The 245,906-nt window shown below is 39.6% G+C and overlaps 2 protein-coding genes and 1 pseudogene across 17 annotated transcripts; all 3 read right to left on the bottom strand.

Annotated features, from left to right (window-relative positions):
* Nucleotides 1–20,492: 20,492 nt before the first annotated feature.
* LOC139705444 (uncharacterized) lies at nt 20,493–63,120 on the bottom strand. 16 transcript variants are annotated; one of them, XM_071611373.1, is made up of 21 exons: nt 63,033–63,119; nt 58,584–58,667; nt 58,323–58,394; nt 55,785–55,858; nt 54,079–54,160; nt 52,130–52,228; nt 51,543–51,560; nt 51,364–51,451; nt 49,146–49,219; nt 44,793–44,863; nt 41,367–41,472; nt 39,818–39,916; nt 39,204–39,232; nt 39,042–39,114; nt 34,907–34,976; nt 34,410–34,676; nt 32,228–32,397; nt 27,764–27,797; nt 27,331–27,458; nt 23,726–23,868; nt 20,493–22,162 (listed from the first exon to the last, which is right to left on the bottom strand). In XM_071611373.1, the coding sequence occupies exons 2-16, from the start codon at nt 58,624–58,626 to the stop codon at nt 34,655–34,657; spliced, it is 1,020 nt and encodes a 339-aa protein (XP_071467474.1). In that variant the 5' UTR covers nt 58,627–58,667; nt 63,033–63,119; the 3' UTR covers nt 20,493–22,162; nt 23,726–23,868; nt 27,331–27,458; nt 27,764–27,797; nt 32,228–32,397; nt 34,410–34,654. The 16 variants fall into 16 exon arrangements, with proteins under 16 accessions (XP_071467474.1, XP_071467473.1, XP_071467477.1 ...); XM_071611372.1 differs by having other exon boundaries at nt 23,726–23,828; XM_071611376.1 differs by having other exon boundaries at nt 23,726–23,828; nt 32,261–32,397.
* Nucleotides 63,121–64,313: 1,193 nt separating this feature from the next.
* On the bottom strand, nt 64,314–129,074 carry LOC139705503 (uncharacterized). The gene is made up of 6 exons (XM_071611731.1): nt 128,755–129,074; nt 94,401–94,509; nt 84,559–84,628; nt 78,006–78,121; nt 65,370–65,442; nt 64,314–64,398 (listed from the first exon to the last, which is right to left on the bottom strand). Exons 1-6 carry the CDS (start codon nt 129,072–129,074, stop codon nt 64,376–64,378), a joined length of 711 nt encoding a protein of 236 aa, XP_071467832.1. The 3' UTR covers nt 64,314–64,375.
* Nucleotides 105,420–108,538, bottom strand: LOC114097613 (thyroid receptor-interacting protein 11 pseudogene; annotated as a pseudogene).
* Nucleotides 129,075–245,906: the final 116,832 nt, after the last annotated feature.

Raw genomic sequence — 245,906 nt, 5'->3', positions numbered from 1 at the left:
CATAAAATCTGTAAAATTCGAAGATTTTAAAAAATTGCATTATATGTGGCACCAAAAAACTAAAGTATTAAGTAATAATTTCATAAAATATTAATTTAAAATAAAAGATTTCTTAAATATTTCTTCCTTATTTATTATATGATCACAGAAAGATGCCTTTGTTTAATATAAGGTAATTGTAATTTTGGAGAAGTAGTGGAAGAGAAAATCATTAGTGTGAGTTCAAGAATGTGGGTTAGTCTCTGTGTCCTCTATTCTGTACCCATTAGTCTACCAGTTTGTTTTTGTGCCAATACTATGCTGTTTTTGTTACTATTGCTCTGCAATAGTTTAAGCTCTGGTATAGTTATGCTGTGGGATTAGTACCTACCTTCCTTAATAACACTTCTTTGGTGCAAGAATTAAAATCAAGAATCCATAAATGAAATGGACTAAAAAGTTTCTTCTCAGCAAAAGAAACAATCTGTGAAGTGAACAGAGAGCCTACATCTTGGGAGCAAATCTTTAACCCTCACACATCAAATAGAGCACTAATCTCTAGGGTATATAAAGAACTCAAAAAGCTAAGCACCAAAATAAATAAATAAATAAATAATAACCCAATCAAATAAATGGGCCAAGGACCTGAACAGACACTTCTGAGAAGATGATATACAATTAATTGACAAATATATGAAAAATGTTCATCATCTCTAGCAATTAGAGAAATGCAAATCAAAACTAAGATTTCATCTCTCTCCAGTCAGAATGAGAGCTATTATAAAGAAAAACAACAATAAGTGTTTGCGAGGATGTTGGGAAAAAGGTACACTCATACACTGCTGGTGTGACTGTAAATTGGTGCAGCCAATATGGAAAGAATTATGGAGATTTCTTGGAAAATTGGCAATGGAACCACAATTTGACCCAGCTATTCCTCTCCTCAGTCTACACCCAAAAGACTTACCACAGGGACACAGCCACATCAATGTTTATAGGAGCACAATTCACAATAGCTAAACTGTGGAACCAACCTAGATGCCCTTCAATAGATGACTGGATAAAAAAAAAAAATGTGTCATATATACACAATGGAATATTACTCAGCAATAAAAGAGAATAAAATCATGACATTTGCAGGTAAATGGAAGGAGTTAAGAGAAGATAATGTAAGTGAAGTTAGCCAATTTCAAAAAATTAAGTGCCGAATGAATGTTTTTCCTGATATAAGGAGGCTGAGTCATAGTAGGGTATGGAGGAACAGCATGGGAGGAATAAATGAACTCTAGATAGGGCAGAGGGGTGGGAAGAGAAGGGAGGTGGCATGGGGTTAGAAATGATGGTGGAATGTGATGGACAGTATTATCCAAAGTATGTATAAAGACATGAATAGATGTGAATATACTATGTATATAACCAGAGATATGAAAAGTTGTGCTGTATATGTGTAATAAGAATTGTAATGTATTCTGCTGTCATATATAAATACAAAAGTTAATTAAAAATGTGATTTTAACAAAACATATGAAACCCTTTTTATATATGAAACCCAATTTTTATATTTAAATAATTACTTATTTCTTAAAAAAGAATAATAGTTTTAAGGACAGTATTTGATAAGTAGCAGTCCTGTAATTCTAGGACATTTTAGACTTTATACAAAGTAATTATTCATATTGAAATGTTGAATGTAATAACTACCAAATAGGGATAAATTCAGAAAGAGATCTTAATTTATAAACAAATATTGTGAATTTCATAGGAAATCCCTCTATAAAAATGGTGTAGTGTACAGTAAAATATATTGTCTATGAAAAGGTCAATGATGTGCAAACAGGGTACCACTGAAGATGAATTGTATCAGGGGCACCTTGGGTTTAACACAAGGATCAGTGAATTAGTACCCAGAGCAAAACTCCAACTAATAGCCTGTTTTTGTCAATAAGTGTGTCTGTTTTTGTTTTGCAGTGCTGGGGTTGAACCCCAGCCATCAGTAATGCTAAGTGAGCACTTTCCCACTGAGCACTCTACCACTATCCCCTGGCAGATACAGCTTAACAAGAGAATCAAAGTCAACATCAGCCAGGCTTGGAACCAAGTAACAATATACACTTCATATCTCTGTGCCTGAGGCCCACAGCTTTGCTCACTCTTGCCTGGAGGTTAACTCTAGGTCTTAGGGAAAGCCAGTCCTTCCTAGAGGCTGTTCACCCAGTTCTTGATCTGTGGACTTCCTCCACGTCAAGCCAGGAGGGTCTGTCATTTCAACTGGAATCTGCTGCATGGGGAAGAACTCAGTATCATATGCATGACATTCCTGCCTAATGGCATATCCTGCATCCAGTCATGAGGTAACATTATCTGATCCCAAACTGAAGACAAAACTGCAAAACTGACATATACCATTCAACAACTTAAATGTCAGCAACAACATAAAAGCACAGCAAGACTCAGGAACTGTTCCAGACTAGAGACTAAAGAAACAGGACCACTGGACACAATGAATTATGAATCAAAAAAAGCCCCAAACTAGGTTTTATTTTGGTTATAAAGAGCATGGTTGAAATAATTAGCAAATTATGAATAAGTTTTGTAGATTACATATTAACATTTAACAAAATTTGATGTTTTTGATTTTGGTCTTTATGCTATAGTTACATAATTTTGTTTTTAGGAAATACAAGCATTTTGTCATAAAGATGTATCACGTCTCCAACTCACAAATGGTTGAGAGAAAATTATCTTTGTTATATATTTATATTTATATTTATCTAGAAAGACAGGAGGACAAGGAATAAAGCAAAGGTAGTAAAATGTTAACATTTTGGGAATTTTTTCTAGGAATTCTTTGTACTAATATTACAAAACATCTAAGAAGTTTGAAATTATCAAAATAGAATATTTCAAAGAGAAACATAAAATTTTAAAATTATATCAATAAGTAACATTACACTCAATAAAATAAGCCATAGATCTATATAGATACTATTAATTGAATAAAGGGAAAGTTGGATGAGGCATAGGGATATATCTAATAGTCTCAAATTACAAAGGGTAAAGGCAACATTACAGAACAGAAACCTCAAAGACACCACCTTTAGTGATCAATGCTAACATTATCAGTAAGGGGATTCAAAGAGAAAGTCACAGAAACATTTCTACAATAATCTTGCCAAATAACATGTAATTTATGATTGGAACATGGTTCTAATCATAAAAAAAAAACAGAATAGCACATCTGAGGCACATTATATGAGCATTCTTCCTTATCAGATTCACGATCATGAAGGTCCAGGAAGAGACTGAGGAATGTTCGATCCTGAAGGAGTCAACAAAATGCAACAATTGGGTGCATTTCATGAATCTGAATGGGATACTATTATTATAAAGCACATTATTAGGAAAGTAGCAAAACTGGAAAGAATCTGGTGATGGTAGAATATATTAAAATAGAATGTATTAGTATTAATGTATCATTTATGAAGGTTGTATTGTATTTTTTGTAGCATGTTCTGAATTGTAGGAAATACTAAATAATCATGAATGGTAGTGTATGTCCGCAATTTACTTCAAATGGTTCAGGGTGGAAATGTTTCTTATACTAGAGCCTGGAACTTTTCTTTAATATTAAGAGTATTTACAAAATATCAAAATTATATAAATGAACAAAGAGAAAAGGTAAAAAGCCCTAAGTGCATTTTGTTTCTCACCAGGAAAGGGATGTAATTTAATGCATAAACCATTAAAATTATGTAAGTTTGATGAGAGTATAATAATTGTAATACTTTAAAGCAGTACTGTCCCACCAAAATGCTGTCTGATTAAATCTCTAGGTCTATATGTGATGATATAATTTGTATCATACAAATTATCCATCATTAATGTTATATTTAGATTCATGGAGATAATATTAATCCTTTGATGGTTTAGGTGCCTTTTAAATATCTGGCATTTAGACAGTTTGATGACATTAAGATCTGAAATACTGGTTCACACTTACACTTCAAATTTAGTGATATCTGCAAAGAAATTTCAAATATTGTATGAATTCCCTCACATATCTATGTGACGAACATATTTTCCTTCAATAAATTTTCCACATCACACATTTAGTGGGAAACAATTAAAATGCCAATAGTCTGACAGATACAATGTTATCATTAATATCAAATATTTTCCCCTTAAAACTTCTGTGTATTCCTGTGATGCTTCTGAAAGTAGATCTTTTCTTGGCTTACTAGATCTTAAGGCAGAAGTTCTAGTGAGTCAAGACACAAATTCTGTAGCAAGTGGAAAGAAAAATAATTATATTCTTCACCTCAAACACTTCATAGTTAACATAGTTATTAGCAAAACTTGAAAGAATCAGGTGATGGTAGAATATATTAAAACAGAATGTATTAGCAAAGAATCAGTAAACAAAAATTTAATAACTTGTCCATGTTAATATAGTGAAAACCATGTGTGCATGACTACAAGGTAACTCTGAAATATAATTTGTCCAGAGTTGCACACTGAATTATCAATGTGGCTGCGGATAGGAACTTCAGATTTTCCATCCTGCATTCAGGAATTCAACAGCCTTATATTAAAGGATTTGGCAAGCTCTGAGTGAGAAGATGAAGATGATGAAAGCCACCCCTCACCAATCAGATCCCCTAAGTTGAAAAGCACAAGGACAGGATATTTCCTTAGAGTGGTGGGTGCTATGAGAGGTATAAAACAAGGGCACTATTGGAACACAGAAGTGACTTCTGTCCCCATTTTAGGTCAATAGTATAGGTTTTGGGTTGAGGTGACACCTGAAGGATAAAAAGCAAGTATGACAGAAAGAGAGAAGAGGTGCCTGCAAAGAGTGAGAGGTGAGGAATACAAGTATCACAGCATGACTTGAAGCTAGAGCAGAGGGGCAGAGTAGGGTGTGTGCAAGAGATAAGCTGAATGACCTGATGAGAATTCAATTGATTTGGATATCTGAATTCCTTGCTAGGAAAGCTGGAACTTTTCTTGAGAGCAAAACCAATGAAAAAGTCAGTGTCAGGGATTTGAAATGCTTGACCAGGTGTTCTTATGAGTCTGGGCTTTTGGCCCTAGACCAGATAGAAGTGGGTGATGCCTTTAGTGACAGAAGTGAAAAAAAAGTCAATCCAGAAAAAGGTATGTACAGACCGTCTGAGACTTACAGGCCATGAATGTGAGTAATTATAAATGACTTTATTCTTCATTGGGATTTTTTTTTCCAAAATTTTCATTTGATGTTTGTATGCAAGAAACATAATTTAATTCATGTAGAAATCTATTCACCAATCCAAGGAAAGCCATGCCATCTACTATGTGTTATTTGTTTTCTGAAAGCAATTAATGAATCTAAATTCAACCATAGTTTGGCAACATACCTGCTTCAGCTTTTCTTGATAAAGCCTCTGGCCAACTTCTCATTCATCTGAAATAAGGCAATTATTATTTATATTGCTTAGTTTAAACAGAGATTATCATGAATATTATACATTACTTAGAAATGTAGCTTTTTCAATAGAACTTTAAGGGACTAGAACTAACTTGAAGATGGCTTAAAATAATCGCACAAACAAAATAAGTCCTATTTATTTTAATTTCAGATAGAGAATATGTATGCACAATGCTGTTATAGTTCCCAATTCACACTGGTTTATAAGTCATTTCAGATGGTGCTGCTTTAGCTAACTAATGGGCAACAATTCAACTCCTACTTTTAGATGGCAGTACAGTGTGATTCTTAGCAAAACTCTGCCCTTTAGAAACTTCTAATCAAGTTTTTCACTTTAATGTCATTTTCCTTAAAATAAACTTTCCATTCTCTACTTTCAGAAAATTAAACATTTAACATCTTCTCAATGCAATCAAATTTTCAGCCCATTAAATTAAATGCATATGTGAAGAAAGAGGTATTATCATAGCCTCATGTGAAAATCTACTGGTCAAAGTTTCAAAATATTGTTATGGGGAATATGACTAAAAATCTCTTCATTAACATGGTACACAAATATTCCAGAAAATTCTATTGAGAGACAGAATAATGCCATGTGCTATGGCACATGCCTGTAATTCCCAGTGACCCAGGAACCTAAAGCAGGAGGATGGCAAGTTTGAGGCCAGCCCAGAACTTAATAAGACCCTGCCACAAAATAAAAAAATTATAAAAGAGTAGGGATGTTGCTGGGGGTGGGGTAGAGCATCCCTGAGTTCAATCACTATAAACACACACACACACACACACACAGAATAAATATTACTTAGAGTCAGTTTAAACTTATGTTTCTTTAATTGTGACTTTCCAGATTTATAAACAATATGTAGCTATTTAACTGTAACTGATTCTTCTCTGGATTTGGGACCAAAATTTTTGAAACATTTTGCTAATTACACTTATGTGTTTACAAACATGTGGAAAAGCTTCAAAGTGTACCCCATCTAGACTGTTCTTCATAAAAACCCTATTCTCTTACTGATTCTTCAAACACGGTCAAAAAGAGAATACTGAACATACTAAGAACTTTGAGGTGATAAAAATCCTGTGATGTCCAAAGCCTTTATATAGTTTAAATGTGAAGGCAGACTTCTTGGACTGACAGAGTTCCCAGGCTTGTTTTTTCTTTTTCAAAATGAAATGACTTGAACACTATTCATAGATATTAGAGGAATGTATAATGACATAGTCAAACATGCAGATAAAATAATTTGATTAACATTCTTCCTCAGTATCTTTCTTTTCCCTCTCCTCCCTTCCCCATTGAAGGCATTCTGCAGGGATGACAGAGACCTGACTTTGCATCTTGATAGAATAGTGCTTTTTGTACTCCTGTTAAAGTTTGCATGCTTTGGCAAACTAATGCTCTGCAAGAATATCTAGAGGAAGTAGTAGAGTTATTTTCAAGTATTCTTCACTAAAAAATAAACATGTCTTTATCCCAGAAAAATTAATGGAAAATGCTCCCCTCCCCAAAAAATAATCCTTTGCATTGTGTCTCCATTTACACATTCATTCATCATTGCCTTATTAAATGATACACTGACTGATATTTTCTGGTATGAATGAATGAGAACATCTTGTATTCATATCATCTTTAAAATTTACAGAAATATTTCACAGTTTTTTTTTTTGTTTGTTTGTTTGTTTTTGGTTTTTTTTGGTGCATAATGTTCCAATATCATGGTTGATAGACTCTTCAATCCTGGGCCTTTCAGGTTTTTTTTTTTTTTTCCAGAAAAATATGCATGTAAGCTAATAAGCTGATGGACAAAAAATATCAGCTATCTAGGATCTTATAATTACATACTAAAAGTTATTTAATTTGTTCCCCTTTTCAGCACATTTGCCTACATTGATTTTTGTAAATTTTTATAAACTTAGATTTGCTCTTCCCTTGATTTCACTAGAATGCAAAGGCAAAAGAAAACATCAGATTGAGGCCTGATTTAACATAGGCCTGCACTATTTTTCTATGAGTTAAGAAGATCATGAAAACTCCTTCAAAGATCTAAACTAATGTTTATTCATTTCAAATGTTTAATTCAATCAAAAAATCTACTTTAAGTTAGAGGACAGTTAAAAATACCATTTCAGTTTAATAAAGTTAACAAGTATCTTTTAAAAATAAGACCTCCAGATACTTTATAAAAATTGAAAAATCTGTTTGTAATTCTTTATAGTTATAGATTATCATGACCTTCACTTAACAGTCATATGTCAACTAAACAACTCAGTATTTCAACAAAGTCAAAACAAGACAAATCAGAAATCTGAAACCCAAAAGATAAACAAAGCATAACTCACCTCAGCCAGATAGTCCTCAATGCTTTGACATGAAGGCTGTGGGTTGGAAGTAGCACCTGGCTAAAACTTCTGTTGTGTACCCAGTTGTCCCTTTTAAGTCTGACACAAAGACACCCTGGGATAGGCCTCCCACAGTGAGAGCAGGGTAAACAACCTCTCTGGTTTTCACCTGGAGTCTCCTACTAACCCCCTGAAGGCTCTTATTCTATGAGGACTGCAAAAGGCAAATACTTGGTATTTCTTTTTTTTTTTCTCCAAAACCACTTGCATGTAAAAAAAAAATGCCATGGGAAGAAATCGAATTTCTAAGTGAAAAGAATCTTAACATTGAAAATCCATCAAACTAGATTAGGGCTTACAATTATAGGTTTTAAAGAGTTCTGAAGATATATCCATATTTCGTGGGGCCTCCTAACAAACAAGAAATTCAAACAATACATGTGGAGAGTAATAGCAGGCAGAGATGTGTGACTTAAAGGGTAATACTGCTGGCTTCTTGTAAGGCTCTCCTTCAGGGTTTCTTGAGGACACCATTAGAAATACTGGTATTTAAACAGTAACCATGTGAGATGATGGATACCTTAGTTTATTTGACTACAAAGACATTTCACTATGCTAAACTATATTAAAGCATCATGTACTCCTTAAACATATATAACTAGAAAATAAGAGTGAAGCTAAACTAGAAATACTTGTATTATTAAATCAATTGAAGAATTTAAAACCATCCCTTAAAGACATTTTCAAGTATTTTCTCTCACCATCTACATATTCTAACCATCACCTGGAGAAATCAAGCATTGGACACTGAGAAATAATTCACAGCAACAACCACAGGGGCAGAACAAGATAGCTGAGTTGGTGATTAAGAATTGAAGACAATCAGCTCATAATTTTGTTACTGAGGTATCAGAGGTGGGACCTGTCAATTCTGATTTTAATTGCCCCCAACACTCACTATGGAATTATTTTTAACCACATTGCAAAGTATACTTCCTTTCAGCCCTATGATATTCTTTCCCTATATCAAAAGTAGACCTTATGCAGAGTGGAAACACTGCAAAGGTCATTTTGTCTCTAGATGCCATCTTGGGTAATATCAAGTATCACAATAAAAAATGGTTAATTTACCGAGTATCAGAATGTGCTAAGAGGGTAGTACTAGCAATACAGTACCCTTAGCGTTTAAGTTGAACACTTTCAACCAATAATTAAATTTTTACTATTCTATGTAAAGAAAGGCCTGTTAAGTAACTTGGTCACAATATAACTGTCTGAATTATAAAGCTTCAAAGTGCTGAGGTGAAAGTCTGGTAGAAATAGAAAATAGGAGAGAAAGCCATACAGACACAAAAAAGTGTGAGGGATATAAACTTCCTGGACCAATATTTCAAAAGTAAGTTCATTCAATAAAATTACTTCTGAAAATTGTATTGTCTGATTAGATTTTGCATCCTACTAATCACATATAGTTTTCTCGATTAAAGTTATGCATTGCAGATAAATTAAGATTAAGCTGCTTTCTGTTGGTATACATGTGGACATACTTCTGGATTTTGTGTTCTTCTATAGGAGTTCATTATATTCTTACCTTGGTATTTTATCAGAAATTTCATTTTTAATTCCAGACACTTAAGATTCTAGCTTTTCAATTCTGAAATTGAATTGCATCAACTTCATTAATGAAACCTCATTATTTTCATTCATCTCCTCTAAATTATTTGAAGCTCTATCAAATGTCTAAAGGAAATTGAAAGAACATTTTTTAAAAAATATTTTTATAGTAGATGAATAAAATATCTTTATTTTAATTTTATGTGGTGCTGAGGATTGAACCCTGTGCCTCACACGTGTTAGGCAATCCAGCCTGAAATGACATATTTTTAAAATAATTGTTACCCAAATAATTATTTGTATATTTTGTTACTTTAATTTATTTATTTATTTTTTCCTTTTTTTTATTGGTTGTTCAAAACATTACAAAGCTCCTGACATATCATCTTTCATACATTTGATTCAAGTGGGTTATGAACTCCCATTTTTACCCCAAATACAAGTTGCAGAATCACATCGGTTACACATCCAAATTTTTACATAATGCCATATTAATGACTGTTGTATTCTGCTACCTTTCCTATCCCCTACTATCCCCCCTCCCCTTCCCTCCCATCTTCCCTCTCTACCCCATCTGCTGTTATTCAATTCTCTCCCTTGTTTTTTTTTCCCCTTTCCCCTCACAAACTCTTATATGTAATTTTGTGTAAAAATGAGGGTCTCCTTCCATTTCCATACAGTTTCCCTTCTCTCTCCCCACTCGTCTCTGTTTAATGTTAATCTTTTCCTCATGCTCTTCCTCCCTGTTCTGAACTTAGTTGCTCTCTTTATATCAAAGAAGACATTTGGCATTTGTTTTTTAAGGATTGGGTAGCTTCACTTAGCATAATCTGCTCTAATGCCATCCATTTCCCTGCAAATTCCATGATTTTGTCATTTTTTAGTGCTGCGTAATACTCCATTGTGTATAAATGCCACATTTTTTTTATCCATTCATCTATTGAAGGGCATCTAGGTTGATTCCAGAGTCTAGCTATTGTGAATTGTGCTGCTATGATCATTGATGTGGCAGTATCTCTATAGTATGCTCTTTTAAGGTCCTCAGGGAATAGACCGAGAAGGGCGATAGCTGGGTCAAATGGTGGTTCCATTCCCAGCTTTCCCAGGAATCTCCATACTGCTTTCCATATTAGCTGCAACAATTTTCAGTCCCACCAGCAATGTACAAGTGTACCCTTTCCCCCACATCCTCACCAGCACTTATTGTTGTTTGACTTCATAATGGCTGCCAATCTTACTGGAGTGAGATGGTATCTTAGGGTGGTTTTGATTTGCATTTCTCTGACTGCTAGAGATGGTGAGCATTTTTTCATGTACTTATTGATTGATTGTATGTCCTCCTCTGAGAAGTGTCTGTTCAGGTCCTTGGCCCATTTGTTGATAGGGTTATTTGTTATCTTATTGTTTAATTTTTTGAGTTCTTTGTATATTCTGGATATTAGGGCTCTATCTGAAGTGTGAGGAGTAAAAATTTGTTCCCAGGATGTAGGTTCCCTATTTACCTCTCTTATTGTTTCTCTTGCTGAGAAAAAACTTTTTAGTTCAAGTAAGTCCCATTTCTTTATTCTTGTATTTAACTCTTGGGCTATGGGCGTCCTATTAAGGAATTTGGAGCCCAACCCCACAACATGTAGATCGGAGCCAACTTTTTCTTCTATCAGGCACAGAGTCTCTGATTTGATATCAAGCTCTTTGATCCATTTTGAATTAATTTTTGTGCATGGCGAGAGAAAGGGGTTCAGCTTCATTTTGTTGCATATGGATTTCCAGTTTTCCCAGCACCATTTGTTGAAGATGCTATCCTTTCTCCATTGCATGCTTTTAGCCCCTTTATCAAATATAAGAAAGTTGTAATTTTGTGGATTGGTCTCTGTGTCCTCTATTCTGTACCATTGGTCCACCTTCCTGTTTTGGTACCAGTACCATGCTGTTTTTGTTACTATTGCTCTGTAGTACAGTTTGAAATCTGGTGTCGCTATATCTCCAGATTCACACTTCCTGCTCAGAATTGCTTTTGCTATTCTGGGTCTTTTGTTTTTCCATATGAATTTCATGATAGCTTTATCTATTTCTACAAGAAATGCCGTTGGGATTTTGATTGGCATCGCATTAAACCTGTAGAGAACTTTGGGTAATATCGCCATTTTGATGATGTTGCTTCTGCCTATCCATGAACAGGGTACATTTTTCCATCTTCTAAGATCTTCTTCTCTCTCTCTCTTTAGGGTTCTGTAGTTTTCATTGTATAAATCTTTCACCTCTTTTGTTAGGTTGATTCCCAAGTATTTTATTTTTGGGGGGGATCTTGTGAATGGGGTGGTTTTCCTCATTTCCATTTCAGAAGTTTTGTTGCTGATATGCAGGAATGCCTTTGATTTATGCGTGTTGATTTTATATCCTGCCACTTTGCTGAATTCATTTATTAGTTCTAGTAGGTTTCTTTGTAGACCCTTTTGGGTCTTCTATGTATAGGATCATGTCTTCTGCAAATAGTGATATTTTTAGTTCTTCTTTTCCTATTTTTATGCCTTTAATTTCTTTTGTCTGTCTAATTGCTCTGGCTAGTATTTCAAGGACTAAATTAAATAGAAGTGGTGAGAGAGGGCATCCCTGTCTTGTTCCAGATTTTAGCGGGAATGCCTTCAGTTTTTCTCCATTTAGAATGATGCTAGCCTGAGGCTTAGCATATGTAGCTTTTACAATGTTGAGGTAAGTTCCTGTTATCCCTAGTTTTTCTAGTGTTTTGAACATAAAGGGATGCTGTACTTTGTCGAATGCTTTTTCTGCATCTATCAAGATGATCATATGGTTCTCATCTTTAAGTCTATTGATGTGGTGAATAACATTTATTGATTTCCGTATACTGAACCAATCTTGCATCCCAGGGATGAATCCTACTTGATCATGGTGCACAATTTTTTTGATATGCTTTTGTATTCGATTCGCCAGGATTTTATTGAGAATTTTTGCATCTATGTTCATTAGAGATATTGGTCTGTAGTTTTCTTTCCTTGAAGTGTCCTTGTCTGGTTTCAGGATCAGGGTGATGTTGGCCTCATAGAATGAATTTGGAAGAGCTCCTTCTTTTTCTATTTCTTGAAATAGCTTGAAAAGTATTGGTATTAATTCTTCTTTGAAGGTTTTGTAAAACTCCACTGTATACCCATCCGGTCCAGGGCTTTTCTTGGTTGGTAGTCTTTTGATGGCTTCTTCTATTTCTTCCTTTGTTATTGGTCTGTTTAAATTGTGTGTGTCTTCCTGACTCAATCTGGGCAGATCATATGACTTCAGAAATTCATCGATATCTTCACTGTCTTCTATTTTATTAGAATATAGGGTTTCAAAATACTTTCTAATTATCTTCTGTATTTCTGTAGTGTCTGTTGTGATACTGCCTTTTTCATCCCGTATGATAGTAATTTGAGTTTTCTCTCTTCTTCTCTTCGTTAGCATGGCTAAGGGTCTGTCGATCTTATTTATTTTTTCAAAGAACCAACTTTTAGTTTTATCAATTTTTTCAATGGTTTTTTTTTTGTTTGTTTCAATTTCGTTGATTTCCGTTCTGATTTTAATTATTTCTTGTCTTTTGCTATATTTGCTATTGTTTTGCTCTTCCTTTTCTAGGGTTTTGAGATGTAGTGTGAGTTCATTTATTTGTTGTTTTTTTCTTTTTTTGAGGAACGCACTCCAGGAAATGAATTTCCCTCTTAAAACTGCTTTCATTGTGTCCCATAGATTCTGGTATGTTGTGTCTGAATTGTCGTTTATCTCTAAGAATTTTTTTATTTCCTCCTTTATGTCTTCTGTAACCCATTGATCATTCAGTAACATATTGTTTATTTTCCATGTGATGCAAGATTTTTCCTTCCTTCTTTTATTGTTGATTTCCAGTTTCATTCCATTATGATCAGATATGGTGCATGGTATTATCTCCACACCTTTATATTTACTAAGAGTTGCCCTATCATATATTATGCCCTATGGCATAATATATGATCTATCTTTGAGTAAGATCCATGTGCTGCTGAGAAGAAAGTGTATCCACTTGATGATGGTTGATATATTCTATATATGTCGGTTAAGTCTAGGTTATTGATAGTGTTATTGAGTTCTATAGTTTCTTTATGCAGCTTTTGTCTGGAGGATCTGTCTAAAGGCGAGAGCGGTGTGTTGAAGTCACCCAAAATTATTGTGTTGTGGTCTATTTGACTCTTGAACTTGAGGAGAGTTTGTTTTATGAACGTTGCCGCACCATTGTTTGGTGCATACAAATTGATAATTGTTATGTCTTGTTGGTGGATGGTTCCTTTTAACAGGATATAGTGTCCTTCTTTATCCCTTTTCATTAACTTAGGTTTGAAGTTGATTTTATTCGATATGAGTATGGCCACTCCTGCTTGCTTCCGAGGGCCATGTGAGTGGTATGATTTTTCCCAACCTTTCACCTTCAGCCTGTGTATGTATGTCTTTTCCTATCATATGAGTCTCCTGAAGGCAGCATATTGTTGGATTTGCTTTTTTTTTTTTTTTTTGATCCAGGTTACTAGCTTATGTCTCTTGATTGGTGAGTTTAGGCCATTAACATTTAAGGTTACAATTGAAATATGATTTGTACTTCCAGTCATGTTTATTTATTTATTTATTTTAGTTTGGCTAGTTTTTACTTTTTGGTTATTTTCCTCCCCCTTTACTGAGATACCTCCCGCTGTTGGTTTTGGGCACTATTTTTCCATTCCTCTTCTTGTAGTATTTTGCCCAAAATGCTTTGCAGTGCTGGTTTTCTGGCTGCGAATTCTTTTAGATTTTGTTTATCATGAAAGATTTTAATTTCATTGTCAAATCTGAAGCTTAATTTTGCTGGATACAGTATTCTTGGTTGGAATCCATTATTTTTCAGCGTTTGAAATACATTGTTCCAGGATCTTCTCGCTTTCAAAGTCTGTGATGAAAAATCAGTTGTTAACCTAATTGGTTTACCCCTGAATGTTATCTGCCTCCTTTCTCTTGTAGCTTTTAATATTCTTTCCTTGTTCTGTATGTTAGCTATCTTCATAAGTATATGTCTTGGAATTGGTCTATTAAGGTTTTGGATGTTTGGGGTCCTGTAGGCTTCCAGGATTTGGCAATCCATTCCTTCTTTCATCTCTGGGATGTTTTCTAGGATTATTTCATTTAATAAGTTGTCCATTCCTTTGGTTTGAACCTCTGTGCCTTCTTCTATCCCAATGACTCTCAAATTTGGTTTTTTTATGAGATCCCATATCTCTTGGATAGATTGCTCGTGAGATTTAAGCATCTTTTCTGTGTTGACTATATTCTTTTCAAGTTGATAAACTTTGTCTTCATTATCTGATGTTCTGACTTCTACTTGATCTAGTCTATTTGTAATATTTTCGTTAGAGTTTTTAATCTGGTTTATGGTTTCTTGCATTTCTAGGATTACTGTTTGGTTTTTTTTTTTAAGATCTCTATCTCCTAGTAAAGCTCGTTCTTTGCAGTTTGAATTTGTTTGTTTAGTTCGTTTTCAAAATATACTTTCAATGCTTGGACTTGGTGTCTCATGTCTTCTCTAATATTCCGTTCCATCTGAGTTAGGTATGCCTTGATTTCTTTCCCTGTCCATGTTTCTGATGCTTCTAGGTCCTCCTGTAGATTTAAGTCATCCTGCATTGTCTGTATTCCTTTTTTCCCTTGTTTTTTCATGTCGTTCACGTTACTTTCCAGCTCTGTTTGACTGCTTTGTAACTGCTTTCTCCTATACATTTGTTTTGGCTTTGTATATCTCTGTTGTCTCTCCTTTGTGGTGGGAGATTATGCCTAGAGATGTTGGGCTTTATTGTACTGATTCATTCAATTTATAAAGGGCTTCCGGATTCTGTATGCATATAGTGATTTGTTGTTTGTTCTTCGGACTTTAGGTTAGGTGCTATGAAGGTATAAGGGTTAGAATGTCTTGGCTACTTTAGAAGGTTGCTCTACTGAAGGGGGATACTAACCGTCGATTGGATCAGGGTGTTGGTAGTAACTAGGTATTTAGGAGCCCTATAGACGGCCTCAAAACATTCACCTATTTGCATTTAGACAATTACACGTAATGGAGGACGTAATGCTTGGGATGAAAGTTGGGGGGAAGGGGAAGGAAGGTGCTCTTGAAAAGAAAGAAGGAGAGGGAGATAGATAGAATAGAGGAGAATGGAAAGAACAATAAAACTTGAAAGGGGAAAGAAAGAAGGAAAAGGGGAGAGATAAAATAAAATAAGAGATAAAATTAGGTCTTAGAGATCCATTTTCTTCTCTTCCCGTAGGCAGAGCTGTGCCCTCCAAGCTGAGTTTTGCCCTCTATGTGTCAACAGCAATCCCTATAAGGCGGCTCCTGGGAGTCTCTCAATTCTGTTAGTCCAGAGCTGTTCCACTTCTCTGGCCCCTCCTCCCCTTCCTCCTGCCAGCCAGCCAGGTCCTGCTCACTGGAGGCGGTTCCCCAAGGATCTGGTTACACTTTCAGCCCCACCGCGTGCCCTATTTCCCAAACGACTGAGCACTCTCTCTGTCATTCATCTAAGCCCCAGTGCTGTGGAGCTGTGGTCTGGGAGTCAATAGTTTAATTTTTCCAGACCCCTTTGGTGGGCACGCCCTCGGAAGCTGGCGGCTAAGACCTTGGGTGTCGCCACTAGTGGTAATGGGAGTTGGGGGTCGAGGATCCCCTCTGCTTCCCTCAGCCCCTACAATCACAACCACTCCACTGGTGGTAGGAGGAGTTGGGGGTCAGGAGTGTCCTCTGTTTCCCTCCGCCCCTACCGTCACGCCCTCTTAGTTGGCAGTTGGAGGAGTTGGGGGTGGGGAGTCTTCTCTGCTTCCCTCTGCCCCTACAGTCACGCCCACGTCACTGGCAGTAGGGGGAGTTGGGGGTCGGGAGTCCCTTGGCCCTTACGGTCACGCCCACGGAGAGATTTTTGAAGTTTCCCGGTTGTTTGTATCTGATGTGGGTGGGAGTCACACACCTGCTAAAGTAGATTCCGCTGGGAAGGAATCTCGTTGGCAGAACTCTGGTGACTTCCCCTCTCTGCTATGGCAGGCCCCTGGCTCCTTGCTGGAGTGTCCGAAGGGAGGGGTGGGAGTGGCTTGTCTCTGGTCTGACTCAATCTCTGGTTTTAGTTCCCAGTTTGATATTTCATAAAGGCTTAGTTAGAGTCCCTTCACGTCGCCTCCTGAGCCGGTCGGGCAGGGGTCGTTCCTTGTTACTTTAATTTAGAATCAATAACTCAGAGAGCAATTTTAAACATGTGGACAAAAGATGCTAGAGTTTTATCATCAAAGTCAATTGCTTTTTTTTTTTTTTCCCTATTCTTTGGGGTTGGAACCCAGGGCCTTGCAAAGGCTACAAAAACTACCACTGAACTAGGACCTCAGCCATGAATCATTCTCATGTTAGCATCAGTAATGTGAAAAATCAAAAAATTGTAAAATCATTTAATAATTTAAAAGAAATCAAGAGTATGGTGTATTCTGACTTCATATTTTTTGTTTCCTACTAATTGTCTTATTAATACAACTACCCTTAAATATTGAATGGTTCTCTGATTCTGATAAAGTGATTTATTTTCTGAAAGATGAAGTCAGATTTTTACAATGATGGAAAATGAAATATTTAAAAATGCCATCTTACTCTGAAAAATCTACAAAAGAAGTTTCCTCAAGGAATGTAGATGGCCCACATAAAATGTAAATTTCCAAAATAAAATTTTCAGTGAAATTAATTAAAGCACATTACAGATAAATAAAATAACCTCTGAAAATGGAGATGCTCATTTTTGGTTTTCCTCTAAAATCTGTCTTGTTCTTTGTTCAATCTCCCATCTATGAGGCTCTCCTTGACCATTTTTAATTTTATTGTCTTGCACATATATTTTGAGGTTTGTTACATCTTATTCCAACTTCTTTTGATTGTTCTGTATTTTTTCACATGTATATTGTAAGCTTTCCAAAGCAAGTTCAAATTGTTCCTCCAACTGTGAATATTTTGAAGATATAGCTTCTAGGTTTATATTGAGATTATTGGCCTGCAAGAATAAAACAAGAGTGTTTCATAATAAAAGAAGCATGTTGAGAATATTTGAGCACAAATTTGTACATCAAATCCCAGTAAATTTGCCTTTTCAAAGATCTATACTCTCTGTTTTGGATAGAGGTACCAGACATGATCAAAACATTTATTTGTATGCTTTTAAAATCTGTTTAAATTAAAAACAGACAAACAAACAAATACTGACTTGTCCCATCATTTTAAAATTAACCTGAAATTTGAGGAAAGCATAATAGCCTTTCTGTGCAAGTTTTCTAGAAATCCATTTAACAATTACACACAGATTCTGTATCCAATCATAGAAATGAAATAACTCAATTCCCTGGAACATTCCATGAAATGGTATTCTATGATTTAATCTGCCTTGCTACACCATGGCAATGAAGGTAGCACTAAAAAAAAATATTAGTTAACCAAAAAAAAAAAAAAAAATCTCTCAACACATGTGAGGATTCATGTACAATTCTCAGCATTCCTGAGGGTAGTTAAGTAGTTTTTTTTGTTTGTTTTTTTTTCAAACCCCTGATCAAACCCAGGAGTGCTTGATCATTAAGCTACATCCCCACTTCTTTTTGAGACAGGGACTTGCTAAGTTGCTTAGGGCCTTACTAAGTTCCTGAGACTGGCCTTAAACTTGTGATCATCCTGCCTTAGTCTTCCAAGTCACTGGATTGCAAGTGTGAAAACATGCATGATATTACAAAAAAATGTAAAAATGAAATTCAGAATTTATAAACAAATGCACTATAAAGTAATTAAAGTGTAATAAAATTAATTATAATAAAAATCCAAATAACTCTGCCAATGATTTTTTTATCCTAAAACATTTAACATTATTGAAACAAGTACAGATCAATGGTTGACAAATACAATTTAATACATACTTCACATGTGATTTGATCTAGTTTCTTCTTCAAAACCTGTGCCTCATCTTCTACTGCAAGGTGATTAGTGGATGAATGCTCTAGTGAATCCTCTGACATAGGCTGCTCTGTCAGGTTATCAGCCAGTTCTTGTGGAAGTTGTCTCACAACTACCTGAGAAGATATGTCTATTAAAGATTTTGTAAATAACTTCACTTTTTTTTTAATAATGTTTAAAACTGAAAGGGACTCTGAGAAATATTATCATTAATTCATCTTCTTTTCCTCATGTGTATAAAATTCTGTTTATTTCCGAATTCCAACAAGGACACGGAAGGTGCTTTCTTCCTGCCTAGTTACTATCATATCCCTTAGACAGTAGATTAACCCCTCTCTCCACCTCCTTCACTTGATGAAATGATTCACAACCTACCAAATTCTCAAACAGAAATGGTTATGCAGGTCTGCTAGGAGTAGTGAAAACTATACAGAAAATCATCCCTTTTTTAAACAGAGGCTCAACTATAAAACTGAGCTCTAAACATATTCAATCCTCTGTGCAATTCCTATAGATTCCCACCTCCTAAAAAAGTAGACCCCATGCAACCTGACCTTCACCTTCTTCCCTCTCTTCAACTCCTTCAACTCTCTCCCCTCCTCACCCTATTCTCACTGTACAAAAATCTACTTGATTAAATGGGAATTTAAAATACTTTTTTGAAAATGGGAATTCAATGCCAAATTAATGAATCAGGGAGTTGCAATTATCTTTGTAATAGAATAGTTCCTATTTGTTATATGATAGCAATTGAACCTTGAAATGAGAAGTATTAGCAAGTTATCTGTGAAGATAGGAAATAAATTCCAGAGATAGCAGGAAGATTAAATCAACATTGGTTTTGCTGCAATGCATTGCATTTGTCCCAAATTATGTTAATGACAATAGATTCTTTATAGTGTTGGAAGGAGATGAGAATAAAAAAATTGAGCCAGTTATTTTCAGAATTAAGTCAAACTTATGTGAATAAAAACAAATTACCAGTTAGAAATGTGTAAAATGCTAGTGAAGGAAGTCTATTAAAAACTATATCATCTACATTTCACTTCAGCTTGGAAACTTGCAATGGTAACCCACTTAATTTAATCCAGATATGAGCATTTCCATTTATCTGTTTCATCATGGTCTTAAAAAGCATGGCAACATGAAGACTTTCAAGTTAGTTTTGAGGGCTGGAGTATAGGCCTGGTGTTAGAACATGGGCATAATTGCACAAGATCACGGATTCCATCCCCAACAGCAAAAATAGATATTGTTTCAGCAATGTTAATTCTATATCATTAATATCAGCATATCTCTACTAAAAATCTATGACTTATCCTCTTGAAACTTCATTCCTTTGTAAGGAAACAATGCCTAGTAAAGACACAACATATTTATTCAAAATAAAGCATCTGCAGTTCCAAGGCTTTAAATGTCCCCCCCCCCTTTTTAAATGTTAAAATCAGTTTTACATAAAGCTAAACTTTTTGTTTTTAATTGGCCCACAATTTTACATATTCATCAGATATGGTGTGTTACTTCAAAAGATATATACAATGTGTAACCATCATTAGCAGATTTATTACTTCAAACATGAATCATTTCATTGCGTTGGAAATCAGGTTTGCCATCATCAAATTTCACTGAATTCTCCTTCAAAGACAATCCATATATCTTGCTTGATACTTACTTTTCTCTCAGAGTTCTTTTTATATTTATCTAATCTTTCTTTAAAGTGATGATTTCTATTCATTAACTCCATATATCTGTTTTGTAGCTTGTGACTGGAATTTTCAGCCTCATCCTGAATTATTTTTATGGTATTACATTGCTCTTGGGTATAAATGAGCAAGCCTTCTTTTTTTTTTAATTTTTATTGTTGGTTGTTCAAAACATTACATAGTTCTTGATATATCATATTTCACACTTTGATTCAAGTGGGTTATGAACTCCCATTTTTACCCCGTATACAGATTGCAGAATCACATCAGTTACACATCCATTGATTTACATATTGCCATACTAGTGTCTGTTGTATTCTGCTGCTTTTCCTATCCTCTACTATCACCCCTCCCCTCCCTTCCCCTCTTCTCTCTCTACCCCCTCTACTGTCATTCATTTCTCCCTCTTGTATTATTTTTCCCTTTCCCCTCACTTCCTCTTGTATGTACTTTTGTATAACCCTGAGGGTCTCCTTACATTTCCATGCAATTTCCCTTCTCTCTCCCTTTCCCTCCCACCTCTCATCCCTGTTTAATGTTAATCTTCTTCTCATGCTCCCTACTCTGTTCTTAGTTACTCTCCTTATATCAAAGAAGACATTTGGCATTTGTTTTTTAGGGATTGGCTAGCTTCACTTAGCATAATCTGCTCTAATGCCATCCATTTCCCTGCAAATTCTATGATTTTGTCATTTTTTAATGCAGAGTAACACTCCATTGTGTATAAATGCCACATTTTTTTTTATCCATTCATCTATTGAAGGGCATCTAGGTTGGTTCCACAGTCTTGCTATTGTGAATTGTGCTGCTATGAACATCGATGTAGCAGTGTCCCTGTAGCATGCTCTTTTTAGGTCTTTAGGGAATAGACCAAGAAGGGGAATAGCTGGGTCAAATGGTGGTTCCATTCCCAGTTTTCCCAGGAATCTCCATACTGCTTTCCAAATTGGCTGCACCAATTTGCAGTCCCACCAGCAATGTACAAGTGTACCCTTTTCCCCACATCCTCGCCAGCATTTGTTGTTGTTTGACTTCATAATGGCTGCCAATCTTACTGGAATGAGATGGTATCTTAGGGTGGTTTTGATTTGCATTTCTCTGACTGCTAGAGATGGTGAGCATTTTTTCATGTACTTGTTGATTTATTGTATGTCCCCCTCTGAGAAGTGTCTGTTCAGGTCCTTGGCCCATTTGTTGATTGGGTTATTTGTTATCTTATTGTCTAATTTTTTGAGTTCTTTGTATACTTTGGATATTAGGACTCTATCTGAAGAGCAAGCCTTCTTTATCATCAACTTTGTTGCGAAGGTCATGGAACTGCTGTCCTAGCAATATAATTTCACTTTCCATTTGAGATAATCTCTCATCTACAGGTTCCAGTTCTTTGTAGTTTTGACTCTGTTCATTTTGATACATGTACTTCATTTCATTCATTTGGCACTGGGTTTGTTTTAGGTCTCTTTGTACCCTGTTCAATACCACAGTCACTTTTCTAAGATCACGTCTTGTATGAATACAGAGGCCTTTTTCTTGGTCTCTGAATTTTATTCCAGGCTTAGCAAACTTTGGGGACTGAATCAGCCTCCTAACATTCCATTTTGATATTTTGAAATTCCCCTTGTCCTTTAAATCAGGGCACCCATCTCTTCCTCTCTGGGAAAGAAGTTCTTGTTCTCTTTTTGATGTCTGACTTTCATCTCAAGGGTGTGGAGCAACAGCCTGATTGGCAGGGTATGATTTGGCTTCTGTTTCCTGTCTTTCGATGTTTTGTTCTTTAATTTTCAGCTTAATGTTTAGCTTTGTAATCTCAGTTTTCAGAGAATTAATCTGTTTATTATATTGCAATGTTGTTTTTCTAAGTGTTTCCTCAATCAATTTGATTCTCCTATGAAGGTCATTACACACTTCTCTTGAAATGTCAAGATATTTCTTTTTATCTTCCTCATTTTGACATTTCATTTGGTTCATTTCCAGACTCAGCATATCACATTTATCCTTCAATATGTGGAATTCATGCAAGAGCACTTTCTCTGTTTCATTCCTGGTAGAAACCTAAGGAAAATCAAGGAGACCTTTAGCTAGCACTCAATGAAATAAGATGTCACTATTACCTCTGAAACTAAAGTTTGAACATGTACATTTATGCAATGAAAGGGTTGCAATACATGGATATCCAACTGGAGAAAAATTAGATGTGAATTTCAGAGCTTAGAGAAGCAAAACTTTCCAAGAGTTCACAAGGTGTATTAAAGAAAATCAATCTATGAGTGTAAAAAATGATAATTTTAAAGAATTTCATAACTGAAAAATCCTTTTTCTAAATTACAATGTATTGAAGACATCAGGTAAGTGATTAGGAACTTTGACTATGTTAAAGCATGAAGTCTGTGGGCTGGCTGGGTTTGTGGATCAATGGTAGAGCACTTGCCTTGCATGTGTGAGGCACTGGGCTCAATCCTAGGCCCCACACATAAATAAATGAATAAAATAAAGATCCTTCAACAACTAAAATAAATAAATAAAGTTTGCACTCTGATACTGATACCTCATGTATACAGCCAGCCAATCCATAATAAGGGCCTTAGCTCTACACACATTTGGACAGATGAAATTTCCCAAAGCTCTTTAAGTTCCCTATTTCTGAAAATATTCTACATGTATTCTATTTTTCCAACATTTTTGCAGTCAATTCTTATAACTGTAGCTATTGGTAAATGATAAATCTAGGCACTGTACTTAATTAAGCATTTTCCATATACCAATTAACTTTTTTTTAAAGAAAGAAAGAGAGAGAGAGAGAGAGAGAGAGAGAGAGAGAATTTTTTAATATTTATTTTTTTAGTTTTTGGCGGACACAACATCTTTGTTTGTATGTGGTACTAGGGATCGAACCCAGGTCGCATGCATGCCAGGCGAGCGTGCTACCGCTTGAGCCACATCCCCAGCACACAATTAACTTTTTATCACAATCTGAAACAAGGAATGATATACATGTAAGCAAGTATCCAAAGAGCATGGTGACCTGTTCATACACAGGTTTGAACTCTGTGGGTTGTCACATAGAAGAACTATCAACTACTGGAAGTCAAGACAAAATAAAATATAGCAAAGAAAAAGGCAGAAAGTAGCAAACCTATATCCATAACTCCGGATGTAAATGTTCCCAACTCCCCAATTAAAAGACACGTATTGGTAGAATGGATTCAAAACCAAGATCCAACTGATGTTGTTTGTGAGAAACTCATCTCATAAGCAAAGCCACTGTATTAGTCAGTTTTTTTTGCTGCTCTGACTAAATGACCTGAACAGCACAACTGTAGAAGAGGAAGAATTTATTGAAGGGCTTACAGTTTTGGAAATTTTAGACGATAGAAGGCCAGATCCATTTCTTGGGGGATGGAGGCAAGGCTGAATATCATGGTGGGAGAATGTGTTGAAGGGAAGCAGCTCAAGTTATGATTAGGAAGCAGAAAGAGTCCACTTGCTGCATGCCAATATATACCCAAAGCAACTCCCTAATTTCCATGTCCTCCACCCTACCAGTTTTCAGTTACCACACAGTTAATCCCAATCAGGGGATTAAATCATGGATTGTGTTAAGACTCAATCACTTACTTCTCTTGTCTTCTAAACCTTCTTGCACTGTATCACACATGAGCTTGTGGGAGACATCTCATATTCGAACCATGACAGACACTCATAGACTGAATGTAAACTACTGGAAAATTCCAAAAAGAAGAAGGAGTAGCTATTCTCATCTGTCAAAGCAGATTTGAAGCAAAAATCACAAAAGACAATGAATGCTTTACATACTAGTAAAATTTCAATTCAACAAGAAAATATAACAATAGAATGTATGTATGACCCAAATGATAGTGAACCTAATTATATTAAAACCATGCTTCTTTAAATCAGTATACTATAGTAAAGCAGCCACATCTATATTCATAGCAACTCAATTCACAATAGCTCAACTATGGTATGAACCTAGATAGATTAATGTACAAAGAAACTTGGAGAATAACATACTAAGCAAAGTAAGCCAATCCTAAAAAACCAAAGGCTGAATGTTCTCTCTAATAAGTGAATGCTGATCTTTAATGGGGGGTGGGGAGGTGCATGGGAAAAAATGGAAGAATTTTGGGCAAATGGAAGGAAGGGAAGGTGAGGGGGCATGGGGATATGATATGGACATCATCACCCTAGGTACATGTATGACTGCACCTATGGTGCGATGCTACATCACATACAACCAGAGAAATGAAAAGTCATGCTGCAATTGTGTGCAATGAATTAAAATATATTCTGTTGTCATATATACCTAAATAAATAAATAAATAAATAAACAATGCTTCTTAACATTAAATATCATAATAACACTAGGGAATTTCAAAACATCCTTGTCACCAATAAACAGGACATACAAGGGAAAAAATAGACATTTTGACCTAAATAATAGTATAATTGAAATGTACCTAATAACTAATATTTCAACACAAAATAGCTGAATTCACTATCTTCCAAGCAGTGCATGGAACCTTTTTGAAAATAAACCATATTCTACATCACAATGTAATTCATTGCAAATATATAAAAAAACTCATATAATTCTATGCCTTCTATCAGATCATAATGAAATGAAACTAGAAATCAATACCAAGAAAAATAAGAGAGATCACATAAACAGAACAAAATACTCTTTTAAAAGAGGAGTAGATTATAAAAGAAAAGAAAGAATAAACAAAGAAATATTTAGACACAAATCAGAACAGAAATACAACATATCAAAATCTCTGGGACATCGTGAAGTTGGCTTTGAAAAAATTCATAGTACTGAGTGCTTTCACTAACAAAATAGAAAGTTTCCAAATAAATAATCTAATGTTCCAACTTTCAAGGTCTTAGAAAAGGAAGAACAACTAATTACCAAATAAGTAGCATATAGGAAATAATCAAGATTAGACTAAAATTAATTGAGAATGAAAACCACATAGGATCAATGAGACAAAGTCAGCTTTTTTAAAAGATAAATAAGGTCAATAAACCATTAGCCAAACTGACAAAAAGGAGACAAATCAACAAATTTGCAGATAAAAAATGAGATACCATTAGCAATATTTCTGAAACCCAGAGGATCATTAGGAACTATTTTTTAAGTTTGTACTGTAATAAACTGGAAGATCTAGAAACCTTGACAAATTTCTAGACATATATGAGCTGCCAAAATTACACCAGGAAGACATCAGAACTCAAAACAGATCAATATAAAGTAATGAAATTGAAACAGCAATGAATAGCCTTCCAACAAAGAAATATCCAGGACCAGATAGAATCCTGGCTGAGTTCTAACAGAACTTTAGTGAAGAACTAACACCAATCTTTGTCAACCTCTTCTACAAAACTTAAAGGAAGGGAATGCTCTCAAATATCTATGGAGCCAGTATAATCCTAACATATTCAGGAAAGAAGCTACAGAACAATATCCCTGATGAGCATACATGTAAAAACCCTTAACGAAATATTAGCAAACGACATTCAAAAACACATCAAGAAGTTAACATACCATGAAAAAATTGCTTTTATGCCAGGTAAGGTTGGTTCAACATAGGCAAATCAATAAATGTAATCATCACATAAATAGAATGAAGGATGAGAATCATATGAATATCTCAACAAATGCAGAAAAGGCTTTGATAAAATTTAGCACCCACTCATATTAAAAATGTTAGAGAAATTAGGCATAGAGAAAACTTACTACAACATTATAAAGGTTATATATCACAAAACCAAAGCCAACATTATGCTGTAGAAAAAAATGGAAAGCATTTTCTCTAAAATCAGGATCAAAGAAAAGATGTCTAATTTTATCAATCCTATTCTATATACTTTTTGAAACTAAGGCAGAAAATCAGGCAAGATAAGGACATTACAGGACTATTAACAGGAAAAGAAGAATTCAAATTATCTTTTTGCTATTGACATCATCGTATATCTAGAACTCCCCCCACACACACACACAAAAAAAAAAACTCCACCAGAGGACTACTAGAGCTGATAAGGAATTCAGCAAAGCAGCTGGTAACAAGATCAACAATCATTAATCAATAGCTTTCCTGTACATGAAACATAATTCTGCTAAGAAAGAAATCATGAAAACTATCCCATTAAAATAAAAAAAAAATGCCTGGGAATTGTTTTATTTAGCTTTTCTCACTGTGACACAAAGTGACCTGAACAATGTAGAGAAGGGAAAAAGTATTTGGGGCTCATGGTTTCAGAAGTCACAGTCCATACACAGCTGACTACACAGCTCTGGGCCCAAGGTGAGGCAGAACATCATGGCAGAAAGACTTGGTAAAGGAATGCAGTTCAGAACGTGGCCACCCACTAGGAAGCAGTGAGAGTTCCACTCAACAGGATGTACCCAAGTGACCTACCTTCTCCAAGCACACCCTACTTGACTATGATTACCACCTAACTAATCCATGTTGATGAGCATGGAAAATGGTACAAATATGTTGAAAAATAATTTGGCAGTATCTTATTAAGGGCATATAAAGGAACATGTGAAGACTTTTACAGGATTTCTTAACTATCTTGATTATGGTGATTCAACATGTGTTTAATATATAGGTTCAAAACTTGTCAAGTTGCACATTTTTATATGTGCAGTTTACCTTTTATCAATAATGCCTCATTAAATCTTTTGAAAACAAAAAGCTCTATTGTAAGAAGAAACACCTTAGTGATTGGGATCCAGACACAGGAGAAAGCTAGAGGTTTGAGGTCTTTAATCTTATAGCAAAGAGAAGTAATACTGAGGTTTTAAGGAAGGGGTAAGCAATATCAGAACTGAATTTATAAAAAGTATATGACTTGGTTGCAGAGAAGAACACAGATTCAGGAAGTGTGTAACAGGGAAAGGAAGTCTAAGGTTATTACAGAATTCAAGGAGAGATAATGGTAAGCTGATCTGATCATCCTTCAGGCCCAAGGGAGCAACAGAGCCAACAAAAGGAGTGGGGTGGCATTCACAAAGAAAAGTGCAGTGGGGATGATCCAGGGGTGTATGTGACAGTGTATCACACTTCTCATTATATTTTAATGTGAAGCACCTTTCTGAAATGAACAATAGTGTAACACATCAGTGTTCAATGATTAAGTGCTAAGTAATGTGTGCATCTATTACTATAGTATACATCATTATGTAAAGGTCCTACCTGCTTGGTTTTTCAACATATGCCCAAATATCCTTATAATTAGGGCACGTCACTTGAAAAGCTGTTGAGGCTAATACAGTTGGCTGTGATTCATCAAGTTCTTTCATAATGTTTATTTCTTTTTTGACCTATAAAACAAAATCCAATATCAAAATGTACCCCAAATACATATAACATACACTCAATACATACAGGTGACAATAATTTACCACAGATAGTTTTTCAAAGAACTGATTTCTGTCAAAAGAAAACCTTTATCAATGGTTATTTTATCTTACTCATTTTCAAAGTCTGTACGTAACAAAAAAATTTTCTATTCTTTCACTTTGCCTTTTACAATATATTTTTAATTTATATTTTTGTATTGTATCACTTTGACTTTCATAATGCACTTTATCAATAAAATATTATCTTGTGTTATTTGTAATAATACCTTGCTCTTTTCATTAGATGTTTTTTCTGTGTGCCTAAAAGAGAAAAAGAAAGAATGAAACACATAATATTCTTTCAGACAAACACCAAATATGTAAAATGCAATAAGACTATTATTTTTTATACATAAATTCTCTATATTTTTAATTTACTTCTTGTACCCATAAATTTTATGATCAGTTTCCACAATGGGGATTCAAGTGTAAACAAAAAGAATAGCATTAATAAATCAAGAGCACTACTACTAATAGTCTCAAAACAAATAATTAAATTTAGATCACACCTTCTGACAGTAAAAGCAAAATGAATAATAGCACTTGCCTTATTTGATAGAAATGTGATAGTGTTTTGTTATTGTCATTTTCAAAAAATAAAACTCATACAACTTACTAAACCCCATTTGTAAAAGATGACTTAAATCCTTGTAGGAGGGGAACCCTGTTGCATTAATTATAGATTCTTGCTTCAGGACATACAGTGAAATGACTGTACATAATTTTAAGCAATGTACATATGCCAAACTTGGAATAATTCTCATTCTTCCGACAATCCTCTGAAGTAGATAACATTAGGTATTTTATAAAAAAAGAAACTAGTCAAAGAAAGGCCAAATAATTTCCCAAAATCCATGCATCTGGTTAGTGGCAAATTATGAAAGCAATATTCCTCATCAAGTTTTGAAAAAAATATAATAAAAGACCAATCTATATTGTCACTCTATATCTGGATATAATTGTAAATAATAATTTCTCTATTTTGCCATTATTTAAAATATAAAATGACTATATACCTTGGCAGTTTTGGAAATCTAGTTTCAATAAATTAAAGGTTTATTTTTTTTCATCAAATTCATCATTGTGCATCATTCATCTTATCAATGATTTACTCAAGCATGCAATTAAGAGAGCACATAATGCATATTCAATTGTGTTGTTGGAACAGGGAAACAAAGTTCTGATACTTTAAAACTTCATAATCCAAAAGGAATAATCTGAACTCTTTGGTCAATATTTTACTTTTGTATTGTACACAAACACAACACACAGATTCTAAGTACTTACTATTTTGATACCCATGATATTTTAGAGTACTATAAAAAAAATCATAGCGATGCCTGATGATACTGTCAAGCGAGAAGACATGATTACACTGTCTTGAATATGACCTGATATTTGGATGTTCTCTACTACATTAGTTTTTAAAAATCTATCTATGATAGTTGAAATTTTGGGTCATCATTTGCATGTTCAATTACATTAGGATATCCAATATCTGAACCAAAACTCAATGAATAACCACCCTTACTATAGAATATGTACAAGTAAATAGAAATTCTAAGGACCATTAGAATTTACAATTCTATAATTGAATTGTATAGATAATTCATAAACATTTATAAGACAATTTACTATAAATCTTCAATGGAACCCTATGAAGCTTTCTAATATTGGATATGCAAACTCAGTTAACTGAATAATCCTGTCCTCTAATGAGACATTTCTAAGGGCATATGAAATACACTGAAATCTTGTAATTTTTTTTTAATTCTCTAATTTGACTCTTCTTTTGTCATTGTTCACTTTTCCATTTTTCCTAGAAAAATTCTCTAAGGAATTTCCTACAATTATCATTTGAAGTCCGGGTTTCATGGTGACAATGTATTGAAACTATTCCATGTTAAAGTCATTTGTTTCCATCTTTGTCAAACTGTCAGCAGCATTGATATTGCTGAGCATTCCCTTCCTCTGTCCTAAACTACATTATTCTCTCTTCTTTACACAAAAAGTATTAACTTGATGAGAAGTGGAGCCCAGTAAGCTCACCCAAGCCCTCTGGGCTCCTCAGGCAACAAGCCAGAGGATGAGCTGGGGGACCAGTGGGACAGCCTTGGTCTCTGCCTGGCAGACACTTGGAGCTCCCACTAAGACTGCCCACTGACTCAACCAGGATGTGAGGGACCAAGCACTCGCCTCTCCTCATGCCTGGATGACCTGATGGTAGCAGCAACCATCCTGGCTCAATCCTCTCTGTCCTAGCCAAAGCCACTGCAGAGGATGTGGAGCCTTTGTGGCAGTGGGCTTGGTGTGGTGAGAAGAATGGCATATCTGGTACATATTAGGAAGAGTTTTTACATTGATTCCAAGTGAAATGGGGACCACTAGAATGTTCTAACTAGTCCACTGTGATAAGAATCAATGGAAAGAGAATTTACAAAGAGACAAGGAGACCCATTAGCTGACTATTTAGAGACACAAAAAAACAGGATAGGCTGCAGGGTTACAAAAGGTGGGAGGAAACCCAGGGGGATGAGTCACATCCTGAAAGTCAGGTGAAAAAAGTGTGCTAGAGGAGGTTTCCAAGGGGTCCAATACTGCTAATAGGGTAAGTAAGGTTGTATAGAAGAAATTGTTTCTAGATATACGCAAGGGAAAATTGGGAAAAACAATTTTGGAGGAAAGGCTGGGTGAAAATATTGGAGTTCAAACACGAATGGAGGTCTGGGGATGTAGCACAGTGGTAGAAGGCTTGCCTAGTATGCTCAAAGTCCTGGGCTCTATTCCTGGAATTACAGAGAACAAATAATATAGAAAAAAATAAACAAAGGGAAAAGGAATGTAGCTCAATGAGTACAGATACTTCTTTCTATAACCTCCTAGCTAAGTGGCATAGTTGGCTATTAACTATTTAATTTAACTGCATTTTTCAATCCTCACATAATGATTTCACAGTATATTTGTGACGCATTAATTTTTTTCAATTACATATGTGCCACCAAGACACATTAAATTATTAAATCATTAGTTCATAAAACTATAATCTAAACTAAAATAACCCTTAAAATATTTTATATATTATAATTTAAATATAAACTGATTACCATTTGCTCATATAGATAGATAATCACCACAGAAAAAGACAAAATATTTCAAGGGCACTAATTCTTGCTTAAAGCAAACCTTCTATTTCTAGGATATTTTGTAGTATGCAAATACAAAGTTATTATGTATATTAATATACATATTTAATATACAGTAATAAAATATAATAGCAATAAAAAGACAGCAAAATTTAATGTATAAACTCAAACATTTTAAGTTGTACATTAAGTCACTGTTGAAAAATATGATGGGATGCATGCTCCAATATATTATCTTTAAAAAAGATAATGGCAAAGATGCAATTGACCTTTACAAGAAAGATTCATTTCATTAGCTAATCTTGAATTTAGCACAAAAGTCAACAAATTAGTGCTTGTGGGCCAAATCCATCATTTTGCATATTTTTCTAAAGAAAGCTCTTTTGTTTTGTTTTTATTTTTGTGGTGCTGCAGATAGAACCCAGAGTCAAGGGCATGCTGAACAAATACTTCCCATAAGCATATTTCCATCCTCTTATCAAACAAAGTTTCAGTGAAATGCACTCCATACTCATCCAGTAGTGACTATAAGGTGTTTCAGACTACAATCACAAAGACACTCTTGTCCACAAAGACTAAAATATTTACTGTTTGCAGAAAAAATTTGCCAACTCCTATTTCAGTATATTGAAGATTTGATGGAAGTTTTAATAGATTTTACCCAATATAATAAAGTATTAATGAAACATTGACCCCCATGTGCAATGCATTCACAATATTCAGATTAATCTGACGATTCATTATTTGAGCACATGGGCATTGGGAACAGGTGCCCCAAATCTACTGGTGAGTAGCACTACTATAACAAGGCAGAGTGCCAGTGCAGCAGGCATCTTCCTTTTGTAACTCAAAGTGAGTATAGAAACAAAACTGTGATTACGAAGTGTCATTAAAATAAATGCCTTAAATATACTTTACTTGTGAAATAAACTGTACACTAGAGACCTAATTTCATTTTAAGTGCTTGTGTGGTTTATTATTTTATAGATATGACAATTTAACTCTTTCCTTATTGAAGACAATTTAAACTAACCCCTATTTGATATGACAATGCCACACTGAATTCCCTTAACATAACTTATTTCACTTAACATAATGGTCACTATTTCATTAATTTTTCTGTAATTATTTTCCTTTAATATATGCTGTTTCCATTAATGTTCTCAGCATATGCATTGCATGTCTTCAATGGACACATTGCATATATCAGATATATTCACCTTTGTACATTTTGTATGATATAGAATACATGTCTTTCACAAATGTGTTTATGTACATTTGTAAATCATGTTTTCCTGTTCCAGAAAGATAAGTAACAGAAGTGAAGCTTGTAGATTTATAGAATAATATTTGAAATTTTGGTGCATGTTAGTAAATCACCCTTCCAAAAGTACTGACAAATTTCATTTATCAATAGGACATGAGAATAAGTATTTACACTCATAATTGCCAAACTTGGTTATCATTTTAAAATAAATGTGTCTATATATATATGAAAAATGGCATCTAATGGTTAATTTACCACTGGGAGTATTGCCTTTGCCTTACCCATTATGTTCTTCATTTTTATTAAGAAAATACCATTGGTGATCAGCATTTCTGTTCTTCCTTTGTTCAATGAATTCATCACCATTGTTATCAGTGTCCTCCTCACTATGATGCAGGATTTGTAACACTTCCATCTGATTAATTTTATACTTCTTCCTTGTTATTTCCACCTTTAATGAAAGACCAAGGATAATAGTTACTTTTCAGTAAGAAGAATTAGTTTTGTTCTCATCACTGATTTCATTAATTGACTCAGTTTGGTTGTCAAGACATTAGTTAATAATAATCTTTTTGGTTTTTAATTTTATACAATGTCATTGTATTTTAGTCATTTCTGTTTGAGTTGAACAAACAACTTTTTCCAAAACTCCAAAAATAACAATTCTTCATTCTGTGCTTTTATTTTTGTCAATTCTTTGCTACCTAATATTTGCATACCCTGTATAACTGGAAGAAGTTAAAAGTTGATACAAGATGTGCTCTGTTCAATATTTACTCCTTGGATTTTACATTAAACAGCCAGGATTAGGGATGTGGCATTGTGGGCCTCAGTAACAGTAGGAAGATTTCCCCTTGTTGCATTGAGCATTTTCTCTCCCATTGTCATTGGATGTTCTTTTCTCATTTGGATTCTGGGATATCAAGAGTGAAGGAGCTCACTCAAATACAGATTTCACTTTCCATAACTATAGCAGCATATATTAGCAATTAGCCCCATTATCGATGTGAGAGTAAAACTAATGTATTCATGGGAAATTGGAAAGTCTCTTCCACTTTGATTTTTTCCCACACTTTTTATTGGTGTAATATAGTTGTATATAATGATGGGATTTGTTACATAATCATAACATGTGCCAAATATAACAATATAATCTGACCAGTATTGCTCCCCAGCACTTCTCCTCTCTCTCCTCACCTACCTTTTTCCTCTAATCTAAGGATCTCTCTTTAATTTCCATGAGATTTTCCCCTCACTTTTCTTTTCTTTTTTTCTTTCTAGCTTTCACATATGAGAGCAAAAATATACCCCTTGATTTTCTGAGTGTAACTTATTTCACTTAACATAATGGTCACTAGTTCATTAAATTTCCTGCAAATGACATGATTTTATTTGTCTTTATGGCTGAATAAAATGCCATTGTGTATGTACACCACATTCTCTTCACCCATTCATCCACTGATGGAAACCTAGGCTGGTTCCATGTTTGATTATTATGAATTATGTTGCTATAAACATGGCATGTATGCATCACTGTAGTATGGTGATTTTAATTCTTTAGAAAAAATACTGAGGAGTAGTATAGCTGTGTCATATGGTGGCTCCAGGCCTAGCCTCCATATTAATTTTTGTAGTATGTGTGTGTGGCAGATCGCTATGCTGTTTCCAAAGTGTGAACCATTGCAACTTGTGCTCATCAGTACAGTATGATCTTTTTGTTCCTTTAGGATATAAACCTAGGAGTGGTATGGCTTTGTTATGTGGTGATTCTGTTCTTATTCTTTGGAGAAGCTTCCATACTGATATTATAAAGGTTGTAGTAATTTACAATCTCCCCCCAAAATAAAGTGTTCCTTTTTCTCCACATCCTCTCCAGCATTTATTATTATTTATATTATTGACAGCTGCCATTATGACTGGTATGAAATAAAATCTCAGTGTAGTTTTGATTTGCATTTCCCTTATTACTATGTTGGGCATTTGTTCATATATTTGTCAGCCATTTTATTTCTTCTTTTGAGAAGTGTCTGTTTAATTCATTGGCCATTTATTAATTGGGCTCTTCTATTTTGTGGAGTAAATTCTTTTAGAGTTTTTTTTTTTTCTATATTCTAGGTATTAATCCTCTGTCAGAAGAGTAGCTAGCAAAGATTTTCTCCCATTCTGTAGGTTCTATTTCACATTCCTCATTGTTTTCTTTGCTGTGTAGAATCTTTTTGATTTGAGGGCATCCCCTTGATTAATTCTGGGCATTATTTTATGAGCTTTAGGGGTCCTAGTGAGAAAGCAGTTGCATGTGCCTAAACGTTGGAGTGTTGACCTGATATTCTCTTTCAGAAGTTACATAGGTTTTGTTCTGATTCCTAGGTCTTTGATCCACTATTGAGGTTATCTGGAGGAGAGGCTATGAGACAAGTTACTAGTCACATTGTTCTACACTTGGAAAAACAGTTTTCCCAGTACCTTTTGTTTAAAAGGCTGTCTTTTCTCTGTGTCAAGGATCAGATGTCTGCATGGGTGTGGGTTTGTCTCTGTCTTCTCCTCTGTACCATTCATCTATGTGTCTTTTTTATGCCAATACAATCATTTTTTGTTAACTATAGCTCTGTAGTGTAATTCGAAGTCAGGTATTGTGATGCCTCCAGCATTGCTTCTTTAACTTGGAATTGCTTTGGCCATTTTGAGTCCTTTTTTCTTCTAAATGAATTTTAGATCTGTTTTTTTCTAGTTCTGTGAAAAACATGAATGGTGTTTTCATGGGGTTTGCATTGAATTGTATTGAATTTTTGACAGTATGGCTACCTTAAGAATCAATTTCTTCCTTCAATATTTTATAATTTTTATTTATATTAGGATACTAAAAGACTATTCAGAAAGACAATTTGGTTTAGATTAATCTAAATTGTTAAAGCAAGGAAAATAGCATGAAAGATGGGTTTGAAATTTACATGACTGCATACCTGTGGCTGCTTATTTTCAGGGTCATCAAGCACATTTTTCTTTCTTCTGTTTTCACTTTTAAAGATGGTTCTGCCAACAAATGTTATTTGTCTATTTACACTACTTAAACAGTTAGAAGAACAATCACAGAGTAAAATGAAAGTGCCTAGTACTAATAATAACAATAACATTTATTTTATCAATTAGAAATTCAATTTAAACATTACTTGCATAATTATTATTAATAATGTGGTACTTTGTACTAAAACCAATGCCTTGTGCATACTTTTTTTTGATAGGCAGATTTATTTTAGTATTATTATATAATCATATGGGCTATATCTTATTCTAATCAGGATGCCATTTTTGTGGATGTACACAATGGTGAGATTCACCATGGTGTTTCACATATTTACACAGGAAAACTATGTCACATTTATTCCACTGCATTCTTAGCATACTCTCAACTGCTGAGACTCACCTGCTTTAGTACTTTTGATTTTCTTTTGAGATGGGGGTCTCACTGTTGTGCCCAGAATAGCCTGACACCAGCTGTCCACCAGGCTTCAGCCACCTGAACACTTGGGTCTATAGAGATGTGCTCTGCTGAACCAGTGAGACTTGACTTCTTCAGAAAATACTTCAACTAACCCCAAACTTCAACAAACCACTTGGGGAGAACTGGATGTTGTAAGCTTCAGTACAAACAAATACCCCCAAAATTCACCTACAAATTCACCCACTGAACATAAAATGACAAATCCTCAGCATAGAAACATAAAAATCCACACACTACATTATTCTCTACTTCCTAATAGTAAGTTTTAATCAGGCCCTGTGCATCTTTAATGGTTTCAAAAGTACTTGGTACTTTTTTACTCCTCTACTATGAACACTCTGCCCCTTTTGTTTGTCCACACTTCTGACAAATTTCTTTTCTAAAGATGTGGTGTTCTCTGAATTGTTCCTTGATTTGGGCTGTTGTTCTCTTATAAAAAAAAAAAAAAAGTTTCTTTGCATAGGGCATACTTCAGCATTTTTCTACACATTTATGGCTGAAATTGTAAATAATTTCTCTACATGTAAATTTCTTGTACTTGTGAACAGGAGAAAATCTTTTCAGTCACCTTTGTGTACCCAGCCTTTATTTCTCTGACCCCTAATTATACTTTGAGTCCCTGGTAAATGCGAATGTAGATAAATGGTGTATGGGATGATTTTGCTTGAATTAGTCTAAGCTGAGAGGTAAAGTATTAGCAAACTAGCCAGAGAGAAATAAAGGATGAGAATATGAAAACCATTACAAGAGAGGGTGGCACCTCTTAAGTAGGGTCTGTGTTTGTCTAAAATGTTGGGATGGTGAGGAGGAATGGCAGAGGATAGGGAAAAATGAAGAAAAGGATAAAAATAGTTGAACAGAACTCATTCTATCAACATTTTCTAGGTAAGTTTAAGGTGATTGACATGAGTATTCTCAAGAGTGGTTCGTTCACAGGTATATATGCATCAGAACAAAATCACTCTAATGTTGTGGGCAGGATGGAAATGAGGTGTATAAGCATACATGGAGGGAGATAAATAAGTATAAGATAATAGAGCAAAATAAAGATGACAGGGGTCTAAATGGAGGAAACATCCTCAGAATCACAAAAGGATCCTACATTTTCAGCCCCCAGGAAGATTATGTTTCACTAAATTAAAAGAAGTACAAATCAAAGTCTGTGGAAAATGAGACTCTGCTCATGAATATTAATAGAGCTTGGAATGAAATGCCCTTTGAACTGGCCCAGGATCCCCTAATTATGGTGACATTGTGTTGTGTGCATACCCCACAAGCCCAGGGAGCAGGCTACATTTGTGTTGTGATCCCCTGGCCCCAAGTGGCTTCTCAGAATGAACCCTGTCAGTGGCCAGGCCTAGAAGCCCTTTCATGATGGTGACTCATGGAGTCAGCTCATCCCCAAAGAAGGAGGGACACATGTTCCACTCCAGCAGTCTTGGGGTCCTGGTGGACCAGGAATCCAGCCCAGTGCTCCCCAGTTGTGTATATATATCACATTTCCTTCACATTCATCTCTTGAAGGTTACCTTGGTTTATTCCCCATAGCTTGGCTATTACAAACTGTGCTGCTGTAAACACTGTGAGCCTATTTCCCTATGGTGTGCTGAATTTAGATCTTTTGGATATATTCCAAAGAGTGGGAAGCTGGATCATATGCCATTCATAGTGTTTTTTGAGAAATCTTCATAGTTTCAGGAGAGGCTGCGCTAATTTCAATTCCAACAATAATGTTTGAGTATACCTCCCCCCCACATCCTTCCCCAAACGTATCATTATTTGTATGCTTGATGATGTCAATTTTATCAGAAGTGAGATGAAATCTCAGTGAAATTTTGACTTGCATCTGCCTGATTGCTAGAGATGTTGAGCATGTGTTCATATATTTGTTGGCCACTTAAATGTCTTCATTTGAGAAGTATATGTTTGATCCCATTTTTGCCCATTAGCTGATTGGGTTATTCCTAAAGAAAATGTATGTTTAGACATACATAACATAACAGAGTATTAGTAAGCCATAACAGAGTATTAGTAAGCCATAAAGAAGAATAAAATTATGGCATTTTCTGGTAAGTAGATGGAACTGGAGACTATCATGCTAGGTGAAATAAACTAGGTTTGAAAAGTCAAAGCTCAAAAATTTTCTCTGACATGTGAAAGCAAGTCCAAAATAATAGGAAAAAAAGGGAAAGTGAGAAAGAAAGGAAAAAGGTGTGTGTGTGGGAGGAGGATTCCATTAAAGTAGAAGAAAGATTCATGGATTAGATGAAGGAGGCTGGGGGTAGGGGAGAAAAGATGGGATAAGGGAAGAAAACCAGAATGAATCTGATATGTTTCTCATGCCCATATATGAATATACTACAGGGAATCTAACCATTATGTATATTTGCAAGACTCTATTAAAAAAAAAAAAAAAACATAATCAGGTATGTTAGTGCATGCCTGTCATCCCAGTGGCTCAGAAATAGGAAGTGGAAGGATGGCACTTTTGAAACCAGCCTGAGCAACTTATTGAAAGTATAAGCAACCTCATGAGATTCTGTCTCAAAATAAAAAAATGTTGGGAATGTGGCAATCCCTAGTACCACAAATAAATAAATAGAAAAGATAAACACATAAATACACAAAACAATAGAATAGAGGGGAAAAAGAAGACCTAGGAACAGGGAAGAAAGTCAAGAAGGAAAAGTAAAATACTGGGATCCAAACTAGAGCAATAAATATTCCATAATTTCATAATTGTGTCCAAATGAATCCTAATTTATGAAAAAATAAAAACAGCCAATTAAAAAAAAAGGATAGAAGACTGGTGGTGAATCTTAGTGGCAAAGAGATGTTTAGTTTGAAAAATAAATGGGATTCAATCCCCACCATAGGAAACAACAACAATGAAATAGTGACAAAAATGAGAGGAAAAACATCAGTGGTACACATAAGTAACTTTGAATTTATCACTTGTGGTCACTATTCAATGATGTGAATAATTGTTCTCTATAAAATACAATACAATTCTAAAGGTCTCAGAAAATTAAATAGATATATAAATATATTGTTTGATTTTCTAAGTACAGTCCTGATCACATGAGTATTATGGGCATCATATAAAGTGTGACACAATATACAACACCTTCAATGAAATTTCTCAATAGAATGGATGTCATACTGGAAATAAAATCAATTATTTGAAAAGATGAGTTTTCCTATTTCCCAGACTGGCATTGAACTCCTGCCTCAATCTCATAAGAAGCTGGGATTATACTAGGTCTCACTGCCTACCACACTCCAGTAAAAATATTTCAATATGGGGGAAAAATTATGGCCCGATAATCCACCTCTGTGAAGCCCTAAAAAGTATAGTGACTCCAATCACAGAGCTTAAAACATAGAAATATTTGAGATAAATGTTACAACTTAAAAATCTTTCTTATGCTTATTAATATCTACTTTTTATCATGGGTGCCAAGATTGACACTGGCCATGGTTGTTCAAAATCATCATTTCAAATGTGGGGAAAAAAGAATTAGGAATAGGAAGAGCATACTAATTCACAAGTTTTAATATAATTCATTTTAGAGAATTTGTACTGTGAAGTTTACCAGGTTTGAGTGTTCTTACGGCCTTGATCCCTACTGCTTCATTTGGAAAAGAATCTTTCATGGTAGTGGTAGGCTGGATGTGTTTGGAAAAGGAAAATAAATATTACATTCTTCATACCATGTGCAATTACTAATTCAAGATACAAATAAAAATAGAATTACCTTTACCTTAGGAAATTTCTCTTGAGACACTGAAAAGCAAAAGGGACATATATCACTAAACATTAAAATAGGACAAAAACCACTCATCCATTCCTGCTGAATTAGTATGGAGCTGAATCACTGTGCTTAGCTTTGATAATGATTATTATACTTTTGGGTGTGTCTCCTTTTGGGGGTTGGTAGAGTCACATGACCGAAATGTACTGAAGAACACCAGGAATATATAGTTAAGTTTCCAAAAGTGAGATTTTGTTTCCAATGACCAAAATAAATTAGGAATGTGTATTTACCATCCTAAACACGTAGCCTGATGGAGAGAAACATGACCTCTAATCAGAGGACAAAAGCAGGACCTTGACAGGCTAAATATGAAAGTTGATTTCAGAATGTAACAGTGTGTATCTTTAATATAATTTTAAAAATTATTTAATCCATCACATTATATTTGTGTGTCATATCCCTCCATTTATTCTACAAGTTTAGTCGTACAAAGTTGTCATAAGGGTCCAGGGAATTGTACAATTTGTTGCTCATTAAAAGAAGTTCTCTGCACTGGTCAGCTCAGACATACTTTTAGAATGACAGCTAATGAAAATATTCTTGTTTTTCCATACCTATGGGAGACACAGGTACACTGATAATTCTTATTTCCTCTGGTTTAGCCATGTTATCATTTGTTGATCCATTCATGAGAGAAGACATAGGAAGCACATCTAAGAAATAAATATAATAAGCTTAAAGTACTAAAATGTTGTAATTGAAAAGAAGAAATCATGTGTCACAGAGTTATCACATATCAAGAAAAATTATGATTGAAATTATGATTCATTATGTTTAAAATGAAAATTATTGTGTTCAAGGAATTAACTCTACAGAGTCTTCTGCTAAAAAACCTAATCTCTTTTGATATATCATGTTAGTCTTTAAAGGATCTTATCAGAAAATTAGCTATCTAACAATGAGAATGTCACTCACAAAAGAGTGTAACCATAGCGGGCCCAAGGCTATGGGGTCAATTCATAGTACCATCACTCCCCTAAATGAAAAAAATAAGGTCTCTTTAATAAGATAACCAATGTTTCTAAAATGATATATATCTCATGTGAACAAATACACGATGCAACACCCATTCCCAATGCCTGGTTGTTAAGAAGAGGAGAAATGAAGAGCTGTAGATTACACAATATTAGCAGCCCTACATCTTCCAATAAACTCAGGACCACTAAAATCTCATTTTTACTGATATAAATATACTGAAGCCAAATGAAATTCATTCTCTCAGTTTCTTAATTTCTGCTTCTTTCTTACCTGTCAAGAGACATACTCAGATTATAAACAAGATTGATGTTTCCCTATGATCTAGTTATAGCCTGAACTATGATCCAATGGTCTTCACTGACATTTCTCAAGAGAGGTTCATTCCCTTGCTAAAAAATTGACATATTCACTGACAATACAATAGATGATGTGCATATTCCCACAAGAACCAGTATGTGGTCTAGGGAGCAGGAACATGGGAATCACCTTTGATTTTATTAGAAAGGTAGAATCAAAGAACTGCTGAATTTGAATGTGCATTCTAGACATTGTCCCCAGAAGATGATTCATTAAATGTTGAGATTCTTGGACTATACAGATTCATTTTCAAGTTCTCTACCTCAATTTCCTATTGGGAGGTAGCCCCAAGCTCCTCCTGTTCACATCCCTGTTGTAAGCTGTATATAAATCACACTTTTCAGTAGACATTTGAACAAATGATGACTTTGCATTCACCCTAACCAAAAACAATCTGTTTTTTTTCTCTTTCTCATTCTGCTTCTCTCTGCTATTTTCTGTCCTAGGAAGTAGTAACATTTTAGATGATTATGTTAAATCATATACATACATAGCAGACTATATGAGTTTATATGTAGTTATGGTAAATAAAATATTGCTCTGTGTGATCAGAATCATTTCAATGGTTTTGCAACAGTAAGAAAGACAGCAAAAGTATCAAAAATCCCCCTATCTCTCAGGCAAATTGATGCTATTAAACTTAACTTCTCACTGTTTTTTCCTCAATACAATTGCAATAATACATTTCTTCAACTATTAGAATATACTGGTGGTCAGGTTGAAAACAAACATCTCATCTCATGAATTATTTTCAAATATAATTCTTACCTTCTATATGTTCTTTTACTTTGTGTCTTTCTCTTTGATTTGTATCACCAGATAAGTTTTCAGATGAATGAATATGAAACATCTTCAGAAGACTCCCAAAACAACCCTGGTAAAGTGAATATCAATAATGAGTGGCATAAAGATTTCTAATCACAATCTAATAAGACACTGAAATTTATAGTTTTGAGATTAATGAGTAAAAATTAGACAATTGCCTAATGAAAATTGAAATATTTCAAACCAGAACCTCATATACACTCTCCAGATTAAGCTGAACTTTTATCTCCATATGGAAACTGACACTGTAAATCCAGAAGGAAGCACAAAGAGACATATTCACTGACAATACAATAGATGATGTGCATATTCCCACAAGAAACAAACTTCAGTGTACCTGATCAAACATTTCATTTCCCACCAAAAGAGGATATTTAATAAAAACTGATTTAAAAAATTTTTTACAAATACACATGCTATTATTCAGCATTGAATATTGAAATCATTCCAGTGACTGATTTATTTTAGTGTGTGAATAAGAAACTGGTTTTGATAAAAGAGTCTGTATTATGTTATATTAAAAAGAAATAATAAAGTATGGCTGTTGCTTCTTTTAGATCAGCAAGAGTTTACAAAGTCTAGTTATCTTTTGTTAAAATTTTTCCTGATAAAAAAATTATTTGAAAAAATGGCAAAGTACTAAGGAATAGGTTTCTATCTATTCCCTTACCCAACAGTACATAACCATCAGGTTGAGCATGGAATGATTTCCAGTTAAGGAAGAAAAATAAAACGATTACCAAGGAGGGCTGGGGTTGTGGCTCAGTGATAGAGCACTTGCCTGGCACATGTGAGGTACTGGGCCTGATCCTCAGTCCCACATAAAAGTAAATAAATAAAATAAAGGTATCATGTCAATCTACAACTAAAAAATATTTTTTAAAAAAGTTCTCCAAAGAAGGAAAGAGGTACAAAGACAGACACAAAGCTTACAGACTGATACCTGAGCGGTGTGCAGCTATACCAAGATATACTGTGGCTATGGGATAACTGGAGTGCAATTAGAGTGAGCCAGTGAATAACAAAGGCATTCCTAAAACAAATGGACTGCAGCAGTGCCAGGCAAAACCTGGCTGAGTTGAAAAGGAAAGCTGCACTCTGGTGAGCTCAATGGGAGAATCTCAGCAATCCCAACAAAAGCCAAATCCAGTACAGTCAACCAATCATTTTCAGCAAAGGAGAGACTTGGATTCTGCCTGATGTGTCAAGGGAAGATAAGTGTACTGGGATTCTTTCCTGCAGCTTCTCAGAGTGCCTGCCTAGGAGACTTCATTCACTAGGGCTCCTATTCTCAGATTTCTTCATGAGACATCAGAAATCACAAACTTTCTATTTTGACTCCAAGACTCAACTCTGACATGAATTCACTGTGTCATGAGGTATCCACAAGAGTCATGCTGGGTTTTAGGAGAGAACCTAAGGTGCACATGTGCTGGGAGCTCTGAGCAGCTGAAAAAATGCACATATTGTCTACCTAAGGAAAAAAAGACAAGGTCTTTCATTTCAATGTGATGTTTGTAGCTATGGTCAGATAATCATCTGGTAAGAATCATTGTTCACACAGGTGAGCAGATATCTCAATTATGGACACATTTAAATTTTGAGGCACCTGGAGGTAATTCCTCAGTTCCACCAACTGACATTGGTTCAGAGATGTCCTTCGGGTCTCTAATGGATCCCAGAGAGGGAAACCTAGTTAGAAATGCTCTTTAGCTGAGCCTGTCTGTGTCAGAGTTCAAGAACACTTGCATCTCCAACACAAAGCAGCCATCTCTATGACCATAGAAGAGAGAATGACTGGGGTGTAAGGACAGTAAGAGTTTTGGTAAGCTAGTTGGCCAGTCTATGGAGTGCAGAGCAGTGGGGCCACTGCCCATTGCAAATTGGTGCTTTCAGTTTAGTGACAGGGAAAACAGCTTTCTATGCTTTCAAGAGAGAGAAGTTTCTAGGAGTGGGTCTGGTGGAAAGCTTCATTCCTGCAGTACTCTACCCAAGCACAGATGTGCAAGGAAGCCAACTTTGTCCTACTCAGAGAGAGAGAGAGAGGGGGAGGAAACCCTACAGGGACTTGAGACTTGCATACTCCTGAGCACACTTGCTAAAAGGATTCCAGAAGTGGGGACTGCAATACAGATCAGTCCCCAGGCTCCGTGTTGTGGCAGGCTTTGTCAGTCAGCCCCAGTTTTTCCCAGACTCACATCCTTGGGTACATAAATAAGTACAAGCATGACTATTCCTCTGTAAATGAAAACTTTCCATCAGCATCCTTTGAGGGTGGGAGAGGAGATCTGTCTTCATATTTCACCACCAGGATTGTTCTATCTGAACTTGAGCTCAGAAGGAACAAGCAGAACTACATTTCCTTACAAGAATCCCCTAAAGTTATTGGATTCTAAAATTATAATTCCTAGGCAGAGACACATTTATGTGAATTCTATCAGCACATTGAAATCTAAAATAGTTTTTATCTTCTGTGAGTTGAGGCATGGAGATCACTTTGTATAAGTATTTCATTAGTAGTTGATTTTTTTTTTTCTAAGTTGGAGTTGTTGCTGGCAATTATTCTCTACTTTTGAACAGTTGTTGATGGGTAAACCTAGCACTCTGGTCAATCTAAGTGGGGCTTTGACACTGAGATGTTATAACCCCTGCCAATGTCAGGTTCCACAGAGAAATTGCTTCAGTAAAATGACCCAACCTATATCTTGGAAGAGAAATCAATCCAAATTCATACACAAACCTCATCATAGCAATACAGCTTATGAGAGAAAACAGGGCAATACACACCTCCAAAATTTCAGAGTTGCCCCCAAACTACATGGTATACTCCCATTCACTAATAGGTCCTTAATAATTATTACTGATTTTCTACATGGAAAGGAAATGAGCTGGGATGTTATCATAAGTTCCCTAACAGCAAAGTACAATCTGGAATGTAATATCCATGATGGCAGTTATGTGTCTATAAAGAGTCTCTGCTCTACCTTGACACTGACACTGAAGTCAAGGTTCAATGAAATCTTTGAGTCACTGGGAATGAAAAGCCTTTCACATGGTAGTGTTCAGTGACCATGGCTGGTATATTTGTTCAAAATTTCAACTAGTTGTTAATAAGTTTTATATTTAATGTTATTTCATTGATAATATAAGGAGATTATCCAAAAGGAAGCACAAGCAATCATCAGAAGTAAAACTTTCTGTTATCGTGGTTTCTTATACTATTTGTAAATTCATAACCAGTTAAATGTTTAAGTTCAGACTTAAGTATCAGATTCTATTATGAAAACTAGTTTCATTTGGCTGACTCTTCATTATCAAAGCAAGGAAAAATATAGGAAACAAGGAAGTTAAAGTCACAGGTTTACATACCTTTGCCTTTTTCTTCTCTTTACCATCAAGAGCTTTTTGGCCTTCCTCTAGTGTCACATCTAAGTGTGGTTCTGCTGACAAATGTATAGTTTTTCATAAACTACTAGACTGCTTCTTTTAAAGAGGGAATTCTATCAAAATTAAATAAATACCTCTAATTAAATAACTTACTTATATTTTCCCAAATATGCATTTAAATTAAGCTTAAATTTTAGCTGCATGTTTAGATTGTAATTTATATTGCCATTATTTGGGTTGGGGTTGTTGTGGAATTGAACTCAAGGCTTACGCGTATCTGGCAAATATTCTGGCACTGAATTTCATCCCTAGACCTTCTATATTATTTTGAGATCCTGCCTCTCTGAAGTACCCAGGCTGGCCAGAAACTGCAATTATCCCCCAAGTAACTGTGATTACAGAAGTTCTCAATGTCTCCAGCAAATACTGACTTCTGAAAGAAGTATTTTTACTCATCCAAAACTTCAAAGAACCTCTTGTGGAGACACTAGATGTCTTCAGATCAGTGCACACAAGCGTGTCAAAGATTCACCACTCAAGACATGTGGAAAGTTCTCAGAAACAAAATTTTAAAATACCATAGAAACATGAAGATCCACACTGTTTACTATGTTCTACTTCAGAATAGTAATTCACAATAGCTAAACAATGGAACAAACCTAGGTGCCGTGCAATAGATGAATGGATAAAGAAAATGTGGTATGTATGTTCAATGGAATATCACTAAGCTTTAAAGAAGAATGAAATTATGGCATTTGCCAGACAATGGTGGAGTTGGAGAATATCATGCTAAGCAATATAAACTAAATCACAAAAAAAGGTCAAATGTTTTCTCTAATATGCAGATGTTAATTCACAATAAGGGGGATGTGGCACTAGAGAAGAATAGATTTACCTTAGATTAGATAGAGGAAAGTAAAGGGAAGGGAGGGGATGTGAGGATAGAAAGTATAGTAGAAGAAAACTGACATTATTAATTTATATATATATATAATATATATATATATATATATAAAATATATATATATATATATAAATATATATATTACTACATGACCAATGTGATTTTACAACTTCTACACTCAGAAAAATGAGAAATTATATCTCATCTTTGTATGAAATGTGAAACTGCATAAATGCATTCTAGTGTTATGTATAATTAAAACAAATAAAAGATTTTTACTATTTTTTTCTTTTTTTAATGCTTTTTTTTTGAATGTGTCATATATATATATGTGTGTGTGTCAAATATATATATTTGTCTTCCCATTTCTGGGCTTTTTTAATGAGTAGCCAATTTTTCTTGCTCAGCTTTTTGAGTGTTAAGGGTTTTGAATTAGTAAATTTTGATTTTGTTTAGTATTGTTTATTTCACTACTCTAGTTTACATCTTTTCTTTTTTCATTGCTAACAGACAAATTCTACTATACTCTTTCACTCTTCCTTGAAATTTTTACTTTTCTATATACTCTTTCATCCTCATAACCAACACATCCTACATCACCACCTCATTTTCCCTAATAACCACATGAAATTGCACACACTTTTCTATTCTCCTATCTCTACTGCCTTCCTCTTCATAAAAATATACTTCAGGGATATTCACACTAAAACATGCAAGGAGTCCAGTGGTGCATTTTGGATTTGACACACATCTGAGATAATGGTTGCCTTTAAAAATATTTTTCTTATGCTCATAAAGGCAATTTTGTACAAAGATGAATGCACACATTGACATTGGTCTTTTTGTACCCAATCTTCACTTCAAATTGGGGATACAAAAGAATTATGAACGGAAAACTTTCAGAGGTTTTCATATAGGGCCAAAATTTCAAGTGTTTTTATAAATACCTTTACAGAGAACTTGTTGAATGAATTCAAGGAAAAATCTGTGTCTCTGGAAAATGACATTATTTCACAACTGTACCTAGTTACCTTCTTTCTTGGCTTCCTCCTTTCCTCCACTCTTCTGGCTTTCAAAAATAACCTCTACCACGAGGGTCTTCATTTATCCATGACCAATCCTATGATCCCTAATCCCCAAAAGTGCTAAAATACAAGCATTTCATAGGATGTTCAATTTTGTATGTGGCTGTTGAAACATATAAGTTTACAAGTATTGAATCAAGGTAGCTCTGTATGACCTGAGACTTCATTCCTGAATGCCTTTCTCACTGGAAAGAAGACAAGAATGAGTGGAACAATTTGGCACTACAACTTATGCCACATTTAGTCCCTGAAGCTCAAAAGGCTTTATGGCATCTCTAATATTCTTCTCTCTCTCTTTCTGGCACTCTTTCTGCCACTTCATCTGAGTTTCTCCCATTCACACTGCACACCTGCTGCTTTGTCTCCATTGACTCTCTGCCCTCTGCCTTCCTCCTCCTTCAATCCACCTTCTACTCTCCCCTCCAGTGTTTCCTAACATTAATCTACTCAGGTTTTGAATCAGTTACTCCAATCAACTGATACACTTTGAAGTTTACCTGTTCCACAAATGGCACAAGCAGAAAACATCTTGTTACCTTCCACATGTGTAAGCACTACTAAGAAGACTCATGTATAAAACTACTCAAATATACTTCAAATTAGAATTTAAATAAATATTTTGGTCACTGAAAATTTTTTAAACTGTTTGGCACTTATCTTCCAGAGTATGCATTTCCTTTTCAAATGCATCCTCAGAGAAACCATCCAAGCTCTCTCCTGAGCAAATCTCAGAGACTCTCTGGTGAAATTAATATCAAAATTGATATCATTTAAAATGATTATCAATAACTGATTCAGAATCATGATTTTAAAGCAGATATCTCATTTGCACTTTGCACATAAGTAAGGATTAAAAAACTATCCAAGTCTTGTCTTCCAAAATTGAATGATTGAAAAGAGAACTTCATATATCCTCTCCCATAAAGACCAACTTTCATCTTCACATGGCTACTGACTCTAAAACAAGAATGCAATCACAGAAGAAATGCATTCTCTCAAAACATACTATCTGATGTGCATAACTGCGCAAACATACAACACCTGTAACATCTAACCCGATTCAACATTTTCTAGCATAAAGGAGAGAATGATATTTAAAATATACTCGAACACATTCTGACAAATTCACCGGATATCAGCCAGCATTACACACTGGAAACATTCCGATGACAGGACATTTGGTGATAGAATCATGTTGGTTTGTAAGACAATTTGAATTATGCTACGCTGAATGGAAATGGAACAGTGTTACCTCGGCCTCACTTAGCTGAACAAAAACTTTTGCAATCTAATAATGTTTGGGGAAATTTTTACTAAGAAGACTCATCCATCACACATGATGCCAAATTAGGGAGAGAAAGTTTTCTCCATTTTGCATTTATCTAACTTGTGCTTAATGAAGTGGTAGAGTAGGCAGCACTTTCTAGTTAGGAAACAGTTACAGAAAAGGATACCAAGGCAGAAAAGTGATTTTGAGTTCATATTTCCAAGATCCATTGGGACCTGAATTCAATAGGCCAGGAGACAGCCACAAAAAGGGTGCAGTAGAATCTAGCAGGGAAACTCAGAATATCATGGGAAAGAAATGGCTTTCCTGATTGCATGCTCTGAAGATTCACTGTGGGTCTATGGGAAAGCACAGGTTTTTGGTTTTTTTTCTTTTTAATGTTCATTTTCTATCCTGCTCCTTTTCTCAATTTGTTTATTACTTCTGGAAATATTTTGGTGGAGTTTCTTGGATCTTCAAGAGCCAAGATCCTATTGTTCTTCCAACAATGATATTTTGATTTCTTCCTTTCCTATTCTTGCCCTTTTATTTTGGCTGTCTTGCCTGACTGCTCAGGCAGCTGTGTTGCAGAATTGAGTCAGTTCTCTACTGGGGAATAGACATGAAAGACAAGGCCTAGGGAAATCCATGACCCTTGATTAGAGGCTGGTAGTATAAACCTAACATTTTGAGCCACAAGTAGGGACCCACCGTTGAACATGAGTCCATTAAGTGGCCACTGCTTTTTTTATTTGTTCATAATAATAACCAGCTGTTAATAAGTCTCATATTTGATCATAAGTCATTGATCGTTTAAGGAGGTTATTCAAATGGAAGCAGAAAATAGCAAGCAATTTTAGGCCTCAGACTCAAGGAGCAACTAGTTCAATAAGGTACCATGAATTCTGAAATGGGTTGCACATTCATAACCATTCCAAGTTTTTTTAGACCTAAGGATTCAGTGATGACCTACGCATGATGAGAACACTTGGAGAGGTAAATTCATGGGGTCTACTGTCCATTAGTAAAGCAAGGAAAATGTTGGGAAGCCAGGAACTGAAATGGACATATTTACATACCTTTGGCTTCCACTTCTTGGAACCACCAAGGGTTGTGCCTCCTTCCTCTGCTGTCACATTGAAATGTGGTTCTGCTGACAAATATGCAGATTTACATAAATGAATTAGAACATCTTGAAAAGTGATCCTGTGTCCTAATGGAAATACACAGGTCTAACAGTAATTCACTTCTCTTTTCCCACACATGCATTTACGTGCAGCTTCAGTTTCAGCTGAATGCTGATTTTATTACTTATATTGCTGCTGTGTGTGAGTGAGTGATCCTGGAATGGAACCCTTGGACTTTGGCATGCTTGGCAAATATTCTGCCACCGAGTTTCCTCCTGAGGGTTCTTATGCTAGATATTAGGAAAACCATTGGAATGAACCTGACATAAATTTCCTAGGTACACAGACTGGTGGTTCTTGCATTGCTCCTTGGCTAGCTCTTTAGTAGTTTTTCCACTGGATGTTTAAATCACACATTGTCAATGATTCCCTTAGGTCTGGATCCTCATGACTTCTGGATTGCAGGGAACAACATTATGGGTCCCATCATCAGTCAATGTTATCAGTCACCAGTGCCAAGAGTCTTGATTTACTTGACCTGATAGTTGACTGAGCTCCTGGTAAGTGCTAGTGTGGATAAAAGACTTCAGATGTTGTGGCGTTCCTGGATGTAGGACCAGAGCAGTGTCTGAATGAGAGAGGGGGGCAGCCAGGGGTTGGAAATGGTGACAGCAAGGAAGGGAGTTGCAAGAGAGAGAGAGACCATAATTCAATGGCATCTGCATTGCTCAAAAGAAATACAGGGAGTGATGAGGAGTCGTGTCAAGTGATTGAAAGGACAGGGGATAGGGATGTATACATAGAGAGAGGCACAATTTACACTCTGAAAGGTTTCTAGTTAACTTGAGAACACTTGGACCATCACGTGCATAAAACGTCAGTGCATAAAGGCAATGTGGGTACACAGAGGTTCATGCCTCATATGTGCAGTGTAGCGAGAACAACATGACAAATCCCCTGGGCACATCAAATGCAAGGGGCCTGTGCAAAATTGGTGGTGAATGTGTAGAAGGCAACAGCACAATATAAAATCTATACACACCTGGACTGGGGGAAGGTATGCAGACACATAGAGGATATGAAGACTTCACGTTGTTCCCTGCAATCCAGAAGTCATGAGGATCCAGACTTAAGTGAATTCATGTACAAATCTGTGTCCCTGGATCATGGATCATTTCACAAGTGCATAAAAGGGATCCAATCAGATGGGAAATGAACTACAGGAACTGATTCAGGTTTTTGTGTTCACCATGAGGTTTTTGTGCTGCTCAGCTGCCTACGTTGAGGAAAGTGTTTTCCATGTTTGCTGTGCAATGTCCTGAGCCTTGGATTTACCAAGCTCCGCAATGAATCAGAAGAGCTGGCATTCAGGCTCAGGTAGAGCAACTGCTTCGCATGTCAAAGTCCTGGGTTCAATTCCCTCCCTTGAATATGATTTTTACATTCACAAGTAGGAATATGATCGATGGCATCAGTGTCATGAAGGAGGAACTTTGGATGGGCAGCCTCAGAGACCATGCGAGGAAATTGTTGCCTTTGTGCTAAAAATACAATACTTTTTCTATAGGAGAAAGGAAAGGGGAAATGTATAGTGACATAATATATTAAGTGATTGCAGAATAAATCACATGAGAGGAGGAGGACACTGACTGAGTAAATCCATGCATAAAGCACAACACGGGTATGAGCCATCAAAGAATACACTGGGTGTCATGGTAGAATGCAATCGAATTGTTTTTACGTGGTTTCTTCATATGTCTCACAGGCTCACCATCTATTCCTGCGTCCAACTCTAATGTGGACCTCAGTCTCTCAGGAGCCTGGCACTACTGTCTAGCTGTCCACTGCACATATGAAAACTTTGGAGAACCTTAGACTAAACTTCCTCATTCATGGTTATAAATCCCTAAATCCAGTGGTGGATCTTGGGTTTTACACAAAACTGAGATAATGGTTGCCTTTAAAAGTATTTTTCTTACGCTTATAAAGGCAATTTTGTATCAACATGAATGCCCATGTTGACATTGGCCTTTTCTGTATCCAATCTCCCCTTCTAATTGGGCATACAAAAGAATGAGGAAGGGGAGCCTTTCAGAGGTTTTCACATAATGCCACCATTTCAGGTGTTTCCATAGATGCCTTTCCAAAGAACTCCTAGTGCAAAATGTACCTGATGTGACAGTCCTGATATTCTTCTTCCTGGCACCCTTCAACTCTATGGCTGTAGTTGCAGGAGAATGTCTCAATCCAGTGGGAGGCTGGATGGGTTTGGGAAAATGATATCAAATAAATGCTGTGTATTTTCTGCAATGTGTAGGTCATAGGAGGAGAAACATAAGGTGACATTACCTTCAAGGAAGGATCCGTCTGAGACAGTGAAAAGGAAAAGGGACATAGAGTCAATTAGGCACGCATGTGACAAAACCAGCCATACTTTCCTGTCATATTAAGAAGGAGCTGGACACTCATGCTTAGCTTTGGGAATAACTTCTGTAGCATTTGGCCCTTTTTGGGTTTGTGTGCATATTTCCTGGTTTTTGGTTCTCAAAACCACACGGCTGCATGGTACCACATCAAACAGGGGCAGAAATGTAGGTTGAGTCAACACAAGCAGAGAAGTTTCCAACTGAGAGACTCTTTCCAATAGCCACAAATCAAACAGGAAAGCAAATGGATGCCAATGTAAACAGGCACAGTGAGGAAGAATGTGATGGCAGATATCTTCATTGAAACATATGGGAGTTCTTAGTTCACTGCACTACCAACACCTGTGCTGTTCCTCCAGTTGTGCTAGAAGTTAGTGAGTACCAATTGTGTAGAGTCCAGTGAAAGGGGTTGGTCATTCATTTCTGATACAAGAACTTTCCCTCAACCGATTGGCTGAGATACACACTTTCAGAAAAGGGCTCATTAAAAACGTTCTTGATTTCTCATACCCATGGGGGACACTGGTGTGCCTTCCTTTCTTGCATCCTCTGCTTTAGGCAACTTGAGCTTGCTTGATACAATCACAGGAGAAGACAGAGGGCCCAGTTCTGAGAAACAATGCATGGTAAGGTTAAAGTCTCAAAGCATGGTAATACAAAGGGAAAGAGTTGATTGTGTTATTGCAGAATTATTTCCTACTGTACTTAAAATGCACTTAAACTTGTGGGAGTACCCATGAAAAGTAACTCTTTTGATATTCAAAGTATAAGTTATACAAAGACTTCTGTTCCCAACAAGTCTGCTTTCCTATATCTTGGTCGTCTTTCAAGGATTTCCATGAAATGACTCTCTCACAAAATGAGCTCTGAATAGGGTCAGGTGTCACTCAGGAGTAGAGCACATTTATAGCTTCCTAAAAGTTCTGGATTCCATTATACTATGTCTCCCTCCCCAGAATAGGGAACAGATGAGAGCTGTGTTTTTGCAAAAAGCCAATGCTTCTACAATCATAGAAATCTCATCTGAACCATTAACATCACTGCCAAATAGAGGCTCCAGACCTGCAAGTGCAGCAGAGGGAAGTGACTTGCTCAAGTTTGACCCCATTCTACCCTTCTCATCTTTTTTTTATCATCTATGAGCAAAATAGTAGTCATAGTTTTTTTGGAAGGAACACAGCTTAAATGCATTTTGTGCTTCCTCATCCTTATCTCCTTATGTACCTAGGTATCTTCCTTCTTTCCTCCCTCTTTACACCTATTCTTCAGCTTTTCTAAAAGAACCTCTTACACTGTGTTCTTGATCATCGTATTGGAGGGTCTCTTTAGGAATCTTTCCTAGTCAGTAGTTCTTCCCCAATTCAGAACAGTATCTAATAATATTTCTTTATTCCTGTTTTTTATTCTTCCCCCTTGTCAAGAAGCATGTTCTGAAATGAAAGCAAAATATTTGCCTTCCATTCATCTGGTTTTTGTCCTCAGTTCTCATCACATTGCTCTTCACTGAGCATTTTTGAAATAGAAGTCCATTACCTTTGGAATCACCTTAGAATGTATTGTAAATGCAGAATCAAACACCTTCTGAATTGCAATGTGTATTTTGAACCTCATCCCCAACAACTGACTCATGGAACTGGAGAAATCTGGCCTAAAGGAGTTCAAATCTGAATCCTCTACCTTAATTTCATATTTTGAATAGAGCCTCAATCTGCTCTGTACCCTATCCCCCAAATCAAAGCTGTATAAAGATTCAATATGTCCACTGGACATTTCATCAGGTTGTGTTTTTGGTGATCACTCCATAACCAAGTCTGCTCTAATCCCCATTCTCACGTCCTCTAGAGTATCTACTGTCATTGGAAATAGCAGCATTGCATATGTTGTGAAATTATGTATATGGCTGTGGAAACATATAGGTTTATGTATATTTGAGGTAAAATCAAGGTAGCTCTGGATGACCTAGTATTTCATTCCTTAATGCCATTCTCACCGATAGGAAGAAAAGAAAAGTGGGAAAAAAAATAGCACTGTATTTCAGACCAGGTTTGATACTGGAAGGTCATATATTCTTCTCACAATTTTCATATGCTGCTCTCCCTCTTTCTAACATATGAAAGTTAGTTTCCCCCTTCAGAGTGCACATCTGCTTCTTTTTTTCTCCATTAACTTACTGCACACTGCTTTGCTCATTCTTCATTCCACTTTCTACTCATCTCTTCAGTATTTCCCAACATTGTTCTTTTCAGGTTTTGAAACAGAATTAATAGTTTGGATCACATGATGACACTCTGAATTTTACCTGTCACTAAAACATGAGAAGATATTCTGCTTATTACCTTTCCCTTTTGGTACCAAGTATTTAGTAGGTTCATATCCTCAATTACTCAAATATATTTACTGCTTAGTATTTAAAAAAAATATTCTTTCGAACAAACATTTTTAAAATATGTGGCTCTTACCTTCCACAATATGCTTTTCCATTTGAAGTGCATCCCAAGAAAAATGATCAAAGCACTTTGGTGAACAAATATCACAGATGCGCTGGTAAAATTAATGTCAGTATTGAGTTGCATATTCTTAATCACTATTTAAATGCAGACACCTAAATTTCCACTTTTAAAATCAATAAGAATAAATACTAGACAAGTAAATGCTTAAAACTTAAACATTTGAATAGAATTTTGTACATCCTCTCCAATTAAGCCTAACTTTCAACGTTATGGCTACTGACTCTAAAACAAGAATGCAAGGACAGAAGAAAACATTCACTGACAACATACTAAATGATGTGCATAACTTCACAAAGATATAACATCTCTACACCTAACCGTACTCAATATTTTCTACCAAAAATAAGAGAATATTTTAAAAATATATTTTAAAATATTCTTACAAATACACCTGATGTTAGACAGCTTTAAACATCTGAAACATTTTAAAGACAGTATTTTGTGTTAACACTAGATACTTGTTTGATAAGACAATTTGAATTACGATATGCTGAGCAGAAATGGAGCATTCTCACATTTGCTTCATTTTAGCTAATCAAAGACTTCAGAAATGTTAATGTCTTTTGGGAAAATTTTTACTGAGAAGAAAAATTATTTAACAAAGTATCAAAGTAGTATGAAAAACGTTCCTTTATTTTACCTGTATATAACAGCGAACCATTATGAGGGAGAGTATGCAGCAATTTCCAGTTAGGAAACAGCTAAGGAAAAGTGTACCAAGGGAAAAAATGGGAGTGCATAAGCACACTGTGCTTGTCAGCTGCTCACTGGATGTGACATAGTTCAACTGGTGTGTGGCTGTATGTTGAGGTGATGGTAAAAAACACTGCAGTATATAACTACAGAGAGCCAGACACCAGATGAAACCCAGAAGTACTGGGTTCTATAAAAGAATTTACCAAAGAATCAGACTGCATGAGTGTCAGAACAAAACTGGTTAGGGTGAAGAGGGAAAGCTGCCCTCCAGGAGGCCCAGTGAGGGAATCCCAGCCATTTCAACAAAAGCTCATGCCACTCAAGTCAAATGAATGGTTTTCAGCAAGAAGGGACCTGGATTCTTCCTGACAAGTCAAGGGAGCACAGGTGCACTGAAGACTTTTCCCTGCAGTTTCAGAGTGCCTGGCCAGGACCCATCTTCATTAGGGCTCTTATTTTCTTGGATTTAGCCATGAGAGATCAGAAAAGCCAGGCATTTGATTTCATAGTTCCAAGACCCACTGTGACCTGACTTCACTAGGCTGGAAGACACCCACAAAAAGAGTGTGGCTGAGTCAACAGAAGTCAAGACACAATGAAATCTTTGAACCACGAGATGTGACCACCCTTAAACATGAATACATTCAATGGCCACTGCTGTTACATTTGTTCACAATTTCAACCAGTTATTAATCATAACTCATTGGTCATTTAAGGAAGTTAGCCACATGGAAGCATAAACAATAAAAAAATTTCTCATCAATACCAAGGATTAAATTGATCTATGATCTACCATGAATTCTGAAATTATTTGTAGATTCATAACCAGTTTGAATGTTTTTAGACTTATGAAATAATTGATGATCTTCTCATTCTAACATTGCTTTGAAAGGTAATTTCATTTGACCTATTCTTCATTATGAAAGCAATGATAAATATGAATTTAAATGTTTATGTACCTTTGGCTGCAGGTGTTCAGTACCATCAAGAGTATCTTGCCCTTCCTTTGGTGTCACATCTAAATGAGGCTCTGCTGACGAAAGTATAGATTTACTTAAATGACACAGAACAGTTATAAAGATGGATCCTCTAGCATAATAAAGATAAGTATATCTAACAATAATTTATTTATATTTTCCCACATCTGTATTTACTTTAAGCTTAACTGTTAGCTGAATATTTATTTCTAAATTTATATTGCCACTGTGTGTGAGTGGGGGTGCTCTTGGAAATGAACCCATGGACTGTGCAAGTATTGCAATATTCTGCCACTGAGTTTCATCCCAAGGTCTTTAATAATATTTTGAGACACTGTCACTCAGCATTCCCAGGCTGGCTTGAAAGCTGCAATTCTCCTGCCTCAGCCCCTCACATAGCTGGGATTACAGATGTGCTTCATTGAACCCAGCTACTATTGACTTCTCTAGGAAATACTGAGACTAATCCAAAACTCTGAAAACCTCTTGGGGAGCTACTACATGTCACCAGGTTCAATGCACACAAACATGTCCAAGATTTACCACTCAAACAAATGGAAAATCCTCAGAAACAAAATTTTAAAATCCCATAGAGACATGACAATTCACACTGTTTACTAGGCTCTGCCTCAGAAGAGAAATGTTGAAACAACCCCTCTTCAGTAATTGTAATTTCCAACATGACTGATAGCATTACACCTTTATCAATTATGCCCATTTCCTCATATCTGAAATGTTTTTGTCTTCTATTCTGATAGATTTCTTTTCTTCTTTTATGACTCAGACCTTTTATGAAGTCTTGCTTAATTATGTCTTTCTCTGCTGACATAGGGTGGTGTTTGTTTTATTTTTGTTTTTATATCCATTACAGTTTAATGAAGACTGAATAAACAATAAAATACTTAAGATTTACATATAAGATTAAAGAATCCAACAGTTTCATTTCTCCTTAATCAAAAGTATCACTATTATCCTTTATGCATATATGATTACATGACCTCTGTAACTCTCTCTATATCATGTACACAAAATGAATGAGAAGTTATACTCAATTTCTGCATGATGTGTCAAATGTATTCTCCTGTCATGTATAACTAAGGGGAACAAAATAAGTACTACAGATAATATAATAGGATAATGAGGTCCTATGAAGATTTTTTGCCCACTTCTAGAAACCTGAGTTTCTTTGTATTCTTTTTAATATTTTTTAAGTTGTCAATGGTCCTTTCTTTTATTTATTGATACGCGATGCTGAGAATCAAACCCAGTGCCTCAAGCATGCTAGGCAAATGCTCTGCCACTGAGCCACAACCCCAGCCCAGTTTTGTAAGTATTTTTAAAGTACATACAATTTTTATTTGTTCAATTGTGTTATACATGATATTAGATTGTATTTTGACATATTTACACAAATTCAGAGTATATCTTATACTAATTGGGATCCTAACTAATATTTGTATATGATTTAAGTGAAATAAGCCTATCCCCAAAAAACAAAACCCAAATGTTCCCTTTGATATGTGAATGCTATGGATGGGGGTAAACTAGGAGTTATATTAGCAAAGGGGAATTAAGAGAATGGAGCAGGAACAGTGGAATGATTCTGACATCACTTTCCTATGTACATAGTCTGGTGTTTCTTTGCTTGGTCCTTTCTTAGTACGTTAGTAATTTCTTCTACCGACTCTTCACAACTTCTTCTGTAAATTTTCATTTACAAACTTCACTCTTTACTCATGTGTTAGAGAAAATAAATTTATCAGTCAACGTTGTCACCAATCTTTATTTACATGACCTAACAATTGACTGAGCTCCTGGAATGTGCTTGTGTGGATAAAAGTTGTCAGAAATATGGCCTGAGCTGTTTCTTATGGTGTGTAGTTAGCAGCCATGGGCAAGAAACGGTGACAGCATGAAAGTTGCAAGAGAGAAAGACAACAATTCCATGTCAAAAAATATGGAGATTAATGAGGAGTAATGAGAGGGGACATTAAAGACAAAGGAAAGGGTTAAACATACAGAGGTAGGCATGATTTGTATAAAGAAAGACTTATAGTTAATTTTACAATACTTGGACTAGGGATGAGGTTATAGAGCAGTTGTAGAGCAAGGTAAAGCGCTTGCCTAGCATGTGTGAGGCACTGGGTTCAATTCTCAGCACCACATATAAATAAATAAATAAAAGTCGTCCATCAACAACTAAAAAATAAAAATAAAATACTTGGACTATCATATTGTACACATCAGTTCATACTCATATTTGCACTGTGGCTAGGATACTACAAATGCCATGGGCAGGAGCAATGTGAGGTACATAAGCATAAATGTACCATTAGAAGGCAATGGTACAAAATAAAAATATATCAACTTGAACTGAGAAAATGTTTCCACATACAAGATACAAAGTTTTCAGTGTCCAATATAAAATGAAGTTTTTAAATGCATTAAAAGTATACAGACTGCAAACATTTCAAATGTTGTCATACACATCTTCCCAGAGAACTTGTATTACAAATTTACCTGATTTAAGTATCTTTGCATCCTTCATCCATACTGATTGATTTGGAGGAGTATCATTTATTTCAAGAAGGCCTAAATGAGTTTGAAAAATATATTAAATAAATGTTGTGTATTTCAAACAAAAGACAGGTAATATGGCAAGCTGAATTTTACAGTACAGAATGCTCCATAGTCTCAATTTGTGCATGTTTTTGGGCAGCTCCTACTGTAGCCCAACGACTATTTGCAGGTACACAAAGCCAGTTGTTCAAGACAATTTACCTCTGCTTCTGAAAATGGTTCTGTAGCACTTCCTGGTAGGCATACAGGAGTGTATTTCACAGTCAAGACTCCAGTCTTTTTGGACTAGAATTCAGAACAAATAAGGAGATCTGTAGTTGCTAGCCAGAAACCCCAAAAGACTGATTAATTCTAAAAATAGATGTTGTAGAAATAAGCATCCACTTTTTAATTACATCAGCAAGGAAAAATTGTCTAGGTCTTGAATTTTTGTAGATTTTTTATATTTTTCATCATTATTTACGTTTTAATCTATTCATAGTCTTTTCCTTGTTTCAATGGGGTTTTTGTTGTACTTGTTTTCTCATCTCTCATTTCTATTTGCATCATTTCTCTTTTTCATGATCACCTTTATTTTCCTTCTGTAGATTTTACCTTCCACCACTTTTTCTTTCATTTTTTTTATTTTTTACTTTTTCTCTCTTGGAATATTAATTTTGGAATCACTTATATCAATTTTTTGTGCTTTCTGCATTATTAACACTCTCTTCACATTGGTTAGATAATTTAGAGTCATCATTTTAAATATATTTTCTTACATATTTACAAGTGCTTTGCTTCAAAGTTGTTCCTCTTCCTGGTGACATTCTCTTAGAAATTGTTTTGAATGAATGATACTATCACTTTCTCACACTGAGTCGGAGTTTTGAAAATATGACTTAACTATATCTCAGGACTATTCAAAAGAGAAATCTCAATATAATGACTCACATCAAATATCAGATGAAAAATCAATCCAAATACATGCACAAAAAACAAGTAACATGAGGAAACAATGCAAGAAGAAACCAACAAGAGTTCCTATTTCCAACAGCAGAAACACATTCTACTCAGCAGCACATCACTTCAGTAGATCATATATCTAGGACACAAAAGAAGTCATAGCAAATACAAAAAATTAATATAATGCCCTCCATCTTCTAATATCATAATGAAAGGACATTAGATATCAAAAGAATAGAAAACTTCAGAAACATGTGGAGAATGAAAAATATACTTTTGCATGATGGCCAGAGATTTTAAAACACAAAGAAACAATATGAAAACATGGCATCCCAGAATCTTTGGAATAAAGGAAAAAACAGCTCTTCTTATTTCATTTTTTTCCTTTTAATTTCTTCTTATTTTTTTAATCTCCATATCACTTTTTATTCTCATTTTAATGCCATTTTTCTTATTTTTATTTATTTTCCCCTCATTTCTTCCTCTCTGTTCTATCTCACTACTTTTTCACCTTTTTTTCTGAATTTAGTTAATTTAACTGTCACTGTTGCCTTTTTTTTTTTTTTTCATCCACACAGTTTGTGATTTCCCATTTCTTCTCTTCGGTTAGTGGAGTCTTAGAGATGCTTTTAAATAAGCATTCAATTATTAGTTGAAGTATATTTTCCTTCTAGTTTTTTGCTCTTGCTGGTTATTATTTTTTCCTCTTAAAGAGATGATGATAGGTAAACCTACCTCTTTGGTTGTGCCCACTTTGCACAGTGGGGTTTGACACTGAGATACAGCTTTTCCCCAGGGCCAGAGCACAGAGAAAGCAGTTCTCCAAAAATATCCACATATAACAATGAAGAAGAAATATATTCAAATGCATGCACAAACCTCAGGATAGTAATAATGAGTATAAGGGAAAACAGGACAATAACACCCCTCACAAATGTTATAATCCCCCAATAACTGCACTGTTAATATTCTAATATCCGCAAAATAGGTTGGATAAAGCATGGTTCATAATTTTTAGTGATTTCCAACATAGAACAGAAATAAACTGGGACGTTATCTTTAGTGCTCTAACAGCAAATGCCCCATCCTGAGAGGCAGTCCCCTTAAAAGGGAGTTGCAATTCTTCTTTCTTTCTTTCTTTTTTCCACAATTTTTACTGATATATACTGATGGAATATGTTCTTACATATTCATACAATGCACACAATGTACTAATATAATTTGTCCAATATCACTTCCCAGGAATTTCCCCCTTAATCCCCATGCTCCATTCCTTGGTCCCTTTCCTCTAATAATCTCCCTTTGATTTTCATGACATCAGCCTCCACCTTTCTTTTCCTTTTTCTCTCTAGCTACTGCATGTGAGTAAAAAAAAGTCCCTCAGCCTTCTGAGATTGACTTATTTTGTTAATATAATGGTCTCCATTGCATCCATTTTACTGTAAATGACATAATTTCAGATTTCTTGATGACTGAATAAAACTACATAGTGTGTATATCCATCATATTTACTCTAACAATTCATCCATTGGCAGACACCTAGGCTGCTTCTATGGTGTAACTATCGTGAACTGTGCTGATATAAACATGGGTATCCATGTATTATCATAATATGATAACTTTTTTTAATTTAGGAGAAATACCCTGGAGTGGTACAGCTATATATTTGTGGTTCTAAGCCTAATCTTTGGAAGAGCTTCCATACTGATTTCCATAATTGTTGTAGTGATTTATAATCCCATGAAAAGTATAAAGTGTTCCACTTCCTCCACATCCTCTCCAGCATTGATTATTATTTTTATTCCTGATAGATGCCATTCTGACTGGTGTAAAATAAAATTTCAGTGTTTTGATTTGCATTTCCCTAATTGCTAATGATGTACTTTTTTTTTCAAATATTTGTTGGCCATTTTTATTTCTTCTCTTGAGAAGTGTCTGTTCATTTGCCAATTTATGAATTGGGTTATTATATTTTTTGGTGTAAAACTTTTTGAGTTCTCTATTCTAGATATTAATCCTCTGTCATAAGTATAACTAGTCAAGATTTTCTCCCATTCTGTAGTTTCTCTCTTCACATTCCCTTGGTTTCCTTTTCTGTACAGAAGCTTTTGAATTGGATGCCATCCCATTGATGAACTCTTGGATCATTTGGGGAGCTTTAGTGGTCTTAGTGAGAAATCAGTTGCCTGTGCCTTTATTCTGGAGTGTTGGCCCAATGTTTTCTTCTAGGAGTTGCATAGGTTCTGCTGTAATTCCTAAGTCTTTGATCAACTTTGATATGATTTTTGTGCAGGGTAAGACAAAGATTTAATTTTACTCTTCTACATATGGATAACCAGTCATCCCAGAACCATTTGTGAAAAAGGCTTTCTTTTCTCCAGTGTATGTTTTTGGCATCTTTGTCAAAGAGCAGGTGACAATAGATGTCTTCTATTCTGTACCACAGATCTATGTCTATTTTATGCCTGTATCATGAGGCTTTGTTACTATAGCTCTGTAGTATAATTTGAAATCAGGTTTTATGATACCTCCAGCATCACTGTTTTGTCTTAAAATTACTTTGGCTCTTCTAGGTTTATTATTCTTCCAAATCAATTTTAGAACTATTGTTTCCTAGTTCTGTGAAAAATATCACTGGCATTTTGATGGAGATTGCATTGAATCTGTATATTTCTATTGGTAGTATGGGCCTTTTAATAATATTCATTCTACTTATCCATACATATGGAAGGTCTTTCCACCTTTTGAGGTCTTCTTCAATTACTTGATTCAATGTGTTCCACAATTTTTATGTGGAGGTCATTCACTTCCTTGGTTAGAAATATCCTAAGGGGCTGGGGCTGGGGCTGTGGGTCAGTGGTAGAGAGCTTGCCTAGCATGTGTGAGACACTGGGTTCAATTCTCAGTACCACATATAAATAAATAAATTAAAATAAAATCCATCACAACTAAAATAAAAATACTTTAAAAAAAAGAAACAACCCTAGGAATCTTTTAAAGATATTGGGAAAAAATGTTTTTCTAACTGATTTCTCAGAAGATTCATTGTTGGTATATGATTTTTTTCATGTGCATTTTGGAACCTGCTACTTTGCCAAATTTGTTCATTATCTCTAGAAGTTTTTCATGGAGTTTATTGGATCTTCTAGGTCAAGGACCATGTCTTCTATAAACAGTGATATTTTGATTTCTTCCTTTCCTATTTATTTGCTCTCTTACCTAACTGCTCAGGCAGCTGTTTTCCTCTAAAGAGTCAGTTTCATACTTTGAAAAAAAAAACACTGAAGACAAGGCACAATGAAATCCTTGACCATGACATTACAGGCCAATAATACTAAAATTTTCAGCCAGAAGAAATGACCACCTTTTAATATGAATGCATTCAGTGGTCCTTCTGTTAAATTTGTTCCTAATTTGAACCAGTTGTTAATTAGTTGATCATTTAAGGAGATTATCCAAATGGAAGCACAAACAATCAAAATATTTTTTTGCCTCAATCCCAAGCATAAAATTGATCTATAGGCACTATGAATTCTGAAATTATTTGTAGATTTGCAACCAGTTTGAATGCTTTTAGGCTTATGAAATAATAAATGATCTTTCCATTCTAACATTCATTTGAAAGGTAATTTCATTTAGCCTATTCTTCATTATTAAAGCAAGGAAAAATACAGGAAGTCCAGAACTTAAATTTAAATGTTTACATACCTTTGGCTGCTGGATTTGGGTATCATCAAGAATTTTTCTCCCATTTTTCTGGAGTCACATGTAAATATGGTTCTGCTGACAAACGTATAGATATACTTAAATGACTTAGAAGAGTTATAAAGAGGGATCCTCTAGCAAAATAAAAATAAATATATCTAATAATAATTTATTTATATTTTCCCAAATATGTGTTTAAATTAATCTTAACTTTTAGATGACTATTTATCTTAATATTTGTCTTCTGATTGTGAGGGGTTTGGTGAGGCCCTGGGATTAAACCCAAGGCTTGTGCATGCTTGGCAAACATTCTGCCACTGACTGTCATCCCTAGGTCTTTTATATTATTTTGAGATACCACCCCTCTAAAATGCTCAGGCTGGCTTGAAATCTGCCATCCTCCTGCCTCAGCCCTCCACGTAGCTGAGATTATACATATGCTTCACTGCACCCAGCTAATATTGGCTTCTCTATGAAATATCTAAACTAATTCAAAGTTACAGAAATCTTTTGGGCTAGATGTCACCAGGTTCAATGCACACAAATATCTCAAAGATTCACCATTCAAGATAAATGGAAAGTCCTCAGAAACAAAATTGATAGTTCCACAGAAACATGACAGTTCATACTATTCACTATGTTCTACCTCAGAATAGTAATTTTCAAACAACCCCTCTTTCATCACTAGTGATTTCCAAAATGACTGATATTGTTATTCCTTTGTCAATAAATCCCTTATATCTAACAAATTTATTTTCTGCATTTGAGACTCAGTCTCCTATATGAAGTCTTTCTTAATTATGGCTCTAACTAATGACATAGGCTGGTGTTTTGTTTCTCTTTATTTTATATCTATTATACTTAATGAAGCTGTTCTAAAAAATAAAACATTTAAGATTCAAATGTAAGATAAGATTCAATGGTTTCATTTCCCCTTACTCAAAAGTACCATTGCTAATATATAGGATAGTGCTCTAACTTGGTGCCCTATGGATATACTTTGCCCATGTCTGTAATCCTGAGTTGTTATGAGATTCTTTTCTTATAAATAGATATATATTTTTAATTGTTCTTTTGAGTTATTCTTGTATTTGACTTAAGCAGAATAAGCCAATCCCCCAAATCCAAAAGTCAAATGTTCTCTCTGATATGTGGATGTTAACACACAACAAGATATTAAAGTAAACTAGAAGTTCAGTAGATTAGAAAAGAGGGAGCAGGAACAGTAGAATTAATCTACATCACTTTCCTATGTATGTAGGTTGGTGTTTTCTTCCTTGGTCTTTTTTTAGTACTTGACCAATTTTTCCACTGATTCTTTGCGACTCATACTGTAAATTCTTCATTTACAGGTCTGACTCCATTGCTCCTAGATTGGAAGGAACAATTTTATCAGTCATCTATTTCTCCAATCTTTATTTACTTGAGCAGATATTTGATTGAGCTCCTGGTACATGCTAGTATGGACAAAAGGCTTCACATGTGGTAGCTTTTCTGCAGGTAGGGCCTGAGCTCTGTATTAAGTAGTGAGGTAAGTAGCCAGGACAGGAATTGGAGAGGGCAGAAAAGGCAGTTGCAAGAGAGAAAGTAAAATATTCAATGGCATCTTTATTTGTCAAAAAATATGGGGTTTGGGGACAGGGGTTGTGGCTTAGTTGTAAAGTGCTTGCCTGGCATGTGCAAAGCACTGGTTTTAATCCTCAGCACCACATAAAAATAAATAAATAAAATATACAATTTTATGTTTTTAAAAAAATTATGGAGATTGATGAGGAGTAATAACAGATGACTAAAAAGACAGAGGAAAGCGTTAAATGTATGCAGGCAGAATTTATATCATGAAAAATTGCTAGTTAACTTTAAAATACTTGGACCTGGGGCTGGGGATGTGGCTCAAGTGGTAGTGCACTTGCCTGCCATGTGCAGGGTGCTGGGTTTGATCCTCAGCACCACATAAAAATAAAATAAAGATGTTGTCTCCACCGAAAACTAAGAAACAAATATTAAAATTTTTTTAAAAATAAAATAAAATACTTGGACCCCATGTTGTATGAAGTGGTTCTTGTTCATATTTGCACTGTAGCTAGATAACTACAAATGTCATGGGCAGGATGTATTTGAGGTGCACACACATAAATGGTGATGAATAATTAGAAGGCAACAACACAAAATAAAGATGATGAAGACCTGAACTGAGGGAATGTTTCCAGACACATAGAAGATACAAAATATTCAGCCATTATAAAATGAAGTTTTTAAAGGAATTAAAATATACAGACTGCTAGCATGTCAAATATTTTCATATACACCTTTACAGAGAAATTGTATTGCAAGATTTACCTGATTTGAGTGGCTTTGCATCTTTCACTGATACTGATTGATTTAGAAGAGTATTAATTATTTCCATGATAGCCTAAATGAGATTGGAAAAACATATTAGGTAAATATTTATTGTATTTCATGTATTATTAGGCAATATTTGAAGTTGAGTTTTACAGTATAGAATACTCCACAGTCTCCATGTTTCGGGGGCAGTTCTTACACTATATCCAGGTACACAAAGCCAATATTGAATGTGATTTACCTCTGCTTCTCAAAATGGTCCTGTATCACATCCTGGTAGGCATACAGGAGGGTACTTCACAGAGACTCTAGTCTTTTCAGACTAGAATTGAGAAGAAATAAGTAGAACTGTAGTTGCTAGCCAGAAAACCCAAAAGACTGATCAATTCTAAAAACAGAAGTTGTGGAAACAAATTTCTACATTTTAATCACATCAGAATTCCACATTTAATTACATCAATATCTCCTGTCTTAGAAATGTTGTTGGTCTTGGATTTTCGTAGTTTTTTAAAATGTTTTTCCTCATTATTTATGCTTTAATATGTATAATTTATATAATCTTTCTATTGTTTTAATGGGTTTTTCTATGTACTTGTTTTCGTATCTCTCATTTTTATTTGCATCATTTCTCATTTTCATTTTTCACCCTCATTTTCCTTCTGTAGATTTTCCCTTCCACCACTTTTTAATTTATTTTTATATTTTTTACCTTTTGTTTGTCTATTTCTGTATTATTTTTAAAATCACTGATACCTTTTTTTGTGCATTTTACATTATTAATCCCCACTTCACATTGCTTAGATAATTTGGAGACATCATTTCAAACATATTTTTGTTATAAATTCACATGTTCTTTGCTTCCAAGTTGTGGCTCTTACTGGTGTCATTCTTTCCTATGAAATTGTTTTGAATGAATGATCCTAGCACTTTTCTCTTACTGAATTGGAGCTTTGAGAATGAGACATATCCTCTGCTCAGAACATATCAACAAAGGAAATCTCAATTAAATGACCCACATTGAATAGCAGAAGGGAAATCTAGCCAAATACATTCATGATACTTAACATATTAATATAAGTAATATGAGACAGTCACGTAATAAGTAACCATCAAAAGTTCCAAATTTACCAATAACTCAATTCATATACCAAGATTGACAAACATGCTGAAGAAACAATTGATTGTAAAAATATTTAAGTAAGAAAACTTAGAAATAAATTAATGAAGATGATAGAGATTTTGAAAGAACATTTCAGTAATGAGATAAAAGTTTCTTGGAAAAAACCAAAAATTTTGAAATGATAAGTTTATTAAATCAAAAATCTGTGTAGACAGTACTACCAATGTACTACATCAGGAAGAAAAAAAAGAATGTTAAGGCTTGAAGGCATGTTACATGAGTAAACTTTTAGATACTAATAAAAATGAGAAACTTGGCAATGTCAAAAGAGCAACTTGAAATTACAAGATATCAGAGTAGGGAAGTCTGCTTTCTAGGCTGCTCTGTGGCATAAAACCAAAGCAGCTGATATACAGCTTGTCAGTGAGGTGGTGAAAAAGAGATTTCACTGGGATTTAATATTAGGGAATAGAGCAGTTTGGAGAATCGGAAGTTTGGATACAGGAAAATAAAGAAGAAAGCTCACCACTGATGATAGTAGCTTCTGGTCACATGAGCAGACCCACCACTTGTTTTGTTGTAGAGAAATCAGAGATCAAAAACATTGCCTGAACTTATTTAAACTGGGAGATTGCAAACCCTGCAGGTTTTTTACAATTACAATTGCGTGTGAAATAAGTGAGTGCTCTATCCTGACTGGCCATGCAGGGCTCAGGCAGGAATCCTTTAGGGGCCAGCATGCATGCCATGACATCTGCAGAACTCCAGAGATCAGAAACACATACAAACTCAGAAACACATACAAACACGGTCACAGTATTAGCAGGTGCCTAGGCAAAGTCTGACCTATGTGAATGAAATGGGCGTGGAGTGACTGTGCCTTGAGTTGGAAGGGTGAAGGGAAGCCTTGCTGTCATGTGGCTCATAAGAACATCTGAAGTGGTTTGGAAGTGGCAGTTGGTGAGGGGAATACCCAAAGGAACTATACCTGGGATGGCTAAGTTCCAGGGCAAAAGTGAGTGCAGGAACAGCACCCTTTCCCCACAATTGGTTGTCTTGGGAGGCACCTGAGAACCAAATCCACAGAAGCAATTGGGTAAAGTCTGGTCCTAGGGGCAGGTCAACCTAGCCACTCCAAATAAGGTAACTTTCAAGCTAGCCCAATTAGAGCTGCGGACCAAACACATCACAGCACCATAGGGCAGATTTCCCCTTGCAGAATGTGCTGTTGCTTGAAGCAGTGCCCAAGGGGTGCACAGATCTTGTATGGAGGGTCAAAACACAAACCCATTGTACATAGTAACCCATCCCAACTCTTAGTGCTGAAAATGCAAACTGAGTCTCATATCAAAAAGATTCACTCTTTGACCACAGCAAATCATAAATCAGAGAGTAACATAATAATGGGAAGGGATTAAAATCCCCCAGTCCTTGTTCTCTTTATTAGTACTTTACTTAAGAATAATTGGTAATAAAAACTAATGAACACAGATATTGACTATCCATTCCAGGCAAGTATTTTAACTACTACTTCAGGGTCCCCTCTGTCTAAAATAAGATATTGAGTTTTTTGAAATACTTATATATTTTCTAACATTTTTTCTTATTCCTTCTCTCTCTCTCTCTTTCTCTCTCTCTCTGTGTGTGTGTGTGTGTGTGTGAGAGAGAGAGAGAGAGAGAGAAATGTGGCAATCCTGATTATTTCAAGGTCATATATAAATACACTATTTGTCTTGTTCTCTCTCATATTCAGCCTTTTTCAGTGTAATTATCTTTTTCAAACATTGTCTTGGGAGGATTAAGGTTCATTGTACTTTGTATTTTGGTTGGATTTTCCAGTATTTTAATGTGCTTATTCTACTCATTTTTTTCAATAGTATCTTCTCCTACCATTAGCTGAATTCAAACATTCTTTCCCTTGCTTTCTTAATACCATGCTTCTTCTATTTTTCCCCTCCCTCAATATAAGTATCACTTGCTACTGTTCTTCTTCATTCTCTTTGTTCGCTTTGTGGATATTGCAGTCTCTTCTAATTTCCCAACACATTTCCTTCACTTCTAATTTACTGTATTTTTACCATTGCTCAGAATTACGTGGTTTATATAACTCTACCTCCACTCATTGCTTTAAATCAAGTACTAATTCATGGTCATTGTTTTTACTACTGTTCCCAGTCGCTGAACCCACCATTCCTGTTTATTAGTGGCAGTTAATGTTGGAAACATCATAGTAGGATCTGTGTGTTTACTTCAATACTGTTTGTTGTTTCCAATAGTTGTTACTATAGTTTATTTTTTCCCATTCTATGAGGCATTGTGAACCTAGAACAAGACTAAAACCCCACAGGTTAGAGATTTTGCTATAAAAATAAACATTTTATCCATTACTCCAATTCAAAGAAGAGAGGAAACAAAAAGCTCCAAATCACCAATAATGACCCAAGGAGGAAAAACTGGAGAGAAAACTCAGGTCACACCCCTTGGCATTTACTCACACATCAAAAACAGAGACAGGTACTAGAATGGATAGATAACTACACACAAATGGACATGCACAAAAAAAGTGGTAGAAGAATCCACTTCAAAGGTATGCAAGACCAAGAGCCCTGAAAACATGAGAAAGCAGGCAAGCAAAGCCCACCCTAAAATCCACAATCCCCCACCAAAGGAACCCACTTATAGTGAGGTTGACAAAAACCCAGAGAGAGATTATAAAAACAGATTATCAAAATGTTCAATGAACTAGATATCTAAGTAAGGAATTAAGAGAGTCATTATAGGAGATGAAAGACCTTGTAATAATGAAATAGAAGTACCAAAAAAAAAAGGAGAAATCCTAAAAATAAAATACAATCCACAATTACAAATTCACTTGAAGGTATCATTAACAAAACAGATGGTGTAGAAAACAGAATCTTAATTTGAAGGCAGAACTTCAGGCATTAAAGACAGGCTATATGATCTTGAATACACAGAAAGTAGTAAAAGGAAAATAATTATACAGAAAGACCAGAATATACAAGAAACTTTAGGATAAAATATAAGAACATGGAGATAGAAACTAAGGGCATAAACAATATTTTGAATGAGATATTTACAAAAAAATTATCCCATACCAAGACTGAGATCGACAAACACATATAGGAGGCTTACAGGAACCCAAATAGGCTCAGCAACATAAGAAGCTCATTGAGACACATCATAATCAAAATGCCTAACCTAACACAAAGGAAAAAAATACTAAAAGCCACAAGAGACAAACATTAGGTCGCATTTGGGGGCAAACCAATAAGATTCACTTGTGTTTTCACTCTGAGGCCCTAAAATTTTGGAATGAAATGAATCATTCCAAAGTCTAAAAGAAAACAACTGCCATACAAGGTTACTATACCCAGAAAAGCCCAGTTTCAAATTTAAGGTGGAAATAAAAACATTCCACAACAAGAATAAACTAAAAGAACTCATATGTACCAAAACAGCACTACAAAGAATACTCAAACATAAACTATACACACAGGAACTAAAGAAACACTTTCCAAAGCCTGCAAACCAAGGAAGTTCAACAGAAGAATAATTCACTAAATGACAATCATGGCAGGATAGAATAAAGAGGGAAAAAAGGCAGGAAAACACAAACACATATTCATATTAACAATGAATGTTAAGGGTTTCAACTCCCCAATTAAAAGACACAGATTATTAGAATGCACTGGGCACTTCACATGCACTCCACCATCTGCTATCTGCTACAGGTTCCTTGCCAGAGACAGAATCCATGCCATGTGATTTGGGCCTTGAATCTCCAAATCATGAGCTAAATAACACCCCCCCCCCTTCATGACTATTATCTGTCAAATATTTAATTATATTAACATAAAGCTAGTCAATATACTGAATATCTTAAAACAACAGAAATGCATTCTCTCACAATTTTGGAGGTTTGAAGTCTGAAATAAGGGTATCTTCAAGGTTGGCTCCTTCTGGAGCCTCTGAGGGAAAATCTGTTCCAGGCCTTTCTTCTAGGTTTTAGTGGTTACCAACAATCCCTGGTGTTCCTTGATTTCTAGTTACATTCCTATATGGAATTATTCCATATGTTATTACATAAAATTCTCCAATGTGTCTCTGTGTCCAGATTTACCTCTTGCAATCATTGGATTAGGATCCAGCCTAATCTAGTATGGCTTCATCTTATCTTGATTACATCTGAAAAGACTATTTTAAATAAAGACACATTCACAGGTACTGGCGATTAGGGTTTAAACATATATTTTGGGGGGGGAACACAATTCAACCCACATCACCATAAATTTAAATTGACTAAAATAACATAATATATAATCTCTAACCACAATCAAATTAACTTAAAAATCAACAACAAAAATATTCTCAAAATCTCCAAATATTTGGAAACTAAATAGCACTTCTAAATTACTCTGGGCTCAAAAGCAAATCATGAGCAAGATTAGAAACTGAGCTGAATGAAAATGAAAAGACAACATCTTAAAATCCATGGACTCAATATATGAATGTAGATGAATGGATTGAGAAATTGTGGTACACACACACATACACAAACACACAATGGAATTCTTCTCAGCCATAAAAAAAAGAATGAAATTATGGCATTTACTGGAAAATGGATAGAAATGAAAAATATCATGCTAAATTAAATAAACTAAACTCAGAAACTCGATGGTCTAATGTATCTCTCATGTGTAGAAGTTAGAGTAAAATAAAGGACATGTGGAGGGAAGGATAGGATAACATAAAGAACCAATCAAACATAGATTAATAGATGACAAAAAGGAAGTCTGGTAGAGAAGATGAATGAAAATAATAGAGTATATGACAGAGAGGAGAGAGGATGAAAGGGGAAAGGGGGAAAGAAAAGGGGTAAAGAGATAATGAATTGAAATTGATTTCCATTCATGTATTAATTTGTCAGGATGAATCTAACTACTATATATAACTATAAAGTGCTAATAAATAAGTAAAATAAAATAAAATTTATTGACTACAGTCTAAGTGTTCTTGGGGTATCATAGATTTAAAGTGCTTGTAGTATATACAATATACTTGTGTTAGTAATGTGGAAGGATTTCAAATGAATAATTTAGGTTTATATCTTAAGAAACTAGAGAAGGAAGAAGCAATTAAGCACACACACATACACACACACACACACACATATATATATATATATATATATATAAATACAAAGGAATTATAATAGATAATAATAGAAATAAATAAAACAGCATACAAATTCAAGAGAAAAATCAATGAAACAAAAATCCATGCACAAAAACTCATATACAAATATGTCACAACAAATATCACTATTCTGTATAGATATAATGCATCATTTAAAAAGCAGGTCTTTTAAAAAAAAAAAACCACATTAACAAATTTTAGCCAGAATGATCAAGAAAACACATAAATTATCAAGGTCAGGGATGAAAGAGGAGGTTCTATTGTCATTACAAGGAAAATTATGCCACTAAATTCTACAACTTGATAAAATGAAAAAAATTCATTGAAAGACACAAATAATCAGAATTCACCTAAGAAAAATTAACTATAGAATGCCTATATCTTTTGAAATTGAACACATAGCTAAGCACATACATCTTTTTAAGAGTTATTTTTTTTTTAGAAAGAGAGAGAGAGAGAGAGAGAGAGAGAGAATTTTAATATTTATTTTTTAGTTTTCGGAGGACACAACATCTTTGTTTGTATATGGTGCTGAGGATCGAACCCGGGCCCCACGCACGCCAGGCAAGCGCGCTACCGCTTGAGCCACATCCCCAGCCCCAAGAGTTATTTTTAGTATTAACTTACACATTTTAATTTTTCACTTGCTTATACAGCTTTCTCCTTGTCTTTTTTAAAAGTTCTTAGTCTCACTGCATGTCTAGTATGGTTTTTTGGCATGAGACTCCTTGTGTTTCCTAAATCTGAGAATTAATTATTTTCCTCAGTTCCAAAAATTTCTCAGTCATACTTTCAGAAGTGGAAACTCTGCCACTCAATCTTTGTTTACCCAGTGTTAGGCTCACTTTTTGACTGCAGTTGCAGAACATATTTAGACACACAGATCTATCTAACTGAAATTTTAGTTCTTGTAGACACTCCATTATTGTAACCCTTCTGTATTTAGATAGACTACTTCTACAAATAATCAATGCCCCTATCTCTAAATTTAATTAGTAGAATATTGAATAATTAAACCCTAAAGTAGAGACATTTTTGGAGTATCTGCTGAGTGCCTGGCCCTTGTTTGTAATTTTCTTGACTCTCATCCTTTCCCGCTGCATTTATACTGTATTTTCTCTGCTCCCTTAATTAAGCAAATTGAAACAAAGATGGTGCCTTGCTCAAACTGAGTTTCCTTTCTTTGAATTTCAGAATGAAGGCACAAGAGTCTAAGTCAGTTTATATGAGGACAGAAGAGACATAAACCAAAACAAATGTAAACAAGGGCTATTGAAGGAAGCACTATGATGGGGACGGAAAACTCCAAACTAGTAATACCCTCAGAACTGACACTCTCTTCTTAAAAAGATTAGCTCCTACAGGATTGGAATCCCCAGAACACGGCCCAGTTTACTTAAGACAGAGTATAAGGGATTTATGAGAAAAATCAGCAACCCCATAGCATTCCACTTTCTTAGTTATTGGCCTTGAATCTTTGAGTCTAACATTGGGAGAGAGAATTAGTTCTATAAATTACTTCTTATTCCCACATATAGTCCATGAAGGGAGGAAAGAGAGGAGAAGGAAGGAAAAAGGGGATGGAGAAAGAAAGAAGTAAAAGTACTGAAAAGAAAAGGAGAGAGAGTCAAGGGGGGTACAGAATAACAAAAGTGATGTCAAATATACCAATAAAAATAAAAAAGGAATAACTGGAATGAGTACCAATAATAAACTTAATTTTTTTGGTAAAAACTGAACTAATTCCAAAATGCCTCTCTATCCTTTTCCTTTTACCTCCTTCATTTACCAAATTATAGTGATCTTTAAATTTCAATTTCAATTTCAATACAATAGCTTGCAGAGTTTAAAGACAGTTCTTACATCTTTCACCAAAACTGGACTCTGAACTTATATTTAGAGGTTTGTCATTTTTTTTTCTGAAAAACAATGAAAGGAAAAAAAATTACTGCTTCTCAATGCTTGTGAAGTTAAAATAAAATGGCACTCCTTTTTTGGGTTGAGGGGTCAGAAAAAGGCTAAATGATCAACCAACACCTCCAGTTTATTTCTATCAAATAAGTCTCAAAATTTTAAATCAAGTGAGTGGACACTGGACAATGACCTGAATATTATGGGCAAAATATCCTATGTAGACAATATAGCAGTGACCAGAGCAATGTTATTACTCTAAAGAAAGTTTGAAATCATCAAATAAAATCTATAGGAAAGATCCCATTCTACACTAAGATCATGCCTATTGCTTCCTCCAAACAGCTCAACAACTTACATTTTCATTACTCATTAGGCCAAATTTTCTGTTCCTATGTTTCTACTAACAAACTGCAAAATTTCACTGCTGTATAAATATGTACATAAGTTGCATGTGGCACTGAGATTTGAGGTACAAATTTCCAGCTCTGCTGAATAAGACACCCAGAGCACACCCGAGCACAGACTGGGGTTCCCTAGGATAAGGTTGGAAGAGTCACTGATTAGTATTCTAGCTCCTAAATAATTACTTCTCACTTATGTAAATTATGAACTCCCTTAAGAGGAAAGTTTTTAAAAAATCTATATCATATCACATTTTATTTTAATAAAAACATAAAATAATATTTAAACTCCTTACTCCTTAAACACTTACATGATTATGAAACCAAAAGAAAATTACAATCTCATAAACACATTGAAACAAAATTAGAAAAATTCAACTTTGCAATATTAATTTAATTTAATGGATGGCATTGATCTTTTAAAACTCCATTTCTAAAACAGAAAAACATAAACTAAGATCCAGGTTTAAAATATGATCTCTTTCATTCATGGGAAAGATTCTCCCTGGTATATGGAATAAAGTCTCACCCCTTAGCATAGCATTCTAGAACCTCTTTGTAGTCAGACCTCTTCCAACCTCATTACCTTCCACATCCCTTACTCACTCTTCAGACTTCCACCCAGATGATTTGCCATTTTCTAGAAAAGCTCAAACCTTCTCTGTACCTGGGATTGTTGTCAACACTGTCCTCTCAGTCTCTACTCTTCTCAATCTACCAGCACTCTAATATTCCTCTCAGATTCAAATCCAAAGCCATATATTTCATGAAGCCATTTCCAATCCTGGGACTTAAAAATTTCACCCTACTTCCCAACCAACTTTCTAGAGTGTTTGGCTCATACTGTATTTTTTTCATATCATCTGCTATAATGTCAGCCATTTATAGATCTGTTTTCCTTACTACACTATTAACTGGGAAAAATACAGAATTATTTAGTTATAATTCATATAGCATACAATTCACCCATTTAAAGTGTATAACTGAATGATTTATAGTATTGTCACAGGGTTGTACAACCATCACCACAAACAATTTCTGAACATTTTTATCATCCCCCATTGGGAATCCTATGCCCATTTCAACTCACTTCCTGCACCCCACCCCAGAGCTGAGTAACTGATAATTAACTTTATATATATATATCTGCTTATCTAAATATTCCATGTAGATTGAATTACCCAATATGTGATATTTGGTGTATGTGTAATCTTTTAAGGGCAGAAACCAAGACCTATTCTTAGAAGGAGGAGTTAATGAGAAGGGCATGTGATATAATAAAAGAGAATTTGTTTGGAGTCAGACAGGTCTAAGTTAAAAATAAAAATTCAGTTTTTTAATAACTGTGTAACTCTGGGTAAGTCACTTGATCCCTCTGTTCATTGATCTATAAAATGTGGATAACAATACCCTTCTTAAAAGATTGTTGTAAGGGTAAGAAAGAGGATATGGAAAGTACCTGAAGAAGAGTTTGCTCAATAAACAGAAGTTGTTATTTGTATTTATCTGTACACCCATAGCACATGGCACAGTAGATCATAAGGTAGCTTTCTTTTGTTTCTCAGCCACTGTTCTTCCTCAGAAGAAAATTAATCTAGACAATACAGGGAGACAGTGAAGCCAATAAACAAATCTAAGATCTGAGACCAGAAGGAAGGCAGTTAGCTTTATTTCTGAAGACACTTAGAAAAATCAGCTCATCCATCTCAACTTCTAGTTTTCAGTTGCATATACTTATCATGTAGTATTCATTTCTGCTTTCCTTATGAGGGGACAGTAGAAGCCTGAATCATACCTAAAATTCTCCTTAAGACAGATGAGCAATACTATCTGAATCATGAGGAGAAAGAAGTATAGAACCCTTTCACAAAACACATGTTTATCCATGAAAAGGAAAATCCAATCATCATGACGATTAAATTATATCTGTAAATATCCAAATAAATTAGAAACCTTCACCATCAAACAATCAGGGTCCTTCATAGAAAAGAAAGGTATTCACGTACTAATTCAATTCCAAAACATAAACAGGAAAGAAGGAGACAAAAGTCACAGTAATAAGTTTGTTTGCATCATACTTCTAGTAGAGGATATATATAATTTAATTAAGAGCCAGAAACTGAGTAGTATACCTTCAAATGAAAAGGGTATACAAATAATTCAGTCCCTATGGAAGAGAAACATGACAGGATGCTTAAAGAAGAAAACATCTAATTTACAAGGACAACAGCATAAGTTATAGGAGTTTTCTTTAGGAATTAATTTAAAAAATAATAATCCTACAAATCATGGCAATAAGAAAATAATTTTTTAATCAGAAGAGATAATATAGCAATTGACTATTATAGTAACTTGAATTAATAAATTTCAGCCCATTAAGCAGTCTGAAGAACTTTTCAAACATAGCCATGAGGTAGGAACCATTATTAGGACAGAAATAAACTGAGCATTTCTATGTGAAATTGCTCTTCCCCTTTAATTTACCCTTTTCCCATACTTTTCAAAAACTTTTCTGATAATCAAATTTAAGTTGACCTTCTAATCCAAAGAAAGAGGGCCAATAAGTTTTTCCAATCACTTGTTTCTTTCAAAATCAGACAGAAATAGGTAAATAGTAAATACATATCAGTTCTTAACATATCTAGTTCCTTATGCTGGTGGTCTGCTCAATGTGTTCATGAACAAGTCATTCTAAAACCTCATGCCATCATCTCTCCTCTCTTTGTGAAAAGAAATGTCCTGTCAAGACAGAAAAACTTGAGACCCTGTTTCTGGTTTACCATATAACCTAGCTATCACATTCTGGGTATATCTCAAAAGGAAACCAAATCAGTGGATGAAAGTGATTACTGAACTCCCATGCTATTGAAGCACTTCTCCACAATAGCCAAGATACAGATCAACAGATGTGTGTCCAGCAGAGGATAAATGGGTATAGAAAATCTGTTCTGTGTTTTTATGGAATATATATTATATATTGTTATATAATAATATATATAATTATATATTGTTATATAATTATAATATATAATTATATATTGTTATATAATAATATATATTGTTATATAATAATATTATATATATATAATATTATTCAGCCATAAAATAATGAAATTCCATCATTTGCAGCAAAATGGATTAAGGAGGACATTACGCTAAGTGAAATAAATCATGGGCAAAAAAACAAATACTGCATGTTCTCACTCCTAAGTAGAAGCTAAAAAAGTTGACCTCCAAGAAGAGTGAAGAACACTGATTATCAGAGCTAGAAAGTATAGGAGAAAGCAGGGACAAAAGGAGTTGGAGAACAGGTACAAAAATAGTTATTCAATAGGCTCAACCCAGTTCTAGAACTTGGGCACCACGGAGGGGTTTTAATGTCTATACTTTTAACTGGGCTTTTTGTTTGCATATCCTAAGACATATGTTTAATACTGAGCATCTCTGAAAATTGTCCTTCAAGTTATGACAAGCTTAAGAACTAGTGGGGGGAAGGGGGAGGAAACTGAAGGGACAAGATATTGGCATTCAGTATTACCCTAACCATATCTGGAGTGAATCAACATCCAGAACCCAAACAACCAACATAAAACTCACTGTAGGAAAATGAATGGAATACAAATATCCTCTGGTATAAAATGATGGAACAGGAAAATTGTTATTCACCAAGCTTCTGAGTCCTCTCTAACATTCACAATGACTAGGATAGGTACTTATCCCTTCATTGTGTATCTTCATCAACTCTCTGTTGCTGACAAACCACATAAAATCAAGCCTTAGGGCTTGGATTAGTTTTGTGCTTTTAACATTTCCCAGGAGTTTTGTTTCAGGGGTATGTTCTGTGGGCAGGACATATTCTTGATAAAAGGTTATGAGAATGACACTTTACTTTTGTGATCTTCTCTCCAAAGTCTATAATCCCAGGCTAATTATGAGGAGAATATTAGACAAATCCTAAATGAGGGACATTCAAATAAATACCTGGTCATTACTCCTCAAAGCTGCCAAGATCTTGATGACGTCTGAGAAACTGCCCCAGCGAAGAAATCCTAAGGAGACATGATGACTGAATTCAATGTGGTTTCTTGGACAACATCCTGGAAAAGAAAAAAGACAGGACATTAGACAGGGGAGATGGCCATCAGGTGGAAACAAAAGAAGTCTGATAAAGAATGGACTTTAGTTAACAATAAAGTATCAATACAGGTTCATTTACTGTGACAAAAGAGACAAACTAATAATAGAGGCTAGTAATAGGGGAATCTGGGCATGGGGTTTATGGAAAATGTACTGTCTTTGCAATTCTCTGTAAATCGAAAGCTATTCAAAAATAAGAAATTTATTTTTTGAAAAAAATAAGTCAAAGCTATTACACTAAGCAATAACCAATGCTAGGTGGATATTCAAGGAAATGCCAAAATACTGATAAGGAGCTACTGGAAAATTAGCAGAACATACAAAAGAAACAGAAGTTTTTAACCTAGGTAAGAGAAAGATTAAAGATGGTTTAGGTGTAGTTGTATATATTTTTCATTAATGATAATATAGGGAAAACTACAAAATAGCAGAAAGGGGAGATAAAAGTTTTCACAGTTCCATCTATAACAACTATTATTAGAATTTTTTTCATTTTTTAAAATATATCCATGTTTTTCTGGGGTTTTCATGGTTGTAATCATACTTGCCATGCACTTTAATCTCTTTGACATTTTTGCCTCCCTTTATTGAAGATAAATCTCACATAATCCAAGTCAATTGGCCTCATTGTGCATTATGAAAAGAATTGATTTAAGTGAAAGGGAACCATATGACTTCCCAAGACTACATGTGATGAAACACAGAATGTGCTCTATTTATCTAGCACACAGTGCAGAGTCAGAGGGGATACACATGATATTATATGGGAACTCACTGGTCTATCTCTTGATTTCAACGTGGAGGTGGTATAATATTTAAGAAACATACAGAAAGTCATGGAAAGACCTCTGGCAAGCAAGAGCCACAGAAATAAGAGGTAGGGTACCGAGAACACTGAAGATGGGAAGTGGGCTTGAGAATAAATTGTTGAATTCTCTAAGATAACATAGAGCACGAGAGAGAAGCAGGTTTCAGTGGGATAGAGTTAAGTTTCGAGGATGTTGTATTAAGGGGCCATAAAATGTGGCCAACAAGCAACATAGTCAAGAGTGGGTATGTGTTTAAAAATACCAAACACTACCTTCCTGAAATCTTTATGATGTCAAAACTTAATATTAGTAATAATTTATCAAAAACAACAGTGATGTGAAAATCATTTTATTTTTTGTGAACATCAATATAACTTTTTTTTTGCATTTGAACTGACAATAATCATAAACATTAATGTTGCTAGCCCTCAAAATTTGTAGCTTATATATAAATAATTTTAAACTGCTACACAATGTTACACACATGCAGAAGTAGGGGACAGCCATAGGAGAAGATTTTTCTTTTTGTTCTATAGCTTCAAAAAGTTCACTAACATGAATTAGGTTTAAAAACAGAAAATTGATGATGAAAACTCTTTAAACATTTCACATGTTATAAGTCCTTTGTGTAAGGTATATGCAGAAATAAGAATGAGATGATTCTTTCCATTCTAGAGGTGAACTTAGTTGCTAAGAGAGATACACTCATGTAACTAAAAGACTCAAATAAACTGTAGAACATCCTGTAACCGAAGAATAAACCAAGCCCTTCTTTTATTTTGGAAACACAAAATAAGGAGCAATATATTCCAAATGGGGAAGGGTTGATTAAAAGAAGAGATAATTTTTGAAGTTTGCTTTAAAACAGATTCTCAGTCTTAAAGTTCTTACAGTAGATGTTTCCACTCACTAGACTTTGAAAGCTCCTATTTTATTCCCCTGCATCTCTGCCAGCTAATGGACAATTGGCACAGAATAAACGTTCTGGATGTCTGTTGAGTGAATTCATGAATAAGATAACCAACAAACCAGTCATTCAAACACAAGTTCTACCAAAATCTCCCAATCTTTGTAACTGAAATGTCTCCTAGATCGGATTTTATTGATGTATTATTTCTTGATTAAATTTCTTAAAAATTCAGCATGTAATGCCTTTTTTCTAAAAAGAAAGATATTTTTTAAAACTTTCCATGGGCACAATATCAGTTTCATAAGTGAATAGTAAACACTTTTTTTATTAGACTGTTATAGTTATAAATAGAAGTTGGGTTCATTTTGACAAAAATCACACATGCATGAACTTTGATTTCCTCCATTGCAATCACCTTTTCCTCCCCTTCTCCCTCCCCCTATTCTAGGGATCTTTCTTTCATTCATTTATTTATTTTTGATTTGTGTTTTCTGTATGTACATGAAGGTGAAATTCCCTTTGCTGTGTGTGTATGTGTGTATCAGATTTTGTTAAATTGACTTCTCATTTTCTCTTTCCTATCCTATCCCTCTTCCCTCCCTCTTAATTTTTTACCCACTTATCTTGCCTATATCTTTATAATATCAGATCCTCCCATCACTTCTTTCCCTTATTTTGCTCTAGCTTCCACATAGAAAACATTAGAACCTTGATTTTCTGCATCTTGCTTATTTTACTTAGAATGATGTTCTTCATTTCCATCTATTTACCAACAAGTACTGTAATTTCATTCTTCTTTATGACTGAGTGAAACTCCATTGTGTATGTGTTCCACATTTTCTTAATCCAATCACCTATTGATGAGCATTTGGGCTGATTCCATAAATTGGCTCTTCTGAACTGTGCTGCTAGAAACATTGAAGTGACTGTAACTTTATAGTAAGTTGATTTTAGTTCTTTTGAATAAATACCAAAGAGTGGGATAGTTGGATCCTATGATATGATGGTTGTATTCCTACATTTTTGAGCAATCTCCACACTGCTTTCCTGAATGATTACACTAATTTGCAGTCACACCAACAATGTATGAGCAAATTTTTTGTCCCACATCTTTGCAAGCATTTATTCTTACTATTCGTAGTTGATCATTGTCATGTACCACAGTGACAATAAACCTTACTGTAGTTTTGATATGTATTTACCTGATTACTAGAGATGTTGAATATTTCTCTTCTCCTTGGCATCTGACCATTTTCTCTCTGGTAAAGATCCTCATAACTCTCTTGCTTGATTATAATTCTAGTTCCTTATTTCAATTACTGGCTGACTATCCACCATTATCTCAAACTCAGTGTATTCAAAATGCCTGAGCCTTATCTCATCTCCAGCTTTCCTGATTCCCTCAACATTCTGCCATTTGCCAAATGCTCAAACTAGAAATATCCATAGCATCTGCCTCTTTGGCCCACACTCAGCCAGTCTCTATCAGCCCACACCCAGTCATTATCTCAGACTTCACTGGGGGTGACCTTCCCCCATTATCCACCTCTCTTAAGTCCACCTTCCTAATACAGCCTCAGCATCAAACCTTTCCTATGCAATGAGCTTCAGCAACTCCCAGTCTTAAGGAACATGAAGACCTCACTGTGGCTTTCACACAGTCTGCTTTCTCCTCTGCCTGTAGCTCCTTATTGAGCCACTACCCAAAGAGACCTTTGCTTTGGTCAGGTTCCTCTACAACAAGCTAAAGGATGCACTGAGGACAGACCAGGGTTGTCTAGAAAGCAAGTTTCCTTTGCTTTTTTTTTGGTACTGAGGGGGAGCTTAACCACTGAGCCACAACCCCAGCCCCTTTTTTCCCTTTTTTATATTTGATTTAGACACAGGGTCTCACTGAGTTGCTAAGTGCCTTGCTAAGTTGCTGAGGCTGGCTTTGAACTTCCTGCCTCAGCCTCCTGGATTACAGGTGGGTGCCACCATACCTGGCTCCTTCACTTTTAGAAATGCACTGTGTCAGCAATTCTGTGCTGAAACGAATTAATTCTCTGTTTTCTCCAATTTGCTAGCCCACAGGTTTCTATGCTTAGACCCAGAACTCACCCCCAACTCTGCTCTAGCATGAGCTCAGTAACCTCCTAGGGATGGTTGGTGTTGAGCCTGGATTTGCCCTTGAGGCTTTGTGCTTAGGTGGAATTACTCACTGCTCCTGTGGCAACTGCTCCCAGGTCATCACTGTAGTTGTGATGATCCAAGCTGGGGCACAAATCTTCCTTTTATTAGGAAAACACATTGTGCTCATTCTTTTAGGTATGTCTGCAGTTGTTTTTTTTGTTGTTGTTGTTGTTTTGTTTTGTTTTGTTTTTTAATGCAATGCTGGAATGCCTTTCCCTCATTTTTTAACTATCGAAGTACATCGATTTAAAAAGCACAGCCTAAGCTTCAACTCCTTTGCTTATAAAATTCATCAGCAGACATCTCTCCTGTGAAACACTACAGAACAAAGGCCCAGATCCTCTCATTTAACATTGAACTACACATAGTTTGGCACTTGCTGCTAGTTCATAATTTTCAGTTTTGTCTCCCCAAGTATATAGTCTAATCTCCCCAAAAATAAAAACCATGATGGATATTCTGGTATTTCCCTGTAGGGCCTACCTTGGCAAGTCCACAGTAAATGCTGCACCAGAACAAGCTGGCTAATGATTTTCAAAGGACTCAAATATCTATTGTTGGTCCAGAACCTCTTAAATTCAATAGATGACAACTTGCCAATGACACAGCTTAGATCACTATCATCTCCCTAGGAAATTGTGGTTTATTAACCTTACTGGAGCCAGGCCTAGATTATAAACACTGTTGTTATATAGTTATAAATGAACTAGAAATACTGGGGCAGGGGGAACCAACAGAATTTTAAAGATCTGAGATTCTAGATAGGGCAGAGGGGTGGGAGGGAAAGGCAAGGGGCTGGAGGTTAGCAAGAATGATGGAATGTGATAGACATTATCATCCAAAGTACATTTATGAAGACACAAATTGGTGTCAAAATACTTTATATACAATCAGAGATATGAAAAATTGTGCTATATACATGTAATAAAAATTATAATGCATTCCACTATCATTTATTTTTTTAAAAACAAATCAATAAAAAAAGAACTGAGATTCTAAAGATAAAGCCATAGATTAAAAATATGACATGACAGGAAAACTTATCCATGAAAAAAAGTATTCGTGATGACAAACAAATGTAAATATTATTGTTCTTTATTTTTATTTATTTATTTATTTATTTATTTATTTTTTTGGTGCTGGACTAAATCCAGGACCTTGTGTGTGCTAGGCAAGTGCTCTACTCCTGAGCTACATTCCTAGCCCATGTGAGCATATTGGATGTGTAGGCATTAATTACGGCTTGGGACTGCTGGAAGGCTATTCCCTAGTATAGAATTTTCATTGAGATTGTAGTTAAAAGTTTATTCATATGCAGAGTATCACTAATAATTCACTTTTTTAATGTCACAGTTATTTCATGGGTACACAAACATGGCTGAAATAAAATGAAAATGAAACCATGGAAACAAAGCAGTTTGAAAAAGAAAAGCAACTCTAAGTGAATGAGATGCCAGCTTCCTCTGGGACAGACCAGCCATTCTAGTTTCCTGGCTTTGTGCCCCAGCCAGGCTTCTGTTTTGCCCAGCAGCTCAAGGGCTTCACCTTTCCATTTTAAATGTATTGCATCTTTCTCTCTAAGAGCCAATGTTTTTTTCTGTTTTTAGATAGGAGCAGAGGGCATGGGTGGCTCTGATATTGGGCTATAGGCTGTAGAAGTAATAAGTGTGCTGTGCTCTGCCTGCAATGTGAGCAATAATTATATTGGGGAAGACCATTCTCATACCTCCATCTTCCCACCAGAAAATGCTGCAGAGGTTCAAATAAACCAGTTCTAGAAAAACATTTTAATGCCTGTCAGGCCTTGTTTCTTGTTATCATTTGAATGTCTGTTCCCTCTAAAACTCCTATTGAAAATTAATTTCCACTGTAACTATATTAAAAAGTCAGATATTTGAGAGATGATTAGGTCGTCAGGATTCTGCCCTCATGCATGGTGCTCGTATTACTATAGAAGAGTAAATTTAGTTATCTTTTGTCTCTTTGCCATTCAATCTTAGGTGATCTAAGGATATAATAATGGCACTACCTAGGAATCAGAATGGCTAAACCCTCTGGAGTCTTGATATTGGACTTCCCAGACTCCAGATCAGTGAGGCAGTAAGTTTCTGTTCCTGACAAATTATCCAGTCCATGGTGTTCTGTTAAAGGAGCACAAATGGACTAAGATATGTCTCTTCAATCACTTGTGTGAAACTTTAATTTAAAATTTTAATTTTGCATATGTATTAACAAAAAAACAAACTTTAGTATTATTTTTAAATTCATGCTCCTTAAACTGAGGGTAGAGATCAGTGGGCAGGAGCAAGGTTTGAAACAATTTCTGGAAAACTGATCAGTAACAATGTTATTTATCACAACCTTGATATCAACAGGGCACAGAAAGGTGAGTTCTTTTTCTACCTCTCTGGGCAGAAACATATAAGAAGGTGAATGCAATTGAGAAAGATACGCTTAAAAACAGACTACCAGGGCTGGGAATGTAGCTCAGTGATAGAGCACTTACCCAATATGTGCAATGCCCCTAGGTTTGATCCCTGGCACCACGTATACATGTGACACAGCAGATAACTTTTCTACAAAGATTACATAAAAAGAAAAACAAATTAAAATCATTTAAATTCTGTGATTCAACTCAATCACTGAAGAGAAGCTACATAACTGTGGGACCTATCCTTCAATGAGCAACCTTGTGTCCCATCATCTGTTCCTAGCCCCTAAAGGCAACTGCTAAAGCTCTGCTTACTAACACTTCTGCTATTCACTTCCATATTTTGGAATAATGTTTTATTTATTATTACTATTATTATTGTTGTTGTTATTATTTTATAGAACTGGGGATTGAACCTAGGGTATTTAAAGAGTGAGCTTTATCCCCATCCCTTTTAATTATTTTATTTTGAGGGTTGTCTTGGGTGACCCTGAACTTCAACCTTTCTGCCCTGTCCTCCTGAAGGGATAGGTATGCACCACCACACCTGGTTTATGTTATCTTTACTTTTCAGACAGAATCTATTGACTTCCTACTATGAAAGGTAAGGATTATTTTATCTTTTTCACCTCAAATACATATCATTTTTCTTCCTCTCATCTTCCTAATAGAGTGGTATCATAAACAATAAATATTAATTATTTAACTTGTTACTACATAAGTTTCATAGTATGCTTCAGTGTGTAAAGAAATGGGTAATTATACACTACTATATATATTTCCATTAAAATAATAAATTACTATGTAATTAATATTCTATTTTATATATACTATTACTACATTCTTTACGTTTTCATTTTCCCCACTAATTAATGTACTATTTAAGAACTCTTCATTAATTCATGACTATTTTATTTATCTACCTCTAATTGTTCCATAATTCTTCACCAAACCTGTGAGCTCTTCTCATGTCACCGTCTATCACATTAATAGTTACTTTCTATTGTTAAACAAGACATCCAACTGGTCACCATGGCACACACCTGTAATCCCAGGGACTTGGGAGGCTGAGGGGAGAGGATGGCAAGTTTGAGGCCAGCCTCAGAAACCCAGTAAGGCCCTAAGCAACTTAGCAAGACTCTGTCTCAAAATGAATGAATGAATGAGTGAATAGGATGGCTGGAGATGTAACTCAGTGATAGAGAACTCCTGGATTCAGTCCCCATACCAGGAAAAAAATAAGATATCTAGTCTTTCTAGACCCTGTGTTTTCCCTCTTCAATTTAGAGAGGTTGTTTCTAGGCCCCATTCACAGCTAGGACACTCTGTCACTAACATACTGGGAATTAATTACATTTGCCTCTTTCATGGTTAAAGCCACTCTTTGTATCCATGTCTTCCTCTATGTTGGCTACATCCTCTTATTGTAGGGTGAGTTGCTTTCTGAGAAAGACTGCAATTTTTTTTATTTTATTTTATTTTATTTTTTTAGATTTGCACATTGGACAGTGTTTTTACAATATTTCCTACCTGCACACATGACTAACAGTGTGCAGCTAGATATAAACTCTAGGTTGGAAATGATTTTCCCTTTGGCTTCTAATGCTGCCAAGTAGGCCAGTGCCATTAGGATTTCATTCTTTCTTTTCTAAATATATTTTTACATGTAGACACAATATCTTCATTTATCTTTATGTGGTGCTGAGATTTGAACCCAGTGCCTCACATATGCAAGGCAAGTGATCTATCACTGAGCTACAACGCCAGTACTCCCATACTGGCGTTATCACAATCTTGATATCAACAGGGCACAGAAAGGTAAGTATAGAATTTTCTAAGACATTTTATATGACCTGTTTTCCACTGCCTCCAACGTTGAAGATTTCATCATTACTTCATTATCTATGAGGCTCTAAAATTTCAGGTAGATATGCTTTCCCATTTGTTACACTAATACCTGTTGTTCCATGAAATTTTCTTAAATTACTTTTTATGTGCTTTTCTGCCCTCGTGTTCTCTTCTTAGAGTTCATATTAGACACAACTTCCCCATCTTCTTTTTTCTATTTTAATACCTTATATTGACTTTTCTTAAACTTCTAACACTTTATAATTTTCTAGAGATCTTCCTTCTTTGAAGATCCCTACGTTAAAATACTATTCGTTTTGAGTTTTTGATGGTAATATATTTTCTTACCTCTCTGAGAATATCAATTGTCCTTTGTGAAATGTTTTTCTACTATCTGTACCACCCCTATATTTCAAAAGTTCTTTTTTTTCCTGTTTGTTTTTTATTCCATCCATTGTGTAAGAAGTTACCCATTAATATGTAAAAATTACTTGTAAAAAAAGGCTTTTTTTCAGGAGGGTAGGGCTGGTGAACAGGCAAGTCTTTGTAAAGTTTTAAGAAAAGAACTCAATGGTCATCTTATGAAGACACAAATTGGTGTAAACATATTTTGCATACAACCAGAAAATAAAAATAAAATGAAATAAGAAGATATTCTATTTAAATCAAAACAGAAAAAAGGAAATTTAAAAAATGCTTACTTTCTGCTCCATCTTTCTATAGCTTTTGCCCTGTATCTGAACTAGCCAGATGACTTGACTTAATCTCTAAGAATGTGTTTGCATCATATTTAAACTGTTTTTCAAAAGGATTGATGGGAACTCTACCTAAAATGTCCAGCTACCTGTATGCATTGCCATTTCATGAATGCATTTCTTTCACTAATTATTTATTTTTCTGTGAATACAGAAAGATAAATGAAAATTATTCTGTAACAGTGATAAAAGGTAAGTAAAGGGTTGCTTAATTTTCTACTGCCTTCAGGAAAAATCTCATGACCTTGACAATATGATACAAGATTAATCTCCTGCATTTTCTCCAGCTTTCCTATACAGCCCTCCTAGTGTATCTAACCAAACTGAGCTGCTTTCTATGATCCCCAAACTATCAATTTCAATTCCATTGCAATACATTTTACTTTTCTTCTCCCTCAAAAATATACTCTTGGGCTGGGGATGTGGCTCAAGTGGTAGTGCGCTCACCTGGCATGTGCGGGGTGCTGGGTTCGATACTCAGCACCACATAAAAGTAAAATAAAGATGTTGTGTCCACGGAAAACTAAAAAATAAATATTAAAAAATTCTCTCTCTTTAAAAAAAGTATATATATATATATATATATATATATATATAAAATATGTATTCTTGTCTTGGGCAGGTCACTGTCCAAAAAAAATTTTGCTAATTTACTGCCAAGAATTGTTATATGTGTATATAAATACACACACACACACACACACACACACACACACACAGAGCAGCGTCCTTGGATCCAAGTAAGGAAAAGAATAGACTTTAACTTAATCTCTTCCTTGTATAGTCTCACTCCTGCCCTATCCTAAGCTGTAGGAGCCTCCATTATAGCTCTTGCCTTTTGTCTGGTAGGGGAGAGCCTGCTGTCAAGGAGCATAAGGTAGAGGAGAAAGCCAAGATGCCTGGGCAGCCTCTGTACAGACTTTTGACTAATCTTCCAAATTCTTGTGCCACACACACATCAATTTCCAGGGCTACCCAGTGCCTTCAAGTCCTAAAGCTAATAAAGGCAAAAAACTAAACAAGAAAAGCGAAGGAACACAGCACCAATTTTGACTTGCTCTTTACTGTTCTCAGGACCTAGGCTCAATGATGTATATTTTGCTGTGTGTTTTTTAGTCTTCTTCTAATTTGGCTTTAGAATAGGCTTAAACACTATAATCCTCTGCTGACAATTGTCCTATCATTGATTTCCTGCTTTCCTTCAAGTTGACAAGTTTAGGCAAAGGCCATTTTTCAATTCCTTTGTGGGGCTAGACAATAGTTTCTCCAAACAGGATTATAAACAAAGCCTTCATTTTAACACTAGGATACATGATGAATTATGTAACTCATTGGGTCATGATTTAATGTTGGGTATTTAGGTAACACTGTTTCATTTTAATTTACTTTGTATTCATATAAGCATTAAAGTATTCTGTAGCCCAATATTACCTAAATCCTATGTTTCTAATTTTTATTGTTTACTGAGTACTCACTCTGTGCCAGGCATTTATCATATATTTTTTTCTTATATAATCTTTATATAATGATTAGAAAATGAGGTTTAGAAAGAATGATTCATCTGTCAAAGATCCCATATAATGTTCAAAAGGGATTTGAAACCTGGTATGACCATTCGGAATTTCATGCTCTTAAACAATATACTATACTGCTTATGAATAAAAATCATAATTATGTTTGTAAACATAATGATAAGAAAGTTTATTTCTATAGTCATTGTGATGTGTTCACTATACACATAAATGCACCAAATAAGTTCCACATTGTAAAAATAATAGAGCCATTGAATATGAACCTATTCATGGCATTTGACACCTCAATTTCTAGTAGGTATAATCCTAAATTAATTTACTTTCCTTATATAAGGAAAAATGCCTTAATAAATTTGTCTAAGATTGTCTTTCTATGTATTTATCATAATGCTCAACAATATGTGCTGGGAATATGGTAACATTAAGAAGAATGGTGTTAAAGCTTGTCATGAGAGAAGAGAGCTAAAATATTCCTGCTGATAATTTGAAAAGAAATTTCTCAAGGTTAGGCCTTTCCTACAGAGTGAAAGAAAGTTGATATTTCTATTTTTAACCTTAGTTTAAAAGTCTATAAATCCCACAATTTTCATAGTTTATAGGGATGTCAATCTCCTTGTATTGCCCAAAAGGTTAATGAAAATACAGATTTCCTAAAATCATAAACTTGCTGATTTGCTTGTCTTAAGGAGGTGGTTACTGATTTAATTTTAGTTGTATTTGACAATTTCAGATCATCTTGTTATCAATGGAAGCATTACTTCTGGAAGAATGCAACATCAAGTGGCAGGTTTTATTTTTTCTGAAATACAATGGATATAAGAAAGGAGGCCCCTACACATGAACCCAGGGGCATCATCGCATTGAAGACAGACTTCTCTCCAATTCTTTGCTCAAACCAAGCTCCCAGTTCTTGAAGAGCCCTGCAACCTGCAACTGGTACAACTCTAGGCAACTACATTTTCCAGAGACAGCATGACATCATCTAGTCTCTGTCCTGGATTTTACTCTTTGCAAAGGTAACACTTATTCTGATCTCTAATAGCATTGAATAGGTTTGTCTGATTTTGAACTTTATAAAAATGGAGTCAAGGGCTGGGGATGTGGCTCAAGTGGTAGCGCGCTCGCCTGGCATGCGCATGGCACTGGGTTCCATCCTCAGCACCACATAAAAATAAAGATGTTGTGTCCACTGAAAACTAAAAAATAAATATTAAAAAATTTTCTCTCTCTCTCTCTCTCTTAAAAAAAATGAAGTCAAAGAACATACACTCTTGTCTCTGGTTTCTTTGGCTCAACAATATCCCATGGGGTTAGCTATGTTGTATCTTGCGGTACTATATTCTCTCTCACAGGTTTAACATTATTACATTATATGACTTGTACAATTTATTATATTTATAATTCCATCTATAATCCTACTGTATTCATTTTGGGACTATTTTGAATAATGCAACCATAAATGTTCTTGAATGTGTTTTCTAGAGAAGATACATGTGCATTTCTGTTGTGGGAAAGCTCTGAGTCACAAGACTGGATATATTCAACTTTAGTAGATATTGCTACTCAGTTTTCTAAGATGGTTTGTCTAATTAACATTAGCATGAGCAGTGTATGAGGGTTGCTTTTGCATATTCTCGCCAACATTGATATTAATAGTTTTAATTTTTTTTAGCTATCCTGGTTGGTATGCTTTAAACTCCCTTTATTTTAATATTTATTTGCAGCAAATGAATTACTTTGGGTCATGCTTGTCAAAGGATCATGAATCAGTAGCTTTTGTTTTTGAGAAGTGAAAGCATGTCTCAGTCTTTTGATCCAGAGATAGTGGGCACAAAAATATTTTTCTAACAGTAGCACTGTTCTATAGTTCTCAGGTTTATAATTTGCAGATAAATTAGGGGAAAAAATTATTTTTTATCCTCTAGCCCATCCACCAATACTTGGAAACTCAGAACAGGAAAAAGCCTGTCAGAATCGATGCCTTTGGGGACCATGGGCTGGAGGGGGAGTTCTTTAAAAAGTTGTTGACGTCTGAATAGAAATATTTATTATTTTCAGAGCTGGGGGCTGTGGCTCAGTGGCAGAGCACTTGCCTAACATGTGTGAGGCACTGGGTTGGATCCTTAACACTGAAAAAAAATAATCATTTTTTTAAAAGAAATATTCATTATTTTCAATGTGTTTGCAAAGTCTTCTGTATTTTATTGTATTCACTGAAATACTTCCAGAAATACTAAATACACACTCTATTTAGTTTTTAGTATTTTTAATTTATTCTTTTTAGATCACACTGAATTTAAATACATACTTTTACTTACAACAGGAGTCATACATTTTTTTTATTATATAGTCCTAGTGAATAAAGCAAAGTTTCTTTGTAAAAATGTCCATTTGTTTTGTGTTAATTTTATTTATTTATTTTTAAAAAATATTTATTTTTTAGTTCTAGGTGGACACAATATCTTTATTTTGTTTTTATGTGGTGCTGAGAATCGAACCCAGTGCCTCACACATGCTCGGCGAGCATCTTACCACTTCAACCACATCCCCAGCCCCTTGTATTATATTTTAAATTCACACTAACAAGAACTCATTATTAAATTAGATTGTGTGACTACATTACATTATATGAAAAGTCTAACTTATGGTTCTTCTAAAAAAGAAATATAGTTTTATTACTTTCACATACAGAACACTCTGACTAACTGAAATACTCAGAGAATGATGTATTCTGGTTAATTTATTTTCTGGGAACTCTTGGTTAGCTAGAAAGTATACACACACATTTGTAGCATGGAGGACATTAAATGAATAAAATTGACCAAAACCAGTTATTTTTGTGGTTTGTGATACTGCCTGTGATTTCAGCACTGAAAACATTCTGATTAATCTGAAGTTTTCACTTATTTGGGTTCTGGTTAAGCAAGACTTCCTTCATCTATAAACTCTACAATTATGACAGTTTTCTATTATTTTTTTCAGAATAGATTGGTAGAAAGCATAAGCATTCTATATAGAACAAAGTATGGAGAAGATCATCCATAACTATTGTTGGGTGAATAGGTAACTGTAAATGAATGTTTGAGGATAGCTAGGAAGAGTGATTCTCTCATTAATATTAGCTCCCATTATTTTTACTATTCCCCATGTTTAGCCAACCATTTGGACACAAATATTTGCTATATTAAGGAACTTTTTGTATATTGTCCATAAAATAACAAATTATTAATTGGTAGAAATAAATTTTACTTTCTGGTTTTACATATTTTGACATAACAGTTAAAAATATCTAAATAATGAAAGAATATTGCAAAGAAGGGAAAAATATTTATCTTCTTATTCCAAGGAATTCCTTTTTTTTTTTCTTAAAGTAACACCTCATTGTGAGGGAAAATAGAGATTCACGTATTAATAAAGGTGATTCTAATTATAAGAATCTGTACCCTTGGACACAAATGTGGTTCTAAATCATTACTTTGGATGACAAATTACTGTCATTTTACATTCTGTTTTTATGAAGAAAAACAACTTCAGTGCTTTTTCTTCAAGAACTAAAAATGCTCAAAAGATCTGAGAACCATACCTATGGGTGTGCATCTATAATAGGCATCTTAAACTTAACAAGTTCGAAACCCCAGAATCCACCTCAGCAAAAGGCAAAGGGCAACCCACTATTTTCAGCTCTTCAGGCCATATATCTAGGAGACATCATGAGTCCTGTTTCACCCACGAAATCCACTGGTAAATCCTTTCAATTCCTGGCAGTATCTGACCCTCTCTGCCATTTGCATGTCTATCCCTCACGTGTAGCATTAATTCCCATTTGTACCACCACACAGCCTCCCTCTGGCCTCCCTACTCCCACCTTTGTCCTCGTGCAGACCCCTTGCCACACAGCAATCAGAGCAATTTTATATAACATGTTGCAATTTGCAAGAAATTTCAGCAAGAAAAACTGCTGACATGATTGTGCTTAAAAAGTCAGATTAAATTTATATTTTTGTAATCATTTTAAAGAATGAAAAAAAATTCACTTTTTCCATATGTAACATGAAGTATCACACTTTTTACTTCTAGTCCTCATTATACCAACTTAATTAACCAAAACCAACAGAATTAACTGAAAGTATTCTTGATTTTTATCTAAATTTTAAAATCTTATTTATTTAATTTAAATTTTAAATTTTAAAATAACATGGAAATTTAGGCACTGTTTATTATTAAATTCATAGTTCTTCACATATATTTTTAGCAAGAATGATTTTTTTTTTCTTGTTTTGATTTGTTCTACTTAGTTGTACATGACAGCAGAATGCAATTCAATTCTCTGGTTGTACATGATGTAGAGATGCATCATTTGTGTGATCATACATGTACCTAGGGTAATGTTGTCCATCTCATTCTACCATCTTTCCTATCCCCTTAGCCCCTCCTGGCCCTCCCCTTTGCCGCATCAAAAGTTCCTCCACTTCCCCCATCCCATTATGGTTCACATATTAAAAACTTCAAATATCATGTTTGACACTTCAGCATAGGTGTGCTAGTAGTGAGAAAACATACTAACATCCAAAGCAAACATGTGCTTTCTTTAATCAAGGCTTCCCTCTTCCTGTGTTCTCTAGGTCTGTCCTCTAGGGTTAGAAAGTTCTCTGCTCCATTCACCACTCCCCTCCACCACAGTTAGTCACTGTCTTCTTTTCCAGCCACTAACATGATTTTTGAATTTGTCACAACTTTTCCATTTTCACTTCATTTGCCCCTGTTTTGAGTTCCTATCACTTCTCTCCTAAACAACTGAAATGATTTTATGATTTGATTTCTGGCTTTCACCTCCATCTCTGCAACCTTCTCCCTTCTTGGCCATGCCATTTCCTGATGAAGACAGACCATGCCACTCCTTTGCTCATGTATCTTCATGGCTCTTCCCTGGTTACAGACATATCAGCCTCTGCATGGTGCTCACAACCTTTTAGGATTCCTGTTCTCTAAGCTTTCTCTTCCACTAGTTTCTACCCCCAAGCACATCCCCAAACTCTGAACACTAGTCACTGTAGATACTATTTGCCATTTTCCAAGCAGCCTGGTACTCGAGTCTGTCCCCTACTCAGAGGTCTCTTCTTTCTAGAGTACTGCTTCACCAGCTGGTTTCAGTCTTCAAACACTTGTGAGTGCTCAATGATGCATTAAGCAAAAGAAAACTTGTATGAATTCTACCATTCCTTAATTACTTGTGCAAACTGACCAGAAATAACATCTCTGCTTAGGAAATATTGACATTTTAATATTTTTAGGAGCAATAGCAGTATCAACTGACTCAAGAGTTTTGTGAAACTGAAAAGATCCAGGCAGTGCAGGGGCAAGTACAAAGCAGTAAGAGGGGGTGCAGGGGATAGTGAATAGTCACCTGGATAATCCAGAATGTTTCTCTGTTTCTTCAGAATAAAATGACTTATATTTGTGAATTTCCAGTAAAGGTGAGATGCCCTAAGATCTTACATGAGGGGAATGAGAAAGTTTAGTGTCTGCTAGAGTTACTGGTAATTTTACTGCTTCTTGGATAGGAAGAAAGGTAAGGTAATATATTTTCCTTTGGAACACTTAACTAGGTGTGTTTTGCTCAGCTAAGGCATGGTGGTGAGACCATAGTTTAATATAGACACTTTGGCACTGATTAATTTTTTTCTGATTGGCTGATTAGAGTTCAGCTAACCATCTATGACAGTTTGGGGAAGTGTCCAGATTTGGGCCCAAGTTATTTCTTGATCCACAAATGGAAGATTACCTGTAAATTATCCAAGATGATTCGGAGGGACTGCACCTGTCGCCAAACAGCACCTGAAAATCTTTCATAGGTTGCAGCATCATATTCACTCATTTGGATCTCCTTTAGCCTGAAACCAGAGGGGCAAAAGAAGACAAGAGCTTACAGCATGTTCATGTGTTCTTTTACTCACCTATTGCTAAAATTGTATGAAATTCCTTGGAAACTCAGACTTCAAGGAGAAAAGGAAAGAAATAAGATCTCCAGCAATGCCTCAGTTCAATGTCCAGTGGTATGTTGGTGAATGAGTAAAAAAAATGCTGGCCAGAACCCACCACTCCTCCCCAAATACAAAAGGCCCCAATTTGTAGTACATATTTGCTGATTTCTATTGTACAAATATTACCACTACAATCAATAGAAACAGTATATATTTTTCAAATCTACCCACACAGTGAGAATACACACACACACACACACCAAAAATTGCAGAACCTATGATGGTTCTATTCCTACATTTTTGTGGAATCTTCATACTGCTTTACTGAACGATTGCACTAATTTGCAGTCACACCAACAATGTATGAGCAAACCTTTTGTCCCACATCTTTGCCAGCATTTATTGTTACTATTCGTAGTTGATCATTGTCATTCACCACAGTGACATGAAATCTTAGTGTGGTTTTGATAGGTATTTACCTGATTGCTAGAGATGTTGAATATTTCTTATTTATTTGTTGGTCATTTGTGTTTCTTCTTTTGAGAAAGATTTATTTAGTTCTTTTGTCCATTTACTGATTTTTTTTTTTGGTGTTAAGTTTTTGGAGTTCCTTATATATTCTGGATATTAATACCCTATCAGAGAAGCATCTGGCAAAGATTTTCTTCCATTCTGTTGACTCTCTCCTTATGGTCTTAATCATTTTCTTTGCTGTGCAGAAGTTTTTAATTTGATGGCATCCAACTTATTAATTCTTGGTTTTATTTCTTGAGTTTTGAGAGTGCCTGCACCAATATAATGGAATGTTGACCTTAGGTATTCTTCTAGCAGTTACAAAATTTATAGTCTAATTCCTAAGTGATTGATCCCTTTTGATTTGACTTTTGGGCAGGGTGAGAGATAGGGATCTGGTTTCATTCTTCTACATATGGATATGCAGTTTTTCTAGCATCATTGTTTAAAAGGCTGTCTTTTCTCCAGCATATATTTTTTGGCACCTTTGTCAAGTGTCAGATGGCTGTATGTATGTATGTGAGTTGGTCTCTGTGTTGAATATTTTATTCCACTGGTCTTCGTTTCTACTTTCATGTCAGTACTAGACTGTTTGTTTTTACTGTAGGTCTATAGTATAATTTGAGATCAGGTATTGTCATGTCTCATGTATCACATTTCTTCCTCAGAATTGCTCAATCTATGTCTCTTATTCTCACAAATGAATTTTAGGACAGTTTTTTCTAGTTGTGTTAAGAATCTCATTGGTATTTTGATGGGTAAGGCAATGAATATGTATATTGCTTTTAGTAGTTAGGGTCGTTTAACAATATTAATTCTGCCTATCCAAGATCATGGAAGGTCTTCCATTTTCTAAGGTCTTTTTATATTTCTATCTTCATTGTTCTATAATTTTTATTATAGCTGTCTTTCACCTCCTTGGTTAGATTAATTCCCAGGAATCTTTTTAGGATATTGTGAATGGGATGGTTTTCTTGATTTCATTCTCAGAAGAGTCACTGTGGAAATACAGAAAAGCTATGGATTTATGAATGTTGCTCTTGTGTCATGCTACTTCGTTGAATTAATTTATCAGCTCTAGTCTTCTGGTGCAGTGTTTGGGGCCTTCTAAGTATAGACTCATGTCATCAGCAAACAGAAAGTTTAACTTCTTCATTTCCTATTTGTAAATCTTTATTTTCCTTCTCTTGCCTGATTGCTCTGGTTAGGATTTTAAGAACTATATTGAATAGAAGTTGTGAGGTTGAACATCCTTGTCTTGTTCCTGCTTTTACAGAAAATGCTTTCAGTTTTTCTCCATTCAGTACAGGCTTTGGGTTTGTCATCTACAGCCTTTGTAATGTTGAGGTAAGTTCTTTCTTTTCCTAGTTTCTCCATTCATGTTTTTAACACGAAAGGGTGTTGAACTTTATCCAAGGCCTTTTCTACGTCTATTGAGATGATTATGTGATTCTTGTTCTTAATTTTGCTTGAGTGGCAAATTACATTTTATTGATTTGCATATGTTGAATCAACCTTGCATGCCTGGGATAATACACTTGATCATGGTCTATTGTGATGTGATTTCTAATGTGGCTTGCTAATATCAAGGATTTTTGTATCTATGTTCATTAGTGATATTGTCTGTAGTTTTCTTTCCTTGATGTGTCTGTGTCTGGTTTTGGTATGAGGATTATACTGTGTTCATAGAATATATTTGGGAATGAAATAAATTGAGAATGACTGGTATTCGTTCTTCTTTCAAGGTCTGGTAGAACATGGCTGAGAATACACCGGGTCCTGGGCTTTCCTCTGTTGGAAGGTTTTGTGCTGTTGCAATTTCACTACTTGATATTTGTCTGTTTAGGTTTTCTATGTCTTTCTGGTTCAACTTGGGCAGGTCATATTTGTCCAGAAATTCGTTGGTATCTTATGGATTTTCCAGTTTATTGGAGTATAAAATTTCAAAATAATTTCTAATGATTGTGTGTGTTTTAGAAGTGTCTGTGATGATATCTCCCTTTAAATCTCTAATTATGTTTATGTGGGTCTTCTCTTTCTTTTGGTTGATTTTGCTAAGGGTTCATCAATCTTATTAAGCTTTCCATAGAACTCTTTATTGCATTGATCCTGTATATTTTTATTCTCTATTCATTAATTTGGACTCTGATATTATTTCCTGTCTTCTGATCATTTTGGAATTAATTGGCTCTTCCTTTTCTAAGGCCTTGAAGTGGAACATAAGTTTATTTGGGATATCTCTATTTTTTTAATGTAGATACTCATTTTTTCTCTTAGAACTGCTTTCCTACTGTCCAAGAGATTTTGATGTCTTGTATCTCTTTTCTTATTTGTTTTCTAAAAATTTCTGGATTTCTTTTCTCATATATTCTATGATCATATTTTATTTAAATAGTGGTGTTCAATCACCATGTGCTTATGTAGTTCCTTTTTTTTGCTGTTGTTTCCTAGTTTTATTCCATTATGATCTGATAAGATGCTCGTATATATATATGTATATATATATATATACATTTGTGACTTATATCATGACCTAGAAATATATAATATTTGTGAGTTATATCGTGACGTAGAATATGGTCAATAATGGAAAAGATTCCATGAGTTTCTGAGAAGAAGGTAAATTCAGCTGTTTGGGGGTGAAATATTCTGTAGATGTCTATTAAGTACATTTGATTTATAGTATTAAAGTCAGAAAAATCCTTATTAACTTTATATTTGTATGATCTGTCTGCTGGTGATAGGGGTTGTTGCAAACAACTTTTATTTAGATCTTGTTTTTTGATCCAATCCATTAATCTGTGTCTTTTAACTGGGGAGTTGAGACCATATGCATTCAGGGTTATTATGGATATGTGTTTGTAGATTTCTGATATTTTGGCTTGTTTACTATATTTAATTCTGTCTTAATTTTCATTTAGTTGGTTGTTCTTCTCATGGTCATCATCTATTTAGGAGCTTTGGGGGTTATTTTTGGGTACATCTTTGTGCAGTTTATCTTTGAGTATTCTTTGTAGTGCCTTCTTTGGTGATCATAAATTCTTTTAGCTTATCCCTGTCATGTAAAGCTTTTCTTTCGGCATCGATTTTGAAAGAGCTTTGCTAGATTTAGAAATCTTGATTGACAAAATTTTTCCTTAAGAGCTTTCTTTGAACATCTCACTCCAGGCCTCTTCTGTAGAATCTGAGTTCAGAAGCCAGAAGTGAGCCTTACTGGCTTGCTCCTAAATGAGACCTGATGGTTTTCTCTTGCAGCTTTTAATGCTTTTTCCTTCTTTTCTATGTTAGGTATTTTGATTATCATGTGTCTTACGTTCTATTTTGACCTTGTCTATTTCGGGCCCTATATGCCCCCTTTATGTGGATGCTCCCTCATTTCTGATAAAGGAACATTTTTCTTTTACTTATCTCATTGAAAATGTTCTTAATGCCGTCAGCCTGTATTTCCACGTTCTTTTCTATCCCAATGACACTCAGGTGTGCTCTTTTAATCCTGTCCCAGAGTTCTTGTGCATTCTGAATATGGTGCTTTATTTTCCCCCTTTATTACATGCTGAGTATTCAAGTTCCTTTACCCTGTCTTTTTTTTTTCTTTGACCCATTAAGAATAAATTATTATTTTTGCCTGTAAAGAAATGCACCACAAAAATTATATTAAAATAACTTTTTATAAAGATACTATTTGATGAAGAGGATAAAACTTTCACTGAAGGATGGGATTAGGAATATTTAGCCAATACACATTAACTTTCACCATGTGATTTTGGAAATTCCAATTTGTTTATAATTCTACTTTGGAAATTCCAATTTGTTGATAGAATTTCTCTCTAGTTGGAGCAAGACTTCTTTACATATTTGGACTAGCATTGTTTCCAACTTTTCTGGCCATACAAATTTTCTATTTCAAAGGCATACCTAATTTACAAAACGTGCAAGAAATAGCTCTTCGATGTACTACTTCAAACTGTAAATATGAACATTCTCATACAATGAAGCATAAAGTCAGGACTTTTTAAAATGGGCTGATAGAGAAATGCAAATCAAAACCACCCTAAGATACCATCTCACTCCAGTTAGATTGGCAGCCATTATGAAGTCAAACAACAACAAGTGCTGGCGAGGATGTGGGGAAAAGGGTACACTTGTACATTGCTGGTGGGACTGCAAATTGGTGCAGCCAATTTGGAAAGCAGTATGGAGATTTCTTGGAAAGCTGGGAATGGAGCCACCATTTGACCCAGCTATTCCCCTTCTCGGTCTATTCCCTAAAGACCTAAAAAGAGCATGCTACAGGGACACTGCTACATCGATGTTCATAGCAGCACAATTCACAATAGCTAGACTGTGGAACCAACCTAGATGCCCTTCAATGGTTGAATGGATAAAAAAAATGTGGCATTTATACACAATGGAGTATTACTCTGCATTAAAAAATGACAAAATCATAGAATTTACAGGGAAATGGATGGCATTAGAGCAGATTATGCTAAGTGAAGCTAGCCAATCCCTAAAAAACAAATGCCAAATGTCTTCTTTGATATAAGGAGAGTAACTAAGAACAGAGTAGGGTCGAAGAGCATGAGAAGAAGATTAACATTAAACAGGGATGAGAGGTGGGAGGGAAAGGGAGAGAGAAGGGAAAATGCATGGAAACGGAAGGAGACCCTCAGAGTTATACAAAAGTTCATACAAGAGGAAGTGAGGGGAAGGGGAAAAATAATACAAGGGGGACAAACGAATGTCAGTAGAGGGGGCAGAGAGAGAAGAGGGGAGGGGAGGGGAGGGGAGGGGTGATAGTAGAGGATAGGAAAGGCAGCAGAATACAACAGACACTAGTATGGCAATATGTAAATCAATGGATGTGTAACTGATGTGGTTCTGCAATCTGTATATGGGGTAAAAATGGGAGCTCATAACCCACTTGAATCAAATTGTGAAATATGATATATCAAGAACTATGTAATGTTTTGAACAGCCAACAATAAAAAATTAAAAAAAAAAAATTAAAAAAAATAAAAACTGGATGCAGAAAAAATCTAAAATTAAAAAAAAAAAAATAAAATAAAATGGGCTGATAAAAAAAATTTAAGAAATACTCTGATTTTTAAGTTCTAAATAGATGGTGCTGGTGCCGTGGAAGTGCTTTCACTGTTACTTGAGATGCAAATGCGTCTCGTGGCAAAAAAAACTAAAGAAATACTCTACTGTAAGTTCTAAACAGCTAGTGCTGGTATCATGGAAGTGATTTCACTGGTCCTTAGGATGCAAATGTGTCTCCTGGCTGTGGTGATGCTGGTCACATCAACCTATATGACTGATGAAATCATAGAGAACCATATCCGCAGAGTTGTAGGGGACTGGCAACGCCCCGGAATAAACCTTCTTCTCCCCCTTTTTACAAAAATCCTTCTAAAGATGATGCACTTTTGCTTTGGGTCCTTTTCCCATACTATGTAAAACAGTCACAACTAGTACTTTCTTTTCTTTTTAATAAATTGCTGGAGGTTTAAAAGATAAACCACATGTCCCTATCCTAAAAGAGCTTGAAAATCAAATAAAGAAAAAGTTGAAACTGAGAGAAAATTTTTTAAAAAGAAATAAAAAAGAAAATCTGAGATATAGAGAGAGAGCTACCAGGTATTTTGTCTTCCCTTTTTAATTTTTGTGATTTAAGATAAAAGACAAATCAAAAGTTTCCAGCCCAAGCTAGGTGAAGTCGGAGAGAGAAAAAAGCAGACCATACAGCAAATACCTTTCTGAAACCTGCAGCTTCCAAAACCACTAAGAACACTTTCATTAAAATTAATTTAATTGTATGAAAATTTATATAAAATTATGTAATGTTAAATAATCTGATTTGTTAAACTTTATTTAAATTAAATTTATTTTATTAAATTAATTTAAATAAAATTTAATAAATTTTTAGATATAAATTATATTATAATTTATTATAAATTAATTTATTAAATTAATAAACAAAACTAATTAAATAATAAATTTAAATTAAATGTAATAAAACTGACAAATTAATTAATAAAATAAATTTAAATTAAATGTAATAAAATTAATTTATATTTAATTATAATATACTTTAAACTTTTATTTTATATTGAATTTTAAAATTAAATACTCCTATTGTTAAATACCCAGAGAAGCATGTAGATAAACAGTCCAGATTTTAATGATACATTCTTACAGATTTATAGTAGGTGTATTCCTGAGTTAATTTACTTTCCTTATATAAGGAAAATTGCCTTAATACATTTTTCTAAGATTGCCTTTTTATTTATTTATCATGTTGCTCAACAATATGCGCTGGGGATATGGTAACATTCAGAATAATGATCTTAAAACTTGATATAAGAGAGGAGAGCTAAAATATTGCTGCTAATGATTTAAAAAAGAAATTTCTCAAGGTTAGGCCTTTCCTAGAGAGTGAAAGAAAGTTGATATTTCTATTTTTAACCTTAGTTTAAAAGTCTATAAATCCCACAATTTTCATAGTTTATAGGGATGTCAGTCTCTTTGTATGGCCCAAAAGGTTAATGAAAATACAGTTTCCCTAAAATCACAAACTTGCTGATTTGCCTGTCTTAAGGAGGTGGTTACTGATTTAATTTTAGTTGTATTTGACAATTTCAGATAATCTTATTATCAATGGAAGCATTACTTCTGGAAAGAATGCAATATCAAGTGGCAGGTTTTCTTTGTTCTGAAATACAATGGATATAAGAAAGGAGGCCCCTACACATGAACCCAGGGGCATCATCTCACTTGAGGACAGACTTCTCTCCAATTCTTGGCTCAAACCAAGCTCCCAGTTCAAGAAGGGCCCTGCACACCTGCAACTGGTACAACTCTAGGCAACTACATTTCCCAGAGACAGCATGACACCATCTAGTCTGTGTTCTCAGTCCTCCCTTCCCTTTTCTTTTCTTTCACCTCTCTCTTCCTATTCACATTCCATTGCCTTGTTTCTCAAAATCCTCGCTCTTAGGTAACTGTCATCCTTCTCTTCAGGCAGTTGGTTGATAAAGACTTAATTAAGCCAGTGGCATGCTGGAGCCAAACTGTACCAGCTTGTGAGAGATAACTGCTCAATATTCAGGAATTTTACAAGCAAACTTTCAACTTTTGGTAGCTAGTCATCAGCCTTGGAGGAAATGCTTATACCCAGGAAATCGGCATTGTTAACACTCCCTACTGGCCTGTGAGGAGCTGGCTTATCTGCACACCATTGGGTATTACACTGCCCAGGGGACGTGCAGTCTTAGTGGGTACTCCTGAGAACCTTAAAGATTCAAAACGAACTTCCATCTCTGAGATTTCTCTAACAGGGAATATTTTCTAACAGGGGTAAGTGATAAAAATAATAGGTAACATTGCCAAGGGTTACCACATAGGCACAACCCTAGATCATCTTGGTAAAAGTCGGCTCTACAGATATATATCACTAGGAGATATGGCAGGAAAAGGTCTGAAAGGCAATGCCTTTCTGGGTCAAGAAAGATTCCCAAAGATACATGTACACGTAACCATTATATAAAACAATTCTGTAACACTGACCTGCTGAGAGACAGTTTTCCGAGTTACTGACCAAAACAAAGAATGAAGCATGCTTTCCAAGAGAGGACCATGCTTCTTGCACCACCACAAAGGATGTGGAGGTAACTCAGTCTGTGCACTGAAAAACTAAATTTACTGAATGCCAATTAAATAATTTAATGATTTCTAAAACTGAAAATGGGTCTTAATATTCTACTGAGATCTTCAAAAGTCAAAACTTCTGGACTAGTGCCTAAAGAAAGGCCAAGCTTTGTTACCTAAGTTGCATTGAACTGCACTTATTCATAGCCCCAGAATATTTTCTTTAAAAGAGGGAATAGATCAATGGTGCTTAACATAAATTAGTCATCTTTTCCATGTATTTCTTTCCATGCTTCTCTAAGAATTGATTGTGTGCTAACTCTGTACCAGTCACTGTCATGGCTATACACAAGAACATTTAAGTTGTAGTCCCACATTGGTTTTCAGAAGATTCTGTGCATTTCAAAAATAGATGGTGAAGGAAGTACTACTGAAAGCCCTCATAGAGATTCTACCAGTAATATACAAAGAAATCACTTTCTGATTTGCTCACTATAATTAGAAAATGACATTTGAAAGTTATAACCTTTTACCTTTTTGGTCCAACAATAATAGTCATCAAAAGCCTTTGAACGTATATGATTTTATTTCTAAGGAAAAATGTGATGTAGCTTTATAGCATTCTTGAGAGGAACATAAATGTAACAAATTAAAAATATACTTTACAGGGAATATCATGAAATATAGCAAGAAAAATTTTGGTTTATAATTAACCCATGTTTCTGAAAATATAGAGTCACATTTTAATAAAAAATGGATTTTAAATAATGGGTTCTAGGAACTGCAGTTGTAGCAATACTTTGATGTATTTTTATACTTGTTTGCTATTGGAAAAACACATGTTTCTGTCAAAGCACATCAAATTCATGAACACATTTTATATGCAGAGCTCAATAAATATCGTCTTGTACTCATTTTAAAATATGATCAATAATGGAAAAGATTCCATGAGCTTCTGGAAAAAGGTAAATTCATTTCAGCTGTTTGGGGGTGAAATAGTGTGTAGATGTCTATTAGGTACATTTGATTTATAGTATTAAAGTCAGAAAAATCCTTATTAATTTTATACTTGGATGACCTGTCTGCTGGTGATAGGGGTTCTTGCAAACAACATTTAGTTGAATTTTGTTTTTTGATCCAATCCATTAATCTGTGTCTTTTAACTGAGGAGTTGAGGCCAGATGCATTCAGGGTTATTATGAATATGCGTTTGTAATTTTCTGATATTTTGGTTTCTTTACTACATTTAATTCTGTCTTAATTTTCATTTAGTTGGTTGCTCTTCTCATGGTCATCATCTATTTAGGAGCTTTGGGAGTTATTTTTTTGGGTATATCTTTGTGCAGTTTATCTTTGAGTATTTTTTGTAGTGCTTCTTCAGTGATCATAAATTCTTTTAGCTTATCCATGTCATGTAAAGCAATTCTTTCTACATTGATTTTGAAAGAGCTTTGCTGGATTTAGAAATCTTGACTGACAACATTTTTCTTTAAGAGCTTTCTTTGAATATCTCATTCTGGGCCTTGTTGTTCTTTAGGATCTGAGTTCAGAAGCCAGAAGTTAGCCTTTGTGGCTTGCTCCTAAATGAGACCTGATGGTTTTCTCTTGCAGCTTTTAGTGCTCTTGCCTTCTTTTCTATGTTAGGTATTTTAATTATTGTGTGTAAAAAAACAAAAAGCTGAAACTGAGAGAAAATTTTTTAAAAAGAAATAAAAAGGAAGAAAAGATGATATATATTTATAGCTACTAGGTATTTTGTCTTCTCTTTTTGATTTTTGTTAATTAAGAAAAAAGATAAATCAAAAGTTACCAGCCCAAACTAGGTGAAGTCGGAGAAGAGAAAAAAGCAGATCATACAACAAATACCTTTCTGACACCTGGAGCTTCCAAAACCACTAAGAACACTTTCATTAAAATTAATTGTATGAAAATTTATATTAAATTATGTAATGAATATTAATTAATCAGATTTATATTAAATTTTATTTAAATTCATTTCTTTACATTTTATTAAATTAATTTAAATAAAATTTAATAAATTTTAAATATAAATTATGTTATAATTTAATATAAATTTTTATTAAATTAAAAAGCAATACAAATAAAATTTTAAGTCCTCAAAAAAATCAAGTTAAATTAAATGTAATAAAACTATCATAAAATTAATTATTAAAATAAATTTAAATTAAAGGTAATAATATTAATTTATATTTAATTATAATATAATTTATATTTAAAAATTTGTTTCATACTAAGTTAATTTTAATAAAAATGTTCTTAATGGTTCTAGAAACTACGGGTGTCAGAGAAGCAACTGCCACATAATCTGCTTTCTCTCCTCTCCGACTTTCACCCAGCTCAAGCTGGAAACTCTTGATTCATCTTTTATCTTAATTTACAAAAATAAAAAAAGATTAATTTTAAATACTCTTTTTGATAACCCAGAGAAGCGTTTAGATAAACAGTCCAGATTTTAATGATACATTCTTAAAAATTAACTTTTCCATTGGAAATGATTGATGTGACTTTTGGTTTGACTCACACTTAACGTGTAGAAACCATTTTCCTTATGGACATATTTAACACCTAGAAAATTGAATTTAACCTGAAGTGACTTTGTAGTCAATTGAAATAGTTAAATGGATACTAACAAATAATCCTTATTCTCTTTCCATACTGAAGGTCTGGAGTTGCTGCTGGAGGTCAAGGACATCCTAAGTGTATGAAACTGGAGACATTCTAGCACAAAGAGCTCGTCTTTCTGCTGGATAATTTGAGTGAGTTTCTCAACCTCATCTTTAGACAGCTGATCGATCTGTTTGGTTAAAGATACATTCTTTGAATTACAAAGTTGAATCTCAAGTATTAGTTCTTTGATTCTTTTCACAAATTTTTCCATTTTGGCTTTACATATGGCATGGTTTTCACTCCCATTTTCTATATTAAGGCTTTTCACTTTTGTTTCTGGAAAACTATCAGCATTCTCTGTTTGAATGTCCTGTCTCTCTTCATGCCCCTGGGCTTTTATTTGTTCCATGGTTTTCTGCAAATTCTTAATTTCCTTGTCTTTTTTAAAAATCAGTTGGGTATGTGCAGCCTTCATCTGCTCATACTGGTATTTAAATTTATCCATTTCCTCCTTCTGCTCCTGTAGAGACTGAAGTAGTTGCATTTGACTCTGGTTTTGATTGTCAATGACCTTTTGATGATGTGTAACTTCCTCTTCCAGATGATTCTTGATGACATTCAGTTGAGATACCTCAGATTCTAGTTCTGTGATACTATCGAGGGTTTGAGGCTCAGCCACAGCTCCAACTCGATTCCGCTGTTCCCTAAGTCTTTCCAATTCTTCTTGCAGATGTCTGTTTTCTTCTTTCATGGAGCTAAGACTTCTGTCTTTTGCTTCTATGGTCTGCCTTAAAGTTTCATTTTGTTTTAAGGCCTGAGAACACTTATCTAAATCCTTTTGCAGTGCTGAACTTTCTTGTTTGAGTTGGTCAATAAAAACTTCTTTCTCATTTATAAGTTGCATCAATTGCTTCTGTTCTTCTAAACGAGATGCCAACATTTCCTTAGTTTCTTTTTGATCAGTAGCCATTTGCTCAATATTCTTTTTGAGTCCTGCTATTTCAAAGTCTTTCTCTTGACTGAGTTGCACTACACGCTCCTGTTCCAGCTGTAAGGCAGAGGTATTCCAATTACATACATTTGAGAGTTCCTGAATAGTCTGCCTGTAATTGTTTGCTTCTTCCAACAGTCTCTTTTTGGCCTGACACAGTTCTACTTGTATCTGTTCTTTCTCTCTTTTCAGCGTCTCCATAACAGTGTCTTTTTCTAGAGAAATTTCGTTGTTACCAGCAATACATTCTTCCAACTGATGCCTTACACCTTCACATGCTGAAATCAACTTGTCATTTTCTGTTTTGAAATCAAAAGCAACTTTCTTTAAATTTTCATTGAGCTGTTCTACTTCGGCAAGATTTTGCTTCAAGTTTGTAATTTCGACTTCCCTTTCTTTAAGCAAGTCATCCGTAAAATTTCTGTTAGAGTCTTCATTAACAGCATGTCTTAACTTGTTCCAAACTCTACATAATTCCTCCTCCTTTTGGCTAATGTGTTCCTTAAGTTCCAGGTTTTCCTGCTGGATGTTTAAACTATTTTTTTGTGACTGACTTAACTGACCTACTAAATCTTTGACTTTATCTTCAAGCTTCTGCTTGGTTAAATGCAAATCACGGAGGCTCAGTGCACTCTCAGTTAACTTTTCTTTCTGTACATGCAATGCTTTAGTTATGTCTATATTATCCTCCTCAAGTTGATGAAGTCTCTCTTTTTCATCCTCTAGATCTTGTTTCAACTTCTTGATTAGACCATTTCCTTCATTTTGCTGTTTTGATAGCTTGTCTATTATCAAATTCATGTGCTTTGTATCTTCCTGGTGCTCATTGTCCAGTTCTTCTAACTGAGCTATCAGCATTTCCTTTTCATTAATACTCTCATTCAGTTCTTGCTCCTTAGCCTCCAAGTTCAGTGTTAAGTCATGTATTTGTACTTTCAAATTCATGTCTGTTGAAGCCTTATTTTTAATGACTTCACACTCCCGGCTAAGTTTGCAAAGTGATATCTGAAGTTCTTCCTTTTCTTGACTCAATAATGACTTCTCTTTTTCTAAAACTTGCACGTGCATTTGAAGTTTCAGATTGTCTTCAGCAAGACTGCTATCCTGTCTTAAATTACTCAGTCTCATTCCTTCATTTGCAGCATCAGACAGGGCTTGTTGTAGTCTGAACACTTCTCCCATTGATGAACTCTGTGGAGGAATTGTTCCCTTTTCTGCCTCAGGATCACTCTCCTCCCTCACAGAAGGCTTCAATTTACTACATTCCAGTTTCAAGTTTTCACATTCTTCAATTATTTGTTGCTTTTCCACACTGAGCTGCTCTTTTTCTCTTTTCAGGACATCTCTGTCGTGTTCTGCAGAAGATAATTTTTTCTTTATGTCTTTTATTGTATCCTCAAGTTCTGTGATTCTTTTTATGGACTCTAGTTTTTCACTTTGTAGAACCTGAATCATGTTTTGCATCTCCCAGACATGAGACTCATCAGTTACTGTAACTCTTGAGTCACCTTCATGTAACAGCTTTTCAAGTTCTGCAATCTGTCCTTCATAGTCATTTGACACCTGTTGATGCTGGTGATTTAACTCCGCCAATTTCTGTTGATGTGCATTCTGCAAAATGGACATTTCATGTTGGTGGTGATCCATGTCCTGACTTCGGTTTTGTTCCAGGACTTTAATAGTATGTTGTAGTTTGCAGATTTCACTGAGTCCATAACCGAATGAACAAGGTGCTCTGGTTGCTGGTACACCACCCACTCCTGAAGGTACTGATTGAGCAGCTGAATGCAGGCTCAACAACTGCTCCCGTACTGCCATCTGGCTTGCTTGAAGATGGCTGATTTCTACCTGTTTGTGTTGCAGCTGATTTTGGTAACTTGTAGATCGAAGGTTTATTTGAAGCTGTGATGCTTCATCCTTTTTTTCCAGATGAGTACAATACTTTTGAAGTCTTGTATTCTCGGATCTCAACCTTGATTCCGGGGCTTCAATTTTCTTTCTCCGACAACGAAGTGAACCAGCTTCCACAGCTTTGGAGACCTCCACAGGCATATCTATTATGCAGTTGGAGACTTGGCCAGTAGGGGAAGCCAAGCTGCCTCCCACCTGACCCAAGGACTGGCCCAAGCTGAAGCCTAGGCCTCTAAACCACGAAGACATTGCTAGAGCTTCAGAGAGCCCTCAGCTCTACTCCAAAAACAACTCTAGGGCCACCCACCTTCCAGCTGAATGTCCTGGAGCGTTGCTAGGGTCAATTATGACCAAAGCATTCAGGGTTCCTGCCACCCTTGGTGCTCTGCCTTAAACATAGAGGCCTGGCCTGGGCTTTGACCAGGAACTTTCCGCCAGGGGCTCAATCACCACTGCGGGGCCTCTGCTCCCTTCCTGGACTTTCAGCCCTCGGGTTGGGTGAATTCTCCCACAGAGTTAGTGACTCCCCCAGCTCCGTGGGCTGATCCTGCCACCTCCATGCTGGCCACCAGTACACCCATCCTAGAGCCTTTACCCTGTCTTGGAGGCCAGAAGTTGAAGTTCTGTCCTTAAGGACTCAAGCTCTTTTTTCTATGCAATCTAATCTGTTAGTGATAGTTTCCAGTGGAATTTTATTTTATATATATATGACATTGGAATGCATTACAATTCTTATTACACATTTAGAGCACAATTTTCCACATATCTGGTTTTATACAAAGTTTTTGCACACCAATTAATGTCTTCATACATGTACTTTGTATAATAATGATCATCACATTCCACCAACATTTCTAACCCCATGCCCCCTCCCTTCCCCTCCCACCCCTCTGGCCAATCTAGAGTTCCTCTATTCCTCCCATGCTCCCTCTCTCTATCCCACTCTGAATCAGCCTCCTTATATCAAAGGAAACATTTGGCATTTGTTTTTTTTCGGAATTGGCTAACTTCACTAAGCATTATCTTCTTTAACTCCATCCTATTACCTGCAAATGCCATGATTTTATTTTCCTTTATTGCTTGAAAGGTTAATAATCTTGAGAACTGTTTGCTAATCTTGTTCCCAGAATGTGCTGTCCCCAACTGCCAAACTGCAGAATGTATCCCCTCACCGGGTTGCAGGCAAACCGCCCACTCACCCTGACCCATCAATGAACTTCCCTCCCTGCCCTCTCCAAGGAAAGTATATAAGCTCTGCTTAAGCTGTTCTCAGGGCTCTTTGCTCTATTCAAGTGAGCTCTGAGCCCCAGCATGCTGGACCCCAATAAACCCTTTGCTGTTGCATGAGACAATCTCTTGGTGGTCTCTTCCTCCGACGCTCGCCTGACCGTTACAGCTGAGTAATATTCCATTGTGTATATATGCCACATTTTTTAATCCATTCATTTATTGAAGGGCATCTAGGTTGGTTCCACAGTTGAGCTACTGTGAAGTATGATTTGTATCTTTCATTTCCAGGAGTTATGACTGGTTTCTTTTCAATATTTTTGTTTCTTTATTGGAGTGGTTTTCATCTCCAATATTAGCTTTCTTTATTCATTGTTTAGATCTTCTTTTAGTTTAACGTTTTAATAATCATTTTTATAATCTTTGTGTGATATTTCATCTACTTCCATATCTGTGGGATGCTTTGTAGGCAGATTCTGAATTTTGGAGGAGATTTCTTGGCCTATTTCCTCATGTTTTCAGAGGTCTTGGTTGGACTTGTGCATCAGTTGAGATAGATTCTTGTTATCTTTTTTCCTTTATGAGTAGATATCCCAGGTGCAACCTGTGGTGCCATCTGTGATTGTTCCTCCTTGGAACCTGTTTTTTTTTTTTGGTTTGGGGGTTTTGGTTTTGTTTCCCCAATTCTCTGCCCTTGAAGTAATGTGAAGGCTCAGGTGGGGCTAGATTATCATTTGTGGAGTGAGATTTGCTGTTACTTACTTGGCTGAGTTGTGAGTATTATTCCACAGCAAGATCTCAACTCTGTGAACTTAAAATGTTCCAATCACTTTCCAGCCCCTCTTACAGGAAGTGGGAACAAGGAATAGCACTACTGTTAGCAACAGTTGTACAGTTTCTGCTGTCCACTTTGACATCTACAGCAATAATTGCCACCTATACAGGAATGTTGAGGGGAGCATCAGTACCATCAATACCAAAAATAAAAAATCATGAACTCAATCGAGAATTAAACAGCAGGTATCTACTATGTCCTTTAAACTATCAATAACCACAACCACATGGATTGGGTAAGAATTGAATTAACTATCTAATTCTATTAGTCAGTGGAATTAAAGATTCTTAAGAGAAAATAGGGTAGGAAGGCAAGAAAAGTTTGAAATATGTAAGTAAACAAAAGAGAGTCAGGAGATAGGTAGCTGATGTTGACTATAAAGAAGGAATTACAAAAAATTAACTAAAATTAAAAGACAAAAGAGGAGAGAGAGCATGAAAATTTGGTACTGTGATGGGGAAAAACTAAAGAAGTGGGATTAAGGACAAAAAACAATATACAAACAAACAAATGTAAGATCAAAACAGTTCAAACCTATATATAATTATATCCCACCTATGTCAAAACAAGGCTAAATCATAAACATGCAAAAGAAAGCAATTAAATGAAAGTAAAATTACATAAATATATATTTTTCTAATCCATCCACACAGTGAGAATACACACACACACACACACACACACACCTCAAAACTTGCAGAATAAAAACAAATTATAAAGAAATAAAATACAATAATTACCCAACCGCAGGAATATGGTTCATTTGTCCCACAGCTAATAAGAAAAATGTGTATTATATGGTATAAGCTATGTAACTGCTTACACACATCACAAATTACGCAAATAAGTTCAAGAACTACAAATTCTCTGAAAGTTCATGCATTCTTTGAATCTGAATTAAAAATATAGCACTCTTCAATAGGGGAGGCACTAGAGTGACACAAATAAAATAAGAAAGTCAAGTATAAATACACATGGAAAAAAGAATTTATAAAAATACATATAACCAATAGTATGAAGTCATTGAATGGGTTAAGAAAAAATTAGGTTATGAAACATCATGAATAATATATCTAATTATGTTTTTGACAAAGTAGCTATGGTTGAGTTTCAAGGAGCTAGAAATATTTAGCCATGTCCAAATGAAGCACTGTTTTCTCTGGGCTAATTATTCCCAGTTCTTCTCTCATAACTTATGTGGCTTAAGGTCAAGCACTTTCACCATTCTACTCACATCTCTTTGGATATATTCTGCCTTGATATAATCCTATAGAAGATGAATAATAACAAATGATAGTTGAAGAATAGCCCGATTGGCTGCTTATGCAAGAGACCCAATCTATTTTGTATTGGGGAGGCCATTTTGTAATAATGCAGCCTAAATTGAGAAGTGCTTTGTAGCATAGTCATATTTTATCACTCACTCATATTAAACTAATTCTCCTAATCTGACAGATTACATTGGCATACACAGGTTACATTCCAGCATATGCTGGAACATGGAACTCTTACTGTCATTGCATAACATATTCCTCACTTGCTCATCCTGAACCTTATGGAATAGTGAATAGAATATGACATTTGAGAATAAAATTTGGTTTAGGAAAGTGAATATTTTATGTTGAAACTAAATATGGTCTACATGGGAAAATAAATTTTGAGGATATTCTCATTATCATATATGTTCTTTCTACAACATCTTCAAAAACAGAGAGTATATTCTTCAAAAAGATGAATTATATTCAGGAGGCTGAGTCAGTAGGAGTCCATGTTCCAGAAAAAAGTAAAAAGGAAAATGGAGATAGGAATGTAGCTTACTAGTAGAGGATTCTTGGGTTCAATCGTTAGTACCACAAACCACCACCAGCACAACAAAAAACAACAACAACAAAAAGAATGTAATTCTAAGAGTTCGTATTTATTGAGACTTTACCGTGAGCCACGGTAACACTGTGAAGTAGATCAAAATGTATTTTAGAGATTATTTTAGATTATTAGACTAATAAATAATTTAGATTATTTTAGGAACCGATTATTTGCTGTGATTCTTACATAAAGAATTTTTTCAATTTATTTTTTTTATTTGTTCTAAGTAGTTATACATGACAGTAGAATGCATTTTGAACATCACACATAAGTGGAGTGTAACTTCTCGTTCTTCTGATTATACATTATGTAGAATTATACAAGTCATGAAATCATATATGCACATATGGTAATAATGTCAGATTCATTCTACTATCCTTCCTACCTAACCTCACTCCCTTCTGTCTGATCCAAAGTTTCTCTGTTTCCCTACCCTACTCCCTTACTGTGGGTTAGCATCCACATATCAGAAAACATTCAGCTTTTGGTTCTTTGGAATTGGCTTATTTCACTTACTATGATATTGTCCAGCTCCATCTATTTACTAGCAAATGCCATGATTTCATTCTTGATGAAGGGTGAATAATATTCCATTGTGTATATATACCACATTTTCTTTATCCATTCATCTACTGAAGGACATCTAGGTTGTTTCTACAATTTAGCTATTGTGAATTGTGCTGCTATAAGCATTGATATGGCTGTGTCCCTGAGTGTGCTACTTTTAAGTCCTTTGGGTATAGACTGAGGAGTGGGATAGCTGTGTCAAATGGTGGTTTCATGCCCAGCTTGCCAAGGAATCTCAATATTGCTTTCCAAATTGGCTGCTCCAATTTGCAGTCCCACCAGCAATGTATGAGTGTAAATATTTCCCCACATCCTCACCAACACATATTGTTGTTTGTATTCTTAATAGCTGCCATTCTGACTGGAGTGAGACAAAATCTTAGAGACTCATGCTATGTAGCAGGCAATCTTAAGAGATGGGTCCTGAGACCTTTACAAATTCCCCAAACCAGAAATACCATTATAGCATGGAATTCCTCCCATAAAGTGCAGCCAAGTATTACTCAAACCTTTTAATTAACTCCTTAAGACTTATATAATTCTGTGAATTGAGAGCTAGATTCATTAATAAAGCTAATAATAAAATTATGTCTGGAAAATTTATTGAAAGTTTGTGAGTTTTCTCTCCTTACCTCCTCACAGAATGCATGACAAAATTCATCATATGCATCCAAGCCACTTGTCCATGTGGCATTCCAATTTCATAATTCATCCCAAATTTCTATTTTTCTGAATAAGCACAGATTTCTTCACTTTTTCTTCAGTTATGGGCTGATACTATTTGCTGGTTACATTTAGAATGTTTTTGCTGTTACCTTGTTTTGCTTTTTCCCTGTTTGTTCCTTTGTTTAGAGGGGGCATTTTCCAAAAGATATAGAGATTTTCCTGTTTCACAACAGGTACATGGATGGAAACATGAGCTAAGAACTATAAAGTCAGGCTGACATGAGGATGCTTGCTGCTGAACAGGCTCGAGCCCAGGTTAAATGAAAACTCTGCAAACCATGTGTACATTGACAAAGTTCAAATTATTACATTACGTGGACCACTGGAGTTCCTTGAAAGCAATCAAAACTGCATACGTAAATTCTCTAAATGTCTAAGTTGTTATAATGATTTTTAAAATATTCTAATATAATCTGCAAATATATAGCCTTTCTAAAGGGGGGTGGGAAGGAGAATAAATTAGTGAGAATTAGTGAGCCCTGTGAAAGGAGCTGGGTTATTTGCTTTACAATTTAGAGACATGATATCATTTATTTAATTCTTCCAACAACTTTTTTGTTTTGCTTTTTTGTTCTGTTCTGTTTTTGTTTTACTGCTATTCATCCAACTAAGGCCTTGCTCAGCCCAAGTGTGTACTCTACTGCTAAGCTCTACCCCAACCCCCTCCCAGTAAATTTACGAGTTAGCTATATGATTCCTACTTTTATTTATTTATTTTTATTTATATATGACAGTGGAATGCATTGCAATTCTTATTACACATATAGAGCAAACATTTTTCATATCTCTGGTTGTATACAAAGTATATTCACATCAATTTATGTCTTCATAAATATACTTTGGATAATGATGTCCGTTGCATTACACCATCATTTCTAACTCCATGCCCCCTCCCTTCCCCTCTAATTCCTCTGCCCTACCTAGAGTGCCTCTATTCCCCCCACTATGAATCCTATCCCACTATGAATCAGCTTCCTTATACCAAACAAAACATTCAACTAACTTCACTTAGCATTATCTTCTCTAACTCCATCCATTTAACTGCAAATGCCATGATTTTATTTTCTTTTATTGATGAGTAAAATTTCATTGTGTATATAGGCCACTTTTTTTTTATCCATTCATCCACAGAAGGGCATCTAGGTTGGCTCCACAGCTTAGCTATTGTGAATTGTGCTCCTATAAACATTGATGTGGCTGTGTCCCTGTACTATGCTGATTTTAAGTCTTTGAGGTATAAATCAAGGAGAGGGATAGCTGGGTCAAATGGTGGTTCCATTTCCAGATTTCCAAGGAATCTCCATACTGCTTTCCAAATTGACTGCACCAATTTGCAGTCCCACCAGCAATATATGAGTGTACCTTTTCCCCCACATCCACGCCAATACTTGTTGTTGTTTGTCTTCATAATAGCTGCCATTCTGACTGGAGTGAGATGATATCTTAGAGTAGTTTTGATTTGCAATTTCTCTAATTGTGAGGATGATGAACATTTTTTCATGTATTCGTTGATTGATAGTATATCCTCTTCTGAGAAGTGTCTCTTCAGGTCCTTGGCCCATTTGTTGATTGAGTTATTTGCTTTTTTTGTGTTTAGTTTTTTGAGTTCTTTATATACCCTAGAGATTAGTGCTCTATCTGATGTGTGAGGCGTAAAAGTTTGCTCCCAGGATGTAGGCTCTTGGTTCACTTCGCAGATCATTTCTTTTGCTGAGAGGAAACTTTTTAGCTTGATTCCATCCCATTTATTGATTCTTGGTTTTAATTCTTATACTATAGGAGTTTCATTAGGGAAGTTGGGGCCTAATCCCACGTGATGAAGATTATGGGCTATATTTTCTTCTATTAGACATAGAATTTCTGGTTTAGTTCCTAGGTCGTGATCTACTTTGAGTTGAGTTTTGTGCATGGTGAGAGAGACGGGTTTCATTTCATTTTGTTGCATATGGATTTCCAGTTTTCCCAGCAACATTAGTTGAAGATGCTATCTTTTCTCCGATGCCTGTTTTTAGCCACTTTGTCTAATATAAGTTAATTTTGGTTTTGGGGGTTAAGTTTCTGTGTCCTCTATTCTGGACCATTGGTCTACCAGTCTCTTTTGGTGCTGTTTTTGTTACTATTGCTCTATAGTATAGTTTCAGGTCTGGTATAGTGATGCCACCTGCTTCACTCTTCCTGCTAAGACTTGCTTTAGTTATTCTGGGTCTTATTTTTCCAGATGAATTTCATGATTGCTTTTTCTATTTCTATGAGGAATGCCATTGGGATTTTGATCGGAATTGCATTAAATATGTATAGTGCTTTTGGTAGTATGGTCATTTTGATAATATTAATTCTGCCTATCCAAGAGCAAGGTAGATCTTTCCATCTTCTAAGGTCTTATTTGAGTTCTTTCTTTAGGATTCTGTAGTTTTCATTGTATAGATCTTTCATCTCTTTTGGTAAGTTGATTCCCAGGTATCTTATTTTTTTGAGGTTATTGTAAATGGGGTAGTTTTCCTCATTTCCTTTTCAGAAAATTTGTCATTGATATACAGAAATGCCTTTGATTTATGGGTATTGATTTTATATCCTGTTACTTTGGTGAATTCATTCACTAGTTCTAGTAGTTTTCTAGTAGAGCTTTTTGGGTCTTCTAGGTATGGAATCATATCATCAGCAAATAGTGCTAATTTAAGTCCTCTTTTCCTATATATATATCCCTTTAATTTCTTTCATCTGTCTAATTGCTCTGGCCAGCTTTTCAAGAACTATGTTGAATAGAAGTGGTGAAAGGGGGCATCCCTGTCTTGTTCCAGTTTTTAGAGGGAATGCCTTTAATTTTTCTCCATTTAGGATGCTGTTGGTATGGGGCTTAGCATAGATAGCCCTTACGATGTTGAGATATATTCCTGTTATCCCTTGTTTTTCTAGTGTTTTGAACATGAAAGGGTGCTGTATCTTTCAAATCATTTTTCTGCATCAATGGAGATGATCATATGATTCTTATCTTTGATTATGTTGATGTGATGAATTATATTTATTGATTTCTGTGTGTTGAACCAACTTCCATCCCTGGGATGAATTCCACTTGATCATGGTGCAAGTCTTTTTGATATGTTTTTGTATTTGATTTGCCAGAATTTTATTGAGAATTTTTGCATCTATGTTCATTAGAGATATTGATCTGAAGTTTTCTAATACTCTACAATTTCCAATACTCTACAATTTATTTCAGGAAATAGAGAAAGAGGCCGCTCTTCCAAACGTGTTCCATGAAGCCAATATCACCCTGATCCCCAAACCAGGCAAAGACACATCAAAGAAAGAAAACTTCAGAGAGAGCATGTTTTGAAATAAATTCTTTCTTCAGTCAGGAGAAAAGGTGCAAGAGTGAATTGGTAATCCTTTTAGGTACACTGCAACTTGTTGTTGTTGTTTTTTTTGAAAATATTTTCTTATTTATTTTTATTTATAAATTACAGTGGAATGCATTACAATTCTTAGTACATATATAGACCTCAATTTTTCATACTCTGGTTGTATACATAGTACACTACAACTTTTAAAATGTGATGGAAGAATGGGAAAAAATCATATTTAGGTGACTGGAATTTCTGCAGCAATGTAGACTATAAGGCTATAGTTTCAAACACAGAAACCTTAGCATATTAAAACTTATGAAAGGTCCTAGGCTTCATTGAAATTGACTCTATTTTACTCCCATCTCAAATATACTTTAAATAAAGCAAAGGAAAACTTATATTCTTTAAGCTCCTTTTCAAGCTTATTATGTACATTTACCAATTATATGAAAAACCCAGATGCCAACTGGTTACCAAAAGCCAAGTGAAACTAAGGTTAATTTTTATCTATAACTTCCATGTAGAAATCCACATAGAAATATAGTCATATTTTAAATCTAAAAATCTACCTATGCATCTATATATTTACACATATAGACATCAAAGAACACATCAGATGTCCACTGATTTACAGATAGTGAAGTCTGTAATATTATATTGGAAATAACACTCTTTAAAGCCATCACTTCTTTCACTTAATTGCTTGGACCAGCTTTTTCACAACATACTTTAAAAGATGGTATGAGGAATGTGGAAAATACAAGTGTCATGGTTTAGACATGAGGTGTTCTCCAAAAGCTCATGTATAAGACAATGCAAGAACCACCAGAGTGAAATGATTAAATTATGAGAGTTATAACCTAATCAATGGATTAATCAACTGATGTGAATTAACTAGATGGTCACTAAAAGCAAGTATCGTGTTGCTGGAAGAGATAGGTCACTGGGGGCATGTCTTTGGGGTTTAGATTTTGTCTCTAGTGAGTGGAGCTTTCTTCTCTGCTTCTTTGCTGCTATGTCCTAAGCTGCTTTCCTCTGTCATGCCCTTTGGCCATGATGTTCCGCCTCACCTTGAGCCCAAAGCTATGTAGTCAGCCAACCACAGACTGAACCTCTGAAACTAGGAACCAAGTTAAACTTTCGCTCCTGTTATGTTGTTCTTGTGAGGTCTTTTGGTCACGGTGATGGAAAAGGTGACTAAAACAACAAGAAAGGAAACTTTGGTAAAAAAGCTAGTTCTAAATTAAAACTGAAAACTCAAGGAAGACCAAAGTGTGGAAGGGTACTTTATGGGTATAGCAGTGGGCCTACATGGAGAGCCAGGTTAGTGGAATAGGCTCTGCTCATGTTCAAGGTCCACTATGGGATTTTTCTCATCTATTCTGTTCTTTCGTCTTTGGCTTCTGCATGAACCTAAATAAACACATTCTTTATCTAGAGGGGTATGTTCACCATATGGTGTGGGCCCAGTTATTAGTTTCAGGGAGAAACCAAGTGTTGAAATTGACTGTGGACATGGTGGTCTTCACAGCCTTTGAGGCAGATTGTTTGCTCAGGGTGAGGAGCTGGCTGCAGGGAGGAGGCATTTGCCTCTGCTGCTGAATTTATATACTCCAAACAACTCTGTTCAGCTTTCCTATAGCAAAGGAAATCGGCTTCCATGTGATTTCCATCATATGACTATCTCGGCCCTTCTCCATGAAAGCCTCTCAGATGTTTGAAACAGGTACAAACCATCCATCTTGTAGCCCAATTTATCCCTCTACACCTTGCTTTTATGCACCTATATACCACGGCCTCCTTCAATAGGTGTCTCCTCACAATCCTTTTATTTTATTAGAGTATAAAAATAATCAATGACTATTGTAGAAAATCCAAAAATGTAATACTCTTAACTTCTTGAAGTTTGTTTTATCTATCTTAATTCCTCTTGTAGATTATTGATTGTAAAGTGGATTAGTGTGGTCTAGAAGTGTGTGGTCCAGCTGGAAAATTGAATGTGTGACATAGACAATATCAGGAGGACAAAAAGTAGTTGTTTTAATTAAACTGGGTGAAAATGACATTGAGCTGACTGATGATAGATAAGTGGAGGAATAAGGTAAGCCTGGCCACAGAAGATGCTCAATGAAGAAAAGAGGTAGAAAAAGATACATGTTGTTTAGAGAACTATGTGAAGTCAGTTTGGCAAATGGGTTATATGAAGGAGAAGAAAAAGATTAAACTATAGATCTAGTGGGGCAGGATTTATTTCTGTCCAAAAAGTTCTAGGAATACATGCCATTATTGTATTTAAGAAAATGAATAGAATAAAATTTTTGTTGTTGCAATGTCATTCTGCTGGCAGGGTAGATAAAGAATTGAAAGGAGCAAGCTGGGATCAAGAAGAGGTCACTTAGGAGGTTATCACAGAGAGAGACATGGTGAAAGCTAGAGTGGCAGCAGTGTGAGAATGAAAGAAAGAAAAAGTACTCAGGAGGAAGAATCACTATACCTGGTTTCTGATCAAATTTGAGGGGTGAAAATTTCTGGGAATCCAGTACCTGGGGCAATTTGAGTAACTTAAAGATACTCAGAGTGTTTAAAACAGAGGTTATTTCAGAAAAGAGCCAAGAAATAAAACTAGAGGTAGGACTGAGCCTGGTGCAGATCCATGAAAGAGGGGTGAAAGACTTACAACTTCATTCCCAGGACAATGTGAAGGCTATGAAGAGTGATCAGCCGAGTTTCTAGATCAGGGCTCCATTTCCACAGAGCTCATTCAGGCCACAGTGTGAACATGGAATTGAAAGAAGGGGTGAGATGAAGACAGAGATAAGTTAAGAGTATTGCAATTATCCACATGAGAGAACATAGTAGCCTGGATGGAAGTGGTAACATAGAGAGTGTTGTATTAGAAATATTCAGCATGAATTCCAAGATTTACTAATTGATGTGATTATGATATTGTAACACAATATTAAGCATCCTGTACATATATATTCTGGGCCTGCACTGTGTTCCACAGGCTCCAGGGTTTGGTCAGATCACAGGAGGTAAGGTCATTTGAAAAGGAAGAGAGTTAGTTTCTACTTGAGGTAGGCATATCCAAGGATGGTGGGATATACAATTCTAAAGTTCAGGAGAGGTACTGAGCTAGAGATTTAGATTTGGGGATCATCTACATACGTGTGGCAATTGAGACATTCAGAGTAGATGAGGTTGTAGGGAAGACATCTATAGGCTGAGAGGGGAAAAAGATCTAGAGACAAACACTGAAAAACAGAAATTAGTAAATTTTCCTGTTGACCAGAATGGGCACTTAAATCTACAGCTGATACCTATTGTTTCTAAATACTCACCTCCTAAAGATGATTGTCAGTAATTTTTTCCCCAAATATTCTCACTATGGCTTACTGAGAATTTCAAATTTGTTCCTACAACAATCATCCTGAAGTGGATCTACCATGAAACTAATAAAGCTTCAAACATAGGGTTCCTCACTTGCACTGGCCTCTTCTGAAGTATTTGGTGGGGACTTAATAATGTATTACCAAGTCTAATGTTTTTATAAGGTTTGCAAAAGTAAAATACGGGCACATCTCTATACTATTGCACGTTTGGTTCCAAATCACTGCAAAAAACAAATACAGTAATAAGTTCAATCACATGATATTTTAGTTTCCCAGTGCATATCAAACTTAGGTTTACACTATACTGTACTTTGATAACTGTGCTATGGCATTAAGTCTGAAAAAAATGCACATGTCTTAATTTGGAAATACTTTATTGTTAATAAAATAAAAGGCTAATGATCATCTGGGCCTTCAGTGAGTCCTAATCTTTGTGCTCCTGGTGGGTTTTGCCTGGATGTTGATCATTTTTGATCAGGGTGGTAAATGCTGAAGTTTGGGGTGCCTGTGATAATTTATTAAAATAAGACAACAATGAAATTTGTATCTTTCCTCTCATGAAATACTTCTATGAAGCACACAATGCTGTTTTTAGTATTTTATCCACAGACCTTCTTTCAAAATTGAAGTCAGTCCTCTCAAACACTGCCACTGTTTTGTCAACACAATTTTTGAAATATTCTATGTCCTCTAACACAAATTCAACAATATTCATAGCATCTTCACCAGGAGTACATTCCATCTCAAGAAACAAGTTCCTGTTCTCAGCCATTAGTAGATACTCCTCAACCAATAATGTTTTATCATCAGATAACAGCAATTCAATCACATCTTCAGGCTTCACATCTAACTCTGTCTTTTACTATTTCCACCAGGTACTTTCTCCATGGGAAGTCCTGAACCTCTCATAGTCATCCATGGGGGTTGGAATCAAGTTATTCCAAATCTGTGTCAATGTTGATATTTTGACCTCCACCCATGAATCATGGATGTTCTTAATGACATAGAATGATGAATCCTTTCCAGAGTGTTTTCAATTTACTTCCCCCCAGAGTCATCAGCAGAATCACTATCTAAGGTATTTGTAGCCTGACAAAATTTATTTCTTAAATCTTGAAATTTGAAACTACTCCCTGACCCATGGGCCACAGAATGAATGTCGTGTTATTGGCCTGAAAACAATATTAACCTCAATGTAGGTCTCCATCAAAGCTCTTGGGCATTTTCAATGAGCAGCAACACTTTGAAAGGAATTTTTTTGTAAGCAGTAGGTCTCAACAGTGGGCTTATGACATTCAGCAAACCATGTTGTCAACAGATGCACTGTCATCCAAGCTTTGTTGTTAATAAATATTATCAAAGTAAAGCAAGCTTATTACTGCAACCAGCTGGGCTGCCTCTCCCAACAAAATTGTGGGAGCTAAGGACAGCACTGCAATTTCTTGCAGCCCAGCTTTATAGCCCAAAAAGTTACACAAAGGGGGTTACAGATAACAAAGGAGCATAACACAAATGCTAGTTTACATTTTAGCTGGCACTGACATCGGAATTTTTGAAGGTCATTAGAGCCTCAAAGAAGGTCATTATCTGGCCAGGGAAGGCCAGGATTTATGAGGCGTCACTAAGGTTTAGGAGAGGGTTGTTATCTGGTCAGGGAAAATGGGGAATGGGGGAGTTCAAGGCATGAGCAGGCATTCCAAGCAGGTTTATAACATCACATTATGGCCAGGCTACACAGACATCCTAATATTTTTACAGAAAATAGAAATGAATCCTTCATAACATGTGACAAGCTGGCTTCTGATCTAAAGAGAGAATTAGGCTATGTATATCAGCTCATATTGTATCTTTTCACATCATCTGTATTATGTCAGCCATTTATAAATCTGTTTTTCTTACTACAGTGTTAACTGGGAAAAAATACAGATTTATTTAGCTATAATTCACATAGCATACAATTCACCCATTTAAAGTGAATAACTGAATGATTTATAGTATTGTCACAGGGTTGTATAACCATCACCACAAACAACTTCTGAACATTTTTATCACCCCCATTGGGAATTCTATGCCCATTTGCACTCACTTCCTTTACTCCACCCCAGACTTGAGCAACTACTAATTAACTTTCTATATAGGTCTGCCTATCTAAACATTCCAAGTAGATTGAATTATCCAAATGAGATATTTGGTGTACATGTAATCTTTTGAGGGCAGAAACCAAGACTGATTCTTAGAAGAAGGAGTTAATGATAAGGACATGTGATATAATAAAAGAGAATGTGTTTGGAGTCAGACAGGTCTGAGTTAAAATAACAATTCAGTTTTTTCTAGCTGCATAACTCTGGGTAAGTTGCTTGATCCCTCTGTTCATTGATCAATACAATGTGGATAACAATACCCTTCTTAAAAGATTGTTGTAAGGGTAAGGAAGAGGATATGGAAAGTACCTGAAGAAGAGTTTGCTCAATAAACAGAAGTTGCTATTTGTATTTATCTGTACACCCATAGCACATGGCACAGTAGATCATAAGGTAGCTTTCTTTTGTTTCTCAGCCACTGTTCTTCCTCAGAAGAAAATTAATCTAGACAATACAAGGAGACAGTGAAGCCAATAAACAACTCTAGGATCTGAGATCAGAAGGAAGGCAGTCTTACTTCTGAAGACACTTAGAAAAATCAGCTCATCCATCTCAACTTCTACTTTTCAGTTGCATATAGTTATCATGTAGTATTCATTTCTCCTTTCCTCATGAGGGGACAGTAGAAGCCTGAATCACACCTGAAATTCTCCTTAAGACAGATGAGCAATACCATCTGATTCATGAGGAGAAAGAAGTATAGAACCCTTTCACAAAACACATGTTTATCCATGAGAAGGAAAATCCAATCATCATGATAGTTAAATTATATCTAGAAATATCCAAATAAATTACAAACCTTCACCATCTAACAATCAGGGTCCTTCATAGAAAAGAAAGGTATTCGCATACTAATTCAATTCCAAAACATAAACAGGAAAGAAAGAGACAAAAGTCACAATAATAAGTTTGTTTGCATCAGACATCTAGTAGAGGATATATATAATTTAATTACGAGCCAGAAAGAAACTGAGTAGTACACCTTCAAATAAAAAGGGTATACAAGTAATTCAGTCCCTATAAAAAAAAAAAAAAAAAAAAAAAAAAAACACGACAGGATGCTTAAAGAAGAAAATATCTAATTTACAAAGGACAACAGTATAAGTTATAGGAGTTTTCAATAGGAATTAATTTTAAAAAATAATAATCCTACAAATCATGGCAAGAATTTAAAAAATATTTTTTTTCAGAAGAGATAGTGTAGCAATTGACTATTACAGTAACTTGAATTAATAAATTCCAGTCCATTAAGCAGGCTGAAGAAATTTTCAAACATAGCCATGAGGCAGGATCCATTATTAGGACAGAAATAAGCTGAGCATTTCCATATGAAATGGATCTTGCTCTTTAATTTACACTTTCCCATACTTTTCAAAAACTTTTCTGATAACAAAATTTAAGTTGACCTTCTAATCAAAAGAAAGAGGGCCAGTAAGTTTTTCCATTCATTTGTTTCTTTCAAAATCAGACAGAAAAAGATAAATAGTAAACACATATCAGTTTTTAATATATCTAGTTCCTTATGCTGGTGGTCTGCTCACATGTGTTCATGAACAAGTCACTCTAAAACCGCATGCCATCTCCTCTCCTCCCTTTGTGAAAAGAAATGCCCTGTCAAGGCAGAAAAACTTGAGACCCTGTTTCTGGTTTACCATATAACCTAGCTATCACACTTCTGGGGATATCTCCAAAGGAAACCAAATCAGTGTATGAAGGTGATATCTGAACTCCCATGCTATTGCAGCACTGCTCACAATAGACAAGATACAGATCAACAGATGTGTGTCCAGCAGCAGATAAATGGGTATAGGAAATCTGTTATATGTTATTATATAATATATAATTATGTATTGTTATATATGTGGAATATTATTCAGCCATAAAAATAATTAAATTCCATCATTTGGAGCAAAATGGATTAAACTGGAAGACATTATGCTAAGTGAAAGAAACCAGGTACAGAAGGACAAATACTGTACATTCTCACTCTTAAGTAGAAGTAAAAAAAGTTGATCTCCAAGAAGTTGGGTAATATGTACAACAATAGTTACCCAATGATAATAATCCCAATCCAGCTCCAGGACTTGGCCACCAAGGAGGGGAAGCAATGTTTACATTTTTGACTCGGCTTCTATTTGCATAAGAAACTTTCTTATACTAAGACAGATGTTTAATACTGAGTATCTCTGAAAATGGTCCTTCAAGTTCTGATAAGCTTAGGAACTACATGGGGGGAAGGGAGAGGAAACTGAAGGGACAAGATATTGGCATTCAGTATTACCCTAACCATACCTGGACTGAATCAACACCCAGAACCCAAACAACCAACATGAAACTCACTGTAGAAAATGAACAGAATACAAGTCTCCTCTCCTGTAAAATGATGGAATAGGAAAATTATTATTCATCAAGCTTCTGGGTCCTCTCTAACATTCACAATGACCTAGGTACTTATCCCATCATTGAGTGTCTTCATCAACTCTCTGTTGCTGACAAACCACACAAAATCAAAACTTAGGGCTTGGATTAGTTTTTATGCTTTTTAACATTTCCCAGGAGTTTTGTTTCAAATGCCAAAAGTCTGCTCCCCAGGCTAGTAATCATTAGAAACCTGCCCTATCTTTGGCTTTTCCATTGACTTGTTACTTGACCCAGTTGAGTGGATATTTTTAAATTGTTCTAGTTTCTCTTTCTTGAGATAGGAATGATAATATAGTATCTATCATTTGCCTTTAAAGGGTATGGTAAATGTTCTTCAATCTTATGGATATTCTTCTGAACAAATATGAAAAGGCATTTCATATTGAAATATTATGAAACACACTAATAAGATATTGAAATAAAACATTAAAGTAATAGCTCCATGGCATTAGCTAACAGAGGTGGTAGTCATGAATATACATACATTCCAGCCCTCAGGTACCTTATAACTGCCCAAGTTCCTTTTCTTCTTTGGAATGAAGAAGCCAATGGTCCATTCAATGTATTCCTTAGTCATCAAAATATTTTATAGACTATTGCCTGTGACTAAGGTATTTTAAAAACTGATCAAGGTATCCTCTAGCATCTAAGATCTCTATCTGCCTTAGGTAGGTATATAAATCAGACTTGCTACTTATTATTATAAAGGTTAGTTTGATGTGAAATCTAAGTCAAAGGAGCAGAATTATGGAGAAATGGAAAGTATATTTAATCCATTCTACATACATTATCATGGGGCTCAATTCACCAAGAATTTTTGTGGCCTTAAAAATACAAGGATCTCAGTAAAAGTGAGGTATGAGATAGGATGACCTCTGTGCTTACATTGTGAAGACAGCTGTAAGGAATGACAGGAAGGATTTTAGAATTTAAACCCTCTCAAAAAGCTTCAATTTCAGCTTTGTCTGTTATATAATATTAAACAAGTCATTTAATTGCCCTGAGATTTCTTATGTATAAAATGGGAACAAAATTGCTTTTGTTGCAGTCATCAAATCAAATATTCATTTGTTTATATTGTTCATTTGTAGCTCTGCCTCTGAGTTTCTTGAGGGTAGGGACTAGTCTTATTCATTTCTGTATCTTGAATATCTAAAAAAAAAACCACTCTGTTAAATTGTATTGAATCAACTATATGTACTATTACAGCTCTTTGATGATAACATACTGCATAATATTTTTCTAAAGATAAAAATGCCTGTTTTAAACTCAGATTATATGGCACATTAGATTACTGCTCAGTAAATCTTCACCATGACCTTCTCCTCAAGGAAAACTTCTCCTACCCCTTGAATATATGCTTGGCTATGTGCCTTGTTTTGGCTAATAGGATTTTAGTGGCCATGAGTTGAGGCTTGTCTTGGGATTGCTCTCTTAAGTTCCTGCCTTCCACCAAGAGAGGAGCATGCTAAGGGTGGACCCTAGTCCTGAATGATGGGAGATGCCAGGAGTGAGGCCTTCCTGAAGCCAGGTTGATCAGCCAAACTTCAACTGACTTCGATGTGTCAGGCAGAAATAGTACTCTATGCCACTGTTTTGAAGGGTTTGCTAGACAACATTACTGAAGTACACTTGATTAATAAAGATGGTGTTTGATTAAACAATGTGCACCATTTTCTATAGTATTACTTCTAAAACTGGACTATAATTTTAATCCAATGGGTCCATTTTTCACGTCAACTCAGTAGATTACCTAATTAATGTAAATGTGTTATTTGTGTTTCAAGTAGGCGCATCTCCTTTATGATCAGCCAGTGATGAGACCACCAGTTCATACTGGAAAGTTTAGGTCCAAAAGTCACTATGGCAGACATTCACTTTTAGTAGAATCCCAGGAGCAAGTCATGATTTGTTTTTCAAAAGGAAAACAATGACTTTATAAAGCGGTCTGAGCCTTGTTCTAAAATCCTAAGGACCCATACTGATTCTGTCATCTGGACTTGCTGCAGGCTTTATTCATATCCCTCATCCACTCTGGATACTCAAGCCCCTTGCTGTCCACTGTTTTAGAAAAGCTTAAATTGCATAGCCTCTTATACTGAAGTCTGGCCAACCCTGGAGTTTGTTTTCATTTGTCTTGTACTGGGCTCCACTGGAAACATTTTTGGATGGTGATTAAATGAGTCAGAGAAGATCTAATTCAGTTCATCTTGCTTCAAAAAAAAAATGCTATCAAGCAACTTCACATAATCAACTGGAAACTTAAGAGTAATTTTTATATATAGATAGTTCTAGAACAAACTTCTTCTCACTGTTTAAGTGAACACAAAATACAGGTTCAGGTGGTAAATATTAAAAAAAAAAAAAAAAGTCAGCCAAACTTTTCAACCTAGTGAACTTTAAACATTTTAAAAGACACAACTTTCAAAAATATCAATTCCAGTGATCCTTTAAAAGTAAAGAAAAATGAATACTATAAGGAAGCCATTAGAACCCTGGAAGAAGGAAAAGCAAAGACAACACACTGAAAAGTGCCTTTGGGAAAGGTCAAACCAGCTTTGTCCTGTTTAACCTCTCAAGTAGATAAAAGAACTAGCTGTAAGAATCACAGCATTGTTCCAGTGCTAGAAAAGGAAAGTTTGGTAAAGGATATACAAAAAGAAACAGCAGGAATTCAATAGAATTTACCCTAGAAGTGACAGAAAAAAAAGTCAATTCTAACACTTTGAACTCAGTTTTTGATAGAGTCCCAGGCCTTCCAACAGTTTTAGATAAACCTAACTTTTAAAATCAAAATATATCAAATGGCTAGCCTCTCCTTGACAGTCAAAATGTCGCGTTCCATTCTGCATTTGATTTTAAAAGCACCGATGCAAAAACAAGCCTTTCTAATTTTCAGTTTTTGAAAACTCAGATTCATTGCTGAAAGTAAACCACCAAATTAAAAATTAATCCCCAAATAAGAAAGGATTCCTATTCCACCAAGAAAACGACATGCTCCCATTCATCCCTAAACCTTGGCATAGTTTCTTAATAATTAAGAACTCTGCTCATCACTAGGGAACTATTCCTTGCAAAGGCCAAAAGAAGAGGAAAACGCCATTGCCCCTAAGTACCAAAGACAAGAGAGGGAACCCTTGTACATTCCTAGAAGCTCGCCCAGGCAGCGCGAGGGTCAGACGCCATGGCCCCCTTTCCCAGCGCAGGGGCAGCCCCGGGGATGATCCATCCAAGTCCAGCGGTTCCAGGTTGCTGAGTCCTTTCCTCTGGTCCTGCAGCGCGCCACTGGCTAGCTGCCCCGACCTCTCTCCCAGCACAAGGAGAGCAGGGCCTGGCCTCCGAGGCCGGGGACCTTGAGTCCCCGCAGCCCGAGGGAGGAGGCCCACAACCGCCACACACGAGGGCACCACGAGGGCGCTCCGAGGTCTGGTAGGACCCGACCCCCTCGGCGGTGGGCACGCGGGGGCTGGGCCACGTGCGGGAGACCACATGCGAACCAAGAGGAATGGCTGGATGAGAAGGTCCGGGACGCGAAGCGGCCCGGAACAGTCGTGCGTGGCCCACGAGTAAAGGACCAATCGCAACCTGCGGCCAGGAATGCGGACCGCTGTCTCGCTTTGGGGTAGCGCGCACTGACCTTCATGGGGGTCGGAGAGGACTGAGGGCGCTGAAGAGGAGGGCTGCCGAGCAGCTATGGCGGGAAGCCCCGGCTAACGCGGGAACTAGACAGGAGGACGCAGCTGGGTGGCCGGCGAGGGGCGGCCAGTACTGGGCCCCGCCGAACGGCTGGAGCGCGCAAGGCGCGAGGCAGCAAATTCATTGGACCACCGGGCCGCTGGGGGGCCGACCCCGCGCCCGCCCCTCCCCAAGAGGCTGCCTGGCCCGGAGCCGAGAAGCAACGGGCAGCCTGGACCAGGGTGCCCAGCTGGCCGCAGCTCGCACTCACCGATCCGCGGTCCCACTGCCCGCGCCGGAGCGACGCTTGGATCTCCAACGTCCCGCCTTGCCGTGGCCTTCTCGCGCCCCCTTCCGCAACACGCTGCCCGCAGCTGCAGGAGCGACGCCGCCTCTGGCCCGGCCACGGTCGCAGCCACGCCCCCTCCCAGCGGGGGGCCGGCTGAAGCCGGAGGGGGTCTCAGCATCTCCAACCAGAGACCACTCACATGGCGGCTTCATGAAGATTGACCAGCGTCTGGGCCAATAGGGAGGCAGTAGGAGTGCGGAGCACCGGCGCGGGCGGGCGATTGCGGAGGAGGTGGCTCTCATCCTTAGTCCTCAGCTGGGGAATGAGTCTTTGGCTGTATCTTCTTCCGCGTGGAAAGGTGAGGATAGTTTGGGTCGAGTTCACTGCAAATACCTTTATGTTTCCTCCGGTTGCCAGGTACCCAGTATAGTTCCTTGAGTTTCGATAAGACCCTAATCTTAGCTGAATTTTGAGGGCTCCTGGAAACAGGTCTATCTGTAGGTTGTCACACATCCTGCCCAGTTGAGGTTTCAATTAACCCTGAAAGGGTTATAGCCCTCTTGCCAGTTGGCTTTATACCATGCCCAAATCTGTTAGCCTTCTGCCTTCAAAATCTTACCCTCTTTCCCTCTGCATACTCTTTTTCCTTTTATATTAGTCCCATTTCTAATTTCTGTCCGCCTTGCATGAGAAAAGCCTCAGTACCTATTAAAATATATTCCTGAACCTACCAGCCTAAGTAAGCCATGGCATAATAAAACAGCCAGGTGGTGCCAGATGACTGAGGCAAAAATAGACTTAAGAAAAAGGAGGAAAGAGGAAGGCAAGGAAGAAAGAAAAACAAGTATGCTTTCCTAGGTCTGGAAGAAAATGAGTTTTAAAATATCTTACAGAAATGTTATATGTATTTTATATGCATGTGTCTTTTAAATTATTTACAAATAACATCACAATATGAAAAAGCATTCTTAGGAAAAGATTTTTCAAATCCCAAGAAAGAATCCAAGAAAACCTAATTCATCTTATCTTGCTCTTGTCTTCACCAGAAGTGTGATAGGTGATAAAGGTCCACATCTGTTCCAGCTAGGTACAAAGTAAAAGCTGGGGGCAATACGTAGCAATTGATAATTATAGCAAAATTCAAAGTATCAGAAGGACAGTAGAAAAAAATCAAACACTTCCCTATGCCAATCTATTAATCTACAGCAGTTTCAAAGGAAAGATTTTTAAAGGTCTATTTTAAGATGACATATACTTTGTATATCATACCAACATGAAATGTACTGATAATTAATAAGGTAAGTAGGATTTTAATGAATGATTACAATGTCCTAGTACTTGAAATATTGATACATGATAAATTGCAGTAGAATTCAAAGGTGCATTGACATTCAAATAAAAATGACTTTACTTCCTTTCCTCTTCATTTACCCAGGGGAATAGCTGCCATGTCTGTGTTTAGGGCATTGATTGAAAAATATGAAGCCATGGGATACCCAGAGTGTGTTTTCAGAGTTGCTAGTTACATTTCCCTGGCCTCTCCTTTCCTCAGTAACCCTCCCTTACATGAATTGCTGCTAGGCTTAGTTGGCACCCCTATTAACTATAGTCACATGGTCCTGTTTTTTTTTTTTTCCCTACAGGTCTTCTCCAATTAGATCATCAGTTCCCTGAAAGTAAGGTCCTTATTTTATACTCCTCTTTCCTCCCCTCAAAATGGCTAGTTCAGTACTAGACATATAGTACATAGAATTCTACCCTTACTATTGTGTTCATAATAAAAGATTGTTTCAAATGTAGTGCTCCTATGAACCAGTCCTTTACATAAAAATTACTTAGAGTATTCTTGTTAGGGGGCTAGTGCCTACCACTGAAGGGTGTCTCCCCCTTAGAGAGCTTGAAAAAGTGTAACTGAATCAGAGTGTATTGGTTGTCTGTCCAGAAACTTGACTAAAGTGCTTATCAGGGGCACATCTTTTCCCAAAACAAAAAGACTAGAGACAGTCCCAGGCCTTCTGCAGCATCTTCATGGTGCCTCATGTCTCAGGCTCCTTGTAGCCATTGGCTGTACTGTCCTTGTCATGGGGCTTTTGCCTTCAACCTCTGATGATGACTATTCCTCTTCTAGGCATTTGGTCACATGCATGGAAAATGGTGTGGGCAGTATTGGGAGAGAGGCAAAAAGCAAAAGATGAAAAATATTCATGCCAATTAAGTCTGCCCATTTAACAGTCTTTCCAGGAAGCCCTCTGATTATCAAGACCCATGTCACATGACCATCCCTATCTGCAAAGGAATCAGAAATACTATTTTAAACAGGATTTTGTTTGTAAAATGGAGGAATGCAGATACTAGGTGTGGAAATAGTAGCATTGCCATAGTTACTGAATAAGTGAATTTGTGATTGAGCTCTATTTAATTTATTCATGAGGAAGAACTACTTTTTTAAAATGCCACTGAATTTTCAATGAAAAGACTAACCATCTGGGCTGGGATTGTGGCTCAGCGGTAGAGCGCTCGCCTCGCACAGACGGGACCCAGGTTCGATCCTCAGCACCACATAAAAATAAAGACATTGTGTTGTGTCCATCTACTCCGAAAAATTTTTTTTAAAAAAAACTAACCATCTGATTTTAAAATGAGCAAAAGATCTGCACAGACAATTCAAAAAGTAGGTATGATGATATACAGACGACAAATAAGCATATACTCAACAACACATGTAATTTGGCAATTGCAAACTGAAACAATAAAATATAACATACCTACTAGGGATGAAAAAAACAAAAAAGCCAAATGCAGGAAGTGATGCAGAACAAGAGGAACACTCATTCATTGCCACTGGAAAAGATGCAATCACTTTGGAAAACAGTTTGACAGTTTCATATAAAGCCAGGTATAGTTTTACCATAGGACCCAGCAATCACATTTCTAAATATTTGCCCAATTGAGTTGAAAATGTTTTTCCCTTTTTATTCATTTGTTCTTTTCAGGGATACAAAAATGTAGAGTGTATTTTGACATAGATACATGGAGTATAACTTATACTAGGATTTTATTGTACATGATGTGGAGTTTCACTGGTCATGTATTCATATAGGAACATAGGACAGTGATGTCCAATCCATTTTAACATCTTTCCTTTTCCCATCACCCCCTCCTATTCCTATCCCCCCTTTCTTCCATTCTTTCCCCTTGTCTAATCCAATGAATTTAAATTCTTTACCCACCCCATTGTGTGTTAGCATCCATATATCAGAAAGAATAGTAGGCCTTTGCTTTTGGGTATTCTCTTATTTCACTTAGCATGATATTCTCCAGTTCCATTTACTTATCACCAAATGCCATGATTTAATTCTTCTTTATGGCTGACTAATATTCCATTGTCTATATATGGCACATTTTTGTTATCCATTCATCTGTTGAAGGGCACCCAGCTTGGATCCATAACTTAGCTATTGTGAATTGACCTACTGTAAACATTGATGTGGCTGTGTCAGTGTAGCATGTTGATTTTAACTCCTTAGAATATAAACTGATGAGTGGAATAACAGTTCAAATTCCAAGGTGGGTCAACGCCAAGTTTTCAGAGGAATCTCCATACTGCTTTTCAGAGTGGTTGCACCAATTTGCAGTCCCACCAGCAATGTTTGAATGTCCCTTTCCCCCACACACATTGTCACCAACATTTATTGTTATCATATTCTTGCCATTCTGAATGGAGTGAGATGGAATCTCAGTGTAGTTTTGATTTGCATTTTCTAATTTCTAGAGATGTTGAACATTTTTTCTGTGAAGTGCCTGTTCAGTTCTTTGCCCTCTTGCGTATTAGAATTTAAAAAAAAAAAAAAAGTTGATGTTAACTTTTTGAATTCTTTATACATCCTAGAGATTAATTCTCTATGTTCAACGGATGTGGTAAAGATTTTCTCCCATTCTGTAGACTCTCATCACGTTCTTTATTGTTTCCTTTGCTCTGAAGAAGCTTTTCAGTTTGAGTCCATCCCATTTATTTATTGATTCTTGATCTTACTTCTTGTGCTTTAGGAGTCTTGTTGAGGAAGGAAGTCCCTAAGCTGACATGATGTACTATTAGGCCTGCATTTTCTTCTGTCAGTCAAAGGGTCTCTGGTCTAATGCCTAGGAACCACATGGAGTTGAATTTTGTGCAGGGTGAGATAGGGGTTTAATTTCATTTTGCTACATGTGGATATACACTTTTACCAGCACCTCTTGTTAAACAGGCTATCTTTTTTCCAATGTATGTTTATGTTACTTTAGTCTACTATGAGATAACTATATTTATATGGATTTGTCTCTGTGTCTTCTATCCTGTTCCATTGTCTGTTTTTGTACCAATAGCATGATGTTTTTTTGTTACTAGAACTATGTAATACAATTTAAGATCTGGTATTGTGTTGCATACTGCTACGCTTTTCTTGTGAAAGATTGCTTAAGCTCTTCTGGGCCTCATATATTTCCAAATGAATTTCATGACTGCATTTTTCTATTTCTATGAAGAATATCATTGGAATTTTAAAAAGAATTGCATTAAATCTTTATAGCACTTTTCATAGTATAACCATTATGACAATACTAATTCTGCCTATCCAAGAACATGAGAGGCCTTTTCATTTTCTAAGGCCTTCTTTAATTTCTTACTAAGTTAATCAAAAGGGATAGGAAGGACATTATATACTGTTAAAAGGAACCATTCACCAACAAGACATAACAATTATCAAAATTTATGCACCAAATAATGGTGCTGCAACATTCATAAAACAAATTCTCCTCAAGTTCAAGAATCAAATAGACAACAACACAATAATTATGGGTGACTTCAACACACCTCTCTCACCATTGGACAGATCCTCCAAACAAAAGTTGAATAAAGAAAGTATAGAACTCAATATCACAATCAATAACCTAGACTTAACTGACATATATAGAATATATCAACCATCATCAAGTGGATATACTTTTTTCTCAGCAGCACATGGATCCTTCTCAAAAATAGACCACATATTATGCCATAGGGCAACCCTCAGTAAATATAAAGGGGTGGAGATAATACCATGCATTTTATCTGATCATAATGGAATGAAACTGGAAATCAATGATAAAAGAAGGAAGGAAAAATCCTACATCACATGGAAAATGTACAGTATGTTACTGAATGATCAACAGAAGACATAAAGGAGGAAATCAAAAAATTCTAAGAGATAAATGAAAATACAGACACAACATATCGGAATCTATGGAACACAGTGAAAGCAGTTTTAAGAGGGAAATTCATTGCCTGGAGGTCATTCCTCAAAAAAAGAAAAAACCAACAAATAAATGAGCTCACACTTCATCTCAAAGCCCTAGAAAAGGAAAAGCAAAACAACAGCAAATGTAGCAGAAGGCTAGAAATAATTAAAATCAGAGCGGAAATCAACGAAATTGAAACAAAAGAAACTATTGAAAAAATTAACAAAACTGAAAGTTGGTTCTTCAAAAAAATAAATAAGATCGACAGACCCTTAGCCATGCTAACGAAGAGAAGAAGAGAGAGAACTCAAATTACTAACATACAGGATGAAAAAGGCAATATCACAACAGATGCTACAGAAATACAGAAGACAATTAGAAATTATTTTGAAAACCTATATTCCAATAAAATAGAAGATAGTGAAGACGTCGATAAATTTCTTAAGTCATATGATTTGCCCAGACTGAGTCAGGAGGATACACACAATTTGAACAGACCAATATCAATGGATAAAATAGAAGAAGCAATCAAAAGACTACCAACCAAGAAAAGCCCAGGACCAGACGGGTATACAGTGGAGTTTTATAAAACATTTAAAGAAGAATTAATACCAATACTTTTCAAGTTATTTCAGGAAATAGAAAAAGAGGGAGCTCTTCCAATTTCATTCTATGAGGCCAACATCACCCTGATTCCGAAACCAGACAAAGACACCTCAAAGAAAGAAAACTACAGACCAATATCTCTAATGAACCTAGATGCAAAAATCCTCAATAAAATTCTGGCGAATCGGATACAAAAACACATCAAAAAAATTGTGCACCATGATCAAGTAGGATTCATCCCTGGGATGCAAGGATGGTTCAATATACAGAAATCAATAAATGTTATTCACCACATCAATAGACTTAAAGATAAGAACAATATGATCATCTTGATAGACGCAGAAAAAGCATTCAACAAAGTATAGCATTCCTTTGTGTTCAAAACATGAGAAAAACTAGGGATAACAGGAACTTACCTCAAAATTATAAAAGCTATCTATGCTAAGCCTCAGGCTAGCATCATTCAGAATGGAGAAAAATTGAAGGCATTCCCTCTAAAATCTGGAACAAGACAGGGATGCCCTCTATCACCACTTCTATTCAATATAGTTCTCGAAACACTGGCCAGAGCAATTAGACAGATGAAAGAAATTAAAGGCATAAAAATAGGAAAAGAAGAACTTAAATTATCACTATTTGCAGTTGACATGATTATATACCTAGAAGACCCAAAAGGGTCTACAAAAAAACTACTAGAACTAATAAATGAATTCAGCAAAGCGGCAGGATATAAAATCAACACACATAAATCAAAGGCGTTTCTGTATATCAGCGACAAAACTTCTGAAACGGAAATGAGGAAAAACACCCCATTCACAATATCCTCAAAAAAAATAAAATACTTGGGAATCAACCTAACAAAAGAGGTGAAAGATTTATACAATGAAAACTACAGAACCCTAAAGAGAGAAATAGAAGAAGATCTTAGAAGATGGAAAAATATACCCTGTTCATGGATAGGCAGAACTAACATCATCAAAATGGCGATATTACCAAAAGTTCTCTATAGGTTTAATGCAATGCCAATCAAAATCCCAACGGCATTTCTTGTAGAAATAGAGAAAGCAATCATGAAATTCATATGGAAAAATAAAAGACCCAGAATAGCAAAAACAATGCTAAGCAGGAAGTGTGAATCAGGCGGTATAGCGATACCAGACTTCAAACTATACTACAGAGCAATAGTAACAAAAACAGCATGGTACTGGTACCAAAACAGGCGGGTGGACCAATGGTACAGAATAGAGGACACAGAAACCAATCCACAAAACTACAACTATCTTATATTTGATAAAGGGGCTAAAAGCATGCAATGGAGGAAGGATAGCATCTTCAACAAATGGTGCTGGGAAAACTGGAAATCCATATGCAACAAAATGAAACTGAATCCCTTTCTCTCACCATGCACAAAAGTTAATTCAAAATGGATCAAGGAGCTTGATATCAAATCAGAGACACGCCGTCTGATAGAAGAAAAAGTTGGCTACGATCTACATACGGTGGGGTCGGGCTCCAAATTCCTCAATAGGACACCCATAGCACAAAAGTTAATAACTAGAATCAACAAATGGGACTTACTCAAAAAGTAAGTCCCAACAAATGGGACTTACTAAAAAGTTTTTTCTCAGCAAAAGAAATAATAAGAGAGGTAAATAGGGAGCCTACACCCTGGGAACAAATCTTTACTCCTCACACTTCAGATAGAGCCCTAATATCCAGAGTATACAAAGAACTCAAAAAATTAGACAATAAGAAAACAAACAACCCAATCAACAAATGGGCCAAGGACCTGAACAGACACTTCTCAGAGGAGGACATACAGTCAATCAACAAGTACATGAAAAAATGCTCACCATCTCTAGCAATCAGAGAAATGCAAATCAAAACCACCCTAAGATACCATCTCACTCCAGTAAGATTGGCAGCCGTTATGAAGTCAAACAACAACAAGTGCTGGCGAGGATGTGGGGAAAAGGGTACACTTGTACATTGCTGGTGGGATTGCAAATTGGTGCAGCCAATTTGGAAAGCAGTATGGAGATTTCTTGGAAAGCTGGGAATGGAGCCACCATTTGACCCAGCTATTCCCCTTCTTGGTCTATTCCCTAAAGACCTAAAAAGAGCATGCTACAGGGACACTGCTACATCGATGTTCATAGCAGCACAATTCACAATAGCAAGACTGTGGAACCAACCTAGATGCCCTTCAATAGACGAATGGATAAAAAAAAAATGTGGCATTTATACACAATGGAGTATTACTCTGCATTAAAAAATGACAAAATCATAGAATTTGCAGGGAAATGGATGGCATTAGAGCAGATTATGCTAAGTGAAGCTAGCCAATCCCTAAAAAACAAATGCCAAATGTCTTCTTTGATATAAGGAGAGTAACTAAGAACAGAGTAGGGAACGAAGAGCAGGAGAAGAAGATTAACATTAAACAGGGATGAGAGGTGGGAGGGAAAGGGAGAGAGAAGGGAAATTGCATGGAAATGTAAGGAGACCCTCAGGGTTATACAAAAGTACATACAAGAGGAAGTGAGGGGAAAGGGAAAAATAATACAAGGGGGAGAAATGAATGACAGTAGAGGGGGTAGAGAGAGAAGAGGGGAGGGGAAGGGAGGGGAGGGGGGATAGTAGAGGATAGGAAAGGCAGCAGAACACAACAGACACTAGTATGAAATCAATGGATGTGTAACTGATGTAATTCTGCAATCTGTATATGGGGTAAAAATGGGAGTTCATAACCCACTTGAATCAAAGTGTGAAATATGATATATCAAGAAATTTGTAATGTTTTGAACAACCAACAATAAAAAATTTAAAAAAAGAAAAAATTTATTGCCAAATGCAAGGTCATAAAGATTTACCCCAATAAAAAAAAAATAAAATAAAATAAATAATAAAAATTAAAAAAAATAAATAAAAGCATGCAATGGAGGAAGGATAGCATCTTCAACAAATGGTGCCGGGAAAACTGGAAATCCATATGCAACAAAATGAAGCTGAACCCCTTTCTCTCACCATGCACAAAAGTTAACTCAAAATGGATCAAAGAGCTTGATATCAAATCAGAGACTCTGCGCCTGATAGAAGGAAAAAGTTGGCTCCGATCTACATATTGTGGGGTCGGGCTCCAAATTCCTTAATAGGACGCCCATAGCACAAGAGTTAATAACAAGAATAAACAAATGGGACTTACTTAAACTAAAAAGTTTTTTTCTCAGCAAGAGAAACAATAAGAGAAGTAAATAGGGAGCCTACATCCTGGGAACAAATTTTTATTCCTCACACTTCAGATAGAGCCCTAATTTCCAGAATATACAAAGAACTCAAAAAATTAAACAATAAGATAACAAATAACCCAATCAACAAATGGGCCAAGGACCTGAACAGACACTTCTCAGAGGAGGACATACAATCAATCAATAAGTACATGAAAAAATGCTCAACATCTCTAGCAGTCAGAGAAATGCAAATCAAAACCACCCTAATATACCATCTCACTCCAGTAAGATTGGCAGCCATTATGAAATCAAACAACAATAAGTGCTGGCGAGGATATGGGGAAAAGGGTACACTTGTACATTGCTGGTGGGACTGCAAATTGGTGCAGCCAATTTGGAAAGCAGTATGGAGATTCCTGGGAAAGCTGGGAATGGAACCACCATTTGACCCAGCTATCGCCCTTCTCGGACTATTCCCTGAGGACCTTAAAAGAGTGTACTATAGGGATACTGCCACATCGATGATCATAGCAGCACAATTCACAATAGCTAGACTGTGGAACCAACCTAGATGCCCTTCAATAGATGAATGGATAAAAAAAAAGTGGCATTTATACACAGTGGAGTATTATGCAGCACTAAAAAATGACAAAATCATGGAATTTGCAGGGAAATGGATGGCATTAGAGCAGATTATGCTAAGTGAAGCTAGCCAATCCTTAAAAAACAAATGCCAAATGTCTTCTTTGATTTAAGGATAGCAACTAAGAACTGAGCAGGGAGGAAGAGCATGAGGAAAAGATTAACATTAAACAGAGACGAGTGGTGGGAGGGAAAGGGAGAGAGAAGGGAAATTGCATGGAAATGGAAGGAAACCCTCAATGTTATACAAAATCACATATAAGAGGTTGTGAGGGGAAAGGGGGGGGGGGGAAACAAGGGAGAGAACTGAACAACAGCAGATGAGGTAGAGAGGGAAGATGGGAGGGGAGGGGAGGGGAGGGGGGATAGTAGTGGATAGGAAAGGCAGCAGAACACAGCAGTCACTAATATGGCATTATGTAAAAATGTGAATGTGTAACTGATGTGATTCTGCAATTTGTATTTGGGGTAAAAATGGGAGTTCATAACTCACTTGAATCAAATGTACGAAAGATGATATGTCATGAGCTTTGTAATGTTTTGACCAACTAATAAAAAAAACTGGACATTCAGAGCAGATCAGGAGCTCAGGATATTGGATATAGTGAAAAAGAAGGAGGAAGAGGAGGAGGAGGAGGAGGAGGAGGAGGAGGAGGAGGAGGAGAAATCCCCCGCCACACAGCCACTGCCACAGTGGTTCCTCTGTGAGCATAGTAAAGAGATAAGAGAATTAAAGGAAAAAGCATTTTGGAGAGGCCCAAGGCATATCTGGGTACAGAGCATTTAGAGATCAAGGACATTGCCTGGGAAACTTGAAAGATAAACTGCACAGTATCCATGTGAGGAAAAAGAAGTTGCCATGTCTCCAATGAAGAAGGTGGATAAAAAGGAAAGAAAAAATTTTTCAGCAGCCATATGGGGACTGGGAGCAGAGGGGGCCAGTTCCTGGAAAAAACTGAGTGTGGCCCAAAATATAGACACAGTAAACACACATTGCACAACATAGTGTGCTTTAATGACCAGGAAAAAAAATCAAACTTGGAGGGAGGCTTACACAGGGAACAACTGAATATGGAAACCCAGTGGGTTCTACCCCTTATCCTCTTCCGATCTGACACTGCTTGAAGGACAGGGGTGGGAGAGATTGTTTGGAGACTAAACCTGAGACCAGAAAATGTGGGTCTGAAGTTGGTGTAGGAGACTGAGAACTATGTCCCACACCATATGAGTGAAACCCAAAGGAGATTGCTGAGGTACATTCTTCCAGCATGAACCATCAAGTACTGAGATGCAATGATTTAAAATCTCAAGATTTTTAAAATTTTTATTTTATATATATTTTTATCCTGTTTTCCTTGTTTTATTCTACTAACAGCCAAGCTCTCTTGTTCTCCCTTTCACTCTTCCTTTAATTTTTTACTCCTCCTTCTCTCCTCCTCCCTCATAATCATCACATCCTATATCACTTCTGTTCTCACCCTGCCCACCATTTGAAATTATAAACTCTTTTTGTAAAATTGCTGTTTTTATGTAGACAATAACATATCATTTCTGTTTATTATGATAATTAACATTGTGGGTGTGATAATAAAATTATTTTGCTTGATGAATATTATTTGCATTGGTTGTTATTATTTGTCTCCCCCTAAAAGTGGGGTCCCTGGAAACCTTCAGGGACACTATAAGATCACAAGGTAAAGACTCCACTGTCTCATATCTATACTGTTAGATGGATAGACACAAAAAAAACGTGAAAAAATGGAATAAATTGCCCCAAACAAACCAAGATACTCCAATAATAGAATTCATTGACACCACAGTGGAAGAAATATCAAAGAAAGAGTTTAGAATGTACATAGTTAAACTGTCTGCAAAGTAATAAAAGGTATAAGAAATGAAATCAGAGAGGAAACACAGGAAGTGAAAGATCACTTCAATAATGAGGAAGAGATTCTGAAAAAAATAAGCAGAAATCCTCAAAATGAAGAAAAAAATAAACAAAATTAAATATTCAATAGAAAGTATCACCAACAGACTAGACCACTTGGAAGACAGAACCTTAGGCCATGAAGACAAAATATATAATCTTGAAAATAGAGTTGACCACAGAGAGATGTTAAGAAACCATGAACAGAACTTCCAAGAACTATGGGATAACATGAAAAGATCAAATTTAAGATTTATTGGGATAGATGAAAGCATGGAGATATAAACCAAAGGAATGCACAATCTTTTCTATGAAATAATATCAGGAAAATTCCAAAACCTAAAGAATGAAATGGAAAATCAAATACAAGAGGCATAAAGAATCCCAAATGTACAAAATTACAACAGACTCACACCAAGGCACATTATAATGAAAATGCCAAACATTCAGAATAAGGATAGAATTTTGAAGGCCACAAGAGAAAAATATCAGATATAGGGGGAAAACATTACAGATCTCAGTTGATTTCTCAACTCACACTCTGGAATAATATATATATCAAGCTCTGAAAGAAAATGGATACCAACCAAGGATCCAGTATCCTGCAAAATTGAGCTTCATATTTGAAGATGAAATAAAAGCCTTCCATGATAAATAAAAATAAAAGAATTTGCAACTAGAAATCCTGAATTACAGAACATTCTCAACAAATTATTTGAAGCTAAAGTGAAAAAATTAGTGAAAAGCAGCAAAGGGAGCAAGTACACTAAAGGAATAATCAATCAAATGAGAAACTAATTCAAATTAAAAACTAAAAATAAACCAAAATGACCGGGAATACACATCATATCTCAATAATAACCTTGAGAATTAATGGTCTAAACTCATCCATCAAAAGGCATAGACTAGCATATTGGATTAAAAAACAAGACCCAAAAATATGCTCTCTCCAAGAGACTCACATCATGGGCAAACACATCCATAGATTGAAGGTGGAAGGTGGAAGGATCACATAAGCAAGCAGGACTTTCTATCCTCGTATCTGATAAAGTGCACTTTAAGCTAATTAGAAGGGACAAAAAATTTATTTCATACTGTTTAGGGGAATCATACACCAACAAGGCATAACAATAATAAATATTTATGCTCTAAACAATGGAGCATCTATGTACATCAAACAAACCCTTCTCAATTTCAAGAATCAAATAGACCACAACACAATAATATTGGGTATCTTCAACATGCCTCTGTCAGCACTGGATAGATCCCCCAAACAAAACTAAATAAAAAAGATATAGAACTAAAATTTATAATTTATAATTTAGACTTAACAGACATTTATAGAATATTCCACCCATTAATTACTGAATACATTTTCTTCCCAGCAACTCACAGATCCTTCTCTTATATAAATCATGTTATGTAAGTTATCTCATATGTTGGCATACAATTGTGATGTTACATTAGTATATTTTTAACATCAGTAGGGTTGTTTTCATAGCTCCCTTTCCACTGATATTAATTTTTGTGTGCTTGCTTTTTTCCTTGATTAGACTTTTTTAATAGAATTTTAGATGTATTATTTCTTCTCTATTTCATACATTTCTGCTCCTACTCTTATTTTTTCCTTCCTATTACATAATATGAAATTAACTTGATTGTTATTCTAGCTACTTTTTGATACAAGTACTTTAAGTTATAAATGTTTGTCTGAATCCTGTTTCATCACAGAAATCCTAATGTTTTAAGCTTTTATTATCACTTAATTTAAAGCACTTTCATTTACTTTTCTTGTGCTTTCTTCCTTGACCTCTGAGGCATTTATAAGTGTTCCATTTAATTTTGAAATAGTTGACATGTAGGGGGTGGGTTCTATATATCTTAAGGTTATTGATTTCTATATAATAAATCATGAAGGAAACACAGTCTGAATTATTTCAAATTTTAAAAAAGTAATGGAAATGCTTTTTATATTGATTTTATTGAATATGTACATGTCAAAACTGATCAAATTTCCTACTTCATATATATGTATTTTATTGTACTTCAATTTTACCCCAATAAAATTATGGCGGGAAAAATGCACAAAGCTGGGTAATGAACAAAAAAGAAAAGAAAGGTTATGACTGGCCAAAATAAAAGTTAATAAGATAATGCAACTGCATTTATCTACATACATTTACACAGGTTCATATTGATAAATATTTAGTGTCATTGAAATAAACACAGAGAATAGTGAATGTTGTGGTCCTTATTTGTGTCTCCCCCAAATTCCCAAATTCATATGTTAAAATCCTGATCACCAAGTAGGATGGTATTGAAAGTTGGAGACTTTTGGAGCTGGTGAGCAATGAGCACTGTCCTCAGAGATGAGATTAGTGTTCTTTTGATAGATGCAAATACGTGATTCTTATGCCTTCTACCATGTAAAGACATGGCTGGACTGTGTCACTTATGAAACAAAAAGTTCACCCTTACCAGAACTAACCTCTTAGCATCTTGAATTTGAACTTTTTAGCCTCCAGAATACTAATAAATATTCGTAATTTGTAAGACAGCTGGTTTTATATTTATAATAGCAGCTATGATATGCTAAAATAATTAGAGAGATGATATTAAATATACTTCATCCTCCTCCATAAAACAAAATACCATCTTCTAAGAAATAAAAGAGGAAGGAGACCCTCAGGGTTATACAAAATTACATACAAGAGGAAGTGAGGGGAAAGGGAAAAAAAAAAAACAAGGGGGAGAAATGAATTACAGTAGATGGGGTAGAGAGAGAAGAGGGGAGGGGAGGGGAGGGAAGGGGGGATAGTAGAGGATAGGAAAGGCAGCAGAATACAACAGACACTAGTATGGCAATATGTAAATTAGTGGATGTGTAACCGATGTGATTCTGCAATCTGTATACGGGGTAAAAATGGGAGCTCATAACCCACTTGAATCAAAGTGTGAAATATGATAAGTCAAGAACTATGTAATGTTTTGAACAACCAACAATAAAATAATAATAATAAAAGAAATAAAAGAGTATGGGAGACTGTGATTGTGGCCATCATGGTCATATGACCCCACTGAAAATCAAATGGAGACAAATACAACACTTGCTTAACATCAGAAGAGGTATGGTCATGAGTAGACAGACTCCTTTCTGGCTTTCTCTATAGTGTGGAACAGTTGAAAATTACTCAAAATAAAATTCAGAATGAGTAGAGATAAAGGCATCAAAAAGAGCTGGTGAACAGCTTGGGCACTACAGAGGAAGGTTTGTTTGACTTACTTGAGACAATTTTAAGTGCTTCTGTAGTGAAGGGCAAATTATAGTATTAATTTATTCTGGAAAATAATCAGAGTATATTATAATCTTTGGTTTTTCAAAAATGTCTTATTTAATAAAGAATACTGAGCAATTTTACTAATTATGGTAAAAATTACAATTTTTAATGAAGGGTAAGAAGACCTTTGGTAAAAATATATAATGAAACTACAAAAATGTGTTTAAGGCTGGTAAAGAATAATAATAAAGAGTAGACAGAGAGACAAGGTGCAGAGGCAGGGAAAGTAGCAGAGTGGCTCTTTGTCCATGTGGCTACATTTATTTATAACAATAGGTTACATTAGGTCATTAGTACCATAACCACACAATTGTTTAGAGTATCAGTAAGTTTGCTTATCCTACAATTACACTTAATAGTTACAATATGCAAAATTAGGAGCTTTGTGCAGTTCTCAAGAAGGTCCATTGTCTGAAGTTACTGTTAGGCGGGTAGCTCCAGGAGTTACGTGCCGAAGATTAAGGTCAAAGCTGAAAAGATTCTAGCATGGAGGGCATTACCATAGCAACTGGGCATCCTATGCCTTTGCACAGAAACTCCAGGCACCAAGCATGCCACAGCCATGAAGTCATCAGGGACCCCAGTCCCAAACACAGAACCCCTACAAAGGTTGGCATTATAAAATTCCTTTCACGAGCATTTACCCTCAAGTGCATTGATGGTGGCAGGAATGCACCATTTAATGTAAATTATAGTCTTTTGCAATATTTATAAATTGGATCTCATAAATTACTGTATTGTTTTTGCATGTTTTGAAAGCAACCAAAGTTTTGTTTCCATTGTGTTACCCCCAAAATTGTAAACCGGACATTTGTGTATTCCCATCAAAAGGGACTCTCTCAATTAGCTACTAACTTATCCAGTGTGCCACCTTTCATTTCCCAAGGCTACAAAGGTGTTGTCCTATTAGGGCCACGGGCCACATCATATCAAACATTATTTTTTTCATATGATAACTCATCTTCAGTTGAGAAATTCCAAACATTGTCTATCTGTCTTCATGACAGATAGACAATCTGTAAAATACCATATAGTCAGTCAATATTTTTAATAAAATATATATATAAAAATATTAAAACACAATATCTTTCATATAAAGAGGAAAATTCCAAGCTTTAAAAAAGGGTAAAGGGATTAAAGGGACAGAATGACAGTAATAGAATTCAGCAGTTACATATAAATCATAGATTTTGTGTTATCATTTAAGTAGCTGGGATCATATATTACTTATCACAAAGTTAAATGTGAGAAGTATTTTGTATCATCTTCATCCTAATTAGGAATAAAGACCTGTGGCTGTTGGAACACAAAAATAATTCAGTATAGACAAATCCAGTCTCAATTCTTTTCTGGAAATATCATTTCAAAAGAGAATGGGATAAAAAATATTTCTGTTTCTCAATGACTACTATACAGGCACTGTATCTACATGTCTTCAAGAGATGTTACCTGCATGATGTGTGAGAAACATACCTTCAGTTATGAGTGATATGTAGTTTATCCATAGAAAAGACGTATGATGAAATTCATCATTTCAGGGACAGATATTATGTAAGGCTGCTAGAAACATGAAGCCCACATGGCAAAATATTTGCTTTTACATAGTGGGAAATGTTTGTAGCTTCTGCAATATAAATATGTGTGATCACAAAAGATCTTATGACATCAATTTTATAATTCAAGTAATGGGATTTAGATATTAGAAAACCATTCTAGATCCTTGTTTCATTTTTCATTATTATAAAGCTAAGTTTAAAATGAGAAAAAATATAGGCAGTCTATAATATAAGAATAGTTTTCGATGAGTACAGTATTTCTAGAATAACAAAAATATAATTAGAGTAAGGAGGATGTGACCCAACTATTGATATGCTTCTGTCTTTAATATTTTTGTGGGAAGTCACCAGAGAAAGAAGGAAGAAAACACAGATAACGCCTTATTTTTTCAAACATTTAATAAATTGGTTATTTGTAAAGCAATAAATTGTATTCTAAACCTAAAAATTTAGAAAGACTACATTAGCAATCAATATACCTATAAAATTACTCCATTCACGGGGCTGAATATTGAGTAAATAGCATTCAATGTATACATGTATGTATACATGTATGACTCTCCTCAGAAAGATGGATTAGTCTTAGTTTTTCCTTAGTCAAAGTCTTACAAATTCCAAATTAATAAAGTTTTATTGTGTTTCAGAACTGCCAAAACTAAAGTGTTGATTTATTTAGGCATTTGTTTGCTATTTATATATGTATAGGTGAGTAAGTCATGGAGGTACTGGTGCTTTTGTTTTTGAAGATTAAACCAACAATGTACTGTTAGTAGTGGGGTGTGCAAAATTATCCTTTGGTTCTAGTCTAAATTTAAAATCCAGCTTTTTTAATGTTCTCCTTTTAGAATATGGGATAAAGATACTAAGACTTTAAATCAAGGTGGTTGTTTTTGCTGAAGATTATTTAATGATAATCAAGAAGTTCATTTACATAGTCTGAGAGATAATTTTAAAATTCCACGTTCTGACCCTTTCTTTCTTGAAGGAAATTGGTGTATAATTTCTGGATAATTCAAAGAGAAGTTACAACCTTTCCAGATAGTTTTGGAACAAACAGTTCTGCTTATCAAACTTCTAAATTAATCTTTCTAAATCCACTTGTTTCTAAAACAGGCTTTAAGCCAAAATCTGAAACCCAGGGGACTATCAAGAACCACACAACCTAGTCCAAGAAGGGTTTCAAAATGTCTTAGAATTGTTTTTCAGCTTATAGGAAACAATACAATTATCTCAGGACAAGTCCACACTTTACAAGGTAAACTTAAAGTTTGTCTTGAAGGTAGATAATGGCTATTCTCAGCTGACATCATTATTATCTACTCCTTACTATATATAACAGAAACTGGAGAATAAGAAGTTCATAACCATAAAAATAACTATCAACCTATTGATATAAAAGCAGAGATTGGAGAGTTTTTTAAAAGTTTCTAAGAAAAAGTTTTTTGGTACCTGGGATTGAACCTAGGGATACTGAGCCACATCCTAATCCCTTTTTATTTTTTTATTTTGAAACAGGATCTCCCTAAGTTGATGAGGTTGGCCTTGAACTTACAATACTTCTGACTCATATCCATGAACTACTTGCTTGGCTATACTGCTATGTGGTGCAGACACCCCTCCAACCCTCCAGAAACTTTCTGAGCCTACTTCTTCCTCCCAGTGGTTATCTCTCTTTTCTCTATCCCTCCTTCCTGTGTGCTTCCCTTCTCTGCCACCTCCTTTGACTTATGTCATTCTTTCATCTCTTTTTACTTTTCACCTTCTCTTCCCTTCTCTCCCCTTCTTTCCCCCTTCCTTCTTCTGCCCTTCTTTCCAGCCCCTTCCATTTCTCTCTCTCTCTGCTGCAAAGGTGGTGCCAGCCGCTCACCTTCATGCTTCAGGCTGGGCATCTTGTCCCCAGGTCGGCATTCCTGGGAAGGCCTCGTGCTGAAGTCCACACAAGATGGGCTGGATGGATTCCAGGAGTTCCAGGGCAGGTGAGGAGGCTGGGCCACATCCAAGAGTCTCAGCACCTCTGCATTCTCAGGACCAACGTTGTGGCTGGAGCAAGCAGAGGACTTGAGGTTACTTGTCCCTGGCCCTGGACAAGTATGGGATTGGATGGGCAGAGAAGCCAAAATTACCCAGGTCACTGTTGCTGCTCTGCCCATCTAACTCCCCACTGGGAAAACCTGGGTCTGCGGAATGGATGCATCCAGGGCTTGCCAGTACCTGGGCAGGTATGAATAATTAATAAAGCACTACATAGAGAAGGTATTTAAGGGCCAACTGGGCCCCCTCTGCAATCAGGTCTGCTTCTCAGCACTCTGTGTGGACTCCAGCTTTGGTTCCCCACCATGGATGAGAGAAACACTTGCAGAGGCTCCCTCCCAAGGGAAGCCCCATGTAAGAGTTCTGTTTGGGATTGGCGTCTCTGATGACTTCATGGCTGTGGCATGCTTAGCTGCTGGGAAAGTTTTTGTGCAAAGGTACAGAATGCCTACCTGCTAGAAAAACTTCTGTGTAAAGACACAGGATGCCTAGCTGCTGTAGCAATGCCCTGCATGAGGAGGCTATATGCTACATCTTATCAGCCTAGACCTTGATCTCAGGCACACAGCTCCTGGAATAAAGAAACTCTCTTATTAGACAACCACAATGTTTTACCAAGCTCTGCTGCACCTGAACCAGTCCACAAAACAGTAACTTTAAACAATGGACTTTCTTGAAGTTCACAAAACTCCTAACATGGCATATTTTAACTGAGGAATGTAACTGAATATGTAACTGAGGAATAAGCTGCATAATGTTGCTAACTCTGTAACCTGCCTAATGACACAATAATGTACTACTGATGCCAGTGACCTAATTAACCTATTTATATAAATAAAGCTGGCAGGTTGGACAACAATCCACTCTAACTTTTCTGTCATTCTGCCATCCTTCAATCCTGCCACTTTGCCTCTGCACCTTGCTTCTGTCTCCTTTTCCTTTCTTTACACCCCATGCAATAGGATCACCTGACTGTAGCCCAGTCAGAAGGATGCTTTTCTATGCACAGAACCCCTACTCTGGGATTATGACCAGAGAAACCTAGCCAAGGAATTGGGCGTTTCCAAGTCCAGGATCCAGGTGTAGTTTCAGAAACAGAGGACTCGATAGGTAAGGCAGAGTGAAGGGAGTTCTGCCAAGGACTTGGGACAAGATCAGGGCCATGCAAGGCCTCCAGCTGGCACAAGCCCCCAATTAGGAACCCCACAGCTGTCTCAGAAACTCAAACCAGGATCATGTTGCAAGCCTTTGAAGGCACCCAATTTCCTGGGATTGAGGTCAGGGAGAAGCTGGCAGAAGAGATGGGCCTCCTAGAGTGCTGAGTCTTGGTATGGTTCCAGAAACACAGGGCTCAGCACCCAGGCCCCAGCATAGCTGGAACCATGAGGTATACCCCACAGGGGGAAAGGGGAAGCCCAACTGTGGCCCTGGGGAACTGGGGGTGCTGGTAGTTCCTGCGTGGAAGCTAGCAGCCCCCTTCACTGTTCCCCTGGACCTGCTCTCAGCTTCTTGGCCACCACTGACCTGACTCCTCACCAACCCCTGGTGCCCTCTGGACTCCAGGATCTCGCTTGGGGCTACATGGACCAGGCAACTATGGGACTGGATATCTAGCCCTCTGGGCCTGAGCCACCAGGACACATTCCTGGCCTCCATCTGCTACCTTCCAGGCTACTCTCCTCAGGTCCCAGTCCAACAAAGGAGCTGCACCATCAACAGACTCCTGCTGGCCAAAGGGCCAGGAGGACATGCTAGCCAGGCTCTGGAACTGAGGCTCATGGGGCCTGAGGCTGGGTGCCCCAAGGATGGGATGAAACATGTGCATCCACTAAAGTGGTCCTTCAGGAACCCTGGATACCCAGAAAACCCTGGGCTTTCTGATGCCTGTGATGCTGGCTTTGCTGCTCCAGCCATCTGCACAACTTCATTAGGTAACACCTCCAATCCCTGCTAAAACCTCAGGCTTCTTTAATCAGCTCCTCTCAAGCCCAGACTTTCAGGAACATTTAGGAACCCTTCTAGATCAGAATGAACACAAGGAGCACCTACCAACACCCTAACTACCCCTCAGAGAAGACAATTCCAGGCTCTCCTCAACCTATTACAAAACTCACCTGGGCCTCAGGAGTAGCATTGCTGCAGGTACCTGCACCACACCCTCTACTAACACCCTTCAGGCCTCTCTTTGTCTTGCATTCCCCTTCAGAGGGATGCACAGGCCAGGAATGGACAAAAGCATCTGTTTTAGTCAGCTTTTTCACTGTTGTGACTAAAATGACCTGACAGGCACAATTGTATAGGAGGAAAGTTTTATTTGAAGCTCACAGTTTCACAGGTCTTAGTCCATAGAAGACTGGCTCCATTCCACTGGACTTCAGGTGAAGCAAAACTTCATGGCAGAAGAGTATGCAAAGGAAGCAGGTCACATGGTGATCAGGAAGCAGACAGAGCAAACAGTGTGTGTTTTGTGTTTCTTGTGGTGGAAAAGAAGGAAATGCTGCCTGATACAAATATGTACCTCAAAGCCACATGCCCAATGCTCCACTTTCTCCAGTGACACTCTACCACTAGTTATCACTCAGTTAATCCCTATCAGGGTACTAATTCACTGATTAGGTTAAGACTTTCACAATCAAATCATTTCTCTTCTGAATTTCTTGCATTGCCTCACAGGTGAGCTTTTGGGACATCCACATCCAACCATAACCCCATCCATCCTGAGGAGCAAGGCCATGGAGAAAGGCAGCTGCAATAATCACAAAATCAATGTATGCAACCTTCTCTGGGATCTTTCTGTGGGACCTCTTGCCCTCCTGGGGACACACATAGAAGACACCAACCTCTACTCATTGGCTCTGCAAATACGGGTTCCTTGATAAAACCCTCTGGATTCGAAACAGAGGCCCGGGAGAAGGATGCTGGGCATGAGAGAGATGGGTCTGTGGTTCCCAAAGTTCCAGAGGATCTGCTCCCTTACCCCTCACTATTTTGGCTGTATAGTCCAGCAACGCTAGCCAGGTTACTGCTCTCCTCTTTCTCAGTCAGGCATCAAACATATGCCCCACAGGTTCACAGCTCCATCCTGCAAGGACACTTCCCAATTTCCAGGACTCTGATACCTTTCTGCACCTTTCGCCTGCCACCCCCAGCTTCTTGGGAAGAAAAGAGACCTAGGGGTAAGCCAGTAGCCTTTGATTGCATAGAAATGACTTTGGAGGGGAGGGGGACTCTCTCACTTGACCTTGTCAGCTGCCTGCCTTCCCTTCATTCCCACAATAACCAGGGATGTCCATGGGTGCCAGGGGAATCAGGCTGATGCTCCACTTCCATCCCTGTCGCCCCAGGAACCCTGCCACCTAGGCGCTCTGTCAGCTGGCTCTGGCAAAGCAAGTGCTCCCGCAAACCTGTCTGGAGACCCTGGGACCAGGCGGACTGTGGTATGCCTGTGTCTCACCATGTACGCAACTCTAGGGTGAACGAATTTTGAGAAAATTGCACCTCTCTCCTCCACAAGGTGGTCTGCAACCTAGGCACGGGGGTGGAGGGGGATTTTGATCCCAGAGGCGTTATGGGTTGGAGAAGGGGGGCGTGGGCCAGGGTCGAGCCTGCTCAGGGATAAGTCAGCAGTACCATCTCCCCTGCCATGGAAGTCTGCCCAACCTAATGGGACCTGGGAGTCGCTTCTGCTTCTTCTGGCACCCATTCCCCGCCTGCCGCCTAGCTGCAACTGGTCCTTTGCACAGGACCCTGGGAAGTCTGAAGGGCTATCTTCAGACTTCAGTTGCTGCCTCTGGAGCCTCTTCCCCCAGTAAGCCCCTGGCCCAGGATTCCTGATGTTTTTTCTCTCGCAGGGATCTAGCAGCACCCACCTGGCTTTCCAGATGTATGCTGCCTGCTCACTTCCATGGCATCCCTCTTCAGCAACCAATTGGCCTTCCTGAACTGCTGCTCCCCGAAATTTCCCGGATCATGGCCAGTGGGTGCCATCCTGGCCTTCCCATGCTCGTGCCCCAGTCTCCACTTCCTAGTGTGGCCTTTCCTGCCATCAGGCAGCATTTCCTTCTTTTCCACCACAAGAAACACAAAACACACAGTGTTTGCTCGCCAGTGCACCCACCAACTGCAGTGGCCTCTCCTTGAACTCCTCCTCTTTCTGTGGCAATCAACCTCAAGGAGATTCCCACCTGATTGTGGCTGCTTCACCTATTGGGAGCGTCCAGGAGACCATTGGTTGGGGCAAAAGCGCTATAGGTACCAATCATTCTGGTTTTCTGCACAGACCAAAAGAATTCTGGAGCGACATTTCCACCTCCCTGTGCTCTCACAGTTCACTCCTTGCCCCATCACCTCATATCCACGAGCTACTTGCTTGGCTATGTACCTATGTGGTCCAGACTACCCTCTCCCTTGGAGGAGCTTTCTTAACCTACTTCCTCCTCCCAGTGGTTTTCTCTCTTTTCTCTTTCCTTCTTTTATGCTTCCCTTCTCTGCTGTCTCCTTTGGGTTTTTTCATTCTCTGTTTTCTGTTCTTCCTTTCACCTTCCCTCCCCTTCACCCTCCTTTTCTTCTTCTGCCCTTCCTTCCAGTTTCCCCACACTTCTGCTGTCTTTTGTGCTTGGAAATCCCTAACATTTTCTGTAGGAGACCCACGCCTGTTGATAAGAAGGAGCTTGAAGTCTCTTCTTTGAGCACTCCCACTCCCCTCACCCCATCTGGATGAGTCTCTCTCTTTTTCCCAACATACCTATACCATCATTTTTCCTGTCCTTTGCACAAACTCTGAGAAAATTTCAGTTCAATTTCAACAGCCAAAGGGTGACATGTCCTTTGGGACTTGGTCTCTTTTTCCATGGTCTGATCTCATCCCCTCTGGGGCTGTTATGTTAATGGGGTTGCCCTGTGTCCCTATGGTGGTGCCCATTGCTGGCTTTCATGCTTCGGGTGTGGCATCCGGTTCCCATAGACATTTTCCAGGAGGTACTTGCCCTGACATTTACCCAAGTTTGGGTCCATGGACTCTAGGAGTTCCAGGACAGGTGAAGAGACTGTACAATGTCCATGAGTCTCAGCAAAAATCCTCTCCATCCCTGCTATCTTGGCTACCCCTGGTGCTCAAGCAACCAGAGGACTTGATGTCACCAGGTACCAAGTTGCACAACAAGTTTGGGTTTTAAAGAATTGAGATGCCAATCTCTTTTATATTGCCTGTGCTGCTCTTCCAATCTCCCTCTCCTAAGGTCTTATGGGGAAACCCTCTTACTGTAATTTATTAAGGGCTTTCTCTCTGCTGGCATTCTTCTGCTGGTTTAGAGGGTCTTTCTCTTTCTAACACATTTCCTCCCTCTAATATGTCTGAACCTTTTGGGAGTTTTCCAGCCTGAATTTTTCAACATTTTGTCTCTCTCTGCTCATATGCAATCTTTTCCAACTGGAACTTTCTTTAAAATACATTTATATACTTGTTTCTTTTTTACTTTTTTTTGTGGATGGAGATATCTCTGTTGGAAGCCTCTCTTTCATCACTCAAAAATTCTTCTGAACATTACTTCATTTAATTTCTTCTACATATTTTCATTAAAATGATCATCCAACAAACAAATGTTATTATCTATCTTTTCGCATTGTTTTGGGGCTGATTTAGTGCTGAATCTTCTCACACTGGATGAACGTGTATTTAATCTTATAAACCTTCTAAGAGTCTCTGCCTGTTAAGAAATCTAATACATTTCATTACTGAAGTTAATTCTAACCCTACCCCATCTTCCCAGCTGAACTGCCTGCTATCTTATCTCGATTACAGTATCTCATGAGCATGTCTACAATTCTTCTTTGGGGAGAACATGGAAACTTCTTGCTTATCCTTTGTCACTTTCATCAGGGATTATGATTCCTGCTTAAAATTTATGTGAGATTCACACAGTAATATTCTGGTTCTCAAAATAATTCTATACTTAAGTAAATATGCTTTAATTATAAATTTTACTGATATAAATAATGTATGCCATATAATCTACAAATAATTAAAAAACACACAATACAGTTAATTGTAAATTCCTAATAGACAATTGACCCTTAACATAGGCCTTTGCTAATTTTTCACAAACATTTTTCTCTTGATATCCCACAGTTCCAACTGATACATTTTGTTCCAATAGGGCTGATGGTGTTTTTGTTTTGTTTTTGTTTTTGTTTTTACATTAAAGAGACAAAAGAAAAATTGGTGAAGAATCATGTGTTATAATTTTACTCATGACATGAGTAATTTCTTTGTTGAATTCAATGATGGTTTTAAATTCTCAAAGTGTGTATAAAATAGCAGATTCTGAATGCATCCCAGTCCAGAAATCTGTTCCTTTTGTGTAATTTTTATCACTTAGAATGCAAAGTCCTATCCTATGTAATCCATTGCAATGTCTCTATTATTCTCCAGCCTTCATATGAGAACCACTCATATGAAGAGTCTTTCAGTTGTCCATAATGAGGGCAATGGTTCACTCTATGGATTTCATCTTTGGCAGGCCTGAGAAAATATCAGGAAGTGCTGAGTTGTGAAATTCTACCATTTCTGCTGACCTTATTCTGGCTCTTCAGAAATAAATTTGTGAATGGGTTTATCTTTCACTTGGTAAGAGTTAGTAGGAGTGGAATGGAAGAAAGTGTTGAATAGGTATATTCATTTCCAATTTAAGTTATCTTCAGAAATTTTACAAAACTACATTCTTTTTTTGTTTTTTTTTTTGTTTGTTTGTTTGTTTGTTTGAGCAAAGTCTTTTCTGTAGGAAGAGGGATTTCAGGCTCTCTGTGACCCAGCAGCAACTTCCCTGGAGTAATACATATTCCTGAGCATGAAGCTGGAACCAGTAGAGAAGGGACATAGTCTGTGATGCATAGGTAAGGTATTAGGGCACAGTGCTGCCATGTTTAGTTTACAGGATTTCATATCTGGAGTTTTAACATGAAAACAAGATGATTCAGATATATTCCCCATGGTGAGAATCCTGTCACTATAATTAAGATGACACAAATTTTAATCACTTCTCGCCTCTCAATGAAAGGGACTTAAATAAATTATTTAATCTGTTAGAGCCCCAATTTCCCCATCCATAAAATGGTATTAATTGTAGCATATACTTCATAGAATTATTGATGGGGAAGATAACATAATGCTTATACAATGGAGCAGATGAAATAATGTTTGTATAATGTCTATAAACCAAGGCCCGAGAAGTTGTTTTCTTCTTCTTCTTCATCATCATCATCATCACCTCATAATTACCATCAAATTGATATCACCATCTTTACATTACATCTTTACTGTGATGGTTAATCTGTATTGACAACTTTATGGATTAAGATAAATGTGTGTGTCCATGAGGGTGTTTCAGGAATGATTGGCATGCAGAACAGAAAATTGAGTAGTAGACCCACCCTAAATGTGGGACAGTACAGTCCAATAGGTTAGGGATGTGCATGGAACAAAAAAGTGGAAGAAGTTTGAAGCTGATGCAGATGCAAGCTCAATTCTTCTTGAGTGTACTTCAACTGCTATGATTGCCAGAGGAGATCAGACCCAGCTCCTTCACTCTTCCTAAGAAGACTCTGACCAGTGACTCTTCAGGAAGTTTCTAGGCCTTCAGTCCAGGCACTTCCATAATTGATCCTTCTTCTGAAGGTCTAGTTTCTTGGACGGAGCAGCTACTGGTTCCTCTAGCACTACAAACTGCATATGGTCATTGTGGGACTATCCAGCTTTGAATCCTGTAAGCCAATCTAATATATAATTTAGATAGATGGATAGATAGATAGATAGATATCTCCATCCATCATATTGGTTTGGTTTATCTGGAGAATCCTGACTAATGCAATCAACAGCAGCAGCATCACTATCATGTCATCACCATCACTATCAACATCTACCACCCCCATGAGCCTTTGTTTTAAAATAATCAAGATCCTTATCTAATCCTCATTTTCTCCCTCAGAAATCAGAACCTTCACATCCAGAGTTCAAGGAGAAATCATTTCTGCTCCCAAGCCCACTGGTTTAAGAGCAGTTGATTCAATAGAAGAGTGACTTTATTGAAAATCCATCTATCCCTGAGGCATCTGCTACAGCTCACCAACTTTCTCCTTATATGTGGAGTAAAAGCCAAATTTCATTACTTGTAGATATTAAGAAGTAAGTTAGAATGCAATCAGCTGGGATCTGACCTCTGTTTAAGAACCCAGAGACAGAAATATATTGAGGCAGCTGGCCCATAGGTGGCCCCAGACAAACAGGTAGACCAGCATGGACAGTATCCATCTGGTATTATGATAGTGTAGTCAGATAAATAAGCTGTCCTCCAGTCCTGCCTCTCCTATGTGTCCTTGGGAACCTCATCTCAACTCTCTGCCTTTATTTACTCATGAGGAGGTTGGACCAGATCTATGGGTGTTAAGTTGTGCTCTTTGAGCCCTTGGGTACTATACAAGGAAACTTGGGTGCTGCTTGCAGGGCATCATGGGATTATAGGAACCCCTAAGCCCTATTTCCCTCAAGCCAAAAAGAGCTACTTCACTCTGACCCAAATTTCATTACTTGAAATTTTGATTACTGATGATTATAAGATCCTAAAAAATGAATTTATGCAGCTCCCAGAAAAGCAGGGCTGGAGACTCTCACTGCTTCACTCTTTCACAATGACATTATGGGTTCCCACTACATGTCAGGCATTATGCCAGGTAATGTTGCTACAGAGGAGGGTAGACCAACCAGAACCTTCTCCCATGTGCTTAGAGTGCTATAGAAAGAGATGAACAATCTATAAACAGAGATGGCTCTGGGTTCATGTCTAGAATAAAGCAGGACAGTGGAGGAGAGCACTGAGCAGTAGACAGATACCATTGAGGAAAACGCTGAAGTGGTCCTTAAATAAATGAAAACAAAAGAAAGTATGTGGTGACCACAAGTAGACTAAGTGTGACTAAGTAAGGAAGGATGGAGCTCAGGGCATGGCACTGATGTCCTTTGAGCCCTTCCTGCTCTGAAGTTCATGACTTTTACATCAGCATTTCCATCAACAGCACACCCACCAGAATCACTGTTGAGGAGGAAAATTCCTCAACAGTCCTTTAGATCTTTGTACCAGAGTCTTCCCCTATGAGCTTAGCCCCAACTGCCAGCCACTGGCCTTGAATGAGTCATGTATGGGTAAATCAATAGGCTTCTGCATTTGTGATTGATACACAGATTCACTATGAAAAGTGTATTAAGCCACATGGGCATAGGGCACCTCTCAAAGACACAGTCCTCACTGCACCCACAAAGATAACAATGCTGAACACAGTTCCAGGAAAAAGCACATTAAACCCTATGTGGGAAAGATGAAGCCCCAGGCCTAGCCCACAGGGGAGTTATATAAATGATGGTTGGCTTGTGATATGGGTAGTCTGGATGCTGGTCTGGAACCTTTAAGTTCAGCCCTTAGGAATATGAGTTTGGATTTTTACCTCGCTGCCTCCACAAGGTCCCTTTATCTTGAAGGAAAAATATGGTGCTTATTTGATGCTTAAGGTACTGAAATGTGAATGAGGAATTATACCAAGCCCATGTGCACAGGCCCTGCTGGAGACTTCCTTAAGATCTCCTGCAGGCTATTGGGTGAATTCTCTCTCCTCAATTTCCTTGACAGATAGAAACTGAGACTGAAAAGAGGATCCCATAGCCAGCTTGTCCAACCTGATAGGCTGGAACCCCAGCATGTTGTTAGAGAAGGACAGGGGTAGGAAAACTAGACACAGAGCAGGTCCCACCCCTCTTGCTCTGATGCTCTCAGAGAGGTCACATTTCCTGGGTGCCTTGGGGGACATCCTGGGTCAGGTTACCCAGCTTGAATCATAGGCTCCTGTCTAAACAAACCAAGGTTCCTGTGCATTCTCTGGCCCAGCCTTTTCTACTGCTGTAGAATGCCACAGCCTAAACTCTTGATGGCCCTGGCCCCTCTGCTTGCTGCCATCAATGCAGGTGAGTTAAAAACCAGGAAGGTAAAATCCAAGCCTCCATGCCTGGGCACACACTGTATGTAGGACACAAACCTCCACCTGCTTCTATCAGCCTCTGGTCAACTTCGTGCATTCTTCAGATTGATGCTTTCAGATGAGCACTCAAGGATCAGAGAGGTAAGTCTTGAGGCCATGGGCAGGTCAGCAACAAGACTCAGGACTAGGTAAGAAGCAGCTATGGCCTTCAGTGCTGCTGGAGAAATTCCCTGAGGAAGCAGCAGGAGTGGGCACTGCTGGTGATGTATGAATTTGTCTAATCTGCACTGTGTCTGAAGGCATTACTCTCTCCCCTGACCCAAGTGCAGAGCTGCCTGCATACAGCATGCTTCCTTTTCGAGTCCTCAAGGACCACTCATTCCCTCTCTGGTCCCTTCTCCTTCTACTCTGTACTTTCCCTGGGGGCATGCAGCCTTGAAGGGTTTTTTTCCTGCCCTGATGGAGATTAAAGTTTCCCTAAAATTCTATATCTGCACTGGATAGCAAGAAACCACACTATGCTTCATATTAAAGGGTTACCTGTAGCTTATTTTATCAAACCAATGTGGGTGGGTGTGGGAGGATGTGTGTGTGTGTGTGTGTGTGCATACACACACACACACATGCACGTTTGTGTACCCTTGTTCATTTATTTCCCACAATTCTCAGAGGTAGATATATTGGTCCATTTTACACATGACAAAACAACCTGAGAGTAACTGCTAACCTGCCCCAAGTCACAATAAAAGTGCTGGAAGAGCTGATTTGAGTCGGGGGTCTCTGCCCCCAGTGATTGTAGCCTGCCTGCTGAGGCCCAGAGCATCCAGGCCCCTGTGAGGAATTGCTGGTTGTTTTTGAAGTAAAGCTCAGCTGACATTCCTTGGTCAGTCTCTGACCTCAGAGGAGGCTGTGAGCTGCCTTAGTAGAACAGATGTGGTTTGGGGGACTGAAGAAGGAGGAGAAGCCAATCTCAGGCCATCTAAACTGTGGGGAGTCCAGACAGTATCCCAGCCCACCATACCAGCTCTCCCACTGGGGCCCATGTTGGCTTATCAGTTACTTGACCCCTCTACCCTGAGCATCCCTACATGTAAAATGAGAGGACTGACAAGCCATGAGGTAAGATGTCAGCTTTGTTCTTCCATGGTGTTGACTGCAGGGCATTGAGCTCCTGGAAATTCTAGCACAGGATGGCAACAAGGCCATTGTGGCTTCTTCACTGTGTCAGGTTTCCAGGGTCCTAGGGTTCTCCGCTGATACTGGCCCTTGTTACATGATCTCTCTGCTTTTCCTTTCCTGTACTTTATGGTGCTGTCACCCACACAGCCATCCTCAGCATGGCTACTGTACCCTACATGCTTACCAAAGGCTCTTATGAGTTCGATTTGTCAGAAATTGAAGTTCTACACTGAAGTGACAACTCCAGTCCAGATTCCAGCTCAGAGGGACTCTCTGCAGAAGAATAGGGAGCAGGGTATTAATACCAACTCTGTTCTCCTCAGGGCTGGCCACCTTTTTCCCCTGTAGTGGGATCAACTGCCTCCTCCTATGCCTCCTCACTTGCTCTCCAGGCCAGAACTCCACAGCAAGGGACTGCGTGAACTGCCCTGCAGGCTTCTCGTAAGGATCAGATACCTGTTCCCAGGAGGATGGAAGGGAGGGCATGGGGAGCCTGGCAGGTCTTCTTCATAATAGCCCCAAGTGTGAAGGGCTATCAGGGAGACGATCATTGCTGTCCCAGCCCTGAGTGTCCCAAGTATGGTGGAATGATCCCCCAGGGTCCACCCAGGACATAGACCTCAATAGAATATAGGATGATAAGAAGGGTGTGCTGATCTTGCTCTGCTCCTCATCTGCTCTGTGACCAGTCTTCAACTGGAAAGCCTGGAAAGTAGGACTGGTATTCAGAGACATGTTCCCAAGTGATTCCTTCTCCTGCTTCTGGGGCCCCTCCTCACCCTAGATGAAGGATGCCATGCCTTAGCCCAGGATCCCACAATTCCAGCCCCTTCTCTCTGGGCCCCTAGGATGAACCCTAAATGGTCAGCCTCTTCTGGGGAACCTGTGCTGGCTAATGCCCTAAGGCATGAGCTGGATGGGATGGACCCTGTCCCCAAGCCCTTCACAATGACCATTGTGAAGTTGGGAACACCCTCCTGTCTCCTTCTACTCATCCCAATGGGGACAACAGAAAGCGAGCCAGGTGACAGTATACCCAGGCAATGGGAAGAGCCTTGCAGCCATATATGCTCACATCATGACCAAGTTGATCTGGGTTTAATAGCCTCCCTGGAATAGGAGGTAAGGCTCTCTTCAGTCTCTTGGCTTCCTTTGGCCTTTGCAGTTGTCGGGGTGACAAGACACCTCCATGGATGTGCTCCACAAGAACCTGTAGGTGGCATCTGAGACTCACAGACATCAAGAATAGCCAGGTGATTCAGAGTGTGGGGTGGGGGTTGAAGCTCTGTCATTATTCCTCGGGGAAGGAGGGGAATGGAGATTGTTGGAAAGAACCCAGAAAAGGCTAAATCTTCAGGAATCCAAACTAAACCTCATCATCCCTAATTTGTATAAGCCTAAAGCAGTAACCCTGTCCTTGGGGAGCAGCCCACACCTCCACTTACCCATCCAGGGACATGTATAATAGGTGTAACATGGAAACCACTTCAACACACCTGGAATGCTACTATGGCATCAATGAAATGATGAACATGCAAGTGTTGGGAGGTTCAGAGCCACTGTTTCCATGTGTCATGCAATGAAGGGAAATGCCATGAAGACTGGAGCAACAGAGATGTGAGCATCCATGGTGGCCACCCCATGACTTGGCCATGGCCCTCACATACCATATGTCACCATTGTGCATGGGTAGGATACAGAGGAGGGTAAGGAAGTCCTCTGAACCCTAATGCTAGCTGACCCTCAGAGCCAGGTCCTGGCAACAGCTATAGGGGATGGAACTGAAGGTCCCTCATAGAGTCCTAGGAGGAGGTGAGGACCTCCCTTATCCACAAACTGAACGGACCACAGAAATAAATTCCTCCTCACTATAACACGAGGAGGCGATATTCTGTTAACAGATGAAACTGGAGGACAAAGAAGTTAAGGGTCTACGAGGACACTCAGCAAAGCAGACACCTAAACTGAGGCAACAACTTGTAGCAGTATCCAGGTATATGTGTGGTGCAGAATCCAGCTGCCCTCTCACCCTGGGGTTCCTTCTTGTTCCTCAGAAGCGCCCATTTAGACAGAAGCCAAGTCCACAGCAGGCCAGCTGTGCCATCTTCCCTCTGGGTTACTTCCTCACAGGCAGAGGTGTGGGATGCCAGCCCTGCCACAAAGGTAAGTAATACTGGGGTGGAGGACCTGGAGTCATCTGGGAAGGAGTAGAGAACAGGGTGAACTGGGAGAGTCCTCAGGTTATGTATTAATCAGTTTTTTATGACAAAATATAGGTAAACTTTTAAAATGTTTATTTAGCTCAAGTTTTAGAAGCTGAAAATCCAACATTGGGCAGCTCCATTTGTTCAATGGCATTATGGTGGAAGCACATGCAAGAGGGATCACATGGCAAATAGGAAAGCAGAGAGTGATTCAGTGGTCAGGTTCACCCTTTTTTTTCTTTTTCTTTTTGAAATGGGATCTTTCTATGTTGCCAGAATGGTCTTCAACTCTTGATCTCAAGGAATCCTCCTGTCTCAGTCTCCCAAGGGATAGGAAGGTTCACATCTTTTTTTAAGAGAGAGAGAGAGAAAATTTTAATATTTATTTTTTAGTTTTCGGCAGACACAACATCTTTGCTTGTATGTGGTGCTGAGGATCAAACCCAGGCCGCACACATGCCAGGAGAGCATGCTACCGCTTGAGCCACATCCCCAGCCCCAGGTTCACATATTTATAACAATTCTCTCTCCTAAAAACTGATTGAAGTCCCACAAGAACTATATTATTTCCTCCCAAGGGCAGAGCCCTTGATAACCTAAGTACTTTGCACTCAGGGATACCTCCTAAATACTAAACCAATACTCTCCTAAATACTCTGAGGACCAAGATGCTAACACATGAACCCCTGGGAGACACAACCATATCCAAACCATATCATGTCACAGGGCTTGAACTGGACTGTATACTTCCAGAGCTCAGGTGGTCTCTGAGGGGCAGAGTTCAGCTACCCCTGGCACCTACACATGGGTCTTAAAGCATGGTAACAGTCTCCCTTCCCACCTCCAGGACTTTAGTGAATGCAGAAATGACAATGATAATGCAGAAAAAAGGGAAGAGTGGTAGGGAGCAGGACATTCAGCATGGTTGAGTCCTGCTTCTGCTTCTTCCTATTTGCATGACTTTGGCAGAGTGTTTACAGATCTTAGTATGCAGGTCTTACTTTTGCTTTGTAAAACTTATCCCCAAGGAGATCGTGGTTCTGTATGTTACTATAAAAGAAGTTGCATATTCCATCTCAGGTTTCAGTTGTTTGTCACTAACAGTGATTTATGAATGCTGCCTTCTTTATTGATTTGTAATAATAGCTTTTGTGTAAATTTCTTAGGATTTTCTTTATACCCTGTCATGTTATCTGTGAATAAAGATGGTTTAACTTCTATCTTTTCAATTGACATACATTTTAATACTTTTTTCCTTACTACACTGTCTTTTACCTCTAGTACTATTTTAAATATAAGTAGATAACCTTGCTTTTTCTTGGGGGGAAAATATTCAGCCTGTCACCATAATGCATGGTGTTAGTTGTAGTTTATTATCAAAGACTTTAGTCAGATTAAGGAAAATCCCTTCTATTTTTAACTTGCTGAGAATTCCTTCCATAAATGGGTATTTCACTGATTTGTGTGTGTGTGTGTGTGTTTGTGTGTGTGTGTGTGTGTTTCTGACTCTGACTCTATTGAGGTGAGCATATTGAATTTAATCCATTTTGTTCTGATGATGTTTTTATTGTTACATTAACTGTGCAACTCCACATGGTCGTGATCCTTTATCCTTTTTGTACCTGGAATTTGATTTGCTAATGTATTTATTTGCTACTATTTTTTTATTAGCTACACATGACATTACAATGACCTTGGCAATTCATACATTTGAATCAGTTGGGGTATAACTTCTCATTTTTCTGATTGTACAGATTGCAGAATCACATTGGTCATACAGTCACCTATATACATACAACAATCATAATGTCTGTTCTATTCTGCTGTCCTTCCTATCCCCCCTTCCCCTCCGCTCCCCTCCCATCACTTCTTTCTATCTAATCTAATGTGACACACTTTTTTTTTCTTTTTCTCCTCACAACATCAAACATGTATTCTGTATAATGATGAGGGTCTCCTTCCATCTTCCGTGCAACTCCCCTTCTCCCCTCCTTTTCCCTCCCACCTCTCTTCCCTATTTAGTGGTAATCTTCTTCTCATGCTCTTCCTCCCTATCCCATTTTGAGACACCCTCACTTATATCAAAGAAGACATTCAGCATTTGTTTTTTAGGGATTGTCTAACTTCACATAGCATAATCCTGCTCTAATGCCATCCATTTCTCTGAAAATGCCATGATCTTGTTATTTTTTAGTGCTGAGTAATATTCCATTTTGTATAAATGCCACATTCTTTAATCCATTCATCTATTGAAGGGCATCTAGGTTGGTTCCACAGTCTAGCTATTGTGAATTGTGCTTCTATAAACATTGATGTGGCTGTGTCCCTGTGATATGCTCTTTTTAGGTCTTTTGGGTGTAGTCCAAGAAGGGGAATAGCTGGGTCAAATGGTGGTTCCATTCCCAGCTTTCCAAGGAATCTCCATACTGCTTTCCAAATTGGCTGCACCAATTTGCAGTCCCACCAGCAATGTATGAGTGTACCTTTTTCCCCACATCCTCTCCAGCACTTATTGTTGTTTGACTTCATAATGGCTGCCATTCTTATTGGAGTTAGATGGTATCTTAGAGTAGATTTAATTTGCATTTCTCTGATTGCTAGAGATGGTGAGCATTTTTTCATGTATTTGTTGATTGATTGTATATCTTCTTCTGAGAAGTGTCTGTATAGGTCCTTGGCCCATTTTTTGATTGGGTTATTTGTTTTTTTTATTGTTTAAATTTTTGAGTTCTTTACATACTCTAGAGATTAGAGCTCTATCTGATGCGTGAGGAGTAAAAATTTGTTCCCAGGATGTAGGCTCCCTATTCACCTCACATATTATTTCTCTTGCTGAGAAAAAACTTTTTAGTTGAATTTTTCCCATTTGTTGATTCTTGGTTTTAACTCTTGTGCTATAGGTGTCTTATTAAGGAATTTGGGGCCTGTCCCCATGTGATGAAGATTAGGGCCAACTTTATCTTCTATTAGACGAAGAGTCTCTGGTCTGATTCCTAGCTCCTTGATCCATTTTGAGTTGAGTTTTGTGCATGGTGAGAGAAAGGGATTCAATTTCATTTTGTTGCATATGGATTTCCAGTTCTCCCAGCACTATTTGTTGAAGATGCTATCCTTTCTCCATTGCATGTTTTTAGCACTTTTGACTAATATAAGGTAGTTGTAATTTTGTGGATTTGTCTCTGTGTCCTTTATTCTGTACCATTGGTCTACCCGCCTGTTTTGGGACCAGTACCATGCTGTTTTTGTTACTATTGCTCTGTAGTATAGTTTAAAATCTGGAATCGCGATACTACCAGTTTCACTCTTCCTGCTTAGAATTACTTTAGCTATTCTGGGTTTCTTATTTTTCCAGATGAATTTCATAATTGCTTTTTCTATTTCTGCAAGGAATGCCATTAGAATTTTGATGGGAATTGCATTGAATCTATAAAGTGCTTTTGGTAATATGGCCATTTTAATAATATTAATTCTGCCTATCCGTGAGCAAGGTATATCTTTCCATCTTCTAAGGTCTTCTTCTATTTCTTTCTTTAGGGTTCTGTAGTTTTCATTGTATAGATCTTTCACCTCTTTTGTTAAGTTGATTCCCAGGTATTTTTTTTTGAGGATATTGTGAATGGGGTAGTTGTACTCCTTTCCATTTCAGAGACTTTGTCACTGATATACAGGAATGCCTTTGATTTATGGGTATTAATTTTATATCCTGCCACCTTGCTGAATTCATTTACTAGTTCTAGAAGTTTCTTGGTTGAACTTTTTGGGTCTGCTAGGTAGAGGATCATGTCATCAGCAAATAGTGCTAATTTAAGTTCTTCTTTTCCTATATTTATGCCTTTAATTTCTTTCATCTGTCTAATTGCTCTGGCTAGTGTTTCAAGAACTATGTTGAATGGAAGTGGTGAGAGAGGGCATCCCTGTCTTGTTCCAGATTTAGAGGGAATGCCTTCAATTTTTCTCCATTTAGAATGATGCTGGCCTGAGGCTTAGCATATATAGCTTTTACAAAGTTGAGGTAATTTCCTGTTATCCCTAATTTTTCTAATGTTTTGAACATAAAGGGATGTTGTGTTTTGTCGAATGCTTTTTCTGCATCTATCGAGATGATCATCTGGTTCTTATCTTTAAGTCTACTGATGTGGTGAATTACTTTTATTGATTTCTGTATATTGAACCAGCCTTGCATCCCAGGGATGAGTCCCACTTGGTCATGGTGCACTATCTTTTGATGTTTTTGTATCTGATTTGCCAGAATTTTATTGAGGATTTTTGCATCTATATTCACTAGGGATATTGGTCTGAAGTTTTCTTTCTTTGAAGTGTCTTTATCTGGTTTTGGAATCAGGGTGATGTTGACCTCGTAGAATGAATTTGGAAGTACTCCCTCTTTTTCTATTTCCTGAAATAGATTGAAGAGTATTGGTATTAGTTCTTCTTTAAAGGTCTTGTGAAACTCTGCTGTATATCCATCCAGACCTGGGCTTTTCTTGGTTGGTAATCTTTTGATGGCTTCTTCTATTTCCTCACTTGATATTGGTCTGTTTAGGTTGTGTATATCATCCTGATTCAATCTGGGTAGAACATATGCCTTAAGGAATTTATTGATGCCTTCACTATTCTCTATTTTATTAGAGTATAGGGTGAAGCCAATCCCCATCAGGCCCATTTCTCTTCTCTGAACTCAGCTGGGAGAATCAGAGCATGTACAGGAAGGTCATTGTTAACCTAAATGATTCTACACAGAAACTTAGTAAGACAGAGGGTGATTTGGCTGGGAACCACTAGCACTAAGAATGGAAGAAATAGAAATAAACAGTTTAGAGTAAAGCAGTAGAGCATCAACAGGTACACAGGAGATGTTTCCTATAGTGAGCAGAAGCACAAAATGCCTAGGCAGGGTACATCCCAGATCTGCTGAGAACCCAGGGCAGGAGATCAGAGCTGAGCTTGGCTCTCAGGAATACAGTGCTGAATAGGGAGGAGTCACTTCCTCTTGAGATCTCAGAGTTAAGAATGTGAGAGGCCAAGGACCTACTAGTCCCTCCTTCTGTTAGACACTAATTTTCCACCTTGAGCCTAGGAATTTCACTGCTTGAAAAGTAGAAAGGGCAGCAGTTTTCTCAAGCTGGGCTTATATAATCAGCCACAGCAGAAGTTGGAGAAGCAGCAAGACTTCAGGGCAGGAGAACATGAATTTTGTGTGAGCCCAGCAACCTGAAGCTTTTCCACTTCTAGGGTATGCCAGTGTGATCAATGAGAGTTCCAATGTTCCCAGAACTGTGCAAAGTTTTAGCACATTTGAGCAATGTATACTCAGTCCTCATAGCATGTCTAGGAGCACAGGTTATTATGACCTTAATTTTAAAAAGAAAAACTGGGAGATTAGAAGTTGGAGGGTTCCCAGTCACAGCAGCTCCTGGACTGTGTAGTGAGGGAGGTAGTGGGAGCTCCCCAAAGTACACAGCACCAAGTTCAGAGCAGGGACACCAGACAGTATGTACGGCTAATAGTCACTGAGTCAAAAGAATAGGCCTTATTCTGAAGCTCACTCCCCTTCTGATAAAGAGGGGAAAAGGCAGCTCCCTGCAGGCCTAGATCCAGGGAAGATCAGGTAGGGCTAGAGCCTAGTAATATTTGCTGAATTTCTCTATTCTGGTTTCCTTCAGAGAGATAACTGCTCTCTTCACAGTGCTCAGCTTGTGTCTACAGTGTCCTGCAGGACACTTCTGTCCCCACAGAGCTACCCACCCCATTTCATGCCGGCCTGGCATATTTGGTCCCTGTCCATGCCAAGAAAAAACCACAGACTGCATCCTGTGCCCAGCAGGCAGGGCCTGCACCCAGGCTGGGCTGACTCAACCAGATGCACAATGCACACCAGGGTGAGTATTGCCATTTGTCAATGGCAGTTCCCCCATGGGAGCCAGAGACAACCCCAACTATTCTTGGAGGTTCATTTCAGGGAAATACCAGGTTTTTCCAAGCCTCTTGCCCTCTTTGGGCCAGACAAAGGTCATGCTTCCAGATAAGGACTCAGCCTCAGCCAGCCTGGGACTCCAGGACCTGTCCCTCAAACACTCAGCTTAGCCACATTTTGGGTCCCCACACCAAGGAAGTGGCACAAGAACCCACACCCTAACTTTGTCCATGGGCAAAGAGAGCTCATAGAGACCAGGTTACTGTGAAAAGTCACATAGAAGTCCAAGAGCTTGTTAGGATCTCATAATGAAACTCTGAAGGCTGGGCTCTGCCTTGTGGACACCATGTTCCCATTCCCCAACGTCATAGGTATGTGTGCCTTGTGGGCTCCTCCAATCCCCATGCTTCCTCCCATGCCTGCCTACCTAGGACCTTCAGCAACCATACAGACCTCTCTGACCCATTGCAATGCAAGACTTGCCCCATGGAACAGGCCTGTACTGGAGGTGAGTGAGTGGAAATGTAGGGCCGTGCCTCGGGACGGAGACCCAACACCATCTAGGGCAGGGGATTAGGAAAACAGACCTTTTCCCAGGGTCTTTGTTCCCAAAAAGGAACAAGATCCACTTAACTGTGGGAATAAGCCCCCAATATGGGCCCATAACTAGCACTCTGAGCTCCAACCAACTGCACCTGTTGTAGTAGCCTGGGGAGCTACTGATCCAGATGCCCCTACCCCAATTCCATGCCTCAGCCCCCTGACCCTGTCACCTGCCAGAGAATATGGCTGGAGTTCATGCCTAGTCCAGAACTGTTTTTAGGAACTAGAGGCCCAGACTATCCCCCTATCCACTGTCCAGCTGGCCATTATTGTCCCATGGGCACCAAGGAGCCCACCCAATTCCAGTGCCCCCCAGGCACCTGGAGTAACCAGACTGGACTGACCACGAGTAAGGAGTGTATGCCCTGTCCTCGTGGCTGGTTCTGCATCAGTGGAGCCCAGAAGCCCTCAGGGACAAGCATGGCTGGATATTACTGCCCACAAGGTAGGGGGACAACCTCTGCCCTGGCATAGTCTCAGTTGAATGCTGGGAAATGATGCTTGGAGGGGATGCCATGGGCCAGCCTGTCACCTTCTCTGGAGAAGATATGGCAGGAAAGGCCTCTGTATAACTGGAGGGATTAAGACCAGATTTTAGGAAGACCTTCCTGAGAGGAGAACTGGGAAAGGCAGGATCTCTGAATGCTATTTCAGAGTGAGGGGAGGTCATCAGCAGACTGAGGCTAAAGGAAACTGGTCAACCACTGTGAATCCTGGTGGAGCATTTGGGTAGATCTCAGCCCAAACAAAAGGCAGCCTCCTAAAGGATGGGGTCTGAGCTATGGTACCCTGCTCCCTGCCTTGTTCCCAATGGCATCCCCTAGGGAACTATCCTTAGAAAGCAGCTGAGGAGCTGCTGTGAAGGATGACATAGTCTAACCCTCTTTCCTCCTTCAACTCCCTCTTCTCTCTGAACCAGGCACAAAGTGGGGTACCCAGTTCCCCTGCCCAGCGGGCACCTACAATTCTCAAGCCGGCAGTGGCTGGCTACAGCATTGTGCATCCTGCCCCCCAGGGGCTTTCTGCCCCCGGGGGACTCCCAAGCCTCTGCCCTGCCCACGGTAAGGAAAGCTGAGCCAAATGTAATGGCTGTGTTTGAAACCAAGTCACCATGATGTACTGTGTCCCTGCTGAACCTGGCATTTTCCTGGGCACTGAGGGGTTCACAGAGAAAGAAGATCCAAGCTGAACTCAGGACCCAGATGCCTTGAGGAGACAGAACACAGGGAAAAAGCAATTCCAGGGCTTCAGTTGCTCAGGTGATGGGCACCATCACCATGGCCTAGATGTTGAACCAGAAAGAACTCTAAATTGGATAAACCAAGGAGGGCATCAGTGTGAGGTATATTTATCCAGCCTTAAAAGAGGCGCCAAATTCAGGATTTAAAAGTATTTCTTGATTCTGTCATTTGAGAACATTATCAACAAAGGCATAAAGTCAAGAGCAAAGCTAGGGGCCTTTACAACAGGAAAGACAGGCCAAGCACCAATATACTCCATGCCTTACCATGTAAAAAGCCCTTACAAGTCAGTGAAAATAAGACAGGCAGAGGGGGTGGACTATGGAGGCAGAATCAACAGAAAAACATAAATTAAATAGATGAAGAGATAACTTTGATAAACAGCCTAGTTGGCCTTATTTTAATCTTCAGGTCCTACTACAGGGCTGAAGCAGGCTGGGACTTTCCCTGACCTATTGCAAGGAGTCTGGGGCAGAGAAACTCCCTGCCATGTATTGAGGCTCCTTCAGGAATACTATGGGTCTTTGGTACTCTCTTCTCTAGAGGAACCTTCCGCCAAGCTTCAGGTGGAACACAGGCTGCAGCCTGTGCCCTGTGCCCTGCTGGCTACCACTGTCCTGAGCCAGGCACCATCAAGCCTCAGCCATGTGATGCTGGAAGCTTCTCTGTAAGTGACCCTGGGACAAATGCCATCTTCAGAGGGCCCTGAAGTCAGGAGGTGGGAGGCTCAGCCCTGATAAGCCTGAGCTGAGTTCCAGTCAAGGAGGGAGCACACAATTTGTGGAGGGCATGGAGGGAAGTGTAGTGAATATCCCCTCCAGGATGGGTTTAAAACTGGGGAGGCCCCAGATGCTTCCTTTAAGGAAGAGGTGTGAAAATAAGCATAGAGCCTCCTCCCTGGGCCAGAAAGGGAATCCATTTCCTTTCAAGTGGAAGAATCCTGCACACAGGCTGTGTGTAAATAAAACATTTATAGTAAAGGGAAGAGACTGGAGGAAGGACTTCAGTGTTCACAGGCATCTGAAGATAAAGTTGCCCATGATCAAGCCCACCCTACAGCAGGAAACTGGGACAGAGGCATTTTATATGTATGCCCAGGAGCAGGGCTGGTCCAGACCTACCCTGGACTCACCTATAGCCCAGCCCTGCTAGGTGGAGTCCAGGGGCTGGGGAGGACTTAGAAGTTTCTTGTGTGGGCTTGCACACAACTTCTGTACTCACTGCTGCCTTCTGCACAGTCATTGCCATGAGCCTGGCTAGGGGAAGCATCCCCATTTAGTGCTCATTGCAGGAAGCTACAGATGGTGAGGGCATCTGACTTCATTTAGCTAGTAGGTTAGCAATGAGCAGGAGTCTAGGAGATTCTTTTTCTAATCCAGAGAAACATTCATGCTGTCCTTCCTCTACCCACATCTGCATTCATTTGTCTCATAATTCCAGTGACAACAGTGCAATTTAACGTGAAGGGGAAGGTGGCACTTCATTAACTTTTACTGGCTCTGCCATTGCCATCTCTACAGGTTTTTCTCATTAGGGAGAGTTTGAGGATTATTCAAGGAAGTAAACTGAGCTCAGGGCGGTGATACTGACACTGGAGGGCTGTGCAGAGCAAGTCATAAACTGCATTTTAATGAGTATGACTAGGTTTTCACTCAGCAGAACTAAGGATAATTGGGTTGCTTCCCACAGAGCCCAGAGTGTGTTTTTAGAGACAGGATCTTTCCTTTCTTCTCACTAAGCAGTTTCCTTGCCCCTTCCATTTATTTGGAGCTTTGATCTGTGAAGATCCCAACATGTGCCAACCCAGGGATCCACAGAACACACTTCCCCCTTTTCTAAATGAGGGGAGTCTACAGATGGCAGAGCAAGGGTACAAATCCAGTGGGGCTCTAGCACCATTTATTTATCCATCTCTCTGCCCAGTTTCCTCCTGAAGTGCCCAGGACTCTAATTCAGACACCAGGAGTCCTGGCAGCCAGGAGGAGGTAGGAAGAGTGGGGAGCAGGGAACAGAACTTTCTATGTGCCCACTTCAGCTCTCCTGACTCACCAGGGTACTACTCCACTAGGAATTGAGGCACCTTCAGACCAGGCCTCTTCCTCCAGGCACTGTTAACACTTGGTCATGTCAGACATTTAGATCTCAACCTAAGTAATATTCAGAGAGAGACTCCAAAGAATACTGATAATTAGTTTTGAAACAACAGAGCACTATAATGAGAATACACACATCATAGTAAAATATGGGCATCTTCAAGGAAGCTAAGGCAGGGAGATGTTTTTAAAGGCAAAAGGGAGAGATTTATGTGAACTGTTTGAATATAAAAGTCATTGGTCTTGGAGAGCAGAGGAAGATTTGATTCATTGACTGGGGTGCCATGAAAGCCAACTTGCCTGAATTGTTAGTCTTAACAAGTGTTAAAAACAAAATTTGTTAAAGAAATTTTGCAATCATGGGATCATCATTGGATGCTTACAAAACCTGAGGAGAATGTTTATACATAATGACAGAATTTCTTTGAAACCTATAAAAAGTTCTTCTTAGACAGACAGACAAGAGCTGTACCCCTCATGCATTCCCAGCTATAATGTTCTGGTCTAACTATAACAATTTGTATTGTGGGGGCATTAAGTTTCACAGAGAGTCCCCTAGTTCTGCCACATTTCTGCTCTGAGGGAAGGGAGATGCACATTGAGCCTGGGGGGTCCTGTCAGAAGCAGCCATGCTCAGTTTCACTCATGTCCTGATCACTGGCCTTGCACCAGGTCCCACCTAATGGTAGAGACCTGGAGATAGCCTGGCCTTGTTTCCCATACCTTTTAGGGTCCGGCAGGTCTCCAGTGCCAGAAATGCCCAGGAGGAAAGCTCTGCAACCAGACAAACCTGGCTGACCCCATAGAATGTCTACCTGGCCACTACTGCCCAGCCCCAGGCCTGCTGTCCATCCCCTGCCCCATGGTAAGACCCTCCCCTGGATGACCACTGGACCTCTGGGTTTATTGCATGATAAAGCCCTGGAGCCCTTAGCCTTGCACTGGTGTTGGAAGGACAACATCCCTTCACATGACACAGGACAGAGTTATCCCATTGTGTGGGAAGAAAAGAAGGTGGGAGAAAAAGGAAGGGGCTCTGGATGCTGGGAGAGCAAGTGCAGGAGGAGCTCCTATGAGGGGTCAGCCTCACCTCTATGACTCCCAGCCATGGCTGCCCTCCCAAGATACACACCCCTCTACAAGTGATGAGGGCTGCCCTGTTTTCTTTGTCCTAGTACTATCACAATTTGCTATGAAGCAATGGTAGCTACAAACTTCCTTGTGAGGTGAGCCTTTCACAAACACTTTTAGTCTAAGGAAGTCAGTCCCTCCGCTAGTGCTTGTCTTGGGGATGCATTCTTGGGTAGGATGACTTGTCTTCTCCCCTTGTCATGTCTGGCCAATGGGGAGGGTGGGGTCAGTAGGACAGTGCTCCCTCCTCAGCAGAAGTCCACCTTGTTCAACCTGCAGCCCCAACTCTGGCCTCCTTGACCTTGGCAGTTCCCTCTTACTACAGGGCACTTTTCGAGGGGCCCCAGGGGCTGCCCACATGGAGGACTGCCAGCTGTGCCACCCAGGGGCCTTCTGTGGCAGAGCCGGCCTGGCCAAGCCCCAAGGACTGTGCCGCCCAGGCCATTACTGTGGACCAGGCTCCAGCACTGCATCTCCGGTGAGTGCAGGCCCCTCAGAGCCTCCCACAACAGGGAAAAGCCCAGTGCCTGCCCACTAGTGCTTATTGCCTTGTGGGAAACAGAGAAGGGCGAGTAGAACAATGGACACTAACTTTACCCAATGAACATGCAGTGACAATAAAGGACACATCTAATGTCCAGGTTCTACTGTGCAAAGCCCAAATACAAATATGTCATCAACTGAAAGAAAGCATTGCCCTAACATCAAGGGCACATGAAGCAATATCATTTTTGTGCCAGACACATCTACTAACCCTGGAAATCATGCAAGTACTATAGTCCTTGAAGGCATCACTATGGAAGAGTCCAACCCCACTGCAGTCTGGATACTTGCCACACACAGCAAGAGCCCAGAAAATTTCCATCCTGGGTTCAATAATTTCAATGTGGGGAAGAACCTGGAACGGGGAGAGTCATTTACGTAAAAGTGTTCAAAACACCAAATTATAATAGGTAAAACAAAACAGTGAGAAGGCCTAGTAATAGAAAAATGTCTAGACAGAGAAATAACAAATCAACCCAGGGGGATATTTGGTAATAATGACAGGTAGCTATAATGTCTGATACATGTAAGAGGGGTATATGAAAGATATATTGAGTGATTGATTAATAGATGAACGATAGTCACAAATAAAAAGATTAAAAAAGGATCTCTTTATAAATAGAGTCTATACATGACAATGTTTTTAAATAAAATGATTTGGTGAAAAAAATAGATGAATGATAGACAATATAGATTGTTAACCCCATAAATACATACATATATAGAGAGAACAATTAATTGATAAATTAATACAAATTAAATGGATACAGACAGATGATTGGCAGGTACATTGATTACTTGATAGTAGATGACAGTTTGAGGAGAAAAACAATCTAGTCAAGAACAAAGAAGAATTATGATTATCTGGGTGTTATAAAGATCACCATCCTGAAGACAACAATTTCAAGTGGCCTTGACTTTGTACTCCATGGTTTTATAGGCTGGTGGCTCTTTTTACAACTTAAACTGCAAAGGGGGATTTGTCATTAACAAACCCTCCTTTGATGCTGTAAAAAATGACATTTTGCGGGGGGGTACCAGGATTGAGCTCAGGGGCACTCAACCATTGAGCCACTTCGCCAGCCCTATTTTGTATTTTATTTAGAGACAGGGTCTCACTGAGTTGCTTAGTGCCTCCTTTTTGCTGAGGCTGGCTTTCAACTCATGATCTTCCTGCCTCAGCCTCCCAAGCTGCTGGGGTTACAGGCATGCACCATTGCACCCAGCTAAAATGAACATTTTTAATGACATCACTTGATTATTAAGAATTATTCATTCAACAAGATTGTTTAAGAAAAAAAATAAGAAAAAATAGGGCATATTTGCTATCTCTGAGCAGTTTAAGATAGGTAAAAGGGGTCTGTTTTCACAACTGTTACAAAGGCTAGTAAATTTCATTCTGGAAAGTTACAGCTTGGCCAGTTCACAAGCTTATATAACAGTGGGTAAGTGTAGACAGCTCACTTCAAAAGGGCAGCTGGTGTGATACATATACACAGTGTAATATTATCAGCCATAACGAAGAATGAAATTATGGCATTTGCCAGTAAATGGATGAAACTGGAGACTATCATACTAAGTGAAATAAGCCAATCCCTAAAAAGCAAAGGCTGAATATTCTCTCTGATGTGCGAATGCTGACTCACAATGGAGGGGAAGAGGGGGAGGAGTGGAGGTTCAAGGAATTGGAAGGGGGAATGGAAGGAAGGGAGGAGATGAGAATGGAAAAGACCATAGAATGAATTAGACATAACTTTCCTATGTTCATACACGAATACATAACAATTATAACTCCACATCTTGTGCAATCACAAGAATGGGAAATTATACTCCATGTATGTATGATATGTCAAAATACATTCTACTGGCTTGGCTAACTAAAAAGAACAAATTTTAAAAAGTGCAGCTGGCAATTTGCCTGACACCTGGTGTAGCAAGGCCTCCCCACTGCACATTAAGTGCCCTTATCCGTCAGGGCCCTACTTTGATTTTCTTCCCTAACTGATAGATAAACTGATTAACTAATATAAAAGATAGGTGATAGATTAACTGATAAAAATATAGATATATGAAAAGTGGACAGATTGATTAATTAATAGAGGATAGATGGAAGAAAGGCAGAGAGGTGCACTCACCACAATTAAAGCTGTGTATCAGAACTATGAGTTAAGAAACATGGAGTTGGGATTGTTTAGGTTATTAAACAACTTAAAAACTAAAACCGGTTACATTTTTCTGGAAGTTAAGATCCCAGAGTGGTTTCTGGAGAGATACTGGAGTACAGGAAAACAGATGTGCCTGGATCGAGCCACGCTAAGCTAGGCTAAGCTGAGCCAGCCATGGGAGGGAAGCCAGCCATGGTTGGAGGAAGCCTCCTGCTCTCAGCTTTTAAACCTCAATGGCCCCTCTTTCTTCAGGAGGGACTCCCCTTTGGTGACCTCTGCCCACCTGGCCACTTCTGCCCTGCTGGCACCAAGGATCCCAGGCAGTGGCCCTGCCCTGCAGGGACCTGGAATGCAAAGAGAGGGGCTTGGGACCAGAGCTGGTGTCTGCCCTGCCCACCCGGGCTATTTTGCACTGAGGCTGGTGAGGCAGCCCCTAGGGGTCCATGTGCACCAGGTGAGAACACAAGTGGGAAGAACACCCAATAGCCCTGGGAACCACAACACCTAAAAAAACCTCCAGAGGACAGGCATGCTAAAGTGTGCCTTGGTCAGCATGGCCAGGTTTGGGCTAGGAAGAGGGAGGCAGGCTGGAGAATGACCAGGGTAGGGATGGGGCCTCACACAGTAACCCTGTCACAAGTCATTTGCATCAACCCAGCCCCAACGCCCAAGTAGAGTGGGAGAAGAAGAGGAGAAGGATAGAGGTATCCTTGAAGCTGAATCAGAGGTTCCTGCCTGCTCACTCTGGGAAGAATTTGTATCCTCATAAGACACTTTGACTAGGCTCTGCGGAAAGCCTAATCATCCTTCAAGAGCCTCTAGGGTGGGGGTCCTGTGCACCACAACTTCCTGTGGGCTTGGTAGTTACTCCACCATTTTGCCACTCAAACCCACAGCCTTCCCTGATCACACAGGGGACACAAATTAAAGATGTGGGTTGAAATGGGCCCTAAATCATGAGTTCATAAAGATGCTATACAACCAGCACTGGGCAGCAGAAACCTGAGCTGGGTGAGGTGCCAGGCTCCAGTCCACAAAGCTCCAGTTTGTTGCTTCTTCTGCCTGCAGGATTTTATTGCCCAGGAGGGGCAAGGACCCCAAGACCTCTGGGAGGACTTTGTGGACATCTTCGAGGCCCCCTAGTGGCCATATCCAAGCTGGATAAGGAGTACAGCAATGGCACAGGTACTTGGTAGCTCAGAAGGTGGCAGAGTTGCTTTGAAAACTTTCTACAGACCAAGGGGGATAGACTCTCAGATGAGCAGAGCCACTTCTTTTCCAGGGCAAGAGGGCTTCCCCAAGAAGACCTGTCCTCCTGGTCACTACTGCCTTTTGGGCTTGTCCAGTCCCTGGCAGGGTCAAGGCCAGATGCAGAGCTGTCTGCCATGTCTTGCAGGTAAGGAGTATGGGCAGCTGGGGTCTATCCTGGGGAAAGAAGCCAAGATTGTGTCCTGGGATCAGAGAACATTGGCTTGCTAGAAACTGCTTCTTCTGCAGCCTCTGTTTGAAAGTTAAGGTCGGGGGGGCTGGGGTTGTGGCTCAGTGGTAGAGCGCTCACCTAGTGCTTGTGAGGCCCTGGGTTTCATCCTCAGCACCACATGAAAATAGATGAATGAAGCAAAGGTATTGTGTCCAACTAAAAATAAATAAATAAATAAATAAATAAACATCTTTTTTAAAAAAAGAAAGTTAAGGTGGGACCTTTGGATAGAACAGAACTGCTTTCCCCTTTGGGGAAAATCACTCAGGAGCTCTAAGCATCCATTCTCCTTGTAGATCTGAGGTGAACATTAAATAACATAGAGCCAGGAAGTAATAACAGACATTTACCTCTCTCCTGTAACCTCAGAGTGATGGGCATAACTTTGTGCAAATTATAGGATCACAGTGTTTAAGAATTGTCACACTGCCATCTCTCTGCACCTGTCTCCCAAGCAGGAATATGACCTTCAGTCTCCACACATTTCCCAGTTCATACCCACACTGATGCACTGATGACACATCCTTAAACACACACACACACACACACACACACACACACACACCTTGAAGACAAAGAACAGGACCATGTAACTGGGTCTTTTATCCTCCCATAATAACATGGCCCCTTCTCCTTGAGTATATTCAAATAATTATGTGTGTCCACTCTCAGTCTACAAACATCTGAGCAAACCATCAGGAAATGACCCAAAGGTGTAAAGAAAAGTGACAATCTTGGCCAAGATGGGAGCAGATTTCAAAACAAATATCCAGAGACCCATGCTCAGTTGCCTGTGCTATCTTTTGGCTGGGTCTGGAACCTCCCAGCTCCCCTGTAGGGTCACCTCCACCCTGAGGAGGACCAAAAGCACAGGATTAACAACAAATCCTGACACCTCTTTCTCATGCTTTCTTTGGATTCCTATGCAGGGTCCTACCAAAATAGCCAATAATTCTTTCAAAGGGTCACCTCTGAGGATCCACCCACTAGTCCCAGGAGAGTCAGGGTTGCCCAGGAACCTGTGCTTGGAAGCTTCCTTTGCCATAGAAGGTTCAGTTACTCCAGTCTTTATGCTCCACTCCATTCTTCTGGAATGTCCTACTGTAAAACTCTGTAAGGAGGGGGTGGTTGGGACCAGGGAAGGGCTGCACTTTGGTTAAACCTTCTTCTAACTATCTGGGCAGGAGCTGATGTGGCACACCCCAACGGAGATGGTATCCTTGTGATGGCAGGGGGGCCCTGCCCTCTAGGCCACTTCTGTCCTATGGGCACTGGGCTGCCCCTGCCCTGCCCTGTGGGTACTTTCTCAGATCGGTGAGTGCTGCTTCCTTAACCTAGGGCCAAACACAGTACCAGCTTCCTCCAAGACCTCCTTCCCAACGACCTGGTCCCCTAGTGACAGGGAACATGGGTCTCAGAAAGTAGAACCCTCCCTACCCTAGAAGGGTGGAAATCCCCTGGGAAGTCATTGTAGGTTGGAGAGAGAACAGTCAGACAATTGTGACCAACATGGGTTCCTGGGGGCTTATAATACTCAAGAGAGCAAAGTGATGAAGAATCCATGTGCTTTCCTGAGTCCCATTTGAGACCAGATCCCATATCCCTCTTTAGGAAGCTTCAGTCCCCAAAATGGGACAACCTAGAGCAAAGGAATAGCCAAGGAGCCCATGGATATTAGAAGGCTATTAGATGTTCCAATTAGAGCTTCCAGGGGGTGGTTAGCAGCCCCAGAGAGCCTGAGTTTGAATTGAGGACAGGCAGCTGCATAAAGGCAGCACCTACCAGGATGTATCCACCCACAACCTACAGAGCCTCCAGGTTCCACTGATCACCCTTCTTATCTCCCAGATTTCTTTTTGTCTACCCAGGATATTTCTCTCCATGGCCTCTGAGTGTCTGTCCTGCCCTCCAGGACATTTCTGTGCTGCTTCTGGCCTTGCTGCCCCTTCAGGACTCTGTGCCCCTGGCTACTTCTGTCTGGCAGGAGTCTCCTCCCCAACCCCAACAGGTAGGGAGACTCTCAGAGCATGGCCCCTGCCCCAGTCAGACACCCTACAATGGGGCACCCTGAGATAGGGACCCAGATGAGTAGGGGCAACTGCATTTGGGGTACTTGGAGGAAAGATGGAACATGTTTGAGTTGGTACTGGACATGACCTTGGCCAAGGTGTCCTGTGGTCTGATTATTACTCCTTCAGTCACCTCCAGCAACAATGTGGCTCGTGTCCTCATACGCCATATTCATATCTGCAGCTGCTGAGCTCACTACAGTTCCACTCAAACCCACTGAATTAGTCATATATTTGTTGGGAGGTAGGCAGAGAAGACAAGGAGGTTGGGGAACTTCCAGCCAATGGGTACAACACTGGTACTCCACAGGTCACCCAGGAACTAAGCTGAACATAGGCTTCATCCTCCATAGGGTCCCTAGGTGGCACCTTGTGGGTAGGTGAGGTCCAAGGCCAAGGTTTCCCAGATACTCTGCAACCCCCACAAGGTACAGGGAAGGCAGATGGTTCAGGTCTTGGAGGCTACAAGCTAGTGTCAGGCTCCCTCTAGACATGGCTGACCTCCTGAAGGAGGCTTCTGTATGGTGTCTCCATTGGGCAGGTGGCAGGTAGAGTTTCTGACTCTTCAGGAGGAGAAGAACCAGAGGTAGACAATACTGAACCTCAGCTTTTTGGGGGGGTGGCTGAACTTGTGACAGGACAAATCTTTCCTTCTCTGCCATGTCCATTATTCATAAAACATCAGAGACACAGGTCTAGCTCCCAGATGGAGGGTAAAGTTTTGGGGAATTGTGGGTGGGGATCTGGAGGGCAGGAGCCAGTTCCCTCCTCCCCTCATTGAGTTGCTAAGTCAGGACAATGGCCAGAAACAGAATCAGCCTTCCGTGGAGAACATGAAAATAATGCCTCTCAGTCTATTTATGGAAAAGTGAACACCCAAAGGGCCATCCTAGAGAGAATACCTGAAAAGATAGCAAAAAGGGTCTCTAAGCCTGTGAAGTGCCCAGGGCATTGCTGGCATCTCTACTGACATCTCAGGACTTCATCCTCAAAGACTCATCAGTTTCTCTGCCCACCTGCTGAGCAGAGATGTTCTGAGTCTACAGTGACATAACATGTGTAAAACACATGTCTTTGATCTATAAGGTTCTATATAAATGATAACTAGAAGTGTTATTTCTCTCTAAAAACCTTAAAAATCTGATCCAGGTCCACAATGGACCCTACTGGCAGCATACAACTGTCCCAGGTTCTGGCATGTTCTGCTGTGACTGGGACTGCACCTCTCATGCAGCTTCCTTCCCCCTCAGGTCTCTCAGAGCATGGAGGCCCCTGTCCCCAAGGCCACTTCTGCCCCCAGGGAACCAGCGTTCCACAGCCCTGCCCTGCTGGCTCCTATAGCTCCCTACCTGGCCAGGCCTCCTGCTTCCCCTGCCCCGCTGGCTACTACTGTCCTGAAAATGTCACGAACTTCAGCAGTCACCCATGTCCACCTGGTTTCTATTGCCCCCAAGGTAAGTACCTAGGCAGCATGGTGAGGCTGGATAGTGGGGTGAGAGTTCAGAAGCTCTTAGCTCATCTTTGAAGCACTGTGCCTCCTGCCCAAGTCCCTGGAGGGGAGAGCACCCTCAGGAACCATTATTTAGGGCCTGCTCCTCTCAATTTTGCTTCTCAGGCACCAAACATGCCACCCAGTTCCCCTGTCCTCGAGGCTACTACAACCCAGACCCACTGACCCACAGCCTGGATAGTTGCCTGCCCTGCCCCCCGGGCCATTACTGTGGACAGGAGAATCTGACCCAGGCTTCAGGACCCTGTGATGCGGGTAAGTTTCCCGCATTACCCTAAGAAGGCTCCTACTCATCTCTCTGCATCTTATTTTTGCCCCAGGCCTAGTGTCGCCTGGAGCAGATACCAAGAGGGTTGTGCCTATAATCTGGTGAGCTCAGCCTTAATTCCCCTGGACTATCACCCTCCCCACCCTGCTGGTTCCCACTCCAGGCTGGTTCTGCATTTCAGCAGCATGGACCGCCCGCCCCTTTGACCTGGACAACTACACCAGTACCAACTGCTTGTGCCCAGCAACAGCCACAGGAGGGAATTGCCCAGCTGGTTCCTACTGCCCTGAAGGCAGTCCATGGCCCACACTGTGTCCACCAGGGTCCTTCTGTGCCACCTCCGGTAAGGACTCATTGTGACCTGTCCCCAGCTGATGCAGTAAAAGTATCAGGTTGAGTGCAGCACATAACTTCCTCTTCCTATAAAAGGACCATCAGAGTTTTCTCTAACCTTATGGGGTTGTACTACAAGCTTCTTGTTGGAACTATGGAATGAAAATCCTCACTGACCCTCACTGTGGGGTGAGCACAGGCCATTCACCACAGAATAGCATGGGGGTGGGGGGGGGGTAGTAGCTAGATCAGCAGGTTCTGCAGAGGGAGGGATCTGGTGATACCTCCCTCTTCCACAACCATGCCTGGAGATCTGAATGCCACTACTTCCTAACCACTAGCTGTGGAGGGATACTGCCAGTTACTAGGATCCAGGAGTGCAGTAGTTCATCCTACCCTAGAAGTGCCCAACTCCTTCTCATAGGCTGTGAGGTCTAGGCCCCATCCTGAGTCTACTTATATTCTAATTTCAGTTCTGCAAGTAACTGAACATGACCTCACTCTCTTTGACTAAGAGAGTAACCGTGTCCCAAGCTTCATTAGGAAGAGAAAAATATACGGAATACTTTTCACAGGGCTCAATACAGGCTCAGCACAGGATTCATCTCAGGTTCTTCAAAGGCTTAGGACAGGTTCATCACGAGTTCAGCATAAGATTAAATACAGGCTCTACATAGTCCAACACAGAGTTCAGCATAGGTCTCAGAACAGACTCAGCACAGGACTTAGCACACGGCTTAATGCAGACTCTGCAGTCTTAGGATAGATTCAACACAGTCTTACAACAGGTTCATCATAGGCTCAGCACAGACACAACATAGTGCTCATCACAGGATTTGCACAGGCCAAAAATAGAGCTCAGCAGAGTTAGTAGGACAGGACCAACACAGTGTTCTTTATGTGGCTCAGCATAGTCTCTGCACATCCTCAGTACAGATTGCCGCACATGGCTTAAAACACATTAGGCAAAGACTTAGAACAAAGGCCACCAAAAGAAAATGCTCAGCAGAGGTTCAGCACAGCCCTCAGTGATCACTCAGAACAGGATCAAAATAGACACAGCACATGCTAAGGAAAGGATCAACACAGAATCATGGGACATGATCAGCACAAGCTCAACACAGGGCAGACTCAACACAGGCTCAGCATAGACTTGGCACTGAATCATCTCAGACTTGGCAGAGACTTTGAATAAGGTTCAGACAGTTTTATCTTGATGTGACTCTAAGTTCCAGCTATGAACTCCAACCACATCCTAAGCATCTTCAGGAACTGACACCCACAAGGATCACAGTCTGCATGGTCCTTTAATGAGTAAAATCAGCACCCTGCCTGGCTCCCTCTCACCTCCAGGCCTTTCCACACCCAGTGGGCCCTGCCAGGCTGGCTACTTTTGTACAGGAGGCTCTGCATTCCCAACTCCAGAGGATGGTGTGACAGGGGCACCTTGCCCCCCAGGATCTTTCTGCCGTGAGTATCTCTTTGGACCCCCATTTCAGTCTTAGCCACCCCTCTTTACCTGGTCTGCAAAAAGACCTGATTATTTGGTTCTCCTCAATCTCTTGGGTGGTAGGGAGGAAGCCAGAGGAAGGAAAGGTGCTCAATAGCAGTTAGGCCACAGGGAAGAATCTTTATAGAGGATCTGGTTAAAGGGCACTCTGGGCCTGTGTTATGGTTTGAGTGGGTTGTTGTGAACAGACAAAAGCCAATGATGGTGTCATGATTACACCTAAGTCTAATCAACTATCAGTGCCCTGAGCTCTAGCGAGTCTTTTGCAGCTTCAGGGTAAGGAACTGGGATCTCTCCATGTGCTGCAAAGGGGCCAAGGAGCCAGACCAGCAGGAGGTGGGCAGCAGTGGTTCCTGCAGGTCTATGGATCACGGTCATCCAATGCTCTGAGGTTGCATCTGTTACTGTGCCCTTCCCATGTTTTCAGCTGCAGGGTCACATAGGCCCACACCCTGTCCCATCGGCACCTTCTCCAGCCTCCCCAAACGAACAGTGCCTTCCATGTGCCAGAACTGCCCGCTGGGATTCTACTGCAAGGAAGCTGGTCTCCAGGCCCCCAGTGGGCAGTGCCCAGCAGGTGAGAGTAGGAAAGGCATGGGTTACAGGAAGGGATGAGGCCAGTAAGGACCTAGGGATAGCTTTCTGGGCACTGGGCTTCAGGGTCAGGGGTCAGGGCCCTAGAGGGTCCTGGTGGCAGAAGACACTGACCAAACACAAAACAGGACCAAAGATCTCAGCAAGGGTCAGTATTTCCTCCTCAGTGTACCTCACTCATACCAGATTATTATTGTGACTCTAGTACTGGGCCTGTCTAGGACTTCAGCCTATCCCCATGTCCTCAAAGGTATTACTGTCCCCTGGGCACACAAAGCTGCCCAATTTGTACTTATGGCTCATGGAAGGGGCTGAAGAGTATCACAGAGTGCCAACTGTGCCCAACTGGGAAATTCTGGCACTGACTGGACTCATAACTCCCACAGGTACAGATACACCCAGGGTCCTTGGGGCAGAGAAGGCTATGGGCAACAGTGGATTTGAATGGGGGATAGATGATAAGGATATGATTCAGGGAGAAGCTCCCTGGTCTGCACTGCTGACCTGCAAATGTCAGAGCAGACAGCGTATATACAGCAGAAGGTGTCTGAATGTTCATTGTTTCCAAAGACCTTTCTCTCACCCACACTCAAGTGATTGATGCCAGCATGATTCTCCAGTCCCCACCCAGGGGGTCTGGCCTCAGTGCCTGGTTCTGAAAAGATCTCAAGGTGTTTCTAATGTCACCCAACATTGGGAACCCATGTAACTATACCCCTACCTTGAGGCAAAACCATGCCCCAGCTACTCTCTTCTACTCCCTTCCAGAGTCTTGGAGTCTCTGTCTTCCTGGTTAACTGATTTGGGGGTTGGAGGAAGCTAGAGCACTTTCTTGGGATGTTTTGGTGGCTCCTGGGTGAAATAGCTGGGAATGTTTTGATCCCTAAGGAAAATGCAGGCCTTTGGGCTGACCCCAAATGGAACTGATTCTTGTTTCTGTGGACACAGAGGGTCATTGAGGGTCTCTGAGATCTTTAAGATCGCTTTCAAATTGGGCTTGACCCCAAAAAACTTTCTATGAGTTCAGTATTAATTGATACAGGAGGTGGGACCCTTCAGGACCAGCTGCCTCAGGGCTGCATGCTTGACTGGCCTTGGTTCAGGCAGACCAGAGCCCCGGTCTCCAGTGAGGAGAATGTGGACCACACTGACCAGACATTCCTCCTTCAGGAGGCAGTACTACAGGGCACTTGTGAAAGTCAGGAGTCACCAGCAAGGATCCAACCAATGGGGCACAGAGCCTCCTCTGCCCATGTGGGCACTACTGTCTTAAGGTTACCTCCCATCCCAAGAGTCACTGCAAGTATGTCAGGGTGAACTGGTCCCATCCCTTCCAACACTCTGCTGTTCCCTGGCTCTGAGCCCTGTACCCCACACTGGCCATAGCAGCCCTACCTTGTAGTCAGGCCAGGGTTGAGCTGTGCAACTGAGCATAGAACCCCCTACAAGGTTGTCCTACCCTGTTGTCCCCAAACCTCCTGAATGTGGACCTGGAAAACCCCCCTAATAGCTGACTTTATCTCTCTGCCTTTCGTCTGCCCCTTGTGCCTTGGCTACTTCACACCTAGTCAGCCTCTCCAAGCCTCATTACTCCTTCCTTCTTAGATCCTTGGTAGCTGGGCAGCAAGTGACACACAGTCTTATTACCCTGCACCAACCCCACAAAAAAAGGGCTCTGTGTTCTCTCTACTCACTCCCCACCTTTCATTTAGTTATTAAAGATGACCAAAGACTCCAGAGCTGAAAGGTCCTTCCTGTGGACACTGAGAGAACATTTCTATCCCTGTCTATGAGGAGGGAGGGTCCAGGGCACAGAAGTAGCAGGATGGCCTGGTTCTCTGAGTCTTGCTGATTCTGCAGGAGCACTGGTCCCAGCCCTCTTTCCACCTGGCAGCTAGTCTGTAGAAGGTACCAGAGCCCCGTAAGGATGTCAATAATACTCTAGAGGATAACTCTGCTCTGGGAATCAATCACCAACCCTGCCAGCACCCTGCCACCCAGGGTGGGCACACAGTTTGTCTCTTCCCTGCTCCCAGGTCTGGACAGGAGGCTGTGTGCACATAAACAAGAATCAGTTCCATTTGGGGTCAGCCCAACTAGACAGCAAGGGAAGGAAACCCCTGCAGGTCAGCCAGGAAATGCCACATGAGACTTACAGAGCTCAGGCCATGCCAGGAACTCAAATACCTTGCAGACAAGGTCACAGAAAATACTCCAGTGTCCAGTCTGTGACAGATTACACCTCCGACACCTCTTTACTCCCAATAGGGCTAGGATGGAGGGCAGAAGAGGCCAAGAGTAGGAGGAGCACATCTGTAATCCCAGTGGCTCAGGAGGCTGAGGCAGGAGGATCTTGAGTTCAAAGCCAGCCTCAGCAAAAGTGAGGCACTAAGCAACTCAGTGAGAACCCTGTCTCTAAATAAAAAACAAAATAGGGCTAGGGATATGGCTCAGTGGTCTAGTTTCCCAATCAATCCCTGGTACCAAGTAAAAAAGAAGGGGGTGGGGAGTAGGAGGACTGAGGAGAAAGCATGTGTTCTCACTCCTGCTCAAAGTCAGTCTGTCCTCAGACCACATGATCTCCAGGAACTGTTCTCAACTAAGCCTTTTTTACTTGGTCCACATTTTGCAGTATCTGCTGTACTTGAGAACCATCCCTGCCACCCCCATGGAGGGTATCTCTGGGGGATTCTGCCCACCTGAGCACCTCTGTCCATAGGAAAAGGTAGACCCCACACCATGTGTTCCAGGCTCCTATACCTCCAGTATATACACAGCAGAACGTTGCATCTGTCCAATGGCCACCACTGTGTCTAAGGGCTGAGACCACAGTTGTGTCCCAGAGGTTAATGAGCTGCCAGAAGCCCAGCTGTCTGATCTAAGGCCAAAGGGGTGGGCTGGAGGCTCTGGGCAGTTACTTGCCCATGAACCCACTTCCTTCAGGTTTTGCTTGAGTCTCTAGGTGCTTAAAGGCTTAGGCCCAGAGGCAATCATCCCTGCATTCACAGAGCACTCACATGCCTTGGGTAAGAGAACCCAGCAAAGAGGCCAAGCTATGTGGACACCTGAGCTCCCCAGCCTACCCCACCAGGGAATTCTTTGTCATCCTCCCCTTTCTAACCCCCCAGGCCCCCACCTGGGTCCTGATCCTTCCACAGGTTTCTACTGCCCTAAAGGCACAGGCCTGGACTGGTAGCCCTGCCCCACCCCCCAGATACTATGGCCCCCAGCCTGGGCTAATCAGCCTTCCGGAGCATCAAGCCTGTGATGGGGGCAGGGTCTGCCCCAAGACCAATTCAACAGAGACTGGTGAACAGTGCTGGGAGGGCTTCTTCTGTATCAGGGGCTCAACCCAGCCCAACCCAGAGCCCAGCACTGAAGGTATTCCTGAGGTCCCTGACTGAGTCAGAGTCTTCTACCCAATTACTGGTCAACCCAGAGAAACATATTCATTTCTTCTGTGTCCTAGGTCATGCTCCCGACTCTCATTGCTTGGTGTAGGACACCATAGCCCAGGGATGAACAAAGCTTGTGTCCCCTCCATCCCCTGCTCATGTTAGGTAGGAAACTAAGGATCCCCTGTGTTTCACAGGGTCCAGGGCTGACCCCAGCAAGCTCACTAGGAGTCATGGGTCAGAGATTCTCAGCCACCTTCAGGTTACTATAAGCTCTGCAATGTGCAATAGAGTAGGTAGGCGTCAAATCAGAGCATCAGAGATGGTCAATTTGTTAGGCTTCCAGGTGATTCTCATGGGAAGCCAAGGGATCATGGCTGTCATTTGAATCACCTGGGATCAAATCCCCTTTGAAATTCTTTGACACAATTCTAGAAAACACATCCAGGCACACAGAGCTTCACATGTTTTCCATGGAGATCCTGGAACCCTGTGTCCAAAGACCGAAGGACAAACTCCTGCACTCCCAGCCAATCCCTATCTCTGGTAGGTGAGGAAACTGAGGCTCAGGAGAAGGGATGGCCCTGTCTGACGGCACACAGACAGTCACCAAATTAGCCACCCAGGTTTCTGCCACTCTGCAACCTCCATAGGACCAAGGGTCACACTAGCCTCTGGCAGGAGGCAATCTCTCTCAATACACAGTTCATTCTCCAGCTCCAAAGGTGAGGTCCTGTTGAGCAACAACAAAGAAACCAAGCTGTTCCAACCTCAGTCACCTACTGGCTTATTGGAGCATGGCCTATGCAGGGCGAGGGAGGGCAGAAGAGGAGTCACAGCCAGACAGCTCAGAAACTGTCCTGGTTCATGAGTGTCATTAGAGGATGTAAAACATGAGCCCACACAAGATGTCTGAATGGACCTCATAATAAGAGCAAGCATGGAAGCTTACTTATGAGCCCCCAACTTATGAGTCAGAAACTACCAGTCCTCTACAGCCTCCCAGCCTGAACATCCCAGGAAGGAACCCACACTCCCAGGCTCTCCTTCCAGTGCACACTTCCATCATCAGAAAAGCTTCCCTGACCTCTTCCTGTAGGTGCCAGCAGTATGGATGTATATAAAGAAGGTGTGGCCTAGGGGAGGGACTCTTCCACAATGTCCTCACAACCAGTAGTAGCCCTATCACCTGAGCACAGAGCCTGCATTAGGAAAGCAGGAGATAATACAGGGAGCACCTTCCTCTTCCTCCTCCTGCCCTTCCCAGTGGCCAGGCTGACCTGGTTTCCAGAGGAGGCTGGCCCTTGTCCTCAGGGACACTAATATCCCAGGGGATCAGCCATGCCTGAGCCCTGCCCACTTAGCACCTTCAGCCCCCTGATCAAGCTTGGCTCAGAGTTAGGGAAATCTCAGCTGGGACAAAAGGCCAGGGTGGGGAGGACCCTGTTTGGATTTGACCAAACCCCATTGCCTTCAAGGTCAAAGTTTACCATAATATCTTAAGGTCAGGGCCACCAGTCCAGCTATCTGCCTTCCTTCTTCAGGTCACTTCCACCAGTGGCATGCCCTGCCCCATGAACACATAACATAGTCTCATGTTATGTTTTATTTTGGACCTTATTTATAAGGTTTTCCTCACTAAAATAGGAGAATCCCAAAGCCAGGGAGCTTGTCTTTTACTCACTGCTCTATAGCCACAGTATAGTTCCCACAAGCATGTGTGAGATGCTGAACAAGTAATATAAGCTGGGGCTGAAACATCCGGGAGCCCAACAGGCCCTATGCATGCAGTGGTGTAGGGAGGGAAGGACCCCCACCCCAGTAGGTCTTCAGAGGTAGAGGGGGGACTAGGCATCCTCTGGAGTTATGGTCAAACCACAAAAAGACAATTAAGTAAAGAAAAAGGGATTGAAAAGATGGAAGGAAGAGATAGAGGAAGGGCAACATATGGATGAAGTAGTTTGAAGGGTGAATTCTTGGCTACAAATGAGACCATTGGATTCATGTTTGGAACTGACGCACAAAAGGTTCAGCCTGTGGGGACTGGGCATCCACCCTAGAAAATGTGCCATCAAAGAGACATGAGCAATTCCAAAATCAAGTGGGAGCTCAGCAGCTCCTTCCTCTGCCACCTGATAGGGGCCAAGGACCCTGGGGAGACTTAACATCTGTGCACTGTGTCCTATAGTTCCATGGGACTGTAAGAGCCCTATAAGCTTGGGGCTGCTATAAATCACAGGAGGAGGGGGCTCCTTCAGCCCTAATCTGTGGGGTCTGCTTCCTTTTCAGGACATTTTTGCCCCCCTGGAACTGTCTCCCCAAAACCCTGCCCAGCAGGAACCCACAACACCCTGACTGCTCAAGGCCACTGTGAGCCTTGTCCCCAGGGGTGAGTGCTAAGAGGCTTCCTGGGGACCCTTGAGTTTCTGGGCACAATATTTGCATTCCTGCTGCAGAAGATGGCTGAGTCAGGGACCAGCTCAGATCCTTTCAACCAAAGTTTCTTAAAACTATAAGAAGTCACCAGAGAATTTCCACAACTCCCCCTCACCCATCATCTGTCTCTGTCTTGTGATCTCTTTGTTAAGTATCACTGAGTCATTCCTAATTTCAAGCCTGCAATTGTTTACCTACCATTTAAGCCATTCACCTCCTCTAACCTCAAACCCTCATTTAGGGCAATGCACTGTGCAGGGCTACATCCCCAAGAGGGTGATGACTCCAGAATCAGTGTGGAGAGTGACCCAGTTAGACCTCCAGCATATATCAGGCCACCCAGAACTCTGATATCTTCCTCCCCTCTCCTTTCTGTAGTTTCTTCTGCCTGGCCAACACCTCATCTGTGGCAGGGAATGAGTGTCCTGCTGGCCACTACTGCCCAGCCTCCACCACCTTTGCTTTTCAGTTCCCTTGCCCCAGGGGCACATACAAGCCACAGAGAGGGGGTGTCCAGCAGTCAGATTGCACTCCCTGTGAGGCAGGTAAGGGACAAGGACTCACCCCATCTCCTTCTTCCCACCTTGGCCACATTGGGCCACTGTACCTGTCCAGTGAGTTCAGGACTCAGGCCTGGCTAAGATGGGGAGGCCTGGGCCACAACCTGAGGGCACCTGAAGAGATCATCCCTGGGGGAGAGGCAACCCAAGCCCTTTGCCCCCAGCCCAGGGGCATCTTTTTATTCCTTCCAGGCTCCTACTGTCTCCTGCCTGGACTGGCGGCCCCATCAGGGCCCTGCAGAGCTGGTTTCTACTGCACTCACAGAGCATCTACCCCTAATCCCACTGATGGGATCACAGGAGACCTCTGCCCTCCAGGACATTTCTGTCCCCAGGGCAGCACCTGGCCAGCTCCATGCTCCCCTGGTGTGTCTCTGATGGGTGAGGTATACTCTCTGGGCCCTTAACAGGAGAGAGGAGCTAGAAGTCAGCCTAAGGAGAGACACAAGAAATCCCTGCATTTCTCTTATGGAGCAGGGTTGATCCTATACAGATGCAGCATGGGGCATGGAGGTTAAAAGAGTACCTGGAAGGATCCAGAACTGGGCTGTCTCTCAGAGAAGATTACAGAGATGCTGGACTGCAGAGATACTGTGGGGAGTTTGGGAGGGTTCCACTGAGCTTTTGCCCAAGAATACCAGGTGGAAAATCAGGGCTTATTAATATCACACACATATGAAGCTGAGGGTGCAGAGCAGGATGGTAGCTCTGCCATGGGTCTCCATCCAGGAGACCTCCTGTCCCAGCCTCAGTGTGTGTACTTGCAGGCTCCTTCCTGCCCATCCCAGGTGCTGCATCTGTGGAAGACTGCCAGCCATGCCCAGCTGGCTGGTTCTGCTCCCTGGCTGGCTTGAGTTCCCCAGAGTCCTTGTGTGAAGGAGGCTGGTACTGCCCCAGTGCCTCTGTCTCTGGGCACAGTCCAGGTAAGAATGGACCCTTCTCATCATTCCCAGTGGATCATCTTGGAGGGAGATGTGAGCCATGGGATCTCCTTCACCTCAAATTCTATGGCTCCTGGACTGTGGCAGAAGGGGTGAGGAATGCTGTGCAGTGGTGAAGCTTCTTCTGAACCCAGAGCTCAGTGTCTGCTCAGAAATGGATATGGAGACTCCTGGGATAAGAAAGAATGAAAGAAAAAGCCAAGACGCACTTAGAAAAATCAGTCAGTCAAGGATGGAGAATTTGTGCTTTGTGGGAGGGAAAATTGTACTCTAGTGTGAAAGATCCTGTCTAGGGAAACAGCCCATGCAGAGAAGGGGAAAAGGAGCCCAAGGACAATATTAATTTCAGCTCCCCTTAGCAGAGCCAGAACAATTCTTTCTTCTGGGTCCTGTTAAAAGAAAAACTTTACGCAAATTAACAGCATTTACTTGAGTAATTGATGATTCATAAATTGAGCAGCATTTGGAACCAAAAGTGATTCCAATAATGCCACACAGCAGGATGAGTGACCATAGAGATTTGATTGGCTACAGGTATAGTATCTGCCTTATTTGGGCATGATGGGATGAGTTGGCAGCCTATGATTGGCTGAAACTGAATTCTTTGTGATTGGCCAAAACCTATTTGTTACAAAACAGACTTCTGAAAATTAGGTTGCAGCTCATTAAGTAAGAACTAAAAATTCAGACATCTTCAAACCTAGGACTCACTGAACTCCCAACTCTCAGCACCAGAGAATGCAGCCCTGTGGGAAAGATCTCCAGGCCTCAGACAGCCTCCAAGCATCAGGTTCCATCAAACCTGTGGCCACTTCCAGGAAGGTCTCCTGGGAGCACTGGCCTCAGTAAGGACCCAGCTTATCCTCAGAGCACAGTCCCACGTAGTCAACATCTCCAGGGATGACATCATTAACTATCCCAAAAGATAACAGGGAATTCTATAATATGCACTGTGCAGGGCTACATCCAAAGAGGGTGATGACTCCAGAATCAGTGTGGAGAACGACCCAGTTAGACCTTCAGCATTTCATAGGTGCTAGCCTCTGATGCTCCCCATCTTCTCCAAAAGCAACTACTTGTGGGGCCAGTTAAAGCCTTTATTCAAAAAGGAACAATAAAAAAATACAGTTCCTGAGCCTGGGGACCCTCCCTGCTACTAGAGCTCAGTGTGAAATGGGCACAGGACTCCTGGGAGGACAGCCCCTCCTATCCACAATCACTACAGACTCAGATCCTTCCTATTAAGGCTAAGAGGATCCATGTATTCTTTTTTTATTACATAATTGATTAATATATTTTGTAATATAGTTTTAACCCTTTGCTTTTTAATAGTGAGGAGGCTTTTTTTACACAATACCTTTATTTTTATTTATTTATTGTTTTATGTGGTGCTGAGGATCAAACCCAGTGCCTCGAACACGCTAGGCGAACGCTCTACCACTAGAGCCACTACCTCAGCCCGCATATGTTCTTAATACTTGGAACTGGAATTGCTCCCCTTCCAGAAAAAGAAAAAAGAACTGAGTTATAGAAGGACATGCTCACCTTCAGACACAAGGCAAGATGGCCAGGAGTGTCCTGGGTCACAGTGACCCTATTCTCTCACCCACACCAACACAGGAGGAATAAGAAGGAGTTATACTGGATTCTGGCTGAGGAGAAGCTGGGGACATCCCACAAAGGAACAGCCCTCTCCATTTTCTTTTCTAGATGCTATCTGTCCCCCTGGGCACTCGTGCCCCCCAGGCAGTCTGGAGCCTTTACTCTGTTCCCCTGGACAGTATCAAGATGAACCTGGACAGAGCGTCTGCAAGACCTGCCCCGCTGGAAAGTGAGAGCTGCTACCTGGTCTGGGGCCCCTCTTCTCTGTCCATTAACATCTGGCTATTCTCAAGTTCTCTGAAGGCAAAAGGGGCTAATACACATGACAGGTACCCTCATGGATAGTGACTGATCATCATGGGGACCCCAGATTGCAACTGCCTGACAGGCCCAGTGCCATCAATACCCCAAAGCCAATGCAGGATCCTGGAAGGTTGCAGGTTCATGCAAAAGACTCAAAAAATGAAGCCTGTTGTCTGTTATCTATTTTCTCTGCCTTCTCATGGGCCTGTGAGAATTTTGCTTCTGTCCAAATACCCAGGTCCCAGAAGCTTACTTTCCCTGGGGAAACCTCACTTTCCAGAAAGCCTGGGGATGTGTATGGCACCAATTCCTTCATGCCTGACCACCTACCCACTGTGTCCACAGGTTCTGTCTCTTTGGGATCCAGGAGCAAGGAGCCAGGATCTTGAGGCCAGTGGATTGTCCTGCTGGCTACTACTGCCCTCTGGGTACCCAGAGTCCCACCCAATACCCATGTCCCAGAGGCACCTTCAGAGAGAGGCCTGGGGCACGCAGTGCCAGGGACTGCAGGCCCTGTCCTGCAGGACAATTCTGTGCTGATTCAGGTGACCAGAACTATCTCTCTGGACTTTGCCCTGTCCCTAACTGGTCAGTTTGTCTCAGAGGCCCCCAGCTTGCTTCTGGAGGAGATTCTAGGTCTAACAGATATGCAGCTCCTTATAGCAAGCACTTTTACAGACCTGGATGGGCCAAGGATGGGAATGGACACAAGAGGAGCTCACAGTAGGAAAGGTACCAGAAAAAGACAGAGTAAATATCAGGACCTGGCCCAGGCATGTGCTGAGCTCTGGCCAAAACTTTCATAGGTTCTGGGAGAGACATTGACCCCACAGTATAAGGAGAGGATGGGTAGAGGCTCAAAGGTAATATAGGACATTGGCAGGTAGCAATAGGGGAAAGAGAAATGCACCAAGACACTATCCAGTCAAGACCTGAAGGAAGCAGGGGTTTGGGCCTGTGCAAAAAACAAAGGACAGAACTTCAGGAGGCCTGCCAAGGATTAGGCCCAAGGCCGGGAGGGTAGGCATAGCAATGACCATATTGGAGAAGGGGGAGTAACATGCATTTTTCACTTTGTTGTTGTTTCCAATTTATATAAACCACCAGAACAAAGTATGGCCAGGTGGTAAATGGACAGATTGGTGCTGCTGGAAAAGAGGGGAGCATCATTCTCTTGCAAAGTCCCTGGACCCTGAGGGACCCACAAATATATGGATGTGTCACCCCAGAATCAAGTTGGGATCTCAAGTTATCAGTCTATCACTTATACCCAGGCCACACCCTATTCACTCCAACTATGCATCCTGGCCTATATGCCCAAGTCCTATTTCAGTGTTCCATCCATTTTCTGGGCACAGTCCCATAAAATGTGACCAGATATGCCTTTTAGCCTTAGAGGGACTGAGCTGCAAAACCAAGAAGGACATCAGAGCCAGGAAGGGACATAAAGTACAGCTCCAAAGCCTCATACCTTGAATTCCATGGAACTCTATTATTCCAGGAACTATATTATTCCAGCCCAGGGAACTCTGCCCTTCTCATTTGAAGTCAGTTTTGCTGTCTTGGACAGAGTCTATCTCCACACATCTCAACAGGGGCTGTGAAACGCCTTCCAGATGGGCCATGCTCAGTAGGGTATTACTGTCCCCTTGGCCAGACCTCAGCCACCCTCACATCTTTCCAGTGCCTTCAAGGTTTCTACTGTCCTGAGGGATCTCCCCAGCCACAAACATGTGGTGTCAGAACCTTCCAGGCCCAGGAGGCATGGGGCTCCTGTGAGCCCTGCCTAGCAGAGTTTTATTGTGAAGCCTCAGAGTGCTAGTGGCCAGAGGTGTGATGGGTCTATTTTTACATATGAATATATGACCAACTTACTGTGCTTGAGCAATGACATTTGTGGAGGGGCAACATCCTTGTAATCAGCAGGGTACAAGTGGACAGAATTTTGGGGATTTAAACCAGAATAGGGCCTATTCCTCCTATACCTTTGGATCCTCTAGGCACAATTGAGACACAAGTATAGACAGGGCAAGACAATCTGAGCCAAAGGACCCAAGACCTAGGTGGCCAAGGTATGACTTGGTTCCCCCAGACTGTGGCATGCAGGCTCAGCCCATGCGGGGGATGCTGGCCAGCATGGGTGTGGGTGAGTGCTGCATCCTGCAGAAGGAGGATTTATGCTCAATGGTCAACAGGTTTCCTGGGTCATACATCTCCTTACCAGATGATCAGCCACAGTCGGCACAGACAGAAATCAGACAAAGAATAAAGTATCTGATGGAGAGCCAGACCTAAGCATGTTCAACCAGGGATCCCTGGTCTCTGACTTAGGATATTCAGAGGGTGGGAGTCCTACCTCAACTCAGGCTAACGCTGCCATTGCCCCCTATATCCTGTAGCCCGTGGCCCTAGCCTGTGCCTCCAAGGCTACTTCTGTCCCCCGGGTTCTCACTTGGCAACTGCCCACCCATGCCCTCCAGGGACATTTGGGCCCAAGCGAGGGGCTGCTACAGAACTGGACTGTGAGCCATGCCCAGCAGGTTTGTGGACTCTGCATCAACCAGGGGTATTCAGGGTGACTGGGATGAAGGATGGGGAGAAAATGAGGAAAAGTGGAGTGGAATTCAGGCAAACAAATCCACAAGGGATGTGTCTGCTTTATAAGTAAGCACTCAGAGCTCAATAGCTGGGTCAAAAATGCCAGTACAGAGTCCCAAATATGGATCAGAATACACAGTGGACCCACAGTCTCCACTATCCTTAGGATAATCATAACCTCTTCATTCCCTGCATCCTGATCAGATGCTACTGGAGAGACAGAGCAGCCCCACATGTTCTTCTCTTCCTGCCCATTACTCTCTTGTCTATTTGCCCAGTCACCTCACCTGATGCTTATCTTAGGCCCTGAGGAAGAAGCCAGGAGGTGGGGGGGGGGGGTGCAGGGAGGAAGAGTGCACTAAGAGGGGCAGGGTCTCTGCTGAAGCAGATGGGAGTAGGGAGAGGTCTGTGTGTCACCTGCTCCACCTGGCTCTGCTTCTTCCAGGAATGTTCTGCTCTTCGGAAGGACTGTCCCAGCCATCAGGGCTCTGTCACTCTGCCCACTACTGTACAGGGGGGGCCATGTCTCCCACACCCATCAAACACAAGGTAGGTAATGCTGGGCCCCTGGCAGCCCAGAGGGGTATGTATTCCCTGGCACACTCGAATGTGTATGGGCTCAGGACCACAGAACTAGTCAGGGGCCCCTGCTTCCCACCAGGATTGCAGCTCCCTGGGGGCAGGACCCTCCTCACCTTCTAGTTCCCAGGGCCTGGCACAGGGTCTACAATAGCTCATCCCATTGATTTCAAGATGTGTACCTCTTTCACATTTAATACCCCTAAAATTAACAACACCATAGAATTCATGGTGTCTGACAGTCATAGTTAGCAGAGATCTTTCTCTTTTAAATAGTCTCTGCGATCATAGCTCTTCTTGGTATTTGGGGTTGATGACATGTGGTAATAAGAACAGACAACAATACAGAGCGTTTTCTCTGTGCTAGGTGCATTTCAGCATGTGCACACATGCACTCAGCATTCTCACAAGGGCCTGGAACAAGGTGGCCCCATCTTAAAGAAGAAACCAAGAGCTTGTGGAATAACTGGCTAGTCCAGGTTACTTGGCAAAAAGCCAAGGGACCATCTTATCCTAGTATAGGGAAAATCTGCTGGAAAGATAGACATACAAATAAGGGTTGCAGGAACAGATGGACAGATGTAAGTAGTGTTTCCTGATTTGTCACTGCTGATGTGTGACCTGAACATGTACAGTCCTTGCCTTCTCCAAGCCAGGTCTTTTAGAACACAGATGCCCTTTCCTCTGTAATTTCTCATTAATGCCAGGAGACAGAGAGAGACGGTTAAAAGTAGGCAACTGAGTGGAACCCAAGATTCAACAAGTCAGAGCTCTCCCACAGGCCCTGTTAGTTCCTCAGCCACAGGCCTCCGGGGCTCTGAAAAGTACATATCAGGGAGGAATTCTGCACAGGATCTTATTAGCAATACAGCCTCCTTCATATGACCTGGTCCCTGTCCTCTCCCTGAGTCCCAACTGTGGCAGGTGCAGCTGAGACCCCAGATATGATGGTACCTTCTCTCTTCCCACTGCACAGGTGGAGGCCATGGGACTTTCCGGGAATGACATCTGCCCCCCAGGCTTCTTTTGCCCCAAGGGAACGGGCTCCCCACTACCATGCCCCCGTGGGTTCTACTCCTCTGCTTCTGGTCTGAACAGCAAGGAACAATGCCAGTCATGCCCCCCAGGGCACTACTGCAGCCAGCCCGGGCTATCCCACCCCCTGGAGGCAGAGCTCTGCCACGCAGGGTAAGATAGAAGGGATGGTCTCAAGCTCCGGTCTGAGCCTTCCAGAAACCCAAATCACAGACTAAATCCCCAAAGTCTCTCCCCAGCCCTGAATGTCTCTTCAGGCATGTTGGCTGGACATCCCACAACTTAGGTGGAGTACTGAGCTGGACACACCCTCACAGTCCCCAGTGCAGACTCTCTTCAGTCCAAGGCACACCCTAGGTTCTAGGGCAGGAGCCTCTGCCTCCACCATACAGGCCTAGGTCTTTTCCTCCTTGGCAACCATCCACTGCCTACAAGTATCCAAGATGCCTGCAGTGCTTTTGCCCCTTTTTTGTCTGAAAGGCTAGAGATACCATGGTCCTCAGGAGCTATAGTCAGGTCTTGGGTGAAAGAAGACCTTCCCCATCTGTTCAGGGGAGATAAGGACAAGGAGCATTTGCAGAGGGGAGCTGAGCTTGTCTGGAAGATGCTGGAAATTCCCAAAATTGTCTCCCTTAGCCCCACTTCTGAGTTTCTATTCCAGGGGCCAAAGTGTTTTGAGGGCTTAGAGGAACTTCTGCCACATTTGACCTCTTTTGATCCCAGGGATGCTCAGCTGAGCCACCAACACTTGGTGTGCCCCCACTAGCTTTGCCCCAGGACAAGCCTGAGGCCTGGGGCTCCCAAGGCTAGCTGGGCTCCCAACAATATGGAAGAGGTCGAGTTATGGTTCTTCATGTTCTCAGGTATGTCTGTCTAGGAGGCAGCACCATCCCCACACCCACTGATGGGAGTCATGGATACAGATGTCCCCCTGGTTTCTACTGTCCCCCAGGAGTCCACCATGAGTTGCCCTGCAAACCTGGTACCTTCAGCCCATTGCCGGGGGCGGATACCTGCTTGCCCTGCCCACAGGGCACCTACTGCCCCCAGGCTGCCACTGTGGAGCCCATCACCTGTCCCAAAGGTAATCCTGAGGCCAACCTTGCCCTGCTTCTCTAGGGCAGGACATATTGAGCACTTCAGGTATCCCCAACTCCCTGAGCTCAGCTGTTTCTCCAAACCCTGTGCCTAATGTTGAGTGACACCTCAGCTTCCCAAACCCTCTGGCTTATCCATAAAATGGAGTATATGTGCTGAAGAGGGAGGATATGGAATGCAGGTCATGGAAGGAGCTGCACCACCTGTGGACAGTACAGCCCTCCATGGCAGGTCTGTAATGAGAAATCCCTCAGCTATCTTTAGCATGTGAAAGAAAAAGTACCCTGTTGATGGCCAGGTGACCTTTTATGTTACATTCTCCTGATCACAGACCCCCACTCCTGTGGGCTCTGGGGGTAAGGTGTTCTGGAGGGAAGAACATGGGCCTTAGAGTTAAGACGTCTGGTCAGTCCCAGGCTGTCAGCAACATGAGGCCTGGGATCCACCAAGAACCATCCAGGGGTGCTGGGCCAACTCCTCTCAGTAAATATCCCAGCGAATACTCTGTAGAAGACCTGGCTTGATACTCTAGATCCCCTTTTGGGTACATGGGGACAGCTGCCTGTGGTGATACTTGTGTGTTAAAGGGCAAAACCTGGGATGATGGGGATAGAACTCCAGTGTCTCTAGCACCAGAAATTCTTACTTCTCAGCCTTTCAGTGCCAGAGCCATCTGTACTGGGCACACTTGTCCTGAAGGACAGCCCCAGCCTAGGGCTGATGGCCCTGCATACACACAGACCTTCACCTAAGCCCACACTTCACAGGCCTGGACTCTGTACCAGTATCCCCTCACACCCTCTGTCTGTGACCTCTGCCCCCTCAGGGCTACCCTACCTTCTCTACTATAAGTGATGGGAGGTCATGAGGTGGGTGACAACTGTGGGGCCTAGACAATCCATGCTCACTCCTGCTTTGCCTGCAGGTCACTACTGCCCAACTGGGACATCCTCTGCTCACCCCTGCCCAGAGGGAACCCTGAGCTCCCAGGAAGGTGCAGTGTCCCCCAGGGCCTGCCAGCCCTGCCCTGCAGGAAGATATTGCCCTGGGGAGGGAAATGGGCAGCCTGAGGGTAGGTAACAACACCCCAGCAGAGCTGGGCCCTGGCCACCAACTAGTTAGCCTGGGGTCGCCCTACTGCATGGCCTCCTCATAGTGGATAGAACAGGACATAGCAGAGCTTCTAGAGAGCCTGGTCCTTCAGGGACAACCAGACAGAGATGCCCCTGGCAGAACAATCTTCCAAAAACAAAAAGAACACACAACTTAGGACAATCCTTGCCCTGAGTTCTTGGAGTCCCTAATGTCCTCTCCTCAGCAGAGCAGCATACAGGCCTGGGCCTGGCCTGTCACCTCTTCTTTCCACTTCCTTCTCTTCCCTCCCTAGAAGGACCCAGCCTCCTGCCAAGAGCAGGTTCTAGAGCCACAGCCAAGTCTCATCCATACAAGTTTGACACTGGACTGGTCACTGACCACTGGAGATCAGCCTACTCCCTGATGAATGGGATGACAGCAGGATCACCTTCCATAGTCACTATAGAGAGTAGGGCAGTCCCCAGCCAGGTTTAGCCTAATGCACTGCCAGCACCCACAATTTTCTCTCCTATTCTTCTCACATCTATGGCTTCCTCCACAATGCCAATTCTAGAGCCAATGTGGAAGCCATCCAGGCCAGGACAGACCACTGCTCAGTGAATGGGTCATGTCCCTAATCTTTTCCTTCTTCCCACTTTAATTTCCATGGTGCTATGGGATTAGAGATAGCAGCAGGTGGCAGGAGCATGGTAGGGGCCCAATAGAGGCCTCCCTTAATACAGGCAGGGTCAGATAAAGGATGTGATGTTTCTATCACTACCTTAAAATTCCACATTTTTCTCTACCCAAGGACCTTGCTCAGCTGGCTACTACTGTGAGGGGGGTGCCATCAGCCCCACACCCCAAGGAAATGTCACCTTTCCCTTTAATGGACCCTGCCCCCAAGGCCACTACTGCCCACAGGGTACTCTGTACCCAGTGCCCTGCCCCCAGGGGACCATGAGGAACAGACCAGGTAAGCTTTTGTCCTGTGCCAAACCTTCTTCTTCCTGGGGACCCTGAGTGGCATCTTCCACATGTGATGTTCAGACTCTACACCAGGCTGCCCCATAAATACTACCACATGACAAGGAGTACCCACTGCCTAGTGTCTATGGGTGCTATGCCATGCCCAGGTATGACTGATAGGTCTCTTTTTGAGTACAGGTGTTCCTCCACCCCACAGGCTGTGTGTCATTGCAATTTAAACAGTATCACTGGCCAACTGAGGCACAGATGCCCTAAAGAGGCCCTAACAACAATGGCTCCACGCAACAAATTAAGTCAGGCTCTGCTGTAGCTCCAGGGTGCAGCTGAGCCCCTCAAAAAACCTCCATCCTCTGGGGTCATAATCCAGATTGGGGCACACAGATCTCTGCCCATGTTACCCTCCCTGTGCAGGTGGCACTTCTGAGGGGAGCTGTGGGCCCTGCCCAGCTGGCTCCTTCTGCCCCAACCTGGGCTTCATCTCAGCCACCTGGTCCTGCATGACCAACTCGGACTGCCCCTCAGACTCCAGGGCCTTCAGCCCCATGGCTCTTCCCTGTCCTCAGGTACTTTCCCATGGGTTGTGGGAGGCAGCTCATTCCCTGGAGCTTAGGAGGAAAGGGGATGCAGTCCTGGATTGAGACTGAAGCACAGCCCTCAGACTGTAGGCATCAGGATAGCTCTTGGTGCCTCAAGAAGAGGACACAATCACCCCATCTCCCAGGCCCCAATTCTTTCCCAAACTACCCCTGGCCTCACTGACTCTCTGGGCCGCTAACACCTGGACCACACCTGACCTCAGCCTCAGAGAATTTACTTTGTATCCACTGTTCAGGGTCACTTCTGCCAATCAGGGGCTGCATGGCCTTCCCTGTGCCACCGTGGGCACTACCAGCCCTCCCTGGGCTCGGAAACCTGCCTCACCTGTCCACCAGGTTCTTACTGTCCGCATCCTGGCACCAAGGCACCGAGGCCCTGCCCAGCCCATGCCTACTGCCCAGCTGGTATGTACAGAAGCCCTTAGCTCCCTACCCCTCCTGGACTCTCTACCCTCTTCCACACACTTTCTGCCTGCCAACCAGCTTTCATTCATTCATTAATTCAAACCCCAGGATATGTCTACCTGTATTTGCCTCTAGCCTCCCCTGGCTCTGCCCAGGACTCCCTCAGGCTGTCCACCCCATTGCTGTTCTCTTCATCTGCTGACCCCATGCTCCAAGCCCTGCCTTTTCCATGAGAGCCCCAGGGGTTACCTAAACCAGAGATGTCAGATTATCCTAGTGCCAATCTGGATCAACAGGAAGAGATTGCCTATGTGCTATGGAAGGGCTCCAGGGAAGGGTCTGGATGCTGGGACAATGACCTAGCACATTCCACAGTGCTGCCCCAGGGACCTGCATTTGTTCTGCCTGAGTTTGAGTCCAGCTTCGCTAAACATACTGTGCATGAGTTATATTCAGGCACACTAATGTGTGGATTTGTATATTCACACACTCATGCATGCACACACAATCATGTACTATCTTGTACCACCACACATGTGTACACATATGTGCACACACACACACAAGTGCACATATAAGTATTTTGTTTGCAAAGCATGGCACACAAATACATGTCCATAAAATTCATTATCTTCCTCATGTCATAAGTAAACCTGGGGGTAATCCTCTTGCCAACTTAGGAGTGTATTTCCTTACAATTGTGTGGCCCTCAGTGATGCACACATTTGTTCTTCCCCCTGAGGTATTGAAGGCACATGAACCTCTTTTAATTAAGGTAACTTTCGCCCAAAATGTATAGAGTATCCTAGCCAGACAGTTGCCTGTAATTCCAGCTATTCAGAAGGCTTGGTAGAAGGATTGCAAATTCAAGGCCAGTCTAGGCAACTTAGATGTTGTCTCAAAATAAAAAGCAAAAGGGGCTAAGGGCCTATTTCTGTGGTAAAACAACCATGGGTTTAGTCCCCAATACTGCAAAAGAAAAAAATATTTAGAACACCCTAAGTCAAGGAAGTTGGCCCCATCGTACCCAGGATTCCATGTTGTACTAGGCATTTCCCATATCTTCATGTGGTGAAGCCTAGGGGTACCTCTGATCCGTCACAGCACACCACACGTGCACCAAGACAACAAACCCAGGGGCAGGGTGTGACCAGAGCAAGTTGGAGAACAGGCAACCAGCCTAGGCAATTCCCATCCAAATAGTTCCACCCCTGAACAGAGGAGAAATGGCAAGAGGCAGCTAAAGAGTGAGACCTGCTTAGGTATGGACCAAGATTCGAACACAGAGGAAACTGTACAGTCTAAGACACAGTGGGCAAATAACAAGCTGCTTAGCAGGAGGCATGGCCTCCTCGCCTCCAATACCTTTACTTTTATTTAAAGATCCTCCACCAGGGTTGCTCCTTTGTGATAGAAACTGGACTTGTCCTTTTTGTAAAGGACAATCATCATAGTGAGGGAGACTGAAGTTACTTCCATATGGTTATCAGTCACGAAGAAATGGCACAAAACCCCCAGGACTGTTGGGGCAGCTGGATGCAAAGAGTGAAACAGATAGGCTCTTACTATGAGTTAGTCCAGGAGTAGAGGCTACATGTCCCAGAGTGAAAATATGGTCCAGATTCCTAAGGTATCTCTTGGCTCACTATCTCTCTCTCCTCTAGGTACCTGGTCCCCAACTCTGTGTCCCCCAGGAACTTTCACCCCCCAGGATGTGTCAGGCCTCCAGGAAAAGCATGATTGCTTCATCTGTCCCCCTGGTCACTACTGCAGGTCAGTTACCACCTACTGCCTTGTCAAGCTGCAACAACCTACAGCCTCCTGCTTGTTCTGTCCTGAGGCTATGCAACATGGGTGATTGAGAAGACCTGCAGCCCAAATTTAGGTGGCACTCAAAGTAGCCCCAGACCTGGTATCTGCAGTGAGCCAGATGAAACAAGAACATCAGGTCTTTGGACAGGGAAGCGTCCAAAATCTTGTTTAAGACAAATGCCTCTGTTCTCTCAAGACCCAGTGGAGGTCGTCAATGGAAGAGTCGCTCCCATTTCATGCAGCAGTGATCTGCTTCAAAGCAGATCATCTTCCACTTAAAAGATGACAGCAGAGTTTCCTCCAGCTCTTTCCCATCATTGGGAAGTTCATCTAAAGTTTAACTTGCTCTATCCTGCTGCAGAACTGGAGATCAGATTCCTGGCTGCCTGGGAGATTAGCACAATCCTTCAGGGATGTAGCAGGACCCAGAATCCCAGAGAGTGAAGGAATAAGGTGGGATACCTGCAGCTCACCTCCATTCCCATTTCCACCCTACAGCAGCTGGGTCACTGAACTCTCCAGGAAGGGTTCCTCCTTCTGGTGGCAGCCTGAGTCCTGCTCTTGACCACTAAGCCAAACTCCACAACTTAGTGGAGAAAAGATATGCAGGAGTCTATGAGTTGGGGCAATGTGCAGAAGGAGGCAGCCTGCCTGCATTGGGCCCAGGTCTCAGCCTTCCCGATTTTGTGCTCTTGCATCTTATCCGTGTTATCTGTGGGCATATTGACATGCTCTCCTGGGGCATAGTGAAAGTACTTCACATTGTGAATCACAGAGGGAGGCAGGAGGCTCCAGGCTCAACTCAGACCTTTCATCATAAACTTCTGACCCTTCTTCCTTCTTCTTACCTGTTAGAGGTGGACAGGTATGGGGAAAGTGTCCTGCTGGTTATTTTTGCCCACCTGGGACCTCTGAAGTAATGGCATCAGGCTCTATGCAACTTCAGAACCCGTGTCCCCAGAGACAGCTCTGTGCAGAGTGGTGCCCAACAGGTAATGACCTCTGCATGTTGCCTGGGGTTGTGAAAGACTCAGGACTCATCTAATTGTTGTATATATAACATGAATGTACACTTATATATGCATGTAACATGAACATGCATCCCATACAATGCACATGACTACTGGTGTGATAAATACACAAAATAAGTAGAAGTAGGACTAATGTCCAGATTTCTCATTCCTGGCCCCCCACAGTCCTGATGTGCTGTGCTCCCCTGCCTTCCACAGGCCACAATGTGACCTCTTGTGTTTTAGGATTTTACTGCCCAGAAGGCAGTGGAGAACCCATCTCATGTCCCCCTCATACCCTGGCACCTGGCCCTGGAGCCCAACAGAAAGAAGATTGTAGGCCCTGCCCCCCTGGACACTGGTGCAAAGCAGGTGAGGTTCTAGCAGCAGAGGGAACTCTGCCACAGTTGGAAGATGCTGGTATCTTGGGAAGACCTTGAAGATCATATTTAGAGAGGAATATTAGTACATCTCTCACTCTGCAGGGGCCCAGGCCACACAGCCCTGCCCCGCTGGCCACTACTGCCCAGGAGGGAGTGAGACCCTTCTGGGAGCTCCCCAGGCATGCCCTGAGCACACCTATTTAGCAGCAGAAGGAAGCCAGAACCAAGCAGAGTGTCTTCCCTGCCCTGCTGGGTACCACTGCCAATGGCCAGGTGAGAACCCATCTGTAGGATGAACAGAGACACCTGGGAGAAGAATGGGGAGAGCCTCAAAAAGTTCCCAGGGCCATCACTGCTTTGCCTGGTTCTTTTGCCCTCAGGTCTCTCTTCCTTCAAAGACCATCCATGTCCTCCCGGTCACTGGTGTCCAGGTGCAAGGGGTGCCTTCCTCTGCCCTCCTGGCACCTTTCGTTCAAAGCCAGGAGCATCTACTCCAGAAGACTGTGAGCTTTGTCCCCCTGGCTACTACTGCCCTGATCCTGAGCTGAGGGGCCGTGCCAATGTGTTTGCCAACCCCTGTCAGGCTGGGTCAGAGTGCCCAGCAGGTGAGTCTTCAGGATGTCCCAGCCCTGCCCCACCCTCCACAATGCTGCCTTCTATCACCTACCCATACTTAATATACTCACCTCTGAGGCTCAGGTCAGGGGCCTAGCAATACCCTCTTAACTCAGGCCACAGGTGCGCATGGCTGCCTGCTCACCCCAGAGCTGCCTCCTAGGCCCCAGGCCAATCCAGTCTTTGGTTGGCATCTATGCCATCTGCATCTCCACAAGACCAAAGTGCCTTGAGCCCTGCTCCCTCCTCTGGATCAGGGATAGGCTGACCAACAATTTAATCGAGACAAAAGCCCAAAGCACACTGTTCTGTGCCTCACAGCTAGAAGTACAGGAAAGCTCCTCCCCTCCTCAGATGGAGCTGGAGGGCTTATACTCCAAAACTGCCCTGAGCCCTCCAACCATACTACCTGCCATCCTTAGAGAGTGGGAGGAGCAGAACTGGGGAGGTGCAACTCAGACTGTGGCTCACAGGAATCTTCTGAGGGCTTGCCTAAGTTACCCTTGCCTGTGTTCCATCGGTCTACATACCACCTCACCCTGGGCAAGGCATGCCCCCCACAACTCGCTCCAAAAACAAGGAATGTTTGTCCTTTGATCTCCTCTGTTCCTGTGTTCCAACTCCACAGTGAGTCTCCCTCCCTGATCACACAGTGACCTCTCACTCTTGAATCCCCTCCTCCCAAGCTGGTCCTCACACTGACCCTACCACCAAATGGCTCCACCCCCACTGCTTTCCGCCAGTTCAGACCTTGCATGTGGAACCTAGAGAACCTGGGGACCCTCCTGATTTTCCTCCCAGCTTGGGGCGTCTCCAGGCTTCTAAGAGTCACTGACAGGAACCTACTGTGTCCCAAAACTCTGGCTCCATCTCCCTCAGGTGCTGTGGCTGAAGTCCCCTGCAGAGCTGGCTCCTACTGCGGGCCCCAGACAGGGGTGCCCCCACTTTGCCCAGGAGGTTTTGCCTGCCCTGCCGGCTCCTCCACCTATACTGGCCCAGGGCAGCGGTGAGTCCCTCCTCATCCCTATGAGACTGAGACTTTCTTCATATGAGTACCCTCCCCATCCATGTGAGTTTGAGACCGTATCAAACTCCTATCAAAAGCTATCATCCCTGTGAGTTTGAGACCCCAAACTATGGGTACCCTTCTCCATCCTGTGAGTCTTAGCCCTGCCCCATGAACAGTCACCCCCCTAAATTTCTCAAATGATTCCAACCAAATAACTGGGCCTATAGACCAGTCCTTGGTATCCCTTTGTTTTGGGTTCCCAGATAGAGCCCAGCCCTGCCTCTGCCCCAGAAAGGGGGGAATGAAAAAGTCAGTTACAGTGGGACACCCTGGCCAATCTCTTATGCCATCCTGTGTAGAGCAGTCACATTTATCAAATACGAATACAGGACACATGATTGCATTTGAATTTCAGGCATACAACAATAAATTTTTACTCTAAATGTGGCCCATACCATATCTGGGACATACTTATGCTAAAATATGTTCACTGTTTATCCAAAATCCAATGACTGACATTAGTATCAGATCTGATCAGTGTTGTTGTTTGTAAGTGACACCCCACTAATCAGGTCTGCCCCACTCAGCCCTTTTCCCAGACCTAGACACTGCCCAGAGTCCCAGGAGGGCACTTGGCCTGCAGAGGCTTAGTATACACAGGCCGCTCAGGCCCTATCTGGGTTTATGCTGGTCTCTCCCTCTGGCACCAGTATAAGCCCAAAGCTAGGGATATGGGGCCCTGCTGATGGGATGAGAAGCCACAAACCCTTCAGCATAACCTGGACTCAGGGCTTGTTCTCTGTGCAGTTGCCTGTTTCCCTATTACTGTCCTCCTGGCAGCACCCACCCTCATTCGTGCCCTGGAGGCTTCGAGGCCCTAAACAGGAGTGGCCTCAGGGTCTCTGCAGAGACTTGTTGCCACCTATGTGCACCGGGTACCTACCACAGCCAGGCCCTAGATGCACTTCCCTGTCAGCCCTGCCCACCTGGATTCAGTTGCCCCCAAGGTGAGTGTTTAGGGAGCCTGGATAGGGGCAGGAGTGGGAGGGCCCAGGCCTGAAGTGAGGTTAGGAGTAACCTTGGGAGCAGCAGGAGATGGGCCTGCAGCTTCCTTAGCTGGATTATCACCCTGACACAGACCCAAGAATGTGGGGCGCCTAGAGGTAAAGGAGGCTGCAGAGCAGCTGGAGCCATGTTAGGTTTACAAAGCCATAAAGCGCGCTGTGCAAAGCCCCAGACACATGAGCTTGTAGGAGCCCATGGCCTAGGTACTTTTGAGAATAGGACAAGGGGTAGGGATGTAGCTCAGTGGTAGAGCATTTACTTAGCAAGTGTGAAGTGCTGGATTTGATCCCCAGCACTTAAAAAGTAGACAGAGAGAATGGGGCAAGCATTGGCCCAATGTGTAGGCACTGCTGCTGCCTTGCTGCCTGGTTGAGATAGAAAAGGAAGTGTGTGCTGTGTGCCAAGGGAGACCAAGGGAAGTACAGGGAGGTGAAGGACTAAGCTCAGCAGGGTCCAGGGCCCTCTACTGCTCCAGGAATGCAGAATTGCCCCATCAGCTTCACTTCTGTCCCCTGTCCCCCAGCAAGAGTGTCCCTCTCCTGGACTCTCCCTACCTCTTCTCAGTCCCACACCAGCCAGGGTCCATAGCTCAGAATTGTCCTTCCTTTCCCTACAGGCTCAGAGAGTTACCACAGCCAGCCCTGTCCAGTGGGTCACTACTGTCCTATGGGGACACACAACCCCAGGCCCTGCCCTGCAGGGACCTTTGGAAGCCACAGCCAGGCAAGGGCAGCTACGGAGTGCCAGCCATGTCCCTCTGGCACTTTCAGCCCCTTGCCTGGCCAGACAGGATGCCTCCCCTGTGGGAGCACTGCTGTCTCTCCCCCTGGTGAGTCTCAGGCCAGTGCCTGCCCCCAATCATTCCCCTTATCTGTCCCTACAGGTACATGAGGTAAGGTCATAGGAAACAACCCACATGGCTGAATGGAGGTCTGTCAGGAAAGCTGCCTTGTGAGAGAATAGGTTTGACTGAGTATGAATTTGTGTCACAGACTCCAACAAACACATGAGCAAGAAAAAGAATTAGGCTCAGAGAAGTGTAGCCACTCCCTCAAGACCTCAGAGCTCCACCAGCCTGGCCCTAATCAAAGCCTGTTCATGGGGCTCTGCTACTGTATCTGCTCTCACACTCTAGCATCACAAATATGTAGCCTCAGTGGGCTCCCTTCATTCCTTCCCTGAGTTAAGGCTGAGCCTGATCTCTGTGGAGGGAGTGGGCAGGAGCCACAGGGGCCCTGAGCACTATTCTGAGTGCATCTAAATATGAACCAATGCAAGCCGCATTACAATGCTATGAGACAAGCAGCACTAAGATCATCCATGTTTTGCAACTATGTAAACTGAGGCATGGAGAGTTTAAGTAACTTGCCCATATTCAGACTATTAGTGGTTGAACAGGACTTGAATCTTGTGAGCATGACTTGCAAGTTCCTACTCTGAAGCACTACACCTGGATGCCTTCAATCTGTAAGATCCAAGGTTCTTAGGAATCCTTCCATCATGTCTTGTCTTCTGGTTATTATCCCTTATATGACTCCTCTAGACCCTGTGGCATCCCCTGCTCTTTGCCTGGAGATCAGGGGCTGAGAGAAGTGTGTGCTTATGACTGTTCTGTCTGAATTACATTTCACTGGCTTGTCCCCAACAACCCAGTGCAGCCAGTTGCAGATTTTAGTTATTAGGTGCTTATTTTTTTAATGGTTTGGGCATGTGATTGTAATTTTTGTGGTGAGATCACCTTCAGGGAGCACTGAAAAATTTTTCAGGCCAAAATTATTACAGCCATTTTCTGATATAGAACTCTAGGATTGTATTAGTTTGCTAAAGCTGCCATAACAAAATTCTACAGAATGGGTGGATTTTAAAAAGGGAAAATTAGTTCCTCACAATTGTGGAGACTCAAAGATCAAGATGTTGACAGGTTTGGTTTCTCCTGAGCCTCTCTCCTGGGACTGCAGATGGCCTCCTTCAGGATAGGCCTTCACATGGCCTTTCCTCTGTCCTGGTGTCTCTTTATGTGTCCAAATTTCCTCTTCTTATAAGGACACCATCAGATCACAATTACCTCTTGAAAGCCCTACCTCTAAGTACAGTTCTATTCTGAAGTACTGGGGATAGAATTTCAACACATGGCTTTGGGGACAAAAATAATCAGTCCATAACATCAGCTGTATCTTGTGGAATGTCCAAGTCCTCCAGGGAAATGTGGTGCTTGAACGAAGTGTTCATTGCTCTGGGACCCCCCCCCCTCCTTCCAGAATTAATTAAGTTCCTCATTCCTTCAAGCAGATGCTTATATTTTTTCCAGGTTTTCTAGCTATATATCATACGACACTTAGTCTCCTAGCTGCTGCCACTTGGCCTCCCTTCACCCAAGACTTAACACAGACACCTTTATGGAGCCACAGGACCTGGCCCAGTGCTCTGGACAATGAGAAGAATAGGAAGTCCCAGATTCCAATAGGGCCTACAGTTTCAGTAGGGAGCTGTCCAGATGGGCCAAAGAGCATTTTAGAGTTTAGAGCCACAGTTTTGTGAGTCAGTTTTGTGAGGCATGGCCATGCAGCTCCTGACTGATGAAAAATATTCTCTGGGTCACTACAGTGTTAACCTTCTCCCAGGGAAATAATGATCTCTTATTTATGTCCCCAAATTCCCTTGGGTAAAGAATATGACCATGTCTGCATAATAGAGCCAACTGTCAGGTACCTCAGTCATCAAATCCTGCTGTGATAACTGTGCTGTGTATGAGTGATTGTCTGCAGCACTGATCAGGGCTAAGCTGGAAGCAGGGTTTGGGTTCTCCCAGAGCAGATCAACCCCATGCAAGACAAACAGGCCCCAGACACAGGGAACCCCAGGCTCCCCCAGGTCCCACTCAACACCTCTCCCCAAACTGTCCCAGCAGAAGAGCAAATCCATCCAGATTCTTTTGGGATTTAAAACCTTGCTCTTGCCAGTGCTTGCCTTCCCCTCCTCCTGGCTCTGCCAAGGTGTCCACTTGATTCCTTAGGCCCTGGTCTCTGTAGGTCCCCTCCTGGAATGCCTGGAGAGAATGATCTGGGTCAGTGCTCTGGGACCTTCCCACTCAGCTGCATGTGATCATGTGGGAGAACTGGCCTTAGCACAATGTCCAGTGCTTGCCACTACATCAGTACATCTCAGCCTAGAGTTTTATTTAATAGACCTAAAGGGCACCTGGACACCAACGTTGTTTAAAAATTTCTCACATAAGTCAATGCAAAGTCAGAGTTGAAAATGACTGAGAGGAACTCACCCATCCCCAGACAGTCACCTGAGCGTGGGACTTTATAGTAAAGTTGGCATCTGACCACCCCACCTGGATTATAAACTCCCTGAAGAGAGGGATGGGGCTGTCCCCTAGCCAGGGCCACTATCTATTAGGCAAAGGGAACTTCTCTATCCCCAGGTGCCTCCTCCTGCACCTGTCGAGGCCTGAACAGGGTCTTCCAGAAGTCAGACAGTTCCTGTATCTGCCAGGCAGGATACACTTCCTATGACCACAGGGGCCTGGAAAGTGACCAAGAGAGCAACAGCCATGGCAATGAGGACTGCCAGCCCCAGGTAAGGCTTTATAGTGCAGACCCAAGACATATAGGCACCAAGAGAGGGAAGGTAAGTATGCAGGAGGCTGCTGTGCCAGGCCCTTGTTGTGGGATATTGGACTCATATCGGGTCCTGAGCAATGAGAATACCTTCCTCAGCATTGGGAATGACTTTAAAGGAGTCAACAGCACCATTCTCCACCTGTGGTGTATGTGACTCCCCTGTTGGAATCCAACTAGGATTTTGGGGTATCTTCAAGACATGTAGCTCTGAGGGCAATGGGTGGGCTGGATTCCTGGGGTTGGAGGGTAGAGATGATTCTGCTTGTGTTACCCTGTCTTGTATCTGTCCCTGGAGCTTTGCAGACCAAAGAACTATAGTTAGCAGGAAGGTAAAACTCCACCTAGACCAAGAATCTGGAGGCAGACCACAATGTCCCCTCTCAAGAAAACAACCCCAGAATCCCCTTTTACCATCACCTCAGAAGCTCTGAAAATGGTTCCTTTTTAAAAAGGCAGCAGTATCTTTAGATACTAGGACTCACTGGGCCCCTTCCTGAAAGTGGTATCCCCTTCAGTGCCCCAACCTCCTGAAGTAGGTTCTACTTCAGAAAGCAGAGCCTTCCACTTTGAACCCAAGCCTGTACTTAACAGTCAATCCCAATCCCACACTTGAGCCACAGTTTTGTGAGTCAGGACCCCAAAGCTGTTTCCTCCCTCCCCAACCCCTGCTCAGTCTTCCAGACTGTTGTTCCCGTCTCCTCTGCCTTGATCAGGCAACTCTGCCTGCCCAAGACTCTGCTGCCTGAGGGGAAAACCAAGGGGAGAAGTCCTGCAGTCTTTTCTCCACCAGAGGGCGACAGTCACCACCCTGGCGGTGGCCCTGAACCTCAGAGAGTCCTAGCTAAAGCCAAAGATTCTCAGAGCCCTGCCTCACCTGCCCTCCTGGCCCACAGTGTCTCCCTGTTTGGGCCCCTCTGTTTATACACATAGCCCTCCATCCTTCCTTCTTCTAGCCTGGGGTGCTTCAAGTGGGGTCCTTGCACCAGCAGCATAGAGACATTTGTTTAAAATGCACATTCTGCAGCCCACCCCATGCCACTGAGAGCCTATGGGGTGGGACCTAGTACCTGCCCTCCAGGTGTGTCTGACAACCACATATCAGTCAAGCCCAAGCCTTGATCAATCTCAGCTCAACTGAGAGCCCTTAGCATGAATAAGTTACTAGCCACACAGAGCAGTCTGGGCCTCTGTCTCTTGTCTCCCTGCATCTTTACTCAGAAAAAGACCTGGATCCCCTGTAAGCCTGACACAGGCTTGTGATCTGCCTCCTGCCCCTAAGGTCAGCCTGCCCCTTCTTATCTGAGGAGGCTGAGGATCTGACAGTTTAGAGTCAGAGGCAGGCTTCTTGTTGTAAGAGGGGTGGCTTGTTTCATAGAGATCATCTAGACACCTTTCTAATTTCAACAGGCAACTCCTTCATTCCAGGAAGCTAAGACTTCCTGTCATGACTGCTGGACCTGGTCAGAGGGCAGGCAGGGCTGGAGGCTTGCTCACCCATCCCAAAGTTGGTATGCTTATGACCAGCCGCAAATATTCAGTTGATCCATGTTCATTTTCACTTCTTAGGTTTTCATTAATATTTTTATATATTTTATGTATAGTATAATATGTTATAATAACATTTTTAGAATAATAGTTTTACTCCAGGAAGGCATAATCACATTTGGCTATCATTAACCTCAATACCTGGGTCATCCAGATAGGTGTGTGTCTTACTGGAGACCACCTCAGGGAAGGTGGCCACAGCTCCCCAGTTCCCTCCATCCTAGATCCACACTATCAGGAAGCCACACAGGATAGTCTGGGAAAGGCCTCATGTGATTCTGCTTTGCTTCATCCTGCAGATCCTCCACACCAGCTTGGCACATGGGGCTGTATTCCAGACACACCCTTGTCATCTGACCTCTGACACTCCCTGGGCAGTGACCCTTCTCAATCACACTGCACAACCAGGCAGTCCATCACCATCTCTAGGAAGCCTTCCCTGCCTTCAACCCAGCTAAAGCCTGTCACTTCCCAAAACAGCCACCTTCCCTTCTCTTGCTTTTGTGATTTTTTTCCTGCCCTTGAGCCTGAGCCTACCCCTAGCACAGTTACCAGATGGGTTCCTGAGGCCTTGATTATTTGGAATGTTCTCAAATTCTGAGCACACCCTCACCCGGGCCTGCAGGGAGGCCAGGGCTGAGGTTCTCCTCCAACTCCCACAGGTTGCCCAGCGCTGCCTACCTGGAGATGTCCGCTTGGCCTCCACCCACGAATGTGTGTCCCCCAAGCAGCACGACTGTACCTCCTTCTGCCACCCAGGGGGTGGGGAGCTCAGTACTGACCTAGGCATGTGAGTAAAAACAGTGCATCCTAAAGGGTGACAGTGAACCTTACCCTAATGGGATACTGAGCCTGGTGCAAACTTTTCAGAGGCTTCCCAGGGTCCCCACTCCATGCTCCCCAAGCGGGGGCTGGTCAACACCACCTGAGGGCAGCATTCAGGATTGGGGAGGAACTGGCCCCATGGGAGCATGGGGTCCTACCAAGGCCCTCAGCCAACTGCAGGGATGCTGGGTGGCCCCATCCAGGAATACTAACCCCAAACATGTTATAAACCAGCTTTGCCCTAAATTCTGATCCTCCAATTGACCTGTTGGATTATCCTCTGAACCAAAAGGAACATTCCAGGCTGCACAAGTCTCTCCCCAGGCTTGTCTCTGCAGTACGCCCAAAGCAATAGTATTGAGTACATCAACCTGCATTACCCCATTTTGTGAGACAGACTTCTATAGACTAGCCAGGTATTAAAGAAGCAGGGGTGGGAGCCTGCACTGTAACACGTTGTCACTGATCTCCAGCACAAGGAAGGAGATAGCTAGCTCATTTCCTTAGGGAGAGGAATCTTTCCTGAGGGGACATTGCTAGCTGAGAGGCATAAGGGCCTAGAGTAGTCACTCCTTGCCCACTGGACAAACCCCACCCTCTCCTCTATTGCAGCTGTCAGTGCTGGGAGTATGTCTCAGCAGAAGAGCTCTGTGATACCTGGTGTCTGGCCAGGGCACCCCAGCTCTCCATGGCCTGGGGCCCTGGCAGGGAGCTGTTCCTCACAGTGAAAAGTGAGGCTGGGGAAACTATTCAGAGGGTAAGCTCACTCAGGGAAGTCTGGCATGGAAAGGCAGCCTCTGCCTGGAGTCAGGGGAGATAGGACCACCCAGTACTTGTGGCTCTGAAGAAACCAGAGGAAAGTGCATTTGATAATGGTCTTCCCTGCCTAGGCTTGCTGCTTTGTGGTCCTTTACATTATGTGGGCTGAGCGAAGGCAGGAAGGAGGCAACATGTGGCCTTTTCATGTCAATCTCAACTTTACACTTTAAATGTCAGAAGGAATATTAGAAAACATCAGTGTCCCTTTATAGCATGTGAGGCAAGGCTCAGAGATGGGAGGCCACTCACCATGGTCATCCTGGACCTCTAGACACAGTACAGGTTCATGTCATAGCCACCATGGTGTGGACCACATGGTCTTCAGACTCAATATTTCTTCCAAGGAGGATGAGCAGGAACCAGAGTCTGGTCGTGGTGGGATTGGCCCCAAAAGAATTATTTATCTACCAGAAGGTTCACTCTGCTCCACTGATAGACTGATGAGGATGGCCTAGCTTGGGACAGAACAGCAAATCTGGGATGAAAGGAAGAGGTTTTAATTCAGTCTTTTAGAAAGATATTTTCAGGGAAACAGAAGAGAGGCAGGTGACCAACAAAAGACCCAGGAGGAGTCTGGGTGCTTTCTGAAGAGAAGGAGGGAACAGGGTCCAGAAGGCCATCTTGGCGGGTATCAGTGAGGAAGTAGATGACATAAGAGAGGTGGAGGTCATATTCCTAAGCCCCAAGAATCCCTGGGGACCAGTCTGAGCTCTCATTGTCCTTCTCTGCTGCCCTCTCCCTGCCCTGGCATCTAATTATATGTCTTCTCTGGAGGTCTCACATGTTCTGAGCCCTGGTCAGCTATTCCCAGGAAGTGCCAAGGTCCACTTGGTCCAATTTGGTCCCCATGGCGTCTTCGGTATCATCATCTCCAGAGTGGAAGTGCTCAACAACTTCCTCCATGGTAAACTGAGGAGGGGGTACCCAGCCCCGGCTTTCCAAGAAAGGTGGGAAAGGTGGGAAAGGTGGGGATGTGGCTGTGTTTTTCCAGGAAGAGTAAGGAAGGGGCACTGAGGGACACCACCCATGATCCTTACAAAACACTCACTATGTCCAGGATGTTGAGAGGTGAGAGTGAAACAACAACCCAAGAAGACCACAGAGAAGAGACATTTGCATGGAGAGAGCCATGGAGGGTGGGGCCTGTTTCTCCAGAGAGGGAGACTGGAGTGACTTATAGGTGAGCATGTGCCTCCCAACAGGGTCCATATCAACAATGCCTTCCCCATATGTTCCCAGAAAAACCTGAAATCAGCCCCCTGCTGCAGAGGCACGGTCGAGCCAGAGACCTGGAACACCCCAACACTGACCCCTATATTCCAAACCCAGTGATCTGCCTGGCTGAAGGAGATGTGATCCTCTTCCAGCTCCATCTTCTTCCCCACAGTGAGTCTGCCCTAAGAACTGGGACCTGCCCTCTCTCTCAGTTCTGGATCACCATCCCCTTTTCCCATACAGATGACCCCACATATAGACAAAGTCTTTGCAGTGGAGAAAATCAAAAACCTATGCTGTCCCCAGTTCTTGACCCAATTGCTCACTGTACCCTAGGCCCCAGTTTCCTTATCTATATAAGTAAGGAGTCATGGAGATGGCCTAGCTCCAATATTCTCTGACTGCCTCTGCAGTCAGAGGCCTGCAAGATCTCTGTGCCCTGGGGATGGAGGGGACTCACCAAGGGAGGCTCTTGTGTACCTGTACCTGGGAGCCCCAGTTCTCTATCTTCAAGGCTGTGCCACATATAATATTGCTTGGCCCAAATCCCTGCAAAGCTGCTCCTAAAACCCCTGCAACCCTTCCCTCTTAGACATGTTGGTTGATAAAGTAAGTCTTCCTTGACATGAGCTAAAGTTGGCATTTTCCTGGGAACATTTTCCTTCTACCCCTGGGAACTCCACAAAGTAGGCTTGATTCCTCCTGCATAGACAATACTCTGCTGATGGAGGAGGGAACCTGGGTCCCTCCTATTCCTAGCTTTGTCCCCTCAACCTTCTCATCCACTATTGTATTTACTAAGTACTGGTCCTAGGACGCTCAGAAAACCTTGATTCTCTACCCTTCCCCAAGGGCACTGATGTGGTGTAGGCAGACATTCCCCACCCCACCTCCCATGGCTTCTGGGCTGGCTAAAACTCAGACCCAAGAGGGTTGCAGCCCTTAAGGCAGGAGAGAGGCAGAGTAAAAAGGCAGGAACTCCAAGGATGCAGGCTCACATGGGTCAAAGAGGGAAATGAACATGGAAAATAAACTTCATGTTGGACTCTGTGTCTTGGTCTCCCCTAATCCACTAAGACTTGGACAACCCCACCCTCTCTGAGTCTAGCCATCAGTATATGAGGTGAGCACAGTCATACTTCCCTTCCTTCATACCAAAAGCCCCATCTTGGATGTAGCTACTTGTGTTTCTGCCAGAGATCCCATTCAGCCCTTAGTTACTAGATTACTCAGCCACCCCCACAGCACACATTGAGCATCTGCTACATACCCACTCCCTGCTCCACTGTGATAAACATCCCATGCCTGAGCATACCAGGGCATCAGCAGTGCTCACCTCAAAGGGTCCCTGGCAACCTTATACAGAGCATTCAACTTTGTAGGGGTCTCTGTAAACAAAGAGAAGAAGTACTTACCCTGCTATCAAAACTATGACATGCACCATCCCATGCATCACATGATGACACATGTCATTTCATTGAAAACATGTCTGGGTGACAGGTTCCAGTTCTGGGCTGCCCAAGCCTGGAGCAGCCTCTAGACCTCATCCCAGCCTTGGTTGTGTCCCCCAGACCGCTCATCCAGTCACTACCCTGTGTACCAGAGACAGCATCTGCTCAATAGCAACCCCTACTGGGACTTTGGGGCCTTCAGGAGACTTGGCCATCTGGTACAAGAGACCCAGCTCAATTTCTCAAGGTAATGCAGCTGAGCTGACAGAGCTGGGGTCTGGGGGGGTATTGCTGTTCCTCTCATGCAGGTCATAGGCTCCTTCTAGAAGGGCAAGTAGAAGGACCTAGAATCTACAGCCCATGTGAAAGGAAAAGTCAGAAAGACTCTGAGCATGGGTGGCCTCCAGTGCTGGTACAAATAGAGCCAGGCTGGTCAAAGTCTCCTGTGCAGGGTGGGTCATCATGGGCAGTTGAGTTGGGAATGTATAGGCAGACATTCCCTACCCCACCTCCCATGGCTTCTGTGCTGGCTAAAACTCAGACCTAAGAGGGTTGAGGCTGTTCCTGTGTGGGAAGAGGCCCTACCACAGCCTGAGGACACCCAGACTCAGCCTGATATGAGCAACCCACTGAGGCTGACTCCCCATACTCTGGCTCCTTTATTCCCCCAGGTTTGCCTACCAGTTCCTAGATCCAGGCACATATGTGTTTCAAGACAATGGACAGCCTGAAAGCATCACTGTGGTGCTGGTGAAGGAGGAAGGGGCAGCCTGTGGCCCTGGCCTGGCTCCTGTGCAGCCCTCCTCCCCATATCAGCTCCACAGGCTCGGCGTCCTCAGGCATAGATTGCCGAACCTTGGGCCAGACTGGGCAGCAATCACAGGTATTGATCTGGACAAGACAGCCAGGACCACGGGATGGGCAAAAAGCGGCAGGGCCTCAAGTGTGTGTCAGCTCCTCTGTGGCTGATTCCAAAGACAGTTTATGGGCACAGTGACATGGACACAGTGAAGCTTGGCCTAACAGAGCTGTCATTTGCGGGCAAAGAAACCTGAATTTCCTTCTTTCTCACCTTCCCTTCGCCCCATGACTCCTGGGAACAACTCTGGGGAGTAGGACCCTAATCAAAGTCTCCAGACCAAAGAGACTCCACAAGAGTGTTTCCCACCATCCTTCCTGCCTTCCCCCGTCAGATAACAATCTGCACTGAAGTCTCCAGGCAGTGTCTTCAGACAGGAAGAAATTCAGCCCTGCCCAGCCGGCAGAGAGAACACTACCCTACCACTGCTGAGGATCCAAGTCCCTGGGCTTGGGAAGACAGCTCACATATACTAATACATGCCCTCAAACATACGCACACACTCAAAGCACAGGAACGGCTATGGGTAGAGGACAGCCTCCCCATCAGAGACTAATATTCTAGAACCAGAGGCAGAAAGGGAACACTGTGGAGTTAAAGCCCAAAGGCAGAGACCAGGACCACAGAGGCAAATGCAAAATGCCATTCTCCAGGATCCAGGAGGCCTTGGAAGGTTCTAAGGGACCATGACCCAAACTTCTTCCAGGGGTGCTACTTGCTGCTGGCTTGGTGACTGCATTGCTGACTGGCCTAGGCCTCCTGCTGAGACCCTCCCTACCTCAGGCCTGCCCCATTAGGTCTTGGCAACCTCGGTGGAGAAATCTTGGGCAACCTCCCAAACTCACTGAGTATGTGCTCCTCAGAGACAGGTGAGTCCTTCCCCAAAGCATCTACCTCAGCCCTGCCCCACTAGGAGGCACAGCTGGCCCCTCCCTGTGAGCCAGGTGCTGCAAAGCTCTGCCCTGGCCCTGGGGACTCTGGACAGAGCAACTTCTAGAACTGAACTGTGAGGTGGTTCCAAGTGGAGTCCAGTGTGCTTGTATGTGACTGAAGGCTGAGGCCAGCTCTTCTTTCCAGTCTCCTGTTCTATGAAGACCTGGATAATCATGGCTCTAGGGAAGTAGTTGAAACCAGGATCCAGGACACAGGTACCACATGAGGCTGAGTGAGACCCCCTCCTCTCTGCCCACCCTCTCTACCCAACCTTCTGGCCTACTTGTACTAGGCACACCCTGTGGGACTTTATCAGGGTAAAAATACCCATGTACCTGTAGCACAAATAGATCATAAGACACATCATGCATTCAACTGAGCCTCACATCACTACTGACAAGTAGGTGTTTACATAAGTTGTCCCCAGTTTATAGACAGAAAGACTGAGGCCTAAGAAATGCAAGTAACTTATCAAAGATTCTCAACTGGTATGGTATGGAAAGAAGAAGGCACTTGGTTTGAGGAAAGACTCTCCTATCCTTATTGTGTTGGTCAGTTCTTTGAAACTCAAGGAAAACTCTCCAACTCCAGGCTATCTCTGCCTTGCTCACCTCTGAGGCAAGAATGAGGATGATTCTATCTTGTCCATTACATGCCCATCAGTTCCTCCTTAGCCCTCAGGTCAACCTGGGAAACTCCTACACAACTCCACCTATTTTTACAGCCCTCAGGACCAATTGTGAGCAGAGGAGAATGGAGAGGAGATTCTTCGGAGAGAGAAACCTTCACCTGCTTTGAGTTCCAGTTGTTCTACATCTTTGCTAAGACTTGTTATTTTTTGGTTGTGTTGATAGTGGCCGTCCTATTGGGTATGAGGAAGTATTTCATGCTAGCTTTTATTTGCATTTCCCTAATGACTAATGTTGGTAAATATATCTTCATGTGCTTATTGTCCATTTGTATATCTTCCTTGGACAAATGTCAAGTTATTTGCCCATTTTTTAAATCAGATTGCTTTGCTGTTATTGAGTTTTAGGATATCTCTACATATTCTAGATGTTAGTCTATTATTACATGTATGATTTGCAAATATTTTATCCTACTCTGTGGGTGACCTTTTTACTATTCATAATGCCCTTCTCCTCCTCCTCCTCCTCTTCCTCCTCCTCCTCCTCCTCCTCCTCTTCCTCTTCCTCCTCTTCCTCTCCTCTTCCTCTTCCTCTTTTTCTTCTTCTTCCTCTCCTCCTCCTCTTCTTCCTCTTCCTCTCCTCCTCTTCCTCTTCTTCTTCCTCTTCTTCTTCTTCCTCTTCCTCTCCTCCTCCTCCTCTTTTTCCTCTCCCTCTCCTCCTCTTCCTCTTCTTCTTCTTCCTCTTCCTCTCCTCCTCCTCCTCTTCTTCCTCTTCCTCTCCTCTTCCTCTCCTCTTCCTCTTCTTCTTCTCCTCTTCTTCTTCTTCCTCTTCCTCTTCCTCTCTCCTCCTCCTCTTCTTCCTCTTCCTCTTCTTCTTCTTCTTCCTCCTCTTCTTCTTCTATTGCTCGTCCTCCTCCTCCTCTTTTTTCTTCTTCTTCTTCTCTTCCTTCTCCTCATCCCTCATGTTTTTTTCTGTCAAAAGACATTATTGGATTATTGGCAAGTGCTATTGGCAATCCAAAGATGACATAGACACAGATAGTGCCCATAGGAGTTCACAATCTAAGAAGAGATAGAACAGACTTATAAGAGACTTAGAGTGTGTTTGTTTGTTTGTTTGTTTGTTTTTGTTTGAACTTTGGTGCTGGGGATCAAATCACGGCCTTGTGCATGCAAGGCCCTTAGTGTCTTTGATGAACAAATGTTTTTAGGCTTCATGAAGTTCAATTTATATATCTTTTGCTTTATTGTCTGTGCCTTCGATTAATCCAAAAAAATCATTGTCAACTTCAAGAATGTGAAATATTTTTTTCCAAGAGTTTTATTGTTTTAGATCTCTGATCCATTTTGCTTTAATTTTATGAATGGTCTTAGAAACCTTTTCGAAAATCATTTGACTAAATATGCAAAGGGGTTTTTTTCTGAACTCTCAACCCACTTAGTGTTGCCAGTCTGTTCATGTTTTCTGTTTTTTTCATAATTGAGTCTTGGTAGATTTTGTGCTTCTAGACACACCTAGGTTATCCAATTTGTTGGCAAATAATTATTTGTAGTACTCTTATAATCCTTTTTATTTCTAAATAATTGGTGTCCCCTTTTCTCTGATTTTAGGAATTTGAAACTCCTTTTTTTTCTTAGTCCATCTAACTAAAGATTTGTAAATTATATTCATCTTTCAAAGAAACAACTTTTGATTTCATTAATGTTCTCTGTTGCTTCTCTCATCTTTGTTTTATTTATGCTCTAATCTTTGTTAATTCCTTCCTAGTTCTGTGTTGTTTCATTCTTTTTTTTCAATTTCCTTAAATTGTAAAATTAAGTTGTTCATAGAGCTATTTCTTCTTGTTGTTTTTTTTAATACAAGCATTTATAATTATAATTTCTTTCCCTAAGCACTTCACTGAGTCCCATAAGTTTTGGTAGGAGTTTTTGTTTGGTTGGTTTGGGTTTTGGTTTTCATTTATATTCATCTCTAAATATTTCCCAACTTCTCCTGTGACTTCTTCTTTGACTTGTTGATTAAGAGCATGTTGTTTAATTTCTACAATTTTTGTATATTCCTTTTTTCCTTCTGTTTCTGTCTTCTCACTTCATTCCATTGTAGTCAGAGAAGATGATTTTATGATATATATCACCTTAACTTAATGTGACTTAATCTGTGGCCTAACATATAGTCTATTCAGGAAAATATCCCATGGGCACTATAAAAGAATGTGTAATTGTTGTTAGTAATGTTGGGTGTGTTTGCTAGATCCAGTTGGTTTAGTGTGTTGGCAAGGTCTTCTGTTCCCTTACTTATATAGATAAGAGATAACTTATAAAAGTTCTGTCCATTAATGGGAATTATTGTAAAGCTATTATTATAAAACCATTATTGTAGAACTCTTTCTCCCTTCAATTCAGTCAATTTTTGTACTGGGCATTTTGATACTCTATATCTATAATGATTATATCTTCTTGATATAGTAAACTTTGTATTCATATATAATGTCCTTTATCTCTTTTTTGAGTTATGTCTGATATTAGTAGTGACTTACTCACTTTTGGTCTGTTTTTGCATGAAATATCTTTTCCTTACTTTTACTTTCAACCTATTTGTGTCTTTGGATCTAAAGTGAGTCTTTGTAGACAGCACAGAGCTGGATCATGTGTTGTTATATATTTTGCCAGTCTATGTCTTTTGATGGGAGAGTGTAACCCATTTACAGTTTAAGTAATTGCTAATAAGAAAGGATTCACTTGTTTCATTTTGCTATTTATTTTCTACATGCCCTATAGCTTTTTCCCCTCATTTCCTGCATTACTGTCTTCTTTTGTGTTTAGTTGGGTTTTTGTATCAAAATGTTTATATTACTTTCCCATTTCCTTTGTGTATATTTCACAGCTATTTGTGGTTACCATAGGTATTAACCTTAACCTTCAAAAATTCTAAAACTGTAATCTAATGTTAAACCAATGCAGCTTACATAACATAAAAAACTCTTTTTTTTTTTACAGCTCCATCCCCATCTCTTCAGTTGTTAATATCACACAAATTACATCTTTATACATTATGTTGGGAAATAAATTCATAATTCTTTTAAATTATATAGAACAAAAGGAATTACAAAGCAAAGTTACAATAATATAAGTGTTAAACCTAATAATTTAAATGAATTAGTCTCTTAAATCATGTACATAATTTTGTTCATTGTTATAATATAACACAAGCTTTTGCAATTGCCTATGTGGTTACTGTTATTGAGATTTTTACTTCTTCCTCTGGCTTTAAGTTCCTATCTTGTGTCCTTTCATGTTACCCTGTGGGGCTCCCCTGAGCATTTATCACAGGGCAGATCTCATGGTGACAAACTCCCTCTGCTTTTGTATCTCTGGAAATGTTCTTATTGCCCCCTCACTTTTGAATGACATTGTTACTAGACATAGGATTCTGGTGGGCAGTATTTCCTTTCAGAATTTTGTACATAGCAGTAGGAGAGGGGCCTCCTTCACTCACACCATCCTTTCTAAAGAGCAGAGTAGATTGAAAGAGGAGGTAAAGAGGCCAAGAGAAGCCCCTGCAAAATGCAAGAAAGCCCATTTAGGCCACATGCTCATTAAATAATACCTTTAATGGAGTTTCCCTGATTCCTCCCCTCCTGAAGTTGGCTTGGTTATACTCCATAGTCAGGGACACCTTAATGAAACAAGTACTGACCAGTGCTTGGCACTGAGAGATACCCAGGATGAGGTGTCCACAGAGCAGTAGGAACATATACCATAACAGGGCACTGCAAGGCAGCTGTGAGTATGCAGGACAGCAACATGAGCTCAGGTGGAGGCAAGGGCAAAGGTAAAGCAATTAGGCCTAGAAGGACCACACACAAAGTCCCCTCAGGAAGGTTGTCAAGGATAACTTTCAGCAAAGTGGAGAAGCAGTGCCAACCATCACCTCTACTGAGGGCCCGGTCAGCCACAGTCACACAAAATAGGTTCTACCTGAAGCCATTACTGCCTCCTGCCCTGAAGGTCTCCGTTCTTCCTGCCCCACCCACCCTCATTCAGCTTTCCTTTCCCAGGCTAACCTCCCTCCCCAAGCTGGCCTCCTCCCTCTCTTCCTTTGCCTCCTTCTCCTGCCTGCCAAATCCCCAAGGAGGGCCCTGGTCTGGGAGGCTGCTCTTCCCTAAGTCTCATTCCAAGGCCTTACTCCACAGGGGAGTTGCCCCAGGCCCAGACCCTGGAGGACTTCAGCATGCGCACACTCTATGACAAGCTCGAGGACCAGAACTTACATATGGCAGCTCAGCTGAGCAGGCACAGGGAGGATGCAATGGCCTTCTACAGGGCCACAAGTCAGCAGCTTCAGAGGCTCCAGGTCAGCTCTCTCTCAGAAAATCGCCACCCCTCTGAATACCACTTGAGCCCAAAAAGACCCTCATCACTAAGAAATAATGCAGCACTGGTTCTTCTAGGACTTTCTGCAGGACCTCAGCTTAACGAAGTTACAAACTCTGGGCAGAGATGGACACCCTAAGATGGAGGCCAAGGCCACTATGGGAGCAGACATGGGACAGAGCGAAGAGCCACAAAGCAACCACACTGCAGTTTCTCTGAGGGAGCGCTGGCAATTGGCTGTAGGTGAGAGGCAAGTCAAGGTGGGGTGGGAAAGCATGTGGAGTAACAGCATTTAGGCTCCCTGCCTGACTGTACAATTCACCTTTGTAATCTCACCTGGTACTCAACATAGAAGGCAGCACCGAGGCCAGAGTCAGAGTATGATTTAGGAGTGACCAAGATAACAAGGGGCACAATCAGGTAATTGTCTTGTCAGTATCACAAGGGAACCAAGTAGATCTTCTGGGAGAGGATCAGCCCATGTGCCATCAACAGAGGAAGAAGCTGCCCTCCCGCTTCCGCACAGGGCAGAATTCTGGCACCCCAGTTTCTCCAGAGCTAAATCCTATGCACACCCCTGTATGGCGTTGTTAACATGTTACTAGGTAGTACTGTTACTGGCAGCCTAACTCAGAGACCCTGCCTGGATTAGGCCTCATTGACTGAATTTGGCCACCCATTCACACAAGAAATAGGCAAAAGATGGAAAAAGGGAAAAGGAACTTCATGTAGTTTTCACCAAACTGAGGAGAATTGACTTCCCACAGAAGCAGTTACAATCCATAGAAACAAAAGCCAGGGGATATACATATGTAGATTTACTGGGTCTGAAGAGGTAGCCAAATGAGACAAAAGGCAAGAAGTACACATAAGCAGATTTAGTTAGCCAGTGCTAGACAGGCCAGGGTAGGGGGCAATCTCTACTCTCAGCTTCCTGGACCATCCCCCAGGCTGGGGCGGGGGCGAGGGGGTACAACTCTTCGGCCTTTACTATTCAGTATAAGAAAATATGAGATGCAGAAAAACTGTTATTGATAAATTGTCCTTAATTCCATAATTTCAGTCTGCTTCAAATACCCCCTGTTTTGTTTATCTCTCAATCTTGAGGGAGTTGGTGCTCCATATCATCTGGTTGGCAATCCAGATTTGGATCAGTATATAGAACTCAAATGTAAGGACTCAGATGCTAATTCTTGAAGGAAGCAAATTCTGAGCTCTCCCTAGGGGGAAGAACTTTAGTGCTAGTTTGTGTAAGAATTTTTTTTTTTTTTTTTTTTTTTTTTTTTTTTTGCAGTATTAGGGATAGAACAACAGGGGTACTCTACCACTTAGCTACATCTCCAACCATTTTTACTTATTTTGAGACAGGCTCTGGCTAAGTTAATAAGGCCTTTTGCCTCAGCCTCCCAAACTGCTGTGATTATAATCCTGCATTTTCATGACTGGCTAAGAACTCTCTTTTCATAAACTCCCAGCTGTTTATTTTTGGTGGGGTTTGACATGTGACTCCATGTGATTTTTTTCCCCCCATCTCAGAATTAGTTCCTCTGAAGACCTTGATGATTATTTGCCAAATTGCAAGAGATTTGTCCCATTCTTTGACCGGAGTCATCCCATATTGAAGGGGAAGTGATAGTATATGAGTCAAAATCAGAAGATCTCATTTAGCCAACTTTAAGCAAAAGCTCATCTTTGGAATGATTAGCTCTGAGGCCAGAAAAATGCAAATTATTCATAAAAACAAAGCAATCCAGTCTGTATAAAAGATTTGAACTAGTAAACATAATCACTTTAGTTCTATCATTTTTTATGTAATCAAAGAAAAGCAACTTGTCTGTAAAGAGCAGTCCTGTCAGATCTGTTCTAAAGAGTGACTGTCAGCTAGAATCCTTCCTATGCAAATAAATCAAAGCTATCATCCTGTGGGAAGAAAGTTTAACCCACATTCCACATTGAATTATAACATTTTTACAATGTAGGCACATTTTACAGAATTGCAAAATGACACAGATTATAAGAATTAGCAACTTTTTGTCAAGAACATATGTATGTATGTAGATAAATAGATACACATACATCTTAAATATACTTTGTAAACTGTCACAATGTAAACAGTACAATTGAAAAAAATTTTAGATGGTCAGTTTTATATATACCCTATATTAAAATCTTCAACCATACATTTTTCTTGAAATGGAAGATGGATAAGGCAAAAATTGCCTCTTATTAACTAGAGATATAAATCACATTATCTAAAATGACTACATACAATATATAAAATATTATTACTTAGAGAACTAAGCAATTTAGTAAGACTAGTTACCTCTACAATATGGTAAGTCAACAATCATGAGTTGAGTTTTGTGCAGGAGGACAAATAGAGATTCAATTTCCTTCTGCTACATACACATTTCCAGTTTTCCTAGCACCATTTATGAAAAAGACTATCTTTTATCCAATATATGTTTTTGGCACTTTGGTCTGGTGTCAGATAGTATTTATGTGGGTGTGTCTCTGTGTCTTCTGTTCCATTTGTTTACATGACTGTTTTGTGCCAATACCAAGCTGGCTTTGTTACTATAGCTCTATAGTATAATTTAAGAACTGGAATTATGATGCCTTCTGCTTTGCTTTTCTCACTAAGGATTGCTTTGGCTATTCTGGATCTCTTATTTTTCCAAATGAATTTTATGACTGCTTTCTTTCTATTTCTATGAAAAATATCACTGGAATTTTAATGAGAATTGCATTAAGTCTGTATAGCACTTTTGATAATATGGCCATTTTGACAATATTAATTTTGTCATCTTCTAAGGTCTCCTTCAATTTCTTTCTTTAGTGTTCTTTAGTTTTCATTGTATAGGCTTTTCACTTCTTTTGTTAGATTGATTCCCAAGGTTTTTTTGTTGTTGTTTTATTTTGTTTTGATTTTTGAGACTACTGTGAATGGGATAGTTTTCCTGATTTCTCTTTTGGCTAATTCAACATTGAAGTACAGAAATGTGATTGATTCATGAGTGTTAATTTTGTATCCTTCTACTTTGCTGAATTTATTTATGAGTTCAGAAGTTTTATGCTGCAATTTTTTGGATTTTAAAGATATAGAATCATGTCATCAGCAGACAGAGATAGTTTGAGCTTTTCTCTTCCTATTTATATTTCTTTAATTTCTTTCTTTTGCCTAATTGCTCTGGATAGAGTTTAAAGGACTATGTTAAATAGAAGTAATGAAAGTTGGCATCCCTGTCTTGTTCCTGTTTTTAGAGAGAATATTTACAGATTTTCTCCATTCAGAATGATGTTGGCTTTGGGTTTGTCATATATATCTTTTCCAATGTTGAGGTATGTTCCTTCTACCCCTAGTTTTTCTAGTGTTTTAAACATGAATGAATGCTGTATTTTGTCAAATGCTTTTTCTACATCTATTGAAGTAACCATGTGATTTTGTTTGTAAATCTACCAGAATTAATTCTTTACAAATTAAAATAGAGTTTATCACATGTCCATTGTGTGACAGTGAGCAATAGATTTTAGGATAGAAGATATAGACCTGGAGAAGTCCTTTACAGTTGGGGATGGCTGGGGCAGGGGATACCAATCATGTCTGTACACTGAATCAATGGCTCAAAGGATGTCCATTCATGAGATAGATCCATGTCAACGGTCACCACTGAATAGGGTTAGAGTTAGTTGGTCTCTGAATAAAAACATCAGGAAAAAAAGAGAGAGAAAAAAAACTCCAGTTTGGCAAAACATCATCAGGAAAAAAAATATTAAGTCAGGTGTACAGGACCAAATGTTAATCCACCAGAAGAACCATGACCTTAAAAAAAAATGACAGGTATTTTTTAAAATGGCATGGCTATAATTACCACAGTTAAGAAGTACATGGAACATCTATCATATGAGAGTGCCCTTTGGTCAAATTAGAGTCATCCCAGATATCTAAAGAATGTGAGAGCCCCTGAGGTCTGGGGAGAGGGTAGACCTCAGGAAAAGCTTCAAGAAAAAGAAAGTTTGTAAAGCAGTTATTTATGTCCTATAGTTGCTTGGATTTTAAAGTGACACATTTTTCCTCTGGTTTCAAGCCAGTTTTTCTTATGCAGCTTACATTCCAGGTGCAAGCCTTGGAGGAATAGGTTATCAGGCATGCAACAAAGGAGCAAGGAAAACTGTCATTTTGAACATGAGAGGCAAAGTAGGGCATGTTGACCCAGAAATGGAGGTATCCCTTTTCTTAGATGTGAATTAGAATTCCCACTGAATAGGGTTCCATGACATTCTGTTGGTCCAGAGATAAAAATGAGAGGGTAAGAGGAAGAAAAAGAAGTCTCTACCTTTAATGGGTACAGGGATCTGAAATCTCATACTGGCCTTCTGTTTCTACAAGGATGTTACCCCTGCCAAGAATTTTTTAATTGCCAGTAAAAAAATATCTTCCCCAAAAATGACTGAAAATAAAAGTCTCAATTTTTACCCCTCAGGGCTTTGGCATCTGAGTTCCAGTCAAGAGATTTTTATGTTTTTACTACAGTGTGCTCTAGCCAAAAACCTGTAAATTATCTTGAGATTTTTTCCCCTACTTACCTAGAATCTGAGGTGAAAGATAGAATTTCAGAAAAGTTTGAACAGAGAAAGGAACCAGAAAAGAATTGGGATAACCAATGAAAATGGTGATGAAATGGGATGGTGATAACCACATATCATAGGGTAGAGGCTCACTGTAAAGCTGAGACAATTTCAAAGCCCCACTACAAGTATGTTGTGGGCTCAGAATGTTTGGAGAAGGATGGGGCTAGTGAGCTACATATTTTGGTGGTATGGAGGGCATTATTGATGGTCTCCCTAAGACACTCAGTAAAGGATCATCTGTGGTATCTGGATCAGAGGCAGGAGCAAAGGCTTCTCTGGGGGCTGGTGGATTTTTGTCTTTGCATGATAAAGTGTCTTTGTATAAAGTCATGAAGGCTTGAATGTATGGGATTTTTGACCAAATGACTGTCTTTTGCAAACAAATCCAATTGAAGGATGGTATTCAAATTTGGGCTACTATTAATGGGCTACTATTCTGAGTTTCTTAACTCATATTATGGCCAAGAGGTATTGCAATAAAAGATATCAGTTTATCAGAATAAGGTTATTAGGATCAAAGCTGTCCCAGTGGTGGAGAAAACTGCTGAGAGGGGCTCATAGTATGGAGTTAGTTCCTCTTGTGGTTGTCTTTAAAACAAGGAAACCCTAATGACCTAAAGACTAGATTCCAAATTCCACTCAAAGTGTCCCTCAGAGGAGTGAGTTATCCCTTGGGCATCCCCCTGGGGATCCTGGCTTAGAGGAGGCACCAGTGCCACTGTTGAATGTTCCCTAGTGCATATTTCTTCCCTAATTCCTTGGTTCCTAAGTCCCTCACTGAAATGATGGATGTTGTTGTAGACTGAACTGGCAGAAAAAGATTGATTGTAAAAGACAGGAAATCAGGTGAAACCTGGGGCTGAGAAGAGGGATAAGAAGCTGATCCAAAGGCCCTAGGATAACAAGTCCCAGTTTGCTTTGGGGGTACCTTTTTAATATCGGGATGAGATAGAGCTTTTTCCAAGGGAAGTGGCTAGCAACAATTTGTGAACGTCCTGGATGTAGTGCCAAACTTTTGACATCCTTATAACTATGTTTATGGGTCTAATGAAATCTGGCCTCCTTCCCAAAAGGCTAAGAAACAGTCTGCCAAAGACTAATGTGCTCCATCCCAGTGGCCTGACCTTTTTCTTATTCCTTCACCATCTATAAATAATAAAAGGAACAGCAATCATCCTCTAGGTCTGAGGAATGCTCTTAATACTTGACAGTAGAATTCTATAAGACACTACAGCCAGTAGACCCCAAACCTTCCCCCTTGGAGTGGGGAAAATGGTGGGTACAAAAGAGGCACTTCCATTTCCAGTAGGAGGTTCCAAGAACCTTCAGGAGAAGAGGAATTGGGATCTTGAGTGTAAAGGCCTATAAAAGGTAAATCAAGAAAAAGTAGTCACAGCACTATGTTTAACACCCATAGCAGGGATAAAAAGTGAGGTGTGCAACATGATTAGCCTTGGCTGAGCTATTTTCTACATGGTTTTTACTGTATGCTGGCAATGGTGATCTTTGTCTTGAGTTCAAATTGGATTAAATCCAACTGCAGCTCACAACTGGATAATACTGTCACATGCATCTTCAAGTGGCAGGCACCCTAATATCTTTAAGCTGCCCAACCTGTGCCTGCAGAGAGTGTGGTCAAGGGCCAAAGGCATCTTATTATCTACAATCAAAGAAGGCAGAGGAAGAAGGTAAATTTTCATTGATAAAATGAAAACACAGAGGTAGATCCAGAGGGCCCAGAGAAGTCATCACAAGCAAATAGCAGGGCTGAGTACTAGAGAGTATGGCAAAGTCTCCACATTTTGGACTATAGAGTTCCAAACTCTCTAAATGGAGGTGACTTCTAGTAATCCTTGGGCTTCCCTAGGAGACTGTCAGTTGCTCCTCATTCTGAACTTGGTACTATCATACAGCCTGATAGAAAAGGGAAGTAGATTTGGGTGATTGCAATTAGGGATCCCCTAAAGGGGGGCTTACCTCCTGGCTGACCTTACAAATGATACTGGTGGGGTGTTCAGTTGGTTTCCAGGTTCTTGGAATCCTAAACAAAGAACTGAGCAAGACACCCAGAAGTTGCAGGCAGAGCATAGATTTATTGAAAGTGAAAATAACTGCAAAATAGAGTTGAGTGGGCTGAGCAAAAGAGTGGTTCGAAGCCCAATGTCTCAGTAAGTCTTGTCTTAAATACTGAGCTATGCCTCAGTTCCCTCTCCACACAGACCTGATTGAAGACCTTGCCCCACATATTCCCTTTGGTTACTCGATTTTCACCTCATTAGAATACAGAACCTGTGGCTGGAGTTGCCATGGCAAAAAGCCCTTCAGTAGCAGGAGTTTCCACAGTGATGATACTTATCTTAAACAGGGACATAGTGCCTCATCTTCCTGACTTGTACTCCAATCTGCATTTTGCTTGTATCCTGCCCTCTGCCATTTTGGTGTTATTAAACTGCTGCCTCAATCTCAGAAATTAAAATCAGAAACCATACATAGGTCCTTAGCATTTAAAATTATGTTATTTTCTTTTGCTTATTTTAGACCTGAAATAAGAAAAGAAGTACCAAATAAAATTAAATTGTCTAAGAATTTTGCCCATGTTTTAAACAACACTTAGTTATAAACCTTTTAGAACTCTAAACTCACTCTAGACATTGTAGCATACAGAATCAATTGTGAATTTCCAAATCCACTGAACAATTAATACTTTAGACAAGCCATAAGCACTCCACACTTATCAAAAGAGAACACAACATATTTGAGGTGTGAAAAGCTTTAAGATTTCTAGCTTTGAATCAAGGTTTCCTTGCTTAAAAAAACTACTTAAAAAGCCACCTTTTAAAAAATTAAATCTAAGCAAAGAATAAATATGAAAGCAGAAGGAATTTACTGTAGAGTACAAGTAAGTTCTCTTAGATTTTATCATACACTGTTGGCATTAGGCCATATAAATAAATATTGTTGGTAAACATCAATTTTATTTGGAAAAGCCTTTATTAATGGACTTTTACAGCAAAACAAAGGATGCTTTTTTAAAAAATTGATTGATCAAACATTTGTCCTAATATTTATCTAATTTACTAATTTTAAGAACTATCTTTAGTCATGGAAATCAAGCATAATTAAAATTTTAAGTTATTTTCTTGACAAAACCCCAAAAGCCATTATACATGGAAATCACTTAACATTATATCTTAAATATCTAGAGACAAATGTCCCAATTTGTTAGCAGGCCAGAGAAAATAAATTGCCAGATTTTAAAGACATCCCTTATTATGGACAAGTTTAAATTAACCTGTTTGTCACAGATTAATTAAAGTTATGTTAATTGAAAGGCATTTGGGCTAACTTAACAGTTTTAAGTTATGTACTACTTATTTATGAGCCAATCTAGTACCATGCAAGCAAATAATACACAAACACATAGGCACACACAAGAAAATAAATTTAAATGCTTATATTAGTGAATTATGTTTATATATAATAGTGGGATTCATTTTGACATAATCATAAATGCATATAATTTAATTTGCTTCATTTCATTGCCCAGTACTTCCTCTTTCCCCATACTCCTTTTCCTTTACTTGTCTTTCCTCTGTTTATTTTTTTAATGATACTTTATAGATATACAAAAAGGTGGAATTTACTGTGGTATACATGTACATAGCATAATTTTATCAAATTCATTCCACATTTTCTCCATTTTCCCTCTCTCCTCCCTCCCTTTCAATCCCCTTCCTCTACTATGCTGATCTTCCCTCTATTTTTATAAGATCCCACACCTCTTCCTTTACACCACCACCACCCCCACCATCCCCACCCCCTGTCCTTTCTTTACTCTAGTTTCCTCAAGTATGAAAACACTTGACCCCTGACTTTCTGAGTTTGGTTTATTTCACTTAGCATGGTATTCTCTAGTTTCTTCCGCTTACCAGCAAATGCCATAATTTCATTCCTCTTAATGACTGAGTTTGTAAGGTCCTTGCTTAGCATCTGGATAACCATCTTAAGTGACAGCCACCATTTTAAGAAAAATTTCATTTTCCTGCCCTGTTTCTGAGAAAGGCTCACCACTCCCTCATACCAACCCCACCCTTCACCACCCACATTAGGATCCTGAGCTCTAATCCCTGAGTCTGCCCCATAAAAGTTTGGAACCCCAAGCCTGTTTTGCCTCTTTCTGTCTATGTCAGCTCTGACAAATAAACTCTCATGTGTATCTCTGCCTGGTCTCCGTCTTTTATTTCTCACTCACCCGTCTCCCAGTTCCTTGCTTTTCTTTCAGAGTTAAACTACATTGTGCATATATACCACGTTTTCTTAATGTATTCATCTGTTGACAGGCACCTGAGCTGGTTCCATAACATGGCTATTGTGAATTGCACTGCTATAAATATCGATGTGACTGTATCACTATAGTATGCTGATTTTAGTTCTTTAGAATAAATACCAAGGAGTGGGATAACTGGGTTATATGGTGGTGGTTTTAGTCAGCTTTTTGGTGCTGTGAACAAAATATCTGACAAAAAAATTAAGGAGGAAAAATTTGTTTGGGGTCCATAGGTTTTTCAGAGTTCTCAATCTATATTTAGCCAACTCCATTGCTCTGGGCCCAAGATATGGCAGAACGTCATGGCAGAAGAGTATGGTAAAGGAAAGTGGCTCAGAATGTGGCATCAGGAATCAGAGACAGACAGACCCCCTCATCACCAAAAACAAAGTACATACCCCAAAGGTACACCGCCCCCCCAGTGACCCACCTTTTCCACCCACACCCCACATGCCTATGGTTATCACACAGTTAATCCCTGTCAGGGGATTAATGTACTCATTAGGTTAAGGCTGTCATAATCATTTCATCTCTAAAATTTCTTGAATTTTTTCACACATGAACTTTTGGGGGAATACCTAATATCTAAACCATAACAGTGGTTCCATTCCTAATGTTTAAAGAATCTTCATACTGCTTTCCAAAGTGATTGTACTAATTTGCAGTTCTAACAACAATGTAAGAATGTACCTTTTTTCCCCCACATCCTCACCAGCATTTATTATTATTTGTATTATTATTTGCCATTCTAACTGGAGTGAAATTAAATCTCAATGTAGTTTTGCTTTGTATTTCCCTGATTGCTAGGGATGTTGAACATTTTTTTTCAATCTTTTAGCCATTTATTTGTATTTCTTTTTTGTTAAGTATCTGTTTAGTTCTCTTGCCCATTTGTTAATTGGGTTATTTGTGAAGTTTTTGGTGTTTGGGAGTTGTTGTTTTTTAACAGAAAATTCTCAGTTTATTTATTGTTTTTTTTTTTCATCAAATTTAGATTCTCTTACTTTTGAATACATTGGTATGTTTTTTTTTATTTTCTTGTTGTTGTTTTACTTTGGTTTTTTTACACAAATGAAGCACAACTTTTCCTTTCTCTAATTGTACATGATGTAGAGTCACACCATTCATGCAATCATACCCACACATAGGGTAATAATGTTTGTCTCATTCCACCATCTTCCCCCATATCCTCTCCCCATTTTTCCTCCTCTCTGCCCAACCACTTATCAGAGGAAACATTTGGCCTTTGGTTTTTTGGGATTGGTCTACTTTGCTTAGCATGATATTCTCCAACTCCATCCATTTACCTGCAAATGCCATAATTTCATTCTTCTTGATTTTTGAATTCTTTATATATTCTGAATATTGATCCCCTGTCAGAGGTGCATCTAGCAAAGATTTTATCCCATTCTGTAGGCTCCCTCTTTGTACTCTTAATCATTTCTGTTGCTGTGTAGAAGCTTTTTAACTAGATGTCATCCCACTTATTGATTCTTAGTTTTATTTCTTGAACTTCAGGATTTTGTTAAGGAAGTTGTGCTGTGTCTATATGTTGAAGTATCAACATACTTGGGGCATTACTGACTAGCAGTTGCAAATTTTCTGATATATTTTCTAGTTCTTTGATCCACTTTGAGTGTGCAGGATGAGAGATATGGATATAGTTTTGTTCTTCTACATATGAATATCCAGTTTTTCCAGAACCATTTTTTTAAAAGGCTATTTTTTCCTCCAACATATATTTGTGAAACCTTTATCAAGTATCAGATGACTATAATTATGTGGATTTGTCTCTGACACACAAGAAAAATTTAAAGCTTAGATATATCTTTTGCTAATGATTTGATACTGAAAGCATGTCTGTAAATCTTAAATTTGCATTTTCAGGGCTAGAGTTGTGGCTCAGTGGTAGAGAGCTTGCCTGGCATGTGAGAGGTCCTGAGTTCAATCCTCAGTACTGCATATAAATAAATAAAATAAAAAGATTCATTGACAACTAAAAAATATATAGTTTTTTTAATTTGCATTTTCAAAGTTAAGATCAGGTAGAAAATTTACATCATAAAGTCTATGAGGCAAGCAAAACTTGAATAACCAATTTCTTTTTTTAATCACAGAGGAAAAAAAGAGAAAATGAAATATCTGTTAGCCATATAAAACAAAAATATATAATTTGAGTGTGCAAAATTTTTTTTAAAAAGTGTATTTACCAGAAGAAAAAAAAATGAGCTCAAAATAAAATAATCAAGGATAAATTTTGATCAAGTTTCATTTGATGACTGAAGCAAGGCCTATGCTCAGGAAATATTTGGGATCAGTAAATGGTGGTGCTTTTACAAGTTCCTTCCCTCTGTGTCAGCAGTGGGCCAGAAAATTCTTCTTATGTGACTTGGACAAGTCCCAAACACCAAAGACTGAAGGGTAGCTCAAGGAATGAAAGTGATCAGGCCCTTATGTACACCTTTTACACAAACTGTTCAAATTTCCTTCCAACACAGGAACAGACTAGGTTCTTCTGAAATGGAATTCCCTAAGTAAATAAATCTGTTGCTGCAGCCATCGAAATAGAGCTTGATAAGCCAGTAGTCAAATTAACAAACATATAAAACTGTTGCCTTAAATCAGCATGTCCTTTTGAAACTGGAGTTTTGATATGAGACTTCACCAATTTCTTTCTGGGTTCTTGTCTTGCAATTTAAAGAATAAAATCCATGGATAATAACAGTAGGAAAGAACAGAATAGGACTTATTTAGTGAAAAGAGAAAAAACTCCCACCATAGGGTAGGGAAACTGATAGCAGGAAAATCCCATTTTGGTGTGCTAATTTAGGGTCTTTTATGGTTTTCTGTATGAGCATTGATGAAAACCTATGCTAAACAGGTTTGGAAAAACTATGGAGGCCATAGATTGCATCCTTTAGCCTGAGTTTTAATCCTTCCTGTGACTCTCATCTGGGTTCACTCCCACCTTCCATTTCCCCAATTCTTTGGGACAAGAAGTTGGCTGGAGTGTATACTCAGAGTTGAACCTCATGGTCTTTCACATTTGAAAAGGCCTTGACCTTGCTCATTAATATTTCTAGCAGTTAGCTTCCAGGTGTGGTCTCTGCCTTTGAATAGGACCTTAATTGGGGCATCACTAACCATTATCTATTCTTATTCACTTTTAAATATATTGGTCATATTGTAATCTTTTTCCAAACTAAAATCAAAGGAATCTCAAAGAAACGAATATAACTGTTGAGAAATTTTTAGACCTCTGAATTTCATCTTATCTTCCAATATCCCAAAAGTCAATGGCCTAGTAAAAAACCAAACAGTGGCTAGAGCTTTTTATCTTATACCACCTGAGACCTCAGAATGATTCACATGAGGTCCAAAGTCCCAAACACTGGATATAAATTTTTCAGGGTGCACAATCTTGGGACAACCCAACATAGTTCATCAACCAAGCCAATGACTTTGTTTTCCTTACCAACAATGTGTTCTTAGGTAGTTTCTATAGTAGGAAGAAAAGGGATGGGAGAGCAGGGGGGATTTTCCCTGGAATTTCACCTGCAGCTTGGGCTACTCACAAGCATTTGAGCCCTCACCTCCCCAAAGATCACAGTCAGCTTGAGCTATGTTGCTCAAGGGCATGATCCTTACTCCAGTCTGGCAATCTCACCAACACTGTTGTCAGGTAGTAATATTACCACTTGGAGGAAGAGGCTATGTTACACAGATCATTATTCCACAAATATTCAGAACCAAATTGGCAGAAAATAAGTTTTATTCAAAAATAAATTTTATTCACCTTTGAAGGAAAATTGAAGAAACCTCTTGTTTCCAAATTTCCATCTTCAAAAGCAATGGAGTAAGAAAAAATTTTAAAAGTAAAGTTGGCAAAATGGAAAAAAAAGGCAGAAAATATACATATGCATATTTTGCAGATTTAGTTAACGTGTGCTAGCCAAAGCAAAGGGCAATATTCACTCTAAGCTTCCTGGGCATCTCCCAAGTCAGAAGGACAGCCCATCAGTCTTTACTCTCCATATAATGAAATGCAGGAAAAAGAAAAACAATTATCAGTAAGTCATCCTTAATTTCATCTATTTCCAAAGCAGGATAAATGTCATCCCCATTTGACCCATTCATTTGTTACAGGAAACCTATGAGTGACATTATCACCATCTCCATAACCATCATTTTTATCAATGGTGGAGAAAATTGAGGTTCGAAGAGGCTACAGGACCCACCAAAAGTTGAGCCAGGCACTCCATCTCTGCCCATACCCTCCACATACCTGTACAGCTGCAGGGCATAATATCTTACTTCACAAGGCCTTAAGACACTCATTTAGCCAGGCTTCACACCTGAGAACCCAGTGAGACAGGCTGTTCAAGCTAGTTAAGGCTTCACCCCTTTGGTCCTCACTGAAGGATATGGGTCCCTTGAGAATGCTTTTGGACCTAAGATCTCTGCACCTGGATCACTTTTCCCAAATCATGTCCTTGGGGAAGAGAGTTGAGCTTCAGGTTGGTTGTAAATCAGAAACCTCACATGACCCAGTCCACACAACAAGCCTGGGGGTTGAGACTTCTGTGACTTTCTCTCCAAATTCCCCTTCTTGGACTTCTTTCTCATTAATACATTCCTGGACTAGGACATCTGGCAAATGATTATGAGGAGAAAGACCAAGAAAGCCACTTTCCTCTGAAAGCCACTTTCCTCTGAAAGCCACCTGAGAAAAGCTATAAAGCTCCATGTCCCAGTAACCCCACAGAACCCTTTTGGGGGTCACTGACAGGGCTATGTGTGGAGGCTCACCTCCATCCTAGGCTATTGCCAACTACAAGGGGGAGCAGGGCTCGGGGTTTTTTTCTTAGTGTGGGACATTTTTTTCCCAAAAAGCAGTACCTAATGAAATTTTATTAAACAGGAAAAAAGCTATTAATTGGTCCTATGCAGAAGTTATGCTCTATAAATTAGGAAAACCACCCTGGGTAGAATTCCACACTCTCCCTGCCAAACTTCAAGAGTCTTGGACAGATGTGGTGCCATGAAATGTGGGGGTAAAAGAGGCTGAAGGTGCAGAGTGTGCAGCAGGAAAGGAGAAGCTACAATAGAGAGAAGTAAAAAAGAAATGAGTACATAAAATGTGGGCAGGACTATAATCATTTCAGAGTTAAACACAAATAAGAAACAGTGAGATGTATAAATTATTCCATGAAATAGAAAGGGATGGAACACTTCCAAACTCATTCTATAAAGCCAGCATCATACTCATTCACATAAACACACAACAAAGAAAGAAAACTACACACCAATATCCCTGATGAACTTAGATTCAAGAATCCTTAACATTAGCTAATTGTATTCAACAACATATTAAAAAGATTGTACATCATGACCAACTTGGTTTTATCTCAAGGTTGCAAGGATAGTTTAACAAACACAAATCCAAACATGTAATTCCCCACATAAATAGATTTAAGGACAAAATTCACTTCATCATCTCAATAGATGCAGAGAAAGCCTTCAACAAAATTCAGTATCCATTCATCCTAAAAACACCAAAGAAACCAAGGATAGAAGGAATTGACTTCAACATTATAATACCTATATTCAAGAAATCCAAAGCCAGCCTCACAGTGAGTGGGGAAAACATGAAAGCATTTTCTCTAAAATGCATAACAAGATGAGGATGTTCACTCTTACCACTCCTGTTTAATATAGTACTAGAGAGTCTAGCCACAATACTTAGGCAAAAGAAGGAAATAAAAGGGATAAAAATAGAAAAGGAATAAGTCAAATCCTTCTACTCGAAAATGGTATCATCCAATACTTAGAAGATCTAAAAAGCTCTACCCAAAACACTGCTAGAACTAATAAACAAATTCAGCAAAGTAGCAGGCTATAGAATCAATGTACAAAATTCAATAGCTTTCTCATACACCAATAGGGAATCTACTGAGAAAGAAATCAGGAAAACAATCCCATTCACAATAACCTAAAAAAAATGCCTACAGATAAATCTACCCAAGGAGTTGAAAGGCCTCTACAATCAAAACTATAGAACACTGAAGAAAGCAACTGAAAATAGAAAGACTCCCATGTTCATGGATAAGCTCAATTAATATAGTTTAGATAGCCATATTACCAAAATCAATACACATACTAAATGTAATTCCCATGAAAATAATAAAAATTTTATTCACAGAAATAGAAAAAAACTGAACTAAATTTATTTGGAAATAGGTAAATCAATTCTAAGCAATAAAAGCAATGCTAGAGGCATCATAATACCTCACTACAAATTATACTACAGAGCTATAATAACAAAAACTGCCTGGGACTGAAATAAAAATGGATACATAGACCAATGGCATAGAATAGAAGACACAGAGACAAACCTACTCAGATACACTCCCCTAGTCTTGACAAAGATACCAAAAACATACATTGGAGAAAAGAGAGCCTTTTTAACAAACAATTCTGGGAAAACTGGTTATCCATATGTAGGATAATGAGACTAGATCCTTATCTCTCACCCTACACAAAAATCAACTCAAAATGCATCAAAGACCTAGGAATTAGACCAGAAACTATGCAACTCCTAGAAGCAAATGTAGGGTCAACACTGCAACCTATATGCACAGGCAATGACTTTCTCAGTAGGACTCCTAAAGCTCAGGAAATAAAGCCAAGAGTTAATAAATGGTATGGCATCAAATTGAATAATTGTTTCCTTCTACACAGCAAAGGAAACAATTAAGAGAGTGAAAAGAGAACATACAGAATGGGAGAATATCTTGGCTAGCTACTCTTCTGACAGGGATTAATATCCGGAATATATAAACAACTCAAAAACCTCAATGTTAAAAAAATAACCCAATTAATAAGTGGGTAAATGAACTAAGGAGACACTTCTAGAATAAATACAAGTGAACAAATATAGGGAAAAATGTTCAATAACATTAGCAACTAGGGAAATGCAAATCCAAACTACCCTGAGATTTCATCTCACTCCAGTCAGAATGGCAGCCACCAAGAATGCAAATGATAATAAATGCTGGAGAGGATGTGGAGAAAAAGGACCATTTTTACCCTATTAGTGGGATTGTAAATTAGTACAACTACTATGGAAATCAGTATGGAGTTTCCTCAATAGACTAAGAATGGAACCACCATATGACCCTTCGGTATTTATCCTAAAGAATTTACAAAGTCATCATACATAGTGATAACATGCATACTCATGTTTATAGCAGCACAATTCACAATAGCCAAACTATAGGCCCAGGCTAGGTGTCTGTCAATGAATAAAGAAAATGGATAAAGAAAATGCAATATATGTATGTGTGTGTATATATGTATACATATGTATACATATACACAATGGAATTTCAGTCATTTGTGAAGAAGAATGAAATTACATCATTTGCAGGAAAATGGTTGGAACTTGAGAATATTATGTTAAGGCAAACTTAATATAATAACATAATAGAAGCAAGAGAGGGAAAAAAGGAATGGGTATGAGAGAGATCTCATGAAAATTGAAGAGAGATTAGTAGTGGAAAGGGACTAGGAGGAGGGAGGAGGGAATGGAAAAGAGAAATACTGAGGAATTATATTGACCAAATTACATTGTTATATTGTGTGCATGTACAGATATCTAACAACAAATTCCACCATTATGTTTAATGCACCAATAACAAAACATGGGGAAAAAAGAATCATTGAGATATAGAGGAAGGGAAGAGACCTATACAATGAAAGTGTTCATGTGCCACCATATGTGATCAAGGCTCTGTCCTCATCATTTAGTACAGGCTCTCACAAGAAGGAAAATAGAAAGTGAGAGGCACACAAGTTCTAAAACACAGGAACAGGTGTTGGTTGGGGCTTCTGTTCTTGATTGAGATACCATGTCAGGGTCTCTTTGTTTTATCTTCTTCCCCAGGCTACGCCCCTAGCATGTCTTTCCTGGACTTTCAGCCAGAGCTTGACAGAGCTATCTCTGCCCTGGCATCTGCACTTTCTCAGGCAAGTGGAACACTGGCCAGGACCAGCAGGAAGGTAAGAGCTCTCCAGGGGCAATAGAACATGCCTGTGTATTCATAACAGCCTTAAGGTAACCTTTATTTCATAGAACTTCATGGGTACCCCCAGGCATATCCCACATGCAAAAATGCATGTATACATACATGCACAAGAAGACAACCACATACTGTGTGCACATACACACACACACACACACACACACACACATACACATCACACAAGGCCTTGATTTCCTGGGATGGCCCTACTCTCTGGTCTCTGCATGGGCTCATAAACTACAGAATTTTTTGTTCTTTCCAGGCTTTCAGTCAGTGTGGTGAGCAACAACCCTCTCCCAGACAGCGAGATATGCCCCTGATGGCCCAACCTCTACCCACAGACCAGGAGCCCCAGAGTACAAGGTAGGGAAGGACAACCTAAATAGATATGTTCCTAGAAGGCACCATTAGCTCACTCATCTAATAACCTTATTTTTCGTCATCAGAACTTGATTTAGCCTTACACCATTCAATTCATTTATAAGCTTTTGGGGCTCCCTGCCCTGAGTCATCCCCCATTGTGAGAACATCATGGTTTTCTGTGGGATTTGCAGACAAAGCATTTATTAGAGTTGTTCCCATCCACTTCACTCTGGAGGACCTCACACATCATATCCTAGCCCACCTTCCTTTCCTAATTCTCCTTCCTCTGGTCACCTTCACTGCTCAGTGTAGCCATGGTGTTTCTTTGTTCTTCCCCTAAGTCCATTTCAGAGGCTGAAATGAATTTGTTTACTTGTGTGAACAGATTTCTAATCCATGTGTTTAGACCCATAGTCTGTACTTCCCTTCATCTGCTTTTAATGACAACAGGTAATAACAATTAAGGACTGCTTGTATTCACTCAGTGCTAAATGACTACTTTATATGCTATATAATTTAATACTTGTTCCTTCCTGCTAGGAAGTAGATACTTTCACTAGCTCCATGTTAAAGATGAGGATACTGAGACTCAGAGGGCTTAGTTGCATGATGGAGTTAGATTCCAGCCCAGAGCATGTTAAGTCTCATTGTCTAACCTGCACTGCGGGCCAGCACCAGTCTACCCTCCAGCCCTCCACAGAAGCCAAAGTCAGTCCTCCTTCTCAGAAACACCCCACTGTTGATTTCCTAATTTAAGGAACCTAAAAAGCACACAAATAACTAATGTCCTTTATAGGATAAGGGGGAATATATATACTCTCCTAATTTCATGGGTTCTGGGTCCTGGAGGACCAGGCACCCCAGAGAAAAGGACCCAATAAAGGGAGGAAAATGTAAGAATCCAGGACCCAGATTCTAGTGTCTGGACTCTGCCCCAAATATTGTGGTTCTTGAGCAAATATTTTCTCCAGCCAGTTCCATTAACAACAACCTGAGGATAATTTTATTCAGACACTTATTGCTATTTTTTATATAGGGCACTGTGCAGAGGGTTTAAGATGAGGCAGACAGAGCCAGGTACAAAGGCATACATCATTAATCCCAGCAATTTAGGAGGCTAAGGCAGAAGGATTGCAAATTCAAGGCCACCTTGGCAACTTGGCAGAACCCTCAGCAACCTAGTAAAACTCAGTCCCAAAATAAAACTTAAAAGGACTATGGATGTACTCAGTGGTAAATTGCCCCTGGGTTTCAGTTCAGTACCAAAAAAGAAAAAAAAATGAGAGAGCCAGGAAGAACAGAAAGAATAAGGCTGATGATGCAATGATTGTAATACAGGAAATGTGTACAGGAAAAGATTCTAGAGGTTCAAAGATGTTTATAAGGATCAAAAAATGGCTTGTGCATGTAGGATCAGTTGAGATGGGCTTTTAAATAAGGGCAGAGTCCTCAGTCATAGAGATGGGGTGTTCCCTGTGGCTCATGAACAGAGGTCCCTAAGACCCAAAGTACCTGGATAGCCCAGGCCTCTATTTCAAGACCCCAAAACAGATATGGAATTGAGCTACCCAAGGTGCCTCTGAAAAACATAGCACTTCATGGATCGAGTTCCAGGAGGACTCAGCTGGCCTGGTCTAGATGGAAGCCTGGAGGCCAGTAAGGGAGGAGACCAAAAGGCATAACAGGTTGCTAGTCACACTAGCATAATTCCCCTCCCAGGCCTGAAAGGATGCAGAGTAAGCAACTACCACATTCAGTCTGGTGGAAGGAGGGACAATCCTTTTCTCTGCCCACTGTAAGTTTTCCAGCTAGGCCCTGTAATTAGATTAACAAAAGGCCTATCTTCAAGAAAAAACAGGAGTGTTCCTGAACACATGCACAGGAACACCAGAGAACATGACTCAAAAGAGGCAGTGTGGGTTAGAGCTTGGGCTTCTTCAGCATCTTAATAAGACAATAGTACATTTTTAGAAGTGGCAAGACAAAGGACTTTGAGCTTCTAGGATGGCATATTGTGAGAAGGTAAACCTATGGGGGAAGTAATGGCCATTTGAGCAACAACATATGTTGGGTAGACTCCTCTGAGTACCATGTTCTCCACTAATGACTTTCTGTTCTTCCCAGGGGAGAGGGCATACCTTTACAAATGTGTGTCTTGCTTCTAGACCAAGGGAATGACTGAGAGCTTTCCCTGTAATTGCTTTTCAGTGGCCTACTCTGAAAACACTCCATGTGCCAATATGGCAAGTTTGGGGGCATGTTCTGCTTCCCTTTACCCTGTCATAGAGAAGGGCAAGTCATGGATGTATTCATTCTACTCAGGGGATTGAAAAGTTTGTCACCTTTTCTGTGGCATTAACATTGTTTCTGTCTCTAATTTCAGACACCTTTGAGGAAGGTTGACTATGCTCTTCTGTGATTCTGGCTAAGGTGGACTGTCCTCCTTGGTGACAGAGCCTTAACTTCCTTTTCCTCTAACCTACAGACTCAAGCAGGACCCAGGACCTTTGAGGCCCCCCAAAGGTGACACTAAAGAAGAAGAAGCTCAGAGCCCAGGTCTTAAGGAGTGGCTCCTTGGGGCTGGACAATGGCATGGTGCCAGTGCTGAGCTGCAGGTAGTTGAAGATGTGGAACTGAGACCATGTTCTCCAGCCCCATCAAGCATCCAGTGCTTTGTGTGTACATCTGTCCCATCTCTTAGCCTTTCTTGCTACCTATGCACTGTTTGCAAACCTGAGAAAAAGAGATATAACAGAAGTTTGGGGAAAAATGACAGGAAAGGCATATTTTTTGATTGGAGAAATATCCAAGAGAATCATCCATCCAGTCAACAACTATTGACTGATTGTCTGCAGTATTCTAAGAACAAGAACAAAAAGGAGAGAAGCCTATGATGGCTTAAAAGAATTTTCAGACAATGGAAAGAAATCCTAACCTTTCTTCCCCTGGATTTTCTCTTCATCTCTGAAATCTGGAGAGTTCTCTTTCAAACATGGGTCTCATTTAATATTTTGTTGTTGTTGCTATTGTTTTACTTCTATTTTTCTTCTTCATTTTATATTTATAGCTTTTAAAATTGACATACTAATTATAGCTATTTATGGGATAGGGTGTGACATTTCAATGCTTGTGTACATAATATAAAGATTATTATTTTTTATTATTAGTTGTTCAAAACATTACAAAGCTCTTGACATATCATATTTCATACATTTGATTCAAGCAGATTATGAACTCCCATTTTTACCCCGTATACATATTGCAGATTCATAATATAAAGATTAAATCAGAGTAATTGGCATAACTATCACCTCAGGCGTTTATTATTCCTTTGCATTGGAAATGTTCAAAATTCTCTTTATTGGGTATTTTGAAATATTCAATTAATTGTTGTCAATCAAGTTGTCTTCTCTTCTATAGAAGAAATTTTTCCTCCTATCCATTTGAACCTCTATGTCTGTTAACCATCTTTTCTGTATCACTTTTTCCCCATCTCCTTTCCCAAACTCTGGTAACCACTATTTCATCATATACTTCTTTGAGATCAACTTTTAAGAAAAAAACATGCATTATTTGCTTTTTTTATGCTTGACTAATTACATTACACATGATGTCCTCCAATTTCAGCCAAGTGAATAATGAAAAGTTTCATGGCTGAATAATATTCCTTTGTATATATATTCCAATTTTTCTTTATCCATTCATCAACAGACACCTGGATTGATTCTGTTTCTTGGCTATAGGGGAAAATGCTGCAATAGGCTTGTGAATTCAGATATCTTTTCACATAATGATTTAATTCCTTAGGATATGTATTGAGTATCTGACCACTAGGTCAAGTGGTAGTTCCATTTTGATATTTTAAGGAACCTCCCAACTGTTTTCCATAGTGGTTATATTAATCTACATTCACACAATAGTGTATTCCCTTCTATCTGCTTCCTAAGCTGTGTTTCTGGGTTGGTTCTAGTTTGGTTTGGGGGGATTTTTGTATGTTGTTATTTGATATATTTGTTATTTGATATACCCATTTTAATTGGGATGAGATGATATCTTGTAGCAGTTTGTTTTGTTTTGTGCTTAAAACAATATATATTTATATCTCACATTTTTCATGAATAAATACTCCAGGTACAATTTTTTTTTAAATTTTTTATTATTGGTTGTTCAAAACATTACAAATTTCTTGATATATCATATTTCACACTTTGATTCAAGTGGGTTATGAACTCCCATTTTTACCCCATATACAGATTGCAGAATTACATCAGTTACACATCCATTGATTTACATATTGCCATACCTGTTGTGTTCTGCTGCCTTTCCTATCCTCTACTATCCCCCCTCCCCTCCCCTCCCCTCCCCTCTTCTCTCTCTACCCCCTCTACTGTCATTCATTTCTCCCCCTTGTATTATTTTTCCCTTTCCCCTCACTTCCTCTTGTATGTACTTTTGTATAACCCTGAGGGTCTCCTTCCATTTCCATGCAATTTCCCTTCTCTCTCCCTTTCCCTCCCACCTCTCATCCCTGTTTAAAGTTAATCTTCTTCTCATGCTCTTCATCCCTACTCTGTTCTTAGTTACTCTCCTTATATCAAAGAAGACATTTGGCATTTGTTTTTTAGGGATTGGCTAGCTTCACTTAGCATAATCTGCTCTAATGCCATCCATTTCCCTGCAAATTCTATGATTTTGTCATTTTTTAATGCAGAGTAATACTCCATTGTGTATAAATGCCACATTTTTTTTTATCCATTCACCTATTGAAGGGCATCTAGGTTGGTTCCACAGTCTTGCTATTGTGAATTGTGCTGCTATGAACATCGATGTAGCAGTGTCCCTGTAGCATGCTCTTTTTAGGTCTTTAGGGAATAGACCTAGAAGGGGAATAGCTGGGTCAAATGGTGGTTCCATTCCCAGCTTTCCAAGAAATCTCCATACTGCTTTCCAAATTGGCTGCACCAATTTGCAGTCCCACCAGCAATGTACAAGAGTACCCTTTTCCCCCCATCCTCGCCAGCACTTGTTGTTGTTTGACTTCATAATGGCTGCAAATCTTACTGGAGTGAGATGGTATCTTAGGGTGGTTTTGATTTGCATTTCTCTGACTGCTAAAGATGGTGAGCATTTTTTCATGTACTTGTTGATTGATTGTATGCCCTCCTCTGAGAAGTGTCTGTTCAGGTCCTTGGCCCATTTGTTGATTGGGTTATTTGTTATCTTATTGTCTAAATTTTTTAGTTCTTTGTATACTCTGGATATTAGGGCTCTATCTGAAGTGTGAGGAGTAAAGATTTGTTCCCATGATGTAGGCTCCCTATTTACCTCTCTTATTGTTTCTTTTGCTGAGAAAAAACTTTTTAGTTTGAGTAAGTCCCATTTGTTGATTCTAGTTATTAACTCTTGTGCTATTTATGTCCTATTGAGGAATTTGGAGCCCGACCCCACAGTATGTAGATCGTAGCCAACTTTTTCTTCTATCAGATGCCGTGTCTCTGATTTGATATCAAGCTCCTTGATCCATTTTGAGTTAACTTTTGTGCATGGCGAGAGAAAGGGATTCAGTTTCATTTTGTTGCATATGGATTTCCAGTTTTCCCAGCACCATTTGTTGAAGATGCTATCCTTCCTCCATTGCATGATTTTAGCCCCTTATCAAATATAAGATAGTTATAGTTTTGTGGATTGGTTTCTGTGTCCTCTATTCTGTACCATTGGTCCACCAGCCTGTTTTGGTACCAGTACCATGCTATTTTTGTTACTATTGCTCTGTAGTATAGTTTGAAGTCTGGTATCGCTATACCGCCTGATTCACACTTCCTGCTTAGCATTATTTTTGCTATTCTGGGTCGTTTATTTTTCCATATGAATTTCATGATTGCTTTCTCTATTTCTACAAGAAATGCCATTGGGATTTTGATTGGCATTGCATTAAACATATAGAGAAATTTGGGTAATATCGCCATTTTTATGATGTTAGTTCTGCCTATCCATGAACAGGGTATATTTTTCCATCTTCTAAGATCTTCTTCTATTTCTCTCTTTAGGGTTCTGTAGTTTTCATTGTATAAGTCTTTCACCTCTTTTGTTAGGTTGATTCCCAAGTATTTTATTTTTTTGAGGATATTGTGAATGGAGTGGTTGTCCTCATTTCCATTTCAGAGGATTTGTTGCTGATATACAGGAATGCCTTTGATTTATGCATGTTGATTTTATAGCCTGCCACTTTGCTGAATTCATTTATTAGCTCTAATAGTTCCTTTGTAGACCCTTTTGGGTCTGCTAGGTATAGAATCATGTCACCTGCAAATAGTGATAATTTAAGTTCTTCTTTTCCTATTTTTATGCCTTTAATTTCTTTCGTCTGTCTAATTGCTCTGGCCAGTGTTTTGAGAACTATGTTGAACAGAAGTGGTGAGAGAGGGCATCCCTGTCTTGTTCCAGATTTTAGAGGGAATGCCTTCAATTTTTCTCCATTCAGAATGATGCTAGCCTGAGGCTTAG

This window comes from Marmota flaviventris, chromosome 4, assembly GCF_047511675.1.
Source record: "Marmota flaviventris isolate mMarFla1 chromosome 4, mMarFla1.hap1, whole genome shotgun sequence".
NCBI classification, from domain to species: Eukaryota; Metazoa; Chordata; class Mammalia; order Rodentia; family Sciuridae; genus Marmota; species Marmota flaviventris.
The sequence above is the reverse complement of the archived record's forward strand: the minus strand, read 5'-3'. Positions and strand labels throughout refer to the sequence as shown.

Coding starts and splice junctions, on each gene's coding strand:
- LOC139705444 (XM_071611373.1), bottom strand. CDS start 58,626: ATGCCTACCAGGAAGTGCTACAGAACCATTTTCAGAAGCAGAG. Junction 55,859..58,322: donor TGCAAAGATACTTAAATCAG/GTAAATTTGTAA, acceptor TACTTTCGTCAG/CAGAGCCTCATTTAGATGTG. Junction 49,220..51,363: donor TATCAGGACTGTCACATCAG/GTACATTTTGCA, acceptor CATATTTGTCAG/CAGAACCACATTTCAATGTG.
- LOC139705503 (XM_071611731.1), bottom strand. CDS start 129,074: ATGAGAGCCACCTCCTCCGCAATCGCCCGCCCGCGCCGGTGCTCCGCA. Junction 94,510..128,754: donor GGCAGTGGGACCGCGGATCG/GTGAGTGCGAGC, acceptor CTCTGGTTTCAG/GCTAAAGGAGATCCAAATGA. Junction 84,629..94,400: donor TCATCTTGGATAATTTACAG/GTAATCTTCCAT, acceptor TAATCTTTGTAG/AAAAGTTATCTGCTGTGTCA.